Source organism: Syngnathus leptorhynchus, chromosome 15, assembly GCF_054491065.1.
Source record: "Syngnathus leptorhynchus isolate UIUO chromosome 15, UIUO_Slep, whole genome shotgun sequence".
NCBI lineage: Eukaryota > Metazoa > Chordata > Actinopteri > Syngnathiformes > Syngnathidae > Syngnathus > Syngnathus leptorhynchus.
Window position 1 is genome coordinate 1,382,045 of NC_141209.1, and position 205,768 is coordinate 1,587,812.

Here is a 205,768-nt window from a genome sequence, read left to right on the forward strand (position 1 = left end):
TGATATGATTGCTACCCACTGTGATATTAGGCAGTTTGAACACAATCACATTTGCATCCTGTTTTTAAAAGTGTTGTGATCTCAATGAAGCACCGGAAACATCTGTGAACTGTATGTACTCTTCTCATTGTGTTCGCTGCATCACACATTCAATAAACATGTTTGTTACACTGATTCGGACAAACTGAGGTGCAAATACGTACTGCAAATTGCAGGCTGTAACGTTTGCATTTGCTGACATCTGCTGGCCGAATGAATGTACTGACGCGCGTTCAATTCAAAGAATACAAAATGAACGAACTATGGGTATTCTTCCATTTGAAGGAGAATTGTGAGAGGAAACCAAAAGGAACATGAGGCAATTTACAGGCCTCTGGCAACACATTTTCTTTATTCGAGTAAGATGTCTCCACATCCAGCATGACAAAAATTGTACAAAGTTCACAATTTATAAATGAAATATCACAGCAACTTGTGATCTCACACATTTATAGCAAAATTAAAATGTCAACAAATCCATGCTGTGTCGTACAAAAATAAATCAAACTTCAGTTCCACAGAGAGCACAATAGTTTATACAAAATCCAGTCTTTGTTCATGGTCACTGAAACCCATCTCAAAATTGAATGCTGCAAATAAAGTAAGAAAATCTGATGAACTCACAATCTTTCTTTTTCTTTTTTTTTTTTCAATTCTTATTCTTTTTAATGAAAAGTCATCATTCTAAACCCGTCGCAACCTTTGTGTCTTCCTTCGATGGTCACAGATAACTCTTCAGATTTGTTATTGACGTCGCAACGTCAGATGAGCAGTTTGTGCTTTAATTCCATTTGAACCGATCATGACAATTCATCCCAAAAAGTTGAACTTACAATTACTCTACTGAAGCATCACTATATTGTCAAAAAAGCTGCAGACACAATGCCGTGGAAAAAGGCCAATGCAGTCATGGATGATGTGCAGGAGAGAGTCTTGGAAGTGGAAGGGCAAAGTTCATTTGATGACAATCAGCTCCATTCGCTCCGGACAAGGCAAATTTTGATGACGGCTTAGAGCTTGAACGACAGAATGGAAAGGTCTCGTTCCACCGGGCCTTTGTTATCTTCTGCCTTTTTTTCTTTTTTTTTTTTAAACCTTAAAATTGATTGATTACTTAATTCCTTTGTACAGTGATTAGATATAAAGTGCTGCTGGGGGATAACGTGGTCATCTTCCTAAAACATAGCAAAAGTGAACATGTTTTTACAATAGCCTACAGTACAGCTGCTATGGTTATAGTCATCCTCTTCCCTGTTCTTCCTTTTTTTTTCCTTTTCCACACAGTGGCTCCAAGCTGTTAGTTGCTCCAATCGTGTGCCAAAGAGGTCACCTGGAAAATTGCACGTCGCCATATCTAAGGATAATATCTTCAAGGACAAGTGCAAATAGTCTACTGGCACATACGTGGGGACAGTGACCCTGTAAGTCCTGCTGTCTATAAATACTCTTTACAAAAGCCTCCTTTTCGTCTCTCGGGTACTGCTTTTAGTTCTGTAGGAACATCAGAACATGGAAACGAAGGTGTCCCTGTGCAAAATATTACAGAAAACAGTGGAACAAACTTGGAGAACGCAACAATCCGATTCCTCCTTTGTTATTTTAAAAAACTTTTTGTATTAAAAGATTTATATAAAAAAATCACTATTTTACATAGATATATGAAAAAGATTCGTGTTGAAGAAATTGCATATAGCCTATATTTTGTCCCTTTGTAGATTGTATCTCATCACTACGATACACAAATGATTTACGTTTTGTATTGCTGAAGTATTATTTGATTCGAGCAACAAAATTTGGATTGATAGGAGGATATGAATGATATCTTTAGTTCTGTCTCTATCGTTGGAATTGAGATTATACGATGAGGTGCATGTGATCGCACATGCACTGCACAATTCTGTTCCCCTAGGAATTAATTTGGTCTCCTAAATAACGGGATTTCCACCATCGGGTTTCCGTGTAATGATGTTTACAATATAACTGCTCATACATACATTCATACATACGTCCGGTCAGTTTTCCTCATCCAGGTTCATGTACAGCACCAATTACGAACCCCCCCCCCCCCAATTCAGCTACACGTATTCTTTTTTTTTTTTTTTTTTAGAAAAAGAAAACACAACATTTGTCAAGCATTGTCAAAAAATAATTTGCAAGCCAGCTCTTGCCCTTCAACACTCCACAAGCAAGACATACAAAAAAAAAAAAAAAAAGAAAATTCTAAAACCACCCGTTGAGGCAAAACAAATTGCTTCGTCTTCATGTGTTTTGTCCTTTTAGATCAGTGTCCATCTCCTCAGCTTTTATTTTGTCATCTAAAATGCTCTGTGGTCAAGCAATAAAAAGAACTCATGGTTCATTTAGTATCAGCTTACTGTTCAATGGTATACACTAAAATGTGCATATGTGAGCAGCTAGAAACATGACATGACACCGTCAGCTCATATGAAAACGTACAAAATGTCCTCAAAAACGATTTTGCTGTTGATGCTTGTGTTTTCTTCCTCCAAGCAAGACACCCCCCCCCCCCTCCAAAAAACAAAACAAAAACATTGTCTTATGTCCCTTGCTAAGCATGATACATCTCTGTGTGTTTTTTCTTTTTAAGTATTCCGAATATTTAACACTGTACATTATATGTAACTGCTCTGCACCAAAGAGATGGAGCCTTCAGCGCTCTTGAGGATTGGAAGAGCTGGCCCACATCTTGCAGGGGGGTGAACATGAGGTTGCCTTTTGTATACGATTACACTTGGATCCCTTGGACCGCCTGCTTGATGTTGTCCAACAAGGCTTTGTTTTCCGGACTGTGGTACTGCTCTTGGGTTGTGTACATGTCCGTTAAGGAAGTGACATAGGCGTCAAAGTTTTGTTCAATGGGCTCCTGGAGGTCCAAACACAACGCAACTGTTAGAAAAAGATTCATCCTGACACGCAACTATAAATCTGGACTGAATAACAAGCTTTGAAATCACCAATGGGTAAAACATGAAAAAAGAAATGGATAAAAATTGCTAGCAATTTCTCTAATATTTTAAAAGTGAAGACAATTTGTCATTTTAGTATCGACAAATTAAATCTGTCTTTGCGGGCCACATAAAATGATGCGGCAGGTCGTATTTGGCCCCCGGGCCTCGAGTTTAACACCCATGGTCTATATAAATTAAAGTTGCTATTCTTATTTCATTTCTTTTTTTTTTATACTTGGGATAAAATTGCTGAATCATGTAGCGATTTTTCCAAATGTGACATTCCAACACACAAGGGGTGTCCTATTCCGTCAGTCCGAGGGACTCTGGTTTATCTCCAAGGTGGTTGAGATGAAGGCATCCATTGTGAAAGTCTAACTATTCCAGGGACACGTGACCAAAAGGGCAATTACAAGATCTGCAAACATCTCCATTGTGCTCACAAGCTACAGAACAATTAAATGATGAAACGTTTCACCCCACGACATATTGTAAATGTCCTATTGAACCATAAAGACTCACTTGCTGGTGGAGCTGTAAGCAGCTATTAGTCCGAAGAAGAGGTTCTTTGTGTGCCAGCGGTTTCTGAGGAAATAAGAAACATTTGTTAACAAAAAGTGAACGATACACATTCCCTCAACATTAAAGGCATCGATGTACTTTTGTGTAGCTATGGTAACTTAGTTTTTAAAATTTCTTTTGGTAGCTCGGTGACTTTATTTTTAAAAGGTGTCAGAGTGTTTATCTCTCGCTGAAGGCACAGACAACATCTCAGTGGCGGGTGTGTGGACTTTCTGATCATCTCATGGAGCTGCGTTGAATGTTTAATGACTGGCTTCTCTGAAAAGAAACCCCAGAACGCTATTCCGTTCCACGTGAGTGCTGAAAGCTCGTGCCACCGAGTCAATATACCAAAGCAAAGAATTAACTCGAGGACGTTGGGTAAATATTCATCTCATCAGAGTTGAATTGCAAAATGACCCCATATTGAAGCTGTGAGCTTTCAGCCATCTCCCTCAGCTATATTTCTAGAGCTGAAAATATGTCCATTAAAAAAAAAAAACTTGTGTTCTGCGTCTTGCAGTAGGGGAATTCTACTTTTCAGATTACATCGTAGGACTAATATAGATTTCATTTGAAACAAAAAATGAAATATACAGGAAAAGAAGCATAAAATGGAATATAAATGTTTGTCTGATTTGATCGAGTACAGTGTTCAATTTTGTCAAACATGCCTTTTTTTTTTTCTACGTAGCCTTTCTTTCAGCGTCCACACACACACACACACACACACAGCAGCATTATCAACACGAATGCAAATGGATCCTTGTAAACATTCACACAATCAATCCTCTCTGCAAGCACTAATAAGTGCAACTGTCTGGCTTGCCGCTCCTCGTGGCCCTTACCATATGGGGGAGCTGGGCATTAGCTAAACTGTTAACCAGTGACTGGCTGAGGTTGGCCAGCTCATGCAGCAGAGAGTCATTTTGCTGTTCAATCACCTTGTTTTCCTCTTCCATGGACTTCAAGTTGGACTCCATAGTGGTGATCTGGGGAGGGGAAAAGCCCACAAGGCTTATCGGGATGACTTCTTGCATATCCCAGTCGGTCAGGTGGGGAAAAAAATGCCAACGCTTCGATGCCTTACCTGAGTTCTGAGTTTGATCATGTCTGCTTCCACTTGTGAATTCGAGTCACTAATGTCTTTGATCTCTTCATCCAGTTGTTTGAGCTCGTCTTCGTGATCCAACCCTGCAGAACAGCCAGTCGGTCGCACGTTAGCGCAAAGGTTTAAAATATTACAACAGGCTTCATATTTGATGGGGATCATTAAAATGACACGTTAAAAGTCGGCGGCGATGAATTACGAAGGACATTACGAGACACCGTCTTGGCTGCTATGAAATATTTGACATGGATCATTTTAGTCAATTAAGGGAAGAAAGAATCTCAGACAACTTTGGATTATGATCTTCTCTTATCATTTATGAGCATCTCAAATTGTGTAAAGGCTAAAGTTAAGTGTCAGCACGATAGGTAGCGTTAGATTTATATTTAAGCAAGCCCAGTCAACACGTTTTGTGAATGGAAGTTGTTGGTACCACTGTTGCCGCGCTGCTGCTTAATTGTGAGCATGTCCACTCCAGAGAGCCGGGCTTTCCTCATCGCCGAGGTGGCACGCGGACAGCCTGACAAACTGGGGACGGACGCAATGACAGAGGAAAGGTTATATTGGCGACATATTCTGCAACACACGGCAAAGATTGCAAGCTGACCCAAATTCAAAATGCAGGCCTCACTTCCCATTGGGTTGTAAATCAAATAGATACCTTCGGTGTGTGAGGAAACTGCCGCTGACGTGTCCCGAGCCGTCGCAGCCCGGCGTGGGACAGGACATTCCCTCCGTCTTGCCAGACTTCCACGTGAACTGGATGCCATTTAGGTAGCCATCTTTTTGTCTCTTGGCAGCTATGGGACATCCTGACGCACTTCTGTGGGATGCATACTTTCCCGTCACATGACCCTGACCGTCACATCCAGGAACAGGACACCTGGCGGGCCGGACAGACAAAACTGTCACCAAACATTTTTGAATTTCTCATTCATGGTTGGGAATCACTGCCTTAGAAGGATTGCATTTTTTTTTAAAAATACATTGAGTACCATATGTCTGGGCTCAATGAGCTTGACTTAAATCATTCTTAATTATGATGAAGTCTTTACACATGTCGTTTTAATGGAAGAATACAGACTGGGAAATTGATGTAATGTAATGGTGGTAGTACTATTTTTTATTTCCTTTTTCCTCGGGGGGCTTCTCCCAAGACAACATTCAGACTTTCATTTGATTTCTACAAGGATACCCTTTTGAACAAGGACCTTAATGTGCATTTTGGTGATTAACACTCTCATGCGACACTCAGACAAGTGCTTTAATAGCTTGAAAGGTAGCTGTCTCTTACAATCTCTGAAATATTTGTATCCGCAGAAGCTTTTTGTGCAAAGATAGTCAGAGACTAATTATGCACTGTGCTTATTGCCTCACACAAAGCAGCTGATGTTTGATATGCATAAATAAAAGACTACAAAAACAATGGAAGCTGATTTCTTTGCATAGATAATTGTCATCTCATTTGCATGTACATTTATTGCACGGCTTATTCGGATAGGAGTTTGTTTTCTACAGAGCACCAGGGCAAGGGGAAAGGAAAAAGCAATCCCGCCACCTTTTTGATATGATGACATCCATATACATATCATACCCAAAAGTCAGCCAATCATTCTAGCAGTCAAACATACGGTACAAAAGCCAGCAACAAACATTTAGCTTGAGAATAGCCCAAGTGTGTTGTTTGTGTTCTGCACCACAAGAGAAATCAATTTGGCTGCAGGAGCGAGGCCCGCAGAAGCGCACCGAGGGATTTAGGTAACGTCCAATCAATCTTTTCCCGCTTGCCCATCACTCCCCTCTCTCCTGGTGCTTCTGCAGGCAGGAACACACCAAACACTGCAGAAAGCTCACCTTTGCTGAATGGCAACCGTCTCCAAATGTATTTCTCAAGGGTTGTGTCTACCTGATTGGCTCTTGGTCTTCTTTGTTTTCTTTGCTGTGGATGATCTTTATTCCACTTTTCCTGGCCCGCGGACACCCTGAGAGGCTGCAGGTAAAATGTTGCAAATGGTACTTAAATATGACACCGGAATACAGTCAGTTGGCAAAAAAATAAAAAAAAAATAGTTGTGTACCTTCTGTGAGAGGCGTAGTTGCCAGTGATATGTCCCGAACCATCGCACCCTGGTGTCGGGCACCTGGGGCAGAAAACACAAAAAGGGCTCAGGGCCGAACATCGTCACACTATTACAAATAAGAGCGGGTACCCTTTTTCATTTCTTGTTACGCGACAGAATTATACAATTTGTGAATCCGTTGAAAACCATTTTTAAAAAGAGTCACGAAAAAGGTTTTAATGAGCTTTAGTGATATATGTCTAATAATGATAATGTACGGAGTATCATTCCTTTTCATCTACTTCCTTGCACTCAGAAACACAGAAGTGTAAATCAGACAAGTCATCTCACGCCTTACTTGAGCTCTTGCGCGTTGTTGGCCAGCATACTCCGAATACTTTTATCAGCCAGTGGACAACCTGAGAGACTGAGAAATACACCCTGACATTAGCAACAAAACAATTGGAGTCAAATTCACATGAACAAATAGTTGAGAATGCAAAAAAAAAAACCCAGTCATGATATGTTGGGGACGTGTTGTTAGTTTCTGAACACCTGCTCAGAATGTTTCTCATTTAAAATAGTACATCGGTGTGCATATTTTCAAAATAAGGGCCGACTTGATGAGGAAAAGTGACACGAGGTCAAGTGTACCTTCCAGACTGCAACGGTTAAAATGGGCGCAAAAAAATATTTGTATGTTTATTGGTAATATTCCTTCTTAACTCAATGTAAATAGGAGACTTATTTGAGGCTGTTAATTTGCCTGATGTCCATTGACAGCATGGTCGAGGTAAGCTGAAAACAACAAATCGTAGGAGACCACCAGGAGAAAAGGAAGTCACACCTTCGATGTGAGGCGAAATTGCTCGTCAAGTGACCACTTCCGTCACAGCCCGGTGTGGGACATCTGTCACCGAAAAAATAGACAGATGTATAAGGCCGAAGGGAAGGAGAGCAAAATGTGACAATTGCAGAAAGGACCATACTAATTGGCTTTCATTGTTTCCAGTTTAGCTTCACTGTCTGGGATTCATGTCTTAGTTGGCACACCTCAGATTATATTTCTATTTTAGATGTTGTGTAAGATGGAAAGATCCAAAAAGAGAAAACTACGACCAAGCCTCATTGCTCACCTAGGCTCACCCTTGAGTTAATGACTTTTGAAAAAAACAAAAAACATTTTGACTCAATGGGGGATTCATGGATATAATGATGCTGATTCAAATAAAATAGCAAGCACACAGAACAGGATGGAAATAATGACTGAATGGATCTTTGATGGAGGATGCAGGTGTGTCCAGGTGGTCTACATAAAATGGAGAAGTCATTGTAGGGTGACTCTTACGTTAGCAGGTCCTTCTTACTCTCCTTGCACTGGGCATACTTGGGCTTGGGACTGGGCATGTTTACGTCTGTGCTGTAGGAGCGGTCCTCCAGTAGATCTTGAAAGGGGTCCAGGTCATCCTGCTGGGCACAAAAGTAGCAAAAGATGATGTCAAGCAAAATTTGATCTGAGTTTGTTGAATTGAATGCTCTCAATTGGTCATGATGTGCCTCGCAATTGATGGGTGTTGATAAGTCGGCTGCTTCTCGCCCAAAGTCAGCCGCTCCATCTCGACCGTGACTTAATTGATGACAAGCCGTGTAGAAAATGGATGGACGGCGGCTCAATGTGGATGTTGATATATGTTGCTGTTGAGCCTAACCTTGCTATCAAAATAGGATCTTCTTTGTGAGCTTCACTGCAGATATACAGTATTGATTTTTTTTTTCATTCTTAAGAACAATTGAGGGAGTTGGCTAGGCTTCTTCTTACAATGCACAATTCATCCGCTAGATGGGACTACTGTGTCGTTGCCTACACCCATAAAAGGGCCGTGCTTTGTCTGCAGTGTGTGCACTGTGCACCCAGGCCACAACGACAGTTGATACAATTCCCTCTCCTATCTTTTTTTTTTTTCTCTGTTCCATGCCCGCAGTGTAAGTACAGTATGGCTTATGAACAGACAGAAGCAGAAATTGCCCCAAATGATTCGGGTATATCTAAACTGTGAGTGGGTGAGGCTAGTTCATGTAGGCCTCGCCAATTAAAGGAAGACATGACGCATGCAGGTAGCAAAAAAAAAAAGTAGGCTAGCTCAAACATAGACACAGTCGCATGGAAAACAAAAGCATATAGGGAGGGAGAGAGAGAGCGAGCGAGCGAGAGAGAGAGAGACTGCACATGGGGGCGCCTGTGCACGTCGACAGATGCACCCAGCAGTGGTGCATTGATTTCCAGCAGTTCTTTGATGAGATGAGCTATTCCGCCTCCCACCCAAGGTGCTACTTTGCATAATTCATCTCAGAGAAGAGCAAAAATGTGAAGAAGAAAAAAAAAATGTAGCATGATGTGGAGAACATGACACAAACAGGAGATACGTCAATGCATTTTCACTACTCATGTCAATCCGCTTGTAAATTTGTTCGGACTGCCTCGGAAATGTTTCCGATATTACCTTTTGAGCGGTACCAAATATGAGATCCAGACGACTTTCAAAGAGCAATGCAAATGTTTGACAATGAGGAATCCGTACATGTAGGGAGGGTTTAAACACGGAGCAGTTTGAAATGAAGCATCTGCATCATCAATCTGTGCTGTCTAAAATCCAGTCAAATCTCACTGCTAGAATTTACTATATGTGTCATTCGTCTTCATTATCGCTTTTCCAATCTTTGTGTGTGGATCAGGGTGGTCTAATTCTTTCACAGCAAAGTGAACTATTTGTATTCCGTCTTTTACCTCTTTCTCGTCCTCATCTATGTGTTTGATCTTGGTGTAGTCTACAGGCAGGTCCCAACAGTCGGCAGCGTCGCCCATGCCGTAGCAGCGGGAGCCCAGAAGGGCAGCTTGCCTCTGGGGGGACATGGGCTCCAGCGGGGTGAGCACAGAATCCCCTCCGCCGCCGCCGCACAGACGCTTGCTCATACTCAGGTCCAATGTACCGTTCTCGTCAACATCCAGGCTGGGACTCTGGATGCGGTGGTTGGAGGGGGTCAAATGAGAATGGTGTTTTCGGATGCATGTGTGTGTGCGTGCGTATGTTTTCAGTCCAATGATAGTGGTTGAAGGGAAAAATGATATATCAGGAGGAAAAATAGAAAGAGAGAAGAGAGAGAGAGTTTGGGATTAAATAACAGTCAAACATGCTGTACCAAACAATGACTGGATTTAACCAGAAATACATGCAGATTTTTTTTTGGGGGGGAAAATCAGCTATCTCAAAGATACATTATTTTTTTATTCTGTCCTAAATAACAAATATTGCAACGAGCCAAAAGTGGACGAGGTCATCAACGCTCAAGGACGAGCGCATCCCTCTGCCAGCATCTCTTTTCTCTTTATCTCTCTCTTTCTTTCCTTCCTTCCTTCCAGCCTGCTTGCTTGCTGTATATGTAGTAGAATATCCATCCCATGTTCTGCGCGGTCACAAGTGGGGGCGCTTTGCACGACTGCGTGTTGCACGCGTGTGACTCTAATGTGAGTGGACGTCATGGGATGGAGGTGGTGGAGGGGGCTGAGAGCTTGGCTTCCAGAGCTGTGATGAGCTGCAATGGCTGCAAACCCCAAAATAGAGATACAAAGCGGCCCACTGTTCACGTCTCAATATTTATTTCAAATATTTTGCTCCTCTTGTGCACATTAGAAAATGTGTCCTATCTAATCTGCATGACTCTTGATTCACATTTTTCCTCCACCTCTTCCCTTTACCCCCTCTCACACATATTAATGCTGATTCTAGCAGACACTGTCCCAAGGGGGGGGCGAGGTCTCCTGGTGTCACAAGTCCAAACCTCTGTGATGCCCTGACTTGATTGCATTGGGTGAGAAATATCAGGGAACAGGCAAGATCCAAATAATGCTTGGGTGAGTTTGGTGCAGAAGAACTCGAGAGCCTCGACCTCAACCCTTTGAATGTTGAGTTTGCGAACCCCAATCCTTGATGCAACATGAAACCTCTAATGTCCAATTCAGATTGAGTGGCATTGTCAGTGAACGCATCACATACGACAGATCCAATGACATGACTCAACCCGGCATAATATAATCACGATAACACGAGAGGATGCGCCGTCTCTCTTTCATTGAACCCTTTCCGTGGTTCCGCTTCTGCATTCAATGGCCCTGCTTGACTCTGACTGCAAAAGCTGGAGCAATAAGCTCATTTCAACTCTTTGCGATCCGGAGCAGTTCTTGTTAAGGAAATAAAGATTCCCTAAAGCCGTGGGCTTGAAACTTTGTGCATGTTGGCCAACTGTCACAAATACTTCTCAGCAGTTTTAAAAGTACTGTACAAACAATGGTTAGCACTCGCCCCGAGCGCCTACAAACAGTCCCATGAGTCATGCACTGCGCTGCTCTTTTCAAGTTGTGATAGAATTAAATGTATTTTTGTAATCATCTCAACTCTTTAGCCAATTTTTTTTTCTGCACAGGATTTTGAGCAGCAGCAATCACCTTGTCGACACGTATACGGAGAAGCAAAGACGTTTTTTAAAATCCGTCTCAGAAATATGTTGAAGGACACATATCTGAATAAAAGAGGCTTTTATAAATACCAAACCTAACTCATTTACTACAATACTTGATAAATACAAATATGACCGGTCAGCAGCAATATTTTGAAGGAGTATAATAATAGAAAGCAACAAGGTTTCCCTCAAGCTCCACAAGTGAAATCAATTCTCTCATGACATTCAAACACTGCATCCATTTAAATGAAGGCAATTCATTTCAAGTTATAAGTCAAATGGACTGAGCTGTAAATAATAATGAGGGCTAGATTAGCGTTTGTGAAGAGCACAGATAGTCAGAGAGAGCTAGTGTCGGGCACGACCCGAGGTGCTGAGATGAAAGAGGATGAGGAGTCAAGCAAGGAGGAGAGGGGGAAAAAAAAAAAAAAAAAAAGCCCTGTGAAGTCTCCTGTCTTCCCATCCTGCCCCAGGAGCATCCTGCCTGTCTCCCCCCCAACATAGGACAGACAATGAAATGATTTAGGACCACAGGAAGTCCTGACTGCTTCAGGCGTTTGTTTCCACCAACTTTATTCTTTTCCACTTTGCTTTGAAAATATGTGACTTTTGGCTTCTCTTCCTTGTTTTTAATTTGACACTTCTGTTCTACTGTAGAACTCTTTCCAACCAAACGAGAAACCTCCATTGAGCAAGTATTAGCTCTCTCTCTCTCTCTCTTTCTCAATCTAACTTCGTTCTCCCCCCCGCCCGCCCGCCCGCCACCATTTTCCCGCTTAGCATCTCGGCGCAGATAATATGGAAACAGCGTCACCTTATCTTCTCAGAAATGACACATTGGGTTTATGCCATGTCAAACGACGCTTGGTCCTGCTCCTATCTGATCCCCAACACGAGGGGGGGGGGGAGGATGCTCCGCTGACTCCCGAGTATCAGATGCAGTCATGGAGCTTTGTCGATATGTGTTTGTCTATTTAGTGTACAGGTGAAGTCTCCCTATCTTTGTCAGTCAGAATTGATCTAATGAGGAAAGCATGGAGATAATCTTCGGGTAGACGTGAGATGGAGCATGAGGCTGCAGGATTATATGAGGGGACATTTTCAACCTTGAGAAGCTTTTTGTTTTTGTGGTCTCCTACCTGCGAGCACAGATCCTGCGGCTTTCCTCCCATTCCGTGAGGCATCTCTCGGCAGCGCGTGGACAGGTTGAGGATGGCCGTGGCGGCCATGTGCGCGGCCTCCATGTCGTGGCTGTAGTCGAAGCTGCTCTTGCTGCAGGTGCTGCTGGCGCTGCTGCCGCCGCCGCCTCCGAGGCCCCCTCCTCCACCTCCGCAGCTTAGACTGCTGCTGCTGCTGCTTGGAGCGTAAGTGCTGGTGGTGCTGCTGGCTGAGCTGGAGTTCTTGCAGTAGCGCTTAGCTGCAGGACACCAAAATGTACTTCAATTCGGTTTATTTAGCAACCAGATGAGTTGAAAATGTGAATTGCAAAAGGACTTTAACCTCCCTCTGTTTTGTTTGGATGATGCACATTTCAGGCTTAGGAGCAAGCAAATTTTGGTTGCTCACAGCCCGAAATTGAAAACAGCCGGTTTGCCAGGTTGTCAAAAAAAATTAAAAAATTCCAAATCAAGCAGACAAATGTGATATCTGCACACTACAATGGTAATGTGGCCTTGGATGACAACAAGCCCAACGCATTCTGGTTATCGCTTGGCTTTCTTCTGGCTTTGATAGAAATACTTCTGTTCTCTGTGGAAATACCACACATTTCCAAATGTCTCTGACTTTGTTTTTTCATCAAAGAGTTCTTGACATTAGAAAGATGGAAAGTGGATACATTTCAATCCATTTTTTAATTTCATGCAACAGTTTATTTTTTTTTTTTTTTTACTCCTAATCAGATTTGCATTTTTTTTTAACCTGTCAAAACAAATGAAGAAAATTGAATATCCGCTAGCTGTGGACTACCACATTCATTTTGTTATGAAATATTACCGTCAAATCCTTTGGGCGAGGTATCCCTGTGCCCGTGAACCTTGGGTGCAATGGCCCGTTTGCCGTACATTTGGTGGTTGTTGGTGCCCTCGAAGGCGCTGTAGTCAAAGCTGGTCTTGGAGTACTTCTCCAGCTCCTTGGCCAGGTTGGATCGGGGTGTACTGGTGGAAACATTGTTCTTGTCACCATACTGAGGATAGTCCAGTTGTTTGACTAAGCACATAGGCCTGGAAAATAAATGACGAGGGGGTGGAAGTTGAACCGAGCCACTGAAAATTGCCCAAAGGGAGGGGGAGGAAATTTGCCTTTGAGTAGGCAGACTCAAAGGAAAGCAAGCGCAGACTGTTGGCAATGCTCCAGGATTGGAAGATGGAGGATGATGCTGTTTAAGAGATTCTCTTTCTTAACCTGCACTGCTAATAAAAAATAGATGGACTTTCTTTTTATTCCACTTGCTATTGTTGATCATGTCCATACAAACACGTGTGGCCGCAATCCATAAAGTGCCACTTCTTATCTCATCTCTAAATCTAAAAGTTGAAATGATTCGTGACATTTAATATCTGTATGACTTTAAAAGAATCTCCTAAAAACAACCTGTGCAACGCTATTATAAATTCAACCGAAGGGAACGAGATTTTTCTTCAATGGTAAGTCTTTTGAAAGTATTCACAAAAGGATAGAACATAAAAACAAAAGCACTTCAAACGTGAACAGCTTTAAGAAACACAAAGGGGAAAAGGAACAAAACATTTCCGTGTGACAGAAATTATGGAACAAACACGGAGCTCCCTCAATAACATCGTCAGAAGGTATCAAACAATCCGTGCCAATTCATCAAATGGTAGAACAAATGCAAGCGTTATCTTTTTATCTGTGAAAAGTTTTGACAGTTTGAAGACCACCTGATGAGGAATAAGAGAAGAGAGTCACCCGGTCCTACCTTAAGACTCTGTCAGAAGCCTGGTTGGGCTTGGAGCCGTCACAGCTCTGGTGTTTCTCCTGGGCCTTGGCCAGCTTCTCAGCTGCGGCGATGGGGCATCCAGACAGACTGAAATACAAAAAAACTCTGTCAACATTGGCAAAATGGGAAATTCTGAGCTCAACATGTGTGTGTGTGTTATATAAAAGGTGATAATTGTTGATGTGCTTGTGTGACAAACTCATTCTCACATGGCTGAGTCTCTGCAATAATATTCATTAGTCTAGCCTGTATCTTTCTTGTTGGGAATATTTGTCTTCATACATTTTGCCACGCGCTCAATAAACTGCAGTGTGAAGAAGCAAATTCATATTTTCACATAGGCGCTATGGCTTGGTATAGAATGCAAATGTCCTGACAACTAACTGACCAAATGTGTCAAAAGCACCCTGGCATCTTTAACCTCCATTTTCAGGCCTCACAAAAATGCACTTTGACAGTGGCCCGAAGCCAATATGGAGCACCTGTCACGCAGCGCCCACAAACGTGTGGCTGTGCATAGAATGTGTGGAGCCAAAGTGAAAGTTTATGGCTCGTGCGGCAGATGCACGTGCCTATTTGGCGCCCGAGCCGTGTCAGTGAGCACGGTATGGGGGCACTGTGGTCTTCCCGGGTCTGCACCTTCGCTGTCACCCCGGCTGAGTGGCAGAAAGGTGCTAATAGCTGCTGCTATACTCCAACTCCCTGAGCATCTGCTGTAGGTGACTCCTTTTTCACTCACCCCCATCTGACGGCACGGCTATTTTTGTTTCCCCCTCCAAACTTGCACCTGATAGATTTGATTATTTTTTTTTTTCCTACCGGGGACTGTTGAATGATTTATGCTTTAGCGTGTATGAGCCAATGCATTGTAATCAGTCTCATTTGAAATATGGCGTCATGATGGAGAGGAAGAACTTAAAGCCCTCAGAGAGTGAAGGCTTTTATGGCATTCGGTTTAAAAAAAAAATAATAATCAATCAATGGGTGAACATTAGGCGATGTTAAATTTCGAAATGCTGCACATTCTGGTCGAGATGAAAGATGCTTTGATATTTCTGATGAGACTTTCAAATGGTTATCTGTGTGCTTGTTTTTGCCCCTCTGCATTTAGCAAGTATACCCTGCCCTCCATATTCCGTATGATTGTTAGCTTCACTCGCTCCCGTTGGCTTGACCTGACACTTTGGTGTCTTTGCCACTCGTCTTCCTCCCTAGCCTTCCGTACTGCTCAGTCGTGCCTTGTCGTTGGTGAGTCTTAAGCTTTGATTCACGCTGCAAGTCTCGGGCTCTAATTCAGATTTTTTTTTTTTTAACGTGTCAGCAATATCCAATATTTTTGTGTTCACAGTGTGTACTCTGCAGTTGCACTGACATAAAACTCACACCATATTTATTTCCGCTTTTGACTTGATTTGTCCTAGTCTCGTGTTTGACAACACTGTGAATATTTATTTCTTTTATTTTATAATAATGATTATATATGTTGTCTATTTATTTGATTATGTTTATCGTTGAAATCGTTTTCCTCCTAGATATTGTTCGATTTGCGCGGGTGGTTTAGGTCCAACCTGCCTTAACTCTTTCCTCCACCACAATCTATTGCAGTATGGACTATAAAAGATTCATTGTTGTATAATTTCCTGACAATGCGTGCAGTCCTCACTATATGTTAATTGGTGCAACATGACACATTGTAGTGTGTATAACATTCCAGGTGGATGCATCAAAAAAGATGTTGCAGACAAAAACAAACATTTCAAAAAAGAAACCAGCAGACAAGGAAAACAACACCACATCGCCGATGGAGGTAATGATCCCCATCAAGCCGACACAATAGGTTCATAATATGACACAAAATAATGATTGGATGGAAGGAAAAAAGTCAAATGAAGATCTCACGTCCATACGAACTGAAATAAGATCCCACAGAAAAAAAAAAAAAAAGGGGGAGATGGATCGAGCCTGTTTCTTCCGGGCAGGCCGTCCGTCACTTACCTCCGATGGGAGTTTCTGTTGCTATTGACATGGCCGCGTCCAGTGCAGCCAGGCGTAGGACACTTAAGAACGTTCTCATACATAGCCACAACTTCATAGCGACAGGAGACAGGAGTGAGAAACACGCAAGGTTAGGAGCCCCTCGAAACCACGCATGAGTTCTATTAGCGTGTGAGCTTGGCATTATAAACATCATTAAGGAATGAGCCTGCGTGAACCCAAATGACCTCTTCTTCATTTTAATGAACGCTAGTTTGAAAGGGCAGGCAAGGTTTCCCACCATATTGCTTCCACTTATCCGAGCCTTTCCAATTAATATTCATGCAATAGGCACGGTCATGAATAAAAAGGAGCCATTTAGGTTCAGCGAGACGCAGAAATGGAAAGGGGGGAATCGGGGCCATGCCGAAAGCAGATTCAACCGACGGCGGACAATCATGCAAAACACGTGTCTTGAAATCAATAGACGATCCCTTCCCTCTGTTATTTGCGCTTTGCTATCGCGGGCACGTCGTTAGCGTGGGCAGCCTGGTCCTCGATACCGTTTACCGTTAAAACAGTCCATAACTGTCTCACGCCCCGTGGCAAGCAGCCAATTAGATTAATGATCTATGGATGTCTGAGAGGAGCTGTCGGAGCACTGCAGGCAGGGGCGCCGGGAAGGGTCGCGGCGACACCGTGGCGCGCCGGGCCAAACCCCATCGGCATCAGCTTCATCATTATCGCCCCCTTAAACTTTCACCCCTCATCATCCTCTTTGCCTTACATACTAATTGGTGTTCGGCGCAGGTAATTGGAAGAAGGCTGCCGCCGCAACTTGCCACAAGCCAATACATTATGCATATCCCGGATTTGTCCTGCCCTCTGCAAAGAGGCAGGAAATTGAAGCGCCGCAAAATAGTCTTAATCAAATTGCAAGATGGGGAGGAAAAAAAAAAAAAAAAAAAGGAATACGTACAAGGATGTTTGTGGAAGCAAATGCATTGTGTCTTACATGTGCAAATCACATTTTAAAGTAACAATCAATACCGGAGAGGAAGAAAGAAAGCTAAAAACGAGCAAATGGCGAAGGGAATTAATGAATTTGAGATATAATTTAATTGTCATTTTTCACATTTCCCAAGGAGCTGTCTGGCTGCACTGTGTGATTTCCCAATTAAATGAAACCACTGCATTAATAAAACATCATCTATCCAGCCAGCACAGCAAATGCATTTACAGCAAAAAAAAGAAGAGCCTGTCGCTGAGTCTGCCCTGCAGGTAGTCACTTGTGTGGCATGTTGTCATCTTCACCTTTAAACTAGTCAAGCAAAGACTCTTGTCTGTGTGAGACTATTGAACACATATTGACAGGACGTTAGCGATTGGCTGACGAGGCGGAGACCGGCCCGATGAAGCAGGTCACCTTTTCCACTGCGCGGTCTGGGTGTCATCCTTGAGCAGCGAAGGCAAAGGCACGTCCACCGCGATATTAGCTAGGATATTATTTGATCAATCATTTAGTCATGTTGTCATTCGTGGAGTGAAATAGTGAGAAAGGTTTTGGCCGCACTGTTTTAAAACCAACCGTTTATGTGATATATTCACAAAACAAGTTAACCAAACATTTTGGACAAAACTAAGTCGGTCGATAGTAGGGACGTGCGGTCAGGGGAGGCAAGTGAGCCACTGCCTGACCTGTCATCACGACAAGTAAAAAAAATAATAAGGATAAAAAAAGATATATTAATTCATATTTCTCCACTATCGATATAGGCTATATGCCGATTTCATTTGAAAAATGATTGAGAGTCCAGCTTCATAACCCTTCAAAAAGAGCCTAGCAACCAATAATGCAGTGCAGAAGTTCTGCTCAAATCTCCGTGGTGGTTTGCTCTGTGGTGTTTTTTCATGCAAATCACTTCTATGGTGATTAAGTTGCGCAAACATAATACTCATAAACATCTTGGCGGAGGTAATGAAACCTTTCAGCCAGTCATACATGCTGTGACAAACAATGAACCTGAGCGCACAAGTGGACATTAGCAGTGTGTAGAAAGGTGGTCTCATGCAAAAACACTCATCAATTTCTGCATTTAACAGATCAAGTTCCCATTTCATACCTCATCACCACGGCACACTAAGCAGGCAATCAGCGAACAAAACTATGGCTGCATGCAAAAGGTCACCAGAGAAGTGGCGCTGCAGGCCTTCACTATCAAACAGATCCACAAACACGCGCGCAGCGACTTCCACCGACTCAGCGGTGATCACAGGGAGGCATGCGGAGTGACATGGACGATTGAAGGCCAGGGGTTGGCTGCTGCGATGAGAGCAGATGGCTTACTTTCTGGTGGCACTCTGTCTTTGTGCGGACAGCCCGACAGGCTTCGATGGTGAGGGTACAAGCCAGTCACGTGACCCGTGCCGTCGCAGCCCGGTGTTGGGCACCGACTCTCTTTCTTGTCTGCGCGGGAAGAATCTGTGCCAAGGAAAGATCAAATGAAGCACAATTGGAGGTGGCTCAAGTCGGAGAGAGTCAAAGGTCAAGTTGATACGTTTTATTTTCAGTCAGTTTTTCTGAATTGTCTTTTTTTGCATGAACCTAACCTTGGACATTTATTGAAATAATAATTGGAGAAAAGATTTTTGGGTCAACACTTTGTATTTCAATCATTCATTTCATTTCAAATATCAATATATATAAGTGGTTCAGAAGTTGAAGGAATGAATATATTAATAAATGTCATCATTCCATGGAAATGGTTTGGGCATTCATTTAAATGAAACATTTATTACTTTGCTGTCTATGAAGAACAAAAGGGCAGGAATCCACAATGATGTACTCCACAAATGCCCCAGTTGTTTACTGACAATTCCAAACGATGACTGCATATGTACAACCGAAAGGTCAGTGACCCGCAACAAGTCTTCCAATTGTCAATTATACAACTACCGAGTGTATGACAAATGGCACACAAAAATCCATTATTCCTTGTCTTACTTTTTTTTTTTTTGCAGAGCTTATCAGCTTGTGTTACCAACATGCAGCAATATGACAGACTGCAACGTTCATTAGGCGCTACAGGCAAACCGATGCGCGGCTGATTAAAGGTTTCCAACTCTGTAACTCCTAAGGCACTAAGTGACAACCCCACAAAACCCCCAGAGGCTACGAAATAAGAACAAAGAAGAACAGAATCAAGTGAGGAGTAGGGTTAAGAAGAGGTGACAGAGAGCACACCCACACTTTCACCCAAATCTAAATGTCTGTGTCGAGGCTGCTGCATGTTGTCATTCAGTTTTTTCTCCTCCCTCTCTTCCTCCCTCCCTCCTCTTCTGTCTGGCTTTGATATAAAACAGTATTTTGATCATTTGACTCGTTAAGAACGGCTTCTTTTGAGGCCCTGGCTGGAATCAAATACAAATTTCAACTGCCTACTTTTGGTTGCCAGCCCTTTTTCGGAGGAAGGGCTTTTGATTGCGAAGCTGGGAGGGGCTGTGTTTTGCAAGGAAAATGGCCTCTATTACCATACAATGGCTGGATAATGAATGTGCAGTCAGTGGGCCTGTTGTTCCTTATCGGTCATTCGGGTAGCCCTCTATTTTCGTGCTAACCTCGTGCATCTTTTTGCCGGACCGCGTTCATCCCTGACCCCTCCTCAATCTCTTCACCACGCTGCGTTTTATAAATCACCGAGAGAAACCCCGCCGAGCGAGTGTCTCCTACTATCGTCTGGCCGCTATCTAGATGATTATCAGCCTCTTTATTTCGCCGTCATTCGAGCACAGAGTGTGCGGAAGACTCTCCAAATTAACATTTGTGTGGCATTTACGTTGCGAGATATACCTGCTGAGAATTGTGTGGCATTTGAGGTTTAATATCAGCCTGCTGTGAATTAGCATGCTCTTATTTGTGTCTCTTGTCTAAATATCCTGTGTGGGGAGAAATAATTTCGCCTAATTAAGGCAGAATATTACCGACTGCAGTAAAAAGATATTATGAGAGAAATAATTTGGAGTGAAGTGCAGTCAAACAAGCCGGAATGAGTTTTGCACTTTCTCTGAACAGCCTGCAGACAGCCAGCGTAACCACAACTCATGTTCCGTTCGTCCTTCTGTGGGCTCCGCTGAAAATCCGAATCTAACAGAAGGTGGTAAGCATCGTAAAGGAATGTAGAAATTAATTCTCTGCAAAGACTTCCTCTTCCCCGAGTCCTTAAAAGTAGGTTTAAAAATAGGAGGCTTTACCCCAAGCTGCATCCCAGGGATGAATGTACGACCCTAACGGGCCGTGCAGATTGCCATTACTTATGCCTGACAAGCCTACCCTCTGATGTTTCCATGCTGGCCTATTTTAACAACATAAGATGCTGCTGCTGCTGCTCCTGCTGCTACCAAGATTCAAATTTTCAAATTGCCTTGTCCTGAGGTGATACTGAGGAAGCCAGAATGGATCTGGGTTATCTGCTGTCTGCAGAAAAGGATGGACACTAGAGAACAGTGGGTGCTAATAGATTAGACTGTATTTGAGTCTTGCCATGAAGAAAAAAAGTGACCCAGACGTTGTAATGACTACATCAAAGAGCTGCATTCAATAAGATGCTATGTATCAAAATGTACTTTAATTTCCCGAATATTGTTTTAATTAGCACATCAACATTAAAGTCAGAAAGTTCTGTCCATATTATTTTTTTTTTTACAGATTTTATCACACCAACAAGTGTTTACTGTACATATGTATTTTGATAGTATTATTTTCTTTTTAATAGATTTTGTATAGTATCACACCATATTATTGTGATGGATAATTTTGATCTGAGCACGGTTGTGTTCAGCACTCACCTTTATGGTAGAAAAGCTTCTTCATTCCATCAGGGAGTCGCCCTTTCCGCTCAATGGCATAGGCGTGCCGTGAGCCGTGGTCATCGTGGCCGTACCTCACCCCGTCTCTCCTAGCTGCTTCCACCTCCATTTTATCCCGCAGCGCCTTGGCACGTTGGGACTCCAGCGCAATGGCCTTTTCCAACAACGACAGGTTACCTTTTGTCATGTCAAACACTTCCTCCGACCTGTCTGACGTCACCGAGGCCGTGTCTTCGTCAAAGTCCCGGTGGTGAAAACGCTCCGCCTGCGCGCAACTGGCGAAGGCCTTGGATCGCGGGCTCAGTTGCTCCTCAAGCTTCATCAGATTGTCCATGTCGGAATAGTTTCTGTCCAGCGTTCGCCTGTCGTCCTGGCTGTGCTGGAAGTCCCCGTAGCCGTGATGCTGGGGCTGCTGGTTCATGTCCCCGCATAGGTAATGATTCTGCTGGAACGAGCCGTTGCGGTCGGCGGGCTTTGTTTCGCTCAGTTTCCGAGCAAGATCGAAGCATTGATTCCGCAGGCACTCCAGACTGCTTAGACACACTTCCTCGTCGCTGTTTTCAAATTGTCCGTTGGCAGTACTCTTACTTAGTCCGTTCCCCCCGCCGTGCACACCCACGCCGTTGTGGGAACAGTCTCCGTTTCCAGCAATGCCTCCCTCATAGTCCTGTCCCTCTAAATTGTCCGACAACACGGCACCGTGTCCCTGTGCCAGAAGTTTGAGCGAGTCCACGGTCTCTCGAACCACGTCGCTATGAACGTCCAAACTCAGATCGTTCTGATTGCCTGTTGGTGTTTCCTCGTTCTCTTCCTCTTCTTCTTCTTCCTCCTCCTCCTCCTCCTCCTCGTCCTCCTCCTCCTCCTCTTCTTCCTCCTCTTCTTCCTCCTCCTCTTCCTCTTCTTCATCTTCCTCCTCTTCCTCCTCTTCCTCTTCCTCTTCCGCACTGTGAGAGGAGTTGCTGTTCATCTCAGACTCCGTCATGGCCCGGTTGGCGGCGTCTTCCGCAATCTTGCCCAGGTTGAGCAGCGATTTGGCCACGAGCTCGTCGTAGTTCTCATACTCGACGTTGTTGTTGTCATCCTTCTCCATTGCGGGACCCGACTTGGCGTTTCCGCCGCCTTCACCGCCTCCTCCTCCACTGTTGACCTCACCACCGCTCATCGGCTCCTCCTCTGTTTAGAAACAAAGAACAAACACCTTTTCATTTCATATACATCATCTTGTTGGAGCTGATTTCTCAATTGGATATCTGCTTCCACTTATAATATACTTTGAGAGTCTTGCCAGTAGCTGGTATTCTGAATTGTGAATCAGCACAGAAAATTAGATTGCGGTTTGAGATTCCAAGAAGAGACCTTCCTCGGAAATGTCGCCAAGCTGCTATGTTTGCCTTTAATTGTGAATTGCAATAAGTGCTTTGACTGAATTCACCTCACATTTGGCCTTTACAGTTCAATTACAATACAAATGTTCATGCACTTAAAGTCAGAATTCTGTTGGAGGGCAAATTGCAAATTCTTTGCTTGCCACAAATGTCCAGGCTGGTATTTTGACAGTCCTAGTCTAGTAGCAGAAGCTTCCTGCACTGGTGCGGTTGAATTTTCTATGCTATGACACATGGCACAGGGAAGCAATTAGAGGAGCAATCAAAGTACACAAAAGGAATGTGGAAGTGAAACAGATTAAGGGAGGAAACGCGACGCTAGCCTGCCGTGAATTGGCTTTGGATTAGCTACAGAGATGTACAAGCCACAGAGGAACACAGCAGAAGCTCCAGGATGTCACCTCTATTACGTTTATGTGATTGGAATCTACAATCCGGAACCGCTGTCATGTGGAGCATAATACTTGATGCATATGGAGCGATTTCTTTTGCACTTCTATGGGGCTAAAAAACTGCCAATAAAATGCTGTAAGGCATTAAATCCGAATCAGGCAAATTATATTATGATTACAGAGCTCAGTGCTTAGAATGACTCGGAATGGAATGTGTATTAAATATTTGCCGGTAAAATACACGGGAAGGTGAGGAGCCAGCGTCGGCGTTGAAGGCTCGGCTCGGCTGCGGGACGTAATGAATCGGTCTGGGATGGTGCTTTCACATGTCTGCAAGAAAATAAGAGCACGGCTGCTCAGGCGCCACATCAACACTTTGGGTGGGTAGAAGGGAGCGTCAAACGGGGTTAACACACTTCCCCCTCAGAGCCTCACTCTTAATTGGACTTGAAGGCACTGTCAGGTCCAATCGCCATGCGAGGGTGCAAAGCAGAGTCTGCTGGAGAGAAACCTGCCAAATCTGGTGTTAGGCACGTCAAAGAAGTTAGGGGGTCGGTAGGGGGCAACATATGGGCTAGAAGTCTCAAAAATACCAGTCACAAAACTATCTACTTTTAGAGTCAGAGCTGTCTGCTTCACAGTTAGGAAGTCTGGCTTTGAGTCTCTCTTGGTGGACTTTCCAGACTCGTGTGGTTTCCTCCAGTATTCTTAAGGCATTAGGTGTCAAACACAAGGCCCGGGGGCTGGATCAGGCACGCCGCATCATTTTATGTGGCCCACAAATCATGTAGTCAGTTCCTTAACTGATTTCAGAAATACTCAACATCTTCATCTTAGGCGGAAACAAGTTCAAGTTTTAAAAATGTCGCCATTGCATGAATTGAGTGTCATAAAAGCTTTGAAACGTTTATGTATCAACAGTAAGTAAAAAAAGAGTCAGGGAATGAATGAATTATATAAACAAACATCTCAAAGGAATATTGGATCACAGACAAGTTGTTCTTCCCGAATGTTGCTACTGATCTCATTCCTCATTCGGATGCAAAACACAATGTTTGAACATCATGTCGACCAGCCCCAAATACTTCACACAGCCCATCAAATATGGAAATACGAGCATGAATATGCAAATGATGCACACTAGCAACTTTTTTTTTTTTTTTTTAAATCATGATAATGAAATTCCAGCACAGTTTTCTGATCTGAATTGCAATTTACTCACCTTGCCCTTGCTCCCCTTCCTCCTCCTCTTCATCCTCCCCCTCATCATACTCCTCCACCGCCACTGTCTCCTCCTCTTCCTCCTCCTCCACTCTCTCTTCCTCTTCTTCTTCCTCCACATCTACCTCTTCCTCAGCCTCCCCTCTCCCCACCTCGCCTTCCTCATGCTCCATTTGCTCTTCGTTGTAGTCCATATAGCCTTCAACCTCCTCCACCTCCCCCTCCTCCTCCTCTTCTTCCTCTAGCGCACCATCCTCTTCCTCCTCCCTGTCATCCATCTCCTCTGTTCCATCCGTCTCGTAGCACTCCTCCATTGTGGAGTTGTCCATGTCGTCTAGGTAGGTGCTTCTTTTGGGGGAGGTCTCCAAGGTTTGCCTGTCTAGACTCTTTCTCTTCTTGGCCACGGGGCATCCATACACACTGCACGAGAGAGATAAGAGAGAGACGCCATTAGCGCTTAGCCTCACCTGGACAGAAATGTTCACTTTCTCTGTAGGGAGTTTCTTTGTGTCTCCGCAAAGATGCGCACATGCAGTTATGACAGCAAAAAAAGTCTTCATCATATTTCATCGTAAATATTAATTAGTTTCTATTAATTTTATTAAATATTATAGTTGTTGACTGATTAACAATGATTGCATTCAAATTGAAATACAGTATTTTGGTATTGAGTTGAACAGAGAATTAGTTCACAATTTTGCAGGTGAAACCAAATTGAGGAAACCAAAAGGAAAAAAAAAAAACCCAAATTACTCTCAGACATGAACTCAGCACATCAAAAGAACACTAAGTGACTGTCTGGAAATGTGATAAAAGGGGAAAAAGTATAACAAATCCCATTAAACGAATTTCGCCAAAGTGTGAACGATTTTTTTTGTTGGAGGAAAAGAAATCCAAATGATATCACCTGTGTATTTGTTGAGGCTATCGACCTCACAGGCTGAAAGTTTCTTCACACAAATACCTGACCATGTGTGTTTTCCCATTTGGACGTAGACTAAGAGCGTGTGCACGTGTGTGCACGTGTGTGCACGTGTGTGCACGAATCTAGCACAAAAGCAACCCACACAGTCAGAATTATGATGAGCCCTGAGTGTTTTGGCCATCAAATAAAAGCCCTTTCCAAGCTTGGAGCTAAACACGTTTTGGGCACGTTCACTCGGCTGTGAAATATCCCTGGGCTGCTATTTTACAAACGCTCACACAACCTCTGGATATTTCCCTTGGCCCGGCTCTACTTTTACACACACACACACACACACAAAAAAAAAATAATGCTTTAACTGAGTGAATGGTACAAGCTTGTGTACTGAATGTGAGAATTATAGTGAATATATAAATAGATTTTGGGGGAGTTTGTGTCTGGTGCTTCTTTGGCTGAGAAGAGGTGGTTTTGTTTTCAAATTTTTCCATCACTGTTGTATTTACAGCCATAGAATCTCACTTATCATGCGTTAACATTTCAAACTTTTTTTCGGTAAGACATTTTAATGTCCATTAAGTTCTTGTGTTTAAATTTATGGATTCAACTTTTTAAGGATCTGCCTGTGAGCCATGTTCCATCGTCTTTTTTGGCTGTCCATCAGTCAGTCAGCGTCCACACTGCCTGGCAGGCTCAATCTCACTCTGCCCAGGGATTCCTTAATGGTCTGACCCCCTGGCCCCTTCTGCAACCAGGGGCCCTATTTCATTAATCCAAACCCGCATGGAAACTCATTCCCTGCCTGACAGGCAGGCCTCTGCCCCAGGGCTGCATGAGGGTCTGTGGGCCAGTGTGTGTGTGAGCATGCTGCAGCACTGTGAGTGCTGTGATCAATAGTGTTTTCAGCCAAACACCTGAAAATCACATTAAAATGCCACTCCTCCGTTGCAGGACCCTCCAGATAAATCAAGGGCAGGTCCCAGTAAGTTAGCTGCTGCCAAGTCAGGAGAGGAGAAAAGGTGAAAGGGGAATAGGAATGTCCCGTACATGTTTCACCCCCCCCAAAAAATAAATAATAATAAGGTCATGCATCAAAACATCAACACCTAACCTCATTGGCACATAGCTTTGTGTATTTTTGCTCTTGAATTACTATTAAAAAAAACGACGGAACTGCTGCAATTTCCACACCTAATGGATTGCAAATCTTGTGTCGCTCAGCTATTCATTGTATCTAAAAGGATTCAAGTGCTCTTCACTCTTTGGGGTCACAATCAAACCAGAACATGAAGTAAACATGCAGTAAAAGCCGTCTTAATATTCAACCTACAACATAATATTTGACTCCAAAAGTTTAAATGATCCAGTTCTGTTTGAAGCTACCAGAGGAAAATCTTATGTAAATGATTTTTAATCCCGCCGCTTGGGTCTCAGGTGTCCTTATGTCCCCGAGCTGTCAGCTTGTTCTGAACCTGGGAGAGGAATCCAGTATTTGCCCGAATGCTCCCAAACCTCAATGATGACTAAACACCAGGAAGCCTCCACAGCTCCATCCCACGTTCCCCGATACTGTCACTGTGTGACCTTGGACGCGACATTCCTCATCACAGCCACATATCAGCCCACTCGCTCCAGTTGGTGTTAGAATTGGTCCGTTTCATTTAGATCAATCATAAATATCAATTGCCGGGAAAATTGTATTTGGTTTTATTCCATTTATTTAATGAAATTCTTTATGTTTTATCCATGTTTGGGACCCCAATTACTCTGATTTTGCTCTCTACTGCTCCAAGACGTTGCGATGTCGATAGGAACGTTTGATTGGTCAAATGAAAGCACTTGTTGATTACTAATCCCAAACAGAATCAGCGTCCCTCTCTCCCTTAAAATGGTGTGCCCTGGGAAATCCTCAAGGATGAAAACGCAGGAGAGGTAGCAATCAAAGAGGAAAGGGGCTTCCCATTGTGAAAAAGACCACTTGATATTTTATGGAGTGGCTACCCTCAGCATTCTGGGACGGAACAAATTCTATTACACTTTGAGAAAGTGGCCCTTACATGCAGAAATAACACTTGAAGCGAGGAAAGCCCATTTGTGGAGCCTTAATGTGAGACAGGAGAGGGGAGAAGCAAGAGACGGTGGGCTCCCATTTGGCTAATTTTGGGTGACAGCTGAGCGACTGGCGGAATGCGACAGCGTCGCGTGGCACCTTTATTAGCAGTCATATTAGCCGCTCTTCTCAGCAGGGGCAAAAGCTTTAGCCAGTCATTAGCATTGCATGTTATTTGTCTCCATGACATAAGGAGGAGGCTGCCTCTTCCCCCTTCTCACTGCAGATTTTTCCTCAATAATCCTCCTCTCCTGTCACCCAACTTCCTCCCAGCATATTTCTCTCCTCCCTGCATCACCTCAGCTGCTCTCTTCCCTTCCCTTCCCTTCCCTCCACTGCACAAATATTTCAGAATATATACAGTACACTACTACATATCGGCCAAATCTTATCTGCTCCACACTCCCTGCTCATTGTTGTTTCTCCGTAGACCAGAGATACAGGGAATGAATGCAGCACCTCTGCTTGTGGCTTCTATCCAGCAGCAGGATCTATAGACACGTGTGGCAGAGCACCGTCTCCATGGTGATAGCCTCCAGAAATCCATGAGGGATTGGCTGACTGTGAGGGTAGCCAGTCCCTTACGAAAAAAATGGGAGGTGTGGTCAAAAAAGCAAGTATAGATCTAGAGAATCTTTTTGGGGCCATATTTGGGTGCATAAAGGGACAAAAGATGGTCATTTTCTGTAATTAGCCCAACCAAGATACACGACCACCTAAATTCACGTTAGTTTAAACTACATCGCATTGGAGCATTTCATGTCGATACTGTACATTTATGAATATGAGTTATGTATATCATATTTATATTATTTATGCCATATTTTGACCCATCATCTTTTGTTTACCCTTATGGCAGTCCATCCGTAGAACTTACTCGACCCACGGCTGTAGTGTCCTTGAGCAAGACATGGAGACTTTCAACTTCTGTCCGAGTCTCAAGGGGCTATTTGAGCACCTGGGGAGTGTCGGTGTCTTGCTCAAGGACACCCACAGCTGTGGATCCGTGGACGGACCATGTTCTAGCTGATGCCGCATCCTCTAACGATATCAAGCTGTAGCATGTAAACAGAGAAACCAAGAACTTGCAAAATGGAGAAATGAGAAGAGCCCCTACACACAGGACCATATTTATTTTAGTTTTGTGATTATATGTGTCACTTCACCCACTCATTCCCTTGACATTTGAAGTCACATATGTTTTTGCAACGTGATAAGTGTTGTCCATTTTATTTTTATATTTCGGGTAAATGACCTGTAAAATTTAAAAAAAATCAATGCGATGAAGCTTTGCAAACACAAGTGTGCGACTGTATGTGTGTCTTAGAGAGAGAGAGGGGGGGGGAGAGAGCAGAGCGGATCATTTCAGAGCTGTCAGGCTTCTCCCGCAAGCAGGGGAGAACAAAAGAGAGTCTTGGTGCAGGAGGCTCAGCGCATGGCAGACGACGGCAATTTGGGGCGTTTTCTGGCGGCTCAGGCTCAAGCTCACATCTCAGCCACCGCGGCTCATTCTTGTGCACACAGCAGCAAGGCTGTCACCTCCTACTAAAAGTAGTCAAATATGAAGGTGTGCTGTCCAAATAATCCCCTCATCACAACAAATTAATAGCTCTCCCAACATGTCCACTTGGGTCTTTAACATACCAGCAATGTTTCATTTTAGTTTCCTCGTGTTTGGAAAGACAACAAACAACTCCGAGGTCTTGACTACAATGTTTTTGTTGAACACAACGTTACGTAGCTGAGAGGAATCCAAAGCCGGCAGCAGCGGCAGCAGCGGCAGCAGCGGCAGCAGCAGCGGGCTGCTCAGCTCAGTGGCTCGATAAGCCTGTTGTTCTCATTCAATAGCACATCTCCAACATTTGTAGCCTGCAGCTAATGAGCCCTGTCGCAGCTTTCGGAAAACACTCTTGCTGCACTTCTTTTTATCCATGTCACTGTAAGAGTCCTCCTGGCTGCCCAGTTTGAGCTTCTAAGTCATAACGTGAGCCAAGGTACAGCGGTAAGCAACGACTCCAGACGGGCAAGTGGTTCAATCCATCCAGGCAAGCTTCCTACCCTTCATTCATTCCCCCCCTGCACCATCCAGAAAGCTCAGGCAGTTCCATTTCTTTCTTTGTTTTTCTACATCACACTTGGTGGTAAACGCCTCCACACAGGCTGTTAGTGCACCTTGCTGATACTATTCCCATCAAGGCGCTGCAGTTTAGTGGATGGGCGATCTGGAGAACCTTCTGGGGATGAAGCAGAGGCCATTAAAGACGGGATGAGATAGATTTGGGAGCTGCTGGAGTGGGTGCATTGTTTTATTTTTGCACCAGCAATTAAGGAGGACTAAAGATTGCATGACATAATATGGAGGATGGGGGAAATGTTTTAATGTCAAGCCAATGCAATCCAATTAACAGAACTGGACAAATAAAAACGTGAATTGACCTTCTTGTTGACATTTACCGATATATCACAGACAAATAAGAAAACTCTTACCATGATCACACAATTTCGAGTCCTGCTTTGAAAAAAAATGTATATTTCTTTTCATGTCAGAGCTATTTTATTAAGACCACCTGATTCTTTTTTTAATTAGAAGAACGCTCAAGGAGAGTAATACAGTGCCCAGGCAGCTATGGAACTGCAGTGAAATATTTGTATAGTACTTGTGCGTATCATTCACCCAGCCGTCCTTTTGCATAATTTGGTAGTAGATTCTGAGTTCTTGAGCATGAGTAAAGCTCATCGGGCAGCCGACTGGTGTGGCGTGTAATTCAGCTATCTGTCATCCTGCAGCTTCACTCCTGGATTAGCCAGGTAAGGAGTCTCTCTACCACTGTAATGACTTCAATCAATCATGCAACTCAAACACACACACACACACACACACAAGCACGCACGGGCACAAGGCAGCAAGTTAGCTACTAGCCGAAAAGCCATTTTTGAAAGACTTCCTCCTTCCAGCTCATCCATTTATCTAAACAAATGTCACAGCAGTTGTTTGCGTGTACGAACTGAAAGAGAAGCGTATATCGGAATAAATTGAGATCATGTAATATGGAATCAAAAATGTGTTTTTCCTCTATTCTTATGATGATTACAGTATCTTTCACTTTTCCTTGTCTACACCAAAAGACCTATATTATTTAACGTAGGCTTATGGAATGAATATTTAACTTTCAGCTAAATTGCATTTCGAGTGCATGCATGTGTGTGAAAGCGCTCTGTGGTCCTCCTCTTATTATGTGCTCCGACTCCCCAACAGAGGATCTTTGACATTGATGCAATTTAGTTGGCAGCGGCATGAGGACAGGTCTGGGGCTGAGGGTTTTGGGAGGTCCAGGGGTCGCAGGTCAGAATGTGGAAAGCCTTGAGCATGCCCTAAGCAGCCGCCAGCCCCCTCGCCTACCACCCCCCACTCCCACTCTTGTGCCCGGATCCCCCTGGCACGCTCCACACTCACAGCACATGATCTGTTATTCCCTCTGATGTATCTCCTCGGGGAGGTGTTTGGGAAAAAAAAATAGGAGGGGATGGAGGAAAAAAAAAAAAAAAAGCACAAACACCACCTGTTTGTCTCACGCCAGTTAGCGTCAGAAAGGTAACCGTGTCAAAATATGAGTGGCTTTCATTTAATTTTGAACAGTTTCCAAATTATATTATGGATTGTATTATGGCCTATATGCAAAAGTACAGCACAGTGAGAAGTATGCCATTGAAAATCCGGCCACTTTTCTCCTTTTTGATGAATGATCATATCTATTAAATGCAGTCAGCTTCATCATATTGTATTGAAAACAAGACGGATGGACCTCAAGGTAATGACACAAGTGACAGATCCAACCTACACACATATGACATATGCAGCATTCTCATTAAATATGGAAATTTGCATTTGGGTGACAGATACCACACAGAGGGCGCTTGATGGCATAGACATGCGTTTTTGGCAGAGGAAGTGGCACATTTTGATTAATGCGACCTTATCTGCTTGTGCACATGGAGACAGAGAGGAGCTTGATGGGGGCGGATGCTTGCCCTCATTTCACTCTTCTGTTTGGAATGGGTTCACTCGTTTCGGCTCTGCCTTGGTGACGATTTTAGCCTCGTGGCTGCTTTTCTGACTGTACAAATACAGACTGGCCACATCATGATCACAACGGCATAACAAACAAAACGTGCAAATTTGGGATTTGGCAATTGTGACTTCACGCAAATTTTGCAGGCTTTTTAAACGGAGCCCTCAGAAAATGATTCTAATTTCTCTTTTTTCTCAGATTTTTGACAATTTTGAAAGCAACTCACTTTCTTTTCCACCCCAGCCCACCTTTCGTCTTTTTGTACTGCAGAATTGACTGCAGTTGTTTTTGTTAATGTTCTTATCATTTTATTTTCAAATAATCCTTTCTATGGCGACGTGCCATCCTTCTCCTCTGAGCCAGAAAGTGAGGTATAACGACGCCTCGCCTCGCCCTCGCTGGCGTCGTCACCACCTGGCCCACTTCCAATGCTTTTAGTGAGAGCTATCTGTCAAGCCATGAATAATACAAGCCCAAGGCTGCCACTAGCTGGCTGGCTAGCTAGCTATGTGGAATCCAAATGAGGCCCACGGCAGGAAGGGAACACTTGACTTTTAGCTCGCGTCTGCGCTGTCCCGATGAAGACAGGCAATTACTCAGCTGAAGATGTGGTGACCATAAAACACCTGAATACATGCAAACACACACACGCACATGTACATGCCTGAATATACAACACAGCTGCTGATTAAAAATAGTGCATATGTTGGGCGGAAGGAAAATGTGTTATGTAAGAAGATGCACAAGAATTTGGATGTCAGTAAAAAAAAATATCAAACACTAAGAAGATCGTGAAGCACTTTTAAGTAAAATAGACTTCCAAAGAGCTGTTATATAGAGTGATTGAACAAAAAAAAACATTTTAATGACTTGATCAAAGGCGCTGAGTTTAAGACGTGATATTTATACTGATGTTTGTAGATTCTTTTTCGCCAACATTTTTTTTTACCATGCTCACTCGATCAGCTTCAGACTACACTCAGCATCCACTGGCATTGAATCTTTTCCAAATTGAACTTGTGTTAGATTGACGTCATGGATTTTTTCACCGACCCAAGTCTAATGAAAGATCCGAGTTTCCACGATTTGAAGCCAGCCCGAGCTGTCGGTTAATCACAGCGCTTTGATGTCTACATGGGTAGTTTAAAAGTCTGGATGAGGGAAGACGCCAAAATAAAAGTAGACAAGTCCAGGCATGGAAAAAAAAATAAAAAAATAAAAAAGGACTTCCAGAGAAACACAATTCAAGTTGCTTAAAGTCAAGATGAAATTTACAATGATGGCTTGGGTACCATGTCATCTGCAGGGGGTTTGTAAAGGGCAAGGTCAGCGCAGCTTTTTACCAGAACCAGGGAAATATTGGAGCACGTTTGACAAGCTAAATGGAGAGCATGCTTGAATGGCCTGGAAACTGCATGCCTGGACTCTGTCGACAATCTATGGCTGCTATCAAAGTAGCCTGGCCTGGTCTGGTCTTTCTTCAACAACCTCTCAGCATTCTAACTGCCACAACCAAATATTGACTGCATGTGGACTAATGCTTTTAGAAGGCCAACATTTCTAGACTAAAAAGAAATTCCTTCCACATTCTAAAAAAAAGCGCCACGTTAGGTTAATTGAAGACTCGAAATTGTCCTTAGGTGTCAATGTGAGGATGAATGGCTGTCTATATTTTCAAATGGCAGACAACCACTTCAAGGTGTTTAGGTCTGAATGAATGGGCTGAGAAAGATTGGGGGGGGGGATTCACCTTTACTCGAAGAAAATCACCTTGAATACTGATCATCTCAGTTTCAAATTCAAAGAGACGGCGGGTGATCTTTTTAAATCACGACTCGTCTATTTTCTAATATTTTTCAACCCAAAATAGAATTAACGCTGCATTTCCAACAAAATATACAACATAGCGCTTGAAACGGAATACAAACTGTCACTTGGACTGTACTTAAGACAGCTTTAAGGCGTCTGCGGCTCTATTAATCAAAAGTTGACTTACTTCATCATCTCTTATCTGTTGCGCTGCTCAGACGGCGTCCACCTTTATCGCGCTTGTCCCACAGCTACGGGGCACAATACTGTGAGGGAGGGCCATCGCATGTATCAGGTCTATGACACATGTATGCTGGTGTAATTAGCTATGCGCTGAGGCATCCTACGGTGACCGTGTTAACCCATACATCATTGCGTCTAATCATTCACTGGTGGAGTGTGGGATGTAATTACACGTTGCTAGGCAACCACAGGCTTCACAGGTAAAAATAGTCATGTAGGAAAAAGCAACACCTGCATATGTTTCACATGCATTCCAGCACGTCTTGTGGTAATGAGCTCTAGTTAGCAATTCTCACGTGTGTCTTATTAACAAATAATAACAGAATTCTTTTTTTTTTTTTTTTTAAACCTCTTCTCCTATTTATTATTCACGCCTCACAGATTTACTCATGATTCATTTATGGCAGCATCTTGTGGAATCTACAATGCAACTTGTATCAGGCAAAACAACACACCAAAACAACAACAAGCATCTATTGCCTTAACCTCTCGCCATTATTCCTGTTTTTGGATCTTGCAGGAGCCTACGCTGAAGCCATTTGGCCATTCAACCCTCAACCACCCGTGGTGAAACCACCTGATGCCCTGAATACTTGAGTCTCTCTCTTCTGAAATTGCCAGCTTGGAGAGAAGCACTCAACTGGGAATGCTGTTCTACATGTGAAGCAGGCTGTGTGCGTGCAAAAGCTTAGCAGGTGTGTGTGTGTGTGTTGCCCTCTGTCTCTCTTACCCTCTCTGCCTCCAGGTGGAGAGCCTGTTCTGAAGGCCCTGCTCCAGTCAAGGGCTCTTCAAGTCAGGACGGCAGCACTTTAGCCAGATAGCGGTGTACCTACAGTGCACCGTGCTTAGTGGCAAACACTCTGTGGACAGTAGCCACCAGTGATTTTGTCCAGCCAGGCCATAACACAATTGACATATATATGGAGTGCATAAAACAGTCTCATTTAAAGATAAACAAGGAAAACAAAAGCAACTCCAAACACAGGTACTGGATAAATCATCAAAGTTACATTTGTTATGGATGTTCAATAAATGTGATTTTTGTAGAAGAATCTCTTCATTTTGAGCTTCCTTGAGCATCCAAATATTTTGTTTTGTTTTGTCCATCCACATGAAATGGTGTCCTTAAGCTATTTTGCCTCACTATAGGTACACAGAAGCCATCTGTCACTCATCTTGCCTTTCTCCTGCTGCTGTTGAGCTCTTATGCCGTACATAGCCTGAGATCAGGAAACCTCTGCCACTCTGCCGGTTGCTTGTTGCTCTCATATCAGTCTGAGTGCTTTGAGAGCATGAGTGAGTTGAGATGAGATGAGTGTGTGCGTGCGTGCGTGCATGTGAGGGTGGTGGAGTAAGTAGCATCCCAACTGTAGAAATGGCATTTAAGAAGCTTTTCCATTGCACTCCAATTGTAGCGCAGAGCAATTTTCTCTGTGCGTTTGTCAATCTATATATTTTTGCAGGCGCGTGCACGTCAGCAGATGTATTACAGATCCGTTCCTCCAATCGTCTCTGTGCTCTGATGTGACTCACCCTCTGCCTCTCTGTTCTCATCATTTTCTCATTCATCATGCTTCCTGTCCTCTTGGCAGAGGTCTTTGCAAATGTGTAATTTAGCGCCTGCTGTTCTCTAATTTTTGCCTTAGTCAGGAGGGGGATGTCCCCTTGACACCTGGATACAATCTGTCAATCATTTCAAAGTAAGCGTAATTATTAAGTCTGCACTCTGACGGTTGAACTAAACGCCCTCTTTGTTGGGCTCTGATGAAAATAGAAATACAGTGGCAGGGGCTAGTTGGATTTGGGGAGGTTTTTATTATTGCAAAGAACCAGGTGATTACTCACCTTGTCTGACCTACATTTAATCTCTTCGAATTGTATTTATTTTTTTCCTTATCACATGGACCCTCCTCAAATACTGCGCAAAGGAGTCTAGCACAACACCAGAGAGGGAAAAAGACATTTCCTGACTGACTTAAAAGGTACCTCAGTGCAGTTTAAAGAACTAAATATAGTTTTGGTCAAGGACAGTAATTCCCTGGATGTCACGCAGCAACATTTTTGCTTCAAACATCTCTTGCCATTTCTAATTAACGTCAGCAACGGACGCTTGCTGAAAGGAGCCCGTTCAATCGATGGCTTATGTGCACTCATCTGCAATGTAATGCCAAGTGAGCCCTGTGAGAACAGCCAGATACCATGAATGACCTGCTATACTGTGTTCAATGAGCAGATAAGTCAGAGATAAAGTGGCATATTGTTTGCAATCATTCCATATGTAAAAATCAACCGTGGTGAGAATCAAATGCCCCATGAATAGAATAAAACCTTAAGAACAATACGTTCCGATACCAAAAAGGGTTCTAGTCCGTAGATTCTCTATTGTACATAAGGGAAAACGAGCAAGCTGCTGGAGGATATGGCTTGATGCACCCACGACTAAAATTGAGCAGGAGAAAATGGAGGAGGCTAATTAACATATTAACGACCCCCACCTTCTTACGGCTTCTGTCGGCTAGTCCAAACACATTGATAAGTATGCAAATGGCGACTGAATTAAGACGACGGCAAGGAAGGAAGGAAGGAAGGAAGGAAGGAAGGAAGGAAGGAAGGAAGGAAGGAAGGCCAAATACAGGAGGGGACTGGGGGGGCGTATAATAAGCTGATTATTGCATTTATTTTACATTCCTTTAATGATCTGCTGTGCTCCCTCAGCGGCCATGTTTGTGTTTGATCATATTATTTTATATTATATTTGATATTATTTGACAAAGCAGTAAGGTAGAATACAAAGAAAGACCTCGGCTTTTTGTTTTCTGCTGCTCCCGCTCGGATCGATACGCCAGCGAGTCCACGCCGAGTGGCCTTAGGGGCTCGGGGGCAGTGGGCATGAAGGCAGAGGTGGCTGGCATTGAGCGGCCAACCAGAACCGACCAGTACAAGTAATTATAGCTCAGACTGATCTCTCTCCCTCTCTCTCCCGTGCGTAATACAGATGAGCCAAAGCAGCTGTTCTCAATGGCCATACAAAGGAGAAAAAGAGAGAGAGAGAGAGAGAGAGAGAGGCTATCTGGAATGTGCGTGTGTAAGCGTGTGTGTGTGTGTGAAAGTGTGTATTGGTGGGGACACCTTGCAGACCTGCGTTTCGCTGACACGCTCATCACATTCCACAATGATGTTGAATAATTAAAATGTTTCATTAACTTGATTATTTCCTGTTCGACCGTGTTTCAGCCCTGACACCGGCAATTAAAGCTCGACCGAGGTCTACGTGACTCCCCTCCCCTGGATGCTTTGCGGTTGAGGACAAGTGTGTGTCTTTGGCGTGCACAAATCTGACAGGGGAAAAATAAGAGCTCGAGCTCGTATCTTCCCTACTTAGCTAAGCTGCTTTCATACCAGGACTGAGCGACAAAGGAGTCTATCAAAAAAGGGAGTCAGGACCACTGATGTGCAAGTTACCCCTGCCATGGGCACTAACACACACACACACACACACACACACATGATGCTGGCTTGCAGACATCAATTTCAAAATAAGAGCTCTGAAAAAAGCTAACGTTCATGAGTTTGGACATGAAATATCTTGTAAATCACAAGTGGTCATAATGTTTTGGTTGTTATAGTTCATTTTTTTTGCCATTAAGACTGTTTCAAAGAAGACCCGCTACTTTTTAGAGAGCCAACATCCAACAACACAAAGATATCTTCCAAAATCTTGGTCTCGGTTCCAAATCAGGGGATTTCTTCCCCGTGCATTAACACTATAATTAGCAGATGCTGTTCTAGTTGCATAAGACGGTTCTTTTTGAATTGCATTGGCAAAGCGGAAACAATTTCTTTTCAAAGAAGGGTTTCAGTTTTGGGTAGCAAAATTATCTTCCTAGTGCATCTAATAAAGGTCGTTAGAAACGGCGTCTTTTTCGACCGAACTCACGCACATATCGGCCAATAAATGTGATTAGCATGGCAGAGTGTAAATATGCAAATGCAGAGAAGTGGGTGGGATTGCGCGCTGCCATATCAGTAGCACACTCCCCTTTCTCTCTGTGCACGCACCCTGAGTGTGAAAGCCACGATGAGGTTTATTCAGATGGGGTCTCTGCTGAAACCATCTCTTTTTTTTTGCTTCTTTCATAAAAGAGATTCAAGCATGTAATTGGAGCTGTGAATAGACGTGATGCTTTCACATCGAGTCTCTGCTGACTGTTGTCGACTACCACGGGCAGTCTTATAAACAACTTACATATGTATGTGTACAACAGACATACATATTACATGCATACACACAACATATTCGGATTATGTTCAGTGAGCAACATGCCATTTTTATATATATATATATATATATATATATATATATATATATATATATATATATATATATATATATATATATATATATATATAATTTTGTTAATTAATAATTTATTTTTATTATTTAGAAATAATTAATAATAATGATGAATAAAAATATTTTTTTATTTAATCCTAATTTATAAATCTATTCAATTATGCATTTGTTTTTACTTTTTTACATATTTGTTGTCGTTCTTATTTTTTCCTCTGATCCAACTTTTTGTTCGCAAATGTTATCAATGATTTTCATTTCAAGGATTGCGCACAAGATATGGTCTGCTTACGAAAAGAAAACCACTGCAGTCAGTTCAAATTCGCTCCCTCGTCTGTGTTTGTCTTTGCAAAATATGAACACCGTCTCTCCCGCCCGTCTTGGAGCAGAAGTCGCCGTGACCCAACCCGGGATGTTCTATCGAAAGTCAAACGTATTCATCCTGGCAACGATCAGCTGTTTGGAGCGAGGGCCCATCGAGCCACATTATCGACATTATAGACGCCCCGGCGTGGAGATAGGCCTCGCATCGATCCCGTGATTAATTACTATCTGCAGGCAGCAGGAGCGTGAGCGAGGTACAAGCGAGGGAGGGAGGGAAGTGTGACTGCCTTAAATTGGGCATAGGCTGGAGAATATAGGGAATGAAGGATTGGGGCTACACCTCTGCTATCTACGGATATCAGCTAAAGGCAACAAAGCAGTAATCATCCAGGTGCAATATTATTTATTGATATAAATAGGTGGAAGGCCTTATCTTTGCTGCAGCATCCTAACAAACACACAGTCAAGGACAAATGAAATTCACACATTGTACGGGTGGAAATAACTCCCAAAGACAAGTAGAGGACACCCAAGCAGACACTTTAGCAAAATATTCTTTGCAACGATGGAGAGAGAATACATGCCACATCTATACATACTGCATTTTAATTCTGCCCTCTTTGACTAACACGACTGCGGCAAGCGAGACTCGACTGGATTTGCAGGCTGAGTGACGACCATTAATGAAGCATACGCATCCTTTGGGCTACATGCCTCATTCTCCCAAGAGAACATGCCACACTTTATGGAACATGAGCAAATAAACTGTGACAAGACTTCAGCTAAGCCCTTAAAGGGTTAGATATGTACATTTAAATTGAATATACCCAGGATTGAGTAGGATTCTAATTCTGGAGACTCGCTTCGTGATTTCACACAATAATACATTTATTATTTAACTTCTATCTTAGACTGGATCATCGTGGTATTTTATATTTAATAAAAAAAAGGTACGGTAAAATGTGAGAGAGGAAACGGATGTTAGCGCAAAGACATTGTGAAGTTGCGCGCTGGCGTTATAGACCATGAGTAGCTGTTGCCATGGTGAAAGCAGATGGCAGACACTATCTCCTTGACGCTTTTTGAGAGTAACAATTAAAGTAAGTTATCGTGACAAAGAAAACCTTGAAGCTCCACATCAAGCCAAAACATTCAACATTTCACTCACTCAACTCACCCAAGAAGTTCTTTAAGGATACACTTCAAAAGCGTTACATTGCATGGATAATCAACTGATAATTTCAACATTATCAAGCGCGTTAGACCAAAGGGAATCATTTAGGTTGCCTAGTTTAGAAGATTCAAAGCAGAGAAAAGACAAACCTGAATATTGCATATGGTATATATTTGTTCCTTTGCTTTGGTCCCTTTTGTGACGTTCAAGTAGCAATGACATGGCAGAAGGATATGCAAAACAGACTTTACTGTCGCATTGTTTACTGCTAAAATAATTGATGATCTACAATGAACTACATAAATGCCTTCAAGTGTTTCACAAACTGAGTCTGGCTTTGTGTCAAGTGTTTGATGTTAGAGCAAGTCTGGGCTTGCTTTATCTGTGTGTGTGTCATCATGGAGAAAAGAATACTTTTAAAATTCAACTGACCTGAAAAGCTGTGTTAATGCCGGATCCACAGGCACTGCGAGGGTGAAAGAGAAATGTCAGTGAAGAAACAAGAAAACGTCTGATAGCCTTCTTGTGTCAAACATAAAACGACACCCTGCTGTATATTTTATCAATGGGACTTTTTATCGGAGTAACTTAACAATGAAATAAATCATCGAACAGGTGTAGCGTCAACTAAAAAATAAAAATCTCACGGTTGCCCTTTTAAATGCAGTTTGAACACTCCCCTACCCATGGACTTTTGGTTGATCTTAAAAATATGCAGTATAATAATAATCATAATAATCATAATAATAATAATAGGAAACGCCCACCACAGCAGAAAGCGCTGTGCAAAAACAATTCTGGCAAATCATGATGAGCCACTTTTAATGCTTGAGGGCAGCTGTGCCTTCTATCAGCACTCAATTCTAAAAACTCAGACCATAACATCTGTCAACTTAAATGGAAAGAGTTATCTTAGTGTTTAAAAAAAAAAAAACAGGATTAATTTGTTTACGCCACAAATCAGGCTGATATTGAAAAAGTGGCTCTTCAATTACTTTCACACAAATGTGGTGTTAATTTATGATGGCTGTGATCACGCTCACCGATATTAGTTGAACTTGTTGTTTGTCAAAAGGCCCATTTTTACAAGTCTGTGCTCGCAATTAGAAAAAGTCAGAAAAATATCCATGTTTGTCAAGGTATGCCAGCTATTTGATGACTTTGGCCTTGTAGTATAACAGATCATCTAATGGGGAACGTCATTTTGGACATGTTGATGTTCTCTAAGATTTTTCCCTTTTTTGATTGACAAGATGAGGCGACCCATGGCTTAATCCAACGGAGATCATGACGTTCCCACCACTTCACCAACGGATTGATTTATTTCGTGTTAGGACAAGGGTCAGTCCTTTATTTCTTGTTCTGTCGAGAATGTTTGATCGTTCATACAGTCAAAAAATTAGTCCAGTCATTATGACATCCTAAAACGTAGCCTAGGGCCACGATTTCTTCTACAATTTCATTTGTAATACAAACGCGCACACACAAAAAGTTCTAGACAGGGTACGCGGTAATGTGGGAAACTCAAGTGTGACTGTGTGAGATGTGCAGTGGTGTGTACGATATATATATATATATGTGTGTGAGTGTGTTTAGCTGTTGGGGGAGTGAAGGTCACCCTGAATGGCTGTGTGTATTAGTGCGGATACCTTTGGAGCGTGTGCGGTGGCGCTTATCGTCTGCATCCACCTCCATCTGCGGAAGGCACAAACAAGCTGTTAAGCGCTGGCTGCAGACAGCATCACTAAATTATCTTTCATTTAGATACACGTTCTGTCTCGGGTTCCTAACGCTACTTGTCAAACATGCCCCGTATATGACGTCCACCCCCGACAAGAGACTTTAGGCTTTTTTTTTTTTTTTTTCAAATCAGTATCACAACGCTTGAGCGGAAAGTGGGCATCAGAGGTGAACGTATTCACGTAATGTGACGTTAAGACCGAACTCCCGGACGGGTTTGTAGTGTGCGTGCGGCTGGCTTCGCGCGCTGAGATAATGAGATGCGCAGTGACATCAGCGCCAACGCCAAGTGCTTTCCACACAAAGAGCCGTGGGATGTGAATGTTGGGTGTTAAGCTTGGCACCATCATCGGTGGCTTCACGCCGTCCGCCTGCTTCTGATACGGCATGGGACTTCTTGCATCTATCAATCTATCCATACATTGATCGTACATCTCTCAATCATTCTATCCATCTATACTTCCATTGCTTTATCTTACAATTCCATATTTAAATTAGATTGGCGACTCTCCACATCACTTGTTCGGGGGACTGATGACCTTTGACCGTTTTATTTTTAGATGCCCCTGAATATTCATCCAGGCTGGGTTTAGACAATAAGGGGGCCATGATCCCTGTTTGGATGTCTCTTTTTTTATGAAACATGATTTATTGATACTACACTTAGGCCACCGTCGAGCCCTTCAGTCTTAATGGTGTGTTTCTTTATGAATGGCCATAAATATTTCAACGGGAGGAAAATAAAATGATGAAAGGCAGAGATATCTTGTAAATATTAGCAGCTACGCTGGGATGAAATGACCTTAAGTCTTTGTGAGGGAGGATGAGAACATAAATATGTCTATGAACAAATGACGGACAATGATGAGCAACTGCCCAGCGAGCAAATTATTCCATATTTTGCAAGCTACATGTCTGAAAATTACGATAGGTGTCCTTGGCTCCACTTTAGAGCAGGTGAGCTGCTGCTCTATGGCCTTGCAGAAGTTTATATACAGTATTATAACTTTCAACTGACTTCAAAACAATAAATTGGTCACGCGCAAGGCCGCCAGTCAATTTTCCAAATAAACTTTGCTGTGATGGGCGTGGTAGAAGAACTAGCCAAAGATGTTATTATTTCTGTTTGTTTTGGATAAGTTTGGAATTTGCAAGTGTAGCTAATAGCGTATACAGGATGGGTAGATTTCAAAGATACATATGGTGCAGTCAGTGAACCCTAATAAATTCACAAAATGTGTTAATTGAATGTAACACCATGATAAGACCAACCGCAGGAATCTGTTTTAATTAAATGTGGTGGGGATGAGTCAAAACTGATTGAAATTATATTTATCACATTTTGAGAAGTGCTGTTGAAGTACTAGATATTTGACATTTCAACATGTATTTATTTATTTTTGTATTTATTTTGCATACAGTAGTCATTTATTTAAATAATAGGACATAACTCATTTTTCTCTCTTACTGTGTAATATTTTACTGTTAGTATTCAAGCTTTTATATAATTGTGGTCACATTGCATTTAGCTTTCTGTATCGTTAATTCCCAGTGCTGATTGACAGGTAGAAATGATTCATCCTTATAGTGAGGCATGCAGACTTTTTTTGTAGTCATGTATAACATAATGTGAAATGAAATCAAATACATAAAAAAAAATCACAAAAAATAGAGCGCGCCTTCCACCTGCAGGACTGTGTGGGCGAGTCTGACCTTCACCTGTCAATCTAATGCGTGCCTGTTCCACGCCCCACCGGCTGCATCTGTGCGATGCCTGAGCAATGCACACTCATGAGCCATGGGCGGGCTGGGACAATTTTCCCCTCCTTTGCCTCTGTTGAAATTCAGCAGGTTGTTGGGGGAATTATGGCCGACCGTGGGGCACTGTGAAGTGGCCAAAACAGGGCAGCCATGCACTGGATGATTTTTTTTTTTTTTTGCCTCACGACATCAACTTCTGCAATATAAATTCCTCAACTAAATTAGAAAAAGTCATTTGAAGAGAGAGAGAAAAAAAAAAGTTGGTCTGCATACTCACAATAAGCACATTCCATCATTTCAAGTGCCAATACACTCTGAATAAATGTCAGTGATAAAATTTTAAACAAAGCACTTCACGTTAGAACCTTGTATTTGTCAACCGTTGGATATTTTATTAAGTTGAGTTTGGCTGCGTTTTAAACAGAAAAAAAGAGCTATTCAGGCTAAAATGAATGTGGAATTTGAAAAAAAGTGAGCATAATATAAATAAAATTAGCTTTTGATGGACACGATTAATAATCTTACCATAAATGAAACGTGGTAAGCTACACAGACTTTAAGATAGGACCGTGTCTGCTTAGAATTTCAACTTGGACGGATGAAAAGAAATCTGTCAAAACATGTCACACAATCATCAGTTTGTCTTTGTTTCACCTTCAGGTTTTGGGAGAATGTTTCACACGTGGGAACCCTCTCACAAACACATGTGCAAAAAAAAAATAATAATAAATAAATACACACATTGGTATTCCGTCCAAAGCAGCACGAGAGAGTCACCAAACCTCCATCGGCATGATCAAATTTCTCTGCAAATAGCTGCGCCATGCATCATCTAGTGACAGCAAACGAGTGCCAACCCGATGCTAAGTGCATCTGAATTAGCGTGAAAGGCTGCCGAGCTTTCCACGTCTGAGTGGGCACGGAGTGAGAACCAGACAGACCAAGAAAGATGGAGACCGGAATTTGGGGTGGACTTTATAACCAGTGTGGAAAAATGCCCTGGTGGGGAACACTGATGTGCTTTGAGCATGAAGCGCTCGGATCAGAACAAGCTCTTTGCTGGTAATGATAGAAAATCTGTTTTTGTGCCTATTTACTACGCGGCCGAGCTGGAAAACACTGGATGTGGAACCGCTGATGTTGCACAAAAACAATTTAAGTGTGACGTCCATAATGTTCAACAAAGTGCCCTGGGTATTGATTGACCTTATTTTGACATGGGAACAAGGTACATGGCACCTCTTTCCTGGGTACTTAGCGAGAATAAATTAATGAAAAAAAATACGTATAATAAAATGATAAAATAATTATAACTAAAAAATAATGAATAAAAAAATATAATAAAAATAACTGAAATGACAAATGTTGCTTCAAGAGGTGGTCAAATTAATCATCAATTATTTGTAATCACATTTTTTAGGGCAGTCACTATCAAATATTTCATCAATTAATCAGATAATCAGATCAGAGATAATTAGTTCGATAGTCGATTAGTTCAGCTCTTAAAAATTCTCTAATTTGATCCGATTGTCATCATGCATGTACTCTGCTCTAGTTGGCATTTTGACAAAATATGACAATGGAATTTGTTTTCGAGAACCCGAGGGGTTGCACTCTACCTGCAATGGTTTGGCGTTGAGACACTTCTTCCCGACCTCTGCTTCCACTGTAACCTACTGGCGTTCACTTGGAGAGGAAACGCTCACCACATCTCCTCCAGACTCATTTTCTACATTGAAGGAAAAAGAGGGAGAACATACATCATTAAAATCATTTTCACAACAATCACATTCACACGAGGCATCTGATAACGTCTTCCTCTGCTTTGACTCCAGCTCATGAATAATCATATAGCATCAGCTATGCGGCGCATGCCGGAGCCAATGCAGATTTTTACCACTGAGACAAACGCTTGTCATGTGCGATCGGCTTTGGCAACGTGGGGTAATTAGCTAGATCTATCATCTTCCGCAGGAAGTGGGGGACAAATATAGCTAATGATCCGTGCCTGCCTCCATGATTCCTCTCCAGCCTTCGCAGAGTTACACAAGGAGAGGAAACGGGAAGAGAGGCAAAGGAAAAGAGGTCGCTCTCTGTTAAAAAGGTCAAATATTCCACCAGGAAATGAAGAAGTAGATAAAAACAAAAAACGACAGAAGTGTCGTTCAAACACTGCCTGCCTGCCTGCCTGTCTGTCTGTCTGTCTGTCTGTCTGTCTGTCTGTCTGTCTGTCTGTCTGTCTGTCTCGTGGACTCAGATGCTGCCAATTGAAAGAATGTATTGAGGGAAAGCAGATGTTGCGCAGACAAACAAATTACAGCCACATTGGGAAGCTGCAGACTGGTCGTTTAACACGCACCACACACACACACACACGCACGCACGCACGCACGCACGCCCGCCCGCCCGCCCGCACGGTCATTCACAACACATCTCAAAGCAGCTCCGAAGAAAAACAATCATTGCTCCCGTGGGACAAACACAACTGTGGGCAAGCTGTGAGTGGGCAGAGTGCCGATGGTGTATTATGTAAAAAAAGAAGTGTTGGCAGTTAAATGGGCTTCTACTTTGGACCAGCGGGACTTGTACTTTTGCTTTTTGTCACCAAAAAGCACTAGCAGAAACATTTGTTGTTCCCATTTTGGCCAAGCAACACCTGTGACAACCATTCGATAAAAGTATCACATTGTTAGCGGATATGTTCCATACCACCGATACCAGTACAAGTATTGGCTCTTTTAATACACCAGACCTTTCTTTCTGTTGCAGAAAGTCACCACAGACGATTGGAAACCGTTACGATTACAAAACACAAACGAGCTCTATATTGTCAAGCTCACATTTCTGTAGGCTGCTGTCCCGATACTTTTGTCCAAACGGTTACATCTGTGGCCGAGAGAGAAAAATGTCTCTCCTGCTCCTCCCTCCCTCCCTCACTCACAAGGCACAGGCATCTTGCCTGGCCTCTTGGTCATTATAATCAGGGTGTAAGTGTTGCCTCTGTCCTCTGATGAAGGTCTTCATGTGGGGGCTGATGACAAATCACAGCTCTGTGACTCTTAATCAGGACACATCCCACATTCCCCCGGTGTTTTGGTCTGCATGTGTGAAATAAAAAAAAAATATATAAGCGTGTGGGGGCTTTCGACAAAAGCAGAGCGATTGAAAGAAAGACAATAGAAATGGATACAATACAACCTGCTGCACCCTTTGTGTAATTCTGGTCATGGCTCCTGTGTGCGAGTTTCAGCACCAAGGACAGCGATGTGAAGGGAATAATAGACCTCCAACTGCAATGGGGGCACACCCACAGAGAAGACACACACACAATTCTTCAAACACACAGATGTACAGACAGCTGCAAACACATATGGTCAAAGCTATTCACATCCTCCTTTTGTTGCAAAAAAAAAAAAAAAAAACAGCAGGATTGTACAAGAGTGTGAGCGTTTGCGTGCAACTCAATGAGTGTTCCTGGAAGAATAAGGAGCACCATGTCTGACCTTCTCTGGCCTCCCATATCTATCAAAGCCAGGAAAGAACCACAAATAGCCGGCTGGCCGGCCGGGGAAGACTGGCTGCTCTGTCATCCACAAACCAACGCAACAATGAAAGTCTTTTGAATGGCTTCGTTTTCCACGCTCCGTGTCGGGTGATGTGATGACTGCTGTCACATTTCCGGTGACACATATTGTACATGACAGGAATTGAAAACAGCGCCAACACACACACTCACAGAAATCATACCCATTATTGAAATAAAACGCTCATACGACACTTGAGGACAATGAGACACACAGGAACGCTTAATTCATGCGCATACACTCTCACACACGCGCACGCACGATCAAACCTCGTCTGATAGGGACTGTAGCTGCCTGACCTACATTCTAGAAGATACGTATACAGGCAGAGAGATGAAATCTCTCTGTGTTCTATATCCTGTGTTCTCACACAGAGACACACACACCACACACACTTGAAATGATTTCTTTGCCTGAATGTCATCATGTTCCACATGAAACTGGCAATTTTCAGAGCCCTTCCATGTGTTTGATGGATTTCTGGCCAAGTTGAGGGTCAGACTGGCAAATCTCTGTGTTGCATATCAAAGATCTGCAGAGTGTCGTGCAGGACAAAGATCAAAGAGGACAGATAAAAAAATGTGTTTTGGTGTTTGTAGCATGACCCTGTGTACAAATCCAACAACATCATCATCATCTGATATGCATTTTTTTTTTTTGTCCTCGCACTGCTGTGTTTCAATCTGCTAGCATGAAGACAAAGCATTCAATAAAACACCACTCAAACCTGAATGAAACACGTTCTCCTAATACAGAGAAAAGGAAGAGCTGGCCAGAGGAAAGGTCAATTACTATGATTCATGAATTACCTTTGTTGGGGAGATCTCTCCTCTATGAGTGTTTAATTCCCACCACAGAGACGATATCAAAATGAAAAGTGATTCCTTCTGTACAAATACTTATACAGCATATGATGGATGCAACAGGAAAAACAATACATCTTTTTTTTTTTGCACTTCACAATGTTTCATGTCACCCCTCACTCCTTTGATTTTCTTTTTCTGGGCCACACATTTTTATAATAATGAGCTCAAGCGGTGGAAAGATAGTCCAGCTCGGGTTCATTGAGAGGATAGACGAGCTTTCCTTTTTTTTTTATTGCTCTCCAAAGTCTCGATTTTACCAGCTTAAATTCAAGCCGGTCCTCCCATGAACTGACAAAAAGATCTACAAGCATATTTTCAATCATGTACCTGCTCTGCGCAATACGTTTGAGCCGGCGACACAAAGGTGAAAGAAGCCGTCAGGTGCTGAAAAGGACCGCTGCTTTATGACCTCGCTGCTCCTCTCAATAAGAAAGAGTGAACCGAGGTAAAAGCCACATTTTGACCTGCTCTTTTATTCAAAAGCAAGTGAGAGACGCAACTGACTTGCTCTGCTTGACCTGCTGGACTGAACTACCGCGACACGTAAACATGACGTCCTTGTCTGCCACTTGACACACTTGAACTCATCTGTAATGCCAACAGGGCCAAACTCAAGCGTGTCACTTGGTGGCAAAATGGCTTAAAAAAAAAAAAAACACACACACAAAAAAAACATGCACGGCAGAGTATAAATGGAGTGAAATCCCGAGCCGTCGTCTTGCCTCCTAACATTTTGGGGTAGAAATGACACAGCGCAATTACCCACAGTGGGGTCGGCTGCTGGGGGAGACGCGGCGGAATACTCAGGTGAGCCGAGAAGCCAAACGCCAGCGTGAGGAGAAATGGAGTGAGAGATAGAGAATGAGAGAGGATCACTCTTTTTGATTTCCAAGGGAGAGCCAGGCTCTTAATTACTCTCTCTCTGTCTGTCTGTGTCCCTCACTCTCTCTCTCTACCCAATTCTCTCTTTCCCACTGCTCTGTGTGTGTGTTTGTGCAAGTAGGTGTGTGAACGTGTGCGTCAGCTCGTGTATGAGGGGCCGATTATCAGAGTTGGCTTCACAAACCAAGATAGCGGCGGACTAAAGCGAACAACATAGCAAGCATGTGTGAGTGTGTTTATGAATCAGTTGAGCAAGCAGGACAACATTTGGTATTGAAGACCACACAACATATTTGACTTTATTTTTCTTTCTTCAAGCAAGCAAGCTCTTGGGGACTCCAACACTCGACAGCCGTTTTAATCAAGACCCCCCCCCCCACACACACACACACAAAAAAGAAAAAATTCAAGAGCACAGAAATGGTAAAAAAAAAACAGTTGAATACTCCATGGCCATCTTAGCCCATTCATCAACAACCTCGATTGTTTGAACTCTCCTTTCTGGTCCACTCCACATTTTTTTAAAATAATTACCAGAACCTCCTTCACCCCCTTACTGAGAAACCTGCACTGGCTCCTGGTCAAACAGAATTGAATATGAGTCCATGCATCACCATGGAACTAAATAAGATCTTTTTTTTTGTTTCCCCTTAAATCACATTTCATTCTATCTATGCAATATATCAAAATGCGAGAAACCATTTGAGGTAACTCTACTAGTAAAAGTGACTAACCATCCAGCTGGCAGCCTGACAGAAGACACCCTGTGATTCTCATGCATAGACCGTAGCAGTGAAACTATAGGAGCACAGACTCATTGTTTTTCCCAGTGTGACGGATAGAATGCATATACGCCAGGGAGCCTACTATATCTACCCGTAGCACGCATGGTGCCACTGACTCAGTCGACCAAGAATATCCTTACTGATGTCGTACTGTGTATATATTCATGTCTGTATGAAGACGTGTGTGTGTGTGTGTGTGTGTGCGTGTGTGTGTGGTCTAACAACACCCACGTCTAAATGCACTGAGATCTATTGTTCTCCTCTGCTTAGATTTCTCCCATCCCAAAACTCGACTTTTTCTCTCATTTCTTTCTACTCGCTCATTCTCGTTGACTTCAGAAGCGGCGGTGGGAGGTTGCGATAGTGTGAATAATAAAGTTGCGCTCCCGAGGAAGCTGAATACACGTTGAGAAAATGTCTTCAATTATGGAAACGTTCACGTTGCCACGGCTAACGACAAGATGATTCCATATAAATCTAGAGCCGTCATCCTATTTGTTCGCATTACAAATTGTGCGGCATCATAGACTAGCTTGCAAGCAACAGAAGGTTGAATCGATAAATTTTTGCTTTTATGTGTTTATGTAAAGGCACATCATCACATCTTCCGGATAAATATACACTATAGGCTTCCCCGTATATTTCCTTCCTCTTCCCTTCCTTGTCCCCCACCCACATTGCTGCCGGTGTCGTCGACCTAGAATACCAATGATGCAGGCTGCAGATAGATAGGGAGGCTTGCCTGTCACATGACCCCATTTGTCCTGAGGCTTCACCAAGGGATGACAACAGAGCCAAGCGCACACACACACACACACAACTTTCAATGCTGTACGTCAGGATAGGCAGTGAAACACAGAGGCATGCAAACGCTCAGCATCATAGTCATTAACATTCAGAGTTGCACACACAAATGCAGGCACACACACGCACACAGAAAAACACTCACTGATCACTGCAGGGGGGAGAGCCAGAAAGGATGAGAGAGAGAGAGAGAGAACACCCAGCTACTGTACACACATGCCATCTCTCTTTTCTCTGACACACGCACACACACGATTTAAAGGTAAGGTAGGAAAACACTGCACACCCTCCAAATTGCATCGCAAATCCAGCCACACGCACGCACACACATGTCTAAGTGTGTGGAGGCAGCCTACCCCTGTTGATCACACAAACACATTAGTCACTGAGGAGTCTCTACACAGTCAGAGTCTCCTGTGGCACCAAAAATAACAGCATAATAGAATTGTGAGAGAATGCCCCCTCACTCACTGCTAAATTTCAAAAGTCGGAAGAATTGGGCGTCACGAGTATTTGGAGGAAATCACCCCGTCATTCACATCAGCCAGAGATCCTTTTTAGATGGTTCCAAATGAGCAGATTCTCTGTTCTTCTGATTAAGAAAATAATTAAAAAATACAATACTTGGTCATATACGATCTTTGATTATATGAATGTGCAACAAATGATCAAATATACCCTAATGACATATATTCAACTATTTTAATTGTCCTCTGCCGTTCCTCAGCGTTGTTCTGCGCATCATCAAGCATGACCCTTTGAGGAATTATCCGTTACAGCTGATGTATTCGCTGAGTGTTCAGGAAACACGGCAAGTACATCTGTTCTGTGGTCTTCAGCAACATTTTATTGCTCAACATTCCAGTAACCACCCAATTGTGTCATTCATTTCATACTCAGAAAAGCGAGACATGCTTTGAATATATGCCAATCGATCACAAACTGCATCTTTTTTATATTTCGGGCAAGTGTTTCCTTACACCGAAGCAGTAGAAATAGAAATCACTTGAAGACATTTTGTCATCTTCATATTGTTACACCAAAGACGCCGCTCATCATTATTGGGCAGTTTTTGCTTCCTTTTTCATTGGATAAATTGTGTGTTCATACAAATGTATTTGTGCATAGTGTTTCCTTCGCCTAGCCCACATAGTGTACGTTTCCTAACACCTGTTGTGAAATATGGATCTGTGCATTTTTGGAAGGTTGTCAAGAAACTTGTTAGGTTGCGATCACCCTGCATATTGCAGCCACGTTGAGGTGACAGCTCTTGGAAAGGTGGGATGTTTTTATGCAAATGCATGCCAAAGCTTCAATGGAGCTCAAATTAGAAAGCCTATTTGTTGTTGCGGGGTTTATACGAGGAGGTTCTGCAATTATCCTTGAGCGGGTTCTTACACACTGATTGTATATGAAATGATGAAAAACGAATTTTACTCCAAACGGATTTTTTTTTTTGCCATGACCTGGTTGTGTATGTGGGTGCATATACGTTAACATGAGCGCAGCTGCACGTGTGTGTTTGTGTGTGTGTGTGCATGTTTTTTTGTGTGAGTGAATCTGCACATGTGTGAGCAGGCTCAGGTGGATTGTGAACTCGGCAGATGGACATTTGGAGCAGCTTTGCCGCCTGCAGCAAAACGCAAAACTCCCCCAACTCGTCTCTCTCGCTCTCTCTCTCTCTCTCTCTCTGTCTTCCGCTCACTTCTTTCACACATATACATATTATTTTCACAATGATAAGATGATTGATACTAGATAAATGATTTTTATTTTTTTTAAACGAAAGCAAGAAAGGTCCAGAATATGAAAATGTTTAGCCCTTTGTGTCTCCAAGCGGAGGCCGCCGGATACGATCCCCAAATTGGGTGATGGACTTATTTAACAACGTACTACAGTGATAACTGAACGTAGTGAAAAACATTCCCGTTTCAAAACCCCCGGCCATCACTCGATAGCAATGGTTACATGCATGTAGAGGAAAAGTCTCCTCCCAGGCTTAGCTTTCAGTCCAGCTGTAGGAAGAGCAAAAGAGGGAGGCTGTGTGGAGCTGCTCTGTCCCTGAGGAGAATCTTCTGCCAGCCCAATGCCACACAGATCAACAATCAGCCAGCCAAGCGTGCTCTGACCTCATCCTCTCTCTCCCTCTCTGCATCTCTATTTCAGGCGAGCTGGCTCGCCCGCTCTGCCAAAGGCATTTGCTGTCCCTGCGTCTCCTTCCGCCAACTGCCTGTCCTGCTAGCAATGGTGCATGTCTGCAGCTCTGCTTTCCTGTCTTTGGTCCAGCCAGCCAGCCGGTCTGTCTATCTCTCTTCCTCCATTATCCCTCTGCTTTTGTGTCTCCGTCCCTGTCCATCTGCACGTCGGCCTGCCAGCGACGTTTTCTGGCCGATGGTTCTGTGCCGGAAAGCAGCCAGGCTGCCCGGCGCTCGGCCAATCTGCCCGACTGGCCGCTTGTCTATTCATCATCTGTTTGCTTTCCCACCTATATATTTGCCTCTTTACCTGCAAGCATGCCATCTGTTTTTTTGTTTTTGCTTTGTGTCACGGTGCTTTATAAAAAATAAACTCCTCACCCCATTTTGAATGGAGGGAGAAGACATGCACATGACTCATTTGAAAATAAAACATCGTTCGATGCACAATTTGTCTTTGCGGGCCAATTATGACGACACTGCGGTCCAAATGTGGCCTGCGGGCCAGAGTTTGACACCCAAGGTCTAAGAAAGAAACCTATCGGTAGGTCTATTTAGATTGTTCCTCAACCAAGTTCGATATGCGTTTTCACATTTGACCAATGCGCTGCAACCAGACATAATGAGCCCCTAGTTAAAGGATGTATTTTATTTCCTGTCTGTCCAAACAAGATTCCGAGAGCCCTAAAACTTCCACATTATCCTCCTCTAACTATAATCCTGTCTCATTCACAGCTCAATGTGGCTTGTGGAAGGTGTTTGCTCAATTGAAAAAGGCTTTCTCTTCTATTTTGACACGATCCCATTTGGACGTCTCTCCGCCCCTATTCTTGCCACAACAGGCTTTGAATGGCTCCTCTCAACTAAAGGCTGCAATACACTCGCTCGCTCGTCAAGGACAACTTTAATGGACCTAGAACAAAAGAATAGGGGAGAGGCAGAGAGGGAACGAGAGACAGATGGAGGAGGAACAAGAATGCACGACGCATGGGTCATTGAAATTACGCATAGGTTTTTGAAATAGAACTCGTTGTGCCGTTGGTTGCTAGTGTTATTGGCTTTTGCCTCGCACTGTTGTCCACAGGTGAAGGAGGAGGGGAAAAATTAAAAGCATGTCCCACAGATCCATAAACAAAAGAGCAACTTGCCACTGTTCATTTAGCACGTACAGAGAAGTGATCATTAGCAGGGCTCAAAGTGAATTATATTTCGGGCTGGATTTACAATTTATTTTTGAAGTGACACAATTCAGGCATCATTTTCTCTCCCATGTGATCCAGCCTTTTCAATCTATGGGGGAGAGTCAGGCCGGGCCAAACGAAATACCATGTTCCTTAACCTCAATTGTTTGGTCAATTTTTGTACGGCGCATGCTTTGTGATATGATTTCTCCAGCATCGAATGTTTCTATTCTCCGTGTAATGCAGAAATAGCGCTCCTTTTGTAACATCATATTAAAACCTCTCCCATGAAACGGTGTGGCGCGCAGAGGGAAGCCCATCTATCTGGCTTTGTGTCTTTCTTCTCTCTGACACCTCTGCGTGTGTTTACAGTCATTCCCACATGAAGCACGCGTCGAGCTATGCGCACATTCAAAGTCCTCTGCAGCCAGATAGCTAAATCCCTGATGTGGGTTGGCCCACTTATTGGTTCCCAGCTTTTGGAAGGGAATGCTAAAAGCGAGAGAGATGGGACGAGAGAGGAGATGGGAGGGGCGTGTGGGCATCCCTCTTTTTAGAATGATAAACCTGGCCATGTTGCTGTCACACTGATGGATGTTATCTGTGTCAGCCTTTGTTTCTTCCCCTCTCCTTCCAACAAAGTCCGTCTCTGGCTTTGTAACTTCTCAGCCATTAATTGGGTAGACACCACAAAAGCATCATGCAGTGTCCTCAATTTTAACCACTGTATCCATTCTACAATTGGAAAATGCCAAATTAATAACTCATTTCCATTATGGCAGCCATCCCCATTTATTTCCCCCACATTGTCTCTCTGCATTTTCATCCTCTGAAATGAGATGAAAGCAAGCTGCTGTCCTTTTGGGCAGGAAAACAGCCTCTTCCAGAAAGCTCCCTAATAACCAGCAATTATTGAACTGTACATCCGCAGCGTATCAATAGAATGAAACGGATGATACAAAAAGCCCACTCTTGATGCTATTTGGCCAGGGATGCACCATTGGCCAGATTGAAGTACTTGCCCACATAGCCCAAACGAGGTCCCTAAAGATTTTTTGAAGACATCATATAGAAATCAACGGATTAGTCTAAGAAGCTAAACGACAACTGTCAACAAAGAGAATGAGCATCTAGCCGGCTAGCTGGGGATCTCATTTAAGCTGGCTAATCAGTCGCCGAGCCGCTTTGTGCTAAGGTAGGGTCCTCCCGAGACCAAAGCTTGGGAGATAAGGGGCGCGTATCATGTGCCGGGGAAAAACGCACCCAAACATGGGGGGGAGCTGAGGGAGACGCAGGCAGGCTGTGGGAGACGTTGCTGTAATTAGGTGCCCTGAGCTTGACGCCCACACGCCATCCAGTCCTGCCTGCAAATAGGCTCCCAGGCCCACAAACACACATTTGGATCAGAAAGGCCATAGTGGGGAACGGAAAGGTATATGTCCTTAAAAGAAAATGACCTGGAATGACACTCGACGCAGGGCTATAGAATCCAAATTTAGAACTGAACTGAAAAACTGGAAAAAAAAGGGGAAATGATGTTATATAGGTATTGCAAAAACACACACATATAGTGAGTCTGTAACCTTGCTAACCAAAAAGCAAAGGAAATGTTCACTCCCACAACGGCGCAAACACCATTTTCTAGCTGTGCCTGTCTAAAAAGATACCAAAAGAATCAAAACTCCGCCCATGTACACACTTTGAACTGTATGTTGCAAAACCTAACGCTAAAAACTAGTTTTCTTGATCATTGCTAATTTCTCTGAATATATAATGCGTTTGGAAATGCCAAACATGGCCAAACTCGGAATGGAATAATAAATGAAGGTAATAATAAAAAAAAAAGCCACCTTAAAATAATAATAAATCAACATTTCCAAAGCATAGAGAGCACAGCAGAGCCCGTCTTCACATCTCCCCTGGCCCACAAGAGCAGAACACATTGGTGTGCTGGCTTTTGACCATGGCAATTTTAATCAGTCTTCTTCACACTTCATTGGGGATTCATTGCCCCCTCCTCCCTTCAAACATTGTTTGGGAGAGTTATCAGCAGCAGGCAGCATATCCGGTAATTATACATGCAAGGTAATGTCGGAAGCCCGGGCTGAATATTTCAGCCAAGCGCATGTGCTGCTGAAAATCACTGGAGGGTACAACTGCTTCTCAATACTTGGACGATGGCAGCCATAATTGAAGAATGACGTCTGAGAGCAACCAGGGAGCTAGATCTATTGGCTACGTGATGTGCGGGAGGTTAAAGCAGAAAATTCAACACTACAATGAATCATTTTGGCTCAGGCATTTCTCTGAAGGTTGCTGTGTGGAGAAGAAAAAAAATGCACAATGCAAAAAGAGTTTGAGGGCATCATGATCGGCTTGTGTTGCACAGGCATGGTACAAACACTTCCGATGGTTGAAGACGTGTTTTTTTTTCTCGTGCAAGTACGAAGCCAGCTGTTAATAGAGGCCCAACACACGTGACAAAGACACGTCGACTAATGAAAGTACCAGTCAGACAGGGTCCTCTGGGGAGCAGAACAGCGGAGGCATAACAGTGACTCATTCAAATGGTCACGAACACACACACACACACACACGCGTTCTACCATATCAGCCAGGATGTCAGATAGAATCAGAACCCAGCCTGTGGAATACTCTTGACAGGTGTGGCCCGCCAGTCACGCACACACACACACACACACACACACACACACACACACACACACACACACACACACACACGCACACACCAGTCGGCCATGTCCTCCAACCTAACGCATGACAGGGGGATCACATGTGATAAAGTATCGCCAATGGATGACTGTGTAGGTTTGTGTTTGGCAAACAGGGATTATATGAGAGGCTGCAGGTTTGGTCAAAGTGCACACGTGAATCCTTGTTTTATGTGCGTGTGTCTATTGTCGGGCCTTGAATACAGCAGAGCGACAAACATTGCCGGTATATAACGAGAGATGATCAAACAAATGTTCTGTCACGTATGTGGGATGCACACAAAAGCTATATGCATATGAATCATCCCTGACGGAGGAGTCCTTATTACGGGCAAGGTGGTTTGTGTGAGCAGAGGCAATAAATACAAACAACGCTGTAGTATGTACAGTAAGTGTGTTTACAAGCCAAGTTTTGGAACTTGCTAGTCACATGTGGAAACTAGTCTTAAAGTAGCCCAGAGCTACAAAGCTTGAAATAATCATCCAATTGATTGGACAACACAGTACGGGGCACTTTAAGAAATAAATTTGCCCCAATTTTCTACCTGCATAAATGTCACAGTTCCGTCGTAATTAGAATGGTGTGCGTTAAAAAGTGTGCGACCAATCATTTTATTATTATTAGGTGAGCATGCAGGCACGTGCGATGCATTCAAACACGCGAACAGATGGGCGAGCAAGATCTCGCTCGCATGCATGCAGGCAAGCAGGCAGGCAGGCAGGCAGGCATCCACACAACAGCCACCCACACCATTGCACATTAACACACACGCGCATAAATCCAACCCACTCTCTTGCCTCCAAGCAGTCTAGTCCAGCTACTACAAAGCCCACCAAGAGGTCTTTGCCGATCAAATAATCAAGCCTTCCATCTGTTTCCATTTCTCTACATTAGCTTTGTTGAGATGCCCTACAGACCACGTTAAGAAGCACTGGATAAAATAATGATTGTGCTCTCAAACCCTCTACTTCTCATTATCTCCATCTACAGACAAAGCAACAACAGAAAGTACGTACAGTACGGACTTTAACCCTTATTGTGGTTTTACTCTGAGCGTCTACTTTGTATCTCTTATAGTTGTGTTAAGAAAAATATTCATCTGTATCTGGTCCAGTTCTTGTGATGTCACGTCAAGTTGAGTTAACTAGTGTATGATTTGGAACAGTAAAGTCGGTGTACTGGGATCGAAATGGTTGTGTCAGCTACGTAAACATTGTGACAGGGCGTTTAGAATTCATTTTTTCATCACCTTACTGCGAATGGCTTACAAGATTTGTAAAGTAAACTGGAGTGCTCGCGAGAAAGGCAGATTTCGTATTTGACTAAACTAGCGCTGCACACGTTGTAAAGAGAGGTAGTATAAAGATGAGATGTAATGTGGAAAGAAAATGAATTCATTAAATTCAACAACTTCCTCTGTGAGGGAGGGGGTAGATATTAAGGCTGTGAGAGGATGTGCCATTTTGCTTCTGAGCTAAGGGTGGAGGGGAGAGGAAGATAGAGAGAGGAAGAGGAGGGGGTGTTTGGTTCCTGTTATGCAAGATGGAAATGAGAAAAGCCATGCTCTGCTGCAGCCGTTCTATTTTGGAACAGCTCATAGCAGAAAATGCTGGGCCGAGCAGGAAAATTAGGTCACTTACATGAGCAGGCCAGTACCTTGGTCGGTCGGTCGGTCGGTCGGGGAAGCGAGCGAGGGGCGGCCAGGGCTGAGACTAAAGACCTCAAATGTGGACTCCTTTTAATTCAAGACTTAGGTACACAGGTTCAGCACGAGAAAAAAAAATAGTGTTGTGTTCAACGAGGCCCTGGCAATGACCTGAATACATTTCGGCAGTAATAAAAGGGGCGAGAATCCTCCTCTGAGTACTGCTTCAATTCCTTCTATGTTTTCAGAAAATCACCACATGCTTGTCTGTGGGTCTGATTCATTATGCATGGGAAAGCGGGGTGCGATTGATCATCTGGGATTGGGGAGGATACGAGTAGCAATAGCAAGCCGTCCTGATATCTGTAAATATGCCATCCGGCCCCCCTCGTTAACTGCGGAACGGCGAGGAGAAACGATGGGAACGCTTCCACCGCCACCCACCGCTAACAGACATTTGAACTCATCATCTAGCAGGACAGAGGAAAATAATATAACAATAAAGATGCACGGCGGCAGCAGAAGAGCAAAATGGCTCAGGGGGGTCGGGAGCTGGCGAGAGGAAAAAAAAAAATAAAGAGATGCACAGGATTCTGGGAGACAGTCAGGCTGAGATAAAGGAGCTTGACAGAGGGAGCAAAGGGAGGACAAGCAAGGAGAGGGTACATGAGGATAATCGTGAGTGCGTGCGTGCGCCTGTGTTTAAGTGTTTGTGTCTTGGAGGGACTGAGCATGAAGGCTCAAAGTTGCCTTGTCAGTGGTTTTGTCGGAGGAGGTCTCCAGGTGGCAGGTGGCTGTGCTCTACTTTGAGTCCACGCTTTAGTCACAGCGGAGACATACTCGCCATGACATTATGTACAGATGAATAAGATTAAAAAAAAAAAAAGGGGGTTGCCTTTAGAAGGATAATAATGCTCCTTTTCAATTGGAAATCAAACTGCAATGCATCATACATGGAAGAGTTCTTAATATTTGGATTTCAAATGCTTCAACCAAAGCGTATCTGCTGCCAATATTTCTACAACCATCGTATCCCTGACTCGGCGCCAATCGCAGCAAGCGTTCCCCTCGTCTTGCATGCTTGTGTACATACGTGGCGGCCCATTTGCACGTTGGATTCCACGCTGGCGCATGTGTGTGTGTGTGTGTGTGTTGCAGGAGCCGTCAGTCCTTAAGAGGGACTGTGCTGCTGTCATGCAATGACACCTCTCATTTGCTGCTGTCCTGTGAAGCGGAGCTGAAGGCAGAGGTCAGGCCACCCTCACAGAGACGCTGCGGCTCAGAGCACATCATGTCTGCCTGGCTGCCTCCTCCCAGCGCTGTCACACACACACACACCCTTACAGGCTCATGCTTGACCAAACCACTACTTTTATTTCAATTTTCATTCATTCACACGAGCTTTATGTTTGCGTAGAAAATGTCACGACAGCCCAGAAAGACGGAGAGGATAATACGCTAATTCAAATGGTCTGTGAAAATAACAATGTGATCATAAGAATCATTTATTCCATTGTCTATCACAATAAGCACTCGGAGTGGTAACTGAAATAAATACAGCGCACTCCAATGTCCTCTTTAGTCGATACACGTTTTCCTTCCCATGCCTCGCTGTCTCCACTCAAATTGATATGCAAACGTGATTATATTATATTAACTCATTCACTGCCAACCCAGTTCATATCTTGGACGTCTATAAATGGCACTGAACGAGGCTAAAACTTTATGGCCATCCCAACATTCTATAAATAAATATAAATCTAACAGCTGTCCATTTCTGAGTTGACAATGTCTACTCGGATGTCGGTCATGGGTGCTTATAATCGTTTTTATTTTCCTTCCGTTACCGGTGACTCGATCCCCACTTATCTGTCGTCTCGCCTGACTCACCCTCGGTACACCCCCCCCCAAGATTGCTGCCATCGTCGTACATTCGTCTTGACCGCTGTCGCATGCCATCGTCAATTACCCATCAAACATCGTAATATTCACCCAATATTGCAAATATGATGGAGAGAGCGATCAAAAGTGACAAATCAGATTTATGGAGCAAGCATAAATAAGGAGATTGTGACCTCTCTTGAATAATGGATGCCTGTTTAGTAATCATTTGCCATTATCAGTCCATTTTCGCTTGACTAGTCGAGCTGAGATGTAGGCAGACATAAGGGTCAGTATGATGCAATTCATCTTTTATTTGTCCGGTGTTTACATTCGGGTTGGGCTCGCTGGAATATTTTATATTAAATTGAAAGGAAAACAACAGAACGCAGCGCCACAAAAAAATGGAACCACCTGATGGAGCACCTTCTTTTTCTAACATGACTTGAATGGCAAAGCTTCTTTTCATTCTAAAATAAACAAATAAATAAATAAATAAAAAGCAAAATGTAATGGCCTGAAAACAACTGGCGTAGTCTTGAGGTCAGCCCTTTGAAGATATCATAGCGACACTCCAAACGGCGACTCTGGTGCTCTTTACAACAACGCCGTTTGTGTTTCTGATGGGAAAAGGCTAAACCAGGTTATGAAAATCCTTATTTACAGCTGCCTGGCTGTGTGAAGTAGGTCACAGCAGCTTCTGAAATGGAATGAATCCTCTCACACACACTCTTTAATAGTTTGCTTTTCAAGCGGCCTTCCTTCAGAATCGGAGGGCAAAGATACAAAAACGGTGTTTTCAGTTGTAGCGCCTTAAATAGTGTCAAGTTTGCGACAGACAACCCAACACACCCAGAAAGCATATCGAGGGATTGAGCCGATGGTTTTGCTATTTTAGTGACAATGATTTGTTCTCCCCACCCCAGAATGCAAATGGTAAAGTTGATAACACTTTGCAATCATCTCAAAATGGACAAAACTGCAGAAATTCTTTTCTGCTGTTCTTCTTTTTCATAAAATAATTGTATATAAATATTAGACTTTCCTATTGTAATGTTTCCCTGGAAGTTCATTGCCATCCACTGAGAGTACGCGGCTAATGCAAACTGTACAGCTGTATTGAATAACATTGTCCGCGGCTCTTATTAAAAAGTAAAAGGGCCAAATTCATTTGAGCCATGATCAAAATAATCAGTAAATCACTATGATGTAAAAAAACACAACAACATACATATTGCCAAATGAATTCTCTTGTCATGAACGACTTTTTGCATGGGATCTTGCAGTCGTCCCTGATGTTGTGGTCAGCGAGTGTACGTACAGTATATTGCAGATTGGCTGCGAGTGGCATGTAGGAGAGCCTTGTCCCTGAGGGTGATGGATGCTGGTGGGAGGCTGTTATGCCACAAGGTGAAAGTGTCCATTTATCAGGCCCACTTCCACCACTGTGGCTTTCCCATTACCGGCGCACTTCATGCAGCCTGATTGGTTTTTAATTGGCCTGCCCGCCAGGAGATAGATCATGTTTTCCCCGAGGAGAGTCACGGCCGTGTGTGTGCACGGTGGACTCCCGTGCTATCTCAAGAGGGATACCCACATCAAAATTCCTGTCTGGCTACGGACGGTAGATGCAAATAACAGGCAGATGCCAGGATAATCCTCGCATTAAATATTTAGGATCAGTCCCGATAGCACCCCTTTATGTCTGCTTTTGTCTCTTCCCTGTAGAAATGCGCGTTCACCAGAATCGAGGCGTTTTGCAATTCACCCAAACATTCGAGGTAAGGCGGCAAAAAATTGGGACGCTTAAGCACAAAGGCAGAGCCGAGACGACAAGACAGTGCGCTTCCTCTGGAAACATATGTTAATCATTGTTTTATTGTAATGACACGTGTGTTTGGATGTTACATGTTCCGTACTTTGCTCAAAGATGTTGGTATACACTCGCTATCTTAAATGGCGTCGAAACAAATTAGTCTGCTCATAACACAAGCAGCGCACGGCTCCCAGGGATGGTGTCACAAGTTTAGTCTGTTCCAAATTCCCGTTTTTTTTGTTTTGTTTGTTTCTCCAATGAATAGAAAATGTTTTTGAGACAGCAAGTACTGTACCACGAAAAAGGCCAAAAATGCTCAGCATAAAACTGTCCAATTTGTAGATGGCAGCGTGTTCAGTGATGTCAAATCCACGTCAAGAAAGTAGAACAGAGAATATTTGAAAGAAAGATTTTAGCTGTGTGACATTTGAATTTTTTTTCGTCATTGTTTGATGTTGAAATTTGATACATTCTAATTGTTAATTCATGTTGTTTTGGGGGTAAGAATAAGAGTAAATAGAGTTCAATGATGAAGGCGGCTTAATTGATGGCGGCTATATATCAAACGTTTCAGTGAAGGACACGAGAGCAACCACATCTCACACTGAGCAGACATCAGTATTGACATTGTGTCTGCTCAGATGGATCAATCCCCCGCTCTGCCCTTGCCTAACCACGTCATTGAGAAGACTGGAAGAGCAAGTTGATTCCCCAGGTATCTTCTCAAACTTTCTCAAGATTTTGTCTTGCATTATTCTTTGCCGTTCTGTCACTTCTTGTTACCTTCGCTGATTGGTTAGCTAAAGGCCAATCGGAAGCCGAATATTCACGGATGTCTACAAGTACATTAAAAATCAAACCTATTGAACAAAATGGTCACTTTTTTTTTTTTAAACAAATCTTCATGGCTAATGAACACATGCGACATCTCCACCAGCAACCACGAGCATTGGCTACTATTTGCATGCAGGAGATCCCCGAGGGCTTTTTGCAATTCATTAGGTTGCAGTAGAAGGAAGTGGACTCACTTTTTCCACCATCCTGAGACTGGACTAGAGAATGTCACTCATTTAACTTGATTGTCTGTCTTCTACAAAACTTGTCTTTCTTATCACCAAACAGTGTTTGGATACAAATGTTTGATTAAAATATCAACGTCCAAAGTGGAACTTTAAGGGAAGTGATATATATATATGTATATATTTATATATATATTTCAGCTCTGCCCAGACAGTTCAGTGAGGAAGAGAGAGAGACAGAGAGAGAGAAAGGGAGCACGAAAGAGAGACAGAGAGAGCGAGAAAGGGAGCACAAGAGAGCAAGAACGAGAGAGTGCAAGAGAGAGAGAGAGAGAGAGAGAGAGAGAGAGAGAGAGGGCTGGGGGCAGTGGTGGGCTGGGGGTCCCCATGTAATGTTGCTCTCAGTACAAGCAGGGTAGCGTGATTTCCCTCTCTAATTGAATCAGTGGGGCCTGTCTTCCTGTCCGCTCGCTCGTCCGCCGCAAAGCACATCAGGCACTGGAGTGGTGCGACACATTCGCCGCCGCCGCCGCACGACAACACCAGTCTCTTCTTAACAAGCCAAGATATTAGCAGAGGAGGAAGACCCCAAAGAACATGCTCTCACTTTATGCCAAGTCAGCTGTCCCCACATGGTGACTGTGCAAAGAAAAATGGACACAATTTCACAGCATCCTCTTTGTTTGAAAGAGTATGAAACATAGTGTTTTGCATCCAATTAGTTGACTCATTATTGCGCAATCATATTTATATTGTGCTAATATTGATAGGTTTACATGGAACTCTTCTCGTTTTAAGAGCGCAATTAGATCTCAATGCAATGTTGCATTGGAACAATTTGCAGGGTGAGGTAGCAAAAATATAAACAGCTCACTTTGTTTATCTTTACAGACCCTATTTTATGTCTTGAGTTATATTTGCTGGCACTCACAGCTCCGTCCAAAAAGAATCCAACAATATCTCAGATGACAACTAAAGCAACCCTTTTAAAAAAATATCAAACACTAATTCTGCAAAATGCAATTTGTATAGAACATCCCAAACGCAGAGCATTTGCATGGAGTTATTCACTCAGCCACTATAGAGGGGGAAAAAAACTTTGAAAACAAACTTTGAAATGTGGATTGCATTATTCCGATCATTTTCAAGTCAACATGCAAGAATGATCAGCCGTCCAGTAACGACACACAACCATGTGTTGCTTTCTGTCCAAAATGTAAATATTGCTTATCTTTATGAGAAGTGCAAGTTACCTACCAGCTGCAGTCTTCTGGTTCAACTTTTCTCCCAAATGTGCTTCCTTCTATTTCTTTCTTTCTGACAGCCTTCCCTTTTACTTCTCCCCCAATTCATTTAATGCGCTCAGTGCAAACTTCTGCTCCCGCATTGCACGCAAACTCTTTTTATTTTACGACTTCGGAGATGACTGGGAATGGGAGAAGGCAGAGCGGAGGGAGACAGGATGACAGAGGGCTGGACGAGTGGAGATAATGGTTGGAAGGCGGGCGGGCGACCAATGGGCCCGGAGCCTAATGGAAAAAGGGAATCAGGACACACCAATGAGGCACAGCCTGGAGAGAGGGAGCGGAGGGGGGAGAGCGAGCGAGAGAGAGAGAGAGAGAGAGAGAGAGAGAGAGAGAGAGGATGGGGAGAGCACAGTTGGGAGGAGACGATGTCAAGCAGACTGAGAAAGAGGCTGAGGAAGCAAGAGATGAGAGCTTGGTGGAGCTCACAGGCGATGGAGAGTAGCAAGCATGAAGAAAGACAGGCAAGGAAGGAACGGACTTACCCGGCCGGCTCCCGTTAGCTGCATCCTTTCCATACGCTGCCCGCCCGGTAGACTCCACAAACACAAAACACCCTCCCCAACGATAGAGGCGCACGCCGAGACTAACCAATAGCTGAAACAACAAAGGGGAGGATTGCCAAAGCCGACTGGTATACCCTAAAGCAATTCTGCCTATGTGTGTGTGTGTGTCTATGCATAGGTGTGTGTCAGAGAGAGAGAGAGAGAGAGAGTCGGAGTGTGTGTGAGCATGTGTTTTCTCGGAGGAGGAGGAGGAGGGATGTGAGTTGAAACCCCAAATGCTCCCTCTTTGCTTTGCTTTCCTCTCCCCTCCTTGTTCTGTGGCTCTCTCTGTACACTGTGCAATGTATGTCCTCCACCACTCAGTATGTTCTCCCTCCCTCCTTCCTTCCATCCCTTCATTCGCTCTCCCTTGCTCCTCTGCCTGCTAATGTGCCCTCCCTTCCCCTTCTCCCTCTTATACATATATTTAGGGCTGCAGACTGTCTGCTCCCAGAGTCTGCTCTTCCCACGGGCCCTGGGATGCGATGGAGGGAGGGAGGGAGGGAGCCAGGGAGGGAGGGAGCCAGGGAGGGAGCCAGGGAGGGAGGGAAGGCGAGAGAGGCAGACGAGAGATGATGGGGGGGGGGCGGGCGGGCTCATGCGAAATATGTGCAGTGCATTTAATCCGGAGACACGTTTTGGTGTGTCCTTAAAGCGGCTCTCGCGTACCGGTATTATTTTTATGCCGTATATAAAAGAGATGCAGGCGTATAAGTCAAGCTTTCTTTATCATTCTTAGGAGGTTGAATAAAGACTACCAAGGTGAAATAGTAGGAAAAAAAAAAGATACACTTGGCGTCTGGGGACAAACACGGAACCTCAAAAGAGGCTCATCGAATTTTCGGGAAAAACATACAGTTGTGTGCAAAAGCGTCCGACGCCTTGCATGATGTCACATCGCTGACATCTGCGTGTTTGTTTTGATTTTAAAACTGTGATCGTTCACAATCAAATGGGGTAAGAGAAGAATATGGCCAATCAGAAGAAAGGGGAAATTATTTCAATCTTCCTCATTACCAAATGGCATGCCACTGTTTTTTTTTCCCCCCTTTCTTTCTTTTTTGAACAGAAGAAAAACAAACAGCTATTTGCAACAATGCTGCCAGGCTATTGAGGAAGACATGATAACTACTCTGGTGGGTTGGGACACACAGACACCCTGTGGGCATCCGATACTGTATTAGTAAATTCCACTTCTTATTTGGCTATGTTAATGCCAATTCAGCATGATTCATTTATTGTTAAACCAATAAACAGAAGTGAAGCAATGTCCACTAATGACAAATTTCATTAATTATCGTATACTCCGTGGACTCTTCATTAGGTACACCATCTCAGTACACGGTGCGTCCTTTCATTTGTTTACTGAATTTCATTCTTTCATTTGTGTCAAGGCACAAGTGCTCTGTCAATCCAAAATAGTCCGAAATGTTATTGGCTTGAATTTGATTTTCTCAAGGTTTTTTACTCTAACCGAGACAACTTGGCACCGCTCGTGTACGTCTACCGCTCGAGAGTGTACACAAAATGAAGGACGAGATGGTTGCTGGGGGGGGGGGACGGAGGGAAAGAGATGTTACTGAGTTTGGAGATGTGGATGTTGCAGAGTAAAAAGTAAGTTGCAGCAGAGAGCAGTGAAGGGAAGGGAAGGAGGAGGGAAAAGTGCAGTGTGGGACTGGAGATAATAGCGTGGGAGAAGGTGAAGACTTGTTGTTCACTGGGATTGAGGGAGACGAGCTGCTGGGAGAAAAGGGAGCGCGGGAAGAGTCAAATCTTCAGGGAAGAGAAACTGCATTGCTGCTGCATTGGGAGGAAGACAGAGGAGGAATAACAAGCTTTAACTTCATATCATCATTTGCTTCCATGTGTGTGTGTGTGTGTGTGTGTTAAAGAGTGTGGAATGGCAAATGTAACACAAATGGACAAACACACACATATATATATCTTGAATCTACGCATTCATTGGATGAATACATTAGTGCCCTCGCAATTGAATACTGCCGTCGCGAGGACCTCGACCAGGAAAGCAGGAAAGATGCACTCACCTGTGGTGTGATCTAAACACGACAGATAAAAAGCTCTTGATGGCAGACGTAATCACCATTTAACCTTTTGACATACAGTGTCGAGAAGAGGGAACTTGCAATTACAGTGCTTAAAAAATGTGTGAACCGCCGTAGCAAAATGAGTCTGAACTTGTTCAGGTAGCTTTCGAGATGCGGGGCAATAATGCTTGGGTAGGTCAAACTTCAAACCAATTTCATTTCCTTTAAAGTGTCATGAAACAAACACCGTGAAGCGTTGGAAAAATGAGCTGCATAAATGTAATCACCCTAAACTAGCATGGCAACAATTGTTTTGCAAATACTGCCCTCTGATTGGTCATCATGTGTAATGATTAGAGATGTGCGCTGCAGAATCCCGGCCAACTCCAAAGCATAATTCATAAGCATATATCAGTGGAAAGATGAGATCATTCTCTTTTTGATGATTCCAAAAGCTCATTTGTGAAATATAGGTCACGGTGACCCATTGTACAATGGCGGGTCAGTCTTATTATTTATCTCAATGACCATGCAGTATCACCAGTTACTACAATGCTAACTCTTCCGTTTCTGTGCGCTCTCAAAGTTTTATCAGGAATTGACAGGAATGAGGAATTAATATTCTGGACCTGCAATCAGACGGCTTACTGGGCTTTTAAACTATTTTAATTAAAGAACTGGATTCGAGTAAACCTGTTTTGTTTTTCTTGTTCAGGATTTAAAATAATTGTATTTGGACTATGTGGGAAACTTTAAAAATGCCAATCTAAAATGAATAAACAATAACAAATACAGTGTTAGCGTTAAAAATATTTGGGTTAAATTGCTTCTAAATACTTTCTTTAAGATTATAGTATTTTGGTAATTACTAATACCGTTTCATTGAAAAAGTTGGTATACCTTGTAAACTATATCAAAGAAACTTTTTTTGCACCAAAACTTGCACACTTACTCTTTAGCTATCAATGATGAGTATGTATGTACATATAAGTTGGTGGAAGTCTGAACTCCATTTCTGAAACATTTCGACAGAATGGAGAATAATGCAATTAGAGTCCAACTGCATGGTGTCAACCAACTCCAAAATGTCAAACAAAGTTAGCAACTAGCCTCTAGTAACTTTAGATAAGTGTGAACAATAGACTCACTGCGTGGGCTGAAACAAAAATCTAGAGGAAAATATTGCAGCACACCACCCACTTAACGATATTCCTATCGACAATCACCAGTTTCGACCCCAAAGCCACAAGTCTGCAATGGTACACGGACTGACCCGTGATGGGCGGCGTGATGCCACAGGGAAGAAGAACAAGTACAAGTAGCGAGGATACTTCTTATCTTCTGCTATGTACATTATTGTGGCAAATATTCTGCATGACGCAAATAGAAACTTTCATTAAAGGATCAAGCCAATTGGGCCATGTCATTTGTGAGGACGTTATATCAATTGTTATTCAATTGATTAGGTAACTTTTATGTAAAGACGATATAAATATTCATCCATCTCTCATTATGCTATTGTTCCTGTCCTGCTCAGGGTCACAGAGACCTGGAGCTGACTCCGGCTGACAGGCAAAAAGGCAGATTGCACCCCGGACTGCTTGGCAGTCAATCAAAGGGCATCAGTAGAGGCAGCAAACATTCACTCTCGCATGCTTCAACCACAACAACTGCATTTATATTTAATGGATTCTATTTCTATATAGCATTAGTCATATAAAGTGTATATTCAAACAAAGTCTATTTTTATATCATAACAAAGACATGCACAACCCCCCCCCCCCCAAAAAAAAGTCGCTGTTAAATTGGACTGAATGCAAAAGTAGCACCCACACACAAACGTGCTTATGCAAATTCAGAAGCATCCAAATGAGAACAAAGGCATGGCATGAGTATAAACAAGAGGGCATACATAAACATCCGACATGCCGATGGATTATGCAGGCACACGCGCATTACCCCCCCCCACCCCTGCCCACCCCAACGATCCTGTACACCTTAATACTAAAACTAAAACCTTGCATCATTTCACAGCCCCCCCCATCTCTCTCTCTCTCTTTACCCCCAAAATCCATGGCATATGACCTTCTGTGGGACAGATAAAGAATGAGAATGTGCTTATCAGTCATGCAAATGAGGCTGAATTCATTTTCCACAACAGATGGCCCCATAGATAATGATGATGGAGGAGAGAAAATTAAATGTCTCTCGCTCTGTGACCATGGCAACCGCGCCTCTGCGGCGTAATATCAATAATAAGTGTGCCGCATAATAAGGTTGTCAGTCCTGTGAATCAAAACCTTCCGTGATGGGACGGGCCAAGTGGGGTGTCGTCGCCGCTCAAAGTTTACTTGACTCTGTCAAGCTCTTCACAAGAGCTTGTGCCATTTTGGGCAAGTTCAAATATTGAAACATCAGAGTTGCTGACTTGCGCTCAAGTGTACGAATGTTGCGGCAACGCAAGGTGCAAGTCGGAATCTTGGAGCGTGAGTATTTGTCTCTGGTCTGCTTTTTATGTCATGACAGCGATAATAAAGTAGTAATCCAAGAAAAAAAAAAAGAAGGGTCAATATGTGAAAAGCTGACTAAACAAACTCAAAGAAGAAATCTTAAGATCAAACAAAAAGCTAAAAAGTACTCCAGACGCTCAATAGAAGGAATTGTGTAAAACAAATACCAGCCATGTGTCATAGCTGGGAGCGGAAAATTTTTTTCCTACATGAAAAGTCTGGATTGGCACACACAATGTTTTCGTCCGGTTTGTTTCAGTTTGTTAGTCTTAGGCACAGCCATTGGCAACCAAGGGTATTATATTCTTCATATACGTATTTCCGGAAGGACCTCTTCCACCATAGTTGCAGCAAAGCCACTGAATCAGCACAAGGGCCGCACACCTCGTCAGTCACGCCTTCTGTCTCTGTCCTCGGGTGGTTTCCTTTAAAAAAAAATAGAGATAAAAAAAAAAATGGAGTGATATATGTGTGCATGTGTGTGTATTATCTCTCTGGAAGTGCAGACGGAGAAGACGGTAACTCTTTGTGTTTGTCACACGTCGTCCAGGCACTGCACATAACTCTGTTGGCCTGGCAAATGGGCAGTACCATGTTGCTTGGTGAAATCCATTCTACTATTCACTTCATTAAGAAGCTACTATTTGAAGATCAAGTAGATAGTATATTGTTGTATAATAAATGTGATATCATGTCACCTTCTCCGTATCTTTGGCAAGTCCGTCATTGTTTCTCCATCACTCTCGCTCGCTCGCTCTCTCTCTCTCTTCCTCCGTGTCTGCCTGCCAGACGCTCTCAATATAGCAGTGCTCATAAACACACAGACGGAGAGGAAGAGGTAGCAAGAGAGTGCGAGGAAGGCTCCAGTGACAGTCATAAAAATGAGTGAGGGGCCAGAGAGAGATAGAAATGGGTGGTGAACAAGTGGGAGGAGAGAAGGCGGCAAGAGAGGGAGGACACACTCCTCCACAGAGCAGTTTAAAGAGTGAGGGAGCGAGTCAGGAAGGAAGGGTGGATGACAAGAGCGAGGAATTGTGGAAGGCTGACTGTTAACCCTTACGTATTCTTCATCTTTTATGCACACTGTGCGTACTTTCCGGGTCATCTTTTTATTTTTGCATCACAAGCATGCGCTTAGGTGGGAGTCATAAAGGAAATTAGTAAAGCCAAAATGTATTTTATGAGATCAAGACAGACTCAGTGTACACAAGTTCTACAAAAAGAATGTCTTTTTTTTTTTTTTATGAAGTCATTTTTGTTTATATCTAGTCTCCATATGACGTGTTATTAAATTTTAGGGAGCACAAATAATACATTCAGGATTGTTTTATTGTTGTAAAAAAAAAAAAAAAAAAAAGCAAATTTGACCAGATCGCTATGTTGCTGAGATTTAAGGAAACAGGAAATTCAGTGGTACTGAAAAAAGAAGTGGGGGGAAATTTAACAGGGACAAATCAGAATTGGGAGAATGGAGTGAGGTGATGCTGTTGAGAGGATGGCGCAAAAGTGGGTGGATGGATGGGAGACCCAGGAAGATATCAGCGTTTCTCAGTCAGATCTCTTTGAAGCCCAGGCTGTCCTATTTTAACCACTTGTAAATAATGGATGGCATGATAGGAGAGACCACACACACACACGCACATGCACTCCACTCAGCTGCAAAACATTGTGGGTAAGCCATACTGTAAGATTAAAAAAAAAAACACTGGTAAACACATAGCAAATTACCTAGCAAAATGTTAGCCTGATTCTCCTCTTTCAACAAAATCAGCAAAGTATTATTATCATTTAATGATATGGTGTGCTGTGTTGGTCATCTCTAGAACGCCGTAAACTCCAGGAGGAATTAAAACAACACGTACATTAGATTTAAGTGTACCTTGTAGGATTTCTCAAATCTGAAATATCTGTTGAGATGTTAAAAAAAGGGTTATAGAGGATCATCACACTTGGATGCCTACAGCAAAATAATGTTAACTCATTAGCTCAGGCATTACTATTATTGTTTTAATTTGTCCAAAGCAATTTAAAGTGAGAACTCAAGTTACGAGCCTAATTGATTTTGTCAGCCAGTTTGTAACCTGAAAGGTTTATACATCCAGATAATGTTTCCTTTTGAAATAAATGAAAATTCAATTAAGCGCCAAAACTAAGTTATCCTCTGTTCTATACCATTTCTTGTAAAAAAAAAATAAATGCAGAAAACACAAATACAAAATAAATCACCACTTTAAAAACATAACTATTAAAGAGGAGGACACCTCCTTTATTTCAATAATTTTAATATAAGTTCTGATTCCAGATTTTCTTCACAGGTTTGAAGGTTTCAGAAAGGTGTGAATGGCCGGGAGAGTGAAGACAACGTACAGCAGTAGGCTAATTACAGGCTCCATGCTGGCTGGCAATCATAGCCTCTTTTTCTCCTCACTTGTGCTCCCCCCATCCTATTTTCAACTCCTGCAGAGTTCCGCCGTTTTTTCCACTGTCGCACTCGCAGGGGGTCCGAGTCGCCATGTGAAGATGAGGTGTAGAGCAGCTATCAAGGTAGATACTATACATGAGTAGCGATTGGGCTTCTCACTTCACTAAATTGTGAAAGCGATACTACGGCACAATCGTTTCTAATCCAACTGCTATCACGGGCCACAATTATTAACATCGTAACGGTTTTTTTTTTCGAATGAGAAGGACTTACACACAAGGAAAAAAAAAAACCTGAATAAATAAAGGGACCAAAACAGCACACTACTTATGTAATGATGTTTGTTGTCGTACCAAGACTGACCTCTGAGGGTATGGCATGAGTGGCGGGGAGACAAGGGGGCCCTTCATACAAATACTGTGTGGGATTCATATTCAAATTCAGAGGTCTCACCATTCATAAATGTCAGCGCACATCACTGTACACAAGACTTACTAAGCTCTAGGGAGTTTTACTCTAGATCTTTTTTTTTTTTCCCCCATCACTTAACAAATCAGAGCTTTACAGAGATGCTAATCGGAGAAGTGGCAACACTCAATGGATTCGCGGAGGCGGCCCGGAAGGCAAAGGATGGTGCGTTTAATATGCCAAATAGAGTGTCTCCCTTTTTGCCTAAAAATCTGCACTGACCAATTTGCTCCGGTCTTCACAGAGACCTTCAACAGATCCTCAGGGCTGTGCTTCAATCTCTCCAACATCATCCTAGTCATGGCAAAAGCGCAAATACCAGGACCGAACCACAACAGACCTGTAAGCGCTAATGAATCTGCATGATTTGAAATTTGAAAAACCTTGAAAATGATCATGACTGTTGTTGAAGTAGCTGCATTATTGTGAGACAGAAGGTTGCCGGGAGGTGGGCGTTGGCGCCGCTGTGTTTGCTGCTGCAAAGTTTGGAGAAAGTGAAGGGCGGCTTTTCGTCTTTGCAGCTGCAGTGGAGGTTACGTCTCTGCGTGACGTCGGACATATCCGCCAGCACGAATCTGGGGACCTGCAGCCCAGTATGCAGCTCTCAGTGTTCCAAACAAACTAATTCACTGGAGGCTCTTAATGGGCTTACTGAAGAGAATCATGAGGGTTTTTTTAAAATTAGAATTTTGTATTTTCCGTTTTGTTGCTTTAAAATGGTCTGACCCAATGTGATATTTGGTAATGAGAATGCCTGACGGAAGCTAGGTCACACAGCCCCTCATTTTGGCTCATTTTCTCTTTTCATAGTGTTGAGAGCTTAAACTATGTTGGGTTATTCAAGGTTACAGTAAGATTTCACAGTTGGCTACAAGAGCACTCTCTGAACGCATGGCTGAGCACATTTATTGGAAGTGTTTGTCTTCATTCACTTGACGACAAAAAAAACAAAAAACGGTTAACCGAGAAAGAACCATGCTGATTGGCTGCTTGGTAAGGGAATAAGAATCACACACACGCAAGCAATCACAATCGATTTGGCAATCCATTACTTCGATAGAAATCAAAGGGAACTTGTTGAGACTTAGTTTCATGCTGTGAACTTTAGGCAAACCTTCAGAAAACACCGCTGGCGTGACAAAACACCTTTTCAGTGTGAGTAACTCTAATAAGGTAGCATAAATACTTTTACTAACAGCTCAACACTTATTTCTAGTCCCTCTTTTAAAAGAACAATGCTGCATACACTTTTTATGTAACAATTAGAAACGTATTGGAAATATTTTTTACAAATCCCAGTTTCAAAAAAGTTGGGACATTGTGTAATTTTTAACCCCACTGGATTTTCTCTGATGGATTTTTTTTTTTTTTTACCAAACAGTACAGTGCAATGGAAATAGTAAGAGATTTACTCGCCTCCATGTAGATGGACTTTGTGTGGTAGCTCATGCCAAAAATGCAAAGCCTCCATTGTATGTGATGAATATACATGCAACATAGTTGAGTGGGTTTCTTGGCAACAGGCGAGGTCAGGTCATTAGTAGGAGTGCCAGACGGCTGCAGGGACACACAAAAAAACAGCCAAGCATGTCTATGGGCACAAACAGTTGGCACATATTCTGCTTGCTGAGGTCAGAGTTCAGAGTATTGGGCTTGTCTTTTTTTTTTTTTTTTATATATTCAGGGGGAGTGATGATATACTACTGTACTGTATATATGTAGTGTGAAGGTTTTGGACCATTGTAGCCAAGGGCAAGAATTGTTTAGCAAGAATTGTTTAGCAGAACCAGCTCCTATTTCTGACCTCGTCCACAGAATGAGCAGTTAAATAAACTGGTAAACTAGTCTTGCCTCAGCACCAAAACGAAACGAGCACACAGTTGCCTGTCTGCGAAAATATTGCAGGGCTCATGGTGTTAGAGAACCAGCAGGTTTTATAAAAGTGAATTTGTTTATCGTCTTTACTGTCATGAAGTCAATTTGAGATCTACATTATGATCTTTGCAATTTCGAACTTTTCTCTCCTATTAGGACACAACTTTTTCCAATTAGTGAAATCTTCATACCTTCAATTGAACAAATAAAAAGTACATTTATAAACAAATGTGTGTGAAACACCCAATAAGCTTGTTTATGGCAGAGAAGAGCTTTGTATGTGACGATTTCACATTACCTTTTAAAAGTCCGTTAATTATTTATGTGTAGGGGATCCTTGTGACAAAAAATGTTGACAATCTTTCAATAAATCAACACAGAGGTTAGACGTGTGTGACTTTTCGCTTTGTGCCTTGAATTAAGAGCACAAAAAGGTCCTTATTTCCCCTAAGTGTAAGACAGTATAAGCAGATTGTGAAGTAGGTGACACATATGCACGCACAGGGCTGAAAAGAGATGACATTTCAACCAGCCTGTGAGTGACAGGCTCCAAAAATATAGCACTCCATTCACTTTGTAGTGGATGAGTCCAAAGTGAAGAGTTTATTTTCCTCAGGTCGCCAAATACCTCATTCTCACCTGGCAAGCACACATTAAAAGATAGGTGTCAAACTCAAGGCCCGGGGGGGGGGGGGGCAGATACAGCCCAACACATCATTTTATGTGGGCTCGCAAGGACAAATTTTGCATCGATTTTGTCATTACTAAAACTACAAATTGTACTTAATTTTGAAAAAAGCAACATTGCTAGCATTTTTTATTACTATGAATCTTTTTCAGCTATCCCAAATGCTGAAGGTTTCATTATCAGCAAGCTGCTTTTCAATGTTTTGAATAAAAATCAGCATAGTGGATGAGAGGAACCCTATTGTCCCATGAGGTCTTCTTTTGGTAGTGGCAACAACCTTGAATCATCTGCTATGCTACTCCAGATAAAAGCAGCACCAAGGTGACTTGCAGCAACTGTTGTCAGATGGTCGTCATTTTTTTCTTCAGCAAAGCGTGAAAGTGAAACGACCCACTGAGGTCCCTTGGTGCTACGTAGAGAATGTTGAAATGCGCACAACCTCCGCCTAGAAATTACATTCCACTTTGGAGAACATGTGGAAGCCAAACAATGGTTGTATACGCTGGTCATTTAATAGCTTTACAAACTGGAGCTTTTAGAAGGAATTCTAGAATGTCAATATATTTTACGCATGCTTAAGTTGTGCCTTGTTGTAATTCTTTTTTTTATATTCCAATTTCTTGTTTATTTGTGTGTTCACTGTGTTCTGCAGCTGAGTTAAGAGGGCACACTTTTTGCCCAGGTCAGTGGTATGGTCCAATTAAAGCGTGTGATCAGCCAGAACACTTTAATGACGGTTGTGGTGTCGGAGTCGAGCAGTTTCTACAGAGAGAGAGAGGTGGCATGCTGTGAGACGGTGTCTGCAGCATGCCAGTGTTGAGCCAGCCCCAGTGGGTCGGCTGCAGACAGACAAAATTAGCCTTCCTCTTTTCCTGTCAGGACAAGGAGCCAGCCAGCCAGCCAGCCAGCCAGCCAGCCAGCCAGCCAGCCAGCCAGCCAGCCAGCCAGCCAGCCAGCCAGCCAGCCAGCGGCCCACCACAGTAGCTATCTGCAACAACGTTGATAACTGCTGTTTCCATGTGATAGTGCAACGCTGTTTCGAGACTTTTTTTTGCCAGCCTCTAGTTTTATCTACCAATTAACACCATACGCCTCAAGTCTTCCCCGATGTTCTAAAATGACTGCCGAGACGTATAGAGTAAAATTTGACGGCTGTAGTTTGACAAAATGACATTGTGAAGTGACCAAATTTGCATTTCAGTGACTCAATGCAGAAATGAAAACTCATGAGAGAATGTTGAATCCCATAATATGCCAGCAATACATCAATCCAAGAGCTCCGAAATAAACCAAGGTAAAAAAAAAAAACACAGTATGGTAGGGACATACATGATGAAAAATAAACGCTTTACATAAAAAGTGAAAATCCAGTGCAAAGACTGCCCCCACTTGCTGTAATTGTGTCTTACTGTGTGGCAACAGGCATGTGTGTGTCTGCGAGTGTTTGCATGTATAGATTGTGACCCCTGGCTCTCCTCAGTGGGCGGCGTCTGTTGTGGAGCTCTTTAATGGTTGCCCAGCTGGAGTCAAGCGCTCGCAAGTTCAGCCAAGGTCACAGTCATTGCGTCCTCAGAGCCATCATTTGGCAAAGCTTTTCAGCCTGCAGTTCTAGCCAGAGTGGGCTCGCCCATACGTAGCACTGAGCCAATTAAAAAAACTTTTACAGGACTGTGAATAGGTTTGAGGTTGGTATACATACAAAATGATGCTAATTCAGACTTGCATTGCACATAAAAGCCTGTTAAAAGTACAGTAAAGTTAAAACGAACAATGTGTTGTTTCATTTTTTTAACAGACCTCCTTCCCACATTTAGACCATTAAACTGTTTTTTTTTATTTTATTAGTTCAGTAACCTTAGTCTCACATACTGTACTTGTTGAATTCTTTGCAGATTTCTTCAAACTAATCTGAACTCACAAAGATATTTTTTTTTCTATAGTATTTGCATTCCAATTAAATCTAATCTTCACACACGCACAAAAAAAAATGAAGTCCTAATTTCCGGAACATATGAATCATTCATGATTGAAATTATACTCATTGTGTATTCTCTCATTATTACTTCTACAATTCTCTCTTCACACCTGGACATGGTCATTGATGGCAGCATGAATTGATACGAAGACCTATTTTCCTGTTGTAATCATTTTGGGATGAAAGTTTATGGATCCATGATTTATGCCTAAAATACCTTGGCAATGAAAATGAGGGCATTGTGATAAATTATTCTTTTTTGTATTTTCCATGATACCACACACCCAACATTGCTGCACACAGCAATGGCTGAAGTTCTACATAAGCAATTCCCTCCAAATGTATGAACAAGTGGCGCTCGCACACCAGTCCTGCACGTGTGGTCCTCCCTTGTGATCTGACACAGCCTGCAGGATGCTACACAAAGAGCATCAAATAGAATGCTAAAGAGGATTCAGGTCCTCCCTCCTAACTTGAACCAAAGTAATGTGTGATACACACGTTTGTGCAATCTATATACATTTGCAAGACATTAGACATGTATCATAATAATGCATATATTTTAAGGTAACACTCCAACCCTACAAAAGCCCAATTCCATTTCTTGAATAAGTAATTTTAGACTACTATACAACCTGTCAATCATATTTTTGTTCATGCAAGATACAATTTAAATAGAACGCAGACCAAGTGCCTGAAATTAGAGGGCTGCTCTGTGGACAAGTAGAAAATATTCAAATGATGTCAGCACAAAAATATCGAATAAACAAAACAACTATGAAAGAAGAAAATGATCTGGATGGATAAACACCTTTCAGATGAGACAAAAGAAGCTCTTCAAAACAAGGTAAATCCATGCATTTACCTGTGTTGTCTTTTAATAGCATTCATGAACACATGTGTTGCTATTTGAATGCAAAGAGCACAAGGTCCTTTAAAGATCAATGGGCAGGAACGACAGCCTTGCTATGGCCCAAAGCGTCCTGTATAATCAAGTGCAAGCGCATCAGTATGTAGCAGCCAGCGTGTAAACAGGCCTCTTACATTGGGTATATGTGGAGGCTTATGTTCAACCATGCAGAAATATCTATGTGAACATTAGATTTACATGATATGAAAATATTCAATGTAAAAAAAGGGAAAGAGCCACAGGGCTGATTCATTTTTGAAAGACAGATAGGTTGTTTGGCGGCACCGTCAGAGTGCAGCGCAGCTCCCTTGCACTTTTTTTTTTTTTTTTTTGCTTGTGTGTAAAAGCTTGTCTGTGGCTGTTCAATGTTAAAATGTTATGCAACAGCCAATATAGGGGTTGTTGTTTTTTTTATAAACTTTTATATGCATCCCTTAATAATAATCATCATCATCATTGAAAATAAATACACATATGTAATCACAATTTCGGGATAAGTCCAAAAACTAGTTAGGCTGTTCAGAAAAAAAAAAAAAAAAGAAGGTGTGCCGATGCACGCACTAGGCGACTGGGGACAAAGAGAGCCATTCGCATTCGGAAATCAAGCAGAGCACATTCTGCCTCCTGAATGTTCCCCTAAATTACAACTTCCTCCGTGATTAGCCAATAAGTATGTAGTATATGTCAGGTCCACACTTTTACAAGAATACAGAGACACAAAAAACACATTCACTTGAGCAGAGCTAATTATCGGCTGTGGTGACATCATACTCACGTTCCCTGAAGCATCCTCCAGATCTCATGCATCCATTTGATCCCAAGGTAATGTGAAGCAACCATCAGGGTGTTTTTCTCTTTCTGTCAGCACTCTTTTTCTTCCCGCCTGTAGGCTTTTAAACATTCGTCTTTCCGTCGGTGCACATTTATGCAGGGCGAGCACTTTCTGTTGCCACCGAGCAAGAGCGGCGCAGGATCTGCTCTGATCAAACAAGCAAACGGAAGAATTGTGTATGTTTTGCCTTTTTTTTTTGTCATGCATGTGAGCCACCGCCTTAGCATGTGCTCTAATATCCCCGCATGGATGTCATGTTTCGTACAGCAGCAGGTACTCGTGTGAAACCTTTGCAATTGCCCCAAACTGGGTGGAGACTAACAACAAAAAAATAACAAAAGCCAAGGAGGGCCATCTGCTCTGTTGACACACCACTCACTGCAACAACTAATGCTGCAGGAGGGCTCTTTATAAACACGCCCACTTCATGAACACAGGTGTCTTCACTTGGACCACAGGTGTCAAACTCACGGCCCGGGGGCCAGATACGGGTCATTTTATGTGGCCCGCAAAGACAAATGAATCAAAACATTCAATCGAAAGAATATATAATTGAGAGCTTAACTTCATGCGTGTGTGTGTGCGTGTCTGAACTGTCGTGTTTGGTGTGAGAAAAGTCAACATCATCTTTCAAGGCTGTTTGACACCACTCTGCAATCTGTGAACTCTTGCTACACCTTCCAGGAAGCACCGGTTGGAAAGTAAATGTCAAGCTCATATTGTTTTTACTTTGACCTTAGTCAGAGCTGTGGACAGATACAGTATATGGACAAAAGTCTTAGGACACGCGGGCATCCACCCGTGGAGCACTTGGGGGAGTGCCTGGGTATCCATAGCTACCGTGTCCTGTTTTAAAATGCCGCTCTGGATTTCTTTCTTGTCATTGTAAAGCAATGTGTGCTTGACTGACAATGTGAGCGTATACAGAATGATCTGATAACAACCGCTGCTGATGGAAATATGTCTGCAGAGCTCAGTATCTGTCCGCCTGTGCCCCCGAGCAAATTCTCCCGAATCACGTTAGACCAGCACTCTACCTCGCACCTGTATTTAGACGTGCTCTGAGCAGGTGTAAATTTCGATTGCCACTCAGCCATCACATGGCCACGCTGGCAGGCTACCTTCAAGGACATTCCCAACGTTGCATTGGAACGGCCAGATTGGCGGAGTCAGTCTTCCAATTTGGCAAACATTCTCAGCGAGCCTCGCGCCTGCATGAAAATCAGGATCAGCCGCACTTAGACCTCGCAGATGCTCTGTCTTCCAAAATAGTGGCCCACGTGTTATTCGAGTGGCTGTAATACAATAAGTTTTTTGTATTTGAGGTTCTAGGTAGAAACGGATTTTCATGGAAATTTGAAAGAACGTTGCGCTACATCTTGAATAGGCGACTATTCATAAAAGATCAGTCAGTGACCCCTGGCAAAAGTGTGCGTGAAAAGTCACTCAAAAGGTTGATTCCTTTATTAATATTCAAAGAAATCGTGTAAACAGTATTTTCATAAAGCTTCACACTCTTGACAGCAGTTTGTACAATGAAAAGGCAGTTTGGATGTCATTTGAAAACAAGTTTTTGTTGTGTGTGTGTGTATGTGTTTGAAGGTTGAATTCAAAAATGCTGTGCCGCAGTCTTGACTGTTTGCACATTTCAGCAGCGGTCTGTAAGGACTTGGACTGGAGGCTCAAACTTACTGACAAAATAAATATTAGAATGGCAACCCCTTCTGTTCTTTTTTCATTTTTGTAGCATTAGTTGTGATTGTTGGTGATGATTTATTTTTTAATTTTTTTTAAAAAGCTGAAATTGATTGATTGGCAATTTTTATTTTTTTTTACCATTATATCGAGATACTATGTGATGACACCACAAGGTGGCAAAGAGTAACACCATGAAGAAGGAGGGGAAAAGGTTTAGCGAGATGCAAGATGGAAGAAAGAAGGAGCTCCTTCTGCGTTGGCCAGGCAGACAGGCATGGAAGAAGGGATTTGCACTGAGCACTGGTCCAGATCCCCCGCCTGTTAGACTGACACAGCAACAACCCTGCCACTGGCCTAATCCCCAAAATCATCCCTCTGCCACACCAGCACGGATCCAGGCAAGGAAATAAGACCGGATGCGAGGTGACGAGAAGAGGAAAAGACGAGGGAGGGGGGCCGAAAGATGAGAATGGAAGTTGAAGAAAGGAAATAAATACACAAGATGATACAGATAAAAGATAAGCAAATGGGAGAGTAAATGCAAAACGCAGAGGGTTAAATTGGTTGCCAATGATAGCATTAGAGACAGACAAAGGAGGCGAGATAAAGAGCGACAGAGGAGGAGGGAGGGGGGGGGGGCATACCAGTAAAGAATGAAACAAAGAGAGGGAGGAGGGTGGGGGGGGCTTTTAGCTGCTGTTTCAGCTCTGTCCCGGTCTTTGGCGCTAATGAGTGCGGCTGCTCTCGGGAGTGTGTGCGTGAGCAGAGACACCAAAATTGTGGTTGGAAGGAGGTGTCTGTAAAAGCTGGGTGTTTGCCCACCACTGCCAAAGCTGCATCCTCTTTTATCCCCTCCCTCTACTCCCTCATTAGTATGATTGAATACCCTCCTCCCTCTTTCATCTGCTATTTGCCACGGCCACTGACCATACGGTACATTTCCAATCACACCGCAGCATCCACAAACTGCCAAGTTCCCGTCATCTTTCTCTCCAGCAAAAATAAAAACAAACCCAAAAAAAAGAACAATATCCTGGCTTCTGGCTTCTCGGCACACTCTCGGTTGGTCTTGCACCCCCACATGTTGGTGGCCTTAAGTTCTGCAAAGACGAGACGGACCAAGTATTGTTTTTCCTCTGCTGGCTCTCTTCAAAGCTTTCCCCTCTCCGAGGCTCTTCTGGAATCAAGCTCAGCATTGATTGTAAAAGGGCAATCAATATAGTGTTTCTTGGGCAGATGGAAGTTATAGAGGCTGCGCTGCGTGGTCATGGAGGCTCTAAATATGTTATTGGACTTGAGCTACTATATACGCCATGAATATACATTCATACAATCAAATCAATTCCTGATTCTACAACCTTGTGGTTATCGTTCTGATGAGATCTGACTAACAAAAATCATAAAAATACAAAGACCTGATGAGAGATCAATTTCTGAGGGGGAAAACATTTCATAGGCAAGCTGAAGCTTGAGTCAACTTTTGCAATACATTCCAGAACTGTGAAAATATTAAATTTCAGATTTTTCCAAAATATGGTTCAGTTTTACTGCAATCATTTATTCACTAATGCCATTTGCGTGCAAACTTAAAAACGGGAAAAACGGCTAACACTTGTAAAAGACGTTGATCATATTTTGAATTTTTTTGGTCAGAAAACCTGTTTTCTGTTATACAATTATGATAACCTTAGCTTTTGAAAATGTTGTAGACCAGAGTCAAATCATACTGGGATGAAGCCGCCTGTGAAAGATTTTCTTCAATGCATGCACCAAACTGAATGAGGACAAAAAAGATGTGGTAGAATCTCGTATGACTTTGCACACACACACGCACACAGTTGCTCGCTTCCACCCTCAGACGAGGGCCCTCTTTAAAAATTCATTCAGTCAATAATGACCTTTCACCCTCCAAGTCTCTCCGAGGAGCTCGCATAGCTGCCTCCTCCCACACAGCCTCTGAATCTCTCTCCATCTCTGAGAACTTTCTCACTAACCCATGTCTGCGCAATTCTCTTCATCCTTTCAGTCCAAAACCCGAAAAATGCACAAATGACTTTTTCTTGGCAAAGTAACATCCTCATTATTTGGGTTTGCAATTCGTCTCAAATTCTCGTACAGGGTGGTAGTGGGGACCGACCGGGCCACTGGATAGTTTATCAAGTTCAGAGTTCCTTCAGGTGCATTTATTCAACATGGCAAAAAGCTAACAGAGCAGGCTTTCTCCATAAAGATCCTGAGCTAAAATCACGGTTGCAGAAATAACTTGATTATTTGAGGGTGTTTTTTTTTTTCCATCATGTCAAGCCACCTTCAAATGGACAAATAGTAGTCCATCCCGTAATTTACGTCGACATCGAGCCTTACGTATCCGTGCGAAGCCAGAATTCACGGGGGAATTTTGACTTAACACATTATTCACTTTTGACTCCACCCGCGTCTGTTCCCATTACCAGCCGCTAGCGTTGACAATCACCAAGAGGAGGTCCCCCGGTGGCACCCTGTTCCCTACGCGCACAGCAGGACACCATTCTCCTCGACATCCCTTGCTCCCTCCCTCCATTCATCCATCCATCATGAGTCGGCTGCTAAATGAAGCAAAGCACCTCGCCTTTGACCCCTTTCAATGAGCCATTAGGTCTTCCAGGGGGTGCAACGCTCCTGCGGTCCAGAGGGGAGCGATTTGGAGTAACCCACCGGCATCAGTAATGTCCCAGAGCGTTCAGGGTGCATTAAGCCTGTGGACATCCCCTCCATCTCCACTGCTCTCTCTTCCCCTTTGCCTTGAGGCATCATCTTTTTCCTGCATTCATTTATTCTCTTCCTTTCACAAGAGTGACGCTTAACTCATTCACTGCCAGCTCAGTGCAAAGTGACGTCAATTCTGCTCAACGGCAGGCCAGTATAAATTGATGTTTGACGTCTATTCTCGTCTACGGCGGTGAAGGAGTTAAGTTGAGGAGCGCAAAAAAACAGATGAATTAAAAGCTGTTGTGACAATCTCAGCCATCGATTTGCATTGCGGCAGCCAAGAGAAAACGCTGCAAGGTTGTAATCGCCGTCTTCAATCAATTTAACATAACTCCAAATGCAAGTGCATGAACATCAATGCAAACAGAGAGATAGAATGGTTACACGGGGGTTACTTTAAATCAATTCTAATTCAATTTATAAAATCTCAAATTGGAGGAAGCATTGGCAATAAGGTTTGTTGACAAGACAACGGCGCCGTGATTGTATTTCAGTGATGTGTTTCGAAAAGGCAGGAAATCATAGCGCTGTTTTATTTGGTCATAAACACACTTGCTTTTACAGGTGTTTCTTATCAATATACATCAAATCAATCTTTTTTGTCAACTAATCAATAGTGCTTTGATACAAATAGAGCTGAAAATAGCACCACGGGACCTTGAATTGTCCCCTTGCATATTCTTCCATGAACTACATTGTTGCTTAGCAGTCGCTCGACCACCTGTCCGTCCTATCAACATATCGTCCATCCGAATGCATTTCTTCTTCAGTCTTAGATTTACCTCCTCTATCCGTCTATGCTTCCTCCAGCCATTCTTCATCCTGCTCACTCATTCATTGCTCTTGTTGAGATCTCAGGCTCATTTGGGATTTGACAAGGCAGAGATGACGCCAGAGGACTCCATTTGAATACATTGTGAAATTCCTTAGCGGAACAATCTGGTTTCTCTGATGAGTTAGCATGAATCAGTTCAGCATAAATACTGTTATTCTCATGGATATTGTATAACGTTCCAGTTCAGGACTGTGAATTTGGGTGAACTCTTGCCTCTTGCTCAAAGTTAGTTGAACCTAACCAATAAATAGCAGAAGACCGGATGGGCGCACAAGATTTTCATTTGCGAATCGCTTATGTCATAAAAACTTGAAAATGGTACAGTTGGTGCACCATTTCGGTATCTTGGCGAAACATAAAGCGCAACTTGGCCGTGCTCATCATTTGACTGTGACTGATGTCCTTATGACTTGAAAGCTCAGTGTCATATTCATGACTACTTTGAAATATCACACTTGTATCTTGAAGAAACAAGCCTTTTGAGTCGGCTGCAGGTTTTGTAAAAAGGAAATAAGATTGCGTCTGGAAAAACAATCAGAGGCGCCCAAATACAATTATCTGACAAGCACACAATCAGGCAGCTTTCTGTAAATCTCTTGGTCCACAGCACAGTAAGAGTACCAAACACAGTGTCTTTGTCTCCAGCATGTAATTGAATCCTCTATTGTAATTTGCTAGGTTTTAATCAAGGCACATAATTGCTGCTTATAACTCTACATTAGCACTCATAGTTGAAATTATGATTGCACAGGCAAATGATGATTATTTGCCTTGATCTTACCTCTCGCTGCTGGCTTCATCAGAGCTACTTATAGATGCGAGCGATGGCATGACAACAGCTCTCGCATCGGGCCATTTTCCACCTTGTTCCACAGGTTTCTACATTCTTGACAAATGCACCGCCGCAGCGCCACACAGAGGGAGGATAGCGCTGGATGAATATGGCAATCAGTGCTTGGTGACTAGCAAAGAGTCATAGAGGCTGATTGCACGGTGGGGAGCTGCGAAGCACAGCACTCCAGACTCTCTCCATGCTTGGAATAACAAGCTCCGTCGCCCACAGTGTGAAACAACAGACCGCTAATTGGAATCAGCACGGCTCTCCCTTAGCTTATTCTAACATCCTCTGGCTGTCTGTTTTGTGCTATTATAGGTAAGGTGTGGGCGTGTGCAGCTGTTTTTGGTGTGCCACGCAGATTTCCGCAGTGGCACATTTATTAATGAGGCATGATGTCGGATCCCTCGTTGAAATAATAAGGGGAGCCCAAATCTAGTCCGTTGGAATGTCGACAACCGTGCGTCACCTCTGATTCTGTTCTCATAAATAACTAATTCAGTCGTGGGTCCAAAGGGGAGTGAGCCCATGCTGGGTTATTTATAGCCTGCGCATCGGCTTGACCCTTTGACCCAGCACGTTGGATCAAGCTTTGGATCCAACCAGGGATAAATATCTACACCAGGGGTGTTTTTGTCGCGGGCCGGGTCGTAGTCTTGTTTCCCTCAGAGGCCATTATGATTGTCAAGGTAGGTGACAAAACAAACTGATGAATAGCTAGTTTGGAAATCAGAGACTAGTAAAAACGGTTGAAATTTCTTAAAAAGACAAATGGGAATAAAAACTGCAAACAATATCTCTAAGTGAAGACGATTTGTAAAACGTGTCTTTGCGGGCCACTTAAAGTGATGTGACGGGCCGTATCTGGCCCCCGGGCCTTACGTTTGACACCGATGATATGATTATAGGAAAATCTATTGATGCAACTACTGGTGATGAGCAACTAATACCTTTCCAAGGAATACTTTGAAGTAACTAAAGACTATTGACCTCCAACATCCCTGTTGACAGACGATCACAGTGGCTCCAAGTTTGACCTTGCAGAGTTATAGAGCACGTCTCATTGAGATGGCGTTTCGCCCCATGGACTGACCAGGATGATAAATTACCAGATTTTACGGTGTCTCGCATTAACCGTACCATCAAAGCTTAACGCAGATGATCACCGACTGTTGTACGAGGAGAGAAGCATGACGATGTGGTCTCGTGAATGTCTGATTGTTGCGCAATCAATGGCTTTTGTGGAGTTTATTTACAAAGATATGTGTGGATCACACTCCAGCTGCCAACTGAGATGATATCCAAGCCGATGTTTAAGCAAAAGTACCCCTAACAAGCATTTTGATCCCATTGATTCCTCATTAAATCCCCTGGCTGTAAATCCAGCCTCATGTTGCCGTCATTCACCTGAAGAGTGGAGATGCCAAGTCTGCGCGTGTTGCCGCCAACGCCCCCACATTGCTTCAATTGCAAACCGCACACCTGGCACACAACTCCACGCACATACCTGTAGGCACATCTTCACAACGGTTGCACTTTGCCACTAACTCCTCTTTTCTGTATGATGTGTGCATGTACCCCTCCTTGTTTTCCCGTGCCCCCCCCCCCCCCCCTCCTCCCCTCTCCTGCCTCACCCTTTTTTAATTAAAGCATGCAGCGGGTGTGAAATTAACTCTCTCCTACACCAGGCCTGACAGCTCTGAGTGGGAGGAGGGAGAACGAGACGCCTTTGTCTCTGCACATAATTACAGAGATGGAGGGAATGGGAAGGAAGGAGAAAGAGAGAAGAGCAGCCCAGAGACATAAAAGAAAGACAAGACAGAGACAGAGAGGTTGAGGGGCTAAGAGGCGGGGGATTGGAGGGAGACAAAATGATGAAGTGTGAAGGGGGAATTCAGCAAAAACGCGTTTGGACCGAGCGTATGTAGAGCGGCACGGCACGGCACGGCACGGTACTCCCGTTCACATTCCTGGGAGAATTTTCACCACTTGTTTGCCTGCCTTGTTTTGTAGTAAGCAAAGACAAAGCACAGAACAAGAGTCAAGGAAAGCAGGAGAAAGGCAGGAGGTGACTTGCTTGATGGATGGTACAATTTGGAAAAAGAGAGAGGCGGGGAGTCTTATGAGTTTAAGAATTGATGAAGATAAAATGGGCCCGGGTAGCAGGGGTAATAACTAGCGGGCCTTTACGCTGCTCCTTATGGGCCGTGTCCCGACTCGGCCTGCCTTCTGATAGACACTTTCCTCCTCTCCCTCGGTCTGGCTGCGTCTCCCCTTCTGCAGCTGAAATGAGAAAGGGGGAGGAGCCTCGCGCTATTTGGATGACCGTAGAAAGAAAATTTAACTTCAAGCCGATGGCAGTTAACGGCTGTCGTCATGGAGCTGGCATCCCCAAACAGGTCAATCAATATTGGACTTGAGTCCTTACAACGCTGTCTGTTGCCTTAAGAGGAGAATCAGTCACATTGACCTACTAAATACAATGCAAAATCCATCCCAGGTAGACCGGTTTGCCACCAAAAACCAGCACATTCATTCTATTTCAACCACTGTTGGGTACACAGATTGAAGAGTTTCTCTCTCCTTTGATCAAATCAATCATTTCAATCAAGTGGTCTTGTCTCATATTCCCAAATGTGAGTCACTTGAATGCGGGAGAGCTACAACCCAGCCACAAATGAAACCCATTTTCCCTGATCACACCTGATCTCATGAAAACGAAGAACAGCAGAATGTTCCGGGGTTTACACCAATGTTTATCGAGTGTGGCTGAGATTGCAATGTGGCAAAAAGGCTTGATTTGGAAAATACTTGTTGCCGTCTGGCAAGACATTTGTATACACCGGGTTGGGGTTGGATTTGTTTGTTTTTACTTACTGTCTTCTCGGCGTCGAGCTGTTTCAGGACAACCCCAGTCGCAAGGTCACAATGATTCTCGGAAATGATATGATGTCACATTCGCCATAATGGACGTGGTTTACTTCACTGTAAAAATCGGGAGATTAGAGGAAGAAATGACATTCGGGAGTCTGGCATTCATTGATAACGTCAATATTTTTCTGGATGAATGAGCTGTCGTTCATTATCAATCGTACTTAGACATTACAAGTCGAGCATAATTTCCCCAAAACGATCGGACGTCTAAACCAAAGACTTGACAGTTAAGTCAACGCTCTAATCTGGTTGCACGCCATATTTAGTTACATTACAATAATGTCGGTCGAGTGTGCTGAGGGCATATTATTACGCCATTTCAAACATAACAAAGTCAATTTGACAATCCGACCTTAATCAGGCACTTAAAGTGTCCAAAGTGTAAAAGGAGGCCCGTCAGAGTGAAATCAACTCGTGACTTGCTTTCATTCTCTGCCATTGTCCTGTGCTCTTTTTGTCACGTTTACAACATTTCACAAGCTGTCATCATGATTGTGACGATTGCCAATAGCCTCCTGTCCGGCGCGTCTATCAAAAAGCCCCGCTAGCGCCACCCACTTTCCCGTCTTGCCACGTACACCGAAAAAACCTAGGCGACCTCAGTAGAAGCAGACAGCCCGCCTCAACCCATGGCTCCGGCTATCGATTGGTTCTTACGGTAATGGGCATCTGTCTCCCTATTGTCTAATTGGCTAAGTGATGAGATTGATCCTCAAATTGTTGGCTAAGTTCATTTGCTGCGGCTGCCATCGAGGCCAGAAAGTGGAATGCATAGCATGTTTAGAGCTACTGGGAGCCGTGCAAGTCATCAAGTGTAATGGCTCTGTAAATGATCAAGTGGAAGCCACAGTGGGTGGGGCTGGCTGGCTGGATACATTAGTGGCGAAGGACGCAAAGAGAATGTTGATTAAGGCACATTATGGCCATTCTCATGTGCTAATCAATCACAGTGCATGTGATTTTTATGACCTGGTATATGCTTTCGAAACAAACCTCTTAACATGGACTGTAGAGCAGGTTTACATTCCAGAAGAGAAAAATGGTTTTGTGGATTGTTTGGCTTCCTAGCAATCATCCACTCTTAGAAGATCTTCCACATCTTTTTCTTTAGATTCAAGTCAAGCCAGTGTCACAGTAAGAAATGTGCCCTAAAAAATTGAACCTTGGGAAACTTTCATCGTTTTACAATTTGATGGGGGTTTTTTTTCCGTGTGAATAAAAGTCCACTTGCATTTTCTAATTTGACATAATGACGCTCTTGTGTGTGCGTTGATGCGTTCAAGTGCACGATGGAAAATCGCCAACTACCGCATTCACAAGGACACACTACAAAAAGAAGTTGCGACTTCCTCTGTGTGTAGTACGTATGAGTCATACTGTTAGCATCACACACACGCACACACACATCCACACACATGTGTTTTGTAGACCAGGCTACTTCAAAGCTTGCTGGCGAGCTGATCATTTGAATAAGGTGGTTGGAAGAGTTGCAAGACACGTGGACTATTTTTAGGCAAAGAAATATTGCAACATGAAAACCAAAAGGGATTTGCATTGATGACGATGTTTGTTTACAGATTGTTTTTTGTGTTCATTCAAACATCTGTTAGATGGATCCGATATGCCTCTAGGAGTGCCCATCTGTCAGAGGGGTTACACAAAACCTACTGATTACATAAAGAGGACTGTGTGTATTGTTCCGTTTCATTTGATTTGGTTCCTTGCAAAAAGCTTGTTTCAAGTGAATTACTATTATTATTAGGGAAAACCATAACCAGTAGAATATTTCACGAGTCAAATTTAGCTGGGCAAAACAAAATGCATCATGTCTTAACGCTACAAGCTTCTCCTAGTAATAAAACACACATTTAATTGTATGTTCTTCCCTTGCAAAGTATGGGCAACTATAGGAGTAGGGAGGCAGGTGGGAATTCCATTTTGACACTTTTACTGTATGCTGACACACTTGCATACACACATTGTGAGTTACAGCGGTTATCATACATGTACACATGGCGTAAAATGTGTGCGACACTCCTCTGGCACCTCAATGTGTTATCTTCCTCCCATATGTGTACCTCAGGGCCGTTTCCAGTCCCGGTAATAGACTCTCTCAGTTTCTCAGTTCCACAGTCTCTGTCATAGCTGGAGGGACTCAAGGGAGGTGGCGTGCACTCGTTTGTGTGTGTGTGTGTGTGTGTCAAGGCCACATTTTTCCATGCCTGCCAGTCTGTCATGCTGGCATAAAACAATTAAATCCCGTACCTTACTTCACCCTGCCGCAGTTTCCCGCAGTGACTGCGACAGTGATTGCGGCATATTCATACGTGCGTACAAGACTGTCTCTCTCCTACAGGCGAGCTCTGCCCCGTATGCACGCTAGTCGTCGGCATTAGCTTTCTTCTCCATCCGTCTCATTATAAGTCGTGACTCACGGACGTGACGTGATGCTCTCAACGGATAAACTTGTGCTCATTTATATTCAGGGAAAGGCTGTGTGTCTATCTATGATGCTTTGCGCAGATGGCGGCTGTATCCAATAGGGTTGGGTGCCCGTCCGTCTGTGTTAACCCGTTGCTTTCCTGGATAGACAACAGCTGGGAAGCTGAACATTGGCAGCCATTCCCATATGGAATAATAAGCCTGGAGGGTTTACATTTCCACCAGAGAGAGAAAACAAAAAGCTGCAGACCACAAAAACAGTCAACACAGTCGAGTGAGACAAAGAAAAGACACGACCAGAATGATGCGCTGTCACTGAGAAAGAAACGGTGATGACAGCACCTCCAGAATGTTGCTTTTACGTTTTTCTTATACCGTCCCCAATTATCCTTAGAGTCATTGGTGGCTTCTGACCCTGACAGTATGGACAATATCAAGGTCACTGCTGACATTAAGGCATATGAATAGAATGAATAGCTCCATAAAAATGATCGTGGCGGCAGCGATGAATTTCGTATCAAATGTGTACGGTTTACAAGGAAAAAGATGGTGACCCGAATTTTGCCTCTATTTGTAGTTGTATTCATCCCGCCAGAACGTGTACCAAACCAAAATACACTCGAGTTTTTGTGGTTTGGACACATTAATGAGCTATGCTTTTAAGTCATTCCGCAGAAAAACTTATTGATACTAGCATTAAAGAATATGTGACAGAGCTGCAGATGCTGAGGCCAAAAGCGTGAACCTCTGTTGTCAGAGCGACGTAAAATAAGAGTGTCTTCAGCTGAATCTACTACTGCTGTGTGTGTGTGTGGAGTTCATGACCATTAATGTGCCTGTTTGCTTGTCAGGACTCCAATTACAGAGTGGAACAAGAGAGCGCTAGTGATGTCTATAGGTCATCACTGTTGCGGCCAGTTCCGACATAGCCTCTTTAATGGACACCAAGGTGTTTGGCCCATTAAGCTTCTCCGCTCCAGCCATGTGGTTGGTCATCATGGAACGAGACAATTCCCGTATCATACGAACATAACACATCATTAGGGGCTGGTCCAAATGAAGCGTGTGTGTGTGTGTGTGTGTTTGGATAAACATGGGGTAGCGTTTGCTTAATGACAGAAAGTGCAAACCTTCAGCAGCGTTTCACAAGGAATGGGACGGATTGGAACATCTGGTAAAATCACCACCGTCTGAATTTTGAAATGCAGAAAGCTCAGTGCCTACTTGGGTTTAGACGGACGGATAATTTATGGCTGCCTTTTAATAAGCAAAACAGAGAGGCATAAATAACGGGAAGATCCGCTAAATCATTCAACGTTAACGTCTTGTGTGTTTGGTCAGGTGACATTTATAAGTGTTTATTGTCCCCATAAAAGGCTTCTGAGAGTGCCACAGAGATCAATATCTCTTCTGTATACAAGTTCTGCAATAAATCATTTGAAAGGATTCAAGTTGGCACACTTTTCATCATGGAATTAGCAAGTGACACTGTGTTCTTATTTTGCGGCATAATTTTAGGAAACTTCTGAGTTGGGAGCTCTGAAAGTGTATTCATTCATTTTGCCACTAACCGATCAGAACACTTTCATTTTCTCTTTCCTTCTTTGTAGGTATAGCAGAAGCTAGATATAAAATCACTTTCAATCTCAAACTCATTTCCAGCCAAAATATGTCTTGGAGCCCTCTGACCTGGAGCGTTGTGTATCTCAGTCCATCTGTTGCACTGGCTGCTGTGTTTTACGCAGTCACAGATGACCCCGACGACACCGAGCCAGCGGCAGATGTAGCCGGCCGCTGGTGGCCCAGCCCAAACAGCTGTGACACTAAAGGTGGCTCACAATGATGGATGACTTTGGCCAAGTTGCCCCAGACCGGCCAGCTCAACAACTTTTGTCTGATATTCAGTTACTCTTGCGTCTGATCATTTTGGTACTGGCTCGGATCCAAAATGGGGTTTGTGGGCGGTCCCTGTAATTGAAATATTTTGAATTTGTCAATATAAAAAAAAACAACAACAACACCCATGTGTGTGGTTTGTGTAGCTTAGTGGCTGCTATAATGATAATGGTAATAATAATAATGCTGACTCCTCACCACGTATCCAGGATTCTTCTCATAGGCTCCAGCTCAGCCATGACCCGAATCAGGACCAGCAGTATAGAAGATGAAAAACAGTACAGAATATGAATAGAGGGTCCCATTATAATAGCAGCACTATTTACTGCCTGACTGATGCTAGTCATGACTGCAAATGTCTCTCTTTGATCTCATTCCATTGTGAAATTGTATTTAATGTTGTGCTGAGGGTCTTTATGTGCGCTCTGACTTTGTAGTGACTGAAGTCAAATTAAAGGGAGCGATGGGTTAATGCTGACACGAAGAACTTCAAATGTGAATTGAAACTGCGAAAAAGCCTTTTTTTTTTTTTTTTGCTATTTTAAAATAGAACAGACACCGGATATGTTTTCATCCGACTGCCAAATCCAATTAGATCATCCCTTGAAAATCAAGAGCAGGCTCTTTCTTAGCCATCATTACAATTATGAACTATTCAAAAAGTAAAGCATTAAAAAATGTGCTTAAGAGTTACATTTACTTTCATTGTTTCCTCTTAATGTATTGTCAAAGTGTCAAATGATCCGTTACACGGAATACAAACAAAGCGTAAGTCGGGGTGACAACAGCGGAACAAAATGGGATGAAATGCAGCAAACACAAAAACAAAAGTAGGAAGGAAGTCGTTTTGGAGTTCAAGCTAAGAAACAAGCTGATGGGAGGGAAAGGATGCTGCGAATTGCTTCTCGCTCCACCCCATCCAGCTTCGCCTCTCACCTCCCCTGCTGAGAAGTCAGCTTTCATGTTCTTTTCAAAGTCTCAGGTAATATTACCCCGGGCAACCTTGACAGAGCCTGGGGCAAAGGCAGCCGTTGGCTTCGGCACCTGTGCAAACACTCACCCGTGTGGCGGCGGCGGCTAAGACGCTCGCTGCAAAGGGTGCACATGCATTAGCATTCACACAATCACTTCCCCAGGCTAACACACACACACACACACACACACACACACACACACACACACACACACTTCGATTGTCTCCACACCGTCGCTGTCATTAAGACTCATTAAGGCGGATGGTTTTATTGAAGGCGGTTGTGTTGAGGCATCCTCTGAATTATTTATATCTGCTCTCATGCACACACACACACACTTATTGCACATGCAGGAAGCTGTAGCAGAGCAGAGCAGAGCTGCATAGCCTATATAGGTCACTTCCTTCTCCACCCACATCACAGTGAAAGTGGAACTGGAAGGCAGAGAAAGATGGAGACAGAGAGCTTATTATAGCACAATCGCAGACACACACTGAGGTCCCGGTAGATAAAGGTGAGTCCACCTCAGAGACAAGACTGTCATCGCTATGAGTGAAACCTGAGTGGCTTGCACTTACTTGTAATTAAAGGCTGAAACTGTTGGGACGGTATGAGGGTCATAATAATTGGGACACACCTAATGTACGGTGTTTTATTAGGAATTTAAAAGAATGCTGGTGGGCCTTGCAAAGGGAATGCCAAGGCTGGAACATTTAAATGAAGTCCCACCAAAAATAGATGGGCATTTATAGATTCATAGATTCCATGCAATATTCATCACATATAATAAGGGTTAAGTATTCATAATTATAGGGAGACAATAGAGTGAACGGCGGGAAGGCGCTTTGGGTAAATGCACACTGGAGATTACGACAATTAGACTTTTTTTTTTTTTCTCCAAATTATTACTTGTGACGTTTGATTATTATTTGGCTAATGTTCCTGTCAAAAAGTGAACGATGCTCATTCTGAGTGTGTGGAAAAGGGTTAAGGGTCCATAAAATTGAAAGGACTGTTGGTATATTGTACAAGATGAAAACTCACCTCAAGGAAACTGCCAAGAATACGTACAACAGCCACATTGTTGGAGTTGCGGGAATTTCTGTTGCATACTTCTTGTGTACATGTGACAACAATCTGCCTTTGACTTCATTCACTATGAAGTAGTGTAGTAAGCTGGAATCCTTATCTGAGAAGAAAAAAACAAAACAAGTTTGGTTACAGTTTACAAATGTGTCAGGATCCAATGAAATGAAAATAGAATCTTTGGACAACATTCCAAAAAGGTATATTAGGGGGCAAAGCCGATGCTCGGAACTGAAAGACGGCCGTACTTACAATAAACCATGGTGGTGGCAGAATCCTGCTTTGGGGCTGTTTTTTTTTTTTTTTTTTTTGCTGGATCTGAAAGCTGTCGTCAAGGTGGAGAGAATTATCAACAGTTTCAAATATCAGTAATGCAAGCACAAACCTTCCGGCTTCTGTTAGGAAAAAAAGAGAGATGTAGTATGGAGTAGGATAAGATGTTTTTCACTTCAAACCTATGTTTTTTTTTCTTCTTTGCCTTCAATTGTCTAGTTTGTTTGGATATTTTGCTTACAATGTATTTCTTTAATACACTGGCTAGAACCCTCTTCAACATTTCACGGCACAAAAAGAAAAATAACTTCCATGGCTTCCAGTGTCGCTTGCGCAAGGTCATTTTTAAATGTATTTCATGATCAAAAGCAGTCACACAATCTATATTGTTGTTCAGACTAACCTATTGGCTGGCCCCGGATCCATGTGATTTGGAGAGTGTAACAAGTGAAGTGAGAAAAAAACACACCTTGAGTGAAGCACTGAATCTTTTTCAATAGCGAGGCCTTCGTTCTCTTTTTTTTTTTTTCCAGACCAGAGAAGCAAATGAGAGACTATCCCAGTTTGACGGTTAAAACTGTGACGTGTCTTGTGTGTGTATTGTTGAGCTCACAGGGCCAATATGAAAGCAAAGGTTCACTGGTTCTCCGTGTCACCTGGGTTCCTCTGTCCTCACCTGATGTCTTGTCACTGACCCAAATGTCAAGTGCATCTGTGTTCAAGTGTGTGTGTGTGTGTGTGTGTGTGTGTGTGTGTGTGTGTGTGTGTGTGTGTGTGTGTGTGTGTGTGTGTGTGTGTGTGTGGTCAAGCTAGAAGAGGAGAAGACAGATCTAGGTCAGGCAGCTCCCACGAGAGTGTCAGCGCGCTCGGCGGCAGATGACATGTCTGATGTGAGCGAGTGAGCAAGAAGCAGAGGGAGCGAGAGAAAGAACGCCTGAGCATGCAGCCAGACAGTGGAACAGGCAAGGGTCACAGAAGGACGACATCATCGCATGAGCTCACACTCACGCACATAGCACCAACCCACACAAACGCACACTCCGCTTGAATTAGTGCAAAAATGCAGTCACGCTCAAAATAGCATACAAAGAGCAGAATTTAGATTCTCACTGAAATCAATTTGGACTTCAGCTTACTGTGCGTATTTTGGTTCGGGAATGCGGGAGGGAACGCAGGAAGGTCTACGGAATCGAACCCTGCGCCTCTAAACAGTGAGGCGGACAAACTAACCGGTGGCTCACCGTGCCATTAACGGTTCTGGCGCAAGAAATAGAAGGAAAGGCCAAATTGCATCATATCGCTATCAAGAGCCACACTTTAATGAAGCTTTTAAAAATACCGAGTGGTCACGGAGTTGTGAACTTTGCGACTGTGGCCAAATTGCTTTGAATGGATTTCATGGGGAATGGTCCGTGTGTCGTTTGATTGACAAAAATGTTTGCGGGTTTGTTCCACGCACCATCGATCAAACGCATACAAACTGTCAGTGGGTGTCGCCGGGACTTTATCGCCGGCCACTTTAATTATTAATCGGTAAAGCTCACATACGGGAGCTGGAGTCACAACTGTGAAGTTGTTGTCGGCGGAATAGAAATATCACGGGTTAAGTTGCCCCCCACCCCGAGTAATTACCTGGCAACTTGATTGTGAAGAGAGAAATTCAATGGACAAAATAGCTCCATCATTAGCTATTAATACAACTCACACAAGAAAATCAGCACTCAAATTGAGTTTCATGTGAACATCTGTGACTTCATATAGCCGCCATTAGAGAGTAAATGTCAACATCCCACATGAGAAATGAGCACAATTAGAGCTTTTGAAAGGTACGTATGCGTTGGTTAGTGGCGAGGCTCATAAATAATGCTGTGCTTGTTCATTAATTAAGGGACAATGGCTTTGGATGAAGGAGCTGGATGTATGCTGCGTGATGTTAGCACCTCTATTGTGGTCTCTTTGACCCCCAACGAATAAGAGGTCGCTCCGTAATCTATGTCAGTGGTGTTGACTTTGTAAATGTAATTGATGAATGAAATGAGACCTTTAAGTCGTCAAAGGGATGGAAGCATTTAGTTGAGTAGGAACCATTCATTGATTCATCTGTACAATGTGCGATGCTTTCGACATGGTTGGTTTCTATTTTTTTTCGATCTAGGCTGTTTCTGAACAAGAATTGGCTGGCGTAAATAGTATTTGAATTTACAGTACGTTAAAATTATAATATATTAGAGATGAGCTTTTAGCATTTCCCCATTTTTCCTTTTATTCTATGTATTACATTTTTAGAGATATTATTGGAATTTAATTAGCATTTAATCAAGCAAATGTGTTCAAATCCCCATCATCCCCCATTTGTACTATCTATAAAAATAGCACTTTTAAGAAGACATATTTCCTTACTAAATGGCTTTATGCAGACACAAAAATTAAAAGACGGCTCAAGAGACCCCGTTTGTCCCTTCCACATGCTGTTTATCTTCTGCAGAAATGATAAAATTATAAATAAGTAGCTTAGGGCACACTGGAGCTTTCGGCGACTACAGGGTACTTTCAGTTCATATCAAAAGCGATGAGTTGATGTTTTACAGTATATGTGCTGCTGCAGAGATTGTGGAGCAGAAAACACCGCAGCTCATGTGAAAGTAAGAAAGTAACATTTACAAGTGGTGAGTTTCACGAACAATATTTTCTTCCACTGTTGTTTTTGTCAATCAATGCAGTGGGTGGAAAAAAAACCCAAAAGTCTTCAGGCTCACGTCGGCAACTTCCTGCCCGAGCAAGACCAAACTAACTCGGGAGTCGAAGAGTTTACAAAAATAAAGTAAGATTGAAAAAAAGAACATGATATCAGGACAAAATGTGCACGGTTGTGGATTTCACGGAGCCCGCTATCAACCCTGGAGGGGACTCGGCTTCCTTCCTCCACTTGACGCGTACAGATCACGCCGCTCTCGTCACCTCCCATGGGTGCTCGCTGCGGACCTCTTAACTTCCCTTCTATGGCTGTCAGTAATTCTCCTCTCTTGCTCTGTCCGCTCTCCACCCACAGTGCAGAGAATTATGTTCAAGCGTGAGCTTCATTTCAAGCAGGCTCCCTCCATGCAAATGAGTCAGATACACTGAGGTGAGGTTGTAATTATCAGCTGAAAGCTGAAGCCTCACAAGCAGTGGCTCCATGTTGCATTTAGGAAGAAATCATTGAATTATTTGGAATTTCATTTCTCAAGCCATTTGCATCAGCCACGTTAGAGGAAAACATCTGACAATTAGCGCCAATTGTACCAAAATTCTTACCTTCCTACTAAATTCATGAAAAATTCCTAAATGAGTGATACCAAAGCTTTTTGGGTGACACTGATCATCTCACTGAACTCTTAACGGGAACGTTTAATGAAGTCACTGAATGTGGATTGTATTTACATGAGTTTTTGCAACAATACGCGCTGCAGTTTTGGGAAATCCACCATACGTCCGCTCACAACAGGATCTGGTATTTGAGAGTACGGGGGACCCTGTTGATGACTAAGCGACCGTCATAGCTGAGAGAGGCGAAGAGCCACGGATCGGCCGATGACCACTCAGCTGCATAGACGCTGTCTTCGTGCTCCTCGTAGGTGGACACCACGCTGTCTTTCAGAGGCTCCTTGCCCCTGCAACACAAGCGTGCATAACATATGAAAAAAGTGAGACTATGATTTAAAATTGCCTACAAAACCGTGTGATGGTGTGTATTTATTTCTTGTACTGTTAATAGTTATTACGTATGAACCATGTTACTGCAACTCTGTTCCATTTGTTGTGAGGCTTCGCATTACGTTCCGATAATATCGCTGACAATTAAATGGATAATTAATTAGATCAAGGACGGCCCTTTGCCGGTGTTCTCGCTTCAGTGATTCAGCAGTCATGACAAAACTCCACAGTTGGAGGAGTTACAGTGAATTTGAAATGTTCAAAGGCTTGCTTTATGTGATTTAAAACAATAAAATAAATCTTTTTTTCCAGTTTTTCCCCACAATGAATGTGATCTGTAGTCTGTACAAGTGAATTGAATTTAAAAAAAGACTGTCAATTGTTTACTTTCTTATATCTTAAGGGTCGACCGTGTTTTTGATGGAAATGCAATTAAAGTCTTCTGAGATCATAATTTGCAATATATTTATTACAAAATCACTTTTCGAGAAGGCTCATTTAGTCTTGAAAATTGGCTATTTACAGTATGAAGCAATATTTCCGTTTGGTAACCAGGAAACCGGCAATTGCGTAAGCACGATGGATGATTCAAAGGAGGACTGGACTCACCATTTTTACTTATTTTTTTACTCTTGGCCATTCAAAAGATTCCCTGTGTGACGATTCTTAATCATGTCCATTGCTGTCTGACCCTGATGCTTTAATTTCTCATGAAGCATTTTGTTGTTCTTACTTATCTTCTTGGTGGTTGTCCTCCCCCTCGCTGAGATCCTCATCATCCACCAAGTGGCCAAATGGTTCTGAGGAGATGGACACCATGTTGGAGAGGATGAGGCGGCTGTCGCTGCTGGCCGTCAACACCAGCTGGTCGTGGCTGTGGTTATAGCGGACGCTCCACACCCTACCAACCAAAAAGAGTATAAAAAAAAAAAACCATGAAAATATGACAAACTTAGCTATGGCATTTCATCTCCGGTTTGATAAACAACCATTTGCAATAGCGGGCGAAATAAAGTGCACGGCAATTTTAGGCATTTCCTAGGAGTGCCCAGTTAGTCCATCAGCATCCATATTTGTTTGAGTGGCCAATCTAGTAGTTTGTACCCCATTTTTGCACACACAAACCTTGAGTAAATTCCACCCTTGATATATTAAAATGTGGCATGACTGATCAAATCTGTGGATCAAACAGTAAGAGAAAAAGATTGAAATCATTCTTCTGTCTCCCTCACAAACACACACGCACATTTTCACACTGCTGCAGTACACGGTGTTCAGCTCTTGGCAGTGCCTGCAGCTTCACAGAGGAGAAGAGAAGCCGAGCCGAGCTGAGGCAGGCACGTCGGACCGACAACGGTTAAACCTTTGCTGTCAAAAGGAGTAACTGCCTATTTAAAATGTAATTAGCGTATAACTGCATTTTATTGCACCAGAAGTACTTAGGGCATTCAATTATTTAGGAGATAAAGCCATTAATAAAATAAGACACCAATCAACAGTGGTGCAGAGGAGTTTTCAGAGTCTTCGGCATAGTTTCTGCATTCTCCAGAAATAAACAAGGAAAAAAAAAAAAGGACTGACGCATTTCCATCCATAGTCAAGCCATCTAGATGCAGTATTAATCACATTTTTACCATGGCTCCTTCCACTTTAATATCAGGAACTTTTTTTGGGGGGGGGTATGCAAAACACGGTATACCCACCAATGCGAGTGCTCCTCCAGGATTTTGATGGGCTCCTGGACGTTGCGCACATCCCAGAACTTAACTTTGCAGTCGTCTCCGCAGCTGGCCAAATAATACTGCTTGTTTGGGTTGAAGTCAAGGTCACGCACCAGCTGCCCATGGGCGTTCTCGATACAGTAAATCTGACTGAGGAGGAGAGAGAGAGACAGAAACTTTTTCAAAAAGTTTGGGGAAGATTAAAGGGTAATAAGGAATAGCAATTAGAAAAGGATGCAGGAAAAGAGTAAGAAAAAAAAGTTGATTTCAAAGAACAATAAGAAGTGAGAGCAAGAGAGACAGATTCACGCTGTCCAGACATTCCCAAGTGTGAGTCTGTCAGCCAAAGCCAGGCTCAATAAAGAAGCTGACACCCGATGTTGGTTTATCATAAAGGCAAAACCACACAGCTCCGAGTTCCTGCTGGTCCAAGTTCATATCGTGGCATGGCGTTGGAACAGAGAGATCTGCTTCCATCTTTAGTCTGCTACATTTCATTGTGCGCATTTACTGCGTGACTGAAATGTAACATTTGAAATACAGTATAATAATAATATTATATTATATTATAATTATATCTATATCTAGATCTAGATAATTAATTAATTAATTAATTAATTATATAGCCACTCAGTATATTACAAGTACTGAAGACATTTATTTTTGCCGTGGTATATTAAATAACAGTTTGCCAATTAGATATTCTCACCACGGTGGCTCGACTTCTCCCTTAAGCGTGGATAAATAAAAGAAAACAAAAGACAAGAAAAAGTTTATATCTTCAAAACCATTTCCTCTCCAGACTCGCCTAATAAAGCTCAGCTTGGTTGGGTTCTGTTCAGCAGAGTGGAAAGCCTCAAGTGTTATGGCCCAGCTGGATGCCAACAGCAGATAGCTAGCTAGCTCGTCACCCCTCTGATCACATTAGGCAATTAACATGCTAATTAAAAATCTCATTAAAATAAGGGAGGTATAAGAGAATGACCCGGGGCAAACTGCTGGGCTTCAATTAGGTCAAGACAGCTAGAAGCTTTTGCGCGACACAAGTCGAGCGACTATACATCATCATGTGTAAATCAAGCGCATAAATATAAAATATATATATATATATATATATATATATATATATATATATATATATATATATAAATAAAAACAGTGATCCTGTCAGAAAGCTTACCTTGAACTTTTATACCTTGTATGAGTTGTGCTCAAATTCTTCCAATTTTAATTGCCTGTTTTGAATATTTAATGCATTTGTAATAATAAAACGAGTTAATTTTTGAATTTATGCTTTCATCAATGTTATGTATCCATGGAACAAAAGAAATGATTTGATATTTGAGTAGCTCAGGTGGCAGCAAATCATCCTTACCCATCGTTCCATTGACAAAAGCTAATTGAAAATCAAACATTTCTTTCTAGTTTAGCACAGAAAAACAAAAGGATAACAAATCATGATCCAATTGTAGAGGAACAACGATAAACCTGAATATTGATTTTTAAGAGGAACACTTTGAGCTTCTTTTTTTGGGCTGTCATGTCACATGTGTCACTATTTCATGTGGTCAGTGAAGACTGCTGTCAAATTGTCATCTCTGTAAACATCAGCAAGGGACCGACTACAGATTAAGCATTAGGGTTTATTTTGAAATAGTTGTTGAATCACAATTCAAAGGCTGATTTTCATTGGATCATCTTAATTCTATTTGTAGTTATTATTACTTTTGTCTGACTCGAATGATTTCTCTGGCCATTGAGAGGATTTTAGCTGCGTCACGCAGCTGGCTATACACGATATCACCGTACAATAATAACAAAATTAGAAACGCCTTCATGGTGGTACAGTAGTCAAAACAATGTGTCAACATTTTGTTTTTGCTTGTTCAATTTGCACCTCATTGTATTGAAATCCATCCCCATTCTTTTTATTCAAACGTCATCATTCCCTTCCATGTCAGGTGAGTCGTGGAATCCTCACAAACTCCAAACGTCACTTTTACTTAAAGTAACAATTTCATGTTTAATTTTGAAGCCGAGGCACATGATTTATTCACGGGGCTCTGGTCTCCTGTGTAAAAGCTGTGACCCCGGGCTCAGGGGTGGCTAGTGTTTAACCCGTTCCAGCGTGGAATGGGACGTGGCTGCCATGTGAAAAGGAAATGGAGCAGGAAATTGGGTTTGTTTCGCCTTTTCCCTCTCCGGTGTCACTAAGAAATCCCCACTACACACACATGAACACAAAGCAACACGCTCACACATCCACTCCCTAGGCTCCAGCTAATAGTGGAGAGACCTGGGACTTTTTTTTCCATGTGTACCAAGTGTGTGTTTGTATGAGTGCGGGGGATTATCGTTGTGTTCTGCCTAAGCCACCAAACACACTCAATCTACTGTCATTCAGCCAGCAAGGCTGAGAGTGTGTGATGGGGGTTGATGGGGGAACAGGGGACCTATTACACACACTGTTAGGCACCAGCAGATAAAAAAATAAAAAATAAAATGGGGAAACATACTCACAAATACTCTTGTGTCTAAATGCGGAAAATACCAAAAGTAGAGCAGCAAACACTCACATCAACTGTTTCCATCAAAATCAGAAAACATTGAACTGGGATTCATGAGTTATTCACAAATCCTTACTTCAAGCACCGAAACTTGTGTTAAAAAGTCTCTCGAGTGCTAAAAATGTGTGACTTTTTAGTCTCTGTAATTACTCACTCCTTCCATCCTCTCACGCACAGCAAATGTATACATTGCACACCCCAAAATTTCAAATCGGAGCTGCATTGGCATTTTGCATTTTCATATTTGTCTCGTACAAAGAAATCTAAAAGATTTTTGGGGACTTGGCAAATGACCAGAAAATGGTGAAAGTGTGAAAATTATTGTCACATGGACAGTGAAGCTTCAAATGAAGCTTCAGATTTGCTTCATGAGCTAGTTGTATTTGTTTTACTCCTCTAGATGGTACACTCTGTTTAACATTGAATTCATTTATGCAAACCAACAGTGTGATAATTTCTGTTGACCATGAGTGCCCAGAGAGTTGGTGTGAATACTCAGACGCATGAAAAATTAGAAGGAACATCGATTCCCACAATGTGAGCGGATAAACAAATTCCAGAGGAAAAACCTGGTACACATAACCTCCTACTGGCTTAGTCTAGCCGATAAATCTCTCTGCTGAGGGAATCGACTGGAACAGACGGTCATAGTCACACAGACACACACACACAGACACACACACAGTCTCTGTTTCTATGACAACTGCTGTGTGAAAGGATGGGGAGAAGGAAAAGAAAAATCGAACGAGGAGAGCAATCATTTCATTGCTGTTCGAAATTAAAGCCTGGCTTTGAGATTGGGCTGGCAGACAAGGATGACAGGATGGCAGGTTTGGAGGGAGGTGCATCAGATGGTGAGAAATAATAATGAAGAAAGATAAACAGGTATACAAACGGAAAGACGTGGTGAATAATTCATTGTTGTTGTTGTTGCTTTTTTTAATTAATATTTCCAAACTGACATCCATTGAGAATAAGTGCCAAACTGCCTTTTGTAGGTATGCACAGTTTGGGGCAATTCATCTTCATGTTCAAACAAAGTGGGCTTATTCTTTTGTTCTCATTGCAACATTCACAATCACCACGTATGATAAAAATTGCAGAAATGATTTCATAAAAATAAAAAAAAAATTGGTTACATTTCAGAAGCATGTGACATTTTGAGTTAAAACACAAAGAAAGTGTAAACAAATACATGGAAGCTAAAAATGCTTTTTTTTAGTTTGAGTAGAATATTTTTTTACAGGGACGTTAAATCGGAATTGTTCATGCAAGAGAAGGGAAGATCAAACTCCGCATTAGTCTGCAGGGCTAATGTGAACAATACATTATGAAGGAATTGATCCACTCCACTAGCAATGTGTTTAATAATGCTAAACTCATTGTTCATTTTTATTCTGCGGTCTGCCTAAGGTCATAAATACAAGTCTCTAAATATACGTCCAATAGAATCACGGTGGCTGGAAATCTATGAAAAGGTTAGCTAGAACTGATTTGACTGCTGCAAGGTTCCAAAGGTCACTCTGAAATCAACCGTAACATATGTAAAAGTAGATTTAAAAACTTATTTTGCGTAATTGTCTATTGAAATAGACCAGTGCTTTGAGTTAAGAGCACGAGCATAGAACTAATTAGGTTTTTCTATCTCAAGGCACGTTCAAATAAAAAAATTTAAAAATCAAGAGTTGTGATCTTTAAAGATGAGACGATGATTTTTTTTTTTTTTTTGCTAACCAGAACCCCCGCTAGCCAAAATAAAGTGCGGAGGAAGTCTTTAATTTGTTACAAGGCAGAGTGATATCGGTGTTTGGTCCCATTCTATCAGGGCTTGCGATACACATCTTGTAAATACATTCTCTTCTTGTCTATCTCCTTCACCGAGCACCCTTCTCAATCTCCTCTGCACTTTGCTATTATCATAGTGATCGATGGCAAGGTGATTATTATTCCTCTGGTACAGCCCCACCCCCTCACGGACATGTGCTGACCTAACACATCATCCCAAACAAGCACAACGTGAATGAGATAATACCGGAAGGAAAACTCACCCCATGGTACGAAGGTCCCAGCCTCTTATGGCCGTGTCACTTGCGGTGGCAAGTTGGCTGCAGTTATGGTGAGGGCTCCACTTGCCAGAAGTGAACTTAAGTTGCCCCTTTCCCTCAAGCATAGCAGTGCTGGAGACCTGCAAAGAATCAAAAAGCAACCTCATTAACACCTCTAAGCAGCCATTTAGAATTGGAGCCACATAGCTCAGCCAGTGTTTGCCCCCCCCCCCCACCCCCTTGTTTATTTGTACTTTTTTTTAATTGATCTGTTCAGGTTACATGACACAAAAAATGCGGCTTTGAAATAACATGTCATTTATTTACGTCACAAAAAACAAAAGACATTTGAACAGGGGTGTGCAGACTTTAAATATCTATTGTATGAGGATGATCCTCTTTCATATGCACACAAGGTTATGCCCAAAAACACATTGAAGAAATGATAATCCAGGCCCAGGCCTTGGGAGAAAGAAATAGATCGTTTGAAATGAACACATAACCTACTGACAGATAGAGGGAACGGGAGACAGGAAAACCGGGATGAGAGGGGAGCTATTAGCATTCTCATCAGTACCAGAGGAATTTGTCTTGACTGCCAAGTTTTTTTTTTCCTTCTTTTTCATTCCCGCTCTCCTAATCAAGCGCACTCTCTTCCCACATCCATACATCCTGCTCTGCCTCCCAGCCTACATCTTTCCAATCAAGCTTGGCCGTCCATTGCTCCCTCCATCTTCCTTTTCTCATTATACAGCCTCCCACGATTACTTTCCAACTCTCCTCTTCTCCCTTGATATGGGCTTTAATACCTCTGCTGTCCAGTGTTGGTGTCAAAAGATAGGATTAAGACCTCACGTGTCCCTCACATTGGGGTCACTACTTACCAGAGTGCACGCAATTTGAAAGCACTTGTCCAAGTAAAACATTTATAAATGATGGAACAACAAAAAAAAAAAAAACAGTCTGACAAACATTTCTAAATTTCGATTAAAATCTTGACAAGCCTGACCAACTCATTTATTACTTATGAGCTAACTACACAAGTGGTTTTCTCGATGAATGGAAATAAATGAGCCACACTTAAAAAAAAAAATGCTACAGGTCTTCCCACAGTGTTTGCAGAAGAATGAAGGCTGAGCTCATATGACATTGATAGTTGAAATTCAATATTACAAAAAAAAAAACAGCAAATATTCACACTCAGATTTTGCAACTTCAGGCAATGCAGAAGAGTATCAGAGCGACGCCGATTAGCGGACACAGCTAGTGTCACAGGGAATGAGGAATTGTTCACCTGATAACATCCAGACAATGTGGTGTTTATCAAATAATGACTTTACTATTGTGAGATATGCTGTGTGTTTGTTATGCAGTTTACAGTGCACCGCGTGTGTAATCGTGTGTGTGTGTGTGTGTGTGTGTCTTACTGTGGCCTGTGTAGAGCTCTCTTGCAGATCCCAGAGAAGAATATGGTTATCAGCCAATGAAATCACACGCTTGCCATCTCCCATTGGCTCCCACAGTACGCTGCGGATTGATTCAAAAGACACACGCACAGGCGGGTGAGTAAACACACAAATTATTATTATTATTTTTTTTAAAACACATCAACTAATGCAATCACCATGTGCACAATCTCATAAGATACAAAATATGATGGCATCATCTACTGAAGCATATATATATATATATATATATATATATGTGGTAAGGTGATGCAGAGCAAAGCTATTTTCTTCCCAAAAATGGCATCCTTTGTCAAATTGACCTAACTTCTCCAATTTCCAACGCAAAGTGGGTTGTTTTTAAGCAAGCATTCTTAATGCCACGTATACTATACGCCACACTCACTTTTTCTCCATCTTTATCTCTTCCTCGCACAGTTACAGTATGCATCACTTTTACTGATTGGCATCTCAAAAAATGATAGCAATCGAGAGATACTGATGAACGCTGGACTGAAATGAAAAATGAGCATTGATTTCCTTTCTCATAGCTGCTGAGTTATAGGGAGGCATTGTGCCGTACAAAAGACTCGGGCTGCGACTAAAAATGGAGATGTGGGCCAGTCGATAGTCCGAGTGCCACAAAGTCAAACAATATTCAAATGTCAGAGAGGTAGAATCCAAACCCAAAAAATAGAACTAACCCTGATAAAAAAAAATTAAAAAAAAGAATTGATGGATTAGCAAGATAAAGAAACATCAGCCGATAGATAAAATGTGATCAATACCAATCAAATAGTGCTATAACGCTTACCAGGCTGCGTTGCCGTGGGCACTGTCGTCTAGGTGACAAAGCAGTTCCAGGGTTTGGGGATTGTGAGCAGAGTCATCAGGTGACTCTTGGCTTCCCATTTCCCAAGTGGGGGGCATCCGCCATACTGCTGCACAGGACACCACACGGCTGTCGCTGGCTGGAGAAGATTGGACTCATTGAATTATTCATAGATAGTCAAAAGTGGAGCCTACCAAAGTTACCTTCTGACAAGCAACACATACGTGAATGTTTGGTGAAGGAAAACAAAATGTATCAAGAGGAAGTGAATGGAGATGGAGGGCGAAAGGGTGGCACATACTTTTGTTGTAGCAGGTGCTAAGTATGTCTTTGTCTGCAGGACTGGCATCGATGTTCCAGATCTCTCCAGCTTGGTGGAGAAGGACGTTTTTATTAATGATGTTATTCTCATCATCAAAGTCAATGATGTGGATCTTGAAGGAAAGACGACAGAAAACAGTGAAGAGGTTGGTAGCACCTTCATTAGAAGACTTGAAAAGAAAATATAAAATAAACGAACTCAAGTATAACATCACGAAGCATTAAAATGACGTTAAGAATGCCAAAAAGTGTCTCAGTCCACTTTAATACCGTGTCTGATTTTTGTTTGCGTTGATCATTCATTTCGCCAAGGTTGGCGCCGGCAACACGTCAGTCAGCTCGACAGTACTGCGGTTATATAGTTGGGCCCAAGAGTACACTTGTACATCACTGCCGTTAAATCCGGCCAGTAAAGATTTACAAGGGATGCAACCCTTCAACTATATTATTAATACCGGGTGCATCTGAGAAGGCAGGTTCTTGACCCGTGATATTACTTAGGCCTTGGCTGATGTTAAAAACAATCAACAGCTATCTAAAAGTCCAACAAGGTAAACTTTTATTTTATAACCTTCCCGTTTTACTGAGGGACTTTCATTACGTAGGAATCTATTCGACACGGACGGGGCCTTCGGTTGAATTCAGTTCAGGGCTCGCCGTGCAGTAAAAAAAGTGACGTTCTCTTGGGTTGATCAGACGAGTATCCTCAACGGCAGATTCCGCTTACAATGTCACAGAGGACTGTAAATGGGGATGCCTCGGACAGTAACTCCCCGTCATTGTGTCTGTTTGCCATATACAGGCTTAACAGAAGAGGAGGGGAAGAGAAAGCATCATAGCGTCAGAGTCCCTCAGCCACCTCAAAGTCACCAAGGCAGCTATTAACCTTGGCTTGGACTGCATCAAGCAGGAAAAAAAAAATAAAAAAATTAAGCAAAGTTATAATTTAATGGTGGTGGGGGAGCGGTACAAATAAATTCACACCGATGGGGACGGGGTAATTGGAGGGCCTTAGTAATAGGGTCCTGCCGAATAAACCCAGGTGAGGGGAAAGAGAACCTCCAAGCGGCCCACCCCCCCCCTAGGTGATTTATGTCTCACTCTTCCAAGCCTGGGGAGTGACTCATAACTTTGAACCACTTGGGCACCCGGCCCAGCGCTTTTAATTATGTGCTGGAATGGAAGCAGGGAGAGGTAGAGTTGGGAGGGAGGGAGGGAGGGAGGTAAGTAAGGGAGGGATAAAGCCAAGCTGGCTTGTGGACCCCACTTCAGGGGCCTGTGTTCTAAAGCTCTTTAGCCGCACAGATGACAGTAAGCGGTACGGAGGAGTAGAATGCGGGTGAGAGGTGCCAAGCTTGGGCACTTTATCTCATTAGCGGCCTTAAATGCCATGCCGACACACACATTCCGACCTGTCATTGGAGCTATTGGTCTCCCAGGGATTTGAGAGGTGCTATGCGAGTTAAGAGAGACATTTTCACCCTGCATTATGCTTAATGGGAGGTGGAGAGGCCAGAAGGCTTATGGATACAGAAGGAGCTCTCCAGTGCTGAAATGCCCAATCCCAAAAAATTGTTTTCTTACTGTTAGGACAATCTCTACTTAGTAAACATGCAAAAAGTGGAGAATAGAAGTTCTGAAAGCACAACGATGCCGTAAAAGTCATTTGTGCGTGTGGACCAGCGGATCCTGACATCTTTCCGACGTGTTACCATGCGTGAGGAAGACGCGGGCTGCCTGGCAGAGAAGTGCAAAGAGATGCGTAGAAGCCATTGAGAGCAAAGCATCTTGAGTCCACTTTAATGAGCATCGAGAGCATAAAGCCACCTCTGCAGTGTGACTCGCTTCTCTCTTTGGCTAAAGGACTGCCACCATTGCCGGAAACGGACAATGCTGACAACATATCTCGGGTGTGTCGTGACCGCGGGTAGGCGAGTGGAGCAGGAAAGGGTTATAAACTGATTTCCAAAAGGTTACGCTGCTGCCTGGTGACGAAGACTGCGCAACCTTGTCGGCTGATTTATCTTGCACGACAAGAAAAGAGACTAAAAAAGGTTTTTGGGCAGGCTAATACGTAACTACCCGCATTTGATATTGTTTGAGGAAAAAAAAAAGGTGAACGCTTCAGTAAAGGAAGTGTCAGGAATAATATATTCGGTTATTGACATTGTGTGATTAGAATGAACGTAGATCAAGTGCTCATTGTCACAGTTCCCATTTTGGACTGTTTCTATACAAGACTTGGAAAGAGCTCGGTTCACGTTTTGTGCCAGACCATTTTCACATTCAAGTCTGCCAGAAAACAGGCTCATTTTTCTCCAGGCAGACATTTTTCGCTCTCACCGTCATCCCTCTCGGTTTCCCAGAGAGCTAATTATTTCTCCACCCGGTTAGCACCAACTGTTTCTCTCATCTGTCTCTGAAATGACCTATGCAAGATATGGATGCAGACATGCATTCGATACAAACTCTTCTTTCTTCTTATTTACGCATAAAAAGCAGCACAAAAAAAAAACCAGGTGTTTTTTTTTTTCTTTTTTAATTTTGCGCAAAACTGCAAGCGGGCACATCGTGCTTACGTCACTTATGCTCAGGAAGTCGGCGGAAGAAGCTAAGCCATTTGTTTGATGACGTGGGAAGACGGCTCTAATGCAGGAGCGCCGCAGATTAAAATTCAAGGCGATCACCATGGCGTGTAATTGTAGCAGACATGCTCTCTGTCAAAGACCCTTTACACTTTATGTGTGGAAGCCGCATAAAGCTCAAAACAGAGTCAAAGTTCACATTCTGCAAATGTACCTTGCTAACTTTTTCATTTTATTAGATAAAGCTATTTTAATGCATAATTAAATCAGACATTAGTTCAGAAATGATAACTAAATTAACCAAATTTTTAATGTCTCACTGGATATCGTGAGGTTATTGCCCATGTTTATCAGTGCATTAGTTAATATACTTAGTACAGGGCTATTTAAATGACACCTTATAGGGTATATACACTTTTCTTCACAAAGATAGATAACAATTTTACTTTATTTATTTTTTTCATTGTTAAGGCTTGATTAATTTTAGTACCTTCATGATGGGACAAAACATCACCTCTCAATATAATGCCATGTACCATTTTACCAAATGGAATATCTGACAGTATGAACCAAAAATCAACCTTAATAATAAAATGAATCATTTGCAATTGTCTCACCTGGTTGTCAAACTTTAAAGACTGTGTACCCACAAGGAAACGAATAGCATCCGTTTCAGCTGTCTGTGCAGTGAGTGATCGAGCCTGCAATCAGACAACAACACTTTAGATACATCTCAATGCATCAGATTAAAACGCATGACATTGCCATCCCCAAATTGCAAAAAGTCTGCAAATAAAAGCAACATGAAAACGGAAAATCATGCTTTAGCAAGATAAATACAAATCCTACAATAATATAACCGCAAGATCCATACCTGGAATTCAAGACCATAAATGACAGGTGCGTCGTCTTCCATTTTGCATGTACTGTTGAAAGAGTAAATTTAAAATATATAAACAACACGATAGACTCGTAAACAGAGCAGTTTAGAATGGAACCAATACTTCCGCGATTGTAAAAAGGCATGCGTTGCAAGTCTGTAGACGGAATGCGTAACTGTGACTATTCACCGGTGAATACTTTCTAAAGCGTACGTAAATTCTTTCAAGAATAGTTCGTACGGCATTTATGTGAGATTTGGCACCTTAGGTTTGCCGTACACAACTCTTCCGCAAAGGGGAACCGCGCATGCGCATTAATGTCGTATGGTTGAGCCGGAGAAGGTGACAATGTTTATGTTATATCTGTTGTTTCGTTATTACAATCCTGCATGAATTATTTGTGACTATTTTATACGTTTAAAGTTGCTTGTGACTATTCCTGAAGGATTTAATGGACTGCAGGGAAAGGGCTTAGCGGTAGAGGAAGCGTTAGCAAAATAGCTAATGACAGCCATGCATTCACGTTACTTGCAAGTTGCACCAGAAATACTGTACATGTGAATTTTAGATTTCAGATACACTATTTTGTTTTTATTTGAAAATATAATCATGCAAAATGCTTACTGTCATCACTCATCTGCAGTGTTAACCCAGTGGAATTTGAATGTCTGTGCTGCAATTTGTAGTTTCCCCCTATTTGTTCTAATGACTTACATATTTCTTTCAAAGTCATTTAAGATTTGAAAAGCAATAAATGGATAGTGAGGAGGCTCCAGCCCAGCGACCAGTCACTTTGGACATCACGGTAGACGATGTCACAGAGGAGACGCCACCCTCAGACCCTCCAGAGTCAACTAGCAGTCAGACTCCTGCCAGAGAGAATATCCTGCAGCAGGAAGAGAGCATCGACCTTGGGGGAGACTTTGCAACACCCCAGGGAGACAGCATTGCTACACCATCAGAAAACCTAATGGACAAGCTCAATGACCAAATGATGGAGAGTGTCATTATCTCTGATTCACCTAATAACAGTGAGGAGGACGATGTTGCTCCGATTGATTCATTCCTCGATAGTGGTGTTGATGAGGGGAATGAAAAATACGCATCATGTGACACTGAGGAACAAACCCACTGCATACAGATTGTAACTGAGACTGAAGTTTCCGAAGTGCAGCAGAAAGAATATTCCGAGGAGACAAAGGATGAGACAAACACACAAGAGGATGCCCATCCATCTCACACTGAAACAAAGAGTCCATCTAGTCTTAGAAGTGAAGAACCAGCGTTGGAAAAAGGGAGGCATCTCAAAGATGAGCCCGTGCCAGTGTGCACTATATTCAGCCAGAATAAGCAGCCGAATTCACTGATACCTGACGGCTTCCAGCCCACCCTCATCAAGTCTCCCAGTTTTACCATGGGGAGCGCTGGGGCGGGCGATGACGCGGTAACCCCGAGCAAGTTGACAATTCCACTCGTATGCCAGCCCAGCCCGAGCCTCAGCAAATTCTTCACTGACAACGGACAGGCCAATCCAGCCTCTGACTTTTTTGATTCCTTCATGGCCCCTTCCTCCTTCATCTCGGTGTCCAACCCCAATGCGGAGATCCCGCCAGACCCGACCGCACCTAAAGTCACCAACTCTTTGACTTCTTCTTCCTGCGCTAGCCCTGGCACTCCCACTTCTCGTTCAGGACATACTTCAGCCCCTCCTGAGTTTACGGTCAAGTCTCAGCATCCTCCATCGCAAGTGTCGCCGTCTGCAAGCGCCTCAGCTCCAGTCGCTCAGCCACAGCCTTTCAACCAGCTCCAGGCCGTGTTCTCCGGAAGTGACGATGCATTTGCAACGGCGCTAAGCCTGAGCGAGGTGGACAGACGCCATGACGCATGGCTGCTGTCTGAGGAGACGAGGAAGTCCTTGGTGTCCGTGGCCACGCAGCAATATGGCTCGGCATATGCGGAGACCAACAGACTCACCACGCCGGGTCTCAAGTTCGACAACCTTCAGGTAGGGCAAAGAATTTAATGAGGAAGCAGTTTTTCGATTCAATCCGCCAATTTTGGAATTTTCAATAAGTAACATTAAAAATTGTTTTCATCCATTTTAAGGCTCAGGTAATTGTTTCAAATTAGAGAAGTGCACAAACGTCAAGACGCAATAATCTATAATCGTTTGTTGACGCATTTTTTTGTCACAGGGCGATGCTGTAAAAGATTTAATGCTTCGATTCTTGGGGGAGCAGGCGGCCATGAAGCGACAAGTTCTCACCGCCACCTCTGTGGAGCAGTCCTTCTCGGGTCTCAAACAGCTTATTGTAAGTTTGTGAAGTTTATTGATGCATTTCAAGTGGAATACTTCTGAAGAAAGTCAGTTGGAATGCTTTCCACGGATGGGCACAGCAGTAGATAGCGAGACAAGACAGGCAAACCCAAGCAAGCTGTGTTAATGACGTGTGTGTGTCTCCTACACATATTTTTGGGGAGTTGTCAATTTTTGTGACAGTAGTCAACCATTGGAAGTGCTCATCTGCTGTGCCGTGGATGAGTGGCATTGTCGAGGATGGGCTGGCGTTAAGATAGATTCTTCTGCTCCACTGCAGCTTTCATGCAGTGCGGCTGCACCACGGATTCCTCGTGATCCTGTTTAGCCGCTGTTTGTGTGTGCAATCCCTCCAACACATAATGGCGGAGGATAGTACGCTGGCAACTGCATTCATTGCAAAAGTTAAATCATAAATCAAATCACACTAAATCAACACTAAAGACTGAGAAAAATGGGTGAAATCCACAAAAAAAGAGAAAAATCCAAAATAGGGAAAAGTATTGAAAACACTGCAACATTTGTGGGTTTCCGACTACAAATATGCAAGCAATTTTAAGTTGTAATACCTGCAACTACCACAAGATGGCAGACATTTCTTAGTTGTGCTTACACTGGATCTCAATAATACAATTGCGAATGAGATGTTTTTTTATGAAAAAAATATTGAAAAATCGGTTTGCTGTTTATCAGTTTGGTGCTGTCCTTGAATGATAATTTCAATGCAAGGCATTGGGAAAAAAAATGCGCTGGGGTTTTCACATACGCATTGAAAATATATGATAAAAAATAAAATATATGCACATGTTTTATCATATCATACTGTCTAACATGTAAATATCCTTGAGAGACGGATCTTATTTAATGTTCAACAGCAACGAGCAAATAATAGCGAAAGCAGTAAGCGCAGGAGAAGGAACGGGCGGGCGTAGGAGAGAAAGCGAGAGGTGGAAACCCACTCGGCTCACAAGTTCCTTTCTCATGCTGTATCCATGTATTATGCATAGGGCTGCTGTGCATATTTTACAGGCCTTCTGGACTCGGCTATCACACGAGCATGCACACACATACCAACCAACGTGCGCCCACAAACAATCCACTATACGGAGCTATACATACCGTAACTATGTTTGTATGGGTGCCAGTCACTTGTCTGCAACGGGTGTAGGTGGCTCTTGAAAGCCCAAGGCGAAATAATGCTGCGCTATATTCAGGCAGAAAAGCTAGCATTGGCCTGCAGCTGAAATGTCAAGAAGTGACAAGCAATGTAACAAACAGTGTACTTGTGTGTTGTTGTTGTTTTTTTTTTTTGGGGGGGTGCAAATATTGTAAAATGTAGCAATAATAAGTCAAAATTCAGGTGCTGCTAAACTTTGTTCACGTCAAGAACTTTTTTTTTTTATATATGCACTGTGTCCCGAATTATTGTACAAATAATATTTAAGATATTTATTTATATTATCCTTTTTTTTTTTCCCCATTTTCTTTGTTCATTCTTATTTTTGTTTTGACAATAATCATAAAATAACACGGGGACAAAAAAAATGCTTTTACTACAAAGAAGCTTTCATCGTGCCCCTTTTTTGGGGAGTGCCAGAATGTGGATGATGACTAGTGGCTTTCCTTTAAGACAATCTTTAGTAGCGCTCTCACTGAGTCTCCGAGGCAGAAAAATAAAAAAAGTGGGCCAAGCTGTTATTGTTGACAAGCACACCATTAAAACAGCCCACTAGTCAATCAGCCGTTCATATTACCCAGAGGAGTTGTCGCTTACAACTTGGACTCTGCGCTCAACCATCTTTGGGAGTGTTACGCCGAGTTCTCGTAAAAAGCCACCAGCTACTTTTCATAATATATTAGACCCGTTTTGTGTTTCAGCCTCTCTCTGTGGTACTGTTGGAAAAGTCCAGCCATTGCCGGTGGGAGGAATGATGGCTGATGTGTGAAGTTCATATGGGTAAAGTAGGGAACCATCTCCCTCCCCACCTTGAGGATAGTGTTCCGTCCCCTCGGTTCAAGTGTCTCAACAGCAAGTATATAAGCTTCAAAGCGAAAATGGCCTCGGTTGCAATGGCCGGACTTTAAGTGTGTCATATACTGCAAATGTTTTTCCCCCCTCTGTGTAATTCTGGATCTTTATTGAGATTGCATGAGAGCTGAGTTGAGGAAGTCTTTTTAAGTCTGCGTTGCCTGCAGGCTTTGGGTCTGGTGGGACCATATGTGGGCGTTCTTTTGTTCATAAAGCATTGTAATGCCGGGCTTCCTTTTTTTTTTTTTTTTACTCATCAAATAAAAAAAAAAAAAGAAAGCACAATGTGACTTTCTGCACAAATAAGATACCGCATCCCATTTAATCGTGCAGCAAGTATTGATAATTGTCCAAAGTGTCTATGTTTGTCCACACTAAATACAGAATTTAGATGTATTTTTTTTTTAAACACTGAGCAACTCTGGTCGTTAAAACTAGTCAACACCGGCCAGTGACGATTTTACACGACAGTTGTACGTTTTACAATTGACTCTTATGTTGACAATTAATTTGAATTGCTTTGGTCTAGACTACTTTGGGAAGTCCTCAAGTCCCTGCTCTGAACTTTTTAGCTCCCTTTGGCGTCGCCTGATGCTTCCCTTGCAGCTCCTCTAGCTCTCGTCTACTTTTCGCTTTGCCACCCACTGCCTTTTGCTTCCATCACTCAACATTTTTGGCAAATGGTATTTGCTCTTTTATTTCTCTTTCTCTTTTTTTTAATCCTGTGTTGATTTCTGCACTCTCGTCTGTCGCTTGGCGTGCCGTTTTGCGTGCTCTTGTACGCCAAGTACGGAACATGCTCGATGTTCTCATTTCCCTTATCTGTCCATTTTACACCAGCAGCGAAAAAAAAACATACGCACTAACTCATTGATGTTTTGCAACAGTACTTCTTCCAGCATCCTAGGAGCCATGTATTTTAGAGGGGCTACATCTGCTTGGACCATTCTGGCTGCCTTCTTGTTTTCAGCTTCATTTCTCACCCTAATGAAGATTCAGAGGCAGCCTAGCAGTCGGCAGACTAGGCAGAAACAAGAGAGACCTACAGGAATGCAGCAGTAATATCAAAGCTTGGATATAAAGCAAAGGAAAAAGAGCAGCAAATGGAAAAGCAAAGAGTCAGGGGTTAAGGAGAATATGATAGACGCAGCTGTCTCGTCTAACTTAAGGAAAATTATAAAAAGCCGCTGGACGCAAATCGATCATGTCACTCAGATGTAGAATTTAATACGAGTTGAGATGTGATTGCAATCACTCAAAAGACTTCTCTCCCCCCCCCCCCTACAGAGCAGTAAGAACTGGCGCGCAGCAGTTGATCTGACAGGTCGTCTTTTGACAGCTCACGGGCAAGGATACGGAAAAGCCGGACAGCCCACTTCCCATACGGCTAACTCGTTACAGGTAGGACGTAAACAACGTCTTGGCTTTCACCGTGATGACGTACGTCTATTTGTGTTTTTATTTGACAGCTTTGGTTTGTACGTTTGGCCCTCCTCACTAAGCTGAACCTTTTCCAAAATGCTGAACTGGAATTTGAGCCTTTTGGTGATCTGGATCAACCGGACCTCTTTTATGAGTTCTATCCCACTGTATATCCTGGGAGAAGAGGTATACACACACTCAAAATACACAGTCGAGGTAGTTGAAGGAATGACTCGTAAATAAAATATATGACATTTTTAATCCACCTTATTTGTATGCACCGTGAGCCTTTGTGCACAACTAGAGTTTTTGTGCGTAAAATATAAACTGGACCAATATTTGTGAAAGTTCCACAAGGGAAGTTTCTTTCTTTGATTCTCAAAATCATTGAGAAGCTCAAACAACTCCACTTGTCTACAACAAGTCTTTACTTTTATTGGTCTTCTTTTTTTTTTTTTTATTTACACGCATGAGTTGCTCTCTAATGTATTCTGATTACTTCGTATCTACTTTGCCCCTCAAGCAACCACAAGAAAAAAAAAAAGTGATAGATACAAGCGCACAGAGACACATCCTTTAAAAAGACGGCAGGGCTTGACTTTCCGTTGCTCGATATTAAATACCTTGTGCCTTGCAAATGAACTGGCACAAGTTTTTGATTTTTGGCAGCATTTGTAAAGCATTTCTCCAGCCCAGTGCTCGTATTGACCACGCATTGTCATGATTCAACTCGTTAAATGCTCCGAGTTGGCTGCCCGTGTGCTACTTGCACTCCAAAGAATTTGGAGATGATTGAACCAGAACACAACTTCTTTTTGCTTATTTACTCAATCAATTTTGGGATGGCATTTACTTACGCCAATAATTGAATCCCGAGGTACACTCCCGGCAAACGTGAACACGCACACAGTGTGTCTGCTTGCTTTGGTGTTTTGTAAGACTTGCCTGGATGTAGGTATGAAAGATGTCAAGACAGAGAAGGATGAAGCGTGGAGATGAGTGATAGCGCTGTGCACAGGGAACCATGTGAGGCTTTAATAATCCGCCATAGGTAGCTCAATGCCATCTGTAGGTTCTTGCCTCTCGGGCAGTCTAAGTGCGTTGCGGTTTTCATCTTGTACCTACTGCAATGTCCTCATCGCACCTCATTTGTGATACTCCCTCCCTTCCTAACAGGCTCCATGGTGCCGTTCTCCATGCGGTTACTGCACGCCGAGCTTCCCCAGCACCTGGCTAAGCCTCAGGAGGCTCTGGACCGCCTGCACAATCTCAAAAGTGTCTGCCTCACAGTTAGTACTCAAACAAACAAGCGCAGCCTCCAGATGAACATAAAGATAGTCGGGCTTACGTTAAAGATTGCACATCCACACAAAAAAAAAAAAAGTACATTACCCTGATGAATAGGGAAATGTAGTCAGGTTTTAGAGTCATTCGAAGATGCTGATGCCAGTGCTGTGCTAGCAGTGATAGCGTTTCTTAAACAGATCCTGGACAACTTGGAGAAAGGCTTGGCCGAGGATGGCGGCGGGATCAGCCTAACGGAGGAGAATAGGCAAGGTAAGCGCACACATGATCACTCAAGCAGACTTTAGGCTGCAGACCTGGCTGCGGGCCCAGACTGCATCACACGTTGGAGGAAAAGTGAGGTCACAGACCCCCGCTGGGAAATGCACACCTGGCCCGCGCTACTGCAGCGTGCCTCCACGACACACACACATGATCGTCCAGCGCGCAAACACATCGATATGTGCTCTTAAAAGTGTTGAGCACCTCACTGCTTTGGTACTCGCGCTGAATATCAAGACGGCTTCTCCAGCCAGCAGCCGGCAGAACAGATCAATACGCATCAGTCTTATCCAAGCTACTCGCATCTGCACATGTGGTGGGGAATTAGACGGCCACTATAGAAATGTAATCACCACTTCTCGCTAATATTACCCCTACGCACAACTCCCGTCCTTCAGAATTGCTCGACCGAGCAATAAATCTTTTTTTGCCGGCTCCTGTCAGTCTGCTTTTTTTTTTTTACGCTCAAGATGCGATTAAGTAAGGTTAATTTCAAGCCATGAAAAACAAGATGCCGCTTGCCAAATCGGAGCTAAATATACCACTTGCATATAATTGGGGGAGAAAAAAAAACAACAAAAACCCCAAAACTGTCAGGATGGTGAATGTATATGTGTGTGGGTGCACCAGTGCTGCCAGTTTGTATAATAGCTCTGCCCTCCGTCTCTCCTCTCGCTGCCCACACAGACAGCCGACAGTCAAGTCAATAACACAGGGGCATGCCTTCGCACATCAGACCCCTACTGAGTGATTAGCTCCCCTCCCCGACCGACGCACACTCACAGGTGTGCTGCCATGAATAATAATAGGCCTGTACAGAAGCTCTGCCACGGGGGGTACTGTCTGAGGAACACAAGAAAAGTGCCGCAGTGTCTTCCCTATCACCCCCCCCCCTTTAAAATAAACCTCTGTGTGGAGGAGTAAAGCAAGGAAATTAAACACAAAAGCAGGAGGTGCGGGAGTGACGGTTCTCGAAGCAGAGACACCCCCCCCCCCTCCAAAAAAAAAAGGATGTGATGAAAACAGGAAGTCAACCTCAAACAATCAAACATCTGCCCTGTATCCTTTCTTGATTTTAGAATCGGTAAAGCTGTGGAAAGCTCGTCTCAGTCGAGTCCTCTATTCCATGGCCAACTGTCTGCTGGTGATGAAGGTACGTATGTTTAATGTCCTTATACAAGTGTCTGACTCTGTGTGTGTGTGTGTGTGAGGAGGAGGGAGTTGCTGGTGTGTGTGTGCTGCGATGCCGGGCGGGTGGAGGATTCACAGTGAAATCCCCCCAGACTGACCACTAATTGGATTCTTGGTCAGAGAGAGAGAGAGAAGAAAGGGAAGGGCGGTGGGCGATGCCTTTCGGAATGTAAAGAGAGCCACAGTGCCATCTAGTGTTTCAGATTCAAGCCCCGTTTTACTCATTTGCATTCCCAGACACGGTGGAAAATCTCGACTGATGGTATTGTGACACTTTTTGATTGCTCGGGTACGAAGCAGAGCGGTCCCTAAAGGGCGGAGACTGTGCTTTTGCACGTCAACGGAAAATAAGCAACGCAAATAAGCTACGCGCAAACATAAGCGCTTCTTATTATCTACAGTATCGTCGTTTAGTTGTTGCGCACCATTTTTAACGGGTAGGAGTTTGCACAATGGGGGCTGGAAAAAAATATGGTGCCGTAAAGACTCACAAATCACAACCCTGCACTGAAATAAAGCTTTAGGGTTTATTCATACATTTTTAATAGCTAGTTATTAACTGGATATTGTGCGTTTTAAGATGAACCTATCCGAGGGATAAACAACCCTTCGGGGGACGTAAAAATGGCGGCGACGATTCGAATCATACTGTTTAAAAAAAAAAAAAAAAAATGTGGGTAGTGTTGATGTCAGCAATCCGGATTCCAAAAATACTTGCACATTCAAGCTAATGAACGATGATCAACATTTGGCATTTGCTACAATTGCACGACTGTTGAAAAGTACATCAAGAACACACACACCTTTGTGAGCTCCTCTTTGGTCCTACTCAGTAGTCGACTCACCACGGCATGAGCAATGCGGAGGTGGAAGTGGGGTCACCTCGGCCCTGCTATTACTCCATATGTTTGATTAATGCCCTCTCTCGGCTTGCCCTCCACCTGTCTCCGCCTCCTGCCGCGTCCCTCACCTTTAGCTCATTTGTCTCTAATTCCAGTGACTTTTCGTTCTTTCTCCAGCTTTATCCTTTTTTTTCCTCACGTTCTCTTTTGGGCGACCCTCACTCGTCTATCCGTCTCTCGCTGCAGGACTATGTTCTGGCGGTGGAGATCTATCACGCCATCATCCAGTATGAACCCCAGCAGAGAGCGCAGCTGCTCAGCGGAATAGGACGCATCTTCTTGCAGGTTGATACATCAACGCGTAGGCAGCATGACATAGGCAGACTCATCTTCTCACCGTATATGTTTGGTTTTTTTTCTCTCCTCAGATTGGAGACATTAAAACAGCCGAGATGTATTTCTGCGATGTGGAGAAAACATGCCAGAGGACAGACAGTGAGCCCAGCCTCACAACATGCGTGCTGATGAACAGGTATGCCTGTTGACATTTAGCATCCTTGCTAACTCAGCGCGCCTGTATTACATTTGAATTCAACGCCGAAAATCAGATTTTAAGTCATCGTAGTGAATACAATAAGCGTCCCTAAGCGGTGCGTTGAATTTACTCTGTTTTATTTTGTCAATTGGTTGCACAAAAATCTAATCATTTTGTACGCCTACTTTAAAATGTATCTGGAATCAGATGATTTTATTATTCAACAAAAAATTCAGTGTACTTGGGGAATGGAATAGAGAAAGCCCACATGAGCAGTGAAGGAGATATTTACATAAGAGCGCTGCATATTTGAAATAGCTCTCTGATCGTGTTTGATTGTGTAGGTATACGGTATCTAGCGCCCAATTAGTGTTTGTAAGACTTGGGTATCGTAAAAAAAAAAAGACACTGACACTTGTGTTAAATTCCAGGGCATTTGTCCACCTCAGTCAGAACAACTATGCTGAAGCACATGCGTCCTTCACGGAAGTTTTAAAGATGGATCCCAAAAACCCTGTTGTAAGTCTGGAGCGTCCTACCAATTTCTTTGAGCATCTCCTTAACCTTTTCCTCGTCCGTGTCAATTCCTAACAAGGCCAACAACAACGCAGCAGTTTGCCTGCTCTACCTGGGCCGGCTCAAGGAGTCCCTGGGCAAACTGGAAGGCTTGGTGCAGCGGGATCCAGCCCTCTACCTCCACGAGAGCGTCCTCTTCAACCTGACCACTATGTATGAACTGGAATCTTCACGCAGCACCCAAAAGAAGCAAGCGCTGTTGGAGGCCGTGTCCTGCCGGGAAGGAGACAGCTTCAACACTCAGTGCCTCAAACTAGTTTGAGAGCAAAAGCCATCCCGGGTTTCTAGAAAATGCTCCTGATGAGCTTTATTGTCATTTTTCAAAAGTGCTCTGGATGGCTTCTATGTGTTACAGGTCAGACAGACAGAGGAACAGCGCCATGCAAGTCCACAACCTTGATGCTTCGACACCTGCCTCTCATTTGGTAAACATTCAATTCATCGAATACGCAGGGTAACATTGACAAGGGCATTAAGGTCGAGCAAGCTTGCACTGTATGATTCCTTTTTAAACTTCTCCCAATTGGACTTGTGATACTTGAATGAAGCTTTTTGAATGAGTTGATTAACTCAGACAATTTACATAAAGCACTGCAATTGCATTATTTCCCCTGAAAACAACAAAGGGCCCCACTGTGTGTATGTTTGTTTGTGCACTCATACATATAGTGGATATTGAAAGTCTTAAAACTCGATTTGGGTTTTTGTCATAACTCAACATGAATTAAAAATGACATCAGAATAGATCATTAAAAAGGATTTGTAATCATTAATAAAAGCCTCAAGAAATAATGTCAATTTTGAAATGATTTGCCTTTTTTTTTTTTTATATATATAACCAAAAAAACAGGCATTTGAACAGAGGGGTGTGTAGACTTTATATCCATAATGTGTATGTGTGTATGTAAATGTATTGACAAATAGAAAATGGTTGTCATTCATTGAATTAAATGATTTACAATTCCAATGTTAAAAGTGTGTTTTTCACTTGACTTTTGGACTCATGACAGCTTTGGACAAAACATTCTTAAGTGGCACCAAGTTGAGGGAAAATATATCCTGTCACCCTGTCCCAGTCTTGTCTTTTTTTTTTTTTTTTTTTAAAAACCCCGTCATGAAGAAAAAGGGTGGTGATGAGAACAGCCAATTAAAGACAACAAAAAAAAGTTTTTGTTCAGGATTTCTGCAGCGAAGCCATATATTTTTTTCGGATCTCGTAGTCATCCGCTGGCCTGTTGTAGGCTTTCCACACTGGCTCCCCAATAAACAGTCTCATGGCCTTAGTATAATTCTACGGAGACAGAAAAAAAAAATTCAGTGATGCAGTGTTTGAGCAACCATTGTGAAAATGTAAAAATTATGCCATAGTATGTTGAAATGTTTCTTCAAATGAATGGAATAAACACACCACCTTAATGGCGCTGCTCAAAAGGTTCATCAGATTTACCAACTCGTCCAAGGTGAAGCGGTGGTAGATGCCCGCTGGCAGGGTAATGAGGTCACCCTTCCCCATGGCGATTCTTATCCAGCGGTCCTCTTTGTCCCTGATGTCAAAGTAAGCCTGGCCATCAAGGATGTAGCGAATCTCGTCGTCCAAATGCAAATGTTCCTCAAAGAACATTTTTAACTGATAAAGAGACGAAAGCAGATTTCAAGCAAACAGTTGACTTGATGGGATGAAGCTTTCAGGTGACCTTCTCCTCATAGTTTGGCAGTGTGTTCTTCTCAATGGTGATGATGTCCATGAAGGAGTAACCTCGCTTCTTCCTGATGCGCTGCAGTTCTGGGTCTGTTTCATAGATGTCAGCATTCAGCTGCAACCACAACACAATACTGCTCACAATCAAATCCAAATGGAATCAATTCTCCTCTCCATAATCATACCGATAAAGGTGTTCATTCGTGCAATCGTTGTCAAACCGGAGGGCGTGCACACAACTCCTTGAAAGTTTGCAACGAGACTCGCTCGGCATGTGATGGCTGCACAACATTTACCTTCCAGTGAAAAACGCCAAGTTGTTGTAAGTCCTCCAACGATACGGGTCGATTGGGATCGAGTTTGTGCGGCTTTCTCTGGTCTTCGTCAGAGTTGTCCATGTACCAGGCTTCTATCGCCATGATCTGTAATTCTTTTAGACACACCTAATAACAACACGACCAGTTTGCACAAAATATGGGCCACAATGGCGTCGCGTGGTGCGTTCACGTACTCTCCGTTTTATTTACTATTACCGTAAGATGTCAAATACTGTTGAATGAATAATCATTATTTCCGCATGCCGTTGTCGATTGTCAGCTTCTGTGTTTTCTCTGATTAAAGTTGACCTTTTATGTGCAAAGTGCAATTGTTATTGTTTAATGATTAAACAATAACAATTGCACATAAAAAGGCATTTCCGACGAGGATGGGATTCGAACCCACGCGTGCAGAGCACAATGGATTAGCAGTCCATCGCCTTAACCACTCGGCCACCTCGTCAGATGCACCACGTCCCTGGCATACACTTTAAAAAGACATCACAAATATTGATAGCGAAATTACAGCAAATGGAAACGATAAACGATCAAATGTTTTTTTTTACTTTTATTTGTTGCCATTCTAGGGGTTAAAACCAGGGGATATTAATATTTGCCGGCTGTGGGAATCATGAATTACCCATTGTGTCCACAAGAGGGCGGCAAACATCAACGCATGCTTAGTTGGCTGATGTGACATTTAATTGCCATAACCTCCTTTGCAACAATAATTCCAAAGCACACCTTTCATGGAAAATCTCAAGGCACACAGCAAAACAAAAATGCCACAAAAACAGGATATACATATCAATTCTAATAATAGATGGAATAGATTAGATAATAGATTGATTTGTTCTGTCTTTATAAATCGATGGCATAGATAGATGAGCAAAGGTATATTATTTGTGATAAATAACCTGCTCCATAATGGTGCCATTAGTGATCGGGGTACAGGGGGCAGTCATTTATGTTATACTCACCAAACTAATTTAGTTACTGGTGCAGTTATCATTTTCCAAAGTAAAGCAGACTTTTGTAAAATGTCTTGTTTTGATTCAGAAGAATAAGTGAATAAAGAAACAATGACAATAATATGCAAAAAGAACCTAAACGCTCACATTATACTGTATGTATGTGGAATCTTTTTCAAATAGAATAAAAATGATATGTGACTATCATTTTTTGTGTGTCAGAAAAATTCCAAGACTGCGGTCACAAAATCTAGCCTATTCTTTCAAATGCAAATAACAAGATTTTTTTTTCCGTCTGTGAGAAGAGCCAACAGCTGTTGGCAGGACTTCACCATGACAACACGCTTGTTCCCATGTTACCTTCCTACTCACCGACGTGGCTGCGTGTAATTTAGCCCACTTTCCCAAGCCCAGAGGTCATCGAGGGGCCAAGACGTTGGATGACATCACACTGGTCAAAGCCGCATTAGATCCGGCAAGATGTTGAAGTAGACTCCATTGAATGGGAAAACTTTTGACTCATCTTGTATCAGTCCTGGCCCTTTTCTGACATTCAAAATCGCAAACTCGAGCAAGCAAAGCTTTGTCCCGAGCATGTCAAATATGTCAACCCAGTTCATTTTTACATAGACAGCAGACAAAATCGCTTTTAATGCAAATAACAAGGCAGAAGGCAGTAAGAGGGGAATCAAACATTTATTTTACCCTTATTAAAAGTTACAATAAAACCATCAACATCTTCAAACGATAGCAAAATAAAGAGAACCAAAAACATTGGCCGAAACATATTTACATTGAAAAGTTTTGCAGATAAAAAGCTCACATTTTGTACACAATCCCAAGCCCTGCCTCATAAACTCTGAAATGTGAACACTGCAAATACTCAAGAAGCTTCAATGGGGACTTTAGCCCGGAAACAATCCAAATGCACAAAGACTGATTTTCTCCCATCCCCCCCCCCCCCCATTGTTTTTCCTATAACATGTCAAAATACTTGAAATTTGTGGGCAAAACATAGGAATGTATACTTCTAAAAATTAACATAATTTGAAAGCTTTTATGCATCCATGTAAGTCATTTCGAATAGAGATGGTATGCCTTGCTTGGCAATCGTTAAATCCCAAAAATGAGACCAAAAAAAAAATGTTATAGGGCTGCCACGCTGAAGGGTACACCTCTCCATTAATTGGGACTTCTGTACTATATTCCGGATTGGCTCCATATCCAGTTCATTACCTTCTCCACATGCCGCTCCCTTTGTGTACCTCGAGGGGGAGACACTTGCATCAATTTGAGGGCCCGGTGAGATTCCGTCTGTCGAGGACTGATTTAAAAAAAAAAAAAAAAAAGGCAAGTGAACTGGTGGTTGAATTGTCAAATGTGATATATCCTTTGTCTTCTTTGTAGTTTTGTTGTATAACTTTAAGAACGTGGCATGAGTCTCTCATATATATTTATATACTTTAATCTTGGAAAAATTAGTTCAGTCGTGGAGGTGCAATCACTCCGCACTGGCGTCGCCCTCGGGGGCAGCGGGTGTCGTTTCCTCAGCGGGGGCGGCGGCCGGGGCGGCCTCCTCGGTCGGAGCGGCCTCCGTGGCCGGAGCGGCCTCCGTGGCAGGAGCGGCCTCCGTGGCAGGAGCGGCCTCCTCGGCGTCCCCCTCTGGAGCGGCGGCGGCGGCGGCCTCGCCCTCCTTGGCCTCGGTGGCTGGCGTCTCATCTTTGGCTTCCTTGGCGGCGTGGCCGTTCTCCTCGGGTTTCTCTTCGCCCGCGGGGGAGGTGGCCTCCTCCTTGGCCTCCTCGCTGCCCTTCTTGGTTTTCTTCAGCGAGATGCCCTTAAACTTGAAGGAGTTCTTCAGGGAGAACTTCTTCTTCTTCTTTCCATCTTTGGGGGCCTCGGCCTCCGTCTTGGCCGCTTCGCCGTCTACCGCGGGAGCGGGCTCGATGGCATCCCCGGCGCCGGCCTCTCCCTCCTTAGCCGGTTTGGCTGTGCCGTTGCCGTCTGCGGCGGCCACTTCCCCGTCAGGCTTGGCGGATACGTCACCGTTGGTCTTGACGTGACCGTTTTCCTACAGAACAACAAGTTTGTTAGGAGATGTGACAGAGTAACTCATGAAATAACGGACTCAATGTTGCTGTTGCTCTTAATTTGAGAAACGGGGTATAGAGGCCCACTTGCAGCTGCTTGCATGACTTAAATTGGCCGCAAGGCGGCAGTAGTGCTGCGTCTGCTGTTAAGCTTCAGAGAACAAAGGAATTCCCTCGTCACAATTGCTCTGGCCATCATCCTTTTGGGCTTTAATGCTCATTCATTACATCAGTTTTCAGTTTTTAAAAAAAAAAAAAAACAGCCCGTTTGCGATAGTCAAATGCATGATGAAATCTTTGGTTCCATTTTGTGGTTCCACGTTTTGACCCCCATTTTATTCCAATGCAAAAATCTCTCGTGGCTTCTGAGGAGGCGCATATCCGCGCTTTTGTTTGCAACTCTGCAAAATGTGCCTCCAGCAGAGCCCATTTGCCACTGCGCATCTTTTTATTTGGCCCTAATGTAAATATTGCCTGTGATTGAAGCCAAACAACGTGGTTCTACACATTTATGGGTCATGATTTTTCCCTCATGGAACCGGCAGCCGAATTGAACAAAGGCACGGTCGGTGCTCGCATTTGCCACTTCCAAATAGAAAAAAAAAATTCTTTGAATTGTGATTTCCGAGGTTTGCAATGTCGCTGAGCAACAGCCGCTCCAAGCAGACAGGTTGGTGGTGGGCGTTGGGTACCATGTGACTCGGTACCGGTGCTCCCCATCTAATTGCTTTACTCACCTGGCCGTTGGCTTTTGCAGCAGCAGCAGCAGCAGCAGGGTCGGCGACGACATTCCCCTCCACAGCTACATCTCCCTTGGACATGTGGGCTCCCATTTTTTTAATTTATTTTTTATTCTAAACACAAAAATTAAATTGAAAAAGAAAAATGTCAAAATGTGTGTTTTTTTTTGTTTTTGTTTTTGTTTTTAGATTGAAAAGTCCAACTCTTGGATGAGAGAGATGGTGGCAAAAAGTGCAGAATCCTTCCTTCACCCTGACTACACACACAGACACCGAGACCGTCCGTGCGTCCGTCCGTCCCCCCTCTGTGACTGTGCGGATGAGCGCAAATGGAAGGATGTAGGAGACACGACTGTGAGTATTTCAACCGCGCCTGAAAAATCCACCAGAGTCTCCTCCCATGGGCGTGTCAGCAGGGCCGTATCCAATGTGATGCATGGGCATGAGCATGACATGGCATGGCTTGGGCCACCCCTACATCAGTCCATCCACTATGCCACTGCAGTTTTCACACAAATTGCATGCACTTGATGAAATATTATGTTATTTTTCAAATTACACCAATGAATCCTTTCAAGTCTAATCAATTCACTTTACAGCAAGTCCCAGAATGGTTATGCCTAAATTGTAAAAATCAGGCCAGAAAAATCGGGGGAAAAAAAAAAGAACAGTTCTCATTCGCCTTAATATAGTGTCAACAAAACAAAGAGAGTGTAATTAACAACAATTTGTTGTCACACTAACGCACATTTAAGCGATATTTTGTGTGTCATTGCACCGAATAACAATAAGAAATGAAACAAAGACACAAATGATTTAAAACAAGTGAGCAAAAATTCACTGGAAATTCAAAGATCAGAGGCTTGAATTGCACATCATAGTTCCATTCTTATTTTTACTTTAAAAATAAAGAGAATAAAGTGCTAACCTGTGCTTAACCTCTGGCTTTGACATAATAGTGTTTGAGACTATAGACCATGGCTTAAAAGTGGCTGTGGAAAAAAACAAACCATTTACTACATGACACAAAATAACATCCTAAAATCAAAACACTAAAAGCACTCGAATACAAGCATACTAAAGAGGCTATGTGAGGGAGACCGTCTTTTTTTCAAGCTTTTTAAGACGGATCAACCAAATTGTGTCATATCAATATGAATTTAGTTCTCAAAATAGTGCAAATAAACACAATATTGCTTGTATTTTCAAATGTAATATACAAACATACTTTAGTGTAGAGTATGTTATGAGCTGACAAGACAAAGGGATTTTCTCTGAATGACAATAATCTTGGACATAATCTTCTTGTAGTCTTTTGCTTTAGTAAATGAATTTATGATTTCTTTGGTATGATCTGAAGCATCTCTGTCTGACATTCCAAGAATCCCAAAAAGCACAAGGCTCAACCCTCCTCCACTCACACAAACATGTCGCAAGCGTGGAATGTGAGGTATGCATACGCCACCCAGAGAATGATCTCCATCCTTTCAGTGGGCTGAACCTCCTCACAGAATGGAATACACCCTGAGGGCTTTTAAATCTGCAAACACCCCCCCCCCCCTCCTCCTTTTTCTTACCATCCCACTATACATTCCCCCAAAATGAGTCAAGAAGGACAACAACACAATTCAAAGCCCATCCCGCCATCCAGTGAGCGTTTAATCATATCCTTGGAATTTATCTGATGTGGCCATCGAAGTTGAATTTCAAAGGGTTCATTCTTGGTTTGGTTTTGAAATGTTTGCACATCTTGGCACCTGTGAGGCCCATCAAAATATGTGTCGTTGTGCTCCTGAGAGAACCAGATGAGAACGATTATGTTGCCACTTGTTTAAGACTTTCATTTGTGTGTGAATCCAGAACAAAATTTCTTTTGCACTTAGTTGGCGACCAGTGTATGTTCAATTGAAAGAAAAATAAGTCCGTCTATTCTAGTCTTCTTAGTTCTGTAGAAACGGGAGGAGAGGGAAAAATACAGCACGGTGTCTGTGCCAACGTTTAGTTTATAGCTGTCTTTTCCAAACTTTGGGTCATTACCCAAAATGAGTCCCTGTTCGGATTTTACTGAGTTGGCAAATGTCAGCATAAAAAGCTGTGGGCAATTTTATTGACCATCAATCAGACAAATATTTCCTCGGGAAATGGCTTTTGGAATCACCCTTGTTGTAATAAATGCACATTATCTTCGTTCCTTTGATTAGTTTATATAATACTGTGCAAAAGCATGGCTAGCAATGCAGCTTTAATTATCCATTTTATAGCAGTGAGTGACTTTAAAGCAGGAAAAATAGGGATTCTCAACTGATGGGTCGGGGTCCAAAAGTGGGTCATGGATGGGTGTCTTGCGGACAGGTAGGATAAATAGACTATGACTCAATGCTTTTTGGTTATTTTTTTTTTTTTATATTTCAAAAACTATATTAACTGTAATCATGGCTTTTCTGTGGGGTTTTTTATGTTCCAAATATGATGTGTTTTTATTTTCAAAGGCCAATTGTAACTCAATTTGGAAAATTGGGGTCAGAGTGACAACAGTTGAGAACCACGACGAGTACTGAGAGAAAAGACACAGAGTGTCTCGCTTCACTATGCACATTTGTAGTAGACATTTTGTTTTGATGAAAAGGCCTAATTTCCTTGAGAAAAAATGCATCTGTGGCTGGCGGACTTCCTGCGGCCTCGTAAGCAGACTTATTTTTGTCACGTTTCATACATGCTTCTACTCTTCTATTTTCTCCCCTCAATAGCCTTGTTTGTGCGGTTGCTCATTTTTCATAGCCTGACTCAGGATAAGCGTTCAAATATAATAAAAGGCCCCCATTGTGTGATGAACCCCTCCAATGGATGAGCATGACAAGTAGAAATGGTGGAGGAGGGGACCAAGGGGTTACTTCTGTACAGAAGGGTCAAGTAAGAAAGTAAAATGACTCGGTTACCTTACATGAAGTAGAAATTTCCGGTATCTAGTCTTTTGTTTTTATAATTTTATATTCATATATACTTTTAGTCGTATGCATTTTCAGGCCCTTAATTCTAACAAGAATTGTGTGCACAATCATGAAAAGGGGCGTGTCCACTTGGGAGAAAGATCTTTGTGATGCTAATTGATTCCATCAACTGACTTATTGACTGCAAGGGGTCCTCACCAGAAGGCAAGCACAAAGCTACACACGGCGTCCATCTTGGCAGGCTTGGCCCGTTCAGACGTATTTGCGGCATTAGATGCTTGGCCAATGTTGACGTTTTGCTTGTGATGGATTAATTGCTCAGCCGAATACTTGGAAAGAAATTGTAAAGATGCCTGCAAAGTGAACAGTAATTGTTTTGATGTGTGTGTTGTGTTGATTCACATCCCCCACCGAGCGAGTGAGCGAGCACGCACGCAACCCCCCACCTTTCACTCCCAGACACACACTTGATGCTGCATACCCCTCCCACAATTTCTGCATCAGTACAGACATGCCATAGAGCCAGTTGCCATGGCAACTACTGCTTCTATCCCCCGACTGGTTTTAAGGGTAAACATAATTTGGTGGAAAGACAGTCAAGGGCAAACTGATAGCCGCTGTGTTCCTGCTCTAATCATGTCTGGTTTGTTTATTTGAGATGAGCCTCGCTTCGTCATAATAATCACAAATACTTTTTGGGAGACAGCACATGGTTTTCACCTCAATCGATCCAGGTGAGAAAAAAAAATACAAGGAAAAGGATGAATGAAGCAGAAAGAGATGCTTTTATGTGTACGTCAGACGGAGGGAGAGGGGCGGGGGGGTACAGTTGTGGGCAGCTCATTCCCACTGGCAATGGAGTTGCAGAATTAGTAGGTCAGTGTGCCATCATCTCATTCATCAATATCCCTGCCTGCTCTTTTTTTTTCACATCACACTCTTATCTTGTTTCTTTTTTGCAGTTACAAAATCAAATCTGCCAAACGCTCGTCCGTCATCCATCCATCTCTCCAAATAAGAATAATCGGTCATCAAGATAAGACGTCGACCCAGGACTGGTTAGCGAGAAAAAACCAAATTGAGAAATCCAAATTAAAATGTCAACAAATACGAATCATCCAATTTTGTAGCTATCTGTGATTTGACTGCCACTTTGTCATCGTATAGTGCATCCAATGTTTCGGTGTCATCTGAGCACAATTTATGACATAGCAGACACATATTTGCTCAGTTAAGCTGCTCATGAACCTTTTTTGTCCATTACTCTCTCTTGCTCCCATCACTTTTTTTTCTTTCCCGTTTTCTGAAAAGCCCACCCCTTCATTGTAATGCAGATTTGAGGATCAAATGGGGGATGGGTGTGGAACTAGAAGGACGGTGAAGAGGCTGTGCTTGCTTGGTGTTAAGTATGCCCTGGCAGCCCTGCTGTGCCTCCCTCAGCAGGCAGTCTGGCATGAACTGGAAGGTGGGCAAAGACAAAAAAAAAAAAAATCAACTCTTCTAAGGTTATCCCCGCCACATTCAGCCTTGTATGCATGACTCAGCCATTGCACATGTTCATTTCTTCTGCAAATCCACTCGATCAGAATATACAATGTATAGCGTACACATGAATCTTGTTTGTCAAGACATTATGGAAAGGAAAATGAACAATCATGAATCGTGTTGTATTAATCTGTTGCAAAACAAAAAGCCATCACCATCTGTCTGGCTGGTATGATACTGGCCGGCCGTGTGTGCAAACATGTGTATAAATAGTCTGATTGTCTGCGGGGGATGTCTAGTTCTTATGTCTAGGGCAGGGGTGTCAAACTCATTTTTGTGGCGGGCCGCATTGTAATCATAGTTTCCCCATTCTATATACATACAGAATAGGCTACAAATTGATAAATAACTACTTTGGAAATCAGAGACTAGTCAAATCTATTCAAATAGTTTAAAAAGATGAATGGTCATAAAACATTGCTAGTAATATCTCTATTTTTAACAAGTGAAGACAATTTGTGATTTTAGTCATGACACAAAGTGGATGCAAAATTTGTCTTTGCGGGCCACATGAAATGATATGGCAGGCCGTATCTAGCCCCCGAGCCTCGAGTTTGACACCTATGGTTTTACACAACACACTTTTCGATTTTGGGCAAATTGCAGAGGAACCCAAGAACTGGTCCTGAAGGCTCAGTGGTGAATTGGTCTATAAGTGAATGCTGAACAGTTATAAAGGATGATCTGATGGTGTCACCGGCCTTCTCCATGAGTTTATTAATAGCTGACTTCTGAAAAAGTCTCTGTATCTCACATACTCAACATGTCTGGATTAGTAAGATATGAGAGCCTATTGGTTTCCAGTCCAAAACATAAAACAAAGATAACTTTTGTTTTGGATTGAGACATAGGTCAGACAACAGCAGCCTGTCTGGTCTACGTGCCAATCTCTTATGTCATGTATGAATTTGCCAACCTTACCATAGTTGGCCATTGTGCAATTTGAATTGTGTTCAGATTGATTGATTTAGTACCTTTCACTTCAGTTTGTATTTTAACAATTGCCCAAGATCAGAAAAAAATATTTGCTTTCATTTTCCTCACCCGTCTTGGCTCGTCAAGCGAAAGTCATTTGTTGTGTAACATATACAGTAAGTGAGATAGAGGTTGGTATTTACGGAAAGAAAAAAAAAAAGTTACGCAGCTAACAGATGGCTTCCCCACTTACTTTGCAATATAATACTCAGCTCAGCTTGTAAAAACAAAAAGTTATGCACTTTGATTCATTATTTGGCCATGGTTTTTGCTCCACTTTTCTATTTTGTCCATCTGCCATTGCAGCTGTGTTGTCATGGAGCATCAATGCAGTGTGTTGTGGTTTTTTAGCTAGTGACCTATTTATGTGTCCCCCCCCCCCACACACACACACACACACACGCACACACACACACCAACCCTTTCTATCGCTTGTCCCAATTCTCTCACTTGAACCAGCACCGTTTGGAAATCTCTGAGAGGGCACGGAGGGTTATGTTGAAGTTGTTTACATGTGATGTTTTACCTGTCACTTCTCTTTCATACAAATGTGTTCCATCAATATTTTCTCAAAGGGTTAATTAGGTCTAAAAATGAAAAGATTTGTTACATTTCTCAAATCGATGCCAGCCGGTGTTCCTTCCACCAATCCAATATGGGAGCGGCTTTCCGAGACGGCCCCTGATTAACAACGACCGAAGCCACCTGTCCACAAACCTATTAGCTTCCTCAGAGCCAGTTTGGCGATGACGCACTTGCTACCGCCCCAGCGTGACTGCAATTGATTGATCAGGGATTGATTCGTTGAAACATGGCTCGGAGAAGGTGGGGGTGGGTAGCGCCTTGCTGAGGGAAGTTATTTATGTTTGCGTCTCGTCAGGTGCACCAAAGATTGATTGAAACGCTCCGTATTATTTTGTCGTACATTCGCTGGAGTCGTGACCCTGAAGGATGCGATCCATTCAAACCAAATGGGATGGATATCTTCCACCCTAAGGTACAACATGGGCCTGCATGGGAGAAAAGGAAGTCGTGGTATGACTTCATTTGTGGTCACATTTACATTAGTGCTTGGAATTATAAGAGGAATACATTTGCAAATGATCATTTTGTAATTTTGTTGGCCATTCAAGGTGTCACCGCTGAGAGCACGCACGTTCATCGTAATGCCTTCAAACATGCAAGGTAAGCCGATCAGACGCCATATAGGCAGTGCAGAAGATAATCGGCTTGAACCAATGAGAATCATTTCTATGTAATGTATAGAATTTGATGAGATTGTTGATTCTTTCGGGATGTTATCGGAGGATTAAAGGCTAGGAATGTGTAACCTTTGCCTATCACCTGTGTCATTGCAAGATGATGAAAATGATGGAGTGAAAACAATGTCATCATTGACTATTGTGGCCTGATTTATTTTTGATCTTTTCCTCTTCCCTGTATAGGTTTAGTATTTCCCTGGCAGAAAAACACAGTTTAACAACACTGGATTTCAATTTTAAGGGAATCCTTTATTTATCCCGAGTTGTTTTTTTCTTTCTGTTTGTTTTTTTGTAATGATTTTATTTTCCAAGCACGGTCAAAGAACAAATTAAACTCGCATCTCAAGGCACCTCTAATCTCGGACATAACTATTCTACTTTGCAAAATTAATTTTCGGGTTCTCCATCACAGAAAATTCCCCAAATCAAATCCTCTGATGGTTCTTTTACATGCACACAGACTGGAGGTTTTGTCGAAGCCTGCGGTCAATGTTTAAACTTCGGCGGCATCTTACTCCCTTTAGCAGTCACCTAATAAGGACCTCACCACTTTGTTGCTTCAAGCAGTTTGGCACAAGGCCTTTCTGTTTAGCTTGATGTATGGTTACGCTCTTCCAACCAGGAAGAGATGATTCTAAATATCTGCCTATATGAGAAACGCAAATGCAAAAAAAAAAGCAATGATTTACCTCGTTCTTGGAGAAAATCAATCGCAGGCTGTGCGAAATGGATAAGATGAATGCGTTGCACACAAATCATGTTGTTTGGGCCAAGGTCTTTAGAGGAATCTCACAGCAAGTGATGCCAGTAGTGAGGGAGCTGATGAAACCCAGTTTAGGTGTCAAAGGATTCCACAAAGGCTTTGGGTTGTAGTTTTAAAATCTTTGCTCAGCTATGAATTGAATTGTTTTTCCAACAACAACAAACCTGCTTTTATAAAAATAGCCAGATTTGTTGATCGAATTTTCCTTTTTCATCTGTAGTAGTATTTCTAATATGGTGTTCGGTAGGGTAGCTTGTATGACATCAGAAAATATCTGCATCATCATTGTGACGGTGGCAGCAGCTGTGCATACAGTTGATAACGCACAAACCACTCCAAACCTCAAAGTATTTTGGTCATTTGATAAAGCTGTTCATACATATTTATCATTCGAATTGACCAGAGGCGACGTCACGTGTTGTGTCCCTCTTATGCCGCTAATGGAGAAGCCAGTTTTCAGTATGATGCATTCAATTCTAGGCTACTTCAACCTAAAATAAAATAATATCAAATTGCTTTTGTGCCGGATTGCCCAGTAGACAAGCTTTCCCAATAATGTTCATGTTTCTGTCACGATGTAGCCAGGAATATAAAATGATTCTATTCCTGCAGCCATGTGAATCTGAAATACTGTATGTGATATTCTCCTCCTCCTATTTTTTTTTTTTTTTTGCACTCTCAGGCAGTCGTGCCTCACACAGAGTCCCAGAATAGTCATGGTCATTAATAAAGCATGTACCTGCTGTGCATCCCATCTTTTTGCTTGTATCCCCGCAGAAAAGAGAGGAAGAGGACCCTTGCAATAAGTGTGCCTCGTTTAAAACGACAATCTTTTTTGAGTTCCCCCCCTTGCTGGTCACATGATTTTCTTTTGCCGAGCCTGCGACAATTTAGCGGTCAGCTCACGTTTTAATATTTACCCTCTTCTTCTTCTCAATCACAAGACATCCCTTTTCATGTCCTCTTCAAACTCATATTGCTTTTTGCCTGCTCTCACAGTTGCTCTGTTGACTCATCACTGACATCGGTGACAGAGATGGAAGTGGTTGCCATGGCAATGCCTTGACAACACGAACGGAATTCATTCGGCGTGGTGTTTTGTGAATGGAGGAGTTTGGGCCAGGAAAATCTCATGTGCAGCATGGAGGATGAGGAAGTCTAACAATCATATCTGTGGTGTAATGGAATTTGTATGAAGGATGATTTTTCTCAACCTCACATGCTCCCTTTGATCCTGAGCCCTTGTGACAGTCAAGTATCCTTGAGCAAGATACTGAATCCTCAGTAGCTCCAGTAGGTGAATGAGCAAAGTGCTTTCAGTACCTTAGTGATAGAAAAGAGGTTGTTTTTACTCTTTATTGTATTTGATCTATTTTTTTTTTCTTCTGTACATTGTGCACAGAAATCTAAACACTGCTCCCATACGTGACAGGTCCACACCACAACCTAGACCACAGCAGTGACAAATATGGCTTTGCTTAAGGAAACCTCACCAAAGAGTCCAACGCAATTTCCATCCACTCCATATGCTGGGCATATGACAAAAAAAAATGTATATGGCAACAGATGAGGAATTTTAGGAGGTGAAGTTAGACGGGACATGTGACATCACATCTATCATGGCTGCCATCGGTCCAGCTGCCTACCAGCAGCTGTTGTACATTAAACAAAGAGCAGCAGGCGGATTTGCTTGAGCCACTTATTGGATAAGTCAATAACATGACTCCGTTAGGGTGCTGCCTGGAGCTCTTTATTTCATAATGCACGGTGGTTTCGTTTCAACATTTCAATCTCGAGGGCTACCGTTAATTTCTCAGCTAATTCCTTGTGATTGGCCTCCACTCGTCAGTCAAGCCGCACCTTGTCTTCATCTGTGAAAACAGTACTGACATTAAGATATTGCTCTGATAAAAGTAGGGACTTTCATTCAAGCGCCATTAAATCAAGCCTCTTGGGTTGGTAGTCGGCACCTAACTTTTTTTGGTTTAATGGAAGCAGGATAATCCATTGTGACAATAAAATGGAACAGAGTGTGTGTGGTATGAAGCTGGGGCCTTTTGACAATAATTCTTTGGGATGGAGGTGACAGCTGTGGGAGAATTTAAAGGGAGAAAGGTATTACCTTTTCCACCCCGTGGGCAGCATGTCCATAGACATTTTTAAAAGCACTTTTTCATCATCTATCCAAAATTCAGCCTTTGAGAAGCAAATCCATCATGCCTTTTTGAATCAATGGCTGCATTCACTTTAGCTTTTCTTTTCTGGAGCCTCCATTGAAAAGAAGCCGCTCCTCATATTAATTATCACCTTGTCCCTCCCGACCGAGCGCGTGAGACGGCCTTTACCTGACCTTTGCTACTAATATCTGTTAGATGGTGTCTGGCTTTGGTTCAGATCATAAAAGCTACTTCAGCTATAAATTCCAAGCTCTGGTTTTCCATTTTTACTTTTGATTGCATTCTGTCTGCCAGAGCCACCTGGCTTTATAGCTTTTGCTCTCAGCTGGATGCAGACTTGTTAGTCTGCCTCCTTGGCTGCCCTTTTGTCGGCTCGACGAGGATATAAACTGATGCGTTTATATTTCTTTACCTCGGCTCGAGATGTAGACATCGAAATGTGCGGCTCCGATTCAGGCCCAGATGGCTGCGTTGTCAACCATTGGGGTTGTACGGGCTAGACCAGGATCTCCTCTGGCCTTTTTATGCAATCTGGGTCAGCCTAAGCTGAGAGCAAGTGAGAGAGGGTGTCCTTAGGCCACTTGACCTCATTGCTCCACTATTTTCCCACTAAGTCACTACACTGAGACCAAGGGGGTCTCGGAATCAGGAAATAGGTCCCATTTCCCTTGTGTACACGCATGAGAAGGAGAGGAAATGTACTTGTGACATCCTTGAACCTGAAGGTCAAAGGTTACCATTACAAATGGCTATTCACCAGGCACGTTAACGGTACGGACAAAATGTAACTTGTACTTAGGAGAGCGTGCATTTGTTTTGATGTGAAGGCTTCTCTAGTATTGCCCTGGCTCCATTTTTTTTTTTCCATTCCATCTCCCCGCCTGAGCCCTGAGCTCCTGCTTGAGGAGTCGTGATTTGCCTTGATTTCATTAACGCTCTCCAGATGGTCATAGTCTGAGAGATCTGACGCCTCTGTCCCATACCTTGGAGAGTCCAAAAGATGTAAGGCTGCTTGTAGGAGCTGAAAGTCGAGGCATGTATGATTTAGACTTTTGGAGCACGTTCAAAGTAAATGAGGTGCGAGATCCAAGGAGAAATATATATAGCGATGGGGGGACGGGAAAAATAGGATGCGTGGGAGTGCTTCATCAGTCAAGAATGAAGCATAACCAAATACGTGATGGCGTAAACAGGAAAAGCAAAACTGAAAATATTCATGTGGAGAAAAAAAAAGTCAATTCTCCACCTCTGTGTGTTCCATCTGTTTGGGCTTATCTTTGAAAGGGTTCGCTGCTTGCGGCATGGCCACAGGAAGTCGTCACAACCCCCCTTCTGAGTATTCAGAAAGAAATGTGATCCTCTTAATAACCCCTGACACAATACTCTTGGAAAAAAAATCCAAGACCAACACGAGGCAAAACCCAGACTGATTACTGCCAACTCGGTTTATATCTTTGTCAGTGGGTTCATAGCAACACTAAAAGAACATTTCATGTTGATGAAAAAGGAGACGATTGCGACATTTTCAATCATCTTCTGTTCATGCTGTTTTGCGCTTTTAGTTTGTCTGTTGTTCTTTAGCCGTTTTCTACTGTGTGCCGCTGTAATGGCATCAACAAAAACTCAAAGGGAAAGAAAATCTGATTTCTAGAGGCTTTCGGTTATGTTTTGAATGGAAACTGGAATGGCCCAGGGTTGATTGGCACCTTAAGCCTGGCTTGTACTCAGCTTTAATGACTCATAAGGATTGCAAATTGTGGTTTTTGGTTGGATGTAAAATGTCTTTGCCAGGTGAATATGGAGGTGAAAATTGTATTTGAACCAGTGGTCTTGCGTGCGTGCATCTGATCATCTGATCATCCACCATATTCCCGTCTCAGCACATTCCTGAGCCTCTTCCATGTGTCACGGAACAACTTCCTGTCTTGGATGGAATGTTCTTCCAAACTTCTGAAAGTTTGCAATGTGCTAAAACGTAGGATTAAAGTCAGATGACAGGTGAAGCAGCATGGAATTGCAATTGCATGCAATATCCACTCAATGTAAATATTTTCTCGGCATATGTCTTCGTATTGTCTTGTAGCTCCAACCCATGTTGGGAAGGCAAAAAAACAGAATCCGAGAGGCTACCATGTTTCTTTTGTTTAATCTTCTTGTATATTTTAGACTGTGTACATAAATGCGCATGACTTTTAGTGGATTTTTTTTCTCCTCATTGTGTGTTTTATCAGCGTCCCCTGAGTGCTAGCTCAAATACGATTAAGCTCCTTTGTGGATAGTTGAAGAAGCGGGTTGAAAAAGCTATAAACAAAAGGAAGAGATTCGAGGATGGGGGTGGAAGAGAAGAAACGTCTGGAGAGAAGTCATGAAGTCAATAGCTAATTGGCATCAGCTCCTGGTGAAGGTCATTCCCTGAAATTGGCTCAAGAGGGGCAAAGACAAACAAGGGGAATCTCTGCTGTGTTTGTAAACAGACAAGGGGAGGAATCCAAGTTCTGAACGTCATTCACGACCACTTTGGTACTGTTTACACGGCCTACAAACACAGTGAGACGCACGCACGGTGATAACAATGCAGGACAAATACAATCGGCGAGTGGAAAGGTTACAATGTTCACAGCCGGGCATGTGCGTGCCTGACTGCATTCTTTTTCATGTTCGTGTCAGGCCAAGTGTCATTTTTGTGGGACTTCCGCGCTCGGAATGCAAAACTGTAATCTTGAGTGACTTTGTGGGGAATTTCTTTCGCAAAGAAGATAAAAACAAAGTGGTGGATATTTTTTCTTTGTTTTGGGTCCATACAGCTTGAGTGAATACACAAAAACAGCAAGTTATTTGCATCGTATTTTATTCTACATTGACATTCATGCTGATGTGCTATCACAATACACTTGGGGAATATTTGTTGTTGTTGTTGTTGATGATAGCAATATGTCCAGACAGAAAAAAAAAAAAGAAGCCCCAAACCATGAGATTCCTCACTCCACCACCATACAATACATAGTTGGGTTGAGGTTGTGCCTTTTTTTTTTAATTCTCCTCACGCATCGATGTGCATTCTTGTCAAACAACTCGCTGAGCATCTTTTATTTTGATTTTGTTGTTGTTTCAATTTATTGACATGATATGCATCAAGGGATGCGTGTGGTAACAGTTTGCGGTCTTTCATCCCATTTTTAATATGAAGTATGACACGTTTGAAACCCTGAGACCCCAAAAAGATAATATTGCTTCAGCTTCAAGATGAAAAAACTGCACTTGATGGGTGGCGAATTTTTGTCGCTAAAATCTCAAAGACATGCTGAAAATAGGATTTCCACACTTCCTCAGAGCACACGGACTGCCTGAACGTCTCCACTGTTAATTTAAGAGTGTAATTTAAGAGGAAAGCAGAAGATTCTTGTCACGCATGGAAATGGATGTAACCCCCGGAACACAAACTGCTCGCTGTTATTAAATTCTCATTCCAAAGAGGAAATATAATTACCCGTTACTGCTTATTATGATTTGGGGATCTTTAGTGGTGAAGACTCGAGGTACTATGTTACAAATAAACTACAGTACAAGAAAATAAGTTTAAAAGCAAAGTAAAAATTGAAACCCCTATGAATGCGATTGGCTTTTTTTTTTTTTACAGAAGTACTGGCGGCCATGTTTACTATAGTACACAGCACTTTCAATAAATTGTTCAGCTCTGTGTGAAGAGCAACGCTTTGACAACAATTGCATTTTCCCTAAACGTTGCGACTTCCCTAAAATAGTCCAACAATATCCATAAATTGGGACAGAAAAAAAGCCTACTAATGATCTACATGTGTGTGTGTGAAAGTAGAGTCACCACGCTCATCAATCTCACCCTCTCTGGGGATCGCTCTCTCTCTCACCATGTCATAATGAAGAGTAATAGCTGGATTCACCCAGACTGCACCAAAAGCTTTTTGCACTGTATAATGCTTTTAGCTCTCAGTCGTACAGGATTCCATTTCCCACTCCCCACTTCCTCTCCGACTGCCCCGAGGTCATACAGGAAGTAGCTGTGCCCCATTGGGCAGCTGAGCACATGCAGGATACAGGGTCGCTCATCCCAGAGGAACAGGAAACAACTTCAAATGTTTTCTCAAGAGATAGGGAGGGATGACACATTGGAAGGATTGCCATCAAGATACACGCTCAGTGAGTCAGGCGGATCAACGCTCAAAGAATTTACAACATCTCCGGGAGATAGAAGCATGAGGGGATGGATCATGGCTGAGAGACTCTATGCTGAGGTTGAGTAATAACTAAGAGGGCGACAGACAAAACATGTGACACTAGACAATTTAAAGGGGGGCAGCAGACTTGATTCACGATGGATGGAGTCACTGGAAAAAGACTGTGGCAGAGCTATCAAAACGATGTGGAGCGTCAAATTCAGAAATTCAACAATTCAATTCAAGAGGTTAGAGAAAATTCAAACATTCATGTTATTTAAAGTTTAGATTTAAAAGTTAATGTTATGAAATGAAATGTAGACTTTTTCATTTCTGCTTAAAAAAACAAAAACAATCTCCACTCAACTTGACCACTAACCGGGTGTCAGATTGACTTATTTCACTCCCTGTGGTATCAAACAGCAGGCTTTAAGGACCAAAGTCTTTTTTGACACCTAATATAAAACGAGCATTTTTGCAAACGTGTTAATGGCTCTTTGACGCATAACACTAGTCCTTGAGGCTAACGGAGTGACCAGTGGATCTATTTGCCCAAAGCCGGCCCATTAACGCACCCCCAGGAGAGTTCAAAGAAGAAAAGGGCTTGACGTGGCCCCATCCCGGCTGCCCCCTAAAGGTAGCCGTCCACCAATTAGGACCTCATAAATAACAAGGAGAGGGTGTGAGAATGTCTGTTTGCAGTTAAAATGGAAATTGATGCCAAAGTCATCATGAAACTTCAGAGGAAATCAATTTTCTTTCCATGACTTTATGTTGTGGAAATATTCACAAACAGAATATTATGACTCAGTCCTACCATTCTCAATCAAGATGAATTTGATCAATTTTTGGATGCATTGTCTCATACCTCCCCCTAATTTATGACACTTCTGGATTATTGTTTTACTACAGCCAGGTATGCGTCATCATCAGCAATGAATCATTGAAGAGTTGCAAGTCGTTAAATTGCGATACTTTGAACGCAGACGGTTCAACGTTTTCCCATGAGCACTTTTCTACAAATAGGTGCGCCTTTGTTTACAACCGTCCCGATTTCAAGGTCACAAATGGCAAACAATGGACTGGTTTGTGTAGCGGCACACTCAAATAGTTCATTCATCTTTGACCCTCCTTAATCTATTTCTCACTCAAATCTTTACTGTAATTAAAACTACCTACATTCAAATGTCGTTTTACGTTGCAATGCTTGTTTCATTTCATTTTGCATTTGTCCAGCAACAGAACGTGATGGACACACTTCATCAAAAACTAATTTGCAACATCGACATATGATGAATTCTTCATGTAAACTGAATGAGTATTTGGTAAATAAACTATGCACTGACTTGTTATTCTCCCAGTTCCACCAAAATGTGAATAAATAAATACATTTGAAGAAGGCAACTGATTGTATTGGACTTGCTAGTTATTGTTAAGGTTCCTGTGAGCAGGGCATCTTCCCAAGCCAGAGATGTGCAGCTTGTGCCTTGAGGGACACCAAGAAGTCAAACTTTACTGCAGATGCCATTGTTGTTTTGATGTCCTCCGGTCACACCCAATACTTAACACGCATGTTTTCACGATGTTTACAAAGACATGAAAGGAGTATTTTCTTACAAAACTAACAGCGTGATGTTACTTTCCAGAAGTTTGTTTTTTATGAAGCTATGATTGTCGAGGCCATGGAAATGGAGAAAGAGTAAAGAGCCCTGAAACATTTGGAAAAGACACTTGGGGATTCATCCGAGCTTTCTTTACATTCCTGACATGCTCCATAGACGAATGATGTGCATCATGAAGAATGTTGGCTGACGGAGTTTAAAGGGCTCCCCGTGTATCTCCAGTCCTTTACTCCAAATGAGGAAAAACAAAGGGAGGAGTGCCACATTTGTAAAGAATGACATTGTTTACACAAGTGGCTAGCTTAATTCCCCAAGTGCAACATTTTTGCTCTTAATCAAAGTCATATTATGCAAGATTCTCAGCTCATAACGTTTTGTCCAAACAATCCCAAAAAATAACAAAAGGGTGTTTCCCCCGGAGTGCTTCAGCAAGCAGCTGTGAGAGCGCAGGAAATCGCACATCTTTTGACAGGAAGTTCCATCCAGTCGGTAAGCCGTGCCAACTTGGCTGGCTGCTTCATTCATAAATCTTGCACATACAAACATACGCGAGGACTGAAGTGGAGTTGGCAGGCCCGGCCCGGCCCGGCCCGGCCCGGCCCGGCCCGGCCCGGCCCGGCCGATGAGTCTCCCTCCCGCAGCGTCACTCATAGGATGGAAAAATAGAACAAGAATGATCCTGCATCTAATTGAAGTTTGTTGGTTTTATTTTGTTCTTAACCTTTTCTTTGTCTTAAAAAGGCTTGGCGTACTTTTTACAAGGCAACCCTTGAGTTCTACACAAAATCCAAGACATTCCAGGAATTCAATTGGTGCCTTATGTTCAGTATCTTCTGAACTTGTTCATATACATAATATAGGTTTTTGTGTGTGTGTATGAGTTTGAGAGAGAGAGAAAGAGGAAAACAAAGAGACATACAAAGAAGTTTGTTCATCCGCCTCCCTGCTGGGTCTGGTCTATTTCCTGGTTGCAGGTGCTACAGTGAGCTCACTTCCTGCCTCTTCCCTCGGTGTGTGTGTGTGCGTGTATCCGTGGCCTCCAGAAATTTCCTGCCCGTGGGGAAGAGGAAACTGTAGGAAACAGGATGAGCCTCCTGAGCTGGAGGGGTCACAAAGGGCTTGGCTAAGTGGACCAAAAGGACAGTGACCCTGAAACGAGGGTTGCAGAACTTGAAAAATGAAAAGTGAAGAACATTGTACGTGGTTTAGCCTGCTTTGAAGCTTTTTAATCCCCATGTGCTATGATGTGATGTGATGCATGATGCAACTCTGTCACATGGTGCAGTTTGTTGTATCATTATTTGAAATGTTCCGTAAAGCGCCTTTTTAAAATAACAGCTGTAGTGAAAAGGCAATCTATGTTGCTATTTTCTTTTTATCATGCCTCAAATGCACAGAACATTCCAAACAGCATAACAAGTATGCATCATGTGCCGGCAGATCTTCCACGAGCGTTCCTTCAAACATGTTCATAAACCTAAGAAAGAAAACTTTTTACGTAGATTTTCTGCATCTGGATACCGTTTTGCTCAAATTTCTTTCTTAAAGAGTACCATCGGTTAGCCAAGATTATATAAAAAAAAAAAAATCTCTTCATATGCAGCAGGCTGTGTATAAAAGTTTCCAAATGCAGATACAGTATTGTAAACATCAATTGCTGAGTCCATAAAACAGCCCTCTGCTAATAAAACGTCACTATTCTCTGAGGTTACACATACTGTCCAATAAAAGTCATCCTGTTAACATTGTCACCATGTTAGTGAACCGTTTGTATTTCCCGTCATATTTCTTCACACTGACAAGAAACTTCCTTTCATACCTTGAAAGTTAGCATTAGCGCCCTGGGCAGATGTGATTCATCCATCCTTTGCTCACATGTAGTCATGTACTGTTACATGCTGACACGCACACTGGCCCATTCATTACTGAAGACCATGTGAAGGGCAAGCCCGGGCAGATAAGTTGTCCTTCTGACATTTCTGCCACATTTGCTGTCATTCTCAGCTGCTGGGAAAATGCAGCGGAAAACATTTTGTGATGTTATAGTTGTGTGACTGTGGAGGCCATAGGGTTCAAAAATGTATTTTTGTTTACAATGTTTTCATTTTTATCATGATTATTTTATTTAAATAATAAGTATTTGTTGTTGTGTAGTCATTATAAACTAGCAAACGGCACAGGGCAGAAAGTTGACACACACACACACGTACTGCACGTACATTGGCTTGTATTTAAAGGCTATTGCGACACAGCCATTGCCATGGGAACCACAGATGATTGGTCTCCTCTAAAGGCTTTATAATAGCAGGATTAGATTTCTTCAATCAGCAAGTATTCATCCACCGCAAAATGATGTGTTTATGTTTAAATCTCACATGTATAATCTGTGCCCAGTTTTTCAGTCATCAATTAAGATGTCAATCATTGCAATCATATTCTGTACTTGATATTAAAAATGTTTGCATTAGTTATGTCAAGGAAATAATGGCGGATTGTATCATATGTGAATATTTACAATGCGCACCGACGGGTATTTAATGAAAAAAAAAAAAAAAAATGTTGCGGCAGTGCCATTGAGGATTTAATGAAGTGTATCTGCTGGCCTGCTTAGACCTCTTCACACTGTCTATTAGCCAGTCAATGGGAGAGTGGAGCTGCGTGAGAGTGCAGCGTACGCACCCGGAATATGAATTGGCTGCTTTGGCAGCAGACTACTGTACTTAAGTGCTTTGAATTGCTGGCAAAGGCTGAGGAACTCAGATGTGGGCCAGGCAGATAGCTCAGCCCACTGACATACATTGAGTGGATAAAAAAAAAAAAAAAAAATAAAAAAGGGGAGATTTGCTTCTCTTTGCTCCATCTCCTTTTTCAAGCCCCCCCCCTCTTTCTTAATCAGACCTTTTCGATCATCTGGTCTCAAGTGCGAGAGAGACCTTTATCCTGTCTGCACACGGCAAATAATCATTCATTTTTTGGTGAGCCACTTCTTCAATCCATTTCTTAGCAGTGGCACGCTTCTTTGAAATGTGTTTGTGCCATTTTTCTGGCTGGTGGAATGCTGCATTTTTGTTTCCCTCCTCAATCCGAGTGAGAACCAACCCTGGTGATGTTTCGGATTCCAAGCTGCAAAATAGCAAAATGTTTTTCCACAGGAGTGTTCATACATCAGCGTGTACTGTATATATTGGAACCCTGCTCATGTTGTTTTTACTCAAGGGAAGGGAAGAATACCGTTTTGCTGCCAAATAAACACGAAGCAGATATTCATATAATAAGAAGGGTCACTCATTATACGCCTGTAGATCCCAATAAGGATTACAGGCCTAAAGATGTCCCACAGTGGGGAGTGGATGAGAATGAGAGCGCAGCATTGTTAGCAAGTGTTTATTATCTTGGAAGACCAAATATGTCCACGATTGGTCAATCTGGCCACCCTGGAAGCGAGCGGCCTGCTGTCTGTCTTCCAGCAGATTGTCCAGTGACCAAGGGAGTCCCAAAGATGTTTTTTTTTTTTTTTTTGCATTGATAAGCACATGAATGAATGAATGGATGAATGGATGGATGTAAGGTGTGGTCTATCAACACATCTTTAGTTTACGTAGTCTAGAGGCAGTGAGCTAAAATGTTGGGCCATCAATTTAACTCAGCGCTGTTTATTGAAGTGAGTGATGTTTTCAGTACAAAGGTGACCTTGATGACAGATCGAGATGAATACAAATTTGATCAAATGAAAGTACAGAGAGTGCCCTTGCTTTGCCTTTCCCTTGGCTACTACTTTTTTTTGTCTGACTGCATCACACTCCCGTCCGTCCAAAAGGTGATATTAGAATTTTGAACCTGTCCTGATTATTATGTCTGGCATACCTTCCCTCCCTCCCTCCCTCCTTCCACATCACTTTCACTTTGCCTTCTCGCCGCCGCTGTTTATTTTTCTCGCTCTTCTTCCCTGCCAGCTGTCAGCATTGGCAAAACGCCACACCGGCGGCGCTCATGGCTCGGTGACAAATGCAGCAACCCTCGAAATGAAACAGAGATGTATTCGGGAAAAGTAAAAGAAAGTCAACGTGGATCGAGGACTCACTATTGTGTCAGAAGAGACACAATGTTGGCTCAGGCCAATAATCGTGGCCAGATGGGCCATGAAGGGGGTGTGGCTTAAGGGAAAGATTGAAAAACAAGATAAGGTGTGCAACATTGTCCATACAGTGTAAGGTTACCACAAAACTTGATTGAGACTTACAACCTGACGTGCTTATTCAACACTTACAAGTTGTATTTCCAAGTGCTACCATTGCGTTACATTGCATCAGTGGCGACACATCTGTGTGGCATTTAAGTCATTTTGACCCCCCCTGTTAACATTCCAGTGCCCATTCCTTGCTGTCAATTACGTTTAACAGAGACCATGTTTCTGTTCTCACCTTGTACACATATTAAATGTCAGAGCACAACAATAGCAAGAAATGACTGACTGGCACTGGAATTAGGAGCCAATTGAACTTGGCAAAACCAAAGGCAGACACAAGCAAACAATGAATGCACCACCTCACCCCGCAACACACAGTCCACTTTTGCGTCATTGCGTTACCCCATCCCCTTCAGTTTCTTTGTCTCCTTTTCTACCCCCATCTGGCGCTAATTCACTTCCTTGGGCACCATCTGCTGTGTGACTTTCTACAGTAAACTGAGCCCGGCGAGCCGTCTCGGGGCGAGCCGTGGTGTGTGTTGTCACCTGTTCATCTCAGCGCCTTCTGCCGCCCAGCGTCGCCTTTCAATGGCCGGCCGCTCCATGCATCGACGGTCAGAGGCCAAGGCAACAAAAAGAGTGTTCACGGGGCATTAGCACTTATCTGATGATTAGCCCTCAATGGTTTACTCTCAGAAATTATTCTTTGGTCTGAGCGTAGAGAAGTTCAGGCACCTTTAACTACCACCCTCCGTTCACAGTATCATGAGTCCATAGCTAAGATGATAAATATAATATGTATATATTGAGAGATGGAATACATACTATACTTGTTGATTTTTTTCTTTTTTTTTTTTAATACTTAATACATTTTCACAAAGCCAGTATAATGTCGTAGCCTTAATCGTACATTTGATGTCGCCAAAGCTAATCAGCACGGATTTAATTACAGCACATGTTAACTTCTTTGGAGGTGAAGTGAGATAATGTTATAACAGCTTCATTTAATTCCACAAGCCAGCAGGTGGCTTTCTCTCATTTCAAAGAGGCTAGACTTTACTTTTCATAACGTCAGAGGATTAGCGCTCGCTTTTCGCAGGCCACTATTAAGAAGGATATGGATCAGCGCAGGAGGTCCTACTGACTTACATCTTGGTTAAATCAACACTTTTCAAATGAAACTGTGGAATTTATAACTTGATCTGAGTGATATATGGATATATACAGATAGCGCATGAATTTTAGAGCAATACACATTCTGGCGTAATTTCAGTGGATTGATTCCAGGGTGTACGTGCGTGAGTGCGTGAGTGCGTGTGTGTGCTGGGTTGTGGAAACAAACGGCCCGTCTCCAGCTCACTTTCCTCCCTCATTTCAAGCCAGATCTATTTCTTCTTTTTTTTTCCCCTCCTCTCTGCCTTTTCGACCTTGCAAAACTCCACCAACCTCCTCACCCCCATCCCTCTCTCCTGTAGAGTTGGATTTCTTCAAAACTCAGTCAACATTCTGCCATCTGTGTCTTTTTTCCTGCAGTACGGGAAATACTGGATCTAAGCTTGAGCAAAGTCTGGGGGAAGAATCGTATTGCAGTCTGACTGACTGACTGACTGACTGTTGACACGACAGCTGTGGCAGGAAAACATCAGGGGAAGGAAGACTGGCACAGCTCAGACTGAACAAACAATGCTGGATTGTATGATTTCATGTGCAAAAGGGGAGCCGTGGGACACTTGCATGTGTGCACAGATGCACATACAGAAAGCACGGTAGCAAGTGGAGCTTTGCAGCTGTTGTACAGCCTTGTACAACTCAAGCGGCGGCAGGCAGCGTGACTCCGAATAACGCAAGGCATGAAAGCAATTTCTTTTCCAAATTCTGCCTTGTTGTCAATGACTTGCGCTCATGTCATCAGTATCTATGTATCGATCGATCGATCTATCTCTGTCTGTCTGTCCAGGTATAGCGCTGAATTGAAAGCTCTTCCATTGAATCTTTTTTTAACAGGCCATTAGAGAGCAATTTACGACACTGCTTTCTTCACTGACCCGCCTTTAGATTCCAACTTGGTTACAAGCGCCATAAAAAAGCTCTCAAGGCAGTTGTTGCGATGCTGCGTATGAAATAGAATTAATCCGTTCTTAGTTCTACGAGAGTGTTGGGTTAAATTGGATGTTGAAAATTCCCCCGCACTCCTTGTTTGGATAACCGCGGTGTGTTACGATGCTTTAAATGGCCAAAACATTCTGACTTGTTTTTTTCCACTAATTGTTCGGCTCTGGGCCTCCGTCCCAGTTTGTACGGCCATGTGGAAAAATTGTCTTTTTTCCTGCAACAGTGGCAAATCTTTGATTGATGACCTTGTATGAAGCGAACATTTTCATTCCGAGCATAAGCGTCCAAGAGAACCATGCGGTTGCCTGCGTAGTAACTGCAACAACGTCCCCCCACCCCCCGGCCTCCAGAAATCGATCCCACTGCTCATTTAGTTCAATCAATCTTGGTGGAGTATCAATCTACAACTGATGCTGCACTCATTTAAAGCCATCCATGTCGGGAATAACAGTATTGACCCAAGATATGGTCGTTTGGCACATGATAAATAGATTGAGCGCTCAGCCAAACGCCGGCTGGGCCGAGTTTGTCTCCATATGTTTTTTGGAACGGGCGAGATGTTAGATGCCCTCTCGGAGGCGGTGGGGCGGGCTACATCATTTCAGCGCCTGCCGAAGGGAGTTACGAGCCAGGGGAGTCGGGGGAGAGTTAAAGCAGAGGGATGGTCTCCATCTGTCAGCCTTGCCCACTCCAAAGTGGCCATCACTCAGGATTGATTAGCCACGAGCCCATTAGCCCCCTGGCTTTCTCTCTTTCCACTTCTTTCCCTTTTTTTTTTTGTCACGCTCTCATTCTTCCGGGCCATTCCATCTCGTGTGCTGCCTGTCACGTAAACCTGCCATCTTTTAGTTTTGTACGACCTACCTTCACGGTGCCTTTAAGGGTCCAATTGCCTGTCACTGTGGCAAAATCCTCATGGGTACGTATTTGTACCTTTTATGGGCTAATCTGTACTTAAGGGTACATATTTACATACAAAGGGTATTGTCTAGTCCGGGACTGGGCAATATATTAAAGATTATTCTTATGATTACATAATTCATATCAATTAGTGGCACCAATGGGAATTGATGGATAACAAAATATGACATGTCATCAGTATAAAATATGCTAATAATAATTTTGTGTTTACGCGACACAATTGTGGTTGATTGGTTGTGCAACTGTTTCAAACACCAAGACATAAAAGCAAACGGCAGGAAAGTGTGCGCTGTAGCTAAAAGTACCTTTGTTTGGGGATGTAAGTGTAAATGGATCAAACAAAAAAGGATGACTCATGCACTTTTTCCTTAACATTTCTTCATTGTGTATATTTTGTGTAAGAGCAAATGAGCACGTATATAAACAGGCGAGCATTAGCCATGTTGTCACAGTGCCATTTCAATCGAGTGATAAGTGATTTGTGCCTAGTTGGCGCCTCTCTTCTTTGAACTTCACGAGAGAGAGAGACAGTAATAAACAGTCCTACTGCAGACTTTCCGGTTAGAAGCAGCCTTTAATGGCTACCTGTGTTTGAGAGTCATTTTCCACAGAGATTCCTTTTCCAAAGCACACTTGACATTCTCTGGAGTTGCTCATTTCCTTCAAGACATGCCGCATTCGGGGGGGGGGGGGGGGGGGGGGGGGTAATAGAAAAACTCATCAAATACAGTCACGGCTTACTCATACAGCCCCAGATAAGGAATACATTAGACACGTTTGTGTGAATTGATCATTTTTGTGCAAAAAAGTTTAATTCATATTTTTTATAAAAAAAAGTATCCATTATAAATGAGAAATGGAGAAAAATATTATGTTCCATCAACATGATCAGATTATGGATATGAACCTTTTTTTTAAATGATAAAAAATTCATATTGTAAAAATACACTTTCCTTGTGCTGTATTTTATTGTCCAGATCATATTAAGGCCTGCCCAGTTATATGATTTTAGTAGCGCCGTCCATCTGTGTGTTTCTAAGTCCCACTGTGAGTAATCAGACAGCAATCAAATGCAATCCCAACAACATCCACTTTTCCTTCCCACTCTGCCTCCATCTCCTCAGCTCCCATTGCGACAACGACAGGCACTTTAAAGTTTGCCGTGCTGAGATGCATGTTTTCATTTTAGAACGTGCAGGAAAAAAAAAAAACACACAATGCTAGACAAGACATTTTTTTGATCGCACACCAAGAAATGTGACGCATCTGAGATACTTTATAACAATCTAAAGCAGGACTGAAACAGATGCTGCTCATAATGTGGCACTGTTTTTGCTGTGATTGCAGTGCGCCAAGAATGTAGACAAACAAATTGATAGGCAGGCACGCTGGAAAGGTCAGTGACACCTATTGAACAAACAAGTCGATCGTGTTAAAAGCTGCCTCACTTCACACTTGAAAGAATCACCATAAAGGGAGAAAGCTTCAACATTCCCAACAAGGATTATAAAACGGATATGGAACCTACCTCGAGATTTAATGTATTAAATGATACTTAAGAAGCTGGTAGAAGTTTCCTCTCAAATGAGCTCTCTTGCTGGGAGGTTCTTACATACATATACTGCTTGTCCATAATTATTAGTCTATGGAGAGAAATGTTGTCATACCATAGGGATGATGTTTATTTTAGCAATTGGAATAAGCTTACAAAAGTATCTTTTCTACCTTTGCAGAAGTTTCAGAGCTCGCCATTTAGGGACTGAGCCAATTGTTTGCCCTCAATCCAAATCATTATATCTCAAAAAGCTTGAATTTGTTGTAATGAAAGCAAATTGATATTTATATTATTGTGCACGACCCATTTCTCGATTTCCAAAATGCTTATCCTCACAAGGGTTGCAGGCGTGACCGCCCGTGACACTCTGAACTGGTCGCCAGCCAATCGCAGGGCACACAGGTACAAACAATCCTTCACATTCCCAATCACAGTTTTTAAAATTGGATGGATGGTTAGAATGGCTCTCCAAGCTGCAAATGGAATGTAACATTCAACCTATTTACAAAAATTGTGCGGTTCATTAAAGCAGGATGATATTATCACAACATAAATTGAGATGTTTGTACCCTATCAAAAGAGATTTCATGGCCAGTTAAGCAAAACACCCCTCTGCCTTGACCAAACATGGTACAACTCTGCTCACCTTTGCCATAAAAGGCGTTGGATTCATCCAATATGGCTTTGCTAGTTGGACCAAGGAACAAAATTCAGAGACAAATAATTCACTGTGTCAGGTAAAGACGTTTGATTTCATTTGCTTTTACAAAATGATCACATTACAGCTGTCTTGGCACATGCTTCAGCTTTGCAAATTGTTTAGGTCTGCTCCAATGAAATGGCATGTGCAAGCTCATGACAGGCATCATGCCACATTCACCATGACTCTGCTCAATGTGCTGAGTTTTACAATCGGAAATTTCACCAGTGGTTAACTGGTTAAGTCATTTTACACATTTTATTATGGTAAAAAAAAGAATAAAACATATATTTCTAAATATCAAAATATGAATTGGGCTATAAGTGCAAAACAAGTGGATGAGTAAGAAAAAAGGAACGATTCTTTGCCTCTCTCTTCTCCTGTTCCTTGAACACTGTAAGTACTGAATGTAACGGAATGTCACATTGAAAACCAAGAACCCGCTGTAGAATTAGGAGTGGGTTGAAAAAATAATAAGTCGACTTTTGTGGTCGTTAAGAATGCAAAAGGTATGTTAAGAGTCTATCATTGTGGTCGTCTGACCTGGAGGACATTGATTCAATTATCAGTATTTCCTATTTGGAAAACTGTTGAAATGGAAACAAATTGGCGGTGGCCCTACAATGGTTTGTGAGAATGTTTGAGTATCTCTTGTCCCACAATGTAGCACAATGACCAAAGCAAAAAAACATATCAGAGATGAAAAAGGGGCTTGAGATTTAATGCACTCTAAGCCTACTCAATAGGATTACATTCCAAAAACGATCAAATGTGATTGCGTTGACATGCAGTTGATGGAGTTTATACAACAGTCAGGAAAATCAAGTGTGTCTTTTGCTGCATCGCTCTGCTGCTTGGAGTAGAAAACATAAGCTTGTCATAGAGCGCTTTTTTGCCTCATTAAATCTGCAGACGTGCCCTACTTTTTTTTTTCTTTCCCTCCCTCCCTCCCTCTCCCTCCTCCATTGGACTCCATTACTTGTGAGCAGATTTGGTGGAGGATGCGTGGGGGTGTTTCATTAAATATCAATTCATTCTGCTGTGTTACTCAACATAATGTGAGCATGCTGGATAGAAGTGAAGAAAGGCTTTTTCTTTTCTTATCCATGTCCTTGAATTGTAGATGTTATACGTGTCTGAGCTCTCGTCGCATTACTTCTCCATCCTGTTGTGCTTCCACCAGATCGCCTTTATCTTCACAAACCCTGATAAACTTGTACTTCTATCGACCACCCCCCACCCCCCTTTTGTTCTCTGAGCAGTCCTCCCTAGTATGACATTGAGCAGCCCTGAATTCCAGCTCGGCCACACCCATATTTATCCTCTCTGGTCCCATCGAGCCCCTTTTTTTCCCCTCCATCACAGTCCATAAGCTGTCACAACACTCCGCTGCCTTCTCAATATCAAAGTCCAGTGGAAAAAACAATCCTGTGTAATGAATGCCAGTGCGTGGCAGAAACCAGCAGTCATGTTCGGACTGGAAAACGAATAAAAAGTTGTCATTTTCCTACAGTCATGGGCAGAGTTCATTCATGCTCTTGTGACATGGAGAATAGTGAACTGTAAGATTCTCTCACTCTCTATTTTTTGATGATTATATATGATTTTATTTATTTCTTTATCCCACAATTTTTCCCCATTTTAAAAATGCCTATTGTATTTTCTGCTAGCCGATCATTTAAAATGCATCGTCCTGTCTGACCTTGTCTGAGAGCGTTTCTACATTTGGATGGTGGGGGGTGGGAGGAGTAGCTATCTGGAAATCACCTTGACATTCCTTTAAGAGAACATTTGAAGCATTTGCATTTAACTTGCAGTCTTTATCGAGTTGTTTTTTTTTAATTTACACTAGCGTTTCATTAAAACAAATCAATGACTGTGATTTGAGAGAGCTACTAATAGGGAACATCATGGAATTTACTGGACTGTGGGTTTTTTTTCCAGAAATGTTATGTTTCACATCATCATTATGTAGTTTCCTGCAAATGACAAACCGTAACTACTTGGTCATGCAAATGAAGTGTAAACCTTATTGACCTCCACTCAAGCTCTCAGTGACCACCACCGGCTGCTGTGGACTTGCCTCCATCATATTGATTTGCGTTGTGCTTCTTTTAATCAGACCCAACTCTGTAGCCACTGACAAGTTCAGTGCCAGAAAGCTGAGTCAGGGCCAATTGACCATGCAGAGCAGACAAGGGGCCACGCCGAGCCCTCCCTCCCTCCCTCCCTCCCCCACCACGTTAATGCCATCCAAATCATTTATCAGGCCAGTGCAGGGGGAAGGGGAAGGCCCGATATGTCACTATGACACACTGTGTGCGTCTATGTGAAACATGATTGTAACTGTCTGATGTGATTTCACGCACCCGCTCGTACAGTGGAATGGGTGCCAGGCAGTCAGATGTGTTAACGGTAATGCACAATGACTAACAGAAGCCTACTCTAAAGCCCTGCCTGTCATTCACCCATCCATGACTTGCCACACACTGTGCTTCCCTCAGCCCTCAACAATGGCAGCTCTTGTGCAACGGAGGGGCAAAATGTCTCACTGGCTAATGAGCAAACTTGCTTTCTGTTCAACAGTTGTGTTAGTTTGTTTCTCTTTCTACGCCCACTATCTCCGGCAGTGCAAAACGAAAATGAAGTCAAAGGAGGAAGTTGCCTTGTTTTCGGCCAATCGTGGCAATTTAGATTTGCGAGACGAGCGTGCAAGAAAAATCCCCTGTTTTCCCAACTTTCACTATGACGAATACTTTGATTCACATCCAGACCAATGAAAAAGTACAAAGTCCCTCGACGATCAGAGGCCAGCTGACATTTTAATCTTTCCTTGTTGTGTCAAAGGAAAGGAAAGGACAGATGCGGGTCAAAAAGCACACAGCAGCTTAAAAAGAAAAAAAACAAGTGCCACTTTTTAAATACGACTTTCTACCGCAAAGTGGTGCCCTGGTTTTGCGGGACTTACAGATTTCTTCACTTTAAGGTCACAGATGTCATGATTTCAAATAAGAAAACATTCTTGGGGATGGAAAAAATGAGGCTTTTTTTTTTTTCTTATTCATTCTGCAGCTTAATATAGTAGACAGTAGATTATAGAGACTAAAGAAGCTTTGTTGTTGATGGCCAAGAGTCAGTAAAATAGCATCCATGTCTTTTGTTCCGCAGAGAATCAAGTTTAGAGAAGGCTTAACCTCAAATGTCTTTGTGGGGTCCTACAGCGGCCAGTGGGACATGTTTTTTGTTTTTTTTTTTCTGCAAAATGTACAAAGCCCAAATGCGGCCTCCTGTTGTGCTCCCTGGAAGTTTTTTGTGGGAAGCACTCCAGGAGTCACTCACTTTGCTACCCGCCATCTCAAAGGAAAATAATATTCAGTGATGGGGTGGTATTTTCTTCTATGGATGGGGAAAAAAAAAATCAAATGGGAAACAGAGCCACTTTGATAAAGACAAAAAATAGTTTGACAAGAAATGCCTCATGTGGAGCAAATGGCTAAGCAGCCTTCTTATTGTCAATCACAATAATTGACAAACCTTAAATTTGAATCAAAAGATATTCAATAATACATAAGATTAGCTATATTAAATCTTGTGCCTTTAAAACAAATCATAATGCACAGGTATACCGTATAACCGGTACATTTATTGTTTTAAAATTTTAGATCACCCCTCCTCTGTACTTGCATACAGTCGTATCAAAAGGAATTCCAAAATAATAAGAAACAGATACCGAAATAAATCTCCAGCTAAGCACATTTTTTGCTGTAATTACAACACAAATTATTGTCAGATGCTCCACATTGACTTTACCACACATAATCAGCTGAATGGAAAAAAATCTTTGTGAGTCAGACTGTAAGTGTGTGTGTGTGTGTGTGTGCGTGGATGGGAAGCACCTTTTGGCTTCTGCCAAAGAGCTCCACGTGCTGATGTCACCTCTTGGCACGACTTTGTGATCTTTGGACATGATCAGCAATTGTGCCACAGCCAACCAGTCAGCTTATTGGGTTTGACCCCGGCCACTGATGTCATGTAGCAGGAATGCAAACAAGCTGGCCGATGTTGTGTGCAGGTGTGTGTGTGTGTGTGTGTGTGTGAGTGGTGGGCCGGCAGCCACGCTACAGTAGTGTTTATAGAGTCGGGCTGTTGTCCGGGCAGCACAAACAGCCTGCCAGCTGGGACCGTGTTGATTTTTCACTGGACAAGCTGTATATTTAGTGCACTCACTGCTGACTGGGTGTGAAGTTGCTGTGCCAACATTTGCCATGGCCTCTCAAACGCTGCTAAATGAGCAACTATTTGCTGAGCGTTTAAAAGACAATATTTTAGCACGCTCTTATTTTTCAGAATTGGAATGAAAAGTCACGGGGGCTATCCCCAATTTGTTCGGCGTACAGTTGATTGGAACAGACAAGCACACAAATACAAAATGAAAACACTCATCTGAGATTGTTTGCTCAGTTCTCAGTGTGAAAATAATTTGTAGTTGAGTTTTGGACCTTTAGACAAATATCAAACGTGTTTGATGTTTCTTCAGGTGACCAATCAGAATGCATCCCCCATTCACACGATTCCAAGATGACAACACCCGGTGAGAGTGTCTCATTTATTTATTTATCTTGAAAAGGTTGCGACTGTTTTAGATTTATTCAATTTTTTTAAATCAGAAGATGTAATGTAATTTAAGCAGGACTAATCCTCGGAGGTATATAATTTTTTAGAGATTAAGCTCAAACTCTCCAATGACTTTTTTCTCAGCCAATTGCTCCAATGTTCGTCTTCTGCATGTTAGTGTTTATATTCGACTACTCTGTTAAACCGGCTCCCTCTAATAGTGCTCAGTGTAGCGTGGCTTAGAATGTTTAAGTGGTACGGTTGATGTAAAAAATCTTGAGAACCATTGCTCTAAATATGTTCAGCAAGTCTTCATATTATGTTACAGGCAATTTGAACATTGGCGGGATGAAGCGCTTCTCAGATGACACTATTTCTTCACCCGATACCTTCTGTGGGCCAAACAAACTGGTTTAGCGGAGGACTAAATGGAGGGCAGCGAGGGGGGGGGGAGACACAAATGAATGCAACAATACAAAACAAGTGTTGGAAGGGCTTTATGTCAGAGTTTTTGGAAGTTCTTCTACCCAACCCATTCCTTAAAATTTCTTCAAGTCAACAAATGACCTGAAGATGATATGGCAGACTCTGCTCTTCCTTTAGAACCCCGAATGTTTTTAATTACGCATTTCAACGCGGCGACGCACACATGGATAGTGTGTGGAATTCACATCCTGTGAGCCATGTGTGCTTCTATGGAGGCCATAAACTCACATTGGACACGGCTGGTGAAAGCGTGGTTTCACTTTACTGTTCATAAAAGTGTCGTGCCACTGTAGTGGCTTGCTTTTCTCCAACTCTAATTAAACATTGTTAGCACACTTGATGATGCTATGATTTTCCCATACAAGTTATTTTGGGAAAGGACACTGCTGCGTTTTATGACAAGTAAACATTGGAGATTCTCTATTTTTAAAACTGCCACTGAATGCAATCTTATTTTTGGGAAGGTTTTTTTTTTTTGTGTAAACCACAGTAATGTCATTTTGAGTTTGCGTTGGCTTGCTGTGTAGAAAGTCTAACGTTAGATGATTTTGTGTATTATTCATATACAGTAAGAAATGTAGCTCCCGCAGTCCTGTTATAAATGTCATCTGAATACTCTGAGAGTGAAATATTGAAGGCAAGAGTGAGGAAAAAAGGGAAATGGTTGGTTGAGAAACGGAATGCATTTGTCAAAAGCAGTATTGCATCTCAATTGGACTTTGTAGTCATCTGGAGTTGATACATATATTCTGCTGTGGAGTCCACATCAAACAACATATGCTGCTTCTGATGTCACTCCAAGTTGGTGAAGAAATTAAAATGGGAATCTGTTATGCACAGAGAAGATTAAAAGTGAATGCGATCCTCCACAACTTTGATAAGATATAGCTTCTGATTGAACTCAGATTTTTTTTTTCTTCCCCATTTGACTCTGCAGAGTTGAACTCGGTGACCTTGCGATCGTCTCTTCTCTACTAATTAGACAAAGACTGTTTAATTTACTTGTAAACCACTACATCATGAGTGATGGTGACATTGAGAGGGTGTGGTTAGCACCTGGCAAGCCAAATATTAGGACAGCATCTTTCTGCTGCTTCCAACCATCTGATTTTGAAATGTCCCCGACCACTCGTATGAGCAAAGTGGTTGTAAAATCTGGGATTTTACAATGTTGCCCTTAAAACGAGCAGGCACTGAACGTTTTGTGTCACGTTGATGATCTTTCTTAGTCTTGTGGGACATTTTGAGAACGTGGCAACTAATGCCTCATAGATCCTGGCACACTGTTTCAGAATGAAACATTTGTCACCTTTATCAGTGAGAGATGATGCTCCAACTTTGATGATTTTATTGTGATTTTATATGAAATGTAAAATGATCCTTGTTATTTTTTAATGAAGTGCAACGTTATATTTATGTGCAAGGTCTGTTGCACAGGGAATTTTGGCCATGTAGTCCTTTTCAGCGGGGTTTCCAGCCATCAACATGATTTCCTTCTTTTACTCTTTTTATTGTACCACCCTCTCTTTTCACCACAATTGAGACGAAAGCAGGTTTCTGCAGTCTAATCCCAGAGAGCTGAATAAAAATTGCTTGGCGAAGGTCCCCGTCACCCCCCCCTCTCTTTGTGGCTGTCCGACATCCCCGTTTCTTGATGAAAATGTCCCCGCTGGATGGAGGGCATTAGACGCCTGCTCTAATCCCATGTAATTTCCCACAATCCCCTTTTGCTTGCATCCTGCCAAGGAGGCCTTCTGCACCCTGCTGAGCCCTTCTAGCTGCTGGCTTTGGCTTTCCCACACCCCTGCTCAAGGAGTATTTCCTGTACTGGTGGAGAGGAAACAAGAGGCTGTGTCTTTCCTTTACTCCTCCTCCTTTCATTTGACTTTTCATAGGAGCCAAACGGGCACATTGATGAGTCGTCCGATTGACCTTGAGCCACGGTATAGGCCAGAAAGCACGAGATACAAACAGTAGATTGTGGCGCAAGATTACAATCATCACTTCCCCCTTCTCCAAAATCACTGCTTTTACTTTCTGGGACCATTAAAAAAAAAAAAAGCCAACTCAGCATATTGAAATGTGGTTCTCTCATTTCCTCCAAGACTGACTACACCAGTGGAATTTGGATGGAAAAGTGAGTTGACTTGGTGGTTAGAGACGCTGCATTTTAATGGTCCACAGAGGCGGGAAAACATTCGACCTATGTAGTAAAAAAACGATGGACAACCTCTACAACATTAGATTTACAGCAGATGTTGAGTAAAATTGGCCTTTCAGTGATTCCACCGTGTAAAACATTCCCTCGACTGTCACATCTGGCATTTACCTTAACTTCCTGATGTGCGTGTGTGTCGACGTTCGGGAATCTCCAGCGCCATTGTTGGACGTCATCTCCCTTGAAATACGGCAATTGCTCGGCAAGTGCTTCAACCCAAACGTAATCACAAAGTCATCACATCTGTTGGGGAATTGTAAATCAGCCAAAGAATCTGAACATAACCATGACTGCAGTTTCATTCAGAGTCTCTGTTAGCCATACGTATACAAAGCGGCCTGTTAAATGCTCACAATGGGATGGAAACGTACTGGCTGAAAAGGTATTTTGAGTTGTGACTGATTCTCCAAATGCATCATTTGCGTCTTGGGTTTTTGACATTTTTAAGGAACATTGCCAAAAAATGTGCCCTATGATAAGAAAAGGGAACTAGATGTCAACGAATGACTGGACAGGGAAGGAAAGGCCCGGTTCTCTGCTCTACCATCTAACTCCATGGCCATGCCAAACAATCAAAATGTAAGGCAATATAAACAACAACCTCAACTATATACCAAATTGGAGGACGTACAATAAAGATTAAGTGCCGTGCTAATTATAAAACTGGAGTAAGGAAAAGATTTCCCATGTGAGACTATGATGAGAGAAAAATGAATCATTGTCACTGGATGTTGAATGTCTTTTTTTGGTGACATATTCTGCCCCACAAAAGCAGAAATGTCACCATGCATTCTTTGACCAAACAATATTTCATCTACCCAATCCATCAGTAGGATCACAATCAGTCTTTCTGTTTCTTATCTCTCTAAACCTCCAAGCCAAGTCGCGATGTGCTGGAACCTTTAAAAACAACCAAATGAAATTGGTGTCTGTGGTCTAGATGCCCTGATATGCTCTTTGGATGTATGGTATGCAGCCTTTATCTCCTCTCAATGCTCTGTCAGTCAAGCGGCTTAGGTCAGCGGGTTCAGACGGCGCTCTGCGCCATCATTCATTACCGCATCGGCTCCTGCCGCTGAGCTGGTGCTACGATCAATAGGCAGTACATATGAATCAAGGCGTTCACCAATATGTTCAGATGGGACATAAAACATGCCTCCAACCAGTTAAGTGAAGCAAAGTGTTTGGACAATCCCGGCAGGCCTTTTGGTGGCAATGTCTTACTGTGGGTTCAGCAATGTCTCCACTTTAATGCGGAGGGACCTCGTTTCTGACGATGACTCCAAATGTTGGTCGAGAGACACTTTGGTTTACATAAGAAGCAATTGTTCTGACCAGAATGACACACGGAAGTTTGAATATTTAAAATGTAATTATCAGAATTGATTATTAAAATGTTGTATTTGTAATTGACACTGCAAAAATGTCATGGTGGCACACCACCACAGTTCATTTGATTTAGCACAGCTGGTGCTGTCTATGGTTTCCCCCCCAAAAAATGATTTATGAGGAAATTAAACACCCAAATCTAACTGCTGTTGAGACTTTTTTTAAAACTATACATTGAACATATTCTCTTTTTACCTTGCTAATATATTTGTATCCTCAAACTTCTCTTCTTGAAAGTGTTGAAACACTTGTGATAAAATATTTACCATCAACTATTTCCATCCTCGTCGGCAACAGCAACAGTACGGCAACAGACGTCAACGGAGCACTGTTGGGGACCTCGACTTCATTAAGAATGGCTTTAGGGTATGCAGAGGGCAAACTGATCAAAAGGAGAGACAAGCAGAATGATAACTACATCAACTAGACAAGAAGTCTATTGCCCAATCTTGAATGGCTCACTATCTGCTTTCAATCCGACTATTATTTTCCCTTTCATTGTGAGTGCAGCTGCTTCCGGAAATGCGTGAGGACTTCTTTAGGCAGAGGCTTGCTAATGTACAAGTGTGAATGCATTTATGGAATCACAAGGTCAAAGATCATCCATTCAGCAAAGGTCAGGGAGGAAGTCCCGTTCAGTGTGGGTTGAATGCTCTCAACGGGCGGTGCATAAACAGAATTAGAGGGGCAAAAGAACCTCAGTCAAGCGGCAACAGAACCAAACCAGGAAGAATGGCTTCATTCCATGATCTCGATTTTGCCCTAAAATAAGAGCAAAGTAATGATAGATCAAGTGAGCACATACGTTTGACTTCTTGTACTCAAAGTTTCCCTCGGAGGGCCATCAACTTCGGAATGACTCTATTTTGAAACTTCTCCCGACCAGAACTTATCTCAGCTTTTTTATTGACATTCTCTTTAATGCAAGAGAACTTATTGAGTGTGCTCCAGTATCATGTGGTGGCCCACTCAGCATTAACTTTCGAAGGCTTGTATGGGCCATCTGCTTTTAATTGCCAACATTTGGAGACTGTCTCAAGGAGAGGCTCAGGTCTCATCTGGATCTAATATATGATAAGAGCAAGCTGAGGCATCCTAAAAGTGCCGGAGAGCTTCATGACAGCGGTGATCAGGGATGGATGGATGGCAAGATAGTTTTACAACAACGAAGAAATAGTCACCATCAGTACTTTGTTTGAAGTAGGCTATTATCCATTTAAACATGGAATAATATTAGGATGGACATTGTAGAAAATCCTGAAGAGCTCCCATCGTCAGAGGCAGGGTAACTTCACTTTTGTTAAAGATGGAGGAGGAGAAAATTCCTGTTTGGTCAAAGTGCAAACGGTTCACTTCCTGCTTTCTGGCTGACGCCTCTGGTGGAGGTCGTGTAAAGATGCTGCTTCCACATCAGCCCCGACCTCTTCCTCGCTCTCCCCCGCCCTCAAAGATTCCAAATAACCACCCCAAAAGAATGAGAGTTTAAAGACTTGCGGTCCTCCTCATCTCCCCGGCCGGCAGCATTCCCCACCCGTGAGGTTTTATCTTCGGGCCTCCCAGTGCCATCCAATCCCTGGGGAGCTGCTGCGGATGGACGTGATTTACTGGTGGCCCCTCTGTTTGTTTTCTCTACCCCGGCTGTTGGTTCAGCTAAGCACCCCGCTTACCTACTTTTGCTGCAGAGGGCGATGCTTTTGTACATGCGGTATGGAGGCGTGTACATTGGGCGATGGCGGAGGCACACGTTGCAATTACAATAAATGTGTCGCTCAAAGTGTGAGGTGAGTTTGTCATCATAGCAGATCCGTGGCGTGAATGTCGACTTTGATTTGACTAACACAGTTGGCTCACGCCCCTCTCAGTAGACCTGGGGCGCTGCCAGTGTCCATTCATGTCATCATTTGACACCTGATGTCCATAAAAGGAATTTCCTTTCAAGGTAGGCAAGTGCTCTTGACCATACACATATCATTGAAAGTATTAGGTCTGCTACATACTGTATGCACATAATCTGGATTGCGGAATAAACAAATCCACTCAGTCATTAGCCCAGTGTTCATCTAATTGCATGGATATCGCCAGAGGGGAGGGCCCGTGAGGTCACGCGGCTCTCACCGGGTAGCCATTACTAGCTGTCTCGAGTCTGCCGCCACGTGGCGCGGCCTGCAAAGGTTGGAGAAACGCATCGCTGAGAAAGTAGGATTGTGTCCAGCTGCCTATATTTTTCTTTATTCACACTATATTATGATACAGAATATTTAGAAAGATATTTTTGGACCAAATTATAGTTATCATCACATTGCCAGTACCATAAATATGTAGACAAAATCAATACTTGGCCATTTAACTGAGATCATCTAACACACCGTTTAAAATTGAATGATGCCTATTTCGGGATGGATGGATGGATGGATGGATGGATGGATGGATGGATGGATGGATGGATGGATGGATGGATGGATCGCTGTGCCACTTTGCGCCAACTTTAGGAAAGCACCTCGCTCTGGCGCATGTGCTACACCTTTCCATCTAATACATTCTGACAGCTATTCTTTTTTTCCCTCTCAGTCTCAGGTCACGTCGCGTTGATCTAATCGGACAGAAACAAATTTTCATCCACTCACCTTCAAAATTCCAAGTGCTTGTGAAACAGCCTGATGTAATCGTTTTTCCAACTAGCACGTAGGTCTTGAGTCACTTCAGCTAAGTCACCCACTTAAAGCTAAACTGGCAAAAAAAAAAAAAGCGGAGCTGTCGGTAGTTTTGATTCCCTGGTGGCCTTTCTTTATATATGGGCCACCGATGGTCAACGGAGCTGTGCTCAGAGGACCAAATATTACCCATGCATGAGTTCTTTCTAAAAGAACACTTTGAAATAAAGCCAAACATGAAAACCTTTTCCCTGCTCAGTGGAGTGAACTCGATACAGTTGCACTCAACCGTGATGTAAACGTGTCTTTTTATTTGTATATTTTTTTATTTATTCTTAGAGGTGGGGGGGCAGAGGAAGTGGATATTGGCTGTAACCCAGAGTCAGCTGTTGGCAAATGTTGCAACATCATGTTGCCATCAATTTCAGATGATGTCATATGAATTAGGAGCATTTTATTTCTACTTGCACATTTATTCATCACAAAGCACAATGTGTTTTATGCACAATTAGCATTTCTTTATTTTTAAGATGGAAGTGGATAAACATGTGCATCATCCAAGAAGAATTGTCGTTTTGTTGCTGATATTGCTCAATATGTGACTTGGGGGACATGATCTGCAATCTCAGCTCTTTCTTTTCTTTCCCCTTTGCGTCTCACTGATCCACAGATGCTTCTTCAGTTGATGAGGCATTTTTTTGAAGTCCGGGTTCCTTGATGGAAGAGAAGGTGATTGGAGAGCAAGTAGAGAGGACATACGTGTAAAGGGAATATGATGAGGCAGACCATCCTTCTTGTCATATTTAGTGGCTGAGGATGAGACAGAAATGATAAAAGAAAAGCAGCACAGCAGTACTGGTGTCAGATGTTGAAAATCCATGCAAGGAAGGAAAAGATGACAAGAGATTGAAATCACATGGAAGAAGCTAAAAATGGAGCAATCGGCATCTTAAATATGAAAAGCTTTTGGCTGATGCTGGAAGTTGCTTGAAGTTTCTTTGCGTTATTGATGAGCCTGTCAGGCCAACTCTTCATCAGGTTGTGGGAAGCTGAGGGGGAGGGAGAGAAATGCAAAGAGGGAACGTTTGGGTGAAAGGACGGGTTCGACGGAAGGTCTTCAGCAAAGCTTTCCAACTCGAGGCCCGGGGTCCAGATACGGGCCGCCACATCATTAATGTGGCCCGCAAAGACAAATTGCGCATAGACTTCTCGTGTCAATACTTATACTCTATATAAGGCGTTGACAGTCATAATGGCCCTTCAAAGACTATGATGCGGCCAAAAGGAAAGGTAGAAAGAATGAGGATCAAGCCTTAATTATTTGACTCTTTAAGGAAGTGAAAATACTTTGTGCATTATGGTGCCTTTAATTCATATTAGGGAAGTTAATATGAAGTGCTGACTCCGCAGAACATGCACTCCCTCTGATTGTTTTTTCATCCGCTCTTACTTGAGCCAAGATGGACAGAGTGACTGCATATGAGTCATTCTGTCTGCCAGTTGGCTAATCCTCCATAGCCAAGAGGAGCAGCGGTCCGGCCGGCAGTCTGGTCGCTCGGCTCTTTTAACCATGACCATGATTATTTATTTCCTCTGGGCACAATCTTCTTGTAGGGCTTTCAAAAGACCAACATCTGACCTATATTTGTTTTTGTTTTGTTTTTTGCTTTATTTTAACTCCAAGCATTCAAGTCCAAGTTTCCCATTCCTGGAGCAGCAAACTATTAAATACGGCTTGTCATTATCATGTTAGTTTGGCTCAGCTGAGTGCCTGAAATGGTGTGACACAGACAGTTAAGCTAATGTCCCGCCTAGAGAATAAATATTTGTGGGTGCTTACAGATCCATGCTAAGGTTATAATCTTGGGTTGGATTATAAAGATTTTATTGCGCGGCAACGTGACTGTGGCCATCTTCATGCAACTTGCATCTTTCTGTGGGGCTTTTGATTAAGGCTATTTGCGCTGGCCACCCTTGCAGTTCCTCATAAATACACTTTAGGTGCTTCCATCTCCAGTACGGTTCCTGGAAAATCACTTTCCGCTTCTGCCATGTCGAGTATTAAGTTTCTTAGTTGCTGATTTTGACAGGATCGAGAAAAGTCGTTTGCATTGGCTAGGAAACAAGTTAGCTTTGTTCATGACCGCAAAAGTACATTTCTTTAGTCGCGCTTATCTGCAAAAATACCAAAAGTTAATCTAGTCCGCCTTCATGTAGATTTAGACGGTGCCTCGTGCAAGAATTTTATTTGTATTAAGTTTCATTTTCTTTTTTTTGGGCAAAAGGCTTTTTTGATATCTGGCTTGTCTTTGACAGTCAAGGTCAGCCACTGTTGCTCAATTTGCTCGGAGATGATCGTTCATGCCCCGACAGCACGACCTTCTCCTTGAATGACGATGGTTACCACGAGTGAGCGTATCGGCCGTTCGCAGGTGTTGCCTAAATATATGTTCGAATGTTGCAGTTGATGTTGCGTTGGCACTCCTTCATTCTGTTTTACTAAAGAGACAACCATGTGAAGGAAGCAGTGGGAGAGGAGGAATACAAATGAGAGGTGCGCCGTGGGTTTAAAAGAGAGGAAGGATGAAGGAGAGGGAGTAGAAGACAAGATGAAAGAAGCAAGATGAGAGAAACGTGTGAGGGTGGAAATATAGATAGCTGAGAAGACAAAGAAGAGAGGTTTAGAAAGAGAAGCATGTAGTGCGCAAAGCAGCCGTCTTGCCAACCAACGCTTCCGTGACCTAGATTCTCTGCTTCTCCCTGGATCCTACTCTCATGAATGTTTGATTACGCCTCCAACAATAGCTGTATTTACACTTTTTAAATTACTACTCATCTGCAGAGAGGAGGGAAAATCAAAGCCATTCAACGTGGCAGGAAAATGGCAGAGGAATTGATTTGAGAACATTGAGGTGAATGACGTATAGGACCAAGCACACACACACACAAACTTCCTCATCATCATGAATCAATCAAGCTTTATTTATAGAGCACTTTTCATATAAACCCAAAGTACGTTCCTCAATAAAAAAGGCAAGGTTAATGGCCTGACAGACCGACACACTCGGGAAATACATGGGTACGATAATAAGAATAAAATCAAACGTGTAGTATTTATGATCTCCAAAAAATAAATACCTTAACAGTCCAAGCCCTGCATCTCTGCTAATGCTCTCCATCCCCAAACCTTGGCTAGGCACATCTTCCAGCATCAGCCGTCACCATGGTCACAGATAAACCTCTGTCTGTGTTGCTATGGTAACCATTCTGGGAAGTTAAGCCTGTGACTGCCATGAGAAGCAGGATAGAGAGGAGCAACAAAATGGCGGCGAGATTAAATAAGACGCGCTTATCACAACAAACAAACAATGGATGCTGGGAAAGCACACAATGTGTCTTGAACTCATTCTCCTCGGTGGACATATGCGCATGGACGCGTAAACATAAACATGACGGCCCACATGCACACACACACAGCTCTTAATCCCATTCCAGTAACCAGAGAGAATTGGTTCAGCATCAGTAATCTCTGAAAAACCCAGTTTGGGGAATTTGTTTGATATCCTGCTCCAAGTAGAGCAGCACAGATGAGAGGCTAAAAAAAACAAGTTGAGCAGAAAAATGTGATGCGCTTCTTCATTGAAGAATTAGCAGGACTAAAGTATTTGAAAAATATGTCTATGCTCGGTTGTACAAATGAAGATCCAGAAATGCGTCAATAACCTGACACCAACATAACTCTTAATTCTAATTCTTCATGTTTTGCATTCATGTGTGCAGATGGCTGCTGTTGTGTTTTGCTTCTAAAAGTTTGCTGGAGCAATCAGAGGATGGAAAAATGCTGACATCATTGCAGGCGAGTGATTTGGCCCTGTGAGGATGAATTTCAGATTAGATTTTGAAAAACACACTCCCATTTCTGCCATGATTTGATTCATCGTCACCATCGTTATTATTGATATCGTAAATGTGCTTCTGATCGTGTTCAGTTGGCCTTGACCAAAAGCTGTTCTAGGTCCAACATAGGAGCTGTGTATTTTCTTCCGTTTTGTGCAGGTGTATCTCAATAGCTTTGCCCTCAAGGTGCATTCTTCTTGATGCTCTTACCATGGACTCGTGTTTCAACCCCCACCCACTTTCCACTTCTTACACTCTGGTGGAGACCTTGTCCCCTCATGACCATAGTCTGGCTCGCTTCATAGACCAAATCATTTCGACTACCCCTTACCCCACAGTTGCCATGGTAACCATGTCCGGGTTTGTGTGTGCACACTGCTAGGGGATTGGTTGCCAGGGGCTAGATGCTTTCCAATCAAATCTGTTACTGGGGTGTGAGAACCCCCTATTGTGGACAGCAGCAGAAAGTGAAAGACAAGAAGTGAGGGAGAGGGGGGCGCCACCTGTTGGACAAGGCTGTAGTTTTGGTTGAGTGGCGCAACCACCAGGGCAATCGTTTTTTTCCGAATATGTATACCATGTATTTATTGAGGTCATTTAACTTGGTGAAGCAGCCCCCCCAAAAAACGTGAGTTCTCTGCCTAATGCACGATCGGGGTGAGATGTGGTCACGATGACAGCTGCCGGACGGCTGATGCCTACTGACAGCTTTGTGATAGATGAAAACCATGGATGGTGCCAAGCAGAGACACGGTGAACCAGTGATTCTCTAACTGGGCCGTGTTTCCCATCTGTCACTGTCAGGAGATTCAGTGTCCCAACACACCCAAAAACATTGCACATTGGCAGTTAATTATGTTGCCATCCATCACTAGCAAAAAAGCTGCATCCACATTAGCTTCAGGACTTTTTCCATGAGAAACACTTGACCGCAATCTCTGACCGTAAGCACGATCTATTTCCTATTTTACCCAAGTTACTGTCCATGACTGTCTGTCTCATGGTTTTCTTTTTCATAAAAAAAGAAATTTTTTAATAGATGAATAATGCATTGAGTAGCTCATGAGCATTTAGTTATGTGGCTATTTATGTGTTACTCTCATTGTGTTTTAACTCAACCAGAGTTTGACAGTTTGATTACTGAGTTTTTTGGCTCGGAGGACAGGATGACAGATGTCTCATAAAAGTTTGGCTTACTCCCGAACAATCCCTTTCTTGTCCTTCTCCTTTCGGTCTTCTCACTCAGTTCTCAGTTCTCAGTTCAGTGCTGCCTCCCTCATCCAGCCGCATAGCATATCTTCTCATCTACGCTGGAATTACAGCAAAGCCAGCATCTCAGAGGAGCGAGCGCTTTAGATTGCTTGCAAAGGCCAATGGGATAAATGAGCTTCACATGCACAAAGGAGATGACGTTATCGCTGCAAGATGTCTTAATGAGTTGGTGGGGAAATATGGAACCGTATTAATTCTCATGAACTGAGAGAAAGGGAAGCATTGTTTGACATAAAATACATTGAGATATCATGGCACTGTGTTATGTGGAAATATAGTGGCCTCTTTGACAAAGGGATGAGAGACATTATTAAAGTGACTGATGCATGATACATTTCCATCCTTATGCGTCCGCTTGTCAAGATAGACAACGGAGGAGATCATTCAAATTGTATTGTTTAAAAGCCTGGAACCATTCACTCCATCTTACTCAGACACCAGGTACCATCTGCAATTTTCTATTAAACGCTAAGACGCGACATTGTGACATTCACCTCAGCTCGTTGGCCCACATTTCAAAATATTTCTAATGCAGATGGATTAGAGAGTGCTGCTGCTGCTGCTGTGAAATAAATTAACCACACATCGGGAAAAAAAATGCAAGGTCGATGGGATCCAAACAGCTAATTCATATTCCTTTCTGTCATAAATTGACGAATCACATAATTACTTTAACAGCAAAGTTTGCAGCATGTGCTTGGCTCAAAATGAAGAAAATGAGAAGTTGGTTGATGCGGGTCAGGTGTCAAATGTCTTTTCAATGTATCTGACAACTTAGCCAAGACTCACAAAATCAAACAAAAAGTGACTGCAGCTTTGGCTAACATGCCTCAGATGGTTTTATACAGTCTTTCAAATTCATTTGATATGGTCTTTCAAATTAAAAGACAGGTTCCATGATACAGAGCTTGAAAAAAAACAAGGAGCATTTTGGTCAGTGAAGTTGGATTTTTTTTTTCTAGGCCTGCATTTAAGCTAAAAATGGAAATATCCGATGATATCATCTTAATGATAATGTGATCTTTGAAAGTGATGGTACATGGTCAGGGAAACACTGCGGATATGACAAAATAGCTTTTGGAAACATGGAAAGTCAGGAAGCAGAGGTCACCGTGGTAAATGGCACAATCCCAAGCTTGTAGTTAACAACCGCCATGTCACTGACCTGCAATTAATGTTTGCTTTTTATAAATTGACACCATGACATTTCCCCCCAAAAATGTTCCTGTTGCTTTTTTTACACAGAAACCTCATGGACAAAGATAGTAGAAATGATCATGTAGTTTGCATGAGGTTTTTGGATGAACCAAAAAAATGGTCAGCTGTCTGCCTCATTTATTTCCATGGAAAAATGGTTTTATTTCAAATCCACCTTTTGCACTCTCCATGGATTGTCCAAGCCTCTCAGCTTCATTCCATATGTTGACCGACATTGAGGGTGTGGTGAGTCTCCGGAGGACAATACAATAAGAATACGTCTTCTGGCTTGAGACATTCTTTCTAAACTAGCCAGTAAACAGCTGCAGCGAAAATCGTAAAAGATTCATGTTCATGACCAGACATGATGGGGACTGTGTGAATCTAGAAGGTTTTGGAGTCACGAATAGGGACTGCACCTGGTTTCCTTTGCGTGGATGTTTTTGTCATTACACAGCAAATTCCAGTTACAGCAAACTGTTGAGTTTGAAGAAGAAGCTAACTTTTTTTTGGTTTGCCTTTCCAACATTATTATAATTATTATATATAAATGTGGAAAGCACAAGCGAGGATGAGGCGCACTCGATGGTGTCACTATGTAGTATCACCAAATGGTTCAACTCGCATCGTGGGAGAGCTAGTTTGCATTCCTGCAGCGCTATTGGCCGATGTGACGGCAAGCTACGAGTTCTTCAAACTGCCTATACGTATACATTTTTTTTGTTCAGGGATTTAGCGAGAGCCGCACAAAAAGGCAAAGTAGATAAGGTGACAAAACAAAGTCAGTTGCTGATATACATCTGTACAAGTTTGTTATCGCAGCGTTCACGGATGAGAGCGTAACCAGGTGCCGAGCAATGCCAATGAAAACAAAGAAAGAAATTAGGATGAACTGTAATGCAGAACACATGCAAGTCAAGTGAAAAGGTCAGGGGGTGGGGTGGGGGGGTGGGGGCCGTACCATTTACGAGCACATCATTTCGGGTGACTCAAATGTAACAAAAAATGTCGGTCATGTGGCCTTAAATACCTTCGCGCCGAAAAGTTATTTTCAAGTAAACCGTTCCATATGTCGAACTAATAAATAATCCCAATCCTCTCAAGACGGAATCTTTAGCAAAACATCTGGGATTCTTCATTATGCATGCAGCGCTATACACATGAGGATGGGTGGATGGATAGTTTCCAAAGTGAAAAGAGGGAGAAAACCAATGAAGGGGAAATGCTGGAAAGAAAAGTGGCTTGTCGGCAAAAAGTGAAATATCTGAGGCTTGGCACCCAACCAAAATCCTGCGTGGCCATGTTTATTGTGATAATCTTTGCGTTGGCGCTCCAACACTCCCTCTTTTAGTTTTGTGTGTTAGGTAGTTAGGGACAGATGCCATGGAGGATTACGGATTGTCAACCCTGAGCAAAAAATGCACTTGGATACCGCAGATATCATTCCAGTGTTTGTGTTGCTTTGCCTGTCTAGAAAGTTGCTTGGATGTTTTGTGTTTGTCTTGTAATGTGACACCGATAGGGTGAAGTCAAAGCGAAGGAAGAAAGATCCAGTTTGATCTAACGTGGTTTCTTCCTCCTTCTGGATCTTTTCTGTGGAAGATTTCAATCTCTGGCATGTTTTTGTCCTGGTAAATTTAAACCCAGAGACACTTGTTGACCCGGCAAAATCAAAAGAGCAAGTTATAACTTTGTGAAAAATGGATTGATTGTAATTACAGAGCATGAAAGGTACATACCGAAACAGCTGTGTGCGTTTCAGATGTTGGATGGCATGCACAATATTCAAAAGCAAAATAGGCGGAAGAAGGTTTTTTTTTTTTTTTCCCCCATATGTTTGAGTGTTGCTGTTTTTTTTTTTTTTTTTCATGTGTGTAATTGAGTGAAATTAAACTGCACAGCTCCAGAAAAATCTTGACTATGTCAAAAGTGCTTTAAGGAACACCCGCTGTTCCAGACTGCTGATTAAGACTCGTGCTTCCTGCTTTGTTTTGAATCAATTAAAGTGGTCCTGCTTCTTATTAATCGGACATAAGAGACTGATAAGCGTGTCTCGGCTTTCTTCACTCGCGCCTTTTTGTTAGATGGATGTGAAAATGTTGCCGCTTCTGTTTCTTTTCTCCAAGACTCGAAAATCAGGAAACCAGAGGAACTGATTTACGGCTCGTCGTCTGCTGTGGTGTTTGTTTGTGTGCCGGTGTAGGAAGACAGATGTGTCTGGTTTGGTATGTCGTGCTTAGAGCGTAGGTGTCAAACGTGAGGCCCGGGGCCCAGATACGGCCCATCGCATCATTTTAGGTGGCCCGCAAAGACAAATTGTGCAATGACTTCATGTGTCAATACTAAAATTACAAATTGTCTTCACTTTTAAAACATTGCTAGGAATTATTAGTATTTATCTTTTACACATACACATGTTGTATACTCAAATGCCAAGAAAAGGTTTTCATTGTGCCGTTTATCATTTTTCCAGATGCAGAGCGCTTAGTGGGTGGGAGTGTCCGAGAAGTGTGCGTCATTGTCAGGAGTTTTAAGATAAACCGGCCTGATGAAATAGGAGCCTTCGGCCTTGCCGTGGCCCCCCCATCATCCATCTGGTGATGTCACCTGTGATTGTGTGTTACACAAAAATGCCTGCGTGTGTGCTGGTGTGTGTGGAATTTCAGTCCATTAAGTGACCCTGCAGAAGGGCCTTTGGGAACTGAGGGGGCTTGATATGCTTGTCAAGTGGAAGGTTGATGCATCTTCAGCACCGCGCCTCCGAAGCTGTTTGTGTGCACACGCACGCGCTGAAAGCATTTGGGCTATTGTTAAAAAAAAAAAGAGGCACTTATTAAACCAAGACCCCACCCTTGCTCATTGGGAACCTGAAACCATTCCAAACACTGCAGGAGGAAAGGGCTGAAAGAAGACAGAGGTATAGTTACCTTTCCATTCCCATCGGTGAAAGCATTTTGCTTGGATTAGTTTCACACTCTCACTGGGACCCTGGGGGTGAAAGGAGCGTCCAATCAGGATTAGCGAGCTGTAAAGGGCTTCAGATAGCCTGGTGATGAAGAGCAAGAAAAACGGAGCGGTCCCGCCTTTCTGGCTGACAAAAAGAGGAGGCGGGACCCAATGCTTGGCAGGCAACAGATGTGTGTGTTAATGAGCGACAATTGTTCTCAAGTGCTTAAGTTGCCAGTCTGAATGAGGAACAACTACTGGGCTTGCCAAAAATGAAGGGGATGCTAAACTGCTTGAGTTTTTGTGGCTGTGAGAAGGTGCAAATGTGCAGGTGCTTCTGTGTGTGTGTGTGTGTGTGTCCGTGTTCACACCTGTGAGCTCAGACACACACACACACACACTCATTGCTGCTCTCAATTATCTCCAGCATAAATCAATGATGGGTGCGTCGCCATGGCAGCCAGTATTGGTGACGGCAGGAAGATAAAACCAAAGATCTTTCATTAACCTTTAAATAACTCGCTCTTTATTTTAATAGCTGCACTATGAATACCAATTGATATTTGTGAGTTACAAGGAAGTTAGACGAGAACTTTTGCGTTCAATGACTTCAATGGCATGTATGGAGGTCAGTTATTACAGCCTAGACAACAGGCAGTATTTCATCCTGAAAGTGAATAAAAAGACAGATATTTTTGTGGGATCCTAGTAGAAGTGTTTTGCTATGTGTCTTTTGTCCGGGAAGCACATCAGCAGACAAAAGGCAGCAATAGTACTTGCGCCTCAGGGGGAACAAGGGCAAGAGAAGGCTCTCTTTGTATGCGAGGCTCACGGACATTTTGGCTGGGAATGGCGTTTTAAAAAGGAGCATTTTCCACATGCCTCAGCAGTAAGTGAGGCCTCTGTAACCGCTAGTAACTCAATTGTGCCACATGATTTCTCGGTGAGTAATCCACAAATGGCCACTCGGTGCAAACAGCTTGGAATCCGGGCCTAATGAGCCAGCAGAGGCAAATCACAGAAAGAGACCCCCAAAAGGATGAGCTGAAAGATTGATGGAAATGTGATGCACACTTAGCTGAATGAGAAAAGAATGGGAACAACAGTTTACAAAGAAGTGAAAAACCAGATGAGTCAAGAACGCCGCAGCCAGGAAGTGGAAACCGCAAAAGTATTCACTAGTCAGAGTAAAACATGACAAGTCTGCCATATTTGCCATTGTTTTCACGTGCGTAACGCTTTTTGCACTGGACACACAATGCATGCGATGTGAACTGAGAATTCGGGATTGCTTCACCATCAAACGTTCTTTTGGGTAGAGCCGAGAGATGACACGACCCCCACCCCATGAAAATTCCTCCTACACGTCTGATGAGAAGTTTCATTCATACGAGATTGAGAAGAACGACATGGTTCATGGAATTCCATTCAAATGCACAATTTGGGCATCATGAGAGCTTTTTATGCCAGACCCTCCAAGTAATATCCCAAATGCAATTTAAAAAAAAAAAAAAGAGAAAATCACTTGAAGGTTATAGCGTGAGACTTGGGAGTGGATTCAACTAATTTGGAGCTACAAAAAAAAAAAAAAAAAAAATCCATCCAATTGTACCTCGGAGAGAAAAGGACACCGTTTCCATAGCAACCGTATTTGTTCCTTCTTTGTTGTCTCACTCACCGTATCCTATTTTGGGCCCAAATAAACCTCCAACAAGTTTAGAAAACAAGCAGCCCAAAGGAAAGGAACATTGGTACACATTTTAAGAGGAGAGAGGGATTTCTGTTTCTGGGAAGGAAAGCTAGACATAGAGGAAAACAAAACATTGAAAATCCAGATGCACCCGTGGCCTTAGTGACAAACACTAAAGCAGGTCGATATGGTAGCACTAAATCTAGACATGCAGTGACACAACTATTCCTGCCCTATATTTCATATTTAATCTGCTCCGCCTGAGGATATCTTGGCCCAGTGCTGTGTGTAATCTTGTCGAGGGGCAGATGGCACCGTCACAGAGTCAATCGGATCCCCTGGATTGGGATGGTGTCCTCCAAGGGCCGCCGTGCCAGGATCAGCAGGGTTGGCTGGTGAGATGCAGCATCAGCAGAGTTGAGGAAGAAGGTCATGCTACCGTTTTTTTGATTTTCCAGCTCTTGAAATGTTCAGTCACTTGTAATGCAGCCTGGAAAAGGCTTGATCGTGGGAGGTTGGCTGCTTGAAAATTAGATCTTGGGTCCAAAAAGATTGGGCTTGTCAATCTGTGGCCCGCAAAGACCAGATTTGGCCCACGGAGACCAATTGTGCATCGATTTTTGTGTCAATACTAAAATTGCAAATTGTCTTCACTTTTAAAAATAGAGATGTTTCTAGCACTTTGTATTCATCATTTTCAAATGTGAACAGTTCTTACTAGTGTCTGATTTGAAAACTAGTTATTCGCCTTTTTTCTTTTTTCCAAAATTCAGAAAAAAGTAAAAGGAGGTATACCCAAAAGAAAATATCAAAGTTTCCTAGGCAGTACATTGAATAGTTACTTGAATATTTCAAAGTGAGGAAAGCAAGCAGCCGAATGGAATGAATAAAATATGTAAAAGCAGGCAGAAGTCTTACATCACACACTGGCAGTGTGTTGACAGCCGCTCTATTTTAAAACAATCACACTCGTCCTCATCAGACCTTTTACCTCATCTCTCGGGAGGGTCTTTTCTTCAAGTTCCGTTTACGCTACTGCCTGCAAGAGAGATTTTTATTTCTTTTTTTCCATCAGCCTACCTTTAATTTCTAAATTGACAGGAGATCACTGCAATATTTGGACAGTTGAATTTGCAGTCAAACTCCAAATACGTTGTTATCTCCAATGAGCAGATGATGTGAGGGAACGTGTGTGGTCTTCTTAACGGATGAGGGAAAGGCAGACAGTGCTGAGGGACAGTTGAATGGTATCCCGGAGCAGACTGAGACTTAATGAATGACTGCATGGGACAGTAATGAAAAGAGGATGGAAGGAAGGAAGGAAGGAAATGTGCTACTGAGGTTTGATTTGTTACTGAAAAGATGCACTGTGCATCTTTTCTTTTGGATCTGTGTGTGTGTGTGTGTGTGTGTGTGTGTGTGGTGTCATGCATACAATTCAAATAGTCATTGCATAAAAGAGAGGGAAACCCGGGCTACCCACGTGACTTGTGCAGACTTTTCCGTTTTATTAACTGGCCATCGTGAAGAAGTTGAAATGCCAATATGCGATTTCAAGAAGAAATCTCCTTCTTTATTGTACGGCTGCTCTTCACGAAGAATAAGAACATGTCGAGGATAAAGACAGCCAGAAGGGAACTTCAGCTGACTTTCCCATAAGATGGCGCAGAGGAGAAAAGCAGACGTAAAGAATGGGGAAAGGTTGAGTGACTAAACATTTGCTTTGGCCGCTGCAGAGTAGTCTGTTCGTCCCCGAACGTGCACCCAGAGGAGCCTCTGGTTTTGACCATAAATCTGAATAGGGTGGGAGTTATCATACTTCCTCCCCCCCCCCCCTGCATCCCCTCCTCAACTAAACCCCACATTCCTCCCAGACACTGCTTCATCCAAACAAAGTGGCCAGTTCCCACCACTAGAAAAATCTTTGTCACGGAAAAAAAAAAAAAAAAAAAGACCATCTTAAGAGTCCTTGGGTTCATTTTATTTTACACTTCTTATGCATGAAACACAAATGTTCATTCTAACTTCTGACAAAGCGGAATTCGATCAACTATCTTCACTCACACATTTTAATCCACCACAAAGGAGAAAGTGAATACGAGAAGCGTGTTTGGGATCCATAAAAGAGGCGCGGGGTCGTAACGGAGACAAGCGTACTGATGAAATGAGTTTGAATTCAGAGGCCGTTAGTTATAGAAACCCTGGCAACACATTCCAATGGTGTCTGTCTTGTCCCTCAGAGCAAGTCTTTTGTGCTTATTGAAAGGCAAAAGGAGGCGGGAGAGACGGTTACAGGGTTTCTCCCTTCAGGCTATGGAGAATAAGAAGACAATGACCTCATCTTTACACTTTTGTGGTTAGCGTGTGCTTTTTTTTTGTGTGTGACAGATGTAGCTACTTGTTGATGGCATGCATGCGAGATGGGATACAGGAAGTGTTCTGTCAACAATGGATTATGAGGAATGCTCCTCATATATACCTCTCTCCACTGTTTTTGTTTGGTCAAATGATCCAAGCATGATATTGGCAATTGCTAGCGGGACCGTTAGTGGTGGAGTGTAAACACACACATAAAGAGAAGCTTGGGTGGTGGGCTTCAACAGGAAATTCCTTTATAGCCTTTCTGCTGACTAAGTGAGAAGTGAGGAAGAAAGAATGTAACGTATATGGTGTCTGTGTAATTTGGGGTCCGGTTAGGGCAACATATGCACAATCCATTACAGCGCGATTGTGAAGGAGCCATAAAATAATTCTATAAAAGTGAGTAGTTAGTATTTCACAAGACTGCTGGGGTGAATTTGCGAGATGCGGCAATGTTTACATGCAGGAGATCACAGATCAAGATTCTGTTGAAACCTCCAATCAGTGTTAATGGTGTGATGTGACCAAAAAAAAAAACAACTGCTGCATTTAGACCAAGTGGTCAACCCACTTATGATTCAATAATCACGCTCCACTAATCTAAATAAAAATGGGGAAAAGCAATGGCCCGTATTAAGCACAATACTGCAATTACAAAAGCCGCGTAGAAAATCTGGATGATGGTCGCTTTAGTGAAATGAAGAGGGATTCGGTGTGAAAACAATTTGCATCAATAAAGGCACAGATGGTCAACAATGGTCATGTGGGGGAAATGTGCTTAATCCACGTCTGCCACAAGAAAAGAAAGGAGTGGCAGAGTCTGAAAGGAACACAACAAAGTGGAACAACACCGACCTCGTGTGTTTTATTTGGGATCTTACAACCAGTTTTATACAGACCGGCGAATTTCTGTGGCAGCTATCATATTTTACATTGATTTGTTTTTGAATCGTTATGATTTCACGGTACTCAGTGTAAAATAAAATTCTGTGCATGGTGCAAGAAAAATGAAACTTATTAATATCTCATAATACTTTTAATAGCACAAACAATTGAGAATTCATACTGAAAGCAACCCAATAGAAAATTAATGTAACAGGTTGAAGAACTTTGTCATCCAAGTGTGAGTCTCAAAGACAGTCAATAACAGACATGCAAGACATTGCGCAATCAGATAACTCCAGGGAAATACAATGATTTGCATCGTGTTCAATTGCAGACAGCAGTACTTTTTTGTGAAATGACTTTGAGAGATCGATCGCGCTCACTAGGGCCATGAATCGAGGAAAACAAAACAAAAATATAGTTTTGTGAGTGACTGTCAAACTTGGCAGGTTTGAATTAAAAATTCAAAGAAATCATTTAGAGCTTATAATGTAAAAATGGGTGAAAATCTAAGGGTGTTAAGACTTCTGCTAGGGAATTTAGAGATTGGCACAAAAAAGGCAGGCAAGGGTAGGCTTAATAATTGCTCTTTAATAATAATCAAAAATGACTGCCGTGGTATTTATTTTCTCCCAATGGTAACAAGCAGCACTTATGCCATTTTAACCTACAGTTAAGCCAGCAAAACGTACATAATGGAAAAAAAAAAAAAAAAAAAAGGAGTTCCTCCATCGTTGTGGGAACACATCTTCTTGATTACAAACTCCATCTATTTACTGGTGACATTTGCTCAGCATTCCGGGTTGGCTCCAAGAAATAGTCAGGGCCGGTCCGTCACGTTGTCTGGCTTTAGAGGCCGACCTAAATCTTGTCTCCCTTTACAACAGGTTTACCAGAACTGGTCCAAACCCCGTCTGGAAAATCTCCAACTGACAATTATGACAAGGTGACAGTGTGGACAAAGATTTAACAACGCATGGTTCATCTGCAGAGAACTAGCTTGGATGGCAGGGACATGGTTGATGCTGCAGAGGCGCTCATTCCCAGTTCTCCCAGTCTTCTTCCAGCTAGTTTGAAGGAAGAAAAAAAACACTCATAAGGATGCCACCGATTCATAAGCGAGTAAAAATGATATCCAAGACAAACCTCTCCAGACGCTTCAATTTTAGAGAGCGCCATTTGAACTTCTTCTTCTGTCATGTCCAGATCAAAGTCTTTCTCCCAGTCCTCACTCACGTCAGTACTAGAACCTGGTGGACAAAAGCTGAATTACAGCCTTGACATTTCTGTCAACTTGGCTGCAATATTATTTCAAAAGGATTTAGTTGGACATGCATCATTGTTAACCTGATTGTGAGCAGTAAATGTCTGACGACAATAAAATCAAAAAGAAAAAGTAACCTCGGAGGAATGTACCCTTTTTGCCATTGTTAGACGGCGAAGACTTGCCACTGTCAGAGTTCAGCTCAAACACTCTCAGGTCATGTGGTCCTTCTTCCTTTCCAGCCTCGACTTTTGCTGTATCCGCAGTGACCTCTCGCTGGGTTCCACTTTGCATTTGTGTGTGCTCAGGCATCTTGTCTACACTATCGTCCACAGTGACCTCGGTCAGCTTCTTTGCCAAATGGGTGTTGACCATCTCCAGCTGCGTTGGCAGACTGACGCTGTCGCTGCTAACTGAGAGGGTGGCGTCGCGTTCGTCAGCGGGAGACAGCGTTGTACTACTAAGCGAAGTGGTTGCTGCGGGGGTCATCGAAGGGGTAGGCGCTTGCGTTGAGCTCGTGTCCAAAGGGGGAGTAAAGTTGAGCCTTGATGAGGACGCGGTACCAAGAAAATCATCTAACAGAAACAGGAAGCCCATTTAGTGGAAATGAGTCAAATTGAAAAATGGAGTCAGAAGGTTGCTAGCTGCTAGCATACCCTCCTCCTCTTCCTCCCAGCCAAGGGTCTCTGTTTGGGAAGTCTGTTCTGCCCTCTGCTTCAGCACCAGGCGCCGTGCCTCCTCCTAACAATGCAGAACAGTACAGAAATCATAAATGTTTTCGAGAAGTTCATTATCATTCCAATCTCTCATATTCACACGAGGCAGCAGGAGGCGCCAAAGCCTATGAAACGAGTCGCATGCTGGGGTTACGCTTAATTTGAAGAATATGCACCATGTACTGAAGGATGCGCTTACCTGGTCCAGCTGGAATACTTTGTAGAAGTACCTTTGCCAGAACTCCCAATGGGCAACCGCTGCCGGAACCTTTGATTGAAACAAAACAAAAAATCAACATTTTCTGATTGTTTTTGCTAAAAGCAACTCACGGTAGCATGACTGAAGTACACGTACCATTTTTGTGTAAAGCGCTCGTATTGAGGGACTGCTAATCAACAGCTCAGCGATATCGCCTTTCTTATCCTCCATATTGAAGTTGGACAGCCAGTTGTCAAATTGCTCTGGGGGGCCTGAAAAAAATAAATACAATTATATCATAATTAACTTGGTGCCACTGAGTGCATGTCTTACCATCAGGTTCATTGCAGTATGTGGCAGGATCAGCCTGCAGACTGTAGAGACGTGCCTGTAGAGTCATTAATTCCTTTAGTTTTGCATATTGACAGAAAAGTCTTGACACAATGTTGTAATGTCAGCACTGTACTATTTCGATGAACTGCCATAAAAGTAAAAGGTCCACCTTTGAGCTATCGTAGACTTCTGTTGTTCCAGCCGGTGTTGCCACCAACGTGATAACATCGCAGTCGATGGTTTTATCAGGGGGTGGTGCGAGTGTGTCTGTTATGACTCCCAAAAAACTAGAAAGACTCTTCTTCACCTTCTCTGTGGTCTCTGATGAGCCTTCAACCTAGGAAGAATGGGGAAATGCGCCATAAATGTTTAGCCCGTTCAAATGTATGACAAAACATAGCACTGTTTGTTATATAAGAGAGAAAAATGCAATGACAAAATAGACAGCAACAACTTACCGCTAGCTTGTTTTTGACCGCAGTGGCTGTGGCCACAATTGAACAGGCTGTGTCATGCTGCACGACCGTGGAGAACTCTGTCAAGTCTCGCTTAATAAACTCTAAGGCCTCTGATGACTGCAATGAAAATAAAGATATTATAATTGGAGCAAACACTCAGGCCAAAATATGATGTGGAAATAAATGACTACCTTGTCTTTGACGGCCTGGAAGCTTTGATGAAGCCAGCCTCCCCACCAGCTTTCTCTGTCATCGTAAGATTCATATTAGTTCGATATACGTCAATTTGAAAAATCTGCATGCACCCAGAATCACTTTCCTGCTGCAAAGTCATCGTGGATTGCGTATAACGTTTAGTAACTCTGCTCCAATTTGCAACGAATTGGCTAACGGTTGTGACTGTTGGAGGCTAACGGTCTGGCAAAATAAACGCTTCGCTGTTCTCTATCGATGCTTAGTAAATCAATTTGGCAAGTTAAATATACGCGTCAAGCGTGGATATAATGCACTATTCTGTTTTATTGTTCGATAAGTGGCGATTAACGTCGTCGAGCGCAAATACATTCAAGCTAAGCTAACGGTAGCCATGCTATGTTTTGTAAACAAACGCACTTCCTCTAACGATCCTGAGCATTAAAAAAAAAAGAAAAGTAATTGCCGTTCGTGAGCTGTAGTTGTAAAAAGATTATAACAACGCAAGGTTTTGAGTTGCGAATTCATTTACGGACAACAAAAGCAACTTTTAAAAAGTAAAACTAATGTGCGCGACTTCACACTCACCCTTCAGCCATCTTTTAAAGATGACATCATCACCAGTATTCTGAACTTTCACCCCAGTTACGTCAAAGCAATACACACGTGACGAAAACTGTTTATAGCTGCCTCTTCATCATCATATATTGACATATACGTAAAAACATATCACTCTAATAATTTACTTTGCTCACCTTTAGTTTTTACTTTAGATCTCGTGTTTATTTTGTTGTCGTCACGTTCTACTATCTACGGAGGTCTAAGAAGACCAATTCTAAAAGATTTCGCGTTTTTTAAATTCTGCTGCATAGCTGAGGCAGAGATGGTTAAGTTCTGCACAGGTTACCTGACAATCATAAAAGATTATGAAGTGTATATGTCTTGCAGTTGCAAATCAATTGTTTTCATTAGGGGTAGGGGTTATATTCTAATATATATTTTAATCTTAGAATTGACTTTTTTTTAAAGCCTCACGGTACCATTGACCTGCAAAAAATGAGATACAAAAATGTAATCATATGTCATATTGGCTACACCAGGCCACATTTGAGAAGTATTAATGACGCCCCCCCTTCTCCCTCAAACCAAGCAAGGACAACCCCCCCCCCCCCCAAAAAAAAAAAAACACTAGAGAAGGGACCACAGATGGAGGAATCATCCTTCCAGGAAGACCAGGCAGGCTTCAATGGATGCTGAGTGGGCAACATTGAAGACATAATATGATCTTATACAATATTAACCAGTCGGCTCCCAAAAATTACGAGTTGTTCAACCTTGCCTTGATGAACGACTTCGAGACAGGCTGTGTGTGTGCGTGCGTGCGTTTGTGCGTTGCGTGTGTGTCCTGACCCCTCAGCAGCTGTGCTTTCTACTCATTAGTATGTATTCCGTGTTTGGGGGCTGGGGGGGTCGTCTGTTGGCTTTACTAAGCTCAAATGAAGAAAAAAAAAAACAGACAACAAAGCTCTGTAAGTGTGTTGTCACTTAATTGACGATAGCCTTCATCCAGACGCTACACCATGTGTGCATATGTCCTGCAATATGTATCCTCTGTCCAGTGTCTCTTTTGCCTTAATTGGGTTTTTCAGTGTGCCAATTAACTCTGTCAATGCCGATTGAATGAGCCAAGACAGACAAGGGCTTCTCTATTGATCACAATTTGAATCGGTTAACATATCCATCTGTTAACAATATCAAGGCATGAATGAGTTTTATCCAGTGACATGATTTACAGTGAACTATAAAATACCATTTTAACATACAAATACTATACCGTAGTGCAAAAATATTCGTATACTATATGAGTTAAAGTTAGCAACTCAATAACAATCTCAATATTGAGAAGGTGCAGTTAGATGAATTAAATACTCATACAAATCCCAAAAAATGAAGACAGTGCTACAGTGCAGATGACAATTTGAGAATCAATTTTGAAAAATGATTTTTTTTTTTCTGCAACATTGCTCCTCATCTATCATTGCAACCCAAAGCTGCTGAGGCTGCTTAACATTGCCTTGATGACAGGCCATAATGGTCCACAGAGGACCTGTCCATATTGTATGATTTAAGAAGGGGTATCCATTACGCAGCGCAGCGCACTCACACCCACAGACACGTTCTCACCAGACTGCCCATGCCACGCCGTGGGTTAACACCATCTGGTGCCGATCAGGAAACACCAGCTTTGCACAAGTCAATGTCTCTAATTATCTACCTTGACCAAAGGGAGGGCGCTTTCCACTCATCTCCGCAATGTGTTCTGCTTCCCATTCCCACCTGTGCCCTGATAAAAGGAGGGAGGACCTCTGGTCTGTGTGTCAGGGGACAGGCACCAGGTGATGCAGCCACGGCGCTCGGTCCCCATGCACGCCAGAAGCTTCAGTGCTTGCTTTTGCCTGGCCTGGTGTGGCAGCTGCCTCCCCCCACTGAGACATCCCACAGCTGACAATTCCCCAGCACTGACAGGGGCTCCTTACACTGTCAATAGCCTCATATATTAGAGCTAACCGCCTTTGTGCTGAGTGAGGGTGTCAGGCTTTTTGGCCTGACAGCGCTTGTTACCATGATGAAATGTAGATTGAATGGGGAGGGGGGGGGGGGGGGCTGTGTCTCAGGCACGAGAGCTCGGACACCCCCGGCCTTTGTGTCCCACGCATGGCTATTGTTCCAGCCCATTCAGGGCTCTCGGGAGGCCCGAAGAGGAAGGTGGTTGAGAATGAGTTACATCTCTTCATTTCTCCCCTGATCTGCAGATCATCTGTCAGCCGTGGGAGGATAAGCATGTATTTTACACGCTTGATTTGTTGCTAAGTGAAGGCGAGTCATTGTTGTGTTGTTTGCCTAAATCATCTTCATGGTAATCAGTGTGTTTGCACTTTAGCCCATTCTTCTTTTGATCAAGTCTATGTGCAAATACATTTTACACCAGGAGTAAATGAAGGATTTTATGAAAAAAAACAAAAAAAACCTTCAGATAGACTGGCCACATAGATGCCCTTTGTGTGCAGATAAGCAAGTCATGATGAGACAGTGACAAATAGTTGTCCCAGATCTTCTTAAGGACACAGCTACGTCCCTCGCCTGTGCCGGACAAAAGTGACGCGGCTTCCTGGCGCCTGTGTTGTCCTTTCATCCCCTACACCCTGTTGAGGTAAAGATGGATGGACACCACATTCAGCTTGTGTGTTGTCGCTTTGTGTCGGCCTTCTGTCCCTCTTTTGCTCTTTGAGAGGTCGCTGCCTCCAAAGCTGGTTATCAACCAATGATACCCTAAATCTCCTTTTTTTTTTTTTTTTCCCCCCCCACTGCTTTTGTCCTTGTCCTTATAACTCAACTGAAAAAGAAAACTTGTAAAAACCCATGAATGAAAATATAAGAATATCAGCACACAAAGTGTTATGATCATAAGAAATTTAATTTATGAAAATAAAAATCCTCTACAAAAAGACATACCAAATCAAGGTTTTGACAATGGTTCTTCATCAGATAAATTACAATATTTGCTACTCTTGATAAAATCCCTTGTGCATTTTGAATATTTCTCTTAAAGCAATACAGAAGAGACCGGTCGTAAAAAAAATAGCAGCGGTTTGCATGGCGGAAAAATGTATCTACATTATGTACAAATTGCAGCGCCAGTCATGGAGTCCGCACTTTGTTCATCTTCACGTCGTTTGCTCCTTCATCTTGATGGAAACGCCAGCTGTCACTTGCACAGTTACTTGTTCATTGCCAAGCTGTGCAACGAAGAGGTCGGTGTGGGCAAAGTTTGGCACAGTGAGCATGGGCAGGGCATGCCGGGGAAATGCCTGTAGGAGCTGGTCAGGTGGAGCGGGTCCTTCAGAAGGCTCTGGACCGGAGCGTGAAAGCTAAGGAAGCTGCTCGACGGAGGCGAGTGCGGAGCTGGAACTGCTGTTGTGACCGCCGGGGTGGATGAATGGTGCTGAGCGCTCCCCACCAGAGAGTGGAGAGTCTGGGCCAGAGGATGCAGGGGGAGATGGGCAGGTGCAGATGCAGCAGGGTTGATGGACGGGTGGCCGGCGCGACTCTGGTTGGCTCCGTAGACGTCCCCCACCAGCTTCTTCATCTCCTCCAATGAGCTGGACAGCATGAGGATGTAGTTTCGGGCAAGGAGCAAGGTGGAGATTTTTGAAAGCTTGCGGACCGACGGGCCGTGAGCGTAGGGCATGACCTCTCTCAAGCCATCCATGGCCTGATTCAAATCGTGCATCCGCTTCCTCTCCCGACTGTTTACTTTCAGTCTCAGGTCTTGCACCTCTTCCTTGCTGAGCTGCGATCTGGTTTTGGCTTTACCGTCCCCGCTCTGGTCGGCCTCTCTGCCGGAGCGGTTTTCGTGGCAGTACGTCTGAAACATCTTGTTTGAGAAGAAGCTCCCAGCTGAGTCATCCACAACCAGGTCAGGGGATGAGGAGCGGCTGTAGGTGGAACCTGCGTCAGAATCCATCTTGGTTGAAGCAAGACTGGCAGAAAAAGGAAAAAAAAAAAATGTCAGATGCTTTGTCGTTTTTCCTCAATCTGTGCGTGTTCCTCGTAGTCTGGCTTTGCTTTTTGAGTCTGATGACCAGTCTGTCTAAACTGTCATTCTCTGGGCCCATTGGGGTCTATTTATACAGCCACCATAACAAAGGAACAATAAGGCGCATAATGAGACACTTAGAGCTACAGCCAATTGCAGAAGGGCCACATGTTCAGCCTCAACTGGCGCGCACACACACACACACACACACACACACACACACACACACACACACACACACACACAAACGCGTTGTCCTGCGGTCCCCATTGCACCTTCCCACACACACACACACACACACACATTTATCCCCTCTTCACCCAGCAAGCAAGCATCTCCCCCAACATCCCCGATGAACCACGACACGTTAAGCCAGTGTTAAGCAGAGTTAGTTAACTAACAGAGTTAAAAGTGTAATTCCAGACAAGACTGTTGTGATAATGAAATTGCATTTTAATGAACTTATCAAACTACTCTTCATACATGGAACACTTTCAAAAGTAAATCCATACAGAAAATATTGTAGAAAATCAGTTGTTTTGTCATCTTTTCAAATATTTTAATAATTACTTGGAATGTGGAAGCATCACAATGAAATCATTGTCTTTCATTATATTTCATGATCAATTTTGTTGTCATTACACCTTGATTTACTAAATGTGTGGTTCAGCAAACTAATCCTTTCATTGGAAAGTCACTCTTTAAATTAAATAACATATTCAAATAATAATGATGATATATTCATATGGGCCTTTATGCTCATATTGACATAATGATGGTCTAGAAAATGTTAATTTTTTTTACAATTATGATATATTCTGATATTTAGTATAATAGGGTTGCTACTTTCCAGAGATGATTTCTTCCAAGCACAACAGCCCACATTTACCATCGTTGTTTTGTATTCTTATTTTTGTGCACGTTCAATGAAAGTGAAGTAAAAGTGAGAGTGTGGCAGAGCATGTCCTTAACGCAGCAGATATATGATGCCTCCGAGGCCTTATTTACATACGGTATCTATGCGACGCTATAGGAGAGGCATGAAGCACCATATGAGGTGCTTGAACATGTAAAGAGGAGTGTTAATGGCACACTAGATACAATTCAACCAGAGAGCAAAACAAAAGAGGTCAGATAAATTTGACTTGGCTCTCCAAACAGTCTGCGAAATTGCATCACTATCACTGGAAGGGGGCCCTGCAAGCGGGGAGGAGGTAGTTAAAAAGATACTAAAGAGTGGGCACTGCATTGTCTTCCCCTAATTCAACCATAAAGACACTTGCACTCTCCCGTGGACACGATGCTGCTTTTTTGCAAATCTTCAATTTGAAGCGGAAATCAGCAAATAGCCTATTTTCGAGCGAAAAAGTCAATTTCTGATAACTACATCAAGCTTTGGATCACTTTTTTAGAGACTGGAACAAACCCATTTATCATTCTTTAGCAGCTCATAATATGGATTTCATTATGATATAAATAGGTCAATATTTTTATTTCATATTCAATGAATATTATCACACTTCTCTTATGTTACCAGGGCGAAAATTGTCTCCAAAAGGTGTTGAGGACTTTGGATGTCCCAAATATGATTAGCTTCTGTTCCAAACCTTCAGAATTCACTTTTATGCTGCAGTCGACTTTTTTCAATTCATCATCACAACCCATTCTGCTGACCACAAACCTTCAAAGTCTATCACGGTGTGCCTTTATTGACATGCACAGTGCATCGTCTCCACTGATGCAGTGTAAGATATACTTTCCTGTCTGTGCTTCTCAAACACAGAATGGGAATGAAGGGGGCCCCGAGGACCCCCCGCTAGAGCGCCATCAGGGGGCCCCACGGGCTGCTTTGGCCCTGCCAACGTGTAGTGATATTATAATTGGAGAACCTTGAGCGGCAACACGGGCCGTTTATTTGGAGCATATGGATTTTCCCATCGTTAGGCTCGGCGCCAACATGGCTTCTGGATTTCCCTTCACTAATTGGGTCAGATCCTAATTAACTATGCCGGACTCAATGGCACCCGGTTTCATTCTTCTGCGGCCTTTTCAGACATTTTTAATGGCTGTGTGTAAAGTCAACGCCTGTTTAGAAGTCCAATTTATTGAATTCAGTCCAACTGAGATCCGATTTTGGAGAATGCTACTCATTTCTACATTGCGATGTAACAAAACGGTAAAGCGGAGAAAGCGTGTGTTTGTAAATGAACAGTCGCTATCCACGTATCTGGAGATGATTTAGGAGCTCAGGAAAACATCATCATAATCTCTGGTTTGGACCACAGATGTATGCACGAGTTAAAGAAATCTCTCTTCTTTTTATTCATGTGTTTGCAGAGGCAACGGGCCACACAGAGAGACACTTTTGCATTTTACAAATGAATGCATAGCCACCCTCCATGTTTCCACATAATCCTCCAATTTTTAACCCTGCGTTTGGCTGTTTGACTTTCTTCTCTGTTCGCCACCTTTCGGGACCTTACATCCAATGGGGGGGGCTGGGTGACAGACGTTCTTAAGGTTTAGAGACCCCCTTGGTGTGCACGCCAATGAAAGTGCTCAGGTGACCAGAAAATGAGGGCATATGCTTGTAGCGACAGAGGATCAGGCTAGATTAAGGCCTATCATGGCTCAATGAAGTGTTAAGCTGAATGACAAACCTGCCGTGTGGACCCAAAGGCTTCCTTCACTCTCTGCTGGCTATTGTTCAACTGGATCAGTGGGCTACATCTTCTGTACACGCACGCACACATGGGTTTTAATCTGGGCGTGTTGCTTGAGAGCGTTTCCCCTTGGAGAATCCAGCTGCTTTTGTTTAGCACCATTTTTTTGGGGGGTCCAGCATTTGAATATTAAAGATAGTCAAGTTTCCCCTTTAATTTCTTAAGGCACCCTGGGCAGGATTCGATTGGATTTTAATTTGAACATCTCCCGGGTTGACCGGGATGTATCGAAAAATAGTATCGTGTCCAAACGGGATGCGAAGAGTTTCAGTGCTGGCTGCTCTTTGTTTTTGCTGTCCTGTGATTTATTCATTTACACTGCCAGCGACAGTGGCATCATTTCAGCAACGACCCAAAAAAACTCTCGGATGTTTATGAGTCACTTAAGAGCCCAATAACTTTCCCCTTCATCTTAAAGCAAGATGACATGCCGAGGAGGGCTGCAGGGCGAGGGGAACCACGAGAAGGATACGGAGAAGTGCCGATTATGTGCCGGATAAAAGGAATCCGTGCCTTCTCTTCTTGCCTTGAATGGGCTCAGTCAGCAGGCTGCCCCATACATTGGCTAGGCCATGCTGATAGAACTTCATAAATTACCCCACAATTACCCCGGGGGGAAAATGGAAAAGACTAGCCTGAGGGCGACATTGTGAAAGTGCCGAACGGGTTGCTGTGCAGATCCTCGTCAGGAGGCGTAGGGCCCTGATCCAGATGTTGCCCTTCAGTTTGTGCTGATGCTAATGATGCTTTCTTCCTGAGACTGTCAACGCACATTTGTTTAGGCTCTTAAAAGTCCCAAATGCAAACTATAAGCATCCCCTTGGTTGATGATTTTTTTTTATTGCTTTTTAAAAATCAAATCAATTGCAAATAATACCCTGATATGTAAATAATGTTATCTAATCTATCTATATATTACATGCAAACTATATTGTGTGTAGAGTTGATGCTCTGGATTATCTCGACATTATTTCTGTTTTCAGTTATTTAAAAGGTCACCCATGCTAAATTGTCTGATCATCTAATTAAAGAGCATGAATGCATGCAAGGATAGATTCCGACCCCCCCCCCCCCCGAAAATAACAAGTCTCATTAGCATGTCCCTAATCTTGATCAATGCAAAACAAACAAACCAGTAGACATGCACACAGCCACATTGTGTTGCTTTGGCAGCGTGCATGTCACACTTTTAAACAGTTGGCCACTCACTGAGGCATGTGAGTGGCATTGTGTCGGCAGTCTGCAAACTTCTGCCACTTTGTGCGCCCCCGCCCGTGTCTCCCCCCCCCCCCCTGTCTCTGTGTTATCCCGGCTGATAGAATCGGCGACTTGCACACCCAATAATCTTCATCCCCGAAGCCCAGGCACGACTGTTGCTTTCATCAGCACCATTGTTTCAGTCTGTTACCTCCGCTTGCGCAGCCTCACCATGGCAACGAACACACAAGAAACGCAGGTGGCCCCCCCCCCACCCACCCCTTGACACCCCTCCATGTCTCTGCCCCATCTGTGGATAGGCCTGCCATGTGTCCATTGAGAACGATGCCGGCGGCAACGCAACTGTATGTGGAAAGTACATGATGCTGTCCTTTTGTGTGTTTCTTAGTCTTCAGCTACTTACTGCTGACCCCGAGGTCAACGCACACAATACCCCGAGTGTTGGTGGTCACCGGCCATCCTCATTGGCTCTTGATTGACGAGCCCATCGATGGTCCGTTGGTGTGCGTGTGGGCGCCCCACGTTTGGGTTCTGCACAGCCCACTGAATCAAGTGTATGTTTTCTTTTGAGGATTCCTTCTCCTTTGGGTAGTTAGAGACACACAAACCATGTCTTTTAGTTATTCACTACTCAAAGAAATAACGGCAAATTGGCTTAATTCATTTGGAATATGGCTTATCCTTAAGAACGTTCCAAAACTTTGATGAGGCTGCGTTGTATTGTCAGTTGTTTATTCAATATGTCATGGCACGAATAAAATCAAGAAATACATTCGAGAAAATAGCTTGACTAAACCCAGTATAACAAATATACTACTTGCAAAATAGTTCAGAAGGTGATTAAGTTGTAATTATGATACAGTTCTGGTATTTGACCGCATTCGATGATATGGTCAATTGAACCTAGCATCTGGCAAATTGATGGAGTCAAAGCTCACAGTCTGCTCTACAGATGCTACACTGGGCAAAATGTATACAGCTGTGTGGCCTCTCTGGGCCATTTCGTTTCTTCTCGCACCTTTGTCATTGCAATTCTTTGTCTGACTTTTGGAGAAACACAGCCTTCCAAGATCTGCACAACAGACCCCGTCCTGCTGAGTGCAGCATTCAATATCAATACACGTTTACGGTGGGGGGGCCGTAAATACTCGATACAGACGGGAAGCAACGAAAGAAAGATTCCGGCGATTCTCTCGCGTGCATGAAAGTGAGGCACAGATGGAAGGAGAGCGCAAACGGATAAGCAACATCCATGTAAAGGAATGAGAAATGGACACTGCACCACTTCCACTTTTCTCTGTTAACCAAGCTGGTTAAATTCCTAAAGGGGAATTTAGGGTCGGTAGAGTCATCAGCGCTTTGGGCTGTACACGCCACTTAAACAGAAGGTGCAATAAAAGTACAACTCTAGTGACTGTGCGGTAGTATATTTTAGTTGCAGTAGGTAGGAGGGGATACGTCCCGAGCTCCGGCCTTTAAAAGATTAACCCTGAGCGTACAAAAGCACAGGGGGGGCCGGGCAGGGGCATGAGTGGGCCACTCGCTGGTTAAACATTGGCCATCTCCTGTCATTGTCTAGTTAGTAGCGCTACACTGCTCCTCATTAGTGGTGCAGACACATATCTTGGCAGCCGGAGTGAGCAGCGTACAAAAGGTCGTCGTGCCCGAAAGGCAGCGATGGAGATGTATGGGTCTAGGGTACGTGGCGTACTCGCCACGTGAGGCCTGTGGTCATAAAGCCCCAAGCAGGGACAGATTGGACAGCACCCCCCCGGCTCCCGGCTCCCGGCTCCCGGCTCCCCTCCTCTTTCTGTGTGTTTCTGTGCCGTGACAGTGATAAACGGTGCACACAGCCATGCAGAACAACAAACAGACACAGCCTCATTTCCCCAATGTGGGTGAGGACAGGCAGAAAGGAGGTGCCATCCCATTAGAGGCTGGGCTCAATGCTGCTGAGCTCGAGGAGAAGTGTGTGGAAGAAGAGGAGGGGGGGCAGCGTTGACAATAGATGGGCAAGCAACAGGGGGACGACTGCGGTGTTTCGCTTTCTCCCCCAAATGTGTCATAAAAGCTCTCCTTAATTGGTGTTCCATAAAATTAGCATCTCCAAACTGATTAGATTTCCTCCCTTCTCAGCTTCAATTGTGTCTCTCCCAGTGACCCCATCCCTGCCATTCATTTTCTTTTCCTTTCACAACTTTATTGGGAATCAGTGAAAGAGGAAACTCATGTAAGATTGCGCCCTTTGACCTCTGCGTCCCCCACCTCCCATTTGAGTTTGCCAAGTCCAACCTCCCCTTGAGACAATTGCCTTCTGCTCTTCCACGGCGAGCGGAACTCGTGAAAATGCTTTGGCCTGAACAATGTTTCAGGCCGTATAGCGTTCTTTACAAGATTCCGTTTGAGAGCCGTATTTTAAATTCTGCACTTAAAATGATGCTCAGTCTCGAGAAAAAGCCTCAGAGGAAAAGTTTGCAGCCATGTTGAAGTGCGTTGCATCATCCCCTGCTCTCCCGTCTAGCAAAAACGATCAATCTAAAAATTGAATACTATTTTGGTACATTTGAACTCAAATGAAGTAAACAAAATAAGAAAATAATAATACAAATAATGAATTTAAGATTAACAATAATAATAACAAATAAAGAGCGACGGACGTAAAAGAAATGTGACACACATTCCGACAAATAATAGTGACACAAACACGTATATGGCGAGGATTAAAAAGCTTTTAGCTTCTTTATTTAAATGTATAAAACCACACAAGTTGCTGGCATTAGCATCGAGTTACATGTTTTATTCTACGGATCGTCTTTGCTTGCAGAAGTTTGTATTTGGTTTTAAACATCAAATTCATCAATTGCCACGTGACTTTTTATCTGTCAAGGTCACATTTTGAAGCACGGATGAATTTGGAATGTGACTTGGGACAAATGAGGTTGTTAGGGAGGGGTGGGGGCATCACTGATGGATGCATATCATCAAGGCTAAAGAGCGGGAACATACCCACACATTGTGATGCAAAGGCTACGGGAGGGTTAAATCAGGTTCTACTCGGCCCCTTGACCCAGCAGCTCTTTGATACTGAAGCCTTCGGGACGTGGGCCCCAAGGGAGCTCAGTGTGGCGCAGCCCTGCGACCGGACCACTGCCACACAGTCAGCAGGATTCATGGACGGGCCTTTTGTCCCCAAAGAAAATCGACGTGGATTTGGGCGGGGCCAGGGGAAAGGTTACATGAGAGGAGCATGGGGAGCGAGGATTAAGATCAAAACAAACACACTGGAGAGACACATCATCTCACTTTCTCAGTAACTGTTGAAGCAGCTGGCACATAAGTCGAACTTGAATAGGTTGAACCGGTTGAAGTTCATCTAAGAAGGAATAAAGCCAGCTGAATGACAAAAAGGTATGAGGATGCTGACAGCAGTTTCTCACAATATCAAAATATTAAACCCATCGGAGGATAAACCAATCTACTTAAATAGGTTTTTTTTTTTAATAATAATAGCCAGAATTTGCAAATAATTGACACCCGCTAAATGCACTGGGAAAAATAAAGTCTCCCCAAATTACTAATAAAGATTCAGCACACGGAAAATGGGGTTAAATGGGAAATGGGGTGTGATGGAAGCCATTAATTTGGGAGGTTGCTGTGCTTGCACACACTGCACAGTTATGGTTTGCATTAAAACATATGGTTCCATACAAATCTAGCATGTAGCATCATTTGCATATCTGCTATTTGTGTTTTACAAAATCACCATAGTCATTGCTGCAGTAATTCTGCAGCTTTTTGATTGCTAATAAAATTCCGATCATAATCACTTCTAATGGCATGCATAAATGTTCTCGCTCGTTGTAGTTTGTATTTAGGTACAATTTACAGCTGCAGATTATTATGGAAACTCTTACACACCCAATAAAATGCTCAACGAACCATTTTATCGTTTGCCTGCAACTGAATCATTAATATTCTGAGAGAGATGAACATCGTTACAGCATATTTGTTTCGAGAGTTTGGAAGTCCCAAAAATGTTGACAGACTACAAAATGCAGATGCGACATCATAAGAATGGCGGGTTACCTCAAGCTAAAATATTGGAAACTCTAAAAGTGATTTGCCCAGAAAATAACACACCATATCCTATGTACAATATTTTCATAATTAGATGCCTTGCCTGGGTACATTGGGAGGAATATGTGCCCTCTTGTGGACAGTCTCATTTTTAGATTTTCAGTTCAAGCCACAGAACATATATTGAGTTATTTGTCGATATAAAAAAATTAATAATAATAACATGTAAAATATATCAAAAATTGAGTTATTATTTGTTAAAACCCACAGCTGTTTAGTTATTTGTTACTTTATTTATTAAAGTATCAGTAGCCCATGTGAGCAGTTTAGTGAAAATGTCCGCCTGATCGTTCTGAGGTCCTGGGTTTGAATCTCAGCTCTGGGTGAGGTTTGCATATGGGTTGTCGCCAGGTTTTCCAGTTTACTCCCACTTTTCAAAAGCGATCGAAATTGTCCCTAGGTGTGAATGTGGACCTTTGATTGAGTGGCCATCATATATGGCCCCTTGCCCAGAGTCAACTGGGAAGAGCTCCAGCTACGACCCAAATGAGGACAGGTAGATGGATGAATGAGTCAATATGTGCATCTTCAAGGTTGATTTGGAAGTGCTTTCACTGAGTGATGACATCTTTTCATGTACACATATATATTTTTTGGAAATCAGCATCGTGCACATATCCAGATTTGATTTTAATCCCTTCTGCTAAAGGCTGCACGGGCTCTCACTGAACAGTGTCTGAGTCTCTCATTTCAACTCATCCAATGAATAATGCAGTGAAGACAGATGATGAGGCACATTTGCTTGTCAAGATGGGAGGCTGACACATTGAGTTACACTCCAGCACTGTGGTTGATGATGTTTGACCAGCCTTTGAAGTTCATCACCTTGGGGATGCTCATGCATGAGAATGATGGAGCCCAATTGGAAAATGATTCCGGTGCTTAAAATATTCCCTCGGGTTAAATGTTATTAACCGGGTTGAACCACAGGTCGCTCGGACGATAAAAACTTTAGCTCTACTCGGGGAAATGCCCTTTTTAATATTCTTCATTTGCATGATAATTCATAAGAAAAACGTTTTCCTTCCACATGCCGAAACATTGGTGCAGATCTAACATGTATTAATATATAATATTCGTCATCGGCACTACAAAGGGATGAGCTGCGGTCTTCACTGGCATACAACGTGCATGTCTCCCCTCCAAGCAAATGTGGGGAAAAATGCTGATTAGGCGCACTTCCTGTCTTCACACTAACAAGCACACAGCAGATTTTCTTTTGGCCTTGGCTGGTGCATTTCTGATGAAAGAACTAAGCCTAAACAACTTGATTTCTCTCGGGATGGCTCCTTGCAATTTGACTCCAGTTATATGAAAGTCAACTTTCATGTGCTTTTCTTCACGCTGTAGACAATATAGATAACTCCTAAGAACAAAAAGGATGAAGCCAAATTCATCATTCCCTCACTTCACAAATGCATTCATTTGGACGAGGGGGAATAAAAGCTTTGTTAACCGCCCCCCCCCCCCATCCTAACTTTCTATTTTTAACAGTTTTTACAGCCAAACTGTTTTACTGACCTCAGGGGAGATATGTGAGTTGGGAGATTGAGGTGAGTGAAGATTAACTTCCCATGAGTAATTTCATCCAGTATGTTTTTACTGCCATGTTGGCATGAATTCATCTCTAATTAACATATAGAGTGGTGCAAAGGTGTCATAAAACCCAAGCACAGCTTCTTCCAATTAGGAGGCCCACTTGTGGTTCTGCAGATGCTGGACAGAGGGTGCTGTTGATCTCCTCATAAATGAAATACAAATTGTGTACTGCTTGGGAATGTTTACACCATGTATTATGACTTATGGACACATTAGTGGAATGGCTTGAATATGAGCAATTTCTCACACAGTCTTGATAGTCTTGATAGACTTGATACCGCCAACCCTTTCCTACATTGCTCAGCAGTGACGGGGCATTGTGATTTCCAAGAATCAGAAATCAGTATATTTATGGGAGCTCTATGGCCTTTCAGGGAACTCCAGCAACACTTGTAAGGTTAGATAAAGAAAGCGTGTCCCTCCAAGGATGTGTTCTCCAAATTGCTAATAATGCGACCCAGATGCTGGACTCTGTATTTTTCACTTTGTTCCCAAACAAATTTAGTAAAAAACAAAAGAATGTTGCTGTAAGATCAGGTTAGTTGAAGTTAACAGAAAAATTACTTTCTGCATAGTATACATTTTTTAAGTCTATCATAAAATAAAAGAATAAATGAATAAGTGTACTCATTGAAGTTCATATTTAGCAATTGAGGAACTGTTTTTCCTTGCTGTAAAAGATCCTCTTCAGATGAAGAGCTTCAGTCCTGTACGTGTTGGTTATTCAACTTCATCAGTGCAGAAGCTAATTAGCATTCAAAGAAATGTGAAGAAGCTAAATGACTCCATTACAGGAGGTGATAATACTGTGTTAATGGCTGAATCGTGTTAGCGATCAACGCCTGCTGGGAACCCTTTGATGGCTTTCTACGCTGATGAGCTAGAGAGAGCGAGAGCGTGAGCGAGCGAGCGAGCGATGGCGTCCCCAGAGAAGCTTGTGGAGGAGGATCAGGAGTCTCCATCGAGGGATTTGAAAACCCACAGGTGAAGAACCAAACAGTGTCTGGTGATTGTCAACATTTTATAAAATGCATTTCCACCATTTGTGATGATTCACTGCAGTTGTTCCTTTCATACTGTTTGTTCAAACTCATCTATTTTTGCAGCAGTAGTGCAAACTGCATAACTAGCTGCATTTGAGTTTCTATTTTCAGCCTAGAACCCGCCAACTCACCACAATAGCATTTTACTAATCATTTACTATGCCGCTGCTCCACTCTAATCTTTGGTGTGGTCTCCACGGTGGGTCTAAAATAATTAGCCGCGACCGCCAACTCTCTGTGGAGCCCAGAGGTCAGTGAAGTCAGGGTTCATTAGTGATATGATGGAACCACCGCCATAATACCTCGGAAACCTGGAGGTTATTTTTCAATAACGTTATGTCTCAATTTATATCCAAGCAGCCACTGTGTTATTATTATTATTATTATTATAATTGGTGAGTGGACGGATAGCGGACCACCTCAGAGGCAGCCAGGCATGCATCTAAGTAGATGGTGATTGTTATAGAAGCAATGAGGCAGCGCGGCCCTGCTGCCTCTCGGCCGGTCAGGTCCATCTCAGGGGACCCGTTTCAATCCGAGTCATTTAATCAGCAGCGCAGTCACAAGCAGGGAACTTGATGCAATGACCTGCTTATAGACCCCAGACAGCGGAGGCATGGAAGTCAGAGCAGGTAGGCATAGAGCGTTTCAAAAAAAATCAACACAATGTTATGAGGAAAGCGTTGTTAAATGAAGGCGTCATGTCGATTGATTTATGAATGCAGGAGGTAGGTCACCTCTGTGCGCACGCACACCTTTAACTGCCTCCATTTTAGTAATTGCACGGGGAAAGATAAAAGACAAATATAGCGTTGAAGTCATAAAATGACAGTAAATCAATAAATTGCCGCAGCGCCACTACTTAAGGTAAGAGAACGACCTCTTTGTCCTCGTCATTAAGCGTTCTGGAATGGATTGCGCCAGCCCATTAAAAAGTTCCAAAGTACCCCAGCCAGTTGGATCATCAAAGAATATCTTATTTAGGAGAACCTAGAACTTCCAAATTTAATAGTTTGGCCAGAAAACATCTGCGCTACTTTTCAATCCAATTAATGAACTATTTATGGCAGAATTCAATGATGAAGTATTTTAGTGTCCCTAACCCTTGGGCAACTCCAAACACTGCCAAACAATATGTTAAAAGTCGTCATGTATTCCGGGATGACTTGAGTTTGATATTTTTGTCAGCGATTTGTTTTTTTGAGTGATTGTTCTTCTTTAAAGGAAAGAGGGTCAGCGTACGAAGGTACTAAATTGAACATTTGTGAAGCCTTGTGAGATTGGTGATACAATCTATACTGGTTTGAAAATGTTACAATTTGGTCCGAAATAAATAAATACATATATTTTCATTAATTTCGGTTCATATTTCAAACGATGTCAACATTTGGATAACAGCCTGAGTTTTCCTTTTTCTGTTTTCACCCAAGGTATTTATTACGTGGCTCTTGTGAGCAGGTGGTACAGTGTTGTGACAGGAGGATGGTGAGATGGCAGTGGAATGAGAATTATAGACAGGATTCTTTCAAACACTTGTCTAATGAGCCATCTGTAGCAACAGCAGCAGCCCTGTGGAGACTCTCTGACCCTCTCACTTGGACAAAAAAAAAAACAACACCCACACAGCGCATGCTGCTGTGAGGTGCTAGATATCTATCACAGGGTAACATATCGTGAGCGGATGGATAACCTAATGACAGCCGTGAAGTGTACAGCTTTGGCCGTTGCACACAAGCGAGAAGGTCAAATGGAGATGCAAAGTGGATTTTCCCCAAAAAGATCAACACCCAGCAGCAATCCATGTGCAACTCTCAATAACGGCTGCATGTATTCAGAGAGAATAACTCGCTCTAAATCACTGATGAAAATGTTCTTCACATTGAGGTGTGCACCTGCACAGTTAATTTATTCCGCTGTGACAAAAATGATGCTTTTCCAAAGACAGTTTCAATTTCTCCTTTCAGGTATTCATGGGGGGGGGGGTTTTATGTCGCGGTAAGGATTTGAAACGGTGTATCATGGCTCATTCCGATGATAAACTGTACACAATCATGGCACTTTGCATTATTTGACCCGTTTTTAGTGCCCGCGACGAGCACAAATCTTCACTTCAATGTAAGATTCAAAATGAAACATCTTTTATGCAAACATAGGAACAAAGATCTTCTCATAGGGAACCATGATAAATACAAACCAGAGGAAGATTTTATGCACATGCTGAACAAACCATTTTCAGAATATTTGACTAGTCTCAAAACTAGTTATCAGGAACTATGGCTATGACCAAAACCTAGTACCATGCTTTTGTTTTTTTTAAATAAAAAAAATCAATTATTAAATCTACATGTGTTTTTTCAAACAGACTTTATAAAAATGAAATACACCAAGAGTCCATCAAGCAGTTGCGCCTGTGCAAAAATGATGTGCTGCTCCGCTATTCATGGATGGATTTGATCCATGTCCATTCATTAGGATTCAACATCATTTCAACAGGCTTCTTGATGCTTGGAAAACCAAAAATGAATCCTTCGCAGGATAAGCGCATTGAATCAGCACGTTTCACAACGCAATTAAAGCTCAGACATTAATAACTCTGACTCGAGGGAGAAATTAAATGAAACACAGAGAGGATTCATTTCCTCATTCCAACTTCAATATCCTCTTTTTCACACTAGTGTCTAGTTAGTAAAACAAAAATAGGATGATTTCTCGGTTCCTCAATGTGATACTGTTGTTATTGTTTAGCTTTGCTTAGACCTTCTGAGCTGATGCTGCCAGTGATTACAAGTTGGGTGAAAATGAATGAGGAGAAGGCTCAGCAAGGTAATGGGGTGCTGAAGTGCAGCCAATGTTCAGGCAACATAAACATTAGCTGACAGAAAGTTTGGGACACGGGCCAGCTCCATTTGATCACCTACATTTGGCTCTCCTCCCAACTCCGGCGTGATGAAGGTGACGTTTTGACCATCCGCTGGAATGCAGAAAGACTGGAGATAGTTTTGTGAAGATACTGACAATCTTCAAGGCTTGTTGTCTCTTTGATTCCAACTGCCAGGCTTTCTTTCCTTTGTGACTGTTCATTTAACAGCCAGGCAGCTGCAACTTTGTATCTTTAAAGGCAGATGTGTTTTACCTTTTTAGAATGTGGGGAAAGACAGAATATGCAATTGTCCACGACATACTTGGCTGACAACGGGAGATCTTGTAGTTTCTAGTGTATAAAGGCACGCCACTCTCATCCCTTCAGACTCCAGCAAGTCAATTTCTGCTTGCACAATGTCAAGCGTTGCTGGGCTTCTACCGCCCTGATTTGAATGGGAATGAAGCTTGGCTGGGATTCAGCTCATTCCATCCCACAATGGCACAGCGCAATGGTGCTAATGCAGCGTTACACCTTGCAAAGTCATGGGAAATACCAAAAGAAAGAAAACATCTCGACTAAAAAATGGCCATTTGACATGAAAACTGAAACATGCATGTACCCCAGGGAGGTTTTTTTTTTTCCTCAAAGGTGACCTCAACCTTTGTTACTGAGGTAACGTGTTGAAAAGGACATAGAATCTAGCAACAGGGGGTACTTCATTTCATCGAAATGGCCACCAGTTCACTGGTTCATGAAATTGGTGCCATGGTTACCATATTTGGAGCCCGACGAGGTGTCGAGCATTAAAGTTCTCATTGAGAGATAATCATTTGAGGCATGTTCAACACATAACTATATTTTTTTTTTGTTTACTTTTTTACAGCAGGGAAAAAAAATCCCCCAAAATATATAATTCAAGAAGAACCGCCAATAATATACACAAAAAATACAAATATGTGAGTTGGTCGGAAAGAAAATACGGCAGCAATTCCCTTTTCCTCAGCGGGTTTATTTACTTAATGAAGTGTTTGATGCTTGTCAGTCAAAAAGTCACTGATGCCTCTACCCATGCATTGAAATTGGATGTTCCATCTCATTGATGTGTATGTTAATGCCAGGTCATGCTCAGGCCTCCAGTTAAACTAGCCATAAAGTTCATCACCAATAGTTAGAAGGCTGGAAGCATTCTCACAATGCAAATGTCACCGACATTCGCTTGTTGACCCTGAATAATCACATGTGCATCTACAATTCAAACATCTCATCCAAAAATAAAAAAAAAAGAAAGGGAAGGTCTTGTGTGCAGTAGTAAAGCTGAAATCCAGCTCATGAATTACACTAGTTCTAGTCAATAAGGAAATTACAGCAATTTGGATGGAGACAGTCGGGATCGATGTCACGTGGACTTGATTTAAATCTGACAATCAAGTCTGTGTTTTAGTGTGTAGCCAAGCAGAAGAAGATATTTGTCTCCTTTATGCTGCATTGAGTTCACCGGAAAGTCATTCACTTTTATGATGATTACAATTAACACTGTCATTGGTTGCAGGGCAGGCAGGAAGCAAACGTTAATGAACACTTTGTTGAACTGAATCCAACATCAAGAGCATCTGCTGACAATGACGGTACAGACATTGATTGCCGACACCGCCAATCCAAAAACGGAAGAGATCATTTGTAGTCTGAACGTTCTGGCAGTACCGTGCTCCTCTCACCTATCTTTTCAGCGCTATATTAAAAATGTTCCACTCATGCAAATCCTTTTAGTTGTTGTAGGCTCATTTTTACCACAGACACATTGCACCGCCCTCTCCCTGAAATCCATCATAAGGATGCTAATCCTGCTATTGTGCTGATGCTTGAAGAGCGTACCTTCACTCTGTCAGCCCCTTCCTCCCTTTTCCACTTGCATTCTGTGAAATCTAACCATATTGTTGTGATGATGAGCGGCAACAAATGAAAGCAACAGGAACAATCACGTGGCTCAGTACTTATAGATCATCTTACCAATCTATCTCGCATTAGACGGACGATGATAGGACTAACGTGATTATCTTCTTGAAGACTGCATACATGTTCTGCAGTATTGGACACATAATCCAATTGGTGTTAAGTTTTTCTTTCATGGAAACCGGACCCAAGCCACCACATTTAATACATACAATTGCCATATATTGTATGATTATATTTATACAAGCATTTTATCAACACTTTGTAAGAGGAAAAAGTCAAAGTTTGTAAAAACATTTAAGACTCCCTGCAAGGTGTTTTGCAGAAAGATAAACAGTCCTCTTCAAGCAATTGTTCTTTCCTGCTGGGTGTGTGATGAGAAAAGCCGTGCAGCCTTCATGTTTGTGAATATAAAAGTGCTCTTTTTTTAATTGAATGTCAGTGATGTAAACAGCGGGGAAACAACCATTTGCTCCAAAGATATAGTTATTAGTTAGTTGATGAAATTTGCATAGTGTGTGTGGATGTTTGTACAATGGGGTCTTTTGTATGAATTATGCTCTGATGAGTGCAGTTTGTTGACGTTTTGGAATAGCAGATGGAGTAACTCTTAACACCAGCCTGCTTGCTAATGAGTAGAAAATTGCCAGAAGACATTGGCAGATGCTACAACAGGAAAAGCAATTCCAAAAAGTACTTTTCAGGATGAGCATTTCTTATGATTGTTGCCAGAATATACCAAGAATTGCAAAGATATGTCAACTTAATGACTGTTATTTTGGCATCCTTTTTTTTTTTTTTCCTTCCAGCCTGACAGACCAGATGGATTCTTGAAAATGGCAGCCACTTCCACTGGGCCGCTTGTTGTCTTTTTGATTCCAACTGCTTGTTACGATTGAGAACGTTTAGCAAGTCTAATCAGAACTGGAGCAAAGCAAAGCTCCAAATCTGTGAAATTGAAGTATGGCTATTCATATTCACTACACTCTGTCGTGACGTCTTCTGCGTGCGTTCATCCAGCGGATTCACATCTTCTCATCCGTGCAGGATTAACTCCAGCATGATAAATAATTTCTTCTATTGACTTATTTTCTCCTCCTCTTTATGGAAACATCCCAGTATGGTAAATGATGCTGTGTACTGTACATCGAGATTGTTAAAAGCATCAGCGTCATAATCAAGTATCAGCTTGAAATGTCTTTTCGTAACCGGCCGAACGAGTAAATTCTCGCCCCGGAACTCGGCGAGACGAAACTCTGTCTGGCGGTATTAGTGTAGGTGTTGGCTGAAGGAGAGAGAAAGAACACGAGGGTTATATTTAGAGCTACAATCTGGCGTGAGGTGAGGCAGGGTGGGGGTTATGTGAATGATTCATATGCTCCGCCATAACATTGAAAATGTACTCTAAGTAATGTTCCTTCGGGCCACTTGGCAGAGCGAAGAATCGACTCGGTTAATTCTATTAATTTAACCACGCTATTAGGGTTAATCTGAGTGGAATAAAAAAAAAAAAAAGATTCATTATGCTACAAAGTTTTATGTCATCTAGAAGTTGACAAAATCATTTTTGGATGACTTTCCAGGCTGGCGCCGCACCAACACATTTCGGTAGATTTAGCAAAGACAAGAAAAGGGAGAAATCCGGTTTTGCTGTAGGATGTTTCACCTCATCTGTCTCATTCCATGATTGCAAAGACGTTGAAGAACAACAGCAGCAAAGTGTCTCTTCATTAGTGCTAAGGGCTTCTTTCCTTGCGCTCATCTCACTCATGGCAAGTTCATTAGGTTCGATGTGTTAATGAAACGACTGATCCGCACTAGCCAGATCGTAACATGGGCTTGATGGCCTCCTGGGATTGGCAAAACTGAAGCAACATACACCTTTTTACATTCACTTCAGTCAAGTTGCCGCTGAAGACATTCAAGGATGAAACCCTTGAAATTGGAAATGCACCCTTGAATCCCTTTTTGGAGTTGATATTTGACCCTCAATGTGATTGTTTTCTTTGCCCACTCTGCCATGCTAAGAGCAGTCTGTTTAAGCTCCAGAGTCAGGAAAGTAAAAGGACTAGAGGCAGGAATGTGACAAATTCCATTTTCCATTCCATTCCACATCATTCATCCAAAAGTCAGCATGCAGAGCAGAGCAGTATATTTCAACAATAGTGTTGACAGGCTGGCACACTATTTCAGCACTCTGCCTTTTAGGCCCCAAGAGTAGGTTGAAATTCACTAAAGATTGATTGCCTGCCTGCCAGTTGTACATCATATTTCCACTATGAATGCCTCATGACTTGGACGGGAGGGAAATGAAAGGCAGATGGTAAAAAGCACTATTTGTTTCTCTTTTCTTGCTAATGAGTTTTTTATTAAGCTGAGGGCTAAATGTTTCAGCCGCTCTCTATCGGTCTGATCTAAGCAGCTTACTCGTTATTTAATGAACCAAAAATGGAGAAGCTGAGGCGTAAATTTACGCCCTCAAGTGAAATCCCAATTCATTTTTTGTGACTTACCTGCTGCAGTCTTTGAGTTTGTATGATTTGGGGCTTTACGAAGAAAATACAATTTACGGTATTCATTTTAAGATATCCATTTCCTTTCTTTGTCTTGTTCCCCAAAGCTTTATTTCCTTTCATCTCTTTTCTGCAGCTGAAGTCATCAGTATATGTCACCTATGGAACAATTTCCATCCGCTCATTTTTCACTGTCGCCCATTGTCTGAGGGAATCCATCACTATCTGCGGCTTTGTCTGGGAATGTACTGCTAACCCTCTTTTGGGGGTAAAAAGAAACTTTTTTGGGGGGGGGGGAGTTCACCCAGAGTTGAAATATCCAAATCACGATAAATATAATTCCCCGACTCGGGCTCGTCAAACAGAGCAGGTCGTCCTGTTGCTCCTTTGGGATGACAATAAATGGCAAAACAAATGCTCTCGTGAACAATAAACCGAATGTAACATGGTCCCTCTCTCTGATTCATGTGATAGTTGTGCTCCATTGCTCACCTTTGCGCTCTGCTAGTGTTTTTCCACAACACGACTTCAGCAGCCATCTTATTAGTCCCTCTGCTCACATGAGCACAAAGCGGTGCTCCGTCCAGATTGCCGCTATTTAAGACTTTCATGCTCAGATTGCGCTCATGCAGGATTTTCAATCTCCCATCGGGTGACCCCGATGCCTGCCTCTGACCTTCCGTCCCTAATGATGACATTTGGCAGAACTTCCACTGTGATTCTTCTTGTCTTGCTATCTGTGACTTGATAGTCTATTGGTATGGGCAGGTTTTTAATGAGAAAGAATGTGCATATTAATGAAGTCATCAAAATAATATTTCAGCCCATGTCGAGTAATGCATTGTATTTTTTTATAGTATCTGTGCTAGAGATGTTTTTTTTGTTGTTGTTGTTGCTTATTCCTCAAAAGAACGGTGCTCAGTGTGTTCCTCGACATCTTGCGCGACAGACTTGTCCGCCCATTTTGTCCCTCCTCCTTATGTCTGACAGCCTTGCCACTCTTTTTGGTTTTGAATATTCATCACTTCAGTACCGTCATATCTAGCCTCTTGAATGGTCCAAGATATTTCCTTAGGAAGGTGGACGATGATGTCGTCCACATCGTGAAAACAGGAAACAGCTGAGTTGCATAGAAAGTGCAAACATTTGCCTTTTTTTTTGTTTTACCTCAAATTGTTGATGAGTTTAGCATTTCAGATCTCCTAATGAGCCATTAAGGGATGTCTCACTAATCCCAAACGAATTTCCTATCGCATTTAAAACTAATGCTGGACCTCGCCTGGGATTCTACACTTTTGTAGGTCACAAATTAGTGAGCATTAACTCTCCCCATTACGCATAGTCTTATTTAAAAAGCAATTGTTTGAAAGTAAAGAAAAGGAAAAACAGAGGCTTTTGTGCTCTGTGATGCAAAACGCGGCCAATTAAAGCGACTCCCGCACTAAGCGCAAGTGTAACTATTTCACCAAATCCAATCATTTGATGTGGCTAACATGAGAGCGAGCGAGCCAGCGAGATGCCCGTGGCACTCATTTCGACACAAACAGCCCAGGGCATCGTTTTATCGCCCTCTTAGCCGACCGGGAGAGTCACACCAGCGAGGTGAGGTTAGTTAAAGGCAGAAGTGCTGACCGTGGTGCTGAATCCAGTGCCTGTCTCATTCACGCATTGATTCATGACGCTCATTATTCGGCCGGACTGGCCGCCCGCCCGCCCGCCCGCCTCCGAAGAACAGGCTGAGCAGCCATGACCTGAAAACCTGCTCTAAATCTTATTGTCTCATGAAGGCAAGCGCTTAATGACTGTAAGATGGCATCACACAGCCACTTTTTTTTTTAAACATTGCAAGACAGGCTGGCCGAGGGGCAAAGGAAACAAATAGCAGGAACGCAGAAAGATGTGGAAAATCAAATTGAGAAAAAATGGCGCCATGTTTAGTGACTGGACAGGATGGAAACTGAACTCCTCAACTTGGGCAAATAGGGAGAGGAACTTGAGGGCTTTGGGGAGGGCGGGAAAGATGACCATGGTGGTTTCCTTGACCCAGGGGAAGCTGGATAAGGTCAAGTGCGCTGCCACTGATGATTTACTGACTTCTGGCTGGTCATGTTTCACATGACTGTGATAAGGTTAAGTGATATATACAGTACTATCCAGGGACAGACAGGTGGAGAGAGTCATTGGTAATGTTTTGCTCCATTGACTTTGCTGCAGTTGGCATGGGCTCAATTCCCACGCAATGTAGTCCTCACAGTTGCTCCTCCTGCTCTTCTTTTATTTTTTCAACAAATTAGAAGGCAGGTGAAGTTGATGCTTACTGCAGCGATTATTTCAGTAAGAAGACCGCCTAGATTTAAACACTACACGGTGGTTATTAAAAGTGTGCACACCCCTAGCAGGCATTATATTATATGTTTATATTATATTTGTGTTTGTATTTTTTTTATATTCATATATACGTATGCCTTTCCACTGCCATCACAACTCTGCAAGCATTTATCTCCAGCGCCTTAGCTGTGTGCATCCTTTCAAACTAAAACAGGAACATAGATGACTGCCCTCATCATCGACTCGCTATCACCACTTGCACTCCAAAGCAACCTCAATGGAAAAAAAAACACTCTTGGATGGGGTGCTCATCTCAATATGTCCTCCCAGAAACTTTCTTCTGCAGCCAAGTGAGGGGGAAATCAATAAAGGCTAGTGTGAAAGGGAATGTTTTACTTAACCTTGTGAGGTGGCAAGATTTGCAAGATTACACATCCCATTTGTCAAGCAAAGATGACAAATGATTTATTGATTTGATATACTGCACAAAACTAGAGATATAGTAAGTGAATAGTAGAAATGGTTTGTACATTTTGACATGGTAACTGGTGATTTTAACATGGTTGCTTTGTGAGCTAAGGCGCTATGAATAAAATAACAAAGCGGAACTTGAAATGGCCGTCTGAAATGTACAGCAGGTGTTTACGGAGCCACCCGATGACTTTGTCACTGCATCAAACAAATGAATGACTGGATGCAGAAACATTGTCTGTAATGAAGTGCAAATGAAATGGAGCTAATTGAGAACACAAGGACACACAGAATGTTTGGCCTCACCTTCACTCCGTGGCTCTCATTACCTAATGTCGAGGCAGAAATAGAACCGGTGCTTCAATTGCAAACCACCAAATGCAATAAATATTGTCAGTACTTCATAAAACGAATTGACATCGTTTACGCACATTTTCAGGATTTTGGTGTTTTTTTTCTGACATTACAAATGTGTCATTTATTGTCATTTAAGTTGGCGGGGGACTTTATTTTTTTATAGAGGGCACCACAACAATAGAACCCTAAAATAAAACCTTATTTTTTTTATACTTTTAGGATTATTACAAATTTCTAAAACATTACTCTTAAAGTTTCAGTGCATGAATTATTGTACCCATCTAGTGGAGCACTTAGCTTGTGCAGGGTCATGGGAAGGTGGAGTCTGCCTGTCATCTGACCCTTGACCAGAAGTAAATCTCTGTGACACACACACACACACGCCCACACACTCGTATGATCGCAGCTCGTCTGAGGGAGAGCAAGAACAGCAACATAACTGTCTTCCCCTGGAGCACGTCACGGGGAGCAGGCGATAGATGGAGGTGCAAGGCAGCATGTGAAAAACACTTCTAGGAGAGCCAGCTTGGGTACAGACTATCGACTTCCCCCTCACACACACACTTACACACATAGACACACACACACACACACTCTTCTGGCTGCAAGGGATCCTTCTGG

General features: G+C 42.7%; 7 protein-coding genes, 2 long non-coding RNA genes and 1 other non-coding gene across 15 annotated transcripts; 2 read left to right on the forward strand and 8 right to left on the reverse strand.

Moving 5' to 3' along the window:
• Window positions 1-2,120: 2,120 nt before the first annotated feature.
• On the reverse strand, window positions 2,121-64,120 carry myt1lb (myelin transcription factor 1-like, b). Its single transcript, XM_085932383.1, has 24 exons — window positions 63,737-64,120; window positions 63,205-63,476; window positions 44,176-44,285; window positions 40,705-40,750; window positions 39,488-39,521; window positions 24,054-24,472; window positions 21,034-22,227; window positions 18,536-18,670; window positions 16,210-16,300; window positions 14,194-14,301; window positions 13,251-13,477; window positions 12,395-12,672; window positions 9,526-9,756; window positions 8,089-8,207; window positions 7,588-7,650; window positions 7,099-7,167; window positions 6,759-6,821; window positions 6,587-6,670; window positions 5,342-5,563; window positions 5,114-5,208; window positions 4,660-4,763; window positions 4,418-4,561; window positions 3,531-3,593; window positions 2,121-2,923 (listed from the first exon to the last, which is right to left on the reverse strand). Exons 4-24 carry the CDS (start codon window positions 40,748-40,750, stop codon window positions 2,786-2,788), a joined length of 3,927 nt encoding a protein of 1,308 aa, XP_085788509.1. The 5' UTR covers window positions 44,176-44,285; window positions 63,205-63,476; window positions 63,737-64,120; the 3' UTR covers window positions 2,121-2,785.
• A 3,723-nt stretch (window positions 64,121-67,843) lies between these two features.
• LOC147044923 (uncharacterized) lies at window positions 67,844-77,890 on the reverse strand. The gene is made up of 3 exons (XR_015068341.1): window positions 77,465-77,890; window positions 72,658-72,798; window positions 67,844-68,776 (listed from the first exon to the last, which is right to left on the reverse strand). It is a non-coding gene; the product is annotated as an uncharacterized LOC147044923 (long non-coding RNA).
• Window positions 77,891-94,844: 16,954 nt separating this feature from the next.
• On the reverse strand, window positions 94,845-109,632 carry eipr1 (EARP complex and GARP complex interacting protein 1). 3 transcript variants are annotated; one of them, XM_085931921.1, is made up of 10 exons: window positions 109,596-109,632; window positions 109,326-109,377; window positions 109,069-109,152; window positions 105,847-105,979; window positions 105,528-105,684; window positions 104,696-104,795; window positions 103,272-103,408; window positions 98,639-98,806; window positions 97,669-97,836; window positions 94,845-96,892 (listed from the first exon to the last, which is right to left on the reverse strand). In XM_085931921.1, the coding sequence occupies exons 2-10, from the start codon at window positions 109,365-109,367 to the stop codon at window positions 96,718-96,720; spliced, it is 1,164 nt and encodes a 387-aa protein (XP_085788047.1). In that variant the 5' UTR covers window positions 109,368-109,377; window positions 109,596-109,632; the 3' UTR covers window positions 94,845-96,717. The 3 variants fall into 3 exon arrangements, with proteins under 3 accessions (XP_085788047.1, XP_085788048.1, XP_085788046.1); XM_085931922.1 differs by lacking the exon at window positions 109,596-109,632 and adding an exon at window positions 109,456-109,534; XM_085931920.1 differs by lacking the exon at window positions 109,596-109,632 and having other exon boundaries at window positions 94,847-96,892; window positions 109,326-109,557.
• Window positions 109,108-120,775, forward strand: trappc12 (trafficking protein particle complex subunit 12). 2 transcript variants are annotated; one of them, XM_085931919.1, is made up of 12 exons: window positions 109,108-109,351; window positions 110,062-111,337; window positions 111,528-111,644; window positions 114,966-115,079; window positions 115,148-115,286; window positions 116,277-116,389; window positions 116,585-116,657; window positions 117,746-117,819; window positions 118,946-119,044; window positions 119,128-119,231; window positions 119,666-119,753; window positions 119,830-120,775. In XM_085931919.1, exons 2-12 carry the CDS (start codon window positions 110,087-110,089, stop codon window positions 120,070-120,072), a joined length of 2,415 nt encoding a protein of 804 aa, XP_085788045.1. In that variant the 5' UTR covers window positions 109,108-109,351; window positions 110,062-110,086; the 3' UTR covers window positions 120,073-120,775. The 2 variants fall into 2 exon arrangements, with proteins under 2 accessions (XP_085788045.1, XP_085788044.1); XM_085931918.1 differs by lacking the exon at window positions 109,108-109,351 and adding an exon at window positions 109,593-109,674.
• adi1 (acireductone dioxygenase 1) lies at window positions 120,420-122,011 on the reverse strand. 2 transcript variants are annotated; one of them, XM_085931924.1, is made up of 4 exons: window positions 121,806-122,011; window positions 121,505-121,624; window positions 121,258-121,437; window positions 120,420-121,101 (listed from the first exon to the last, which is right to left on the reverse strand). In XM_085931924.1, the coding sequence occupies exons 1-4, from the start codon at window positions 121,926-121,928 to the stop codon at window positions 120,985-120,987; spliced, it is 540 nt and encodes a 179-aa protein (XP_085788050.1). In that variant the 5' UTR covers window positions 121,929-122,011; the 3' UTR covers window positions 120,420-120,984. The 2 variants fall into 2 exon arrangements, with proteins under 2 accessions (XP_085788050.1, XP_085788049.1); XM_085931923.1 differs by having other exon boundaries at window positions 121,222-121,437.
• A 196-nt stretch (window positions 122,012-122,207) lies between these two features.
• trnas-gcu (transfer RNA serine (anticodon GCU)) lies at window positions 122,208-122,289 on the reverse strand. The gene has a single exon. It is a non-coding gene; the product is annotated as a tRNA-Ser (tRNA).
• A 1,185-nt stretch (window positions 122,290-123,474) lies between these two features.
• marcksl1a (MARCKS-like 1a) lies at window positions 123,475-125,973 on the reverse strand. Its single transcript, XM_085932600.1, has 2 exons — window positions 125,622-125,973; window positions 123,475-124,865 (listed from the first exon to the last, which is right to left on the reverse strand). The coding sequence occupies exons 1-2, from the start codon at window positions 125,715-125,717 to the stop codon at window positions 124,299-124,301; spliced, it is 663 nt and encodes a 220-aa protein (XP_085788726.1). The 5' UTR covers window positions 125,718-125,973; the 3' UTR covers window positions 123,475-124,298.
• Window positions 125,974-150,559: 24,586 nt separating this feature from the next.
• LOC147044929 (uncharacterized) lies at window positions 150,560-159,386 on the forward strand. Its single transcript, XR_015068335.1, has 3 exons — window positions 150,560-150,617; window positions 155,118-155,171; window positions 155,523-159,386. It is a non-coding gene; the product is annotated as an uncharacterized LOC147044929 (long non-coding RNA).
• A 17,371-nt stretch (window positions 159,387-176,757) lies between these two features.
• bsdc1 (BSD domain containing 1) lies at window positions 176,758-180,057 on the reverse strand. 2 transcript variants are annotated; one of them, XM_085932667.1, is made up of 11 exons: window positions 179,937-180,057; window positions 179,348-179,402; window positions 179,157-179,273; window positions 178,868-179,035; window positions 178,699-178,753; window positions 178,522-178,637; window positions 178,366-178,434; window positions 178,107-178,191; window positions 177,636-178,025; window positions 177,333-177,436; window positions 176,758-177,253 (listed from the first exon to the last, which is right to left on the reverse strand). In XM_085932667.1, the coding sequence occupies exons 1-11, from the start codon at window positions 179,945-179,947 to the stop codon at window positions 177,224-177,226; spliced, it is 1,200 nt and encodes a 399-aa protein (XP_085788793.1). In that variant the 5' UTR covers window positions 179,948-180,057; the 3' UTR covers window positions 176,758-177,223. The 2 variants fall into 2 exon arrangements, with proteins under 2 accessions (XP_085788793.1, XP_085788792.1); XM_085932666.1 differs by having other exon boundaries at window positions 177,603-178,025; window positions 179,937-180,051.
• Window positions 180,058-183,126: 3,069 nt separating this feature from the next.
• On the reverse strand, window positions 183,127-183,873 carry olig4 (oligodendrocyte transcription factor 4). The gene has a single exon (XM_085932419.1). The coding sequence runs from the start codon at window positions 183,871-183,873 to the stop codon at window positions 183,127-183,129; it is 747 nt and encodes a 248-aa protein (XP_085788545.1).
• Window positions 183,874-205,768: the final 21,895 nt, after the last annotated feature.

Bases quoted from the DNA above. Each gene is read 5' to 3' on its own strand.
- myt1lb (XM_085932383.1), bottom strand. From the start codon at position 40,750: ATGGAGGTGGATGCAGACGATAAGCGCCACCGCACACGCTCCAAAG. The intron at 16,301-18,535 runs GTAAGCCATCTG...GTCGCTATGAAG, and splicing joins AGACAGAGTGCCACCAGAAA to TTGTGGCTATGTATGAGAAC. The intron at 6,822-7,098 runs GTAAGGCGTGAG...TTTCTGCCCCAG, and splicing joins AACAACGCGCAAGAGCTCAA to GTGCCCGACACCAGGGTGCG.
- eipr1 (XM_085931921.1), bottom strand. From the start codon at position 109,367: ATGGAAGACGACGCACCTGTCATTTATGGTCTTGAATTCCAG. The intron at 97,837-98,638 runs GTGGGTATACCG...TTTGGTTGGTAG, and splicing joins CTGGAGGAGCACTCGCATTG to GGTGTGGAGCGTCCGCTATA. The intron at 96,893-97,668 runs GTAAGAACAACA...CTTGTGTTGCAG, and splicing joins GACAACCACCAAGAAGATAA to GGGCAAGGAGCCTCTGAAAG.
- trappc12 (XM_085931919.1), top strand. From the start codon at position 110,087: ATGGATAGTGAGGAGGCTCCAGCCCAGCGACCAGTCACTTTGGACATC. The intron at 115,287-116,276 runs GTATACACACAC...CCTTCCTAACAG, and splicing joins TGTATATCCTGGGAGAAGAG to GCTCCATGGTGCCGTTCTCC. The intron at 116,390-116,584 runs GTTAGTACTCAA...TTTCTTAAACAG, and splicing joins TCAAAAGTGTCTGCCTCACA to ATCCTGGACAACTTGGAGAA.
- adi1 (XM_085931923.1), bottom strand. From the start codon at position 121,928: ATGGCGATAGAAGCCTGGTACATGGACAACTCTGACGAAGACCAGAGA. The intron at 121,625-121,805 runs GTAAATGTTGTG...TTGTGGTTGCAG, and splicing joins TTGGCGTTTTTCACTGGAAG to CTGAATGCTGACATCTATGA. The intron at 121,102-121,221 runs GTGGTGTGTTTA...CTGTCTCCGTAG, and splicing joins TTTTGAGCAGCGCCATTAAG to AATTATACTAAGGCCATGAG.
- marcksl1a (XM_085932600.1), bottom strand. From the start codon at position 125,717: ATGGGAGCCCACATGTCCAAGGGAGATGTAGCTGTGGAGGGGAATGTC. The intron at 124,866-125,621 runs GTGAGTAAAGCA...GTTGTTCTGTAG, and splicing joins CTGCAAAAGCCAACGGCCAG to GAAAACGGTCACGTCAAGAC.
- bsdc1 (XM_085932666.1), bottom strand. The intron at 179,036-179,156 runs GTAAGTTGTTGC...CATTCTTCCTAG, and splicing joins CGGTCAAAAACAAGCTAGCG to GTTGAAGGCTCATCAGAGAC. The intron at 178,435-178,521 runs GTACGTGTACTT...TTTCAATCAAAG, and splicing joins GAGCGCTTTACACAAAAATG to GTTCCGGCAGCGGTTGCCCA.
- olig4 (XM_085932419.1), bottom strand. From the start codon at position 183,873: ATGGATTCTGACGCAGGTTCCACCTACAGCCGCTCCTCATCCCCTGAC.